General features: G+C 42.6%; 11 protein-coding genes and 1 long non-coding RNA gene across 18 annotated transcripts; 7 read left to right on the top strand and 5 right to left on the bottom strand.

Annotated features, from left to right (window-relative positions):
- Positions 1-6,492: 6,492 nt before the first annotated feature.
- stxbp5a (syntaxin binding protein 5a (tomosyn)) lies at positions 6,493-95,244 on the bottom strand. Of its 3 annotated transcripts, XM_047338164.1 has the most exons (28): positions 94,768-95,244; positions 94,470-94,614; positions 92,149-92,246; positions 61,655-61,736; positions 59,742-59,840; positions 50,670-50,806; positions 43,159-43,222; positions 41,810-41,893; positions 32,274-32,397; positions 30,584-30,662; positions 29,755-29,909; positions 27,445-27,517; positions 27,173-27,320; positions 24,402-24,469; positions 22,982-23,022; positions 22,465-22,685; positions 20,827-21,008; positions 20,283-20,408; positions 19,849-20,000; positions 17,900-17,962; positions 15,982-16,035; positions 13,809-13,859; positions 12,471-12,752; positions 11,470-11,839; positions 10,727-10,892; positions 10,513-10,624; positions 10,176-10,396; positions 6,493-9,369 (listed from the first exon to the last, which is right to left on the bottom strand). In XM_047338164.1, exons 2-28 carry the CDS (start codon positions 94,605-94,607, stop codon positions 9,328-9,330), a joined length of 3,432 nt encoding a protein of 1,143 aa, XP_047194120.1. In that variant the 5' UTR covers positions 94,608-94,614; positions 94,768-95,244; the 3' UTR covers positions 6,493-9,327. The 3 variants fall into 3 exon arrangements, with proteins under 3 accessions (XP_047194120.1, XP_047194122.1, XP_047194121.1); XM_047338166.1 differs by lacking the exons at positions 13,809-13,859; positions 15,982-16,035 and having other exon boundaries at positions 12,471-12,710; XM_047338165.1 differs by lacking the exons at positions 13,809-13,859; positions 15,982-16,035.
- An 11,045-nt stretch (positions 95,245-106,289) lies between these two features.
- On the bottom strand, positions 106,290-141,639 carry adgb (androglobin). Its single transcript, XM_035143363.2, has 35 exons — positions 141,444-141,639; positions 141,023-141,185; positions 140,845-140,931; positions 139,375-139,446; positions 138,968-139,144; positions 136,097-136,236; positions 134,573-134,653; positions 132,850-133,019; positions 131,188-131,264; positions 130,244-130,418; positions 129,754-129,847; positions 129,236-129,377; positions 126,266-126,311; positions 125,253-125,364; positions 125,008-125,071; positions 124,759-124,866; positions 123,910-124,018; positions 123,529-123,667; positions 122,046-122,160; positions 121,209-121,376; positions 120,774-120,912; positions 120,192-120,326; positions 118,140-118,233; positions 117,299-117,433; positions 116,917-117,061; positions 116,497-116,684; positions 116,037-116,203; positions 115,457-115,572; positions 113,931-114,042; positions 111,767-111,882; positions 110,514-110,669; positions 110,208-110,295; positions 110,032-110,128; positions 107,204-107,387; positions 106,290-107,031 (listed from the first exon to the last, which is right to left on the bottom strand). The coding sequence occupies exons 1-35, from the start codon at positions 141,512-141,514 to the stop codon at positions 106,828-106,830; spliced, it is 4,386 nt and encodes a 1,461-aa protein (XP_034999254.1). The 5' UTR covers positions 141,515-141,639; the 3' UTR covers positions 106,290-106,827.
- A 1,893-nt stretch (positions 141,640-143,532) lies between these two features.
- Positions 143,533-158,677, bottom strand: rab32a (RAB32a, member RAS oncogene family). Its single transcript, XM_035144739.2, has 3 exons — positions 158,234-158,677; positions 149,368-149,645; positions 143,533-144,895 (listed from the first exon to the last, which is right to left on the bottom strand). The coding sequence occupies exons 1-3, from the start codon at positions 158,445-158,447 to the stop codon at positions 144,746-144,748; spliced, it is 642 nt and encodes a 213-aa protein (XP_035000630.1). The 5' UTR covers positions 158,448-158,677; the 3' UTR covers positions 143,533-144,745.
- Positions 158,678-159,680: 1,003 nt separating this feature from the next.
- On the bottom strand, positions 159,681-187,679 carry grm1a (glutamate receptor, metabotropic 1a). Of its 2 annotated transcripts, none has more exons than XM_035143516.2 (8): positions 186,687-187,614; positions 183,463-183,712; positions 170,090-170,325; positions 168,595-168,841; positions 167,840-168,008; positions 166,494-166,620; positions 163,566-164,499; positions 159,681-162,142 (listed from the first exon to the last, which is right to left on the bottom strand). In XM_035143516.2, exons 1-8 carry the CDS (start codon positions 187,402-187,404, stop codon positions 161,353-161,355), a joined length of 3,471 nt encoding a protein of 1,156 aa, XP_034999407.1. In that variant the 5' UTR covers positions 187,405-187,614; the 3' UTR covers positions 159,681-161,352. The 2 variants fall into 2 exon arrangements, with proteins under 2 accessions (XP_034999407.1, XP_047193984.1); XM_047338028.1 differs by having other exon boundaries at positions 161,868-162,107; positions 186,687-187,679.
- Positions 187,680-189,748: 2,069 nt separating this feature from the next.
- Positions 189,749-191,027, bottom strand: LOC124851195. The gene is made up of 2 exons (XR_007032270.1): positions 190,727-191,027; positions 189,749-189,900 (listed from the first exon to the last, which is right to left on the bottom strand). It is a non-coding gene; the product is annotated as an uncharacterized LOC124851195 (long non-coding RNA).
- A 957-nt stretch (positions 191,028-191,984) lies between these two features.
- Positions 191,985-197,169, top strand: LOC118099178 (F-box only protein 30). 3 transcript variants are annotated; one of them, XM_035143521.2, is made up of 4 exons: positions 191,985-192,160; positions 193,444-193,611; positions 193,950-195,986; positions 196,397-197,169. In XM_035143521.2, exons 3-4 carry the CDS (start codon positions 194,007-194,009, stop codon positions 196,589-196,591), a joined length of 2,175 nt encoding a protein of 724 aa, XP_034999412.1. In that variant the 5' UTR covers positions 191,985-192,160; positions 193,444-193,611; positions 193,950-194,006; the 3' UTR covers positions 196,592-197,169. The 3 variants fall into 3 exon arrangements, with proteins under 3 accessions (XP_034999412.1, XP_034999410.1, XP_034999409.1); XM_035143519.2 differs by lacking the exon at positions 193,444-193,611 and having other exon boundaries at positions 193,946-195,986; XM_035143518.2 differs by lacking the exon at positions 193,444-193,611.
- Positions 197,170-198,709: 1,540 nt separating this feature from the next.
- On the top strand, positions 198,710-204,818 carry LOC118099179 (polyunsaturated fatty acid lipoxygenase ALOX15B). Its single transcript, XM_035143524.2, has 14 exons — positions 198,710-199,060; positions 199,622-199,826; positions 199,955-200,036; positions 200,136-200,258; positions 200,354-200,457; positions 200,620-200,792; positions 201,732-201,875; positions 202,016-202,219; positions 202,566-202,652; positions 202,791-202,957; positions 203,347-203,468; positions 203,571-203,671; positions 203,959-204,129; positions 204,261-204,818. Exons 1-14 carry the CDS (start codon positions 198,914-198,916, stop codon positions 204,438-204,440), a joined length of 2,010 nt encoding a protein of 669 aa, XP_034999415.2. The 5' UTR covers positions 198,710-198,913; the 3' UTR covers positions 204,441-204,818.
- A 2,557-nt stretch (positions 204,819-207,375) lies between these two features.
- On the top strand, positions 207,376-214,310 carry LOC118099180 (hydroperoxide isomerase ALOXE3-like). The gene is made up of 14 exons (XM_047338029.1): positions 207,376-207,706; positions 208,268-208,472; positions 208,589-208,670; positions 208,770-208,892; positions 208,988-209,091; positions 209,779-209,951; positions 210,834-210,977; positions 211,118-211,321; positions 211,668-211,754; positions 211,893-212,059; positions 212,454-212,575; positions 212,678-212,778; positions 213,065-213,235; positions 213,367-214,310. The coding sequence occupies exons 1-14, from the start codon at positions 207,560-207,562 to the stop codon at positions 213,544-213,546; spliced, it is 2,010 nt and encodes a 669-aa protein (XP_047193985.1). The 5' UTR covers positions 207,376-207,559; the 3' UTR covers positions 213,547-214,310.
- Positions 214,311-228,364: 14,054 nt separating this feature from the next.
- On the top strand, positions 228,365-234,772 carry LOC124851193 (arachidonate 12-lipoxygenase, 12R-type-like). The gene is made up of 14 exons (XM_047338031.1): positions 228,365-228,862; positions 228,983-229,187; positions 229,319-229,400; positions 229,500-229,622; positions 229,718-229,821; positions 230,686-230,858; positions 231,772-231,915; positions 232,056-232,259; positions 232,522-232,608; positions 232,748-232,914; positions 233,304-233,425; positions 233,528-233,628; positions 233,915-234,085; positions 234,217-234,772. The coding sequence occupies exons 1-14, from the start codon at positions 228,716-228,718 to the stop codon at positions 234,394-234,396; spliced, it is 2,010 nt and encodes a 669-aa protein (XP_047193987.1). The 5' UTR covers positions 228,365-228,715; the 3' UTR covers positions 234,397-234,772.
- Positions 234,773-236,678: 1,906 nt separating this feature from the next.
- Positions 236,679-243,486, top strand: LOC124851194 (hydroperoxide isomerase ALOXE3-like). Its single transcript, XM_047338032.1, is given in 16 exon segments — positions 236,679-237,141; positions 237,686-237,890; positions 238,022-238,103; positions 238,203-238,325; positions 238,421-238,524; positions 239,391-239,560; positions 240,425-240,568; positions 240,708-240,911; positions 241,251-241,275; positions 241,278-241,336; positions 241,475-241,522; positions 241,524-241,642; positions 242,016-242,137; positions 242,240-242,340; positions 242,627-242,797; positions 242,929-243,486. Coding segments are annotated over 16 exon segments (2,004 nt in total). The 5' UTR covers positions 236,679-236,994; the 3' UTR covers positions 243,109-243,486.
- Positions 243,487-246,185: 2,699 nt separating this feature from the next.
- Positions 246,186-253,656, top strand: LOC124851192 (hydroperoxide isomerase ALOXE3-like). Its single transcript, XM_047338030.1, has 14 exons — positions 246,186-246,853; positions 247,415-247,619; positions 247,736-247,817; positions 247,917-248,039; positions 248,135-248,238; positions 249,115-249,287; positions 250,209-250,352; positions 250,493-250,696; positions 251,044-251,130; positions 251,270-251,436; positions 251,831-251,952; positions 252,055-252,155; positions 252,442-252,612; positions 252,744-253,656. Exons 1-14 carry the CDS (start codon positions 246,707-246,709, stop codon positions 252,921-252,923), a joined length of 2,010 nt encoding a protein of 669 aa, XP_047193986.1. The 5' UTR covers positions 246,186-246,706; the 3' UTR covers positions 252,924-253,656.
- A 673-nt stretch (positions 253,657-254,329) lies between these two features.
- On the top strand, positions 254,330-262,680 carry epm2a (EPM2A glucan phosphatase, laforin). 2 transcript variants are annotated; one of them, XM_035143883.2, is made up of 4 exons: positions 254,330-254,769; positions 255,914-256,088; positions 259,657-259,901; positions 259,996-262,680. In XM_035143883.2, the coding sequence occupies exons 1-4, from the start codon at positions 254,433-254,435 to the stop codon at positions 260,277-260,279; spliced, it is 1,041 nt and encodes a 346-aa protein (XP_034999774.2). In that variant the 5' UTR covers positions 254,330-254,432; the 3' UTR covers positions 260,280-262,680. The 2 variants fall into 2 exon arrangements, with proteins under 2 accessions (XP_034999774.2, XP_034999775.1); XM_035143884.2 differs by having other exon boundaries at positions 254,332-254,679.
- The last annotated feature ends 25,678 nt before the right edge of the window (positions 262,681-288,358 follow it).

Here is a 288,358-nt window from a genome sequence, read left to right on the forward strand (position 1 = left end):
AAATGGTGTAAACTTTTTAAACCTCACAATAATTTAGGTATCCTGTGCTCCCATGATGCATCAGGTGCTCAGGGTTCAGTAGAAAGCGATATGAAGCATCTCGTGATATGAGGCAAAGTGAGATTTGGTTTGACGATACAACGTGATTGACATCATAGGAGGTTTAGTGTTTAGTTCGGCTGCTCGCTCGTACAGTTTTGCCCTTCTGATGCCTCATATTACTCAGAAGTCCTGAAGGTCAGTTGATGTCTTCAGTCTGTCGCCTGTATTGTGTGTTATTAAAGCAGAAGGTCACGGCTGCATCGGTCGGCCTCTCTCACAAATTTTTATCCTGCAGACCCTGAAACTTTAATGAACGCCCCAGCCCGTCCATCAAACTTAGAGTCCCCAGACAGCTTGCATCAGTGTTTGAGAGAAGGTAATCAAGGACAAATCTAAAAACTATGTTTGAATCATTTAATATTTGTATGAAATCAAGAGTTTTTCTCTCGTCGTCCTTCTAAAAACAGACAACTAGTAGAAGAGGAAAAAAATGAACACGTTTACTTCCAACAAATCCATGTCAAGCAATTTGTCAAGTAAATTATAGAGACAGCTCCCTGGTCGTCTCGCTGTTTCCTCAGGACCACACCTCTGGAAAGACGAGCGTGTCACCACGGCTCGGTGCGGGAACAAGTCAAACTGCTCCAAATTATTGCTTACACGACGAGCAAAGTAAAACGGAGGCCGCGCTGATTACAGCTCTCCCCGACCTCAAAGACCACAGGTTGCCCAGACAGCAAGTTACCCTCCGGATTTGGAACAGCGTGTCCTTGGGCGGACAAATTAGGACAATGAACGGGTTCCCTCCCAGTTGGTGATTGGTTTTATGGCATTTTGATAAAAGGGCACCTCGGGGAGAACAGGTTAGTGTCTATTTTTAAACCATTCCCCATTATGCCATAATTATCCTCAAGAACACTTCCGACATACCTGGACACCTAATGTGAGTTAATTAAACATCCCTCTTTGACTCTTCATTCTGCGAATGGTAAAAAAAGATACTGAGGATAAATGGCTTAATGCATGTTCCTGAATTTGATCGTCATTAATGACGAGCGCTGCAGCAGCTCGCACAAAGCAACGGCTCTTAAACCTCCCCATTGTTCCCAGTTGGGAAATTACAGGCGTTTACATTCTGGACAGATGAGTGCTGTGTCTAAAGAGAAATGATAACCCCTCTCTTCCTGAGACAGGGGGATCTGAGTGGCCTAGATAAGGATCATGAGTATTTATTACTCCCACAAGAACCCTTGGACTGAACCTGAGGATTATGGGTCTCCGGGGAATATTGAACAAATATTTGAGAAGGAGCCCGGGTATTTGTTACTCTGCACACATCTTACCGTTCTTTATACCAAATGGGGCTCAGTGGTGCAGTAAGAGTTGCTGCGCTGCAACAAACAATGTCCTTCCACACACTAACCTGAATAATATGGACAGTCTCTTGTTGCTGCACAGGATATATAAACAGATACCTCACTGAGATTGTCAATTATTGATAAGGTGCAACAACCAGATCAGATCTCCTGGTATGATCAAATATAGATTATAGGAGAAAGGACAGTGGTTGCCAGATGTTGCAATGTGGCTGTTCCTGCTCCTCTGAGTGTCCACCACTTTCTCAGAGACAATTTTAAGTATATATAGCGTGCTCTTTAGAGAATGTTCCTCTTCATATTAATCCACATCCAGTCATAACACAACATTAAAGCAATAATTAAAAGCAGGCAGTAAAAATTAATTACATATATGATTAAAAAGAAGCCGCAACTCTCTTGAATGCAGTTACGGGTTAATGATGGTACAACTCAGCGGAACGATCCCATGCAGTCAAATTATCTGGTGCTCGCTGCTGCAGCACAGCGCCGAGCTTTCAAACCAGCCATTAAAGTTTCATCCCTTTTATGCTAAAAACACGGCATGCCTCGCATATTGAAACGGTCCCTCTCCAGAAGCAGCGGAGCCACCAGCCTAAACAGAATTCAATATTTTGACAAGGATTTTTTTTACAGACACAAATCAAATCCTCGCACAGATCGACCCAAGTGGCACACCCATCTTTTTTATTAAATAAAGGAGAAGCACACGACAAATCATAAAAAACCCACTCGTCACTTCATTTGACGCCAAAATCAAACCACACTGAATTAATTTCGTTTTTAAAGCCCACTGTGTTATTGAACCGCAAATAGTGCTTTTCTGGAATAATACGACCTCTCAATCATGGAGAATAAAGTCTCCAGCAACTGTGTGAGAAGGATCATTGGGAGATTGTGATTTGATAAAGAACAGATTATGCAGTGTTAAAAATATATCAGCTACAACATGACGGCGACATTCAAGGCAAGACAGGAAAAAGTCTTCTTCCATGGATAGAGATATATATATATATACACACACACAACACATATATATATACATACACACAGCCTCAATTTGTGTTTATTAGTGCTGTGGTATTTCTGAACCACAAATTACAACAAACTGAAATTGGTGGCGCAGGCTGAGGGTTTGGATGGCAGCCATTTTGTGATGGTAGGAATTCCTCGACTGTAGTTTGCGTGCATTCCTCTTCCATCTCTGCAGAAGGTGAGCACTTATTTAGGTTGTATTTAATTTGACATTTTTTTCCAACGTAACTCAAAGGTTTCTTTGGCAAATTGGATCGATGACGTTTTTGCAGAGGCAGACAGGAGACCAACAATCCCCGGCTCTTCAGACCGTTCACTCCACCAGGGAGCGAGGAACGGAGTTGAAGCCATTTTAAAATTACATGGTCAGACTTTCAACCACACCCATGCCTTCTCCCTCCAGCCACACACTTTTCACCATCCCTGTGGGGGACACTGACATTAAACATTCCCTGGTTCTTTAACGTCTAAATATCACAAATTAATGCTTCCCCCTGACCCTTTATAACCAAGTCCTGACCCTCATAAAGGCATCTCCAACCATGGGAAACTCAATGTTTGACAAATCCTTGGTGTATATTCAAATTGAAGTCCCCAGCAGAACATAAAAACAAACACAAACACACACACACCACAAGATGATCTTCCCCTCATTTCCAAAACAGATGTTTCTTAGCTTGACAGATTGAAGCAAATGATCCTTCTAACACATTTCCCCATTATGTGCAGGCTAGAAGTTAACAGGGCACAGTTACACCAAACAAACATATGTATTTAAATGAGCCTTGACTAAAAAGCCAAGTTCTTGCCTCTTGATTAAGGGAGAAAAGACGCTTGTGCAGCAGAAAGTGAAAGTCGGGTTGAGCAGCGGCACACGAGGAAATGCTGCATTTATCCTGACAGAACTGGAGATAAAACAGTATCCAGAGACATTTAATAATCTCCTTATTTGCTTGTTCAAAACCAAAACCTTCATTCAGGAGCAAACAGTCTTTGAACTTAAAAAGAAATAATGACTTATGTGAAAATATTCATCAAGATATACGTTTATTATATCGTCCAGCCCGACTCTCTACAGTTTTAACTTCAGTCAAGGCAGAAAAACTCCAAAACGAAACAAGCAGCCAACAGACACAAATGCTTCACATGCACTGATTAAACAACCCAGAAGACTGTAACCACAAACCAGCTCTGTGCAGGAATCACTGAACTCAACAGCAACACTCCAGACAGCTAGAGCTCACCTTAGTGTTGTGTACAAGTCATCCACATGTGTGTAAATCCAAAATCCAACGTCATACAGCAAACTACAGCACCCGAAATGAAATATATATATATATATATATATAGATAAAAGTAAAAGCTGATATATATATTTCTATATAAACGACTGCAGCTAAATGACCCTCATCACAGCAGGTGAATCTAACCCACCCGATGACGCCCATGGCTGGGTTCCATTAAGTGTCCTGATTACAAGCGCACAGCACTGAACCTGGCTCAGCTTGATGGAACGCAGCCATGATGGATGTTCTCAATGACGCCTGTGAACTTCTCCTGCCAGGACCCTTCAAAGGCTGTGTCCCAAATCGCCCACTAATCACTATATAGTGCACCGTGTAGGGAGTTCGCCATATTGTAGGGCGGCCTGAATGTTTAGTGAAGCTATTTATACCCTATGTTGTTTCCCACAATGCATCGCGATGCCGTTAGATTGGATTGATTTTGGTCTTTAATCCAGGAAACCAAAGTTGAAATGGTAGGTTCAGTTTTCGTTAACCATCAACAGCAGGTAATATTATTTGTTTAGTCTTTGCCCGTTATTACTCACTGTATGATTTATATTTTTACAGGTTGTAAATTTATGAAATTTGAAATATTCACCTCACAGTCAAAACTATCTTCTTTGTGATGGATATAGTGAAATAATGGCGTCTTGCGCAAAAACAACAAAAAAAGTTCCCCTGTCTGTGTGTGTTATGATCTGAACTTCTCTGGTTTTTGTTTTGGTAGCTGGTCCAGGCACATTTGAGACCCCCCCCTGAACAAAGCATTTGTTTTGTACTGTCGTGCTAGTGCGACATCTAGTGGCAAAGAGTATTATTACGTGTAACCTTTGAATATGATACAGTGTGATAAAATATAAAACATCTTATATTTACGAGAGTTCTATTTAAATCCTCGCTCTCCTCCTGCCCCACCTCGGTGTCATGCTGATTCCTGCCGTGCTGCCGACGTGGCTCAGGGTCAGACGTGTTTCCAGTCGCCACAGCAACGGTGACACTCTACGTGTCACTTGCTGAGCGGCGTGTGCTCGGCTCTGCGTCGCCCAGCCTATATCTGTGTGTGTTTGTGCGTGCGCTAACAAGGTCAGCGGTTCAAACAGTATACATCACCAAACATTTCTCCCTCGTGACCTTCTCTTCATGTCCTCAGTCAAATTGAACAAATCAATGTGATGTTTTCTTTCCCCCTCACCTCCCACAAGCTCCCCTCCTCCGTCTCCATCTCCCACTCTCCCCTCATCTTCTACCCTTCAGCCTTTAGTAGCCCAAGGAGCTTATCGTTAATGAAAAACACATGCACTCCTCCTAATAAAATTATGACACCACTTTATCTGATAGTTTTGTTTATGTAAAGAAGGAATGTTTTCGAGCCGCGGGCCCATAACCCCCTATCCATCATGTGAGAAGAGAGAGAGGAGCGGAGTCATAACTGGTTCCTGTAAAAAAGCATTATGGTATTGTTTTCTTGTGTTCATATAATGTGTCATCTTAATTTGAACAAACTCAATTTGTGTGTTGCCAGTTTTTCCAGACGATCATCTCATGGATCTATTGTATATCTGATTGTAGTCCGATGGATCATAAAGCAGATATAGAAACGATTTCCAGTACGGATCTGCTTTGTCCCTCTCGCCAGCAAACGGTGTTAATTACAAAAGAGGTTTATATGTTGGCTTATAACCCAATAAGATTAAGAAAAGAAAATCTATTCCATTCTTCAGTTTCATGCCTGGACTGATTATTCCACATTGAATTCCACGTACAAGTCACTGGGCGTGAGTCACACATGATGTCAGGAAGCATTAAGTGACAACGTACGTTTACACTCCGTAAATCCGTCTTTCCACAGGAAGTCATCGGCCAAGCTGGAAGCCTTCAGCAGTAAATGATCCACAGCGTTAAGTCCCTGCAAACACAGCACGGGATGGATTCACTGACCTGAATTGGCAGCTTGACTGAGATTAGCACAATTGTATCTCTGATTCAAGAGGTCTATTGCTCGAGGTAGAGGTCTATTGTACGACAGTTAAGTGGAAAAACACAGGAGAAAAGACCTTAGTGTAAGATGACTGTTTCCCATGGCTGACACAACATTTACCTCCATGTTGTCTGTAATTCAAGTAGAAAAACCGAGGAAAATCAGCCACGAGCGGAATAAAACTCGCATTTCAGAAAAAAAGGTGACCCTCGAGAGCGCCACCTGTGTCACGAACTCGAAGAAACCAGAGAAGACATTTGAAAGCCTCTTAGTGTGATCAATACAGGATTGTGTTGCTCTGGGAAAAGAGGCGATGCAGTCGAGACAAAGCACCGACCGTATAAGCTCCAAAAACAAGCTTATACAATGACCGATATTATACTTTAAATGGAAAAATAGAACAGATGGCGGCCAAAGTCAAATATCATCTTGTTAGATCACCTTAATATTTCTCATCAGGCCTTTAGCATTACATCACTTTTTCTACCTCGCTTCATGTTTTGCTTGCTCAGTCTAAACGCCAAGGAAGCAAATGTGCGTCTGCTGCCATCTAATGTACAGATGCGATATTGCAACTCTCCCATTCTCAGCATTATCTAAATGAACACTATTTGTACATACACCAGTACACTTGTCAACACTCTCTTGTTGTCATCCCTAATATTACAAAGCAGAGACATGGTTTTATTTCATGTGAAAGCAGTCAAATATTCATGTTTGCACGTGAACTTCAAATATAAGATTCGTTTTTTTAAAAGATGCTTTACGCCAAAAATACATTTTCCACTTTTATTTTTCCATTGCACAGTAATCTCTATCTACAGAATTTCTAAATTTTTGTGGCAGCAGATAAAGTCATAAACATCCATGTGAAAGTTGCATAAAACTGTACAAGAAAAATTGGCTACAATGAGAAAAATACTGCAACTCACTGATAACTGTTGAATCCGGGGGACAGAAGACGGCATATGGCAGATTGACAGGACTCCCTCTTGTTTGTGTGAGTGTGTGGATTGTATTGGGCGGAGAATACTGCATACTGTCGGGTATGGACGAGACACTCAACAAAAACATAAAATGAATAAAAATAAATATAACATTGGAAAAGTAAAAAAAAAAACAAGAAACACGTAACAGTAAGGTGGGAAGGAAGAGACGCTGAATGGGTGTTCAGGGTTGACCTCTATTTGTCCTGAATCATTTTTTTGGGCCTCTTCTTCACCATTGGGGGGGGGGGACAGATCTATACCTACCAACATCCACACTACGACGCTTACGAAACACAGAAGGCCATATCTGTAGCTATGAGAGAGATGGAGCCAGCAGTGGAGGAAGAGACATGTCAGAGGTCAAAGGCCGAAAAGGGAGAAGCATGTGGATGAAGCCCGAACATACGGAAAAGTTCAATTAAACCAGAATTCAGAGGTCGTCGTCTAGGTCATCTAATGCGGACTTTACTCGTTTTGTTTTTGTCATCACTGGTGGCTTTAGTGTAACAGACACTCAACTGCATGGACACAGACTGGTGAGGACATCAACATCAATTATTAAACAAAAATATCTCTTAAATAATATCACTTAACTTAAATGGAAACACAGCCTAACACAGACAGACAGGCATATAAACACACACACACACACACACATAGGTGAATACCGTAAGTCATGTGTCTGAGCTGCAGTGGAATGGATCAGGTTTCTGTTTGAAGGGGAAAGAGCCTCGTCGACCAACAGTTAGGCCACTTTTTAAAACATTAAACATTTGTCCAAGTGTTACATCTCATGACAAACTGTGACACAATGTTACTATAAAATGGCTGAGTTCCATTGCAACTTGCTCCCGTTTCTCGAAACCCCTGAAAAAGGTGATGAAGATGATAGCAACTCCCAGAAGAGGGTCTGCACTCCGCGGGGACGAAGCCATGCGGAATAACACGCGACCCGTGGAGCGGAGAAGCCAAATGATAGTGCAATGGAAAAGCTAAAGCAACTCTTTGGCGTCAGAAAAAATATGGCCTCTCTCCTCTTTTTTTTTTTTTTAACGTAGCAACCTTGACATGTACTTTCCGGTTGGTCTTAGATTGTCAAACTATTTACTTATATACAAATAAAGGTTAAAAGCCTGGTAGACAGAGAGATACACCACATCTGAGCGTTACCGCAAACATGGACATAGAAACGAGATATTGATGAAGGTGGAAGTTTCTGACACCGAACCACTGTTCTCTTGCACCTCGATAAATAAATATATAACAAAGGAGATCGCACACGCACAACTTTCTCACATAGACAACTGAAATATCACAGATCATACATCCACGTCTCTGCTGTCCTGCATATATACGAATACACATAAATATCCAGAATTTGTAAACCAACAAATCTGGCTGGACTTTCAGCGTATTTAATACTGATCCCATCAGCATTTGCACGGTCCCACTCGCAGACGAAGCCAAACTGCGGACGTTCACGACATTAGAGGGTGAGCGAGGATTATTTTCCATAACATCAGATAATCTAAATCCTCAGGTAAACTATTAAAGTGAGTCGCTTATACGCTTTTCCCAGTGAGAACTAAATGATACATATGCCTTTTATATCCTTGCCCTCCTTTGAGATTCCAGCCCTTTTCATTAGGAGAAAATAAATCTGAGTTGTTTGACAAAAGCCACAAAAAAAAACACGTCTTTTTTTCAACAAATCAAACATCATCCACTTTCACAACGATAGAAAAATAAGAGATTTTCCGATAATACAGACGGAGCGAGGAAAAAAAACAAACAACGGATAACAAATAGAGGAATGGCGAGAAAATAGAAATGAACACACACACGCACACACACTGTCGGTAACGATATGAACGTTTGTAAGATACAGAGGAGAGTCTAGAGGTTGAGTGAGATGACGAGATATCCAGTGTACATCAGAGTAAGTTGCTTTTTATCCCTGCGACTCTCTGCATAGAGGAGGCGTCGCTGTCGCAGCACTTCCTGTGGATCTCGGACGCCGCCTCCTTCGGGCCTCCCACCCCGCTCCTGTCTCCTCAGTGAGTTATCCCAATTCTTTTGTACTTGTCACTTGGAAGTGGATACAGCATTGCACATTTATTAGATTTATGTATATATAATGTTGTATTTAGATTCTTTTTCCTTCTTTTTACATTTTAAGAATTTTTTGTAGTCTTTGTTTCTTCACTAGGTGCCTTGTCTTTTCTCGGCTGTGTTCGTCGGTTTGAATCCCGCCCACCAGAGGCTCCGGGGGTGGAGAAAACGGTTAAAGGATGCTTTTGGCAAATGAGAATGAAGGATCTCCAGGTGCGCTCGCCAACCGGGTAAAGAGACGAGAACATAAAATAAAAAAAGACACCATTTATCTGATCCCTCTGAGGTCGTCCTTCTCCTCCGTCAACCCCTCAGTTCCACCTTCAGACTGAGGTAGGAACAGTGTTCAACATTGTGCTAGGGAAGAAAATCCCAAGTGTCTCGGTGAAGAAGGCTCGGAGGGACCGGTGAATGGACGGGTGGGGGAGGGCGGGGTCACGGTGAGTCCGAATGAGCCGATGAATGGTGAAAGCCTTGTCCGCGGAGCTCTGCTCCTCCCCTGGTGCTGATCAGAACTGGTACCATTTCTTGTCTTTGCACTTCAGCATCATCTGAAAACATAGGAAATGTCGGAGAGAGAATATGCATGAGGAAAACTTAAAAAACTGTGTTTCACAATCCATGACTCTTATGATTAATTCAGGGATTAAACAGCATCAACAACTAACTTTACACATCATATAATTATGATATTCTTGCTTAAATTTTGGTAAAAATTCAAATTATGAATTTAGTTCAGATTCAGATCATATTTCCTCATCTACATCTCAAGTCCTTAATCCAAAGTACTGTGAGCTTTCCACAGATACATATTGCCCTCTAGTGGGTAAATAGTAGAACTGAGTAATATATCTGCAGAACATTCATTGCTAATATTATTCATTTCTATGATTAAAATAACACACACGCAGTGATTCAGTTTCCCTCTTGTGGGCTCAACAAGTCTTAAGCTCTTAATAAAAGAAACAAACGATTTTGCACAACTATTGTAACGTCTGATGCTCAAATCAGAGCTGAAACCAGTGAACCAAATTACACACAACCACAACCACGAGCAGCTGGGGCGGCTGTGGCTTAAGGGGTAGAGTGGTTGTCCTGTCCGGCAGTTTGATCTTACCCATCTGCATGCCGAAGTGTCCTTGGGCAAGATACTGAATCCCGAATTGGCCCTCATAGAAAAAGTGCTGCCCATAAAAGCACTGTATGAATGTGTGTGTGTGGATGGGTGAATGGCAATCACCTGTACTGTAAAGTGGTCATCAAGACTAGAAAAGCACTAAATATAATTACAGACCATTTTCCATTTAGCTGTGACACGTGGGCTTCACCCTGCAAACTCGAAAGCATTTTCTCTTACGTCATGGGCGTGTTTGGAGAAGGAGTCTGCACTGGCCATCATGGCGGCCGTCCTCTCATCCAGCTCGCCCAGCTTTTGGCCTCTTTCGTCCAGCGCTATTCGGGCGCGTGCCAGGTCCCCGACCACACCGGAGGCCGCCCCCTTCATGCCCTCGAGGCCACCGGGGCCTGGGATGTGCTGGGCCAGGCCTCGAGACGCCTTTCCAGATGATATCTCGCCGACTGAGAGGAGGAGGAAAGGAGGGAGGAAACAGAACAGGATGAGACGTGTGGATGAAACTTTACACCAACAAGGGACTGAAGTGCTGAATATGTGGGCGTGTGTAGGTTAGACGTACAGAGCTCCTCTCTGTCCAGTGACTGCGCTCCTCCCCCAAAGAGGCCTTTGAAGAACCCTCTGTTGGGAGCCTCTGGTGTTTCTACTGGTGTGAAAAGTTCACCCAGCATCTCCTGAAACATCAACACGTTATTATGAAATGTTTTCCATGCAGTACAATCTGCAGCTTTTGTGTTTCATACAAATCCACATACATCTACAAGGTGTTTACTGACCTGCAGGTTTTCACAGGTGTCCTGACTGTAGGTGATCCTCTGAACCTCGGTGGGGGAGCAGAGGTACATGGCCTGGCCGAGGTTTGTGAAACAAAACGTCCTGGCTATCCGCATGTCCGTCAAAGGCAGGTAGTTTACATCCATGAGCGGTCTCAAGCCCGGCAAACTGGACACGGGACACAGGAATAAAGATGATGAACGAATGAACACTTTCTTTTTTTGTCAATAAAACATTTCCAATCCTGTTTTTAGAATGAATCTGTCCAGAAACACAATGTTCATGCACACACACACACACACACACACAGCTGGACACCCTTGCTCTATCAGACACCCACAGAGAAGGCTGCTCTGTCTCTTTCCTCTGGGGAAGTGAAGATTAATGAGGATTAATGACAGACTAATACGTCCAGAGCAGAGGTAACTGACATCATGAAGACTGGGATCAAACCGCCGACCTTCTGGTTGGAGGATGACCGCTCTACCCCCTCAGCCAAAGCCACCCCTCTTTACAATAATGACCAACACCGGCAAAAACACCTTCCAACATATTTTCTTTTTAAAAACACAAACTCTGATACCACTTACTGGACAAACTATACAACATACAAAGTCACACTAGAGTTCACATCTGCTTCAATCTAATACTATGACCATGATTTATTCACACTGACTTTGATTGATACATTCATTAATAACCCACTATTTCTGCCTGATCTTTGATGCAGACTGACGTCTCTCACCTGAGGGTCATGATGTGGCCGTTGGCGCAGAAACAAGCCAGACACACGCCCAGGCTCATCTGCACCACGTCCGCCCGTAAGATGAACGACGTCTCCGTGATGCTGTGTTTGTGGATGCAGGTCTGCGAGGGGAGGGAGATGACTTTGGCCTGTTTCTCCGAACACACCACGGCGTACTGGCTCTCGTTGAGGTCCTGCGAGGTGGAAGGGGACACGGAGACGGGCCGGCGCTTGCGGACCTTCTCTCGCTCTTCACCGTCTGCTGTGACGTTAGGTTCAAACCAAGGCTCGAATGGGGGGGGCAGCACGGACCCTGTGGAGTCCAGGACAGCCATCCGCATGATGCTGCCCTTCAGTCGTACCAACATGCCTGGTGAACAGAAGGAAAAGAGGGAAACTGAAATTTGAACTCAAACCCAGTGGATTAGACTTTTTTCCACAGGGCTGCTGATATGTGAAAACCCTTTAGCAATAATATCAGATGGACAGTTATTATATGGTTTGTAAAACATGATGGTTTCTTTCAGTATAAAAGTATATCCTCCCTTTTTTTTAAATCATCAAGTGTTTTGATAAATGGATCTTTGTTTTGTTTGAGTTCAAGGCCGAAACAATCCTCTGTTTACCTCAGAATGTAGAGTGGGGGCCAGGTAATTGCTCAGTTTAATGCAATTTTACTAAACGCCAATTGGTGGCAGCAAAGGACCAAGAAATGTAGCAATACCTCAGTGGACAAATACAAAATGTGGATGAAAATAAAATACATCCAACTAGTTTTTTAGGCCAAGAACAGATATAAACACTAGATAAACACATGTTCTTCTATTGAGAAACACAGAATGAAAGCTAAACATAACTATGTCTTGTTTAGAATAGAATGTGATACTTCTAACTACAGGTTTTTTACATTTTATTCATTAGTCCATCTGTTCATTTATCAGAGCTACAAGACACTTATCTATTTTCCATCTCCTCCTCCCTCCCACGATCCCATTACCCACCAGTAGGTGAAATGATAACCGGCTGCAGCTGCCGTTGCTCCCCAGCAGGTGGCAATGTGAGAGCCAGAGCCAGCACGGTTCCCAGGGTCGTGCCCACATTCAGGCAGGGTGTCAGGGCGTTGTCCCCCTTCCGGGCAAAGGTCTCGCAGAAGTGGAAGGAGCTGATGGCCTCCCGGGCTTCCTTGTCGATGCTGGTGACGCTGGAGGAGCGAGAGCGGCTGAAGGAATTGTCCCGGTGGTCTAATGGGTTGGCACCCCGCGGCGGGCATACAGACAGGAGGACAGTAAGGAAGAAAACAAGAGAAGTAAAGCACCCGCAATGCAACTGCAAGACAGGCAAGACACATGTGGACATTGTGCTGCTGATACAAAATAAAACCCATAAATATTCACGGGTAAGATTTTAGAGCTCGCAGTGAGTTCAAATAATTTAGTTTGGGTTAAAATTGTACACAAACCAAAGACATACCAGCTGTGTAACATCTGTATATATTACAGACTGATCTACCGACAATGTCGATCCAGGAAAATTAGGGAGAGAGCGTTGTTATTTAACAGTTGGTAAAGACATGGCGTGTATAAATCTCTAGGAAAGACAGATCTAATAATTTTACCTGTCAAAAAAGAGGCATCACCTGAAACCAAATGAACTGCCATTTGCCATATAACAGTGGCCCTATAGTCTGTTGCACAAGAGAAACAAATCCAGTGCAAACATGCATTTGCACCTTTTAAAATGTTCCCCCTCAATCAGTAGTTCTATGAGATAACTGGCTTTCAGGTGCTTTGGTTAGAGGTGTAAAACACTGGGACTCAGGTTGATGTCTTGGCACGTTGACCCCTGACGGATCACATGTTCCATGCATTGTATTGCAGAAAAAAAGTCGCACACCCCTGAAGAAGAAAGAGTCTCTTTCCTTTTTAAAAAGTTACCAAATTTTGGTAAAATTGTAAAGGAACCAATCGGACAGAGAAAGGAAGGACATGAAGGACACAGAAGAGAAAAGAGAAAGCTGCAAAAGTTACAGAAAGCTTTACGGTGAGATGGAGTGTGCAAAGTTTATCTTAGCACCACTGACCTCGAATAAAGACCCCCCACCGAGGTCAAAAAGGTGGGAGTCCTGCAGACAATTTCACATCCAATTTATGCCGAAGCTCGAGAGATCAGATGAGTGCTACGTTCGTCTCATGCAAACTTAGAAGAACATCTGCATAGCTTGCCAGTGTTGAGGCTAAAAACCTTTTAAACTGGACTCATATAAATGTGATGGGAGTCCAGTTGGAGTGAGAGAGATATACTGTATACAAATTGCTTGGAGGCACGAAGTTAGGGCTTACCCAAGTCTGGCTTTAGCTCAGTAGGCAAGCTTAATTTCCGTGACATCTTTGCTGGAAAAAAGAGAACATCCCTCTTTACAAACACACGTCTAAGCTAACACACGATGCCATGCAAAGCTAGATAACTAGCACTGGGATAGGACTGTGCATAAAGCTGGAATACATAAAAAAAACGACAAAAAAGGCTGCGGAACAAAGTGCCCGGGGATCGTTTCATCGGGCTAAAATGCTTAACACAGGAGAGGACACTGCGTGACGACGACCCCGTGTTTCACAGAGGCATGCTGCGACAGACACAACAAAGGAGGTGACCTCTGGTTGCACAATGCCCTGGAAGAGAGGACTGGTAAAAGAGGTATATCGAAAAAACTGCACGGCCATTCAGGACCCTCATGCCACAGGAGCATGCACCAAGAACAGGGAGGTAAACAGGAAACAGAAAATACTGAACAGCAGATGGAAGAAGACGGTGGAAAAGATGGTCAAAAGTTACTATGGAAATCTACTAGTTCACATAAGTGGATTGTGTAAACTTGGAATACGGTTTATAACTTAGTAGTTCACCAAAAATTGGAAAGTTGTTTACTGTATAAACTCCGACCATGATCACCTCATTCCACGTCTCCATCCCCATATGAATCCATATTTTACATACGAGACAAAAATAAATTGTCTTTTCATTCTGAGGGTATCGATGAGGATATTACTTATTATTTCTCTGTCTGTAGGTGAAAAAAAGTAGATGAATCTTCAAATAAAAACCTAAGTAAATAAAAATAGGAATACCCTATGAAGCAGGCTTGAATACATTTTCAGATTTCCTTCAATGCCTGATGCTCATCCAGTTTTTCTTTTTACTTAAAGATTGTTGTTATCCAGCTCCAAAACATTACCCGTTTTCATTTTAGAATTTAAAAGCTCTGGACAGTTACTTGTTTTAGAGCTAGGTGGCGCTATGCTGAGAATGTGTGGTCACTAAACGTCATGAAACCATAAACTTGCCTGAGCCTGCAGGGCTAAGGTACTTTTATATGAGTATATAAGTATACTGTAAATGTGAATTATCTGGTTACAGCAGGCGTTATACTATTTAAATTAGTCAACGCTTGGGCAAGTCAAAGGATATATATATTGAACTCTTGAACTTGAACTTATTCAGGTTCATAATTTTAATATGGGTTATTAGTTGAAAAGGTTTACATGCTTTAATGTTCAGAAAACCTTCCTCAAACTGTCCATTGCTGCAGCTCCTCTTTTCAGCCTCTGTCTGAAACTCTTGGTTTTAGCTCCTGGCTCTCTAAGGCCCCACCCCCTACTGATGAAGCCTCGTCTACTCCGTTGTGATTGGTCAATTTATTAAAGCACGTACAGGAAATGTCAGCCTTTGCTTTCGCTTTATCTGGTTTCGTTTGGGGGTTTGCCGGACTAGCTGCTTGCCGCGCGTTATTCATACGCAAAAAAACTATAGAACATACTCAAGGAGAAAAGACTGAAAAAGCATAACATGTCTCCTTTAATAAGAATCCTCAGCTTCTGGTTAAGTCGTAATTTCCAGTCTCTATTGCAACAGACGTTTTGTATCCCCTCGTTCGAACTGAAAGAAAATGCTCTGAATTAAACATTGGATTTAACAGTAGTTTTGTCAACAACACACTGGAGGTTCACAAAGACACACAGTTGGACAGATGAGTTGCTCTCCGCACTGAGGTGTCATCATACTGCACTGTACTATGAACAATCATATTGGGACAGATACCAAACGCAAGCACATTTACAGTTTGACACTCGTGCTACATACATGTAGCATGCATAGTGTGTGCATAAGAAAACTAAGGTGTATTGTATAGACAGCTGTAGTCCCACGCTGCTTCCTCGTTAGCTTCTGCTCCAGGAGCTTTTAGTTCTTAAAGTATGTTTTACTGTCCGTACGTATACATCAGCGCTAACAGTACTACGACTTGTTACGACTAAAAACAGTCAGAACCAGAAGATAGTGGAAGAGAAGCCAACAGAAGCGAGTGTATTTCTCCCCGCTGTGGTGACTACAACACGGACGACAGAGACAGTTTCTCTACGACAAAGACAGAAGAAGAAACAAACCGAAGGGGACAAAATCTGGAGCGCGTGTGTCCTGCCTGCACAGCCTCTCAGGAAAATCTTTGGCCAATCTTACCTCCTCTACCACCTCCATTGTAGAATTGCTGTAGATTGCTGTTTGACGTCAACACTTAAGGGGCGTAAGGAGGAAAGTAAAGTACAGTGAATGTGCAGTTAGAAACACCCTTGGGCTTGTTACTACTCACAAGCTATCACTGCAAGATGAGTCAATTTATTTGGTCCTCAGCAGCAAAACCACCCTTTGGATTATTTAATTATAAATACATTTGGTTGGGTAAATCAAACCAGGTGGAGCTTTAAACCCTTTTAATGTTATTACCATTGACATTTCTAATGGGTTTGTCCTACACACTGTATAGAAAGATGACCGACATGACTGCTTCCCAAAAGTAAAGCCGAATCCAGCGACCCCTAGTGGTTGGCTGTGGTATAGGTCATAAACCCTGCCTCCTCTATGTTAGTAGATGGGACATGGACCTAACTGCAAAGTCAAAGTACTTTTAGTAAAAGAAGTTAGTTCTTTTCACTCCGGTTCTCATTTTCCTGGTAAGTTTAGTGTGCAGAAAAAACAATAAAATTAAAAGGGGGTCAAATGGGGATAACTTACTTCGTTTAGAATCGACACTTGTAAGAGATTAAGTTGTTTAAAATGTACATAATACTATTTAAAGAATTGTTGTTTTGTTTAGTTCATCACATCGAGGTAAAAAATGCAAAAATAAACCTAGTTTAAATTATTTTCTGCCATCAGCAAAACGCAGAGACTAAGTGACTTTTAAAGGCAGACAGTCTTTTTTTTTTTTGCAGGAAGGCACCTTATCTCTCTCTCTGTCCGATGAATAATGCAGAGCAGACAGATGTATGAGACCAGAGTCTGGTGAAGCAGACAGAGGGGGCTGGGACGGTCGTCATACCTGGGAATATGTGGAAGGACTTCAGACTTTGAGATTTGTTCTCTGTCTGACCTTTCTCAGCGTGCTAATGCCAAGTTACACCTAATGAGATGGATGTGGGCTTTTCTCCCCAAGCACGTTCAGCTGAAAAACTAATGATGTAGATTAAGAAGGAGGCGAGTTAAAGGGCAACAGAGCGTCTTGTTGCTGCGGAACACAATGAGCTACTACTTCATCAACAAAGACATAAATAATCCCACTTAGAAGTGGAGGTTACATAAAACAATGAAAATATTATTTTTCCCGAAAGTAAAATTTGATTTGTTTGATTTCATCTGAAATGAAAACAGTGTGATGTAATATTGGTTTAGGAAGAATCTGTGCACCCACACAAATGTTTATGTTAAACTGAAAGATGATCTCTGCACGATAGATTTTGATTCACATCATCTTTCAGAGTGATAAAGGTTTAGTGTTTTCACTCTAATGGAATAATGCAGAAAACAAGTTTCATTAGTTTCAATATTCACTTCAGTAATACTCAGATTAATGTAAAATAATGTGTTTTTCTACCGAAATGCAGAGTTTTGTTTTGCAGTTTCATTGAATTTATGATCCTGAGCTGCCACGCTGAATTAGCATCACAGATCGGATACGTTCACAAGCTATAACCCAGTTTTCCAGGATACCGACGGAGATTAAAACTAATTTATTCCCGTCAATTGAACTCTGAAAAGTGGTAAAAGAATGTGAGTACAAATGGGGAAAATACTCTTAAAATACCTACATTTATAGTATTGAACTCAAACAGTGCATTTATACAGACTGAGGTAGAAGGAAATTGACAACTTTATGGATCAACAAGAAAAACGCTGAGCTACGATGTCAATAAAACTGAGGCTCTTTTGAAACGTGAATCTTCTTCCCCCACAAATGCTTCTCTTGCTTTGAAATATATTCTATTAGAGGTTTTAATGTTGCTTGATTCTCTGTTTGAGTTTTGTGTCTAAAAAGAACAAAATCAATTTTTTTGTATTTTCCCCCACGTTTCTCTCGATCAGTCACTGAGAGACATGTTACCTGAAGTAGGCGACTTGCAGCGGTCCTCTGATGTGGCTGAGCCCTCGTTGATGTCACATAGACCTGCAGCGGAGAGCACACAGTTCAACCCGTTCAATGCAACTTAAAACACCACTGCATTCAACACTTAGATGGATAGACTCAGTAACGTGCATACTTCTGCCAAGGCCCAACAATGAAAGACTTTCAAATATCAGTTCCCTAAATATCATCAACGAAAATGTGGCAATACACCCTATCCCGTAATATTAGAAGATTCGCTCCCATATTTATTGTGTTCTTCCTTTTGGGTCATGCCCCGCCCCTCCACAAATTTCATGATAATCAGTGGAGCAGTGTTTGCGTAATCCTGCAAAATAACAGACAAACAAATGTAAACATAACATTTAATGCAAAAAAAAAGATTTTCACTGCAACTTAAATGTTTCTTCACAGATTTCCCCCCCCTTTCCCGGGTGCACGTTTGCGTACGAGCGCGCACGCTTGTGTGACATTGTCCTGCGAGGCAGAAAGCCGAGCACGCAGCAGACCCTGCTGGCGGAGAAACACAGCTGGATGCCCGATTACTGCTTAACTCGCCAGACTCTGACAGGTGCCAGCCCACTGGTCTCCAGTCGCTCACACCAGATGAGTGTGTGTGTTTACACGTGCACGTGCTTGTGCGTATGCACGTCTCGATGCGTGCTGAGTTTCTAAACATATCTGTGCACAAACATCAAAAAGAAATCAGTCAGCGTCCACACATTATTAATTCATGCATCTACTTTTGCTGAAGTGTGGGCCGAGCATCACCATGACACTGCGGTATCGTCTACTTGGCTGCACTCCCATCCTCTAACCCATGGTGGCAGTGTGTCCATACTCGAAGCCTCCGATTATCTATCAGTGGTGCGACTGTATGGAGCTGCAGTGGGGATGTGTGCACAAGGGATGGGCTGTGAGAGTGTGTGTGTGTGTGTGTGTGTGTGTGTGTGTGTGTGTGTGTGTGTGTGTGTGTGTGTGTGTGTGTGTGTGTGTGATGACAGAGAAAGTCAACCGAAGCCCAAAGTAAGAGTTAGTGTGCGTGTTGTCGTGTGAAACCTCGTCAAGTTCTGATGCCGTCATTTCGCTGCTCTATGACTTCATTCGTTCTCATGCTCGGCTCAGGGAGGTTGGACCTGTGAGGTAACTAGAGTCTCAGTAATCATCGTTATTCAGCTCCAGGGGCAAAAAAGACAAATAAGCTATAATGTTCAATGAAAGACTAATTATCATTTTGACCCAGAACATCAGTGAAAACAAACCGTGAATACCTGAATACTAAATCTGACTTTGCTTCTCAGATCATTCCAGAGGGTAACCTTGTAAAAAACTGCACTTTTTCAGGTTTATCAAAATTAGATAAAAAAAAAAAAAAAACAGGAAAAGAGAAGACATGAGTTTCACTGTGCTTTGTAAAGTTGACAATTTTTTACCTGATGGCTTGTTTTGCCTTTAAGACGAGAGGAGGGTTTGTAAACTTAGTCAGACGCTGAGACACAGTTTTTGTACAGAACATTAGACTCATGCACGGTTACTTCTTGTTCCTACTGAAAGAACAGACAAGCAGGGCCACGTGAAATGAATGGCTTTAGTAGCTGGACATCGACAAAAAGTGGAAAGTCTATAGAAATTACAAATATAAGAAATGGCTGATCCTACGCTTCTGAGCGAGTGAACTTCTGCAAACTAAATGACATCACTATGAATTCAGGAGCCATTTCGTGTATGTGCACAAAAGATGACGGGTATAAAGCGATAAATAATCTTTTGCTCATGCCAGAGGGACTTGGAAATCTTGGGTGCAGCCACTTAGCTTTTGAGTGAACAACTTGTGGTTTTACTGGAACAGAAACAAAGTAAAAAAACTAATGGGTAATGGGTGTGTTAAGAAAAAAAATGTTTTTCCCCTTATCTTTTCTTCTCCCTACCTCCAGACGGCTGCCTTGTCTTTCTTGGCGACCGGGGCTGCCTCTGGTAGGGGTCATTGGCGCCGTAAAGCTCGACCGTCCCCAGGTTGAGCACGACCGTCTTCTGGATGTAGTCCACAACTGCCAGACCGTTACTGTTGCCAAACACCACTCTGGGGAGGAGGAGGAGGAGGAGGAGGAGGAGGAGGAGGAGTGACAGAGACGAGGAGGAAGCAAGAGTGGGGGGGCAGGGAGAGAGACACAAGGATGAAAATGCAAAAAGATATAAAAAGGTAGGGATCGGTAAAAAAACGACTGAAATAACCACATTTCTATTTTAAAAATGTATGCACATCCACTTTGCATGTTTTCTCCTTATAAGACTTCATATATTATTCTTATAGGTTTCCATTAGATTCCAGTTATGACTAAAGCGTTGCAGTGTGTGTACTTACAGGCCGTAGGAGGAATTGAGCGCCAGGCTTGTGATCTGCTGGGGAGGCTCTCCACTCACCCACACTAACTGGACCACCAAATCCACCTGGTAGCCTGCGGACTGCTTCAGAGGGGTACTGCGCACTCTGGAGGAAAAGAAGACAGTCAGGGATCGAGACAGCGAGAGAGAAACGAAAAAGGAGAAAATAAAAAGGAAAGGGAGAGAGGGAGAGAGGAGAGAGAGAGAGAGAGAGAGAGAGAGAGAGAGAGAGAGAGAGAGAGAGAGAGAGAGAGAACAAGTGATGCAGCTGCAGTTCTGAAGCGATTGTGTGTTGAGGGCCTGGCATGAGTGGTGGCAAGGGGATGATGGGAAGGCTGAGGCTGAGAATGCTTCAGGCGCTGACTAAGTCCGTGCAAGTGTGCTTGAGGCAAAAGGCAAGACTCTTGTGTGTCTGTGTGTGTGTGTGTGTGTGTGTGTGTGTGTGAGTATGGGTTTGCAATCGCTCCTGGTTCTTATGACGGCTAATGTAAGTGCCTCTATGTGTGTGTGTGTGAGTTTCGTACTTGAGGCAGGGCATGTTGCCTCCGTCAGAGTTGTTGCTGCTGGTGGAGGGGTGTGAAGGCGGCCCGCTCGTCTGAGGGGAGGCGCCGGGTGTTGGGAGAGCCGACGTCTGCTCCCCCCCTCCGCCCCCACCATCTGGAGACTCTATGTCGTTGAGCTCGTACTGCATTCGCACCTCAAGTAGCTGTACAGTCACACACACACACACACACACACACACACACACACACACACACACACACACACACACACACACACACACACACACACACACACACACACACACACACACACACACACACACAGGGAGAGAGAGATTGACAGAAGAGATGATATTAGAAAATGTATACAAGAAAACTCTGGAACATATAAGAACTATAGAAGTCATGTCACTTTGAAGTGTGTGTGTGTGTGTGTGTGTGTGTGTGTGTGTGTGTGTGTGTGTGTGTGTGTGTGTGTAGGCAGATTGAGAGTCAAAGAGGTCCTCCACTTCTGAAATACTCCATTCCTTCTAAGTCCTACTCAAGGCTACTTCTCTGCAACCTCCACCTTCGCACTGACACACATCACCTACCTACACACACACACACACACACACACAGTAACACACAATGCTCCTTGTGCATTCCGTCAGTCTCATTAGCCCCACTGACATGTGGGAGTGAAGAGCAATCAGTGCCCTTCTTCAGATCATGACTGCCGCCTGCCTGCCGTCCACCTTCTGCGAGGTTACCCAGCAGCGTCTGACCTTGTGCGAGGGGGGGGCGTTCTCCAAATTACAGCTCGCTACCACCGCTCACCTCCTCCTGATCCACATTCAAACACTCAGAAAACTATAACTGTTCTTAAAATCTTTGACACGTCCATGAGAGCCGGCCAGTCACCCCACAAAACACTGCTCGACTTCAAAAAGGGACATGGCTGCGCACATCTCCTCCAACAACTAATGCCAAGGTGCCCTTAAGCAAGGCACTGAAGCCAACAGATTCAGGACAACCTCTGGCTCTAGGCTTCGTTCGTTTGGATGAGCAGAAGATTTAAATATTTAGGAAAGACATAAAGAGCTAAAGAGTTAAATAAAATATTCAAATTCATCAACACATCACAGTACTGCCCACGGACATCGCTTTGATTGACAAGTGATCACAGTGAAGTCCAGAGCAAACAGCAATGAGGGATTATATCATTATTTATTAATAAATAAAGTATCTTGCTGGTTTAACACTCCAGCGCTCTAAAGAACAACAGCAGAAACCACTCACACACGCACACGCACACGCACACGCGTAACAATACAGTATATCTCTTTATGTCATTAAACACCATCACACCCCCACAAGCGCTTACGTCACCTTCAGAGCAGATTATAACGACAGCCAGGCTTTGCTTATTCACTGTCTGTTGGCATGGCAACCATACTGCCTTTGACTCGGCAGATGTGCGAGTGCACGTCTGCGCTTGTGCCCGTGTGTCTCGCAACATCTTAAGACAGTGCTGGGGGGCAAATAACAACAAACAGCGGGGGGGACTTGTGTCTTGATGGAGAGCCACAGAGTCGCTGTCCGTCTCATATCTGTGTTCCGTGCCTCAGAGTCTCAAAATGAAATAGGTGTGTTTTATCCCGCTGCTCCGTCACCCACCTGCACCACCTCGGTAGTTACTTCCAGCTTGCTGAAGCGGTAGATGATAACGTTGGCCGACACCCCGGCCACGCACAGCATCCGGCTCTCGGGGCACCAGGCCATAATCTGAATGGCGAAGGGGTCTTCGTCCGACATGTCCGCGCTGCCCTTGTCTTCCTTGGACCGGTTCCTGTCAAACACCTTGGCTGTTTTCAGCTTGTAGAGCACCTGGAGCATTACTGAGGATAAAATAGAGAAAGTGTCAGTTTCCATCCGCAGCCATCAGACATACATGTGAAACCTGTCTCCTAACGATACGAAAAAAGCTGTATCGTGCTTTTGAACTTGCTGCAACCATTACACAGTGTTCAAATGTATTATTATCATTTTTATTCCCATTTCGATTTCCTCTCCTTCATCCACCCATTCTCGCTCAATTTTCATTTGAGAGCTCAAACACGTCTTTTGTTGTCTGAACATTCCAGACAATAATGATCGTTTAACAAAGCCTGAATAAGCCGTCGAGAGAACTCACTTGCAGAGGCATCCCAGAACTTCACAGTTCCATCAGCGTGCCTGGGAATTGAAGAGGGGGAAGAAAGAAGAAGAAGAGGAGAGAGAGAGAAAGAACACGCCATGAATTAAAATTTGCCACCTGCTGTCTTTCTATTTCAGACATAAAAGTTCGAGAATCCACAAATATGAGGCATGAAATCATCTCTGGAGCATCGATTAAAGACGCTGCTCAGTTACAAAAACACTTTGCTGTTCTGAGGCACTTGGAACTAAATCTGGATAGTAAACCAAAACAAACTAAATATTTATACCGCAAAATATTTTATTCAGTCCCAAATTAATCAGTCAACCACAGAGCTCTGCTTTAGAATAACTAGGTGAAATATATGGCTTAAACTTTAAGGACATTTTTAAAAAGTTTTTACATAGTTTATAACACTTAATTACAATAATGGGAACTTCTAAATATTTTAATACATTATACAGCACTTTTCAAAGCTATTAAAAAGTGCTTTACATGGTCAAGAATTAAACATTTCAGGGCTGAGGAAAATAAGATTGGGGAATAAAAAATTTACTGGAATTAATAAAGGGCTTTTTGAAAAACGATATGTTTTAAGAAGTAATTTAAAAGATGTCTGCAATCTAGATTCTGCATTTTAGACAAAAGTTTGGCTCCAACTTTCGTGGTGGTAGTTTAAAGAACATCCTCTCTGTGTCAACATGACTTTCCTCCATGCACAAGACATAAAGAAATGTTTTCCCAGGACGAATATGAACTGTCTGCACAGACTCATGACACACGAGCCAGACTCAGTGTCCAACATCAGTGCTTCACGTCTCTAAAGCTCTTCCAGGACGCACACAAGAGACCGTTTAAACAAGCGATTTAAACGAGTGGCGGTTCCTCAGATTTGAGAAGTTACAGCAACTTCCTCAATCAAACGTGACTTCAGAATAAAAGCAGACATGGAGGCGGACTGCTGCCGTTGTTTCGCACAAACAACAGATCACGTTGAACACTCGTACCGTTGCCACAATTCCACAAATGCATCCTCCTTTTTCTACCGTCCTACTTGTACTGACAACATTTTCTGGACAGAATAGTAACACAGCATGTAGGAGTGAGGAGGGAGGGAGGAAGAAGAGGAGCGAGAGCCTCCCACCGCCAAACCCATACCTCAATGTCACTTCTTCAGTGCGTGTGTTAAGTTAATACAACTATTCCCCCCCCCTTGTTTACAGCTTAGTGTGAGATGATAAATTTCAAAATGGAGTATAATGCACATTATTGGCGTATATAAACATCTCCATTAAATGTTTTAAGACAGACTCCTCTCTTCTCCCCCGCGTTGACCCGGCAGCACGGCAGAGATGAGAGAAAATGGAGTTGCGGCGAGACGATAACGACGAGGCTAATGAAATCAGTGTCGTCTTACCCAGTGATGATGATCTCCGGGTAGCTTTGTGTGCCTTGACCCCAGTTTCCACCACTAATAGGCCATTCCTGGATAGATAGACACACACACACACACACACGCGAACACACACATTGCGTTAGAGAAAATGGGAGAGAACAGGAAGGAGCACAGCTTTGTCAATAAACAGCGTGTCAGCAGAAACATCGATGTGAGAAATAGACGACATGATAAAACTGCAAACGTGTGAGTGTGCATGGGAAAAACAAAAAAAAACAACAACACGGCCAGGACTCCTTGCAATTATAGATTACACAGCTCAATGAGTATGCGCCGCCATCTGAATGTGTGCGTGTGAGCGAGAGAGAGAAGAAAGTGTTGGTGGGGGGGTTTGGCTTTGAACACGTTGACACATACAAAGGTCACCAGGATGACTCATGGTGATCTTTATGTGAGAATGCCCTCCTGCAGCTCAGCCAGGCCATCGCTGCACACACACACACACACACACACACACACACACACACACACACACACACACACACACACACACACACACACACACACACACACACACACACACACACACACACACACACACACACACACACACACACACACACACAAAAAAAAAAAAGAAAAGGAAAAGCTAGGCAGCGAGTTTGGGTCAGTACACGCTGACATTTCCGACAGAGAGCTAGAACAAGGCGACGGGGAAAAGAACACAGGCATATACATAATGGCTGAAGGAGCAGGGGGTCTGCCTCAGAAGATACAGGGATAAAGAGATGAGAATGAGAGGAGAGACGAGGCGGGGGGTTGTTAGGTAATACGACACTATTATATAGTCCATTTACCTTCATGGAAACACTGAGGAATATAATTCAGAACCTCGAATACAAATTAACAGAGTCTTTGGAGTGGAATGTTCTTTATCATGTAACCTTGTTGTTCCTGGAGTACAGCGGGATGGTTAGAGGGCGCAGTGTGGGACATTTACATTTCTAATTTAGGCATTTAGCTCTTTTATGTCACCGCTAACCAGGGCGACATGAAAGAAAACTCCACCCTCAGGATACTATTAAATTTTCATACATCATAAATCTGGGTGGGGGGGTGTTCAGAGACCTATTTTGTATTTTATTTTGAAAGCGAAACCCTGTCTTTGCAGTTCCGGCTCAAGTATTCAGGAGCAGATTGTGATTTTTCTAGCAACAGAGTCACATTTTGGGGATTTCAGGACAATTTCCAAATAAGTTCCCAGAATAAAAAACGTTATTATGGTTATATAACTATAAGAACAAGAATCTACATCTCTGAAATAGGGCGCGGATGTTGTCTGCAACCATGAAGAGAGGTGGAATACTAAAACGTATTATTCAGAGGGAAAGAAAAAGGGTAAAACACCTGGTGCAAACCAACGTACGCGTCTCTGCTGGGTTTCATTTTCCCGTTCAGCGCCTGTGTTGCCGGAGCAGAAAATACACTTGTGCCCATATGAGCACCCATGGGTGTGCTGGTCTTAAAAAGAGGTGTGGTCAGGCACTTGGTGCATTGCTATAAAAAAAAGCAACTGTGTCTACAGTCCACAAAAACCTGGTCTGAAGTCAGCGATGCAGAATTTAATTGTTATTTTAAGGCACGTTATCTAGACGGTAACATGCACCTACATATGTGGGTGCACAACGAGGACACACTTGTTACAGAAGCTTTCTTTCTCACTACCTGACAACACACTGACTAACTAATAACACTAATTACAACCCTTTTGAACCACGCACCAGGCGTAGTGACCCCTTTTCCTTTAGGACACATTGAATCACCCAAACCCAAAATGTTCATCTCAATGAACAACCTGAGGTTCAAATCAAAAAATGCCTAGCTCCCCAAGTATTATTATATATTCCCCTGACTATGACCCCATCGGTACACTGTTAAAAGTTATTCAATGTATATTGGTGCAGCCGCTGCAGGAATATCGGTGAATGGTTATAGTTTAGACTTTATTTAAACTCTGTAATTCTTCTCCTCTGCATGTTTCATGTTTTAAAAATTCATTTATGACGGTAAATGTATTTGCAAAGTACAAGTCCCTGTATAAACAACAGAAATTATACGAGTAAACAGTTTAGAAACAGATTGGACATTTACCCGTTCAAATTTAAAATTGCTAAATGTCAGTCCATAATGAATAAAGTGTCTCATTAAATGATTTAAATATGTAGTGAAGATGTGTCTGCAGTGCATAAAGTAAGAAGGGGCTTTGCAGAAGTGTGAGTGTGCACCAATGCTACTGAATCGGTTCTGAGCAGAAGGAAAAACATGTTAATATAATCCAAGGAAATGAAAGAAGGTTTTTCTGTTGTTTTTATCATTTATGACCTCTTTCCGATGTGTGACCCATCAGGCAGTATCCTGAGGCCCCAAGCTTTTACCTTCACTGTCCAGCAGCAGCAGCAGTTCTGAGCCTATGTTTAATTCTGGGTCAGGACTATTATATTAATGGGTCAGGACCTATTGACTTCACAGCAGGTCCGTAAAAATGTAAATGTGTAAAAATCTGTCTACAGGTGAGAATACAGCTCTTTGAAAATGGAAAATGAATAATGAATAAATACATAACATTTACTTGGTATTAAATTAAACTTGTCTCACAAGGACATTTATTTTTTCCATATAATTGACACCAAATTACACAGAAATTGCTTTGCAAAAGCCTTTTTTGTTTCTATTTAGGTTTCCTCAGCATCAGTGGGAAACAAACAACCGGATGCAGTTTGCCTGCATTGTACCTTTTTGCTGTAGCCCTGTCGTTTCTGCCGCGAGCCAACGGAGTAAAGTGCAGGTATGAGGTCCACAGGGCAGTCGGCAAAGTACTCGCAGCAGGTCACAGGAGACTCGTGGATGGTCAGAGGATAGGGGTTTTCGAATATGGGGTAACTGGGGACAAGAGAGCACAGGAATAAATCAATAATAAGTCATATTTATGAAAGTAAGTCATGTCATGATGTAAAGTAGAGGCGACAACCCCTAGTTTGTCATATTTGATATTTGAGACCCTCACCCATTTTGTGCAAGGTCGATCACCACTAAATCCTTCTCCAGAAGGACCACCACAGCGTAAGGTTCCTGAAAATCTGAACACAGAAACGCAACCTTAGTAATTTTCCAGTTCCTCGGAAGAGAGAGAGAGCTTTCTTCCTTGAAATCTGCAAACCACAGGGGGAAGAACATCTCGGAGTTTCTATGGTAAATGTATATACGCCCTGTAGACATATATATTATTCTAAGTGATTTATAACTGCAGGGGATATTGCTCTGGTTAAATATTTGTATCAGTCTCATTAAAGATTAGACTTTCATATGCCACCTTAAGACGAATCTCCCTTGAAATAGATTTTTGAACTAATGTAATGAATATAACAGCATCCTCGACATAGACACAACAGGGGAGCGAGTCCAGATTTCACCATAATACTCAATAAACTACTTGCGTATATCTCCTCCTCAGTCGAAGGCAGTTTTTTAGCTCATCTGTATTAACGGGTATCCACATACGAATGCAGATGAATGAAAAAGGCGATCGCTGATGCATTTCAGTCAATATCCTCTTCATTGCTCTCCACACAGACCGTTTACCTGCGGGCAACCAAAGCCTGCTCAAACGTGATTGGTCGAACTAGAAAAAGAAATCCTGTCCCTCCCCTATAGATTCTGAATATTCACATGCAGAACCAGTTTATAGAGATTAGAAAGTGAGAAGACTCAAGATAAGACTCGTGGTGTGGTTGTCATGCAGGTAAATGCTAATAAGGAATCCAGGAATCTGACAAACAGAAGATTTTTAGAGAATATATGCAGCGGCTGCTCCAGTTTTTTGCTGAGAAACATTTAACCGCAGCGGCTGGAGGTTAAATGCCTTGCTAAAGGGCACCTCCCTCATCTATGGGAATAGAGATCAAGACAAGGCTGCATCTCTAACCTCAACTCGCCTGCTGCCCTGAGGCCATGTCCACCGCAGTAATGAAGCACAGGTCTCTGCATTATGTATACACAGCAGCTCCCATCCCCCTGTTTTGGGGGATATTTGATTTGGAAAAAGCATCGCGCGCACACACTAACATTTAGTTATGTCCTGTTTGAGTGGATGTGGATGAGTGGCAGGTCTCAGACTGTCACCAAGGTTAAAGCTCTTTGACAATTCTCGTCACATCTCGGCCGCCTCGCTCCTCTTTACTTCCCCGGTGCTGGTCGACAGGGGATTTCACATTCTGCTGTGAATCAACGTCCGACCACTGTCGCCACGTCCGTCTGCGCTGGGATTTAGGAGCTGGGAATAGCAACTATAATTACGGCCACTTTCAAGGCTGATTAAGCTAAAGACACAAACAAATTACAAATCTAATCAAACACTTGTTTTTAAATTACGAGGAGAGAAAAAGAAAAAAAAGGATGTAGACGACAAATAAGGAATAGAACAAACAAAACAAGGAACAGAAAGATGCCATAAAGTCACACAGCCCGGAAGGAAATTATTGGATGATAATTCTCTGTGGATTTGTTGCCATTAGTGACCTCTTTCATAAAGGGTTAGTTATGTGAGTCATATGATCCACTAAACATATATACAATTTTGACTATAGTAGATTTAAGCTTTAAAAATACAGACTTTAAGTAACTAAACTTTATTTCTAAAAAGGCAGGTAGCGCACATTTATTATAGGTTATATTAAATTGACTATGAGAAACTTTTAAACGGTTACTTTGTCTTTGTGACACTGAAGCACTGGTGTCTATATACTGCAGCATCATCTGCAGCCCCATCATCAAGGATTACACATTATAACTGCTTTACTCAGCCAGACGTGTATTGTGTAATCCACAGACCCAGGAATGTCCATTACCAGATGAAATCCGCCGGTGGTGACATAAGGTTGCCAGTGTAATGATGAAGTCACCATTGTTACATAACTCGCTAATCCTTCCTGTGGCTGTATATGTGCCGGATAACGCTGCACCAGAGTTTACGTACTGGATTTCAGACGCACAGGATCCTGCACCAATTCATCTCCACGCTGTTGACTTCTCCATACAGGAAATAAGATCATAATTTCATTCATATGGAAGGATACCGTGTACAAAAAGATGAAATGAAAATCTAATATTCTGCGTCGGATAATGAAAACGAAATCGGATCCTTCCCCCTTGGGAAATTTCATATTTATTACAGAAACACACAAACACAAGAGGAAGCAATCCAACATAATTAAACACCAGATAGGTGTGTGTTGGCGTTTGCGTGTGTGTGTGTGTGTGTTTTTCCATGGATATGATGACAATTTCCGCATAAACGTAATACTCAAGACATGCTCACCATTAGGGTATGGTGTCTCACAGAGTGTGAGGAAATCTACTATGGGATAGTCCATCTCCAGCACAGCCGTACTCTTTCCGTGCATTACCGTCAGACATGGCCGCCGGCCCACCGTGTCGTAGGACAGCCCACCAGACAGGATTATGAAGGGTTCCCTGGAAAGAACACACGCATGTGCATAATACCATTACCTAAAGGGCTTTGATACACTGGCCTTATATCTAAGAGGATAGATTAAACAGCAGGTCAACATAATGACAATACGGATTTGCCTTATGCTATGTTACCAGTTACCAGATGAGTTAATCTGACTACATATGAATTTAACTGTAACTGGAGAGAACACTTTGAGGAGTCTGGATACACAAAAATAATAACAGCAAATAATAGCAAAACAAGTCTAAATCCTTTTCCAGAATAGTATTTAATATTATATTAACACATATTAATGATAATAATCATCATAATCATAACTTTATTTATATGGCACTTTTCAATACAGGTAACCAAGTGCTTTAAACAAACAATATGAAACTCAAAAACAATCAGAGTAAAAGTAATAATAATAATAAAGAGACAGGAAATAAAAGCCATAGACATCATATAAGAAAAGTATTTTATAAAGAAGTGAGATAAAACAGATCTGCAGGTCACATACAAAGCAAATAACATCCTAATGATTGAGACAAAAAAAAAAGCCTGTTGTTTCTGTTGGAATGATAAAAGACTGAGTTGTGAGTCATTGTCTACGGCACATGCACAACATGCAGGGAATATCAGGGTGTGTGTGTGGTTGTGCGTGTGTGTGCGAGAGCATGAGAGACCGTACCCATTTCTTGTGGTTTTGTACTCCACTTTGAGAATGGGTTTACAAGGCTCTGGCTTCTTCCCGTCCTTGGGCTGTTTTCCTAAAAATAGCACAAACAGAAGTTACTTGAGTTTTGCCAGTTCGCTCCCGCTTCACCTCCTCTTGTTTATCCTGTCATCCAATTTCTTTCTTTCTTTCTTTCTTTCTTTCTTTCTTTCTTTCTTTTGGACTCCCCACCACCAGAAGCGTCACTTTAAATGCAGCTCTGAAGTAGTGGCATGGACAATAATAATAAAAAAGGCCTATTCAAAGACAAAAGCAGGGGCAGGAACATTTAAAGACGGTGTGTGGATCATTATTTACAAAAATCCATCTCCTCACACCTCAAAGGCATTCCTGCGAGGGGAATTCGCACATCCATCATGCGCGCGTGTCTGCCGACGCACATTCTTGTAACAGAATGCACAATAAGAGGCTGAATATATCAGAACTATTACCGACAAGCCAAACTGGGCCCCGAGGCAGGTTGTACAAGGCAGGTCTGTGTAATAAACAACAACTTTGAATAACTACATCTAAATAACAGATATCTGAAAAGACAATTAAAGGAGGACTTATAAGCCTTACTTAAACCTGTCAAAGGAATTTGCATAATTGCCCATTAAATACCAAACTAATTATGCATGCAGCAGTGGGAGAAACAACTAATTAAAAAAAAAAGCTTGTGTGGTGAAATCCTCTCTGCAATCCCATACACACAAACCCAGGTTGAGAAAGTGTTAGAAGTTTTTCCTTTCTCTTTGTTCCCCTCTCTGACTCCCTCACTCTCTTTGTCCATTTGTCGCTCTCACACTTCCTCTCTATTTTCCTTCCAGGTCCTTCATCTGGGTGAGCTGTCAAAGTGCTCGCCGGGATGAGTAGTTGTGTGGGGCGGGGGGGGGACGCAGAGGAGTGTGGATTAAAATACATCTTCAAAAGAGCAGACTTGCTTTCTGCAGGAAATAAACAGAGCACCGGCACTAATGTGTGTGTGTGTGTGTGTGTGTGTGTGTGTGTGTGTGTGTGTGTGTGTGTGTGTGTGTGTGTGTGTGTGTGTGTGTGTGTGTGTGTGTGTGTGCACGCAGACCCAGAGCAGAGCAAACAGAGGCAGGACATAATTGAACTGACAATAATCCTCTGACTGAAATGAGGAAACGATGAGGGAGCCGTGTGTGGCGAGACTTTTGAGGGATGGCTACGCTGAATATAGAGCGGGTCGTGTGACTCGCAGAGGTCGCTGCTGTGACGGATTTCTAAAACTCGCACTGTAATAGTCGTGTTAGTCGCCCAAGTAATCAGACAAGGCAGAAGCCAGTTTGAATTTCATGACAAAGGAAAAGATGCATCTAACATCCAAGTATATATCAGCAGATATATTCCGATTTTTTTTATTCCCAAATATTGGTATGAGCATGGGCCCCCAAATCCATATCAGTGGAGCTCTAATACAAAGCACCACTTCACCACTATCCCCTAGTTACTGAATTCAGAATGTAAAAAACGAAAGCTCTTCCTTCCCAGATTTCCCACCATGCAACACTTTATGTAAACGCAGCGCAGCATCTGTTGTACAGGAAGCAACACACGAGCGAATGGGGTTGTAGTTGTCATGACACACCCCTGTGTTTGTGTATGAGTGAGTGTTTGTGTGTGTGTGCGACCAGCTCCTTACCGTGTGGGGTGATTGTCTGTATGGGTTTGCCCTGGCCTCTGAGGTTCCATATGGTCAGAGTTCCATCCGAGTGACTGCAAATGAACTGCTTGCCCTCGTGATGCCAGGCAACTGAGTGGATCGCCTAGGAAATGACAGGAAGGAAGCAGGAGGGAGGGAGTGGGTCAGTGGTTCAGCGGGATGAAGCATCGTGTGCCACCATCTCCCTTTCGCTACAGGTTTGTTGTATCGCCGCAGCCATACGGCCCATGGTGTTCATATGTGGGTTAAACGCCCGTGATTCTGGATTACATAGACTCGAACAGATGGTGAAAGTGAGAAAAAAGGAGCCTGGCCCCTGACATCACTGCACTTCCTGTGGCATAAATGCATATATTAGAAGAAACCTTTATATGACCCATTTACTGGAAGTAGAATGGATTGGTCATTTATCCAGAGATGCAAAAAGAAAGCTTTAATTAGCATGCTTTAACATTAAATTCAATTCTATTGAAAAAAGATTCCTATTAACTCAAAGGAGGAAAAAAAGTCAGCAAACACAGTTGATGTGATGCATTCAGGTTCATCTGGTGTCATTTGGAGGCATGGATTTAAAATGCTAATTATTAATTAAGGGCAATATAAAGGATTCATTGGGTCTCAGTTCAACTCAAAAAGAAGAAGAGAAGTAGAGGAAAGTAAAATAAAAGTATAAGGTTGAGAGTAGGGTTGTGCGTTGGAAAGGACCTAACGATACGTATCACGATACATGGATTACGATATGATACATCAGGTTGTATACTGTATGATACAATACGATACATATCGCAATAAATTAAGATACGATGCATCTCACTATATAATTGCGATAAGAAACAATACTATACATATAACAATATATTGAGATACAATACAACACGATAAATATTGCAATATTTAGTAATACGATATATGTAATACAATTTTTTCTTCCTGGAAATGTAAAAATAGAGCTGAAATTACAATTTGTTGTGTACCACCTTGATAGTCTAATATGTACATTAGCTGAAAACCTCTCAACTTGAGAGTTTGTCAACCAGATACATTTTGGAAATAAACAAGGAAGACAAAAACACAATTGAAGATTCAAAATAGGAAATAAAAATAAATGCAGTTATCAATGCAAACAGGGCTTTGGTGTCAGGTTTTCAAAACCAAGACAAAGCTGCAGGTGAGAAAAATTAGGAACCAAATGAAGAAACTGATAAAGAGACGAGCCAAAAAAAAGACAATGTCCCCTCTGTCCTCTCATCTTCCCTCTCATCTCCCCGACCATCTGAAACAGTCCTGTTGCTGCTGTAAACCCGGCTCACGATGATTTATCTACTGACAAGCGATCGCTGAGAACACAAACACATCATGACCAAAGTATGCCAGTAAAGGGCAACCTTGCTTATTGATGCCCTTTTCATAGCTCGTTATTAAACCCGCCGAACGTTTTGACATTAAGTAAATACGATGACGTGCGCCAAAATCTGTGTGAAGCTCGCAACCCCACTTTCAAAGCAGTTTTTTTTAATTTTTTTAACTACATCCCATCTCAGGCCCCGGAGCTTTGTCAGGGAAAATGCTTTTTTTCTTTCAGAGACAATGATGGGGCACATTCTCCTAAAAGACGCCTAGAATGTGTTATACCCTTATTTTTGAGAAGCACTCTCTCCGTATTAGATTGTTTTGACAGTTGAGTGTTCCTCTAGTTGTTCCCGCCTTCCGCTGTTGTGGAATATCACACAGCCCTGACAACAGCTCCACTTATCGTTGAATTGTTAACTAGCGACAGGTTTTCCACGTCCTCGTCTCCCATCGCTCATCCGAAGTGAATGATAGCGTCGCCGCCGATGCCGACGTGAGCACACGGTCAGGTTGAGGCAATTTACTCTAATTGCACCCGCCGTTTATCGTGTGTATCAGTTTTGCCTTCGCTGTGTCATCAGTCATAATTGGCGCCATGTGTCAGGCTCAGCTGAAGGTGCTGAATTTTCCAGAAAACAGCTAAACATGTGACACCAGTGTTCACCACAACACACCTAATCGTATCTGTCCCACAGTAAAGCGTTTATAGGTTTGGTGGGTAATGACGCCCATCTCTTGCTCGCTGGTAAAGTCTGTGATCCTTTACATTGTGGTTCTTGGCCAGATCTTAAACTCACAGAGGCGACGGTGGGGAATAGTTTGCATCCAACAAAGGAGAAAGAAAAAAAGAAAAAACAGTTCAGGTTTTCTGAGGTGCATGTTTTTGGATGCACGCCGTCTAGGTCTCATTATCCCAGTTCTCTCAGTGGGACTTCCTCCAGGTCACTGTTAGCTCGATGAGGCAGAGCTATGGTTATGTGACATCAAGCTGCAGCCGCACACGGACTCAAGTTGTCTCATTACGCAGTTAATGACTCATTCCCTCTCCCTCCCTTAAAGACACACAAATCGAACATGACTAAAGTTCTAAAAAGCTATCGTCCTTTCTCTGGCCGTGGAGTTTCCTGATGTCCTCTTTTGCGATGTTTGTTTCCTCGGAACTAATTAGAGGTGTGGTGAGTAATGGCTTAGGTGCCTTATTTAAGCTGGTGGGGGATGTGTGTCCTTTGTGGGAAAAGCAATGGGCTCTGTAGGACGCAGCCGTGGCCAAGAAGAGGAGATTGTTCGTCAATGATTTGTTGCCAGAAGTGATTCATCGGTGCGGAGTGCCAGTTGGTGTGGATGTGGTTTCCTCAGGTGTGCTGAATGCCTTGTTGAACAAATTCGTGATTCTGTAAATGTTTTTAGCATTCCACCTTCTATCCCACACCATGTAAGGTACACTTGTAAATAGACATATAGTGTATTCTCAGGGATCTGGGTCCACTGTCTGTGTTTGATGCTGTAGAGATGGGGTCTAAGATATTTTCTTTATGAAACATCTAGCGGCTCAAACTTTTTCACACTTTAATGAGCAAGAGCCCTTATCCACCCAAACAGCGATGGGGCCGACAGGGAGAGACAGACTTTCTAGAAATCTATCAAATGCATTGTTTACTGTGACAGTCCCAAGTGGGAACACTGTGCTGTGCTTAATGGGAAAATGAGCAGGCTAATTGAAACACATGGTGCTCATCATATCAAACAATACCAATTAAAAAGACTAATTTCATGATTTATTGCATTAGGTCAGTTTCTCGCAGATTGGTCTTTGGGGGATGAAAACACTTATTAAGAGTCACAAGCATCAGCATCACACAAACACAAACACAAACTCACTACTGTATGGCAAACAATACATAAACACAAACTGTGATTGGTAAAGGGAAACAGACAACTACATAAACATGCATATCATATCATAATTACCCGTAATTATAATCATTTCTGCCAGCATTGTGTCACATGAGGAACACAAAGACAGCGTCACCCCTTTAGACACATACACACACGTGGGCTCTCACAGCAAGGGTAACGCAGCTCAAGTAGAAAAAAAAAAAAAAAGCAGGGCAAAATCTTTCTGTTTTGGAACAGGAAATTTATTCTACTTCTGTTTTTGTGTTGTGCTCATTATATAAGACGTTGAACTTCAATTTACCAATCAAGACTTGTGCTACATTGAATAATGATGATGCACGTGCAAGAAAAGCAGTGTAAGAAATCATCTCAACTGAGAAACGGATAAAGTGGATATTTGTATTTAGCTTAAAGCTATTGCTAACTACAGCTATCAGACAAACAGCTTTATTATTATTATTGCCAATTAGCAAATCCATATGAAGATGAAAACATACATGCTAACGATTAGCTTCTTTATATTCCTTATATTCATTGGCATTAACCTCAAAGCACTAGTGTGTCTTCTGTGATTACATCCACAAAGTCGTCTTAATTACATTGTTGGAGAGACAGAAGGTTTTAGGTGTAGCCTACATTAGCTTGTGTCTCATTGACAGAAGGTGGTAAAAAGTTATGATTCTCCCTAGACACTATAAGTACGTAGTAAGTAGTTGGCAATCCAATCAATCAATCAATCAATCAATCAATCAATCAATCAATCATTCTATTCGATGATCAATATTTAACCCTGCACAAAAGTATTGAACCCAGAGTGACTAACATATCTAAAAATGAAATCAGCCATTACAGATCAGACACAGCAAAGAAAATGAGTCATGTGAGGTAATTTCTCAACAAATCTCGAATGCAAGATGAGTGTGAGAATGTGTCTCACAGACCATTACATAGATATTCTATTCACTAATGGATACTGCGCCAGACCTGCTAAATGACGCATCAGCTATGAATACTTAAGTCACATGTCTGTATTCTCAACAAGTCTTAGGGGGAAAGAAAAATATTTCCTAATGAAGCCAGACTCTGGTCCAATACAAATGAATTTGTATCATTTGCTTTTAATGTTATTAGGCAACCAGATGGTAATTTATGGCACACGAATACATCATAATTAAGTCAACTGAGCCGTCTGGCATTATACTGTATTGGCCTATAAGGGCGACATCACACTTTGGGAACTAGATTCAAAACGTGCTACTTATTGGTTTACAACAACTTGTTTTAAATCTGACTGAATCTGTATGATGCATTTAATGCTGTCAGGTTGTGTATTATGCATTTTGGTGTTAACATGTCGATAACACAAAGTCGAGAAAACTTGCTTTGAAATAAAGTAGTTAATATTTGTGGGAACTAGTTAACACTTTATTACTGTGTTACTATTTGCCTTTATCCACGTTTTACTGTGTTGGTGCATTTTTTATACACACGGTTGTATATTTATATGTGTGCAGAAACATTTGATGATCATCATATACTGGGCTAAATATGGCACAGACTGCTTTTATGACTTTTCTGTGATTGAAGATGAGATGAATTGTTACAGACGACTTTGGGGATTTGAAGTTTGGCCGTTTGTTTTAAGCAGACAATAGAATAAATTGCTGAGTTTTAATTATGGGCCTATAATATTCATTTCGAGGGGGGTGAAGAAGGAACTCCATTCTGTGTGCAATATCAGCCAGTCATCCGGGCTGGACTGTGATCAAGGTGTTGAGTCAGAGCGGAGCAGGGTGGGGGTGACGGATGCTCTCTGGCTAGCACTCACTGGAAGCCCATACTTCTCATCCACAGCTAATAATAGACAACCCACTGAAAGGCACAGTGAACGACGCGTTCCGTCGACTTTTTGAGAGCATGTGAAATCATACGTTTTATCGCCTGTGCTGTGAGAGTGAGCTCATCGCTGTCGGGTTAAGTTCCCTGATTTGCTGACTTGTCTGCAGGTTGACAGTGTCTATAACTAACAAAAGCTGCCTTTATCCGAGCCAAAACTATTTTATCAGTTCCCTTCTTGTGTGAATTATGCTTGCTGATATTCTGTGAGAAAGTTTTTTGCGAAAAATTGTTACCAGCATGCCAGGAATACAGAATCAAGCATTACCCACAAAGTTATCACCGACTGCCTTGTTTCCACACATTTCCATCAGAACTAAAATATACCTTAAGACATGCTTATTCTAAAAGTCTCAATTCATGTCTGCTGGCTTACTAAGCTGCTGAAAGGAAGAAGAGGAAAAGCTTCCTTGTTCATTTCAGTCAACAACTTTGATACTTTGCAGCAGGCTTCCAGGCAAATGGAGTTTGAATGAAAGCGCACAGCGGGGGGAAAAAAAAGAGCGCGCAGCAGGAAACATATAGCTTCAGTGGATTTGATGTCTGGGAAAAAGTTATTTCACTGAGCAGCATTGTTTGAAGAGGCTTTACGGGGGTTTGCACAAATTCATGATGTCAGAGAATGACAACTAATTATTCTGATTGTACCAAGTCATCCATGCATTACGAATTTCTTATAATTAAACATATTTTATTGCAGTAAAGCAAAACATCGATATCATCACATCAACTTAGACACATGCTTCTATAGCAACGCACATTCAGCCTTCACCGTCTCGGTCATCGTTCCGGAGTGAGTCAGTAGATTTCAACACATATCTCTTGAAGCTTTTACACAACTGACATTCCGTCACATAAACAGTGCTGGCCAAAGTGAAAACAACCTATTTGCACACCCTAAAGCATTGATGTCAAGTTTGTGGGGACAGAAATTTAGGGATTTCTGGCAAGAGACAAACAATTAGTTTCTGTATTTTGCCAGGCTTAGGTCAGCAAACCTTCCTCAGATAAAAACAGTATTATCACCAAACATAAACACATCACTTAAGACCAACCAATCAGCAGAGGTCAGAACTATCTTTTTGCAATTCCTTAGACCAGGACTCATCAGTCTACTTACGGTTCAAGGACAAAGGATGTATTTTTTTTTTTAACCAGAGAAGACTTATGGTTTAAAAAAAGAGTGAAAGAATCCATCTTTGTCCTTGAACAGAGGAAGTGGTCTACAGCACCAACTATCAGCCACCTACAATGCAGGGGCAGTGTAATCAATACTTCAAGTGAGATGAAACATAAGAGACCATAGGAGGAAGATATTGCGAGTTCATAATTTGGATCACTGCCGTTCCAACGTCACCACGTTTGTTGTTGTCAGAAAGTCTCGACTCTGCACTGCCCTCTAGTGGATGTATCATTTTGTGTATGTAAAAGCAGCCTAATTGAGCCTCGACCCTAACAAAGCCACCATCACTCTCTAGTCCATCTCATTTGTGTTGGTTACACCACGGTCCACTACAGAAATGTCATGGAGCGATTATAACAGCACTTGTGATGCAGCACAGCAGAACACAAGAATCGTCCTCAGGGCCTTCGAAGTCTGGTCTGGGACAAATTGAAACTTTAAAGATATCTGACAACCATCCGAAAAAACCATTTGGATAAATACAGTTTAAGCCAGGACCCCGACACATTCCAGAACAGAGGACAGAGCGGCCGCGTGTCGCAGGCTCTTTGGCCTCGTCAGTGTGAGCCATAATTGAGTGAAGTGAGGAGCAGTAGCCTCCCAAACCCCACCCCTACCCACTCCCCCCTGACCGCCTCCTAAATTCCAACCCACTCATGCACCAGTCTCTGGAGAGGTGTAACTGTAGGGGTTTGGAGAGATGAGATGAGCTCCCTTGGGAGATTCAACACTAGCGACTGTAATGCCCTGGGTGCAGCGAGAGGATATTAGCTTATCAGAGAGAGGGAAACGGAGCAAAGACACAGGGAAAGAGAGTTTGTTGCACACTGAGCGTACAAAGTGCTCTAATTTCTGCAGTCCTCTGTGACTCTTGTTATCTCAGCGTGCTTACAGCTCCACAGCGCTGCCAGTGAGGTGCGCACCAGAATAAGCGTTGAGATAATCTAATTATCTTACACATGTGGTCGGGCTCTGTGTCTGAGTACTACGCACGGCACTGTATGACCGTGCACACGACGACTGTGCGTGTGTTTGAGATTTCACACGTGCACTCACAGCCATTCGATTGGCTTGGTAAAACAAAGAATCTTGGGTTGTGACAGATCCGACTGCACCGAGTCTGTCACAAATCTATAATCAATTATAAAGCAGTCCAGATACAACTACATGTGGAAATAAGACATTGATTGCAAACACATCAGGTGAAAGAACAAACAGCTTGGACTATAGCCTGTGTACAAAGATGGACGACATGACAGCTGCCAAAATGTCTCAATCACCCACAAGAGGGTAGCTGCAGTATTGGTCATGAGTGAAAGTCAAGGATTGTTTTAAATCAAAGATGGTTTCTGTCATTTTAGGTAGTTCTCATTATGATGTGTGCACAAGTGTTTGATTTATTTGTGCTTTAAAAATGGGATGAATCATCACGATTGACAGCCTAGACTGACTCAGGATCAGTCGAACGCGTGTATCAGCGGGTTTTTGCAACCTCGGCTCCATGCCCCGATAGCTATTGCCAAAATTCTGACTCAAAATGCACAAGATGGCAGCGTTTGTATCCCGGATATATTGGATTCATTTCTGGAAAGTGGGAGGAAGTGTGGGGGGGGGGGATTCAAATAAATTAACTAATCTAGCCTCGACAAGCTCCATCCCCCAATCACTACTGTGCAGGCTTTGGCTCCCGATGACATCATCGGGGCAAGATGGCAGAGTTGGTGTCCGGGATATTTCGGCTTCATTTCTGGACAGTGGGAGGACGATAAGACACGTCGTCCATCTTAATACAGGCTTTGGCTTTGACACTGATAAATATGGATGTGGCAGACGTATGTAATGTATTGTGACAGGAAACACAGATTTAATCTAAACTCAGGACACTGTCTTGGTTTGACACATGCCAGGTCCAGAGGGAATCTGAGCAGCTCTGACACTGTCTACTTTTTATTGTTGTGTTTTCTTTTATTTATAGACGCACACACTGTAGCCTCTGGGGAAGCCAATAAAGCCTCATGACTCAGTGCTTTAAAAAGTGGACCTTTTGCAGAACCCAGCTGCCCTTTTTACAACCATAATATGCTAGAAAAAAAAAAATCTCCCAGCAACCTCACCTCAGCGACGTGTACCTGTGGCACTCTACAGGATAAATCATAAGAAAAGGTGCATTTAAACAAACTGTTCTCTGTTACTGACACCATTGTGAAAAATAAAAATTTCATTAGTCATTTAAGTGCCAACAAAATACACTGATTTCACGGGGTGAGTCATTTTATGGTTCCTACTTTCTAAAGCTAATGTTGAGGAATTATTTTTGATGAGCTTTTCAACTCTTCTCAGACATGAATATCTCATTTAAGCCATTTTAAGATATGAGCTTTGACGATTAGGTCTGAAAATGTTTCCACTGTTTGCCTTTTCACATATGAACAACAAAAGCGGGAGCGTCTGTGCTTATGACTAAACGCTTTTGAATTCCGTTGTCATTCCAACTTGACATCTTCGTCGGAAACGTCTACGAGTGTGACACCTCTTTTTCATCCTGAAATAGTTTTGTTTTTTTTACGTTTTGCATCCATTGCATGTTAGAAACACCTTCAACACGCCGACTTGCTTACTGTGGATTCTCAGGACAACATCCTGCTGTATTCTCACATGGGCTCACTAAGACATTTCAGCAGAGGGTTGGCCGGACAAACTCAGGAGAATAACCAAAGCAACTGACTCAGCGTTTTTGCACACAGCCCTTCTGGATAAATTCAGTGGGGAAAAAGCTTCGGTGAGTTTGCTTAAAATTGGCTGTAAAACACTAACAATAGAGCTGGTATTTCCTATGATATCCCGTAAACCTCCACCCTACAGGAAGTAGTAAGTCCTGTTCCTTCCCAGTCAGCACTCTCCGTTTGAACTATCATCAGCTTTAAAACCCAGGTGACAGAGGACACAGAGGTGTGTGTGTACACTACGTAAAAACAACTCAACGTGAGCCTTGTCATCTGCAGTAAACTCTCAAGCTCCGTTTTCTGTTCCAAGAATAAACTCTCTTACACGCGCAACCGAATACAGATCAGCTCATGCATATGTGATTTAATTTCCAAGTTTCTGCATTAAAAGATACTCCGTAGATCAGAAGCGGCGAGAACGACCGAAAGCCGCTCGAGAAGAAAGGAAATAGGGGAGATTTGCCTACCTCATCGTAAGTGTAGCGATAGTCGGCCTTCTTTGATTTCAGATCCCACATGACCACGATGCCAGACTCGAATCCAATTAAAAGCTGGAGAGGAAGAGCGACAGGCGAGTCAGTGCGATAGGTGGGAGAGATGACAGAAGGGAGATAGAATAGACCCCGTGATGGGCAGAGAAAGAGGTAATACATTTGACATTCAAACACAGCATGAAAGGAAGTCAGGTGCGAGTAGATGACACCGGCTCAGGGAGACACCTGCTCTCCTTGGCTCACAAGACATGATAATGGAAAATGCAAAGAGATTTTTTTTTTTGGGAGAACATGAAGTGTTTATTTACAGAGACAACATCTAATCTCTGTACTTTAAGAATCAGATATGTATGACTAAAGTAACGGGACATTCTGTTTTGAGCCTGGGAAATTACCATCTACTTCCGCCAAGGGGGGTTATGTCTCCAGCCGTCTGTTGGTTTGCTCCTCAGCAGAATTACTCAAAAACTACAGACTACTTGGTGGAAGGGACGGGACGCGGGCCAAGAAAGCATCCATTAATTTTGGAATGGATTCAGAAAAATGGTGCAGATGCAGAAGTTTTTTTATCACGGCACAATTTTTACCAATTTCCCAGGGAATAATTCATGGGTCTTGGTTGTTTTGTTGGTTTGTCGGCAGGACTACACAAAAACTACCAGGCAGATTTCTATAGGTAAACTCTACTGAGTGCCTTTTATTGAAATAAACCTTTATGTTTAAATGTGATCTGTTGGAGACCATGTAACCAAACGTTTTTATTATGACCTGAAAGGATTCCAGTGGAGTTTTTGTCAGTTATTAACACTATGTAGATTTCTTAACGAGTGTGTTGTTTGTTTGCATCGTGTACGTGTGGTTTCTTCTGCTGACTGAAAAAGGAAGCGTGGAACCCAGCAGTCCAGTTAACATGGATGTAAATGAGGTATGGAACCACTTTAAAAAAACAAGCTCAAATGTTTATGAGGGGAGTTTGTTCAACTTGAATGATACTGAACACACATTTTGATGAGAAACACTGAATGTAAATATTACTTCAAGAAAACCTCCACAGGGAAATTAAGCATTGCAAAAAATGTCCTGCTACACATTTCATTCACGTTCGCTGATGAAATCCTTGACTCCTCAAGTAAGATTATGCTAAAAAACAGACTTAATCCTTGATCACAGACTCTGAAACACAGACACATCTAATCTCAAATAGGACTAAATGCTTTTGAAACCAGGGTGAGGATAACCTGTTTAATCTTGTGAATGCATATGCTGTGTATGATTGATACAGGAAGGAGATTAGTATTTAGTCAATGAAATTTAAGGTTTACCTTTCCCTCATCCATTGGGTTGTCACTTATATGGACGACAGGTCCGGGGTGAGCCTTGGAGGACCTTGAGAGACACAAAGATGAAGAGAGATCAACATAAAAAAAACGAGGCCATAGACGTACAGTTCTCTCACATCACATGGGGACAAAGAGAGGGTTAAGGTAGGATACAAGTGTCTTTGAACCTGAGGAAGGTCCACGAGGGAGGACAGAGCTGTCAATCACTCCAAGGCTCTAAAAGGCTGTTCAAAGACATAAGCTCACTGAAGGTTGTGATGGATGGCTCTGTCAGGCCAGGCGATCCCCAATGGCTGTGTGTGTGTGTGTGTGTGTGCGTGTGTGCGTGCGTGCTTGTCCGTGCAAGTGTCCATTTGCATGTCAGCAAAGAAGACAGCTCCAAATGCTCGGCTGCCCCCTCATCTCCCCTTCCTGTCTGCGCTTTACCCTCCAGACAGCCTTATGTCAAATCTGCTCGCTGTGTGCCACGTGGCAGCGCAATTTACCTAACCTGCCCTGCCTTAAAGATATGATGCGGGCTGAGGAATGCAAGAGAAGGTCACAGCTTAAAGAAGAGTGACTGTTAGAGCCTGAAACACGAGGGGAGGAAGGGCGAGGGGGGTGTCTGACGAGGAGAGGAAGCGGAAGGCGCTGCAACCAAATGTAAGTAATGTAAAAAAGGAGGGAAGGCAAAAGTCCTTGTTCTGGCCTGTGTCTCAGCAGTGCAGAATTTTGTATTCATGCTATAGTCTGACAGTGAAAGACAAGTATGAAAAGATGTGTACATGTCTCAATATGAAGAATATATTTAATGGAAATCCATACAAATTTGAAGCCAATTGCTCAATTTACAGCAAACTGTGTGTGTGTGTGTGTGTGTGTGTGTGTGTGTGTGTGTGTGTGTGTGTGTGTGTGTGTGTGTGTGTGTGTGTGTGTGAATGTAGCAGGTAGTGGGCAGACAGTCAGTCAGTCAGTCAGTTGTCTCTATATTTAGCCTGTTAGAGCCTTATTACCTAAGCTCTGCTGCAGCTGGAGCTGTTGATTTATCTAATCCCCCTTCACTGCCTGTCTCCCAGCTAACAGCCGGCCACAGCAGCATGCACACACACACACAGATACAGGCACACACACAGAGATACAGACACACACACGCACACAGAGAGAGATACAGACAGACACACAGAGATACAGCCACACATTTGCATGACGGCACAATTAAGACACATCTTTAACACCGAGTCCATTTGTAAAACACACGCCCATAACGAGTACCCTCTTGCTGCGTTGCAAAACACAACGTGATCGCATAAAAGCCCCTCTCTCCTGTCCCACATGGTTTATCTCCTTTTGTTCGCAGGAATTGAGACGCAGTGTTCTCAGCGATCCCCCGCGAGGCTCCGAAAACCAATCTGAATTTGTTAAAAAACCTGTTGTCGTACGGTAAATAAATCGGACATGAGCATATTCGCAAAGTCCACAAATGCACGTTCAGGTTTGGGAGATAAAGGAATCACCATAGCAACAGAGGCAGGACGGGCAGAGCACAGGCTCCCAAAAATCATCCACATACTCTGGCACAAACACACAAACCCACCCACACAAACACACACATCTTTGTACTTCTATCTTTGTGAGGACGTTAATTAACATAATGCATTCACTACCCGGTAACTCTAAGCATCACAACCAAACACCGGACAGCAACCTGTGTCTGAAACCTAACGCTATCCCAAACCCTGAAATCAATGCTTCACTGCCCTTTAAAGTTATGAGCACCTTTCCCTAAATGCCCTTATTCTGAAGGTCGTAAAATTGTAACTGGTCCTCACAAAGACAGAAGTACACACAGACACACACAAGCTGCCTGCTTAACTACTTCAACACGCTCCTGTAACCACACATTTCTGCCTGTATACTGCTATTAACTCTGCATTCTGCATACTGAGTGAAAAGGCCTTCAGGGACAGGAACATTTGGGTATGTGTGTTTATAAGTGCATGTGTTGTGTGCATGTTTGTCTCTCTCATTGCATCATTTGCAGTTTCATTCTTATCTTTCAGCTTTTGATTCAAGGTCTCGCATATCTCTCACACACACACACACACACACACACACACACACACACACACACACACACACACACACACACACACACACACACACACACACACACACACACACACACACACACACACACACACACACACACACACACACACACACCAAAGGCCCAATGGAAAACATGAGGTTCATTCAGAAAGTCTGACTCTTTGACTCCTTCCATTTTTTTGTTACAAAGCTTTATTGCACCACATGAACAGTATGTTAAATATCTCCTAACCCAATGATGCATCAACTACATCAAAGGGAATGTACACATGCAATGTAAGCACACACACACGCAACATAATAGCATTTGTGTGTAAGCAATCAGAAGAGCGACACCTCATTGAATTTAAAAAACCTCGTCGGTGCTAGGACACACATACACACACACACACACACACTTGACACTCATTGACATATTGCATTCCTTCGCCACTTACTCTCACCTTAACCACAACTGCATGCCGAACTCCAGGGGGAGTCCTCAGGATATAGCTTTCAATTTCAACCCTAAACCTAATTCTGACCATGACTCAAAAACTAATTCTTAATAATAATTCTTAACCCTCAAAATAACAGGTATTCCGTCAGCATGCCTTATTTAAGGGCTTTACTACACACACACACACACACACACACACACATACATAACGTGCACGGTGAAGTCCTGAACATCTGGTGTCACCACGGGTGACGCTCTCTCAGGCGGCAGAGGCGCAGTCACCATGTGTCACCGCAGCAACATGGTTTGAAAAACCTCTTATATACCACATGTGACCTCAGAAAACTCTACATGTGATTTTCAGTTCATGAAACTGCAAAAAGTCTTTATGAAACTGACCAAACCAGTGAGATCTGCTCTAACTGGGGCTTGACCAGGGGAGTCCCCCCTGCAGAGGCCGCAGGTTATGACCCTGACTGCTACACTTCTCTCCCCCATTCTCTCTCCCATTTAACTCCTGCTATCCAGTCTATAAAAGCTAAATGCTCCTCGACAGACACTCGAAAAACAGCAAATCATTTTACAAATCGGATGTTGATCAATTATTTGTTCTATCTCCTCACTGTGTTTGCACAATGCATAAGCAATATATCAATATTGAAAAATCAAGCTGTGATAGTTACTGATTCTGTTCATATCCCAGCCCAAACTGACGTGCCATTATTTTCAAAACTGTGACAAACAGTATGTGGCTGGAAAAACAGAGAATGTAACAGAGACAAAAATTAAGTATGTTGTTTACCAAGTAGTTGCAAAGCAATACTTGGTAAACATGCAGCAGTTTTAGTTTTGGCGGGTTAAGTTTTGTACTGAACTGAACAAAACAGTCAGAACAAGCAAGAGATGGAACTTATTTAAAATTCAACACTGCAGTGAAGACTGAGGCCGGACCATATGAACAATAATATCTTTTACCAACACAAATCCTTGCACTGAGCAAAAATGATTTCAACATCAAACTTGTAATTTGTCATTCCTCCCCTCGAAGGACATGGGTGTTTTGAATGAAAGCTGTGTCCCCTATAGGAGAGTTGACTGTTGGCTGACCCCTGGAGTCACTGCGGTGAATGGCCTACAGGACACTGGATGCTGAAGGATACTCGGACCCTTCCCTGATGTGCTGCACCAGCTGATGAACCCACACGTGCTTAAATCCACATTATGCAGGAACATACTTAGATGCAAACAAAGTATTTACAGTAGCTTCAGGGTCCTGAGTGGGAGAGCGGGAGAACATGAAAGAGGTCAGAACAGGAGAGGCCTCTGGGCGCACGTATTCACATGAACTATGTGTCATAGTGAGCCGTTAACATTTCACCACTCCTGTCCCACTTCCTCCTCGCCTCTCTGTACCCAGTGACCATCAAGCTGCATCAAATCAAAACGCACACAAAGACACAACCAAACACATGCTGCCAGCTACACACACACATTAACATGCATATACGGAACCCTGCATACATGCCGACAATCATGTAAACACAGGCAGATTTACATGTGGCCCTGCTGCAGTGCCCTTAATGTGTACAGCACTGAGTGAACTTTAGTGCCATGTAATTACTGCAGGATGTGTGTGTGAGTCTTTTCAGTACAGTGAGAGGGAACAGAGGTGTGAGTCACACACACACACAGAGCAATTGGCCAGGCCAGGGCAGGCCCGGGGCCACTGGCACGGCTTCTGCAGCTCGTCTCCAAATAGCAGGGCCCGAGGGAAGATGACCCCCGAGCTCACCACATCCTAGCTTCATTACAACAATCGCAACAGAGGAGAGGTGTAGCTGGCAGGGCTTTAGGTACAGTCTTCAAATAATGCTTTCACTCGCACTTTACAGTATGGAGCTGACAATAGTACTAATGAGAATTCCTGCAATGGGTTCATTCATTTGAGAAAAAGCAACCCACTGTTGCGCTTGATAAAAATAAATCATTTTTTACGGATACATTTTCTGTTGCCCGACTAATCGGTACAGCTCTTATTGCTGTGAATTTATAACGAGTGCTAGCTTCACCTGACAAGCAGACAAGATGACAAGCAGGCGTTAGAGGAGAACAATGGCGGAGGAAGGGTCGGCACCCTCCTGACCCTTCACAGCTGGCACAGGAGAACAAGAGAGCAACCCCACACCTCTCTGATCTGCATCAAACCACAGAGACCCTCTCATACACTCACACACAGACATGCAAACTGAGAGCATCTGCAACAAACCCCTGGAACCGCCGCCGTCTTCAAAACATAATAATATTGCACAGAATGGCCGCGCGAGCGATTGAGGCGGAACCTCATTTCCTCAGACTAATTGTGCAGAGCTACGGTTTGGATGGAAACAACGTCGTGTCAAAGAAAGTTGTGGTGGCTTAACAAAGCTGTTAGGGGTGGCAGAGCACGATGTGAGGACAGATGATGGGCGCGTTTCTACAGAGAGTAATTATTGTTATGGGTGGCCTGCAGGAACTGACGAGAGAGCAAAGAGAGGAGCAGATGTATCTGTAAAGCCGTTTCCAGACATGAATTATACAGACTTTCTCTTTCACGTATGAAGAAAGCAGCAGAGCGATTCTCCAGCTCAGACACATTCACAACAGGAAAAGGTCCGGAACAATCAGGTGAGGGGTGGCTCATGGGTAGATCACTGCGGAAATCACGTGTTTTTCAATGGCGCCGGCCCATTGTCGCCAAAATCTCTGGAATCTCAAGGACATCCTCTATCAATGGCGTCTTCTACATGTATGACACCTCTTTTTCATTGTATTGTTTTGGGACGTTTTGCATCTGCCACGTGTTTGAAACATCCACTTGCCCAGACAATATCCATGGCCTCATTCGGACAGCGTCCTGAGTTTTAACTAGGACCCTCTGACTGATTTCTGTCTGGAGTTCAGTGCATGTCTGAAAGCAGCGTCACAAAACAGAAAATATTGGGAGGGTGAGAAAGGCAGAGGTTGAATGTGCAGGTCAATGTTGTACGAAAGTAACATTAGCCATAAAAAAATATAACTGGTATCCTTTATTGTTTTGAAAGTGCATGTCACTGGATTATTGCAAATATAAATGGAAATTTTGACTTTTATTATCTCGGACAGGCAACACGCTGAATGTTTAGAGGACGGAGGCTGTTTAAAGTCCCACTTACAGACTGTCTGACCTTTAGTTTGATGCGAAAGTGGCACAATGTTCAATTTCTAATTCCGAGGAAAACTCCAGCATTTTAGATAAGGCTGCTTTTTAGCAACGTCCAGGCTGATGTGGCCAAAGGGGATTTGTCATCAGAGCAGAAAGTAGACAAGTTAAAGTGTGATTCCCACTGACGGCTTTTGTCTGCAACTGGCCTGGATACAACCAGTCACTCAGGTGTGAGAGCTTCTTGGTTTCTGGTTCATTTGTGACAATCTAACAAGATTACTTCTCTACTGGCAATAGGAAAGGAGTCATTCCCCTTTTTTAGTGGGTAATCGTCGTTTAAAAAACCTGCTTTTACCTACTAATTTTGGTGTAAGAGAGCTACATCTTACTGCTGCATCGGTGCAAAGATGCGGTCCATTAATTCAAGATGCGTCTGCCAATTAATTTATTATTCCCAGTGTTTTTGAATGCACCAGATGTTCCTATAACCCGATGGTAGAAGTTTGCTTTTTTCACTTTTTTCTAACTTTTCTAACCTTTGGATATGTTGGAACAACGTGTGGGTGGTCGTGGTTAAAAACACTTTAAAAAGGAGAGAAACGTACTGTAAAGGCGAAGGAGAAAAAAAGGAGAGATTAGAATTACACCAAAAAAAGTAAAAGTTATTGCTCGTCCTTGTCAGGAAGAACCTCAGTATCGACCTTCTGATCTTATCTATCCTCCATCTCATCATTATCACTGCTTACCTTCCTCCTCTGCCCTCTTTTTTTCTTTAATTGGAAACCTCTCTCTCCGTCCTACACTCATCTGCACGTCTCCTTCCTTCCCCAAACCGTCTCCCGCTCTGCCCTCTGTTACCTGCATTTATCCTTCTGTCACCGCTCTGTTCCTCTCCTCCATCACACATCCTCTCTGCATGTCTTTTTCCCAAGGCGGAAAAAGCACCGTCTCATCCGACCCACTCCTCTCTGTCATACTCCCCTTCTCCTCCTCCTTCTCTTCCTCCCTCTCTCCCACCGCTCACTCTCGACTTTCCTTCCCTGCAGCCCTGTCGACGAGACGAGACGTCTGTGTGTGCCATACACTGATCTCGGCAGACACCTGTTTCAACCCCCCCCCCCCTCCTCTCCATCCCTCCTCCTCTTATCCCTCTCTCTGAACACACACACACACACACACACACACACACACACACACACACACACACACACACACACACACACACACACACACACACACACACACACACACACACACACACACACACACACACACACACACACACACACACACACAGGGAGAGGGGGATGAGGGGATGGCAAGAAGCAAAACGCTCCAGTGAATAATTTAAGTCGCTACAGCAGGGAACCAAAATGGAGCCTGTCAAACTGACAGATCCATTGAAACAGCGAAGAGACAGGTCGCTCACTACCTGAAGTCGGATACTGTGCCTGGAAATGATAGACTGACTAATGATTCTTTCTCATCTCATTACATTTAAACTACAATAACCTTTTCGAAGGCAAAAAACGCTGATTGCACAAACATCCCTCGCCTCACTTAAGGGCTGCAAGGTGAATCAATAGACCCAGGGATCGGTGTTGCAGTATAGGCAATATGAGTTGGATTCATACGGAGTTCAATAATTGATCAGGGCATCAGCGGTTTACTTTGTACACCGACCCCCTTGCATGGGGGCAAAAATCTCGCAAAATCACGCCAACGAGAAAAAGCAACTGAGGAAGAAAGTTTGAGGTGAAGATGTGGGCGGGCGGCGACACTTACAGTTCGATGGCTTTGTTCCACATGATAACATAGCCTGAGAGGGTAAAGGACTCCACGTTGACGATGTGGATGTTCCCTCGTTCCGTGCCGATGTACAGCCACTTGCTCTGGAAGGGCAGGTGGCAGTAAGTTATTCTGCGGAGAGAGACGGAGAAGAGACAAGCGTTAGTGAGCGACAGGTTTGGACAAACGGGTTACAGACAACCGAGAGAGACAGACTCCGGTTGAGAAAATCACCCGACGACCTATTAGGAGAAATTAATTATGAAAAACTTCGAGAGGATCATTTACCACTCCGCGGGGTCAAAGCAGCGGCAACCAAAGAGATTTGAGTCATTCATTCAGCTCCTTGTCTGCAGACCTACAGGATACATGAGGCCAGAGACACCCAAAATTCTCCTGTTTTCATCGTCAACCCCCTAACCTCCTCCTTTCATCCATCCATCAGACTTAGGCTTAATGAGAGGTTATAAACCCTTCCCTCCTTAACTGCAGCCATCCATTCATCTTCTCATCCCTTTTTCATCATTCTGTTCCTTCATCCATCTTTCCATTCCACCTCCGATCCATCTAAGGAATAATAATGTACAACCTTGGTAATCCAGCTCGCTAATATTTCAAGGTCGTCCAGCTCCGCCGGTGATCCTTTTTGGATTCTGCGCGGCGGTTTGAGCTACACCTGTGGACGCCAGTGGCCCTGCGCCTTTAAGACGAGGCCCCCCCATGTTTCATCAGCTGGGAAAACCCACCTAAGTAGGAAGAGGGAAATGAATCTGTAACCATTTCTTTTTACAGCACTTTCTTCTTTGTCCATTATTCATAGGAACGACACACTGGAGTGTTTTTACCCCGCAGATTAACTCACATTCAGAAATGGAATCACTCAGCACAACAAGTTTAATATTTGAATGTAATAACGGCTGTCAAAGAGGGACTAAGTAGATATGTCAAAAAATAAGATTTAATGGTGTCTTGACACAAGTTGCTGTTCCTTTCACAAGATCCTCTCCAGGAAACTACAGCATGGTTAATATTTGATGATTAAGGGCTACATTTACTAAATGGTTTTTGTTCAAATTGTTAAGAAACTCTGACTAGAAGCACAAGATGAGTCTCATTATCTTTTACCAAAAAATATGGAATGAACTAAATGTAACAGGCATTTGGTTTTTTGATTTTTAAAATATAAAAATGTGACTTTTCCTCTGCTGGAAGAACAAATTGAGGATGTAAATGTAATCAGGACAAAAATTGTGTTTCCTCTTGAACCTCTGAACAAGTCAGTGGTGTCCAGATGTGGTGTATGTTGTAGAGGAGAGGGTTACAGACGTATCAGTACTTTAAACACAAACTGGAGCAAACATGTCCTTGCATTGACCTTAAGTCCTGTGTTTTAATGCTCACAGAGCTTGTATCTCCCGCTCTCTGTCGCTCCCACACTTTTGCTGCAGGGCTGTGTTGAGAGTAACACACACACACACACACACACACACACACACACACACACACACACACACACACACACACACACACACACACACACACACACACACACACACACACACACACACACACACACACACACACACACACCTTCCCTCTCTGTCCGGCTGCTCCGCTCTAACACATGAATATATTCATATTTCTGAGCAGAGTTGCTGGGCTACTTAACATAAATCTCCTCCACACAGTCCAAATGTACGAAAAGACACAACATACAGGAGTAACCCGACCTGGCCTGATCAAATATGGGAGTTTTACGAGTTGCACATTTCTATCTCATCTAAGAACAACAAGGTTTTTTTTATTCTATACACTATTAATTTGCCTGGATTTTCAGATTCACCCACGTGTTTTTCAAATCTCATCCAGGAGAGAAAATGTATTTGCCGGTGCTAATTAGCTGTTTCTGACCATGTTTCATTTGAAGACAGTGTCGCATGAGCCGACTCACTGAAACATGGCCAGTTGAGTACACACTCACACTACAGACTCACTTAACCAGGCAAGATGACTAAGAGCAACATGACTTTTCATGACAACTTGTGGCGTCCTCATATCCAGTAGGCAGACTGTCGACTGGATTTAATGTCCTTTTTCCATCTGCACAAACAGATGTGCCTTGTCTATGTATATGAGGCTGGAGTGTGTTCATGTGCTAGTTTTCATGGATGTGATTTTGTAATGTGCGTGTGTACTGTATATTTGCGTTCGTGCTTCTTAGCTGCAGATATGAATTAGTGTAGTTATATATGCATTGTATGTAAATGTACGTTGCATATATGTGTGATCGGCGAACGTGTGCACATGCAAGCTCGATGATTAAGTGTTCAGAGAGCCAGTATTTGAGGGCCAACTGAGAGGCAGTGTCGGGAGCATAATTATACAAATTTGCTCGCAGTTTGTGAGAGTGTGTGTCTCTTTGGTGTGTGTGTTCGTGTGCATGCAAATACAAGTGTTTGTGTACTTCCGTGCGTTTCGCCGAGTTCACACTTGTTGTGCACGCACGAGTCTCCTGGTGAAATCTCCAGCTTCAAGTGGTCACGACACACAAAGGCAGCTGCCAGCTTGCAGGCTCAGGGCCAAACACATTGCCTCGGAAATGACAGATGCCTGCCACACACAACACGCTGAGGCTATCTGCACTTTGGGCTATAGTTGCATGAGAGCACAGTTCACTGCAAATTAATTGGGGAGAGAGGGGAAACTTTACAAAATCGCCGTTTGTAAAACAGGGTTTTCTGTGATGTTCCCATCAAAGAGAATTATTGCCACAATGAACCTGCTTGTAATAAGAAAATCATCAATTTGAAAACTTTGATCCAAACTGCTTTTATCTTGTGGTAGGTTCCTTCACTGAACAGATTTTTTGTAATTCGCCCTTCAGCAATGCACCGACCACTTCACTGGCTGACTTCATAATAATGTGGTGTAAAAAAGATGATTTGGGTCCTTTAATAAAGGCGTGTCAGCAAAAACAATAATCACAGACATAATATAACATGAATCATTTTAATATCATGTAGAATTATCAGAATTTTGTATCATATTGATTATGAACAATTGGCAACCCAGCATGATGTCATCCAAATTGCGGTTTTGAAGCCTCAAAGTTTTGCATTTTTTCAGCGCCATCTTGTTTTTTTTAAACCAGAAGTAACCATATTTGGAGGAGGGCAGGACGCCTACACTTGCGACCTGCACCCATTGGACAGTACTAGCTGTCAATCACACGTATCCATGCTCAGATGTAAATGGGACCATAATTTACATCATGCCGTACTTTAGAAGACTTGGAACTAGCGATTGAGACCATAAATTCCCAATTAAAACATTTATTGAACGTACAAATTAAGTGAGAATTAGGGTTAATTTCTGAAGGATCTCTATCGACACAGACTCCTTTTAGGGACTTTCTGCTTCGGTCATTCGAAAGGGAAACTACTTCCCAGGAACTTAATTTAGACCCAGCTCCCTGCAGCGCCTCAAATTATAACAGCTGTCATTTTCTGTATAATAATCAAAGCAGCCTATTTTGGTCCTCTACGATTTTAGCTGCTCATCTCAAATAATCTGAACACACAGATATTTTGCATTTATTAAGAGAACATATGCCTTTCAGCAAATATTTAGATGAAGACAATATAAAGAACTCAATGATGATCAGGCACCAACAGCAAAAAAGTTCCATCCAACATCCATCTGAGAGAACAGAGACCCCAATCTACCTACAGGGTCTCAGTGAAGAGGAATCTAATCTGATCACACACACACACACACACACACACACACACACACACACACACACACACACACACACACACACACACACACACACACACACACACACACACACACACACACACACACACACACACACACACACACACACACTCTCTCTCAAGCACTTTCACCCCCCCTGCTACACAGACAGGGGTGTGCCTCCAAAAATGAATTAAAGTATGTGCCTTTATCATTAATTACACCAATGTAGACGTTGGTTCACCCCCACAGTTCTTTTAATATATGCATTGTTACAGTTAGAAGGTCAAGTAGAAGAAAAAAGGGAGACAGAAATAAAAAAATAAAAGATTCTGGGGGGGTTATAATCCTAACAGTCCTGAAGTAACCTTACTCAGTGAAATATCTCAGCGTAAACTCCGCTCTGCTGAATAATTCATTTTTATCAACCATTTTCAGTCGTGTGCTTGATGCAGTACCAACGACGACAAAGTACTGAGAAGATATTTTTAGCTTTTTTGTGCCGTCTTCAAAAATACTTAAGCGAAACCTGAGATTTATGTTGTTTGATTATCAGCATGACGTGACTGAGTCGTTCCAGAGACAGAGAGATAAAAGCAACTCAAACCAAATATATCAAGAACACACAGTTATTGCTCCGATAAACAAAATCTCCTTCAAAAGATCAAGACACATTTGTGTGAGTGGTGGGTTTAGGTGTGACCTAGCCCCCCCCCCCCACCTATTATCTCCCATCATATCACCCTGCATTGACGATAGCATCCGAATCTGCAGTGCATTCCTGTGAGGCCGGGAGGTGACGAGAGCATCCTACGCCAGAATGACTCGACAGGATTTCTTTTTTGCGCTCGCTGCATCCCCACACTCCAGCCCACAGACTGACTCACCGCTCTCTGGCTGAGGCCCAGTCTGTCTCAACTCCTCCTCTCCTCCCTTCTCTCCTCTCTCCTAGAGCCTGTGATCTGATGTGAATGGATGCTGACGCTGGGAGGGCTTTCCGCCACGCTGCTTTCACCCATCAAACGATGATTCTCAGCAGTGGGTGGGGGGGAAAGAAGGTGGGGAAGGTGGGGATCTGTTCGGAGGAGTTTGGAACGGGTCCTGATGATGGGCAGACTTTAAAGGGTGAATTATTTATTTATTTAGAGAATAAATGTATGAAAATGTAAAAGCTACTGGAGGAATTTTTGGCAGCATTTTGGGCCTGTGCTGACATTATACCTTCTTTTTTTTTGTTTCGTCCTTGTCAACAGTGAAAGTGCTTTTATAATTAAATTGCTAATCTAATCTTTTCTGATGCTAGCTGGCTTCAAGAAAGATGCTGTTAGCAAGAGAGCTTTATCCATGTGAATGTCACCCAAACACAATGTATGGAAGAGGTTTAAAAAATTTTTTTAAGTACACTTAATCAATTTCTGGCTAATGGTAAGATGAGAAAATCAATACCACCCGCTACCACTAGTCAGCGCACTTATGTTACATTACATTACATTTCATTTAGCTGACGCTTTTATCCAAAGCGACTTACAATAAGTGCATTCAACCACGAGGGTACAAACCCAGAATAACAAGAATCAAGAAAGTACAATTTCTTCAAGAAAGCCAAACTACAAAGTGCTTTAAGTAAGTGCCTTTTAAGTGCTACTAAATTGCTAGTAGGCGTGTTTACAGTTTTAACGAGAAGAGTCCACACGAACACGGGACCTCATGTGGTTTTCACGACCTTGAACGTGTGAATCTTCTGAACATTGAGTTCAACAGTTGTTACATATGTTCTAAGATTGTTTTAAAATCACCACATGGACTATTTCTCTTTGGTTTGTTTGGTTGTTGGGTCTCTGCCTGTTCATAATTGAATGTGTTTGCCAGTTTTGGACTGCTTGAGGGTCCAATCTCTTGTGTAGCTGTGACCCTCCCAGCTGTAAATTAACAAATTGTCATGTTTGCATTGTTTATCATGTACGGATCAAACAAATGAGCAGTAGCCTAATGTGTTGAATAGCATGATTCAAGTGTAGCTTTATTTTGGAAGACTGGAAGCTGTTTACCCATGATTCAAGTCTTAATGCTCGACCACACAGACGCCAACGTGACGCAAAAGATCTAAATCTATGTGATAACAAAAACAAACTCTGTGGTTAATAATGTACCTTGAAGTATTTGGGTCAGTTTAAACACGAGCGCTTCATTTGGCTTGTGCCAGGCTGTTGTATCTTTGTATTCTGTTGCACCCGGTTAGGAAGCTGTCGCTGCAGTTCTGGTTGGGTGACTGTGCTTTTGTTGATGCAGGAAATGGCTGCCCTGTCCTCTTCACCCTGACAAGTTAAAGTCAAGCTTTGAAACAAACAGTCAGCGAGAGGGGAGAAACAAAGCAGCAAAGGTGGTGCTCGACGAAACAGACCCTTAGAGGTTTTTACAAATCTGTCAGTTTCAATCCTGTTGGTCTTAAAATCTCCACTACTCCTTCTACAGCGATTGTTAACCTTGAACTATGATCTTCTCAAAGCCACTTGGAAATGCAACCTCATGGGTTTTTCTTTTGACAACTGTATTAAAAAGTCTTGATCGGGACAACAAGAGCTGGGCGCACATTTAATTAAAAACAAAAAAAGCTGAGATAAGCGATATTTGCCGCGTTCGGAGCCAGCGGAGATCTTATAAGCTTATCAGAGTGCAAGACACTTTGCTGAACTGTGTGATAAGAAGGTTGAAAAGAAAAGAGCATAACAAAACCCTGATGGTCCCGTTAAGTTTGAAGCAGTTGTGTTTCACAAAGTGTTGATCTGCAAACAATATATAAATCTTTTCATATTCTCTGCTTGACTAAAGAGGTAAAGACTGAGAGGTTGGTTGCTGGGTAGGATTTCTTCTACACAACCGAATCAGCAAAGCCACATCATCGTTAACAGCCCAAATAAATTCATTAGAAGCAAAAACTGGAGCAATTCCGAGTCAGATGAAAGAGGTGTGGACTCAAATTAGTCACACACAAAGTTAATGCAGACTTTCATGTATTTGGCCAAATTTGTTCAGTGGAGGACTTTCCTCAACTCTTTCTTATGACGAATATATCATTGAGGGAATCAGACCACCTCCCTTTTTTCTTTGATATCTCTACTTCAGGAGCAAGACAATAATGTGTGGAATTGCTCCAACCTCCACTGAGTGTCATTCTAGTTCCTAAGCCCCTAAGGTGGCCAGGTCTGGATGCACTTCATCAAAGTTTGAAGCCCGTCAACATCATCGTGTGAAGTTAAGTCGCTACGTTCAAACTGAAACTTTATCACGTTCACTTCTCGGATCAGCACAGCACGACACCGCTCCTGTGCTTTGACTGCTTACGTGACTAAGCAGAGACTGGTACTATGTGAGACAGCAAAGCCCTCAGGTAAAAACCGCTGTAAGTGGCCGAACATTATTTCTTAAGTGTCAATATCTTCTCCTCTAATCGTCCAGTCCGTACATATTATGTATGGATGAGGAGCGAAAGGCTGAATTCGTCCTCGTGAATTTTTAACCAGGGATTGAAGAGTAGACTTACAACTGATCGTCCTTCTCCGTCCTCTCAACTTTTCAGTTTCTATTTTTTCCTTCTTTATCTATTTTACCTAACAAGCATCATTTTCTGCTTCTTCCACTTGCTGCCATTACTTTCTTCTCCTCTCCCTAATGTCTGTAGTGGCTTTGCAGCATCTCCGCCCCGTCTTGTCGCCCCCTCGCTCGGCTCCTCTTCAGATGCTGTGTCTCAGGGTCGCTGCGTTGGACGGCGGTGCTTTCTAAATGTCAAAGGCGGTCAAGCGCCTCCGTAAGAACACAACCCGCCCTGAAAGTCGCTGCTGGCCACCTGTCCATCACATCAGCGTTGTCACAAATCATCAGCCGTGACGTTTAACCCGTGAACCACTTTTCACGATGACGGAGCAGTGGCCAGTGATATGATTGCGTCTGATGGGTAATCACTGCATTTGTGATTGGAGGAGACATTGGAAGGCGACTTCCCGGAGGTGAAGTGATTTAGCATTTTTGTTGATCTTCATTTGATATTGGAAAGAATGCATCATAAGCTTTCCTGGCTGTTTTGCATGTTTTTAACTATGCGATGATTAACATTTTGCAACCTTGCTGACTTATTGCAAAATTCTGTTATCATCATGTTAATACTGAAAGACGGAGCAGTTATTAACTCAGCGTTGGGGACTTCAAGGACAGTCAAAATATAATTTGAGAGTTGACTGCTAAGTTATTGAAAGGAAGAAAGATTATATATCCTGCGCACGTGTAGATGCGCGTGCTTGTAAAATAACGTTGATAGTTTGTCAGCCAAACATCAATTCGTTCATCACCAAGAAGAAATTTAAAAAATGACCCTGCAGGCATAATGTACTTTAGTGATATTGATGAGACACTAACGCTACTCAAGGCAGCAAAGTGTTAAAGCTGAGGAGAAATTCATCACAAGCTTGTTTGGACTCTCTGAAGGTTAATCATCTTCAGCATACTGAAGTCAAGAGAGCCTAGTGGTTTCTTCAAAGGACGGGAATTAATCTAAAAACGTTATGATGTGCTTTTAAACATTAGTAGTAATAATACATGGTGTGTAAGTACTTAATTAACTCAAACGTATAAAATCACCTGTAAAATGGTTCCTGAAAATAAAAATGGGCTACAGACTCGGTCACCATCCGGAAGCGTGTGTGTATTTATGTTCCCTGTGAGTGTGTGTGTGGGCAGCTGCGGATATTAATTGCTTGTTTATAGTTTGTGCGTCTGTGTGTAATATCCTGCTGGTGAAGAGCTTCAGGTGCTCGGGTGGGTTCACACCTGTGGCCCAGTGTAGGGGAAGCCTCAGAGGCAGAGCGGGTGACCCAAAAGAATGAGTGTTTAGTTGGAGGGCAGCAGACAGAGAGAGAAACAGACACAGAGAGAAACGGAGATAGAAACGGAGAGAGAGAGAGAGAGAGAGAGAGAGAGAGAGAGAGAGAGAGAGAGAGAGAGAGAGAGAGAGAGAGGGCACTGTCCTGCAGGCGCACGGACACATTCGCCAAACGAAACGCCGTCTGCTTGCATACAGCGTGGCAGTCGGCAAAAAAATCTAACATTCACACACAGGCGGCAAACTGTGACACTGCCCCCTGCTCCGAGAGCCGCGGTTCATGTTGCACCAGAGCGAGTGTGACAGCCTAATTGAGGAGGGAGAGGACAAACTGAGAGGGAGAAAGAAAAGGGAGAGTGGCAGCAAGATGGACACATCGCCTCTGAAGGCTTCCGCATCATTTGCACTTTAGTGTGTGTGTGTGTGTGTGTGTGTACCTCTCTGTTGAACTTAAGGGAGTGAAGGATGGCCGGTCTCTTCTGCCTCAGGTTCCACAGGTGGACGCTGTCATCGGCCAGAGCACTCACCAGTGCTCCCTGTCATAACAGAGGAGATGTTTAATCTGATATTCAAGATTAAAGATTATAATAAAACAAAAACAAATGTATTATAATTGTAATACATGCAGGCACTAACGACAGAGATGTCCACACGCATATCCACAGACCGCACATTTTGTTTCTGACGTGCATGAGTCAGACATCACTCTCTGGAAGCGGATTTTAAATCAGGCAGCTTCCTCCCAGGTCGCGATGATGATTCATTAGATGTATATGAGTGTATGTGTGCATGTAGGAGGCACTAAAAACCTTCTCCCTCTCCCTCAGGGTATGTTTGAGCTGCTGAGTCACAGTCACTAACACACACACACACACACACTCACTCAGAGACACACACGACTGACCATGAAATGCTGAATTTCTCATACATATAAAGTTAGTCAGAAAAAGTAAGTCAAACTCTGCTCTGCTCTTTTCCATATAAATCAGAAAGTGCTGTCTGTATTCAATACAAGTTTCCAGCTTGTCACTCAACACTTGACAATGCGACAGGAAGAGAAGTGCGTATTTTATCGGAATCTATCAGTTGTTCAATAAAGGCTGGTTGAGTTATTGGTTTCCACATATGTGTTACACTATGACCACAGCTTATTTTAATGTATTCCTCGTGTAAAGTCCTTGTTAATAGCAATAATAGTTTGTTTATATACTGGATATGAATGAATTGTCATTATTCATTCTTTGTTTTACAAAGAGAACGTCTGACTAAAAAATGGCAGAAATACATTGAGAACAGGTTTCTTGGTTTGAGTAATACAGAATTTTTACATTTTCATTTAATGAAATGTAAAGGAGACATTTGGGTTGATCATTTTTATTTGGGTTTTAACTTGTAAAGGTTTTCCTGCTCTAATGTTCAGATAACACATCACTTTCCTCAGACTGTTCCTTGCTGCAGTTCCTCTTTTCAGCCTCTGTCTCAAACACTTGGTTTTGGCTCCTGTCTCTTTAAGTCCCTCCCTCCTGATAAAGCCCAGTCTTCTCTGATTGGTCAGCTGGCCCTCTCTGTTGTGATTGGTCAACCACTTCCAGTGCGTGTGGTAAATGTCGGCCTCTGCTCTCGCTTTACCTGGGGCTTTGTTAGGGGGCGTGTCGGATTAGCCACTAGGCGTGCATTATGCAGATGGTGGGGGGGGGCAAATCGTGATGCCATGTAACATCACGATTCACCAGAAGCATGAGACCTGACTCCTGGTCATCACGTCTCCTGAAGCATCAATATTTTATGTTTTAATACAAGCAGCAATGACATGTCTAAAATTAGCACAAAGCGGACTGTCAGTGCCAACTTTCAGTCCTCAGTACAGTCTTAAAATCTTAATGCTAAGAAGACAGTGGTCCTCTGTACTCACAAACTACTAAGAACCACTACCCAGCTCTACTGAATCCAGGGGAATTTGGTCAAATGACCGTTTCGGCAGCGACGGCTCTCTGTGTTAAACATGGAACGAGAGGAGAGAGATGAGCAGATAAGGCAGCTGAGCTATTTCACACATCCACTGAGATCATTCATCCAGCCTCACTTCCAACGGCACACACAGTAGGAACCATTTTTTTTGCACATTTTACGGGTGGAAATGCGATTACCAGGGATGAACATCCATGAATCAGCCCGCAGGTCCTTCTACAGACTAAAGTGGAACACTAGAGCAGAATAAGAACTTTTTTTTTTAAAACACCATTACCCCTGGAGTTACCCGTCTTTGTAACACAGCGCTATTCACTGGTGAGAGCAGACATATCACTGGAGAAAGTGAGCAATGAGAGAATTTTATGTTTTTTAAACTTACCTCATTGATGAGAAACTGCAGCTGGATGACGGCAGCTCCGCTCTCGTGCTGACAGTAACACTCCACACCTGGACGGCCAAAACTGAAAGGTTCTCTGTCAAGGACCATATCGCAACACACAGGGAATGTATCACCAGGACCAGCAGTGCCTTTGTGTTTGTGTAGCCCCGTTATTACAACTCCACCACATGTCTTTTCTTTTTTTGGCAAATACGGTGCCCAGGAAAAAGCGCCTCAGCATTGTAAGGTCATTTGCTCCTCGCTACACCCGATTCAAAGGTCGTGACATCTGTTAGCTGGTTACCTACTGGGAAGGAAAATGGAATATCCACGGTGACATATTTATGGTCTACCGGCAGAGCTTGAAGATATTCATCACCAACAACAAGGGAGGCTCTTCACATTGCAGCAATGTGCCCTTTCAGAAACCCCAGCATGCCCCGTACATCCCATTTCTTTCCTGAAAGCACGATTGGATGAAAATATTGTAATTATGCAACAACTCGTTATGTCAACCCAGCCTGTCGGGTTTTCTCTTGCCACTGTCACCATGTGTCTGCCCTTTGCTGTATGGGTCTACATGAGATAACTTCTATTCTGATTTGACGCTATATAACTCGAATTGACTTTCCTCATGGGCCCTGCAGTTTTAAGCATTTTTGAGAATAGGTTCTTCAAATTGTAGGCACACTGGGGCCAATTACCAAACAGTGTGTGCAATTCAAGTGTTCATAATGACTCGGGAATACGGCTGTTATCCAGGAGAAAGTGGCATGTTAGACAAAAGAACGAGAGATTGCTGAGAGATCGATAACTCTGAAAGAAGATGAAGAAGACGGAGGGAACAGGCCGGAGGATGGAGGTTGGTCGAGAAAAAAAAAGGAAGGAGAGGAAAAAGGAAAGGAGGAAGGAGCGACAGAGAATAATGAGCTCCTCTTCCGGGAAAGAGTGAATAGGTGAGCTTACTGATTATATCCATTCATTCCCCCCCGTGACTCCCAGGACTGAGGTGGGGGGTGACAGTTTTTCATACAGGGGGCACATAGAGGTATAACACCCCAGGGGCGACACTATTACTCATAATTAGTGTATATGTGAGTGTGTATAAGTGTGTGTGTGTGTGTGTATATAAGGGCACGAGGTGGTGTGTGTTCCTGCACGTGACCAGGTACTGTAAATCGCCTACAGTGCTTTCCAGCTGAAACACAGAGACACGCAGCTCCTTATGAATACAGATTGATCAGGATGAACTTCTGCATTTACATCCACGCAGAAAGAAACCCCATCAACTGTGGGTAATGATGATGGAAGCAACAAGAAAACAAGCAGAGCCCTCCCCCCCAAGAATCTAATTCAGACGTCAACAGTCGAGTCCTCCTCTCTCCCGCGGCGCAGACTGCTCCATCAGCCCCACAGAAACACACTGTGTAATTTATTAAGCTGTAATGTGTGTAACCATTCCTGAGGTGTGCTGTGACCGTCCCAGTGGATAAAGACAGTCTGCACCACACAGAGCTCGTTTCTCTGCAGCCACACGTCCTTCTATATGTTCATTTTACCTTGAAACTGAAGAAAACTGTTTTTATGCCTTTGTTCTCCCCTTACTGGGTCCAATCTCATTTCCTGGCTTTTATTTCATATTCGACATCAAGGTGTTACAATCGATATTCTTCTTGTCTTGTAGGAACGACTCCAGAGAATTACAGGGGAAATCGGAGAGGGCGCCCCCCCATCAGAGTGCCCAAGTTTTCTAGATTCGTCCCAATAAGTAACAGTAAGAATATTGATCATGACAGCTTTAAGCACAGCCCCAATACGGAGGCTTGCAACATCCACAGGTTCAATTTTGTCCCGGCCCCTTTGCACCATGCCGTTCCCATTCCTGTCCCGTCCATAAAAGCAAAATGCCTGAAAACATATCTTTAGAAGACGAGCACTCAGAGAGTACATATCTTGCTCAATCTCACGATGACGAAGTGAAAAAAATGCCAAGATCTGCTCCAAAATGTAATACTTTCTTTCTGTGGGTCATGCCCCACCCCCCTCCAAGAGGTACCATGGGAATTGGTTCAGTAGTTTTTGAGCAATCCTGCTGATGAAAACATCACCTCCTTGGCTGAGGGAAATATCGCCTGACTCAGCAGCTTTTTTGCATATTTCAGCTCAGTGTGTTGGTCTGGATTCACTCTCACCAGTCTCATCAGCATCATTTTCATCTGTTTTCAAAAAGAGGGGTAAAAAAAACAAAAAAAACGCTGTACACTTTCTGCCCAGTCCCAAACATCAGACACACACACTTGGCGACCAGCTGGTGAACACACTGGAGCCTTTACAGAGAGCCAGATATTTCCCTCGGGAGTCAGTGGAGCCTGGAACAGAGCTGAAAGGACGGTGAAAACTGGTTCTGCATTCTTTCAGATGCCTGTTATCAAAAATCTAACAATGGTGAATATCTCATTTGTTCTGTAAATTACTTTGGAGGTGCTACATGTGATATTGAAGCCCTGAACCTCAGTCTGAGAGACTCATGGCTGTAAATCCAACCTTCAGCTTCAACACAAAGAGCTTTGGGTCGATCTTAAACCATCATCTTCTCAAAGGACATGCTGGTTTTCTTCCAATCAGCTATCAGAATATTACAGTAGTCTCTGTTCTGCCTGCAAAACCTGCCCCTCAACTCATCAGGTGGATTAACCTTTGCCCTCAACGTTCTGGACACTCAATTAAAGGAATAACCCTAATCCCTAACCCTAACCCTAATCCTAACCCCGGATTTCAGCTGGTAAACTGTCTGGGGGAATTAACAACACCAACACAGAGTCGGTGATGATCAGCATCTCCAGTGCAGCTGTATCCTGGACACCAATAGAGGATCATTTCCCTTTAATTCGCTCTATGAGCATCAGCTTCATCCATATCTGACATTGTTAGTTGTGCCTGAGAAGCTGTGAACCAGTCATTTCTCCAGCAGGAACATTGAAAGGATGCACCGTCCTCATGTAGCCTGCAGCTCACTGATCTGCTTCCACGCTGCAACAGTGCGCCACGTATGCCTCGAGTGTTACCACAGTAACCAAAGCACATGGGTCAACGATGCCTGAACACATAAACCCGAGCTGACCACTTGAAAATAACAGTGTCAATATACAGTCATTACTATTGGATTTGTGAAAGGGGAGAGAGGAAGAAGCGAATAAGCTTGGGAAATTCCTAGAAAGCTAAAATCAACTCCTTGACCTGCGAGAGAGAGACAGGGAGAGAATTAAAAAAGCCAGAGGCTCATATTTGTATTTTTTGTTCTGCATTCACACACACGTCATTATGAGTTCATAAAATATCACACACAAGACACATTTCTCAAAATAAACAGCAGAAATTCCTCACAAACATGCAGAGGAAGTTCACCGAAGAATATTGATGTTTGCAGGTCTCAGCAGCGTCGTCTCAAATAAATTGAAACATACCGAGTAAGAGGTCACTGGTGCACTGAAGCGTCATACACTGGAAAACAAAAGGTTCTCTGACTTTAAGAGAGAGGCAAAGCACGCAGCAAATCCCTGTGCCAGCGAGCGGATGAGGACGGAGGACCCCAGTGCTGACCCAGTACTCTCACTTGACCTAGTACGCCCGCCCTCCTCCAGGATACTGCTGCTGGCCAAAGTCTTGTGAAGGGACACTGAGCAAGCTTAGATCAGCTTATTCAATGGGGATCATAATGTACTGTATGCTACATCTAAAAGCTTTAATTATGTTTCTAAACTCAGAAAGGGGAAGTGATGAGAGAGAAAATGGTGCTTGTGTCATTGCTGTTTGCCAAAACACAAGACTCCCACTTCTGAGCATCAACGAGTCAATCATTGTAGATGAAGGTTATAACATATCCATTATCTACTGCTTAGCCTTTGAGGGTCTCGGGGTGGGGGTGTGTGTGTGTGTGTGTGGGGGGGTGTAAATCCCAGCTAATCCCAGCTGACATTGGGCGGGAGGCAGGGTTCAGCCTGGACATGTCGCCAGAGTATCACAGGGCAACATCGGAGACAAACAGCCACTTACATTTACACCAACTGTCAATAAAGTCTCCAATTAACCTGACCCTGATCTGCACGTCTTTGGATTGTGCAAGGAAGCCGGAGAAAGTACCCAGAGAAAACCCACGCAGACAGAGAGAGAACCTGTAAACTCTTCAGAGAAAGAGACCGGTTAAATACAGTAATGTTGCATTTACTAGTAAGTCTCTAGCAAAGCAACAAACTGTTTTGCTAATGCTTGATGTTATTCTTAGACATTGCAGCTGTGTCCAAAACCAAAGTCCACATCCTTGAAGACTGTTTATGTCACAGCAACACAACCAGGCTGTTCCATTCCCATGGATCAGTCCCTCCATTCCCAAGCAACTTAAGATTCAATGGGCGGATCCTTCTCGGGCAATTATCCCAGGATCTCGACCCCCAGCCAAAGACAAGTAAGTGCAATGGCTCAACATAGCTAATGATGGAGGGTTAAGGGCAGGAAAAGTCTACATGGTCTACGAAGGCGTAGGATTTACGTCATCAACTCACAAAATCCTGCAGTTTTTCTAATAAATCTGTGCTGGTTGTTCAGGAGAGTAACCATCATCTGATCAGTGTTTCCCACAGAATTATTTCAATCCACAATTGTAACGCTGGCGCAAAGGTACGAAGGTCACTCACACATGCAACAGATTCCGAAAGACGGGGACAAAGAACTGCATCGCATGCCACAACTGCAGCAAGAGCTATGAGATCTGACAGCCTGCGTGAATGGGAAAAACGTTACGGACCACAGCACGCGCCTAAAGTAGCGCAATAGTCTACGCGTGCACGGGGCAAACAAGTTGCTGCAAGTTGCACTTCACTCACCAAAGTTAGAGATCTCATGTGTTATTATGTGAAGTGTGTGAAACTGATTTTGCTTCGTTATGAAACTGTGGTGGGACAAATTAGAAAATGACGGGCCGCCACGCTCTAGATGATAAACGGGAAACACTGATATGGTTCCATCTCTTCACAGAAAGTTTCGGAGCATCCTTTTCATATATAACTATCATATGTGCAGCAGTGTGTGGTGTTAGTCAGCTGAGCTTTGGGCCCGGTGACAGCGCATTCCATCTGACTCAAAGTGACTTAATTGAAAACTCTTTCCCAACGTTGCCTGGCAACCTAATCTCCCAGGGCCTCAGAAGGAGAGAGGAAAGGATTTAAGGTTGTGCTTTTTAAACTGCTCATATTGCCTCCTCTCTGAAGACAGGCGGCCATCCCACAAGCATATAATCATGAAGCGCGCACACACACATCGACACAAAAAAACCAAACAACTGGGCAAAATACAATTCACACCATCAAAGAGGGAAATACTGGCATTTGTTCATATGTTTCAAGTGGATGTTGCCATTCTAATTACCATAGAAATGAGGGCATTCCTCCGATGTGAGGAGAATAAGCTCTGTCTTAAGTCCAAAGAAACCACAGCCACATTCATAGACCGCGTTCGACCACAAGAACATTACATTTTCAATTTGCGCAAAAAATAATCTCAGTGCAAATACTGGAAATTAAAAGGATTTTGCACTCGGATGAGGTGGAGAAGTTGGTGTATCACTAAAAATACAAACACAAGATGAAAATAATTATATCATCTTTCCTTTGGGACTGGGTCAGTGTTATCTATTGGAAACATGCAATTTCCTTCTGCGGAATTTATGGAAATTTTATTCAATTATATTTGAATATAAACTACGCTATTGACCCTGTTGAACAAATTATTTTGCCCCCCGAGGTAAAATGTGAAAATGCATGTTAAAAGTTTAATTTATTTGTAATTTGACAACAAGTGAGAAGGATTATCTCTGGAGTTCACATAAGGATTGAGTCAATTCCTGTTCATTCATTGAAGTGATTTACAGTTTAATTATTATAAAATATGGCAAAAGTCATTAAATGCATTCATTTACATAACTAATTACTGAAGTTTTTAGATATGAGTCACTGATTAATACTTATTATTGTTCAACTTTTACAAACAAATAATTAATCAGTACAGATGTAAATGAATGTTTTGCAAATGAGACGTTTAAAAATGATAATTATTAAAAAGTTTTGCTCGAGAAAAAAGCCCAGACTCCATCTTAAAAGAAACACACAGCCCAGTGTTATTGATTTAATCGCCTCTCATGTTGCTCTCCATATCTGATGGTAATTCAGTCTTTACCCGGTGCATGAAAGCTTTTACATTTGCTTTTGAAAAACCCCTGGCACTGGTTTAACACTGCTGTGTCAAAATGTGTTTTCCTTTAAAATACACGTTTCCTCTGGCAGTGCGTCTTTGCCTCAATTTCACGCCACAGTGGGAAATAACACAATTTCAATTTCTGTGGGTTGTTTTCACATCATTGGCTTTTTGACACGATAAAATAACAAATAACAAAAATATATTTCATGGGATTACATAACAGGGGACGGCAGAAGACACGGAGTACCTACATTAAACATGGTTATCTTCTTTTTATGATACTTGATTGAAGGTGAATTAGCTTACATGTAATTAACTGAATGGATGTTAACCACAATATTTCCTTGGGGGGAAAACATTTTGGACGACGAGGATGAATTTTATGCCGTTTTATGAATTCTATGGAGCTTTATGGAACAGAAAGAAGACGATGGGAACACAGATGTCACATCAATGGTCACAGTGTAATTGACAAGTGATTACAAATGAGTTTTCCTATGTTTTTGCATATTGCAAAATATATTACGGGACAAAAATATACTGCAGACCTGACTAAAAGTTACTCCACGGGCCCTCAGGTCGATCCACATGTGACGTTTTGTCCCGCCACACTCACCACGCTGCACTGACACTAAAAGTGGACAGACTGACTGCAGGCAGCGATAGCAGCAAGACAAGTAAACAGGAAGACGGCGAGCGAAACGCAGAAAGTGGGTCAGCCTCACGTCTTGTCAAGTTCGATGAAATTTTCCCGAGCTGCTCCGGAAGTCAAAGATGACCGATAATTCACTTTTATACTGCTGCTTCCTTTTTAAAAAAATTATTTCCGTACAAGCCACGGGCAACTCTCCTGACACGTAAAGGTGAGTCACTGGGCATCCGACAAAGCAAAGTTGTCATAGAGAGAACTGGCCGGGTACGGTGGGAAACAGACGGCAGGTTTTATGAAACCCTGTCCAGGAATAGAGCTGATCTTGATAAGTGTAATTGAATAGGGAACAGGCTGTATTTCACATGGGAGAGGGGCTGGTTTTCTGCCTGTCAGCTCACCTCAAACATGTCATGCATCTGTATATTTGTACATCTGTGAATGGAATAAATAGAAGAGATGAAGGAGAGGATGCAGCTCTAAGCAAAAAAAAAATCAAAAAAAGGAAAGCTCAAGACAGAGGGTGGACAAAGAAGTCAAGAGACCGTGAGCCAGAGCAATGAAAAAAAATGATGGACAAGATAAAGAAATGAATTTGGAGAAGAGGAAACAGGAGATATAACAGAGGGGGGAGATAGTAAAATAGAAAGGGGTGATTAATGGGAGATAAAGGGGAGAAGGAAGAAGGGAGAGGCACTCAGAGAAAGCGGCAGAAAAGAGCCAGCCTGGGAGCGCTGGGTTGCTATGACGTTCAGCCTGAGGTGACGTCAAAGCCAGCCACTCATACATCACCCTGCCACAGAGCGGGGCGGGGCCACGGGGCACAGGCTGCTCTGCGCTGAACCCACAGACAGGAATGAGGCGACGGAATTCGGAAGAAAAGAGGGAACACAAGAAAGGCATTGCAAGGATAGTAGTTAAAGAAATGGAAGACAGAAATTGAGGAGGAGAAGAGGAAAGGTGAATGTCTTGTATATCAAGGAAATAATGGATGAACAACAGGCTTGCCGTTCCTGCAAACCCCCATCGCATCACACACACTTACTCAGCACCTATTTGGAGGTGATATCCTACAAATCATCCATAATGCTGCAGCCCAATTTGACCTCAACCTGCCTGAACGCTCCCATGTCACCCATCTCCCGCCCTCCCTCCGGCTGCCTGCAGCTGTTTGCTTCACATTTACAGGCTGCTGAGGGAGCCGCATTTCCATTCCTCCAGGCCACGATCCAGCCCCCTGCACCGCGGCCGGCACTCAGCTATTACCAAGCACTTTGCTCCGTACCTTCCCTAACCAAGCATTTTGTCACCAACCCTGACTTTGCACATTTAATGATGTTTTAACAGTTTTTTATTTTTAAGTGCATCATTTCACAGGAATAAAAATGCTCTTAACACCTTTTAATGTTTCAATTAATATATTCTTTATATGACACATTCCAGCCCCCATACAGCCTCGCCGGTTCAGCCCAAAATCCTCCATTTGGACACATCTCTCGAGGCAGTCATGCGTCAGATCACTGTTCTACTTTTTTTTGTAGTGACGGGATAAAAGCGTATCGCGTGCGTCCGCCAGGGACCTCTCTTTACAATGCTGACATGGTTTTCCTGGTTTATATGAAATAAAACATGCTCTGGACAAAGAGGGTAGGGCATCTTTTTTGCTGAAGCAGCACATCGGTCAATGAAATTTGAAAACGTCTCAACTTGGAACAAAACTGTGCTTTAAACGGGTCTACAGCTGTCGCTTAGCAACAGCAAGAACAATGACTAGCATGGCACCAAGGTGCTGGTGCACGCTGCAAGCAACAACAGCTCTCTGGACATAGGTCTCTGCCCCCTGAGCTTCAGATATGTCCACATTGCAGCTGTAAACGGGCCCGATGGCTTGTTCATGTTAATTTGTTTTCCTTCCCCCTTCCCCTGTCCGACATATTCAGGCAGCGCCAGATCCATCAATGACAGAGGGAGCACCAGGAAGCCATGAGATTCATGCTCCTTCCTGAATATCAAGAGTCATGCATGAAAAAAGGACATACGAGCATTGTCATACTGAAACGCAAGCAAATAACAGACAAGTGCAACCTGCAGGCAATGTCACATAGCTACAGTGCGCACGGCGAAGAAAATCCTAGAGTTGAGCAAACTACTGATTCATTTGTTCAACACGGTCCTTGTATAAATAATCTCCCTTGACACATTTGATTTATTATGCAGGCAAACAATTAAACTGCGATGGGGCCGCTGAGTATTTGTCGCTGCCTCAGCTTCCACACAATCACCTTGGAAAGCCTTACGATACACACACACACACACAGACACACACCTAAATCCATTATAGCCCATGTCCCCCAGCTTCATCTAGATGACATTCTTGACAGTGGCCATTTGCTGAGGTGCACAGTTCAACGTTTGTGGTAATCCACAGTCATGTAAAAAATGAGCCGTGTTGGGAAGGTCTGCAGGTAGAAGGAGGCTGATTAGGGGCCAAAAGACACAGCAAACTGATGAATCCACCTGTGGTTTCCTATTCTCTATAAAATGTGAGATGCATGATTTTAATGACACTTTACAATACAAGATACGAATATCAGAGATGACTATTACTGGAGTATCACTTGAATACTTTCTTGCTCGAGAATAAAAATATTACAAGGAACTAAGCTAGTAAACATCCTCTTAGGAATTTGAGGGTCCCATCCTTTGGAGGCTGATTTTGAATTTTGCCAACAAATGCAACCTTCCATTCCCATGCAACAAAGGGTCCAACGAGTGGATCCTTCTTAAGCCAATTTATCCCAGGGTTCATTGCATGGAGTTGACAATGCTATTGAGGTAGCTATGCAGGCTGCAAAGATGGAGCAGCTCGAGGTAGCTTACGATGCAATTGTAAGGGTGGAACAAGCTGTTGGCGCAAATGGAAAATCCTGCATAGACCAGACCATCTCATTTCAGTTTGGCCTTCACGATCTACAAAGGCTTGGTCCGAGTAGACCAAGGCCAAGCAGCCCCTGAATTGGAGCTAAACTCTCCCTCACTGACCTGTGTGCGGCACTATACTAAGACACACAGAACTATGTGGCCAGTTGTACTAGAATAACAAGTCTATTGAGAAATATTGTCTATAAATTAGTCTGGGTCAGAGCCAGCACAGGCGAGACTGAGCACAGTGGTGATACCCAGTAAAAGTGTAACATCCCAACGCTGTGGGGATAATGTGGATTGTAGGTTTCTGGAGCATGGCCAGCTCTGCCCTTTAGTAGGGTGTTAATAATCCAGGACATCATATAATTTTAGCAGGACAACTCAGCACCGAGGCTACTGCGGGCCACTCGAAGGCAAATATCTGAAAAGAGATGAGACAGAGGGAGGGGGAATAGAATAAAAGAGGTTTGAAAATTCAGTGGATTGAAGGCAGGAAAGAGAAAGGGAGGGATGGGTGCAGAGAAGGAGTGAGGATGAGATGGAAGGGTAGCGGCGGGGGGGGAGCAAAGGGGTGAACTATGAGGGAACAAATGTAGAGTCAGCAAAACAGCTCGTGGCCAAACCCTGCTGCAAGAGCATGCATAGCATAGAGGCGAAAATGAGAGATGACAAAAAAAAATGTGAGGAAGAGGTGAAATCGAAAGAGGCAGGAGGAAGAAGGAGTGCGGCAGAAATAGAGGGAAGGGAATGAATCTGCTACATAGAGAGAGAGAGACAGAGATACTTTATTAGTGGAAGAGAGAAATGCAAAAAACACATTCCGTTTCTTTACCCTGAGAATCTTGGATTGGAATGACGTGATTTTTTGCCTCTGTAGCTGTCACTCTGTTAGTGCAACAGACAACGGCTTAACAGAAATCATAAATTCTGCTGTTGTGATAGCGATGCAAAGCCAGTTAAAGGATTATGCTCCAACAGGCGATGCTGCCCGACACAACAGTGAGGCACAAGAATGTCTCGGCAAGTGACAAGTGGCTGCAGCTTCTGCTGAAAAAGTCTCTTTAATGTTATTGTGGCCCGTCCAGGACTGAAAACAGGGATTAAGATTTTATCCATTTTGAAGTGACAATGTCTGTGTTTCTCACAGGAAACAAGAATAGAGGACGATTCAATGCCAAACTGAAATAAATAATCAGTTTCGACTGTTTTTTTGCTACGTGGAGCCCTCACACAGGGCACCAGATCTGCGAGGTCCAAGTCGATTCTATATTACCTGTGGCCCCGTGGAGGACAGTAGCTGACCCTAACCATGACTCTGGAGAGCATAAAAAACCCTCATATAACATCGGTGCAGGCAGCTTACGACCAATTGGTATGTTTTACTGTTTGGTGGCATGTCGCAGCCGTGTGAGACAGCATCATCATTTCCAGCTAAATACCCCAAACAGACATGTTTATGTTCATGTGATAAAGCCCTCTAGTGGCCGTATAGCCAGTAGAGGGAAAGCTGTGTAACTACTGGGAATCAGGCATTTCATGGGAAAGGAAGGGGAAATATGAGATTTTATTGATAACTATGCAATTATCTATTCTGCTTTCAGAGCGATTCTTAATTTCTGGTCCTTAGGCAATGCCTGATCCATTTTCTGTGTTGTGAAAAAAGGAAGGCTATTGTAGTTTTATTCATTTGTTTTAACACAGGATATTTACCTTCAGTGACAGACATGCTGCACCGTTGGAAAACAGCCCATGTTGGGGAGAAATATATTGAAGCATATTGTTCCTTTGAAATTGCTATTTTTACAACAAGCGCTGTCAACATCTTTCTTTGTGCAATGAAGCAGTGCTTTTGACCATTTTTTTTCTTGTTGCAAAATTAAGGTCTTTATCTTGCAGTGCATTGCTAACAAAAAACATCCCAGCATCGATAAAAGGAATTGATAAACTCAGACGAGTACAATTCCAATGGTTCTGACATTTAGAAACCGATTCTTGATTCCCATCCCTATTCCTGTGTTTTGGCTGTTTAATCCTATTAACTGATTAGCACGCATCTTGGGAAGCGGCAGAAACAAGCTATGAAAACAACACTGACATATCGTCATGTTTTTAAATAAGTGTTCATAATGAATGGCTTATTACATATCCAGTACATACATTAGCGTTCATGCTGTTCATATAAATAAAATATAACATTCATATAAATAAACAGCGTCTAATTATGTTGTGTTTAGATTGATATGGCTTTTGATCTGTGTCTACACTTCACCTCTGTTTTCTTATGTAATACGTGAGATCTGTGATATAAATGAAACATGAACCACGTCACTGTCACATGTAGTTCCTCTGCACGACGACAGCTCGTTGCCCTCTCTCACCTCACACGTTCAGCCCATTGCTGCCAGTGGATTGTGTATTCTCAGCAGAGAGCATGTTCAATCCATAAACACACAATCTGATATTCCAAACAATAGGGTATCTAATGCAAGCAGGGCCACAGAGAGGAGCAGATACAGAGCTCTCCTTGACATCTGATCAATTTCACCGTGTAAACACCATGTTTTACAGTGACACATGGTGGTTATTGGATATGATAGATGGGGAGAGTCGCTTAAAGGACACGTCCGGATTAATTACTTGTATATTATATGTAAAATATAAACATCCTCTGACTAGTTACGATCAACGTCTGCCTGACACAACTGAGAAATTAAGGACGGAAAGAAAAGAATCCATCATGCTATGATAGGGAGGAAAAAGTAAAGTTCCAAAGTTTCAAAGACGAAACTCAAGTGGACATTTAAAATGACAAGGGAGAGAATCATTTAAGCGGAAACATGGTTTGGCAATATACAGAGAGAAGAGAGAGATGGAGGAAAAAGAGGGAGAGCATGAAGAGATGGGAAGGAAGACACAAGCAACTGCAAGACTAAAAGTCTGTGACGGGGTTTTTCCACCCGTATGAATAATGGATGTGGCGAACGGGAGCCAGCATATGCATTTAGATGGCTTTATGTATTACCTTCACAAAGTGATATAGGGAGGAAAAAAATGTATTACCATGAAACTTGATGCCAAATTAACCTTTAACACGTTCACACTGGTGAGACCATGCCTCTTTGTTTTAAGTCGAGCTCCACGGGCAATTAAAGGCGTCCAAAACTAAGGAGCTTTCCTATCAAACACGTCTGTTTATCTCATTAGAACAGCGCCAGGTACTGTACCTCACTGTACCTCGCATTGGCAGGTGTAGTTGGCAAAATAAGTGCAGCACTAACATGAATGGTGCATCATTTACAAAGCTGAAAACACTGCATAAAACAACACAGCCACGAAACCTGCTCCTGGAGCTATCCTCGTCATTAACACTGTCCCAAAGCAAACAAAATGCACTCCGTGTGTTTGTGTGTGTGTGTGTGCTTTTCAGTTTGTTCCTCCTGCCCGACACAAACATCACACATTCACCCTCTGGGAGTGATATCTAACAAATCTTTTTAAAAGCTAAGACCACGGGACATGAGCCACTGCTGGCCGCTAATATGTTTTAATGCACCAACCAGTGAGTGCAGAGCCAGGCCCAGTTTTCAAGGACAGGTACCTGTCAGCTAAAAAAGATGGAGCAAGTGGGAGAGATGGGATAGAGTTTGACTTTCTAAAAACTGTTCGGGGGGGGGGATCAGTCCGATTTAGTGCTTCAAACACAAACAAGGTCAGATGATACTGTTGAGACCGACTCACCTGGAGGAGGAGAACAGACGCCACAGTCGCCAAAAAGCAAAGTGGATTGCTGATTTCGGTGTGCATCTTAATCTTAATGAAATATAAAAAAATGTGATCATCACACTGGCATTGCGATGACTTTAAAGACCTAAAACACTGGCATCTATGGTGGTATTAAGACTGATGGATTTAGTTATCTATACAGCAATCCCTGCCGCTATGAATTCTGTTGTGTCTGCTTCAGGACTAATTAGACACACCGCTGGTATATTGTATGGTTGTCACTTCGCCAACGGCCCCATGGACGAGGGCACGGTGCCAAACGTGTCATGCAGCATATAAAATATTAATCGGAGTGCTGTCCTTTGCTCTTTGATTAATGCGAGACAGAGGGCCAAGTGTACGCAGCACTGAACTGGAGGCTGCCAGTAAACTTGCATGCACACACACACCTACATATACGCACAGATATAGAGGCACCGCTGTGCTGCACTTTGTGAAGCATCTGCATTTTCTCTCCACCCTGATCTTTGACACACCCATGCACACTCAGGGCGGGGGGGGGTGGCACAGTTAGGCGAGAAGATGTCCTTCAACTTGGGGTATAAGGTTCAAGGTTCCCTGCCTTGGGAACCATCTGCCCTGCTCAAGAGTTCTTGAGCAAAAAGCTAAAACCTTAACCGCACGGCCGTTTTGGTAAAATTGATGAATCTGTAATTTCTAAAAAAGAAAAGTTCTAACAAGAAAGGTGCAAAAAAATTCACAAAGAAATGTAATAATGTAAAAAAAATCAAATGAAGATGCTGCGATGAGATTATATATTTATTTCTGCAGTATTAATCTAGCTACAGCATTCTAATGTGAAAAGAGACACATCTCATTGATTCAGCTGGAAACCAATCCCAGCTGACATTGTGCGAGAGCCTGGTTACACCATGGACAGGTTGCCAGTATATGGGAGGGCCAGCACAGAGGTACACAGCCTATGGTCAGTTTAGAGTCTCTGATTAACCCAACCCCCCCCCCCTGGGAGAACATGCAAACTCCACACAGAAAGGCCCCAGCCAAACCGGGATAGTCGTCACACTATTGATATGCTGTTGTTAAAAAGGCACAAAAAAAAAATCAGGTAAAAGGATAAAAGCCAAATCCAACTGTGTGCAAACCAATTAAATCTGATGGCAAGTCGTATTGCTTACCTCATGGTAAACCTGTAAATGATGATGCAAGAGTAAAGGTCAAAAGGTTCATAAAAATCATTAAAATTCTCTGTCTGAGGGATTGATGAATATTTACAGCATTTTCAAGGCCAATCAAATAATTGACCTCAACCTGTTGGGATTCTTTTCCAGTGGTCGGCCACACTAGCGGATGGAAATACCTCAAGTAAATAAATGCAGTATAACCTTCACCGTGAACAGGACAAAATAATGAATGGGTGAATAGTTGAATATAATAGTGCACGAGAAAAAATGTCAATACTTTTAAAATGTCAGTCTTCCACAGGCACCAGAACATTCCCTCTTATTAGCTGAATCAGTAATAAAACACAGTGCATCTGTCTTAGATGCTGCAAATACAAGTCACTAATGTGTTGTAATGATGGAGATAGTTTCATCCGATTAACACACACACACACACACACACACACACACACACACACACACACACACACACACACACACACACACACACACACACACACACACACACACACACACACACACACACACACACACACACACACACACACAGTGCTGCACTGCCGGGGAACAGACCGGCTGGGAAGCATAGAAAGAGAGTGACTGTGGATTCATGGAGATGATGCATTCAATTGGATTAAATAACGTGGAGCTCCAGAGAGGAAGATATCGTGTCTGAATGACAGGATTAATCAAAATGGACACATTCACACATGCACTTATTCCAACAACCACCACTTTGATGACTCACGTCCATCTGTGCAACGGGAAAAGAAATGACAAACACCACTGTGCGTGTTTGTGCGTTACCTCGTTCCTGCCGTCGCTGGGATTATACCAGACAGGTTATGAAAGAAGAGGAGAGGATGGAGAAGAGGCAGACACACAATCACATCACACACCATGCACAGGCCTTCACAGGGAGGCTTCTACAGTGAGAGCATAGTGCAACAAAGGCAGTTACATAAGTCAAGAGGATTGTCCCTGTTTGTGCGAGTGTGTGTTTATAGACATGTGCCGTGCAGCGTGGAGGGCGCACAGACCAGGATGTATTCTGGCTCATCGCTGTGTGACAGGCAAAGTGCCGACAGTGTGCGAGGAACACACACTAAAAGCGCAAAAGGAGTGAGAGCACGGGAAAAAAGAAAGAACGTCTTCCTCGCTCCGCTGCTAATCCCCTCTGTCGCCTCCCTGCCTCTCTCGCTCATACCATATCTGTCATTTTTATCTCCATCACTTCTCCGTCTGATCTCTCTCTCTCTCTCTTCTCATGTCCTCCTCCTCCTTTTATTCCGTTGCTCTTCCAGGATGTCGGCTCGCCAACCCAAGCATGACGGCTGATAGTCGACGAGCACATGTGCGCCATACATGCAGACATGAACTGTACCACAGTGCAAGCTGTGAGCCGTGAGCCTCACGAAGGGGAAACACATGAGGTGCAGTAATGTGATCGCGGGGGACTGTTCTTTGAAACTGTGCGATAGATCATGGCTGTGTGTGTGTGTGTGTGTGTGTGTGTGTGTGTGTGTGTGTGTGTGTGTGTCTGTGTGTATAGAGATTTATTTGCAGCATCTTTCAGTCCTGTCTTCTCTTTCTAGGTGTTATAAATCCCAGAATTCCACAAGGCTACATTTACATGGAAGCAGTTGTATTTCTCCACCTCTGTCCTGAGACCGAGCAGGAAGGAGGAGTCAGGTCGGGTGTATTTAAAAGGTGAATTTCAAAAATACATGGATTTAATATAAGATAGTAAATGACAAGGAGGTTTTGCCCTCATTACTTCCATCAAGAGGGTTATGTTATGTTTTCAGCTCTGTAGGGTTTGTTTGTTTGTTGGCAAGATTTCGCAAAAACTACTGGACAGATTACCACGAATTAAAAAAAAAAGGATGTGGTACAAAACAGGGAAGAACGTTTGATGCTGATCCGGATCTTTCACATAGTGATCTTTCACAAGTGTGTGTAATATTTGTGAAAGTGTGTAATTTGGTGCAGATCCCTAAACAAAACTGGATCTAGTGAATTTAAATGTGGTTTCAAAAAGGGACTGTTGGGTCTTGGCGGAGGTATGAGTGCTATTCTAGTTTTCCCAAAACAACATCTTAAATCAAATTATACTTTATAGTCAAAACATGAACAACTAAATCAATAGTCTCAACGATACATTATAATATTTATGCATTTGTGAAAGTACTGGAATCAATTATGTTTAAATGTAAGTCAAGAATTTTCTCTGTTCGCAGTCAAAAAGGTTTTGTCCATACTATTCTATTTCATGTACATGATATGTTACAGTTACTTTGTTCAAATTCATGAACACACAACTGAAATACACACAGAGTAAACGCAACTACGATAAATCCAGAGCGGGTTATTGAAGCAGCTGTATGGAGATTACACACGCGTGTAATTTATGTTCAGTTTTCCGTTACGTTTCATCATCACTCAATCTCTGCATCACATAGTTAATATGCGTTTAGATAAGACTTTCTGCTCCCGGTCTTAAATTATTACCTCTTTCCACGCAGCAGCGAAATACGCACTGGCTTAAAGCTGTGGTGACTCTGGCAGCCAATCATATGTGGGGGAGAAGGAAAAGAAATCCAGTCGTGTGACAGCTCGAGTTGATGGTGGCTTCAGCTCTCTAGTCATAATGTAAATCAAAAATGGGAGAAGATTAGGACGTTGAAGTTCAACCACTCTATTTGCCCTCTGCAATCAAAGAACAAAGTGAGATTAGGATTAAAAGATCATGCCATGTACAGGCTAACACTATATTAGCCTGGATTAATTGAAGCTGCAGTACATATTTTTCTGCCTTTTCTTTACAACTGAGACTCCGGAGCATCTGGTATGTTTCTGAAGAGCAAAGAGCCTATTGAGCTAATTGTTCTTGGCATGCAGTGATGATGATATATTTAAAAGACAAAATGGAATTTAACTGCATTTCAAGCTGATTGCATGTGTTTTGTTTTCCACAGAGTTGTAAAAAATTGTGTGAAGCATCAAATACATTTTGCAGAGATAATAGAGAAAACTCTGGGTGTCATCGGTTTTATTTAAAATTATTGGGGAAGTGTGTTTGAGGCACAAAACTGCTGCATCACATTAGTGTCCACATCACTGTTAGCTAGTAAAAAGATTTAAAGACATAAATGGTAACAGAGGCTGATGTAAAAATGTGCACATAGGCACACACGCACCCACGCACACGCACACGCACACACACACACGTAGACGAATGACTGAACACAAGTGCTTCGTACCAGGTTCCTCTCTACGTTGTGCCACTCGAGCAGAACGCACACGTAATGCACAGACGCACATTATGTGTAGGGCGCACGTACAGTACTGTACATGTGCACTACTCATACAGTAAATGCACACGTACACAGAACAGAACACAGCCTGCCACAATGGCCTTAGCCATTAAAAATGCATGGCACTGCAGCAACAGTTTCTAAAATTGAGCACCGGGGCCAGCTGCTGATCGGTGCGCGGAGAGAACTGCCTACAGAGAGCAATGTGAGATGTGAAATCTCTCCCACAATGTCATCTTAGTGTAACACAATATGAAACACACTCACTGTAGAAGTCTACACTACAGCCACTTGTATGAAAAACAGCCCCTGCTTCATTGTCTGTGATTTACCAGGCAGAGAAAGGGTTAAGAGTGCGTGTTATCTCCCTGGATGCTAATACGGTCGGGTCTGCCGCGGTGCCAGCGAGGGTTAATGCGCTCACCGTTGTCCTCCCTCGTCGTGTTATCTGCAATCATCGACACCCGCGTCTAATGTGAAAGCAAAAGCGTTGCCAAGCACCAGACAGGAAGAGAAATCAGGCCAATAGACCCCAATCGAGGCTTAATGGGGGCCTCGTGGCACGGCTAGCTGGGACCTCTTGCACCGCCTGTTCATCATTCACTCCCGCTTGTGTCTGGGAGATGGCAGGGGCTTCTGGCTTATCAAACAAATTAGCCGCTTCATCACTGGAATAGAAGCAGTGAGGCATAAGCTACAAAGTTGTCCTTTTCTGTCGCGGGGTGTCCTTGATATGAATCAAAGAAGCAACATAGATAAGGAAAGGAGGCTCTGTGGATGGTTTGGGGGGAGACAGCGGGGGATCAGGGTGAGAGAATGTTGGTCTTTCACCTCGCTGCTTAAATCCGACGTTGGGTGGCTTCTGCTCGGACAGTGGTCTGACTGCTGGAGCCAGTTATTGCCCCTCCCCGATCTCTGCAAACCCCACCCACACAACACCAGGGCTCTGACTCACGAAGCCGAATGGCTGTGACCACTCTGGCTCCTCTCCATGTGCAGCCACTCCTACAGCACACTTTATCTCCTTCTAATTTCTCCTCCTCCTCTTCACTTTTCTAAACTTAGACGCAACTTTCGTCAGTCCGGGGTGATTTCATCCCTCCGCTCTTCCCGTCGCATTTTTCTCCCGTCTTCCATTAACTGCTGGGACTCGGGCCTGGTTGTGCTGCACTGAATGACAAACCAAAGACACATCTGCAGCTCTTCCACGTGTTTGTGTGTTTTCCTGCTTTGAACTATGAGGATGCTGCTCGAGAAATCTCTGCTTTTGTTAATCACAGCGCACTTGCCTTCTGCCGAGTCGGCCAACTCCCACTGGAGGATGCTACAGAAAACACATACAATGTACCGTAGTGCTTTGTCTCTAGACGAGCACAAGTGTAACTCTCTTCTTATTCCTCCCCCCATCCTCCCTCCCCTCCATACATCTCTTCAAGATTTGAAATGTCTGCCTCAACCTTTGTCCCCCTCCCCCATCGTTCCCACAATTCACATCACAACATAATCCACATTCGGCTTCAATCAGACGGAAAAGCAAAAACAGCCCCTCGGCTCTGTCGGTCACATGCCGGACATAAACAGCGCCTATTGCACACTTACATGTAAGCCTATATCACACACACACCGACAGGCTGAGAGCTGAGGAAGGGGGGGGAAGGGCTGCGCGCATGACAGCCATGTGGCAGAGCATTAAAGCCTGAGTCATCACGTCATGCGACACGTGTGTCTCTGCCCCTACAGGGGCTTAGCATGATGGCATACTGAGGGGCAGCATACAGAGGGGTTAAATATCATCGCAGCGACCGGCAGGGCGGAGGAAGCCAAACGTCAAGACTTGCGTCGTTCTTATCGACAGGCAGAGGCCGTGCCAAGTCCTCGGCAGAACCACAGCCTCAGTCAGCTAAAGTTGGTCTAGGACAATGGCTTCACTCGAGCAAAGTCCATTACAAAAACGCCATCTATTTAGGCTGGCAGCAGTGAGGCTTAAGTCACTGAGCGGACATTTAGAGCCCTCTCTCTCTCTCTCTCTCTCTCTAAAGAACATTTCCAACATTTTTGAGATGCTACTGTCAGCAAGAGGAAGAGCAAGTACAGAAACACTGTGGACCCACGATGAGCTGTCAGAGGAGGGAGTTGTAGGCACAGCTCAGCAGACACACAAACACACGGACACACACAAGCACACTGTTGTTGAAGATGCTTGAAGCATCATGATGTACCAGTTTGTCTACTGATACATCAAAGATTGGTGTTTTGCCATTGGGGGAAGCAGAAACTAATTTATAAAAACATTGATAACAAATGAATCTGGCGAACAAGTTGCGTCTTTACACATCCAGCAGATTCGGAGCAATATTAGTATGCATTCAGATTTGTGTTTAATGTAAATCCCACATCCAATCTCCACAATCTCCCGAGGGAAATATCTGGCTCTTTAGCCGCTAAATGCTCCACTATGGTCACATGGTGCACATTAAGTCATTGAACCTGCTGCCAATGAAAGCAAAAGCAAGTGAAATATCTAGTTATAGTACATATGTATTCCTTAATATGCCTATAAGCAACTTTACCCATGTGGCCTCACTGGCAGTCAGAGACACTAAGATTCTCCAGCTGGAGTTGGTTTAGTGGAGTATGTAGAAATTGGCCTTTAGCAAAGAAGGTGAAATGAGCATGAAATAAACCAGGCAGGCTCAAATTGTGTAGCACTATGTCTGATGCTGTGAAACTATAGAGTAATGTGTGTGCTTGTGCCATAACAGATGGTTCACCTGGATGCACGTTCTGGTGGATGTGGAGGCCTCGCTGAGGTTAACTGCACATAAATATAGAACCTCAGTTAAGGACACGCAGGCGCTGTACGTGTGCAGCCGAAGTCACATACAGCTCTGTCTCTGTCGGCAGGAGCCTTGGCGCACACATACACCCACAGCGCATCGCACACACTAACGCAGTGACAGGCAATTCCTCAAGGTCTGGTACCTTGGGAACCTCACTGTCTGAATGGTGTGTGCGCGCGTGCATTTGTGTGTGCGTGTGTGTGTGTGCGCGCGTGTGTGTAGGACCCTGCAGACAGAGACCGAGTGTCTAGATTTTAGTAAGGTCATAACCAACCATTTACACAGCCCACGGCCATTAGGTGTTCATGGTCTGTTGCCTGCACACCTTCAAACCAGGAAAGTCTGTGTTTCTTAACACACGTGTTCTACTGCAAACACACAGCGGCTCAGAAAAGGATTATTGCAATGGTACAATCACATCCTGTCCGAGTGCACACGTACGTATATACCTGAGTGACTCTAATATGCAGCAGCATGAGGTAACTAGTGCAGACTGGCACTAGTTTATTGTCTCATTCATATTAGCGCAGAAATAATGAATGAGTCGATCGGTCAACAAACTGACAACAAAGCAACGAACATTTTGATAATTAATAATTTATCGATGAAAAAAGCCAAATGATCCTTTTTGTATTATTGTTTATTGAAGATCTGTGGATTAAGGGCTGGTGGTTGGAAAAAATAAGCAATTTAAAGACATCTTAGGATCTGATAAACTGTTGTGCTAATTATTCAGTATTTAAATTTTTAAAAAACATCAATACATTCATCAATAAAATCCCATTAGATGTACTTATTGTATTGTGATTTATTTTGTATATAATATGTATATATTTGGATATGTTTGTAGGTAAAATTGTAAATGTTTGGCACGACAACATGGACTTTTATTGTTTGAACGGACATGTTGTCTGAAGGTGAAAACAGTAAGTCGAGCTAAATAAGACCATGTAGACGAGGCTGTATTCAAACAGAGGCCCAGAGGTGGACGACTGGCTCGCCTTCACTGCCAGGCGATGTCACAAAAGATGATTTAATGGCTACAGACACCAGCCAATGGGAGGAGGCTGGTTAAACAATCCATGGTTTTACCTGTGGTTAAGTTTTCAGAAAAAGATAAATATTTCTTGGCTCTTTTGCTTAATGAATGTGGACATGAAATCGCTCAACTTTTAATGCTCACAGTACAGATGGAATGTGAGCAAACCTCTACCCCCTTTTTATGCCCAATCACGTTCGGTTCACAGTAAACCAGACATCACATTATCATAAAATGAAATCCTAATATATACATTACAATCACGTCTACATGTATGACCTGATTAGATACTATCAAACCTCACTATATAAAAGGTTTGCTGGCAGTAAAGAAAATCTCTTGAATTCTTTATCGTGTGAGGGTCAGATTAACATCACCTCGATGTTAAATGGGTGATAATAGAGAACTCTTTGCTGATTATAAGAGCATGTAGTGAACATTAAATACACGTAACCTCTTGCCACATAAGCCTCTGAGTGTTTGGTTACGGCACATGGGAGTACAAGTGTTACAAAAATGGCAAGGATACGTATGAAACATTGGAACATGGAGGGAGCCAAGTCCCCTGAGACCCGGTGGAAGATCACCGACAGTAGCTACACAAAAATAATGAGCTGCAGAGAATCAGCAGGGGGACCGGGAGCGCGAGAAAAAAAAAATTCTGTAAATCCCATTAGAAAAATCCTACAATCATAAAAAGAACAAAACAATTATATCCCTGGGAATGAGAATTATAGAAGAGATTACAAAAAAACGTAGCAAGCGTTAAATAGGAGAAAGAATAAAGGAGGGAGGGATAGTTGTAGCGATGTGGCCCTGTGGAGACCTAGAGGTCACATGAAGGGCGAAAAAGCGAGACAACAAAATCCCTGTGCTTCGCAGCATTCTGTGAGCCGGGCCGCTTACAAGCCCCACAGGGACGGTGCCAACCTGACCACATACATTAGACTCAACCCTGCCACATTTCAACACCTCACAGTATTAAATAAAACCAACCAATGCCACTTTCAGACCTGCAACTCCAGACTTACTCCGGAAATTAGCCAGAGGCGCTGTATGGGAGGACGCAAAAGTTCGAGCTTCTCCTGCCAGCGCTCCCAGGAGAGAATGAGGTGAGCCCATGTGAGAATACAGCAGGATAACATCGGGAGAATTCACAGCGAGGGAGTGGGCGTGTTGATGACGTTTCTTACTCGCAACGAATGCAAAACAGTAGACTACAAACATCAGTGGACGAAAAAGAGGAGCCATTCACACAGAGGACGCAGATGAGGACGTCAACTTGGGAATACAACGAGATTCAAGATGTTTGGGTTCCAAAGCCGGTGTCGATGTGCTTTATGCGCAAATGTGATTTCTGCAGCAGAATGTATAAGACATGTCTGGCCTCCTGCTTGCTCTATCCAAATCCCACTCCCCGCCCGAACGCTCCGGTCATTGTTCTGTTGTTGCGGTGAAAAGCAAACCCGGAGATGTCTAGACCCAATTGTCCGGACATTTCCCGGAGTTCATGTCTGAGTCTAAGTGTCAGCAACTTGCAAAAATGTTGTATTCAAACAAGACATTACTTAATTTTCAGCTTATGAGGCACTTTCTTTTCATTCTGTCAAGGAGAAACCTTTAATTCAGTCAGGCCACCTTGAGAATAAATAGAAACAGTTTTCCAGTCAAGAGATTTCTTACACAAAACTACGTCCTACTTTGTTTTTTTATTCTTTTCCCTCGAGAGCAGGATACAGAGAAAGCTTCAGTCGCCGACCTGCGGACGAACTCATGCTTACCGACCAGATGTCTGTTCGCCACAATCCCTGAGCTGTGTAAACTCAAGGTAATTGAGAGGCACCGAATCCTCATTCAACCTCGACAATGCATTAAAATTGATCTCACACTGCGACTCCTCTGTCACTGTCACGTATGATTTCACCGAGACACTAGATTTCCAGCACGTACTGTATGATGAGAGGATATTTATACGACCGGACAGGCAAGAGCCATCACCGCATTCCATAATCTGCTCAGGGCATGTACCCACGACTTGTGTGTGGTGATCGCCTTGACGCTGCGTTATTTATAGACAAAGGACAACTTGAAACATTTGTTTCAGTTTTGACAGCTGTAAAGAAATTGTGGCTAATCTGCTCTGAGAAGCACGAGCATTTCTTCTTCAAGGAGTTTAGTGTGTCACGATAATTAAAGCGTCAGACTTACAAATGAAGCACAATTTATAATCAATAGGAGGCACTGGGTTACCACATGCAGAGCCCACATACAATAACTCCTGAATCAGACTCCGTGCCGTACACAATGACACATAATAAATCCATTAGAGCGTCCAGGGTCATTTGCTGTGGAAACTGTACCCTGGATGATGAGGGTCCTCTGTGGTGTGGGGGGACTGGACAGTGGTCATAATGGCACTGTAACAGTGAAGGAGCATATTGACCTAGGTCCGATATGAGTGTAAATCAATACAGGAGGAACATGGTCCTCACGACGCTGGAAAAGCAGTTGTTTGAGGGTAAATCACGTCATAAATCCCCACAGGCTGACAGCGCTGTGTGTCCCACGTTGTCGCTCCCAGTCAAGGCCAAACAGCGACTCTGTTTCCGAGACCACGACGCCCAAATTCAAATCTCAGATCACCACCATCTTCAATAGCACCTCTGCTTATCAATAGTGAAAAGATCATTCTGGTTTATTTCAAATTAAGGCCTGATTTTCTGCTCTTCTTCCAAGTTAAAATATGGTAAATATTGACTCTTTATAAAAATGGGCGACAGGACAGCTTCTAAACCGTCCCCATCGCCCCCCTAGTTGCTGGCTGCAGTATAAACCCTGTCTGTCCTTTGAGGGAGTTCTTATCACACTGATTGACAGCTGAGACTGACTCGCCATCGATTGCGTGCGTATATATAGTCGGAACCTGTCTACCATGGCTCCAGACTCCAAATGCACAAGATGGCAGCATTCATATCTGGGACATTTTGGCTTCACTTCTGCAGGACAAACATTCAACTATTCCTGAGAGGTTAAAAATTCTGATATGAACAGAACTGAAAGTACATTTTACATTTTACTTTGAATTAATCCGTTTTTATCTGCACTTCAAAACATTATGACAAACAGTTCCCAACCAGCAAAACACTGTAGCTTCACCCGTCAGCTCGGAGCCAACCAATAGCCAGCGCTGTGAGGTACGCCCTCTCCCTGCGAGTGGACGTGTGGAAATCCGAACCCATTTATTCTCTGCAGCCAACATGACACTGTGTATTTACAATGAGCCACTCGAGCGTTGCCTGCCGTCTGCTGGGAGTAATTAGTGCACAGGTTGGTGACCTCTTAGGCATTGTTGCTCCGTATCACACACGCGCACACACTACACTACAGATTGCTTTCTATTATTTTTTGTGTAGGGGCCTGATGAGAAATACAGGAAAATCAATCTTCCAACTCCACCAGCAGCTGTTTACACACACAAACACACACAGAGTATTAAACTTTCACATCAGATGCAATGAGTCGACTTCATTTCAAGCGATTTTCTCTCCTCTTCCTCTTCCCAAATCTTTGTCCCACTTGTGTGAAAAGGGAATTGAGGTCAACTGGGATGAGATTCTAATCCCCGTTGATTTTGTGTGATACGTCGCCCTCACTCCCAATCCTTTATCCCCCATATGCTACTGTTAGCTGCCACGCTAACCACTGACACACTGAGTTTCCTGGATATCACCGCAGGGGCACCACTGCATGTTGAAAAAACGATATAAGAAGACAGGGAACATGTATCGATCCCAAGTGTTCACGGTCCACTCGACATACAGTACACGCCACTGTGTTGGCAGCGGCAGCTTATCTGCTCTGATGAGGCTGCTGCCGTCTCCGTCAGCCTCGTCATTGCTGCGCCAAGCTCCGGCACATTGCATAACTGAACGCAGTCACAAACACACAACCCCAGGCCTGATCTGCACCGTGCAGCGCCATCTCCAAGAGTTGGCCGCGCGACTGGCAAGCCCGTTAAGGAGAGAGCAAAAAAAAAAGGAAATTTGAATAACGAAGCAACAAAACAAACAGAATAACAAATAAATAAACAAATGATCTGTGAGCTCCACTCTTTAAGCGATGGACTGGAAGGAGAGAGAGAGAGAGAGCTGGATGTAAACATGTTTTTTTCACCATTCACTGTCCTTCTGTCTGTGGAGACGTCCACAAAGAAAGAAGCCACAGAGTCGCCGTCATCACTCATTACAATCCAAGTCCATTAGCGTCATCACAGACATACGTTCAGTGTGCTGTTTGATTAATCTGTGGACTGCTCCGTAATAATGTCCATATCACATCAGAATCCTTTAGAAACGTATCACAAACATTGAAATACGCTTAACTTCTCCTTGTAATAAAGATAAACATGTATGCAGCCACTCTGTGAGGCTTTACGGGTCGTAAATTACAATTTAACACATTACTTTCTGTGTCCCATGCCAATAAAACATCTACTGCTGAACTATAATTTAACACGTATGGCGTTGCGTCCAAGAACTCAAGGTTCTGTCGTGAGTGTAGGCCAAGCTTGGAGGGTGGCACAGTGACTGAGTGAATCTGAACGAAGATTAATGATGAAGATATGTCATAGTCACTCTGTGCGTGGGGGCTACTGCCACTCACAGCAGTTACTGTACTGCAAAGCCAGTGTGTGTGCGAATGTGTGTGCGGTCAAAGTTGTCTCTGCAAACATGTGTGCAACAGCGTCCGCCTGCGTGTGCAAACGTTGCTCCCTGTATATGTCAGTACACAGACAGTATTTGCTTGCTAACATTTGTAAAAGTCATCCACCATCAAATGTGTGTGTGTATGTATGTGTATGTGTGTCATATGATGCCCTGCGCCTGCCGATGAGATAATCTGGCAGAGCATGGAGTGACAATTTGATCTATTGATCCGCGTCTTGCTCGCTCACAGGGAGCCTCTGAGTTATAGCGCTGCCATCTCTCGTGGCCACCACCAGTAAAGAGCCGTCTCCCCGGAGAGGTGAGCCACCACATTGTCACACACACACACACACACACACACACACACACACACACACACACACACACACACACACACACACACACACACACACACACACACACACACACACACACACACACACACACACACACACACACACACACACTCAAATGGTTTTAGTAGAAAATGGTTTTAGTAATGGTTAGCTGGCAAAATCGGCTAAGCCCATGATTCCTCCGACTGAAGAAGAAGTAAAGATTTGACACCGAGTTCTACAGTTTGAGCATTTTAAACAAAATCTACCGATGTTTTATACCCTACCTTATTTCTCCTGCAGTATGAGAATGCATTTCTTGCCGCCCACACACATTAGTATATTAATCTATCATGCAAATGAGACTCAGAGTAATAAACAGGATGTATGATATATAATATCTTAATCTTATAGCTTTAGACTCGGCTCAATTTTTACATTTATATTAGAGAGAAAGTGTTCTCCCCCAGATTAGACTGAGATCTTTGGTTAATTGGTTTTTCCTTTTAGAGACTGATGGATCACACCATCGTTAAAATCATCATTTGACGAAGGCTCTAAATATCATTACATTATACGATGGATACATGGACGTAGCTAATTGTGTTTAACGAGCAGTTAAAGTTGTCACTGGCTTATCAACACAACTAGTTTGTTGTATCCACAGACGGGACGTAGAAAAAAATCCAGGTCCAGAAAGTTAAGCCAATGTGAAAGTGCCTAAAACCTGTACCATCTCAACTGACCAGCAGAGGGCGACTCAACTGGTTGCAAAAAGAAGTCGGTTTCTGGTGTAGTCGATGAGAAAATGACTCGACTACTCACTTAATATATAACATCAGAAAATATTTACTCAAGGAGACTATGGGCTCATCATTTGACAGCTGGTACCATCCAATGGGTGCAGGCCATAGATCTAGGTGTTCCAGTCAGGCTCATCACCCACTCCTTCATATATGGTTACTCTAGCTTTAAAAAACAAAAACAAGATGGCACTGGACAAAATACCAAACTCAAGGCTTCAAAACAGCATCCTGGTGGTTTGCCTCTTGCCGTATCAGTGCAAAGAATCTAGACTTGTCAAGAAATAAAGGACATACTGAACATGGATGGTCTCATCGACTCCTTACAGCTTTGTGCCCTCATTTTAAACACTGCTTTTCTGCCTATTTTTTAAATTACGCTGCTACTCCAGTGGACAACTAATATTCCTAAACTGCTTGTACAGTGAAACCTGTTTTCCAAATGCTCGAAACTTCTTTTTGCAGTTGAGATATCATGTAGAAAACAACTGAGAGCAGTGTGTGTGTGTGCGCAAGTGTCTGTGCATGTTCACTTGGGCATATCTGTCTCAGTGCATTACCATACACAGATCAATAAGGGTTCTATTCTTGGCCATTAGACCTTAAAGCAGGGGATAGCCTGCCTCTCTCACTCTTTCCCATCTATTCCCTCTCTCCCTCGTCCATCGGCCTGTCCCCTCCGCTCGCTCTCCCGCCAAACCTCCCTCTCTTCCCCTCTCTCCCTCCTCCAGACAACACCAAAGGGACATTGTCATCTCCCCAGCTGGACAGTGGAGGCAGCAGCAGAGTCAGTGGTGAGCATCAAACGCAGGACAGTTTTGGGGGGGATCACAGAGATGACTGGCTTTGTGGCTGGAGGGATGAGCCGTCTCCTCAGTGCAGTCACGCACACGCACGCAGACGTGACACACACACACACACACACACATATTCCCTGCTCGCACACATGCACACACTCCTGCTCCTGCTGTAATTCTCAGTCCTCTGCCACGCTGCCAGGCTGAGGCCCTTGATCTGCCACTTCCTGTAATCCTCCACGGGACAGGGGTGCAGCCAAATGTCCTGGCAAGCCAACCGAGCAAACAGGCACACATAGCCACAAACATGCACGGACACCGAAAACAATGATTCGCTGCTAACTGCTAAAAGAAGAATCACCTGCAAGATATGTATCAGAGCAAGAGTGTAGCCTTCGAGAACTTTAACCAAAACCCAAGAGCTGCGGTCCAGCACCGCCTTAACGATGAATCATGAGATCTCCATATTGCCCCCTTCATCTGTGCCACGTCTGTATCACTGTCATCAGATTGAGAAACAGACTAAATAGCCAATGACAGGGGAATAGAAGCAGCACCAAAGAATAAATGAATGACATACAACTCACCTCCCCGACTCAGATAAGACTATCTGATCCACGTCGCTCGAACACAAGAGAGATTGCTCTGTTCATTCAATTTCAAAGTGACCACCTTCAGCTTGCAGGAGCCACCTGACAAGATCGTTTCACCCAAACTCAGGATAGTCTGAGAGGAGGTGTCTTCCCTGCCTCCTCTAAGCTGTTTGGTTATGAGATACTTCTGATGCCACGAGTGCAGCTTTTCCTTAACACCGAGTTTACCCAGTCTGCGGCTCAAAGGAGTAATGTACCAGCCGGCAAGACATAAGCCCCATTAAGCTTATTCACCAGTTCCTGCATCAGCTTTCTACCAGAGGACGGATTTCAACTCATATCTACTAATACATGTCAGAACGAAATAATTCATGGTTTCTGTTGAATCTGTAAATCTTTAGGAACAGTTAGTCATCGCTAGAAAACTTGGTGCCTCATTAGAGAACAAGAAAGCATAGCTCAGGCACATGGGCAGCCCAGTGTGGTGCTTTTTTTAAGTCTGGTAAACATAGCTCGGTAGATTTTAAGCTCATCCCCCTGCCTCCTGTGAGACTCTCTGTTTGTATCCTCACCTTTCCAGCACAGGTGAACGAGTCTGAGTCACAGCCATAGCTGCCGGCAGGTGGGAACGAGGGACAGCCAGGAGGACGGCTCTTCATCACACCGTAATGAGCTGGCAAAGGTTGTCGGACAGGCAGGAGAACACATGGAGGACCTGTAAAAGCAGCCTCACACAGGCGCACTCGCAGGCGTTCTCTGAAGCTATACGACTCCCCGCGGTGCAATTTCATCGCAAGCTGTTGTCCCCGTTTGTGTAAACGTCCTCATATTGCACGAAAGTTGATGCGAGCTACCTCAGCCACATACTTCAATATCCAAATGAATGTGGACTTTTCAATGGGGTTTCCAGTGATTTTGAATGTGTGAGACAGTGTGCTTCAATGTAAGTAAGCAGCTTAGATATGGAATTCAAGGGAAACTCTGTTCAGCTTCTTCTTGGCCTATGTTTCAAGTGTTATTGTTCCACGTGACAACATCTGGAGCTCATCCAGGTGAAAGCAAATCAAAGAAGCCCGATGCTGAATCTCAGCAGCACATACAGAGCTCCAGGGGACTGTCAACCCTTCAAATGCTACGAAAAACTCTTCAGCGCGCTCTTAAAATACGCTGAAATCCAACCAACTCACATCAGCGTCTGCACATGGCAGCTCAGACATCTGTTCACTTACCTGCTGCCTCGCAGGGATGCAGCCGCCCAAAGGAGCTGCCACGCGACGCACCAACCTATAACAGCTCAATGGCAACGGAAAGGATACAATCTGAGAGCTCCGCTCTGGGTGCCGAAGGCCAGTATCTTCTGCACGGGGTCAAACGCCATGGACGACGGCTGATAGGGGAAACCATGGCGGACAGTCTGGGAGATTTGCGGAAAGATGAAAAAAAGAAAGAAAAAAAAAAAAGAGGATGCGTCAGAAAGAAATAACAATTTGCATTTCACAACAGGGGTGTTGTTTTGTCAGAGGATGTCACACACACCTAAACAAACGGCCCAGATGGATGTTATGAAACGTAAAGCCTGACATTGTGCTGACAAGAGAAAACGAAAGAGAAGAATAAATGCTTTTTCCCCCCCATGCACGGGCACCCTGTTCTTCGTGATAGGTGGATATTTGGCTTCACTATTTAGGATCCTTGTATATTCATGGGGCCTATTTTGAGATTTTCTCCTCTCGCTCATTTCTCTCGTTTTATCTTGTTTTGCTTCTCTCACTCCCTCCCACATGAAGTCGTGATTACACTGATGTCTGAAAATGAAATATACAGAAAACCTATCAATGAGGGGCTGCAATGCTGCTGCAGGGCCTGCTATAGGCATGTGTCCCTGTCGTTGTGTGGATATACAGTGTGCGACTGTGGCTTTATTGCATCAGTCAGCCAGTGGTGGGCCGTTGGATTTGTTTGTTTAGTGGCAGAAGGCTAAAGCGCGTTACATAAGAAGCACTCAGTGCAGCAGAGACACCTGCCTGCCTTGCAGAGGAACATGACAGCGGGTTTCTGTCCAGACAGACTGTGAAGGTGGGGGGTGGATGTGTGTGTGGAGTCCTCTTCAAAGAGACTTCAATCAGATGCCTGGCTGTTGATACACACGTTTCGGCTGCTGTGGCAATCAGACCTCTCTGCCGGGGCTCCCGAGCCATCCCCTCTAAGCCCTCAGGTGTGTTGACGCTCGGTGATGTTATCTCGATTTCTGCTTATTACTTCAGTCGCTCTCACTCAGGCACGATTACGTTTTTTTTATAAAAAGGTTGATCTGCCCTAAAGTTGGACTTAATGTTGGTGTTTTGGTTGGTTGTTGGCATCTGTAAAAAAAACAAACAGCCAACAGCCAATAGCAACAACCATATCAGTCTTTTGTGATTTTGACCTCCAGAGGCACAAAGACACGACGCCATGTGAGATAAAGCCTATCAGCGGCAGCGGGCTGTGGCAGCTGAAGGTTGTGTTTTCAGCACCTGGTCCCACGTGAAAAACAAGTGCACTTACCCACAAATCGCAAAGATATTAAAACCTACAATTGCTCGGAGAAATCCAACAACTGAAAACCTTGCAAAAAGGATAAACAAACAACCTTGACGGGGTTTCGATTATGTGGGATAACACACTGTGGTGTCGATTAAAAAAGGCCACACCAAACCATTAGGGCTACACTTGGGGAAACACTTGATTTACCATTACGGTGGGATGAGGCGCAGAACGCACAGCATGTAAATTGCATGAGTGTTTATCAACCTCATCCGTTGTTTCGGCAAATTCAGACAGAGGAGGAGGGCAAGCCAGTTTTTTTTTTTTCTTTTTCCAAGCAGGCTCCCACTACAGGCGCCACCAGTCCCCACTGGATCAATGATGTGGGGGTAAAGTAGAGACCAGAGAGTGTGTGTGTGTGTGTGTGTGTGTGTGTGTGTGTGTGTGTGTGTGTGTGTGTGTGTGTGTGTGTGTGTGTGTGTGTGTGTGTGTGTGTGTGTGTGTGTGTGTGTGTGTCAGAGTGTGTGTGGGGAAAGAGAGGGAGTGGATGGAGAGAGCAATAAGGTGGCATCGACCAGAGAGCACCGTCCCTCTAATCCAAACCCAGTGTATTATGCAAGAGGGGATCAGTTTGGCCCTGCCCCTCCATATGACAGTTCATGCCAAGGCGCACACGCTTTTTCACAGAGGGTAGTAAACCACTGCTGCGACACCCAATGTGTGGACATCCTTTTAAAAAATCCAAGTGCAATTTAAAAAATGCGTCCAAATATGAATTCGGTGAGGTTTATTGTCCCGTGGGCTGGAGAGCTGTGTTTGCGCATAGTAGGAAGGCATGTCACAGTAAGTACGATGCCTCGGGAAGCACTGAACGCTTCACTGATCCTCCGTCCGAGAGGGATTTTAAACAAACCTTCAATCAGCCTCGTATACATGTAGGAAACGAACATGCTCATCAATGCATTTCACTGTGCAGAGCTCATTCCACCTGCTGGACGGAGATGCGCATCCCCAACAGTGGGGAAATAAAACTACGCGCAGAGGACATGGCACGGGGAGATGACAACATAGGAATCGTGTGTGCGTGTGCGTGTGTGTGTGTGTGTGCACGCACCTTGCAGAGCTGGAAATGCTCGGACTGGAGGCTCTCCTGGATCAGATGGTTCTCCTGGGGCCCCACTTGCACGGACGGGGTGGAGGAGGACGCCTCTTTCAAGCCGTCCAGCACCTTCCTGATGTTGAACTTCTTCATCTTCACACTGCGCAGACACACAATTCAGAATCACCCGCACAAGATACAAGGGGGATGCCACTTTCTCTCTCTCTCTCTCTCTGTCTCTCTTTCTCTCTGATGCACGCACATACATACACACACGCTCTCTCTCTCTTCTGATTCCCTCTGTAAATCTCACATTGTTAGTGCTCGGGTTTTATCGCAGTCTCCATGCTGGAAGGGCTCTGGTGCGCACTGCCTCGCTTACGGGGGGCCCCCCCTCTCTTTGCTTGACGCGGAAATCTTGGAGAATCTGGAGACGGAGGTGGTGGAGGAGGAGGAGGAGGAGGAAGAGGAGGAGGAGCGGTGTGTGGATGATGATGATGGTGGTGGTGGTGGTGGTAGTGCGTCGGTGGTTAATTCAGCTCGGAGTCCGTGCTGTGCCCCACTGCGTCTCGGTGTCTCCGCTCGTCCTCTCTCGGCGTCTTCCCTCTCCCCTCCCCTCGCTCCTCGGCTCGCTCTCGGCCGTGCGCACCGCTCAGCCAAGGCGGAAACGCAGAGCAGCGGTGGCGGTGGTACTGCTGCGGCTGCTGCTGCTGCTGCTGCTGCTGCGGACGCTCTTGCGCATGTCTGACAGAGCAGAGGCTTTGACACAAATCCCGCCACCTTGCCAGCCCTCTCTCTCTCTCTCTCTCTCTCTTTCCCTCTCTCTCTATTTCATCCCCTCATCCCTCCCCTCCTCCATTCTCCCTCCCTCTCTCTCTCTCTCTCTCTCTTTCTCTCTCTCACGCACACTGTAGTAGGTTTTTGCTCCACTGCACCTGGTGATGCTGGTGTTGTTGGGATGCTGCAGCGTTGTGTGTGTGTGCGTGTGTTTGTGTTTGTGTGTGTTTTTGTGTGTGTGTGGAGACAGACGGGACTCAAGTCTCATTCTTTCCACTACACCCTCGCCCTGTATCCACTCCGCCTCTGCTTGTGTGCCTGCGTAAAAAACACCTCGCCATGTTCAAGACCACTCCAGCTTAGTGGGCAGGATGGATGGATGGATGGATGGATGGATGGATGGATGGATGGATGGAAGTGGACTAGTATCCACTGAGGTTTGGAATAATGGAAACACAAATTTCATTGCACGGCATTTTTCTCGGTGGGGTTTAAGACAGAAATCCATGACATTGGGCAACATTCAAACATAAAGAGAGGGAGAGAAAAGAATCAATTGACCCATTTGACTTGACTCAAGATCCATCAGCACACAGTCCAGTGATTTGTTTCAAAGATGCTACAGGACGCATTTGCAGCCCATAAACTAACCCAACAGCTGAGCAAGCAAATGCGTCTGTTAGTATCCATGGTGACGATGCTTTCTTGTTCATGGCGTAGTCCCACAGTTTACCTGTTATTTATACCCACCCCCCTTGATGTGGAGAAGCCTCCACAGCTGCAAGTGTGACTTCATGCAGGAGTAACACTCGCATCGTGAGAAGCTATACTGAGGAGGGGGAGGTTTCTCAAAGGCCCCCTGTGTCTGACAGCCATGGCGACATTAACCCTGAAACAACCTATCAGAGACAAAGGCTATAATGTGCTTATTTAAAGGTTCAGTGTGTAGGATTAAGTGACATCTAGTGGTGGAGGTGCATGTTGCAGCTGAAAACCCCTCACCTCACCTTCCCCGTCCAAACATGAAAGAGAACCCATGGTAGCCTTCAGTTGTCATAACAACTCAAAAGGTGTTTAGTTTGTCCAGTTTGGGCTACTGTAAAAAACATGGCAGCCTCCGTAGACCCGCTCCTGATTAAAATATAAAGGCCCATTCTAGGGTATAGAAAACAATTTGTACAATTTAGATGAAACACATTAGTGAAAACATCACTAGGATTATTTTATATTCAATTTTTGTCAATGGATCCCTTTCACCTAAATCTTACACACTGGAACTTTAAAAATACAATTTAGGAACCAACATATATGCTCAGGACTAGTTTTCTATCTCCTCCAATGTTCAATGTTGGTATGATGGAGCGGGCAGCTGGCACAACACAAGAAAGTCCTGCTAAGTGTGTGTGTGATGGTGAGTGTGAACAGTCGTTTATGTGTGTGTCAGCCCTGTGAGAGACTGGTGATTTGACTAGGGTGTGTTTGGCCCTTGGCCCAAAGTGTGCTGGACCCACGCCCTGGTATAGATTATTCTGTAGCTGGACGGCCATATTGGAGCCATCACATAATTAAGGTAACTACAGAATTCCTCGGATGTGTCATGAATGTGCAAACCCTACAAGAATAATTGTAGTTTCTGTCAAGCTGTACATCTCTGAATTTACACCCGATATCCACGGCACTGGGCTGAGGCCAAACGCTCTGTGTTGTACTCTCGAAAATGAACTTCTACAACGTGCATCTCCAAACAAACACCATTAACTCAATGACCTCCCTCATGATGATACTCGATCAGTACTTCTGAAAGCATCTGGACCAACTACTCCGAGGATCTACTCGCTCAGACAACTTCATCTCGGGTTGTTTCCCCTCGGAGCGTCAGCGAGTTGAGTTCCGAACCTCAGTGCAGCTGCGTATGGCTGAAAGGTCACAGATGAACGTATCATCCTTCACAATCTCAGCTGAGGCTGCTCATGCTTGAGTGACACTGACATTGCCACCTGTCTCGGCTGTTTGCTAACATGCTCATCCTCGACAGGTCCCCGCCGGCAGCGGGGACAGGGGTGCCGTAGTGGAAGTAATGGCTGTTTGCGCGCTTGCTAACAACACCTGATGCCAACTCTGTCCCGAAGTCCAAAAAAGGGCATTTCTACGTCCACCATAACTGCAACTTCTTATGATCAATGCTGATTATGTGAGCCGGTCTCCACGTAAGCTGTCCTTTGTTGAGATGCAGCTGATGTAAAGAATGCATCAAGGAAATGAAGGTGCTACTGAATAAAAGGGCACAAAAAGATATGAAGAGGACCGGGGAGCAAATTATGAATTCAGTAATCATACCAGGGAGGCTCGAGAACAACAGTCGCAATACTGATTTGCATAATGAACTGAAATTGACCAAACGCACCTTCCAACCACAGCGGATATCGCCTGATCCAGAATACATTACACAGGCAAACAAAGAGGTGCTTATTAGTCAATTCTTGCATGTGTGTGAGTGAGAGTGATGTGTAAGGGGAGGGCTTTTTGCGACTCTGACATCAGTGATTTAATTTAGCACCATTGTGTTGGGCCGAGGCCATTCATCTGGCCGCATTGTGTGCATGTGTGCAAGTGTGTGTGTGTTGTATTTAGAGTCTGACTGCTGTGTTTGTGTTCTTTGATAAGGCTTTTCCACTGAGGCAGCGCTGTATTCACCTTTTTTTTGGAAAAGGGCAAAGTGCAAAGAGAGCAGGAGGACAGAAAGAGAGAGAGGGGGGGGGGGGGGGACAAACAGAGGTGTAAAATCACTAATTTATCCACACTGAAAATGCAAGCAACGACACCAGAGCAGAAAATGGCTTTTAACTCTTGAAGCCAAAATATCCAGCATATGAACGCTGCCATCTTGCCCTGTTTGGAGCCAGAGTCTGTGCAGAGGTATGGAGGGATGGAGCCGTGGCAGCGATGTCGCACCGATACACTTGCTCGACTAATCGCGAGTCAGTTTCAGGGGTCAGTTATTATGCTTCACCCTGTTTTTATAATATTAAAAAGTAGTAATTAAAACCAAACTTGACGAATTAAAAATCAAATTGAACATCCACCAATAGCTAAACTGCCTGCCTACCTTAAATGACAGAAACCATCTTTAAGAGAAAAAAAAGATTTAACGTGTATTTAGATTTTTTAGTTTTGCCTGTGTCCCATCCACTAACATGGAGGAGGTGGACACCTATACTGCAGCCAGCCACCAGGTGGCAATCAAAACGCTTTGGCTTCACTTTCGGGGAGCTATCATGTCATCCAGTTCGTATACAGACTATGGGGAAAAAATATATAATCTGATTCTACCTACAGCATAACAGCAAAGTTTCAGAGTGACAGCCTGCTGGTCACTGTGCTCCGACTGTTAAAACAACCAATGTGTCTTTCTGGGTTGATGTGACCATGTAACCGAGGTTATTTCATTTTCATAATCATTTGGCTGCTGAGTATTTGTGAATTTCTGCTTAACCTTCTCCAGACACTCAGCATCGTTTCAACGGTTCTTTCAAATCTCCCCCTGTCTCCCAGTTAACTCCATTCTTAAGATCAACTGTGCTGGCTAATAACATCAGTGGAAAACACTCTGCCGTCCATTATCTATGAATTATCATTCAACACAACAACCCTGGGACGTGTGCACATTGAGCACATACAGATCTCACAGCCCTCATGTACATTAGCCGAGCGCTAATTCAATGCTAATCCCAGGTCAGAGGTAAGCATGGATGAGCCGGGAGAATCTACAGCCTGACGACCACGACTGACTGTATCAAACAGCTCGTGCATTAGTGTTCTGCCCAGCCTGAGCTCAAAGGACGTAATTATACATCAACAGGGGCTCAGGTACGTATCAGGCAACATGAACATGGTAATAAAATACAGTCTAAGCTACATCAGTGTATAATTTACATGTTATTTTACAGCTTATGGAGAAACACTAGCACGGCAGAGGGGGTTTGTTGGACAGCAAATTGCAGAGTGAAGCGAGGAAACCGACCTACACATGCAAATTTGCATATATTACACAGATGTTTGCATAAAGATGATGAATATGCGTCTGCATACGTCACATACATGCATCTTGACACTCCGATCCTACAGGATAGGATTATATGTTCTCTCATTATGCAAGGTTGTAGTTTAATTGCATTGCCGTCACACTTTTTATGTAATTATGTACTCATTGATTTTTATTAAATGAAACCAGACAAATCAAACGTGCAGTTACATAAGCCGACAATGCTCCGATGCTGCACATATGCAGGGAGAGTGAAGTGTCCTTACACACAGACTATTCACCTCTGGTGGGTTTGAGCCACTTAAAATCTTACAGATGACCTAACAGGGAGAGAGCTTGTCACACTCCAACACACTCAAGACTGATCCTTCCCCAGCACCACACTGCGCAGCCCCAGAGCTCAGCATCACAGTCAGCCCTGTGTGACCCCTACAGCGGCAAAGTCCCTGCGCTGTCTGCGGAAAGTGAGAAACCCAGGGGGACACAGGGGACAACGAGGAGTCGCTAAGAGTCGGGGCGTCTGCCTGTCATGCAGAAAGGCTGGAGGGACAAGGACCTTCCGCCCTCACTGACAGCCGTAGTTAATCAAGCGAATCATAGCACACCTGAGTTTAGCGCCTACGACCCCCAAGCGTCCCTGCGGCATTCAACCACTGTGTCCTCATTCCAAAAGCACTGTATATGCAGTGTAGCACTAACGAACACACGCTCACACAAAATGCTGGGGGCTCGTGATTAAAAGACACAAGTCAGAGGAACTCCACACTCACAAAAGAGTTCAAGAGCAAAGAGGAAATGTATCAATAACACACGCTCACTCACAGACAGACACAGACACACAGACAGACACACAGACACACACACACAGACACACACACACACACACACACACACACACACACACACACACACCCCAAGGGGATTGTAAGTTAATGAGCTACTGCCCTTAAGGGAACCCTTGATTGTCCCTGCCTGGTTAAATAGGAGGATCCTTTCAATGTCAAACATCCCCTGTGCAAACACACATGTGTTGCATGAGGAAGGAAACAAAACTCACAGGTACATGTGTCTATGTCCTTCCCCACAGCCCCCACCGGCCCACCAACAACCCCTATGGTTACAGAGGGGCTTATAAATATGGATGGGATGATAAAAGAGATCAGGAGGCGGGGGTGGAGATATTGAAAACACCATAAAGCCGTCATCACGTCCATAGTGCTCCTAATCAAAAAGCTCCAGTCTAACACAAGCAGGAGTTTACGATTCTGGCGTCCCGCCTCATTTCTTAAAAGAGAAGCGGAGACCGTTAAGGGAAACTGTCTCCGCCTTGTTTCATCAAGCTTTCAAGGTCACAAGGTCACAAGGTCGCGTGTCCCCAACAGCCCCTGGGGGTGGATGTGATACACAGTGATAGCATGTCTCCACTCTATCATTTCCAATAATCAGTCAAGGTGATAAGCTGACAATCAACACGCACACGCACACGCACACACACACACACAGTGGAGCAGATGGATACCACACTGAAAGAAAAGGGCGATGCCAATGTTAGGCAGTGACACAGGACCTCTGGCAGGACGGATTCTCAGAAAGAAGCTGCAGCCAAAAGTTTACTTAAACCAGTCAACCTGAGCAGAGAAGAAGAAAGAGACACAACCAACATTCTATCCTCAATCAAATGTTACTGCCTCAATGAGTCGAAACCACGACTACTGTCAGTCCCAGTCCTCAAAAGGAGCAGGTATTAGGTATTACTGGTATTAGGTTGGATGAAGAACCGAAAGTATCACAAGACTTTTTTCCTGATAGAAAGAAGTATATGAGGAAAAGGAGGACTCTGTGTGTGTGTGTGTGTGTGTGTGTGTGTGTGTGTGTGTGTGTGTGTGTGTGTGTGTGTGTGTGTGTGTGTGTGTGTGTGTGTGTGTGTGTACGAGAGAGAGAAAGAGAGGTTTCCTGTCCTGTTATCTGCGATGGCAACGATCAATGCTAAGCACAGGACAGGATATTGATGACTCTGGTGTACAGCTCCCCCCTGTTGGTTCGGCTCTGATCAGTTCAGCACTTTACCACAATCATGTGCGTGACGCTGAACCGCTGTGTGGCAACATGGTGAATTGAGAGTCGTCTCTTTCCACACATAAAGGGGGCAGTCAGAAAAGTCTCAATATCCTTTGTGTTAAAGGAGATATATGATGGTCCTATTCGAGTTCTTAATTTTAATTTGGGTTATCGCTTGAAAAGGTTTATTACTTTCCTCATTCTATTCGTTGCTGCAGCTCCTCTTTTCAGCCTCCGTCTGAAATGCTTGATTTTAGCTCCTGTCTCTTTAAGCCCCCCCTCCCGAAAAAAACAGCCCAGTCTGCTCTGATACCCTCTATATAACAAGAGGGTAGAGTGAAATCCAGCTCATGAGCATGAAAAGCACAACCGAACAACGTTAAATTCCTTTTCTCTGAGGGCGACAGTGGGAAGATGGTGAGCCGCCACTCATTCCGCCCTCTGATGGTAAATGAAACCGCACAATTATCCCCTTGTGATTGTCAAAGGCGACTGCTCAATTCAATAAAGTGGGATGAAACTTGAGACTCCCGTTTTATTGGCAACCTGACACCCCACCCCCACCCCCACTATCTCTGGTGTGTGAACTGAGTCTGCACCACAGAATTAATGCAATCACCTCTGACGAAGGGCAATCGGGTTTAGATTCCCGCAGCCTCTGTGATGCTATTTCAGGAAATTGTGTGTATCCTCCCATTCAGTCAATCTATCTGTGAGCCCACCTTTCATCCACACACATGGGCTGAGGTAGAGCTTTAAAGTAGGGACATCAAATGATGCAGGATTAGTGCTAAACAGATGTTGCTTAACACCACCAAGAGCATGTGACCAGATATTTGCATACACCCAACCGAAGCACTATTCATTTGAAGTAAACTCTTTGGATAGACTGTGACACAACAGGAAGTTGCATCTGCTGCACCCTGACAAGCACAATCACTTCTCTTTAATAGCCACAGACGTGCAGTTTTCAACACAACAGCGGCCGTCAGAAACAAGTCCGCTCATATCAGTAGAAGTTAGTATAACTGTCAGTGAGTGTAGTTGTGCCTAAAATATACCGGAAGGCGACTCAGATGCAAAAACAGATTTTGATGTGTGTGTGTGTGTGTGTGGACATGTCTCGTGATTCCTCCACTCACAAGATCCTTCGCCAAACTGGTCCATGGACAGTTCATCCAAATCCTCCCTGATACGAGGCTCCTCGGCCCTGCTTAAATATTGACTCAGTTTGACCTTCAAATAGAAAAAGACCAATCTGAACAAAGTACTATCTAATAGTCGAGGGAGCATCTTGTAGACATTGATAAGTTAGCCCCATTGGGAAATAAGGAAGACGCCTGTAGAAAGCTAATCTGTGCACGTTACACTAGAACACACTCTTACGTGGGATTTATTACTCTATGAGCCTCTCGTCACCTAAATGTGATGAACTGTTTTACTTATTTTATTCCCTCTGCACTTACACAACTGACCCCCCCCCCAGGTGGTAGTGCTGCTGGCGAGTGGGCCAAAGAAAGGCAAGGTTGATGAAATGGTTGAGTTCCAAGACAGAGGCTCCGACCAGGTCAGCGTTTTCTGTGTCTGTAAGTCTTGGGGATCTCTCCTCTCTTGTATGTGTGTGCTACATTAAATCATAAAGGCTTTTGGATTACTGCAGTTAAGCCTGGGTGTCAATCTGTGAGCTCTCACCTTTTTCCTTTCAGTGTATATCTTTCTGGCACCATGAAGACTTGGTCGTCAGCTCCTCCTCCTCCTCCTCCTCGTCTGAGCCGAGTCTGAGCCAAGGAGGTACAAGGTTCTCACTTTCGGGGAGTCTTGCTCTTATCAGCATGGACCCCCCTGAGATGTTCTGTCCCACGGGGAGGGAGCAACAACAATGGGACAATGTCACAGCATGTTTAGCCAATAAGCCAAAAGGATGCTGTATCCCCCTGCTGCCAACTGGAAGCGTATGTGTGTGCGCAGGGGGTCGAGGTATTATCCATGTTCTCGGGGACCTAAATCGGTTTAAATACACAATGACAATATGGGGACTTTTCGATTTTAAAGTGAAGACGTGTTGAGAGTTAATAAGTCAATGAGACGTCCTCTGAAGTCCTCAAAACATGTGTTTGTGTGTATTTACGTGTATGTGAAAGGCAGAGAGAGGTGAATGAAAAAGTAAGAAGTTCAAGCTGAACACAAAACTCTTGAGGATTTGAAGGGCGCTGCGTACTCATTGCACGTATTACAGATGCATAGATTAAATGTAAAATAAGTCCACATTTTTGTGAGAATGAAAATCACTGGGTCTATAATTGAGAGATATAAACTTACGTGAAATTCATTGCAGAGAGTTAGATTGGAAAATCCCACTGATGTGTTTGTGCACGCCCTGCGACAAGATGGTGACCTCTCCAGGGTGCACCCCGCCTCTCGCCAAATGTCAGCGGGGATTAGCTCCAGCTCCCCGTGGCCCCGGACAGATAATGGGTATAGATGATGGATGGATGGATAACCGTGCATTAAATGAGCACGAGTCTCTTTGGTTTAACCCATACCTGGAGTGACCCCCTGGAGCCAGGACATCTGTCTCGTCTTTCAGTCATGACGCTGAGCTAAGAGAACCTTCTCCATGCTCTGGCTTCATATTGATATACAGGTGAAAGTGGTATTGAGCGTCTTATCTTCGTTAGGTAGAAAAGCAAATAAGCAATTTCCCGAAATGTTTAACAATTCCTTTCAAACAACCAGATCTCTCTTGCATCTGTATCCAAGAGAATGACAAGAGTATAAAGATTCATTAAGATGTTTTTTTGTTGACTCAAATTGATTTCTTGTATACTTTAGCTGATTGGGTGCTAAATTGCTGCTATAGAATTGATAAGAGACTTTAAATCAGCTTACTTACACATACAGAATCTGACTGAAACAGATTCTGACTCCAGATACGGCCACATGAGAGCTGATGGAGGTGGGAGTGGACGGCGCCACAGATTTAATGAATGAAAGTCGTATATAGGAGCACGAGATGTTGAGTAAATGAGAGAGAAATCCCAGACAGGCCATATCCCTGCAAGAATGGACCTGTCATCATTCACAGACGTAACAGCACAATGGCTGATTAAAGCATTATTGCCTCCAAATTGAAAAGTGAATTAAAGAGCCACCGCAGTCTGGACACCGCGCGGGGGAATGTGTATCTTGTTTCACTTAGTTTCATCATCCGTCCATGTGGGTCCGTTTACCAATCAAATCTTTTCCCATTACGTGTGTGGGAAAGTCAAACGCACGCACGCAATTACGCCGACTGTCCCGTTGCTTTTCAAGGTCACACCAGAGCTCACAACACATTTGCATCAAACCACCAGTAAACAGCTGCCAATTAACAAACAGCCTCTGCGTTAATACACACACGTCACTGCCAATTACAGTGTTGGGAGATCTCTCTCACACCCAACCACTATACCTCATTCCCATTGGAGATGGAAGAGGTGGAGGAGGAGGAGGAAGAAGAGGAGGAGGGTTTAGGTGTACAGCAAATAACAGCTGATGTTTGGGGAATCGAGGAATGAATCAGTGGAGAGGGAGCGGTGGGTGCAGAGAGGATCGGGAATGTTCTCTGCCAGGAACAAGACTTTCAGGATTAGCTCTGTCACGCAGCCACGGGGGCAGAAATAGTGGCTGGCGAGATGAGGCCTGGTAGACTGAGCGGGCACATAAAAAAACGCAGTGTGAGGTACACACAGCACAGTAGCACACTTTTATGAGCAGAGAAAACACAGAGTAATGCACACACGCAGACAGAGTAGAGCACTGGGCGGTGGTGCGTCTCCAGAACTAAGGTCTTAGTCATAGGCTGTGTTTTCCTAATTTGGCTCCAACATCATAATGAAAAGAGAATAATTTCCCCTCAGAGAAGAATTTTCATAAGGGCGTCGTCAGCAACAGGCAGCGAAAAGCCGTGGAGCAGAGCAGGTTGCTGCTGCAGAATGACTGTGCACATGGCCATAAATACAAGGCACAAAGAATTATGTTCATCCTGCCTGTCTTGTACACACACAAACAAACACACACACACACAAACACGCACATCCCCACTCCCATCCAACTCTCACACGTGCACACACACACGGCGAAATGATCATTTTCTTCATGCAGCAGCACAGAATTGAACTATTCATTATTGTCAACCTTGAAAACAACCTCGTGCAGGCGTGGTAATGAGAATTTATTAATGTCCACAGCCACTAGATGGCACCATCTCCCCTTTCATTTCCAATTTGGCTTCCCATTCCTCAGCGGCTCAGCTGACCCTCTGAGGGACGACCGGCAAGATGCACTTCATATACTCAGCTGAGATGAAGAGAACTTGTTTTTTTCCATGTCATTCTTTTACAAAAACGTAACAGATTATATTTACAAAACAACAGTTTAATGCACATTAGCAACCTAACCATCTGTTCTGAGACACTTCAGCCTGGAGATCTGTCACCTGCCCGTGCTGCATTTTCATACACATCCCTTTTTCTCGGCCTCCAACAAATGGACTCTTGTGGGCTTCTATCAATCAGACAATCAATCAGCACCACTCAGCTTGTGGGAGGGTGGCTGTACCCAGCATGCCTCGGGTCGCGCAGTCGATACAGTGACCTTCAAGAAAACAAAAGACTCGCGGAATATATTCAGGCGAAACTGGGCATCCGAGTCAACGTCATCCCTTACCAATCAAACGGCTTGACATTCTCGCTGGGTTTACATGTCCGCACACAGCCAGTAACAGCCATTTGGTAATGTGGGATTGATTCTATATAATATGTTCTACAGGAAATAAAAAAGATTGGGTTTGTAGGCAAACAGTGGCTCTGTTAAAGCAAGATATAGACGATGGATGAAAAATATATATATACTGTACCTATAAATCCTTGTTTTTGTGTTGGCAATCTCTGTGAATCAAGCACAAAGCCAAACACTTATTTCTGTAAATTTAATTCAGCGTCTGCAGATGGACTCACAGTACAATCACGTGAATGACATGTACAAATGAGCAAAGAACAGAGGTGAGAGCTGTGTTCTTACATCCCACAGCCCCCCTCCCATTGGGTATGTAAAGGTATCACTCTCCCGATGTCTTATCAGGGTGGGAGACATCCTGCCTCCACGTCTCTGTGGACGAGATCCCAACCAAACAGGCCATCAAGTTCAAATCTCTGAGCAACAGACTGTAAACCTAAAGTTGCCCTTTTAGATAAACAATCTGGTCGATCCTCCACACACACACCTCTGCTCATGCAATATCACATCCACAAGTGACAGAATTTCAATTACATGTTCATATCCATAGAGTGAGTAAACATAAGAAGGAGATACTAGCGATCGTAGCTTTGAATTAGGAGCAGCAACAATCTTTTCATCACGCGAAAGCCTCGAAGCTGTGATTAAACGAAGATCTTTCAGTGTTCAAACAGACTTGTTGAGAGGAGAACTGAGACAGGAAGCCGATGCCAATGACCATCATTTCTTCTTGCCAGCTTTCTTGGCACTTTTGCTCGAATGCTTGGAGCCAGCGGAGGCGGGGTTTGTTTTTTCCTGGACTGCGTGCTGGGCCTCCTCCAGTGCTTGTTTCTCCTCTCGTTCCTTTTTCACGGCCGCCATCAGACGGCTACTAAAGGCCTTGCAAGCGTTGAGAAATTTCTTACGGCGCTGCCACAAGACCGCCTGGAGACAGGGGAGAGAAGCAGAGAGAGAGACAGTGCAGAGTCATGTTTAACCAGCGGGACAGAGAACTGACAAAGACGCTATCACACTGTGATGGACAAAGATGCTCATTAGTGTTGTCCACATCTACTATCTCACCAATCACATTTTTCCCATCTCTGCTGAGACTGACCTGCATGTCGTCATATATCTCCAGCTGGCTGCTCATGAGCTCCTTCCTGTTGAGCTCCTGCTCTTCTTGTTTCTCCAGCACGTTGTCTCGAACCAAGCGGTAGCTCTGGATCTTTTCTAAGCGCTCCTTCTCCTCCATCTTCTCCATCTGTGTGTCCATCAGCACGGGAAACTCTTTGTGGCGTCTACGATCATACACAAGGACTTAATACAATGAGCATAATCATACTATGATGGGTTTTTAATACACCTTTTCGATATCATTTCTAAAAAATATAGCGTCATGCTAATTGCAAATGTTTATCGAATTGTAAAAGGGATATTTTGAGAGTTAAATTGTCATCTCAAACTATTGTGCATCTTATCAAATCCCACCAGGTTGCAGATTTTACAGACTATTTTTTCCTGAGATGGAACAAGCGACAATGTTGACACAGGCAGAGCAAATAAAAATGGAAATGTGGCAGATAAGTGCAGAGACGGGCAGAGGAAATGATAAACTCAGTCCCATGCCTTATCTCATATCCCAAGTTGTGTATCTAGATTGGTATCTGTGAAATCTATTGGGATTTGATTAGAAACACTGTATGTGGGTATTTCCCTGGAAAGATTGTGTGACTAAAATGTAATTTATTTGTGTGTTTGTGTGTGCATGCCAAGACAGACAGGAGCAGCAAAAGATGGAGAAAAATGAACTTTGTGAGGCAGTCAACGTGTGTGCGTTTAAACACGCACACACGCACGCACGCACACGCACGCGCACGCACACGCACACACACACCTACACGGGAGGTCAACAGGAGATTACCAGTGTTAAATGTGACTTCCCATTTCCTGAGCTGACCTTAATCAAGAGGGGAGGCCACTAGAGGTGATGATGAGAGTTCATTTGGGTAATGAACACTGTCATGTTCCCACTCTATCACTGTGCGTAACAACATGTGTGCTAATGCTGTAAAGATAGCGCGTGTGTGTGTGTGTGTGTGTGTGTGTGTGAAGCTATCACGTGCCCTGCAGTGTGTCTTTGTGAGACAGAGTTGTTTTGCAGACTCCTCTAATAGACTACACCTCGGGATCTCTCTCTCTCTCTCTTCCTCGGCTCGGATAGCAGGTCACAGCGCAAGCAGCCATTAGCGGCTGGACCCGGACCCACGTGTGGACAAAAACACACACAAACACACCCACACCAGGAGAGGGTGGAGAGGTGATGGGTGAGGGGCACATCTCATTGGAGCGACGGGCTCGTTGGGGTCCTGAAATAGCTCTCTAATTACCAGACCCAAATATCACCTCATTTATCATGGAGAGGGACGGACAGAGGGAGAGCAATGGGAGACTCAGGGGGGGAGCTGAGGAGGGAGACTCTTCCCTTCTGAACACTCGCCGACAAATGTCACAAGCTGACACTTTACATGTGTCACAAACGAAAATATAATAATCATGTATTCATGTTCAAGATGTTATTCATTCCCTGTTAGAAAACTCTCCAATAAAAATGTTGCTCCGAGTGATATTACTAATTGGGGTCCAGTTATATGGTGGAGTCGCTGTAGTGCAATGCTGCAGGGCTCGTGATGATGTAGCAGAATTTGGGCATGAAGCAGAACACAGATCACAGCACCGGAGAAACAGCATCAGACAGAATGTGAAGCGTAACAGTTGTTTATAATTTGGGAGCCCTATTTAACACCTTCAAATATTAAGGATACGTTTTTTTTTTGTACATTACATTGTGAGATTTGTTCGAGAGGTTGAGAATATTTGAGCTAGGAGAAGATCTCGTTTTCAGGTCTATACATCGGATACATCACCATCCTCTGGAGTCATTGCCCTTTCAGGCCAGGGAAAGTGTATAGTCTTGTTACACTGCTGTTCACAGCACTGATGGGAGCAAAGGTTACTGACACAGGAAATCCTTAACAACATCCACAGCAGAAACCAATCTGCTGATGGGGAGCAGGATGCTGGTATGTCCAACAACATAGAGACATGCATGGTGAACATATACATACATGCAGAAGGACACAAGAAACCCCAGGTCTACTGGAGTCAGGACTTTTAGCTCAGGCTTAATTCAGGCTCACAAAGTGAGAAAAGCAGAGTGATTCAACAGCTACATTAGGGCAACTGGACCGCACACTGAATATTCCCCACAGGAAACAAAAAGAAACTGCCCCTCAGAAAAATACAAGAGGATGAGTCTGTCTTGGCTCTTTATGTATTGTTATCCAACTCTGCCCTCTGAGCGCATGTGTCTGTGGGAACAAGCGGAACTGAGGTCTGTTTATATAGAGGAACGCAAGGGACCAAAAGAATAACTGTTCTTAATACAGCTTCTAGATGACAGATAAAATATATATGTAGTTGTGGGCTATAATTCTTTTGTTTCATATTTGAAAAAGAGTGAACAGACACAAGAAAGAGACAAGAGCAGTCGCAGCGACAAACCTTTGCTGTTGTTTCATCAAGTACAAGCCACAAAGCTGTGATTAAACAAAGATCCTGCAGTGTGCCAACAGACTTGTTGAGAGGAGAATTGAGACAGGAAGCCGGTGCCAATGACCATCAGTCTTCCTGCCAGCTCTCTTGGCACGTTTGTTCGGCCGCTGCGTGACAGGCTCAACTCAGGTCCGTTATAGAACGGTACCCAAGCAGCCATAGTGGTGCAGCAAAGTAAATCAGAGAATTCTGCGACGTACAGGCATGTGTAACTTGTGATGGCTACGGTTTACATTTTTCCAACTTTACACTCGTGCTGTCCAAATAAAGTATGCAGTGAAATAGATAATAGTAAAGAAAGAGAGAAAGGGTGAGAAAGCAGTAGAGCACCTGATAAAGGGCGTGTAGTCCATTTGGGTAAAGGTGAAGGAGGTAGTAGCGTGCTTCTGATTGGCTGGAGAGGTGTCAGGACCAGATGTGGGAGCAGCTGTAAAAGAAACAATTATTGAAGGGCTTATTTTCAAACTGCATGTGACAATCAAACCAGAGAGTGCTGAAATACATACTTGTGAGTTCAGTACCGAGCTCTTCGCCGTCTACTTCTTCTTCTTGACGTTGGTCTGGGTTTAGAAATTGGAGACGAGACTGTAGAGCCTGGAAAGACAGTGAAGGATTCTGTTTATGGTGCATATGCATAGAAAGACAAGTTCTATATTGAAAAGAACTTCAGATTTCAGGACTAAAAATCGTATCTAAAATACATTTTTCTAAATTTTACTTTTCACATTTCTACAGGAGATCCAATAAATGGGAAAAAGGTCATAAAGATGTTCAGGGGTCACAGTGAATCTCCATTTCAAACTCCATGTTACCTTGGCAGAGCGGCCGGGCTCCACCATCTCCCAGGCTCTTTTAATGGATTGAATCTGGTCCACTCTCGCTGTGTCCTTCTTCACCTCCACGCTCTCTGCTTGACTCTCGTCGCTGACCACACGCAGCGTCCAGTGCGGCTTAGTCAGGTCAAGGCTCTGCCCAGGGATACACACACAGACAGCACAAAGCTCGGACTAAATACATAATGCACATACTCAGGCACACCCAGCTGAAGGTCACTGTTCCACAATGCATTATGATTATGTCTCTTTCAATGAGCAGCTCAGACAGTCTGGCACACAGACAGACGGACAGACAGACCTAGGATTACATTATAGGTCCTGTTCATCTCTTTTGTCTTCATTGTATATAGCGGAAAGATGTTTTACTTTGTTTACTCAGAAATCATTATGTCCTCTACCTTCGGCAGTGTTGCGCTGCCGATGCTGGAAAAAATATTCGAAATGGAAATTTATTCGAAAGCGGCCAGTACTCGGAAAATGTGCCTTTCAGATTTCATTGTGTTTAGAGTTTGACATGTAGAGCTGTGGAGAATAACAGGCACCCGATGTGGATCAGACATTTATCAACCCAAGGCCGTTACACTGAGAATCACAGGCCACACGATTACAGTGCGTTTTAAAACAACTGTCTCCTACTCAGTGTAAATACATGCAGGTCGTCTTGGCAGCTGTAGGAAGTCTGATAAGGTCACTTCCTCCTATTAACATTTCAGAGTTCACTTAGAGCAGAGTCGACCAAATATGTAAATACTGACCTGCCTGATGAAATAAACTATTATAAATATTACAACAGAGGTGCCAGAAAATGAGTTCAACAACAACCTTGTTATTTTGGCGTGGATGGCAATTTGTGACGAGGAGTTAAATATGCACTTCACTGAAAGTGCCTGAACCTCCTGCACTCAAAAAGGGTTACAAATACTATCTTTACTTATTGTTGTAAAGTTTTTACAAGACAACAACCACTGTACCTTTTCCAAACATGACAGGACTGTGGAAAATACATGTGGGCGTAAGTTAAGAGTATGTTTTGAGTGCATTCTGTCTGTTGAATTTGCCCACGCTGCAACATAATTGACTATAAGTGCACCTGATGCAATAGAACTAATGAAAGACAAACATTTATTCTATCTATCTAATACCTATCTATAGATGTTGTCTCTAACTTATAGCTGGCCATGTTGTGGTGTTTTGTTGTTGTGCGTCACAGTGCTGAAGTGATGTCTCACCGTTTCCGGCTTGGAGCCAGATTTGGACGTGGCACCTGGCTTCCCCTTCTCCTTGTCCCCTCCGCCTTTGCCTTTGGGCGTGCTGGATGAACGCTTCGAGTCCTCTGGCTTGTATGCTACATTTAGCAAAAAGGAATTAGGTAAACTCACTTTTCTATTGTCATCTACAAAACCTGCTGTGTACTACTGGCAATATGCTGTTAAATACCACATGTAAAAGCACTGTTATCATAAATATCCAATTGAAAAAGAAGCTTTCAAAAGATGTACTCTTTCATCCTTAGAATTCTGAAATCAAGGAAATGTTTTTAGTCTGTTAGAGTACGTGCATATAACTTAACATTTGTGTAAAATTAAGAAACTTCCAAAAGTTTGGCATGTTTTGCTAGATCTAATTATAGTGCAAAAGGCTTAAAAACCTTGTTTGACAATTCATACCACGTCCATTGATAGAACCATCTTCAGAAAGAACCTCAGCAGTTTATCCAACCCGAGTAGAACACTCTGCATGTGTTGTGTGTTTGTTTGTGTGCTAGATGGCACTGTTGTACTTTACAGCAGAAGATGAGCAGCAGCCCTCAGCACAGATGAAGCATCAACTCTGAGTCTCACTTCTCTGATACAGAAAGGCATAATAATCCATCATTTAGCTGACACCCTGTCATTCTGCCTCAGCAGCTTTGGTGCACGCTCATCGAGTTACTCTTATCTCAAGTCATACAGAAAATTCAACGTTCAAATTGGATCTAAATATCAATGAGTGTAGCTGTAATTTGGGGTTTATTGAAAACTGATTTTCATGCAGTTTGGTAACTAAAACTGTGCTCTCGTATTACCACAGTTATTGACAACATGGAGGTCGTCAGGAGACTGAAAACGACATCTGACTGGTTTAATGGTGCATATACTGGGTTTTAAAGCAGAGATGCATAAATGTGCACGCTTGAAACATGCGCAGTACAGTGTTTGGACTGCAGCTTGTTAAAGTGGTCTCAAAGCTTGGCATGGCATGTAGTGATTGTGTGCATCCATGTAGCATGTAGGGAGCATGATCAAGGGCACAGCCTCACCACTGAGACAGAGTTAAACTGGGTGAAATTAATTCACTTTCCTGCTGAGATATTTCCCAGGGCACCAGGGGGCAAGAGCCAACTTCATTTGACTTCCCATCGACCCACTTCCACAAGCTCATCGGAAAAAAAAACCCACAGAAGACCCATGTGGACATTGGCCTGCACATACACACACAGACAAATCTGCGCACACAACCTTAACGAGCTCACAAATCTATGAAGAGAAAATGCACGCAAGTGACCATTACTGGAATAAATAGCTAGGTGGGTTTTGCTCTGTAGTCAAAATACGTCTAATAATTATCTAGCTTGAACATTCATGCATGCCACGAAAAAGCCACACACACACACACATCATCATCTGCAGATTTCATGCCATGCAAACAGGATGGGTAAATACTATAACCATTGTCAGGAGCAATAGAGAAAAAAGCGATTGAGGATTCAGCGACAGCCGGCTGGGCTTTCTCTCTTCAGGCAATCATGCAAATTGTCAAGCATCCAGCACCTTTTTCACATCAACCTCCACCCGCGACGCAATTAATTCGTCCCCTCAGAATTTTTAAGGAGCTTCTGCAAAATTTCAAAGCCGTGATTTTTTTCCATCGATCTAATTTGTGCAGCGTGATTAAAGGCAGAGCAGCAGAGTTGGTGGCAGAGGACAGGATTAGCGCCTCAGCCAAACAACCAATCGGCACAAGATCTCCCACTCTGATCTGTGAAAGCAGTTGTATTCATTTGGCTTTCATTAGGCCTGTGATTACAGACCCCTGGCTGGCGGAAGCAAAGGAAAGAAACAGCGTCGGCCCTCTGACACTGCCTACTGAGTATCTGCCACATTTCACACGGAAAACATAAATAAGCAGAGTAAAAAAAACAAACACGAAGGGCATATTAGAAAATGAATTCCTAACCTACGGCTCAAAAGCTGGAAACTTCTGAAAGCAATAATAAAAAAGGATAAAAACAGCAAATATATGGAGATGTCTGAACCATACATGGTGCATGTTTAGACTTAGTTTTGATGTTCAGATCAAGATTAATGATTGTGATGACTTGGTGTTGATGTAGCATTTGTCCTGAGTATGTACCTCTCATCTCAATCTTCTGCAAGTCTCTGAGCTGATGGACAAAATCCAACTGAGCTTCATCCAAATCCCAGCTCTTATGAAGCACATATGCCTGCACCACATACGTGCGACCCTGCGAAACACAGACAAGCAAAGTCAACGGACGACTTCTTCATTACACTTTAAAACACAGCATAGACACAGAGAGCATGAGGAACGTGGAATACGGCACGTTAAGCTGAAAGCCGACATGTGATGAGTGCTATTTGTGAACATACAGCTGCAAACTGCTGATGATTCAGAGAGAGACACACGGGGATCTTAAAGAAGAACATCACATTTTGTGTTTGCTGTTCTCTGCCCTCGTTGACAGAAGCACATGCTTGGCACAAAGGGAGAGGAGGCAGTGGGCTTGTTAGCCAAGATTATATCAGGAGCGGTAACTCCTACATCCATCACACTGAGCAAAGAAGACAGAACTCAGACCGCAGTCCAAGGTGAGACTCAAACTAATGCAGAGAGACGCATGCTATAAAAAACAGCCAATTATAGCTTTTATATATAGTATATATATAATGCATAGTTGCAATACAGCCTAAATCATTTTTTTTTATCGATGTAGTTTGTGTTATAATGTATTATTTATACACCATAGGAGACTTCAATCCATCATTAGTGTGCATCAATATGTCTGCTGTGTGTCCCTGTGGTGCGGAACAGACCTTTAATCACTGACCCTTTGCTCTAAGTCTTGATCAATGTTTCTAGTCCGGATCGATAGCTGTTTATTCTGGCCTGCCGCTGATCTGTGAGATCTGACATGATCCGTCTCATTACTATTGATGCCACTACATTGGTGTGTCACTTCAGAGGAGAGATTTATCTTCCTTAAAAAAAGCACTGAATTTTGGAGCACATGCAAAGTGTTAGAAAAGGCTCAATCCACCACGGTATCACGAGATTAATTGTGGTTATTCAAGAGGTGAAAGCAGTTGCTGAAGGACTTTTCAAATAGTTGCTTTTTCTCCACATGTATCAGTGACAAAAAAATAAAATTAAAATAAAGTCTGTTTTTACATAAGTGAACAATGCAGCCAGTGTGTGGGTTTTTTTCCCCAATGATGATAGTGCCTGCTATATACTTAGGCAATAGACAAACAAATGACAACAGGTCTGTTAGATATAGGACCTTCAGACAATAGAGTGACTCATAAATCATGCACAAATCCCTGCACAACAAAACCACCCCTCCGGTCTACGCTGCTCTCCTCTTGCAAATTTTGTCTTGTGTGAAAAAACTGTGTGTGGGTGTGAGTAAGTTCTTCGTGTGTGAGTGTGTGCACGCGCATGCCTGCAAAGAAAAAGGCGTTATGTGTATCTTGGAGTGAAAAATTGATATGAACACAGGGAGAAAGAAAGTGGGTGACAGGAGAGAAAGTGAGATGTGTGCGTGTGTGTGCATGTGTGTGTGTAACTGTGTGTGAGAGAGCGAGATCGGTGAAGTGTTTGACTAACAACACCAGATAGCACACAGTTGTCAGTGATACCATAGTCTCTGTGGGAGGCTGGTCAGACGAGGAGTCCGGTTTCTCAGCTTTTTGTGGGGGAGTGTCTACCACTTTGACCCCCTCGTCCTGGGTGGGGCTCTGCTGGTCCATCTCATCTGTAACAGAGAGAGAGATGATAAACTACGAGACCATATGTGAGACGGGACAGGAGTGATCAGCAATGTGTCAGCGTACGACTAATGGAAAGCAACAGAAAAGCAGTAATTAAGTTGAGTGGCAGGTTTTAAAGAGCTATTGTGTGTTGTAGCTTTACTCCCTGCCATCATTTTACTGCTCATTAGGCTAATAGAGCAAAACGCATGTTCATTATTACCTGAAAGAGTCAGTTCAACCAAATTTATCAAAGTGGTAAAGTTTTCAGTGCAATTCAACTATATTGCTTGGATGTTGCTGTAAGTATTATGCAGAGTGTTACATTATAAAGCTGAGATTATCACGTTAAAATAGAGTCTATACATTTTCCAACATGCAGATCAGAAGCAGACTGACAAATCTTCTGCCATGAAGGGATTCACTGATTAAGTTATTTTCGATTTCCAAAAACCCAATGACTGCTCACCTTTGTCGACCAGGAACCAGACGACAGGAATGACCACGTGGCCTTTCCCTGTTTTGCTGGCCACCTCCTTCTCCTGGTCCAGAATCGCCAGATGTATAAATACGTCTGGCGAGGAAGTCTGAATCTGAACTGTTCCCTGGACGTCTTCTGTCACCTGCACAAGGTAACTATGGAAACATCTCAAATGACTGTGGGCACCATTAGTCTTTATGTTGTTCCTGAGCTGAGGAAATGGGTCTGTTTCAACAGCTCCTTGAAGAACTTAGTCAGATATGTTCTCTTTGCTTGTTACACCTTGTGTTAAATAATAAAACATCTCATGTCATATACTGTAGTGTAAATAATTTATATTTTTAATGACACACATTCAGCACAAGAAATCTAAATTGAAAAGTATAAATCCTATGATGACAATTTTATCTAGACTCTCAATAAACTATGTATCTGATATTTCTCTTACCGACATATGCGGTTGTCATCATTGGGAATGTAATAATCCCGGATTTCCTTCACTGAGAAATTGTTGAGTGGAGCCTCCCGGGCCAGTTTTGGGAGAGGTTCCCTTGAGCTAATCAGGCGCAACTTCCAATTGGCACCAACAGGGGGCGATTCAGGTATGACAGCCTCTGCTACAAAGGTGTAGCCAAGCTGGAATGACAGATACAGAGGGATTAAGTAATATTTTCTATTACAGAGGGATTGTGGAAGACAGGCGAACAAGGAGAAATTTTAAACTTGAACCCAGTGATTGGTTAAGTGAGACAGGAAACAATCCTCCTTAAATATAAACATATATTTACCCAGTTTTGCAACATGTACAAAGAAAATACGCCAAATACACGAAAGCAACCAAGTGCAAGTCTTGATAGGATCCACAGACCTTGTTGGGTTGATAGACACGAGTTGCTAGTTTGTTGTCCAGCTCCTCTCCTGTGTCATTATCTATGACGTGCAGCAGACAATTAGGGATCGGGGAGTAAATCTTCGTTACCAGCAGCATCTCCTTAGGAATTAGGAAAACCTCTCTTCACATGAAAGAAACAAGATATACAATTATATTTTTTGTTAAAGTTCAGGAACTCGATGTTATACAAACAGACATTTCCTGATATTAGCTTAATCGGCATATATGAGAGCCGAGCGCACGGCTCAAAGGCAACGTTACGACCTTTGGTGAGAGGTGGACATCAGCCATGTATACCTGGATTCATCCAGATGTTTCACTGACAAGCCTCAACCTTTAAGTTACAACGTTTACTAACCTGAAAACCAGGATCCAGGAGTTGGCCGTGTCTTGAAGAGACACAATATAATCATCAAAGGAGATTTTGGTCCACTCATCCTCCTGACACGGGTAGAGCATTGCGTTCCCTTTACAGTGGTGGTCAATTATATCCCTGTGCAGGAAACACAGGAGACAGCGCTTTTAGAAACACATATTTTAGGAGAAGACCATGACAAAATCTCTGCTATAATTTACACAAACATTTAGGAGGAAACATAACTCGCATGTGGCTCATTATGAATGAAATCCAGTTAAAAAAATTTAAAAAAAGACGACATTGAAGGAGAATATGTAGTATGCACTTCACATCGCAGCATGAACTTTGGCTGAAGTGGATGTTTCTGTCAGTTTCTGTCAGGCTCACAACACCCAACAAACCCCCGCCCTACCCTCCACGCAGACATTAACTATGCTCGGAATGCTCGTGCACACACATACAGTACTTCCCCAGGCAGCAGGTCATTCAGCAGACGCTGCTAGCCGATTGGAACGAGGAGAGGATAAACAGCAGATGGTACCACTGGGAAAAGATGGAACACAATGTGGAAAATGCTCCCTGCCTGGCCGCCACAGGCCGCCACAACCAGGAGAGAGAGCAGATTCTGGGCATGTGGTGCAACAGGGAGGCTAAACTGATGCCATACGATGTACAAAGCACTGGCACAGGATTCTGAAGGATATTCTCTCAGATAGTGACGTGTCCGAACCATAATGTGCTATGTTAACAAGGTGCATGGTATAAACATCCAAAATCAGCACATTACTCATCAGAGTCATTCCAATCATGCCTTTTTTTACGATATGCATGTTTCACGTACCGTAGCAGAAATACCGCATTTTCTTCTGCATGTGTCTTAACCTTCGTCCACATGCCTGAAAGGATCTTTGCAGCACTGAGGTTCTCCTTCGTGCCTGAATGACAAAAGCACACACACACACACACACACACACACACACACACACACACACACACACACACACACACACACACACACACACACACACACACACACACACACACACACACACACACACACACACACACAATTAAAGACGAACATTTCAGGGAAGTCATTTACACCTGGATGGACTCCGATTTGTTCAAGGCAGGTTGGAAATTCTCTTTCACTGACGAGCAAAATGCATTTTTGTCTAATTCAGTGAGAGGCGAAAGGGGATTATTCACACTCATCCCAAAAGACATGTTACCGCTGTGACAGGAATGAAGCTTTGATAAATGATCTTCGTACGATGTGTTTATGGGTGTGCATGTGTGTGTTTGCATATAACTGACAGGACCGCTCTGAAGGGACAGCTGAAAGATAAATGTTTTCACATCCGACATGTGGCATAGGTGTCCTCATATCCTCCCCCTGAAACGCCCTCCCTCCTCTCCCTCAGCTTTCTCCTTTCAAATGGCCACTTTCCAAAATTGACACAGCCATTGGAATGGCCAAGGCAAGCGTTAGAGAGATGAGATCTCCTATCATTTTTATGACGACAAGATGACAACTTTAAAGAGGCGACAGACAGAAAGGGAGAGAGGTAGAAAGAAAAGAGGGGAAGAAGAACAATAAGACTAGAATAGCGAGGAGGAAGAAAGATATATCGAGATGCTGGTTGAACAGCGAATTTGACTTTCGGAGTTAATAAGTTTAGTTCTTACTTTCCTTTAAATAAAAGCTTTTTTTAAAGTGCAGGCTGAGAGAGTTTTTAAAACATGATTGGTGTTTCTGCCGTTTCCCTAAGTGGCACTCTGAAAGTACAAAGTGCTCTGACAAGTGAATGAATAAAATTAGAGAGAACTTAACTAGAACAGGTCTGTTTCATACAAGTCAAGCTATTTCTCCTGTGCGTGTGTGCACTCCTACTAATGCTGCATAACCAGCGACACAAGCAGACGGGCTCTGTAATGATGTGGATATTTGGGATATCTGGTATCTTTGAACCACATTTTCTGGCCATGAAAACAAGGTAAAAGCCGATATATATGCTATAGAACAGCACCGTTTTGCGCAAATGGTCCATATGTGTGCGTTATTCAGAGGGGGCGTCAGTGTCATCTGTTGTGCCTGGAGAAGGCATAGATCGCTTCAAGCCCCGGCAAAAAATAGACAATGTCTGGGCAGTGTGTGACGTCCAGCGTCTCCACTGGATTCAACAAGGTGCAAGTACAAGAATCAAAAAGAAAACATGATTCCAAAGTAAGACGGATAAATAAATTGAGAGAAAAAGCTGCTGTTCCTGTATTTATTCTCTCAATCTTTCCTACAGACCGCCCAGTGTTGTCTTGTCTCCTTTTCTTAATCTTTCACTTGCTGTCACTATTGAGAGATATGGCTGTTGTTTGTGTTTGTGTTTGTGTGTGTGTGTGTGTGTGTGTGTGTGTGTGTGTGTGTGTGTGTGTGTCTGTGTTTCCTACATGTGTGTATCCCCTCTGTGGCCACCCCTCATCTGTCAGGGTGTATTAGTGAGAGTGGCAGTCTCATCAATACATATTTGTGCCTCTGCTCAGAGGCTCAATAAATGCCATCAGGCTAAATCAAACAGTGAATGTAAGAAGCAGAAGGTGTTTTGTGTGTGTGTGTGTGTGTGTGTGTGTGTGTGTGTGTGTGTGTGTGTGTGTGTGTGTGTGTGTGTGTGTGTGTGTGTGTGTGTGTGTGTGGATAATACTAATAATAATCTTCATATAAAACACAGACATTGTTATTGTTTTTCTACATTAATTTAGCTCATTTAACCTGCTGCAGATGTGACAACCACACATCAGACAGTGCACTAAAGAAGAACAGATGAACTATTCAGATGAAAGGTAAGATTGAAATCTGATCATATAGTTAAATAGAAATATTTTCTACGAGTGTGTTTACCAGGCTTTGTGGCTTTGAGGATTTCTCGCACCAAGTGTCCTCTGAATCGGGCTTGCAGAACAGTGGCTGCTTTGACCTCCTGGATCGAGGGCTGCCTGTCTCTCCAGTTTTCTGGAGGCTTTGACTCTGCATCTACTAAACAGCAACGTAACAGCGGTAAAACACAATTAGGACAATTGTGAAATAGCATGCAACGAAAGCCAAGTTTTAGATAATGTTTAAAAGTGTTAAGATCAATTCAACTTACAGTTAAGATCAAAAATTTGAGAACACACAGGTTTTTATATATAAGTTTGAAAAACTTTAAATATTAAGAAAAATAAATAAATAAAAAGGTCCCTTTCAGTCGATTCACTTATTTCAACACACAATAAATGGGATTTAAATGCCCCTTGGTGACCTGATACATTAAGCAGTTACATTCATTATAAATGGGGAATGATGAGTGCAGTTGCATATTTATTTAAACATTGGCACAACTTGCAAAAACTGCTGTGACAAATTACATGGTTTCGAAATATACTCACAAATTAACAGAAATAGGCAACATCTAGAATTCCTCAACACATAAAGGGCACCTACATTCAGGGGAGTCCTCTATGCAGCCATGGTTAAAGAGGTAAGGGTCAGCGGTGAGGGCCATGACAGCAAACCGCTCCTCTGCAACCAGCTTCCTGCCCAGAGCCTCACACAGCATGTGGTAAACTGCAGAGTTAAACACCTGAAACACACACACACACACACACACACACACACACACACACACACACACACACACACACACACACACACACACACACACACACACACACACACACACACACACACACACACACACACACACACACACACACTTTGATGCTACAGTATATGCTGTGTTTTGATGTGATTTATCTACCTGGGCCTAAAATACCCAACATGTATTTATATGGTTGTAGATTGTCAATTAATTACCAAGATATAAAGTAGTGTGAGGAATTCCCCAAGTACAACTGTGAGGCACCATTAGCAAGCTACCTTTTGGTGCTCCCATTTTGCCAGGGGGGTGTTGATGTTTAGCGGCTGATGAGTCTCCTGTAGGGCTCTTCCTGGATCCGACCGCTTGTGCCTATTACCGAAGGACGTCACCACTCTGGCCAGGGCTCGCAAGAGGGACGTATCCAGATCGGTGAAACGAGCACTTTCCTGTTTAAGGGTGGAAGGCAGTGGTGAAGCATCTATTTTATATCTTTATTTACTGCTGCAAATGAAATGGGATGCAAATGAAATGGAAGAGCGAAGCAGCAGGCCCACAACAGCAGAATATTTCATTGAATTACGCTGGTGGAACACGTCAGGGAGGTTTAAAGGAAATTTGCTACAAGCCTGTAAAATGTGCTGGATGATAAAAGCAGCCACATTAACACAAATTTGAACCTGAAAGAAAATCTATCGTTCAATTATACATTCAGGAAAACAAATACTGGGACAAAAGAAAGTCTCTTTGGTTTTGTTTCTTTTGTTCTGTATGTTTCACAATGCAGTGATTAAGCAGTCTATTCTGTGTTTTTTTTCATATCTATGAACACACACCTGTATATCTAATAAATAAAAATAAATGCAAATTCCTTGGTTTAACACACATCTAGATTAAGACAGCAAAATATACATTTTAATAGGTTTGAGAGCTTAGACAGAAATAAACAAGATATAAATTATGGAATGTTTCTTTTAACTGTGGTGAACGTTTAAGCTGAAAATTGCATCCACAGATTTGTCCAGAGTTTGAAAATATATAAACATAAACTGCCTCTTGTCGTCAGCCTCTAATTGAATCACTATCTCTGTCAACTGATGACTACAGGCACTGGTCACCTTGGTAAGATGTGACATCACGGTTTCTTCATCCCCAAAGATGAACGGCGTATTGCCGCACAGGTGGACATGGTAGCCCAGTGCTGCCTTAGTGTGGAAGGACAACACATGACGCCTACAGGGGACCGAGAGGAAATGGAGCATTTTAAAAACAAGCACACAAGTGATTTAGGTTCACTGCACATTAATTACTCAAGAAACTGTTTTCAAACCTTCTCTGTGTGTGTTATCCTCTAAAGAAACATAAAGTCTAATTGTAATTCTTTGTCGAAGGCACTTCAACCAGTAGTTTAAGTGTTACGCTGTTAGAAATACAAGAAATTAGTGATAAGATGAAGGCTTCCCTTTACCCACCACCCTGTGGCTCAATCTGCGGTAACAGTAACAGTGCACTCAGATCGAAAATGCATTCCACTGAATTTAATCCCTTTCTAGTCTAAATAATGGAATTTTCTGTCACGTTATGGTGAGCGGGTCAAACAGTCAGAGGAGCTGCAGCCTAATGTCCTCCACGCCAAGTGCCAAGCCCAGTTCACAAGGCCTGGACGGACATGAGAGAGTGAAACCCCCACTTGCTTGGCCCCCATTAGCTTTACATAATTCAGCCATCGCTAGTCTAGCTAGATGGATGAGCACTGAAGCAGAGCAAGTGTAGTAGAAAAGGACGGCATACAAAGGGGAAAGGGATGAGAGAGAGAGAGAAAAAAAGGTGAAGAGTACAGGAAGAAAAGACAGAATAAAGGAAGGACAGAAAAATAGAGGAGGGGACATTATAGTAGTGACAAAAAAACAGTTCACAAGACAGAGCAGTAGGTTCAAATAGTCATAAGAGGTAGAGATGGTCTCACAAAGGCACATGACGTGTAGAGGTGTTTACAAAATGATTGCTCCCCAACAGAATGGACATATCAGCCATTATCTCTCTGAGTGTTCTATGGGGCATATGGGCACGATAAGTTGAGTGCTATGTGTGTGATTATGGCTCAGTGGTAATTGCACTGCTGCATACCTGCACCTGACCCCAGAAACTAGGCCCTCCGCTTCTAGGCCAAGTAGCACCCATTAATAGAGACTAGGACAGATGCGTTTTACTGCTTTTTAGAGCATCCGAGGGAGGCAGATCGCCGCTGCTAACTTTAACTTCATGAGCCTTAACTAGATCTCTGCATAGCTGCAAAGTCCACAGCAGCAGTGAAATGCTTTTACATTCATTTCTTTCATAGGATGTTCTCAAGGGTGCTGAGGTGTATTTGCGAGTGTGGCAATTAGAGAAAGGATAACATTTTGTTTGGATATATTAAGGAGATAAGATATTGAGTATTTATTAGCACTGCATTTGCAAATGATGCCAAATGATTACTTTAAAATGTAATTGTGCAAGTATAATATATAAAATGGCTTGTAACATATAGGCAACGGGGATCTTGATGAAAAAAAAAAAAAATCTAAATCACAGATTAGTAAAGAATCAATGGAGTCCTACCCTGGAGGTAAGTCAAGCACGGCTGCCTTGGACGAGGTGGTTTTGATGGTGAGAACAGGCAGCTGAGACTGTGCACTCTTCCAGGAGTGTGGCTGGGCGATGAGAACTCCAGATCTACACGTTGCTGATATTTCCTTTTCTAAGCAGTGTTGCAGAGGGAAGTGAAAATGTGTTATTGATCACATACTATAATCAAATGTGACAAACACAGTAGATCATGTTAATTAATTATACTGGTTTTATGAATATTGATTTGTAAGACTCGCTGTTGAAGACTTGAGTGAAGCTCTTTATGGACTATCAGACAATCCCTTTGTATTTGAGTATCTCTATCTTTGTGCGTGCATGTGTGTGTGTATGCAAGTGTAGATAAATCCTTACTCTCCTCAGCTGTAAGTCCCCAGAGAAGCAGAACTGAGAAGCTTATGAGGATCTGGGAAGGTTGCATGCTGTCCACACACAGGTAGTGAGTGCCTCTCACCTCTGGACACTAGATTGGAAACACACACACACACACACACACACACACACACACACACACACACACACACACACACACACACACACACACACACACACACACACACACACACACACACACACACACACACACACACACACACACACACACACATTTATTTATATATATAAAAAGAGATAAGGAGAGAGAGGGGGACAAGGGGGACAAGGGGGAGAGAGACACGAGAGCGAGGGATGATGGATAAAAGGTGACTTTGTATCAGTAAAAGTGAATCTGGAGGAATTTACAAAGGAAGGGAAAAGAAATGGAAAGAAGGGGAGATAAGAGGAGATAGAAAGGAGCCAAGTGAGCTAAATAATCATTGAGGAGGCGCCTACATATGAGAGGCTAAGTTTGAAAAATCTAGCGGAAGAATTTTTTTTTCGGCCAATGAGTAAGACAGATAAAGACAAGTCAGGGTACAAAGATGCTGTAGGTGCAGAACAAGAGAGACGAGAGAAGAGGTAGAGTCCAGGATCAGTACTAACACATACAGATGGACACTTTCACTTTGAGATGACAGTTGTTGCTTCCACTGAATTATTAGGTTCATATACTTTATGCCAAAACACGAAAATATCATGAAGGCTCATTCTTGACCTTGGACATACTGTAGTAGTTCGACAAAAACCCTTGAAGTTATAAAGGTGAGCTTGAATCCCACATAGCATAACGCCTGTGTGTGTTTTTGTGTGTTTGCATGTTTGTACTTCTGGGTTTGCAAAATCCAATGTCACAGAGGGGCATCCGGTGGTGAGAGACTGTGACGACGACACCGAGCAGTTGCTACCGGTTGCACTTTTGGGCACGACGTTGCTCTGCAGACAAGAGTCAAGTTAACGGCAACATGTCAAATGCAAACAATATTGTGGCAAAACACTTTCAATAAATGGAAAGCTAAGAGAGTATCAGCACAGGAAGAAATGAATCACTGGGTTGTTTTGTGACACGTGCTGTACCTTAAAATGACATTTGTGGACGTGACGAGAGTACAGGTGAGGTTTATGGAACACAAACAGATTCCTGGAAGAAAAAAACACAAATAAATGCAGGTTATTTTTACGCTTAGGCAATAAAAGCTATTATTAATATTGACCACATAATTTTTTCATCTATTTTCATGACTATTGTGTTGCTTTACCTATTGACACAGCATGATTTCAGTGTGCAGGTGCAGATTTGTGTCTGTGTGTGTGTCTCTCACTGAAAGCATTCCGCAAAGTCATCAAGGTCCATCCAGATCTTCTGTAAGAGGGGGAGGACAGGAACTAAGACTTCTTCAGTTACAGGCTCCTCTGTTCCAGTTATGGGTTCCTCTGGAGTCGGATTAAAAATAAATAGGTATTTCAAATTATTCAGTACTGCTAATACAAATGTGCAGCAACTCAAACATGTCCTTATCACGCTGAGAAGAATGCGAATCGACTGGTGCTTTTCAATAGAAAATTGATGTTGAAATTGCCAGTGAAATCCTCCACCTCAAAATGCTGTGAGTAACAAAATGCCTTTCCTCTTGTGACTCATAGCAAGTTATCCTAGACTCAAATCATTATCTTAAACACAGTGAGTAGAATTGGCCACACTCCCACATAATGGCATAGTGTAAGCGCACATGCACATCCATACTCCCACTCACCGACTCCCACCCATCTCAATGCATGCAGAGCAGAGGCATAGACATATGCACACAGACACACACTCCACCCAAAACACACACACACACACACACACACACACAAACATTTGCTCTGCCCCCGAGCTCGACTCAAAGTGAGAGTCTGATCAGAAAGCTGAGGCAGTGAGGGCCAGCGTCTCTGCTGCTGAGCAATGGTGGTCTGCTCACTCAAACTGCAGGTGTTACTAAGCAACTAAACGGGGGCAGGGAGAAGGCAGGGAATTGGCTGGTTGTCATAACGCATAATTTCAGTCCCGTCGTCTTCAAAGCGTCTTGGCCAACCGATGGACTCATGGAGAGAGACGGAGATGGAGGGAGCGGAGGAGAGAGGCAAATTCTTCTCATCAAATTAGTTGGACTACGCTGCACAGATGCTGTTCAAGTCCACCGATCCTTCAGTACTCCACTACATTCAATGAGCGTACGCCAATTCCGGTTGGGCAAATATTTGACCTGGGCTAAGGCGATCTTGTGTAAAGATATGGTACAGATTGCTTTAAACATGAATGATGGGCCCAGCTTTGCAAAGGAACAGCTTTTACCAGTAGAAATGTCATCGTCGTCCTTCTCCCTGTCCTCTGCAATAACCTAGAGGGACAGAGAGAGAGAGAGAGAGAGAGAGAGAGAGAGAGAGAGAGAGAGAGAGAGAGAGAGAGAGAGAGAGAGAGAGAGAGAGAGAGAGAGGCATAAAAAGTGAGTTACTGAGCAACAGTGCCAGAGATATCCCTCCACCCTCGAGTGATTCCACACCAGCTGTGGTGTCGCGCCATTCTTTGCCGAACACCACAGGCCACGAGACACGGGTTAATGTGACAGGGGCTGCTCCTCCTCCTCCTCCTCCTCTGCTAAAACCACGACCAGGGATCACCAGCTCTGATTAACTTCCACCGCCAGTGACAGATGAGGAGTTATTATGATCTTACGCATGCTACTTCTCTTAGAGGGGGAATTATTCAACAGCTCTGATTCCATGCTTGTCTGCCTGACATAATACAGAAATAGAGCTCATTATCAAATCCCTCAAATACCATATAGTTCTGTCAGAGTAAGGCTGGACGCGATGTGGTCTGGATTAATGCTGCTTTGATAACGAAGCTGTATTTTCGAGCACCTGCATCAACAAGCTGAACTTTCTTTGGGGCCCTCCTAGAAGTTTTACGTTTTTCTAACAATGCTCCCTCGAGGAAAAATCCTGACGAGTGTCCAACAGTTTACTCAGCTCTGAATAAAAAACCATGGCTTTGTGCCGTGTAACTTCAAAGTAACCCCTGCCAAGACTCTCAGATGAGTCAGGGTGAGTCTGTGTGTGTGTGTGTGTGTGTGTGTGTGTACGTGTGAGTCACCACTTATTTGACTAAGTACCCAGAGACCCAGACGGGAAGAGGCACAGTGATTGGGAGGCACACTTGACCTCCTCTCCACCAGTATAGACACTTTCCTGCAACACAATACGTATGCGTCTGTGTGTGTTCACCAGAGTGCAGAAAACGTTGCACTAAGCTCCAAGGCATGGTTTGTCACGTCCGCCCACAGCGTGCAATTCTATTCCATTGCTAGTTCTACCTGCTGTACAGTGAGAAGACACAGACTGATCGCTCTTACACACAAGACTCCAGAGATTTTAAGCTGCTGCTTTCAGGAGGAGGAGGACGTTTTTTTTTTTCTGGGATCCAATCACAGTCATGGGTTGAGAGGCCACATTTCATTAATCCCACTTTTTATGGGGCCGTTACCAATCTGCCCCTTTAGTGAATTTATGCCTGAACTGCCTGAATGTTTCAATTTCCTGTTTTATTTTAGGCACTACTTTCCATGTGCGTCTTGTATTGTTGTGTTTTACATACTTTACATACTTTGACTTCCCCTCAGTAGAGTTTTCCAATCTCTGCATATCCCCTTCACTCATCAGTTTGACCGTTTAGTTTCCTTCATTGTTCTCAAGTTTTCCCCTTTATATTTTATGTCCCAACTTGTTGGATTACCAGAGTTTGGAGATCCTGAGTAATTTTCTCCTGTCTGCATACAAGCCGACTGCTTGTATGCCTCTTTAATTAAAACTGTTTTCAGTGTAACTACCAGCCTTTGTGTGTTCGTCAGCACTTGGGTCCAGAAATCATTGAATTAAAGCAGGGGCTTTTCTACACAGCCAGAGTTAAATCTTTCCACTCCGAGGATTCTCCATATTTCACATTTTCACATAAAGTGTACCCTAATATATGCATGAAAAATATATGTGTGTCTGTTCACAATTGACAGCCACAAGAACAAACTCGATGAAATGTTTATCTGGCATAAGTGAACAAACCATTTGAGGGGCTTTAGTGATTAACCACATTCCCAGCATATCAGAGGTTCAAACTGCTCACTCCTACTGCAGGGTCCAATGCTTTAACCCACATTATAGTTGAGTGAGTTGACCACTGAGGGTATAAGCGAGATCATGTGACACCACCTTTTTCATTTCTCTGAGCGAGGCACAGAGGTTGAGTCTGTTGTCCAGCACTGACATAAACGGAGGGGGGGGGGTCAAGACAGCAAAGACTCACTTGATGTACAGTCCCCTCGGCATGTGACGCACCATCGCGGAGTGGTAACACATGTGCGGTTTAAATGTGGCCCACATACACAAACCGATCCACACGAGTGCACGTGCACACGCAATAAGCGACACATCAAATTAGCTTGGCCATATTGCCCTGGCCTAACCGCTCTATAACTGGTCACACAGTTACACAAGAGGGCGAATTAATATGAACTCAATTTTTTCCCTCTGTATGCTAGGAGTGAAGTGTAATAATGAACCCCCAGGAGATGCAGACACTGATGGCTCACCATCTAATTGCACTCCTTTTTTCATCAGTGCAGTACACGACCTCTCCCTGTATGAAACCCACGCGCCCCGTTTACCGCCACCACACACCAGAGATTCCCATTTTCCCATGTCTCATCTCTCCCTGTCCAACTGTCATTTTCTTTCCATTTTTTTTAGTCCCCCTCCTTTCTTATTCAGTACAGTTGACCTCCCTCCCCGCTTTATTCCTCTGTCTTTGTTTCTATCCTCGTCTCTGTGTCTATCCGCTGCTGCTCTGATCCCCAGCACCCCACCCCACCCCACCCCATCTCCCTGCCGTCACTGGCTCTCTCTTTAGTGCAGATGTGCCCCTGGTCAGTGGTGGCCTGGCTGGGAGACAACAAAAGTGACTTTGAGACTGGGGGATGGCAGCCTTGTTTTCAGTGACACACACAGCTACTGTGATGTGCTTTCAACTGCACACTTGCAGGGTAGACAGAGGGGCGTATGAAAAAATATTAAGCCTGAAAATAACAAGAAGAGGCAATACTATTTTACAGACAGCTTCTACTATCATATTTTTGGGGAAAATGGTGGTACTATGGAAATGGCTAGGGGTAAACAAAATTGATTAAGGTCCTATGTTAAACGACAAAATTCTCTGTAACACGTTGTAGATGAATAAATGAATTCTTGTCCAGCAGACAGGGATTCTTTGTACCGTTATGTTGTCATAGTTGCTTGGTGGGTTAGGGGTGTGTTCAGCTACATCAGGCTCAAGGCCGTCTCGGAAGTCAGTCTCCTCTCTCTCAGCAATGCACACCAGAGGGGATCCATGGGAACGCATCCTCTGAGCACCCTCTCTGACACACAAAGACACAGATTCATGCCGTGTGCACATACAGTACATGCATCATACCGTGTCATCGTCATCATGCCATACACGCACCTCATCTCATGGAAACATATATAGCAGCAATACACTATATCATTTACAAATGAGTCATATGTGCCACATGCTAGACGTTAAATGACACCGGAACACCATTTCTACCATAACAATGCTGTGAGCTGTGACGCGAGTCATAGCCCTGGTGGAGGTAGAAAAAGGAGAAGCCGTTTTCTGGCTATCATTCCTCCACAGGTGGGGTCAGAGCACAGGATACCTAATGGCTAAACGTGCAGTAGAACAGAAAAGCAGTTTAATTTCTCAGTTTTAGATCATCTCGGTGTACGCACGATTCTGGGATCGAGCCAACGCTGCCCTTCAAGCCGTGGGAGAGAAAAGGACTGGCAACCTCAATGAACTGCTCTGGTTTTAGCAAAGGAGGCTCTGCAAAAAGAGAAATGAAAAAATAAATCCTCATGTATCATGCCAGCGCTGCTTTTTCACACTTTTACTGCATTTTCTGATTTTCACTCCAAGAGATCAGCTGATGTCAGATATGCAGGAACCAGCAGCTATTTACGATACAGAAATATACCTATCCTCCTCCCATTTTCATTTCTACATGTGGTACTGGATGCCCTCTTAACTGTAGATTCCAAAATCTCCCGCATTTACTCTCACCTTCCTTTCTAGTCATGTTTATTTATGACACTCACCTACACTCCACCACATAATTTGTGCTTTTCTATTTGTTTGATTTCCTCCCCTGCATCCTCCTCCTGGTTTCCCCTTCATCACCTCTTTTTCTCCAAACAGTTTTTTATTTCCTCTCTCACTCACTCCGCGGTTCAGCTGTGATGACATACTCCTTGTGCGGGCGGACGAGTTTCCATCGCGGTACCGGTAGCGGCTGGGGTGGCACCTCCAGCTGGCACGAACGGGTTCTGGTCAACAGGGCGATGTGGCTGTACAGCAAGGAGAGATTGTACTGACGCAGGACCTCGGAGGAATTAGCCTGCGATGCCGGAAAGACACAAATACACAGAAATAAATGCACATGCACAGCTAAATGTTGAAAAATGGCAATTTAAAAGCTATTCCCCCTACACTGAGATTCACTTGTCACCTGTAACCAATTCTACAGGTGAATCAGCTCAGATCTGATCCAAAATCAGTGTCGAGGTCAAGAAACTGTCCACCAATTAGGTCTAGCGTGGGTGTAAATAATGGAACAAGGGAAGCCTGTTGAGGGAAACCATCCAAATAGAACACAACATGCCCCCAGATCACAAGCGCTGTTATGTTTCAACCCCACCACCCACCGCCACCATGGGTCTTCAGTGCATTTTCACATTGCTGTGCTAAATAACAGAGGTGTCTGAGTAGGTATTTTTAAAAAAGTATTGAAACTCAATATTCTTTAGGACTTCAATGATGAAATCATAGTTAATTCAATAAAACTGAATAATTTAAACATTGGTCTGTGTTTTTATATATTTGGGGACATACAGGTTAACACAAAAATGATAATAAATTTTCCATCTTCATTGCTTAGCTCAATAAGAGTCAAAGTTGATGTTGTTCTCTCTTTGAAATGCTTATGCAAGACTACGCAGCATTTGTATAATAATGTGGATCTGTGCTGCTTCCAAATCTGTATTGAAAACCTAACTGCAATCTACAGTTTTCACGGACGCAGATGTGTCACAAAACAGTGACACATCTGCGTCCGTGAAAACAGCAAGTGTGGTGTTCCAGATCAGAGGAAGAGTGAGAAGACGAACCATTTGTCCAAACCTAAGGGGGTCGTTATGTGGCTGAAAAGCATATTGGCTGACACACAACACAACATCAGGGCAACCTGAAAAACAAACAAAAAGAAAACAGTTATATTATCAGGTAATGTTACTAACAAAAGCACAGATAGGTAAACCCTGTTAGAAAATGCAAACAGCGCAGACACACAGCTACACAGGCACAGAGGTATGACTGATATTGGATTTTAGAGACACTCTGAATCAACAGCAACAGTCTAATCAATTTCAAGTGAATCCCTTAAGATTTGAAAGCACCACTCGCCTTTTCAGGTATGAATGAGGCAACAAGAGAATATCTAGGTTATCTATGGATGGCCCTGCCCCCTATAGTGCATCATAGAGTATGTGGCATGAGGAACACATGGGCCAGGAGACACGGAAAATCAATTTGAAGGGCCGCGGTGCAGAGAGATGGGAGCACTGCCATACTAATATAAAGGCTACACATTAAGAATTGAACAGAGAAGAGGTTTTCACACTGCGTTGTGATTTATGCATTTCCATATATGCATTTCAATAGAATACAACAGTGAGCATGGTAATGGTGGAAGAGAAAGTGTGTAGTGATTGAAGGTATAGTGTGGAAGAATTTTCCTAAAAAAATAAATGCTTTGTGACATACTACTACTTTGTGCATGCTTATTTACTGTAAAATGTGAGAGACTGTCAGAAAGAGCAGATGGGGGGTATGAGAGAAGCATGTATTTTCTAATAAAATATCAATTAATTATTCAAAAAGACAACAATTTGCCTCACTTTGAACTAAATTACATACATTGTGTACTTTGCCATGTATGATAAGCATGATGATGTTAATTCAAATCTCTATTTCAACTAATTCTAATTTTACCACTTCAATAAAGCATCTACCTCCCTGCCTCCATAACCACACTTACCTCGGGAGGCTCTTCTGCCCTGCGGGAACACCAAATAATTCACCCTGCCACTGCTCCCTCTGCTGGTTTATTTATAGTCCACCATACACGCATTAACCCTTCCTGCGCTTCATAATACATGAGCTTGGGAAAACAGGAAGTGATGCTTGAAATGACAGGAAAGAGGCAGCAGAGCGCTGTCTGAACGACGGCACCGCTCAGAAATGTAGCTATTTTTTACGACGTGGCGTGATGGAGACTTAAGGCCTGTGCTGAAGTTAATCACCACAGTAATACTTTGAATGTGGTAGTGGTTTAAGGGATATTACTGCTGTAACAAACTGCAATCATTGATCAATGCGCGGTTCTGTGGGACAATTAAATATTCATTGTCACGCTCTATACTATTTGAATTATGGATGCAGAGGGAGAAATGCAGAGATTGTACACTGTACATCCGCATACACATATACAAAAGATAGTAGGCTACAGATACACACAAAATATACTCACCCCTTTATACAGAATATACGTGTATGTTTATGTATAAACGATGAATTGATACATTAAGCAATACAAGTATTCTGTGCGTACAGATGATCAGGATTTAATGGATGATTGATTTGATTGACTCACTCAATTACATGCGGAAGTAGAGTGTGTAATTGAGATGAATGTTTGCAGGTGCATGGAAATCCAGCTGTGCCTGTGTGTGTGTGTGGGTGACTGACTGTGGCACAGTCTGGACCTTTACCGTTTTCTCGATCTGAAATCTGCCTCCTGGTTCTGTTCATGCTGGAACATCTCCCTGAAACTGAATCTGAAGTCTGAGACTTCGTGTCTTCTGGCAAACTCTCAATCGGGTGTGAAAATACAGGAATGGTATCCAGTAAGAAATCCCAGGTTTTTCCAAGGTACAAAGATCTGAGAGGAGGTTAAAGAGAATATGATTGCAGGTTGCAGTTATTAAATTCCACAAAGATTTGTGAAATTGCAAGTCACAGCATCTTTATGTGGATGTTTTGTTAGTTTTGTTACTTTGTCAAATATAAAAATTCAACTGTTGTATGAGCAGACAAGCTCTCGTGTCTATTGTTTAGCACACGGCACTTGTAACACCACGACAGCTCTTGTGTTGGATGAAGAGCACTGCTTCTGCAGTCTGTCTCAATCCCATTGCAGTGATTGTCCCTGTTTTCTGAAATGTCTCTTCATTTCCGATACAATGTGCTGCACCATTTACATCAGCATTTCTCCCTCTCTTGAAAATAAAGCACACGGTACAATCTTCTCCAACACGTCCCACAGAAATGAAACCAGTGAAGTAAAAAATGGTTTGTGTCAGTTGCCTCCTTATCTTGCTAGATATGGGCAGCGACACAGGGAGCATCATCTTTATGTGTGATAAGCTAGGTGCACGGTGGGGAGTTGTGTAACCCTACTTGAAGGACACCACTTGAGCTTTCATTTCAAAAGGAGCCATTTACTGATTTTAGTCTGACAAGTCATGTGAGGACACGTGCAAGTCCCTCTGTGGTTAGAGTCTGCAGAGCCCATCACTGGCGGCTATTTTCTGCTGCCCACCGGTTAAAAATCCGAATTACACAATGTACTTCCCTTTTTTTGTCCAGCAGCCTCCAACGGTGGGTTGATCTCCAAAATTACACAACCCCAAAAAATGAGGTCTTGCATTTTGTTAACTCAGGAGTTGTGAATGGTACAAACAGCGGCTATTACAGCACAATGCTGACTGTTTTTCTGCATTACAATAATAGCTGCTGTGTGTCAGCCTGAATATTAAACATCCCCTGGTTTCTCATACCAACCGGCTGCCATTAGTGATTACAATAATACAACAAACATACATTTACAAACCAAATCATGAGCAGAAAGCAGAGCTAGAATTGTTTTTTTTTTCGTATTACGGTAGTAGATGATGTAAATAAAACCATCTGCATGGGTGTGTTCGTGGGTTGTGTGCACGTAGTACTGCATACCCATGTGTCACACAAACACAGTCATGCTGAATGCCTGTACGTGTTGAGAGATTCCCCCAGGCGACTCACTAACAGCAGCTAACCTGCTGAGCTACAGAGAATAACATTCAGCGTTTCCACTGCAAAACACCGTTGCCCCATTAAAGTTCCATCACTGACAAGCTGAGATTCTCCACCGCTCAGGGTCTCTCCTCCCCCTTTATTACACATCTCCTTGTTTCCATTTTAGTCATTTCCCAAACTGCTGTAGACAAATACACTTCTCAGTAGGATTTTGCTGCAGAGTACAAAAAGGTACCTAATCGTGAGTCAGTTTAGTGCAACGGCCTTTATTGTGATAAGCTATAACACACACTCAGGAGAAATTAAAAGCCAAAGGAAAAAAGGTGAACACCCTATAAAAAAACCAATGAAGAGGGACACATATGTGTAATTTCTAGGACAAATAACATAAGATGAACAAGATGGAGAGGATCTTACTGTAAAGGCCTGATTTCGGGGATCCAGCCGGTGAGGGCGTTGATGAAGGTGAACTCGCCCATCTCCCCCTCTGACACTACACTGTAAACAGAAGCATGAGAAAATGATTAGAACAACAAAAAAGGAAAAGAAAATGCAACAAACTACACACTCAACTCAATTCACCGATAGCAGCACGTAAACAGCTTCATTTAGAACCTTTGAGGACATAGTTTTAACATGGTGTATCGATAATATGCTTAGTGTCCACAATCGTGAAGGATTGTGTGTTTTCTCTCTTTATTAACAACATGTTTAGGAACGATGAAGGGAATGGACTCTGAACTGTGTCATTTAAAACAAATTGTGATTACATTTTATCCTGAAAAGTCAAAGATACAGAATCAATGGAATTTTTAAACTGACTCTCAAACTAGTAATTGGCATCATAGCAAGAACAACCCCAAAAAATATTAAATAAACAGTGTAGCGTTTGACAAATCTTTTTTTGTTTTACTATGTTCTACATCTTGAAATTTGCACTATGTGGGAAAATCTCAGTTATCTCTATAACTGGTTTTGAGGAGTGTAAGTGTGGTTCCTTCAAATCCAATTTCCAGTCGAAGCCGTCTGGCTGCAGCTGCTCTAATTGCTCCTCTTGGGATCCTGCGGTCAACCTGTCCGATCCCCAGTCATGACACCCGAGGAAGTGAAATCAATAAAACTTTATCAGTAATGTCACAGTCCATGACCACTACAAAAAAAAGCTGCTCAGCACCAACGTGAAGGAGCCCCCCGAATTTGGCCTTATTGGAAAAAAACCCCACTAGTGCTTCTCTGAAGAGGCAGACACCTGGACAAAGTTGGGGCCTAGTTCAGTACAAAGAACTTTCACAAAGGCTCATTAATGATTCATCAGGAGAGAGGCTCCTTTGTTTCCTGTCCCGAATGAAACATTTATGCTTCGCCTTTCCACGGACACTGGAACAGCCACCTTTACACACGCCATGTTGCCCCATCACAGACGTGCACACTGGCTGTCGGTCACCAAATTCAACTCGGCCCAGGGCAGAGATTAGGTGAGTCGAAAGTTTGGCCAAGTCAGCAAAAGGCGCTGTGGGGGGGGGTGGGGGGTTCATGTGTAGGAGTGTGAGCTTGGATTTCATTCCTTCACTTTGCTTCCACAAATATATTTTAAATGCCTTTTTACAAACATTTCAGCATTAAACATTTTTGCGATTTTGAATACATTAATGTACTTGATCAAAGAAGGTCAAAAAAATCGTTGTATTAAAACCGGGAATTTAAAGCTGGACAACCGTGTATACTACTTTGCTTGAGGAGGTTTGGTTTACAGATTTAGTACAAAAGGCTACTATGCTTGTGTGTAATTCGTTTTTTACAGTTATTAGGAGGCTGTATAGTGGGCATATACTTGGATTTAGGTTGAGCATGCTCTTAAACCCTCTTACTTTAAGACTATAATAACTGTGTCCCAACTATTTGCGGCAGTGATGAAATGCGTACAGAGTTAGAGTAACTGACTTGGAGTTGGCCACTTTAATGAGAGCCTTGGCCAACAGCATCGGCCACAGCTCTGCCTGACAGGTGGAGGCGGGGAGGAGGAGGTTGTTTTCTTCATCAAATGGCATGCAGTCATCAACTGCTATCTTCCTCCAACTACCCTGAAAGTAAGGAGGGAGGACAGGGTGATGTGGTAAAAACAATGGGTACGGCTCAAATAGATGTTAGTTTATCTCTTTAAATTAGTCATTATTCATTTTACAACAGTACTTGATGTAAAAGTTCAGCATCTTGGGAAATATGTTTATTCGAGACACATGGCTCTGTCCAAGGGGAACAAAAACGGTGCATAGATTTACTGAGAGATGATACCATAGAACTAATTGATGCCTTATTGACCCTTAAGTAAAGCAAAGAGGCAACCTCTATTGTTTTTAATATTCCCTTGAGTGCCACATATGGATAGTTGTGTTTCCAAATTGTCCATGTTGACACAGCTTAAAAAGAAGGATTATCTGACACCATATTTGTAATATCATTAAATAAATGCAATGCAGCTTTGTGCTACGTGCATTCATAGATTGAAATTAAAGCTGCTGTGCATTCTCACTTGCAAAACTGAGCCTCTAAAGCAAGAATGAAGCATTTAGTCAAAGCAGAGCAGTGGAGTAACAGTTGCATCAGCTGATCAGCTATCAGTAGTTTCATCCACGCTCTTTATCATCCAGCCGTCGTCTGGCCATCAGCTGACCGGTAACGTCCAGTCCCATTCATACAAGTGTACTAACTATCCTTATAATCCTTTCACAAATCACTTATTCTGCTCAAATCTTCATAGCCACACTGCCTGGTGAGGCAGATCCTTCCACCGCCCTAAACTCCTCCTTCTGTGCGGATCTAATTTCAACAGGCTTCTCCGAATCTGGACTGAAATGATATTTGAAATTATTTCTCCCAGCAGAATTCTCCTCGCTGCTCAGATTCCACGTGAGCTCCCTGAGAAACAGAGTCCGTTCTGACAAATGTAATTCAATAAACATTTGCAATAAATAGTGAAATGACTTAAATGTTTTGGACAGAAATAGCAATTTCATGTAAGAGTTTGTTGTGATGGGAAGAAGACTGCATTTAAAAAGGTAATAAGAGGAACAAATTACCGGCCCCTACATGTGTCAGATGTGACTCAGATCATCACAGTAAAAACCCTGCAGGTGGATTTTTCCGCAAAAGGTTGCGTAACAACCCACAAAATCTCTGATCTATGGCTCGTATTTCTATTCCATATTTCCCCAAGCATTAGCCTCCTTGTGCTTGCAGCTTTGCATCTTGTGTGGTGTCAGAGCTTGTTAGTGTCTGCGGTGTGGTTTGTCTACCGGCCGTCTGGTGGAGTTTCACACTGACGGGAGAAAATGCAGCAAAAGCAGGTGAGAATCTGACTGACTGCTCACAGGTGTTCTGCCTATTATCCATGAGAGCACTGGCACAAGCAATGCAATCCTTTATCGAGTGCGGGTCGTCACACTCCCTTTCTTTCCTCCTCATCCACTTTCTTGTCAAACCATCGCCCAGAGGAAGAGCTTGATGCGTTCGCAGATGGGATAAAATAAAGTGCGAAAGGGCAAGTTGGAGAAAGAAGGGAAGGGAGGAATGCAGAGACAGATAGACAGTTGCAGGATGGGAGAGACGGGGTGACAAAATGAGGATGGGATGGATATTCACAGCGGCGTAAAGGAGGCAATGTTAAAAAAAAAAAAATAGAAGATAGGTGAAGAACCACAAAGGATGAGACTGGCAGGGGAGGAATGGAGAAGCCTATAAGCAAAACAGGCGAGGAAACGGGAACGAGGGTTGGGGGCTGGGTGCTTAACGGCATCTCAACAACCATCTGTTAGTGTGCTCTGGTTGGCACGGGAACTGCTGCCTACAACCGTGTCATGCCTGTTTGTCAAGGCAAGAGTCATAGTGTTACAGAACACCATTTTTAGCTGTGTCTTTTTCACTGTCTCGCTGACCCAAATGGTTGCGCAGGGAAGACGTTCCCCCCGAGATTGTCACAAAGATGTTGTGTCCTCTACCCCGAGCGGCACACAACACACATCCAGAAACTCACAGGCCGGCAACTTCAAGCTTTGTCTCAGTGGAAAGACGACCTTTGTTTAGAACCAGAAATCTGTGAAATTTGTACACACTAATAAGTGATATAAATGTCACTGTTATGTGTGAAGCCCTCCCAGGGTTGACGCTGCTCTCATAGACTGACTGGACATTAATATCCAACTTGAGCCACACTCACCGCAAAGCTGCTAACTCCTGTTAAGTCATATCTATTCATCAGGAAATGGATGAAGCCCGGCCACATTGGGCACAGCAGTGTGACTGATTGATTTGAGCTCTGACTGGATAAAGCTCCCCCACCCCATTCCCCTGTGATCAGCTGCATCCTGAGGGGTCCGCCGCACAATACAAATGCAATTTTATGAGATCCGTTGCCTCAAGTCAGAACAGAAGTGTGATTAACAAAGAGGCATTGTGACACAACAGCTTCCTCTGCAAGGGTGTAAGATTTGCTTTGGACCATTTCTTTCCATTTTCTCATCAGACTATGTGTGAACGGGTGTTTGCTCGAGCCCGACTGATATCGATTTTTGACAGCTGATGATGATGATACCAATATTAGAGATAAAAATGACATTCCGGTGCATGGGCGGATGATTCCTCATCCCAAGATGTCCTTAACAAACCCTCCTGACAAAGGGATGTAATTGAGGCTTATATTCTCGTTAAACCACAAATGTCATTATGAATAACTATATGAAAAATATAGAAATAATATATAGACCTTGAATTAAGAAAATAAACATATTTTCTTTTATATGCATGCGTCTGTCTTACCATCCAGTAGAGCTTGACCAAGTATTTCCCAAAGCTGTTGTAGAGTGGCATATGACCTTTCACCACCTTACACAGCGAGTAGATGTGCTCCCAAGGTTTCCAACGCTCCTCTTCTCTAAATTTGTTGCCACACAGCGTCCAAACGATACAGATTTCACTGATGATCCACCTCATCAGCTTGACCAGGGAGGGGAGAAGGGAAAACAAAAGTAATCACCGGTCTATTAACTCCAAACCGATCTTTAAATCTATTGGCTGAAACATCAATTATCTCATCTATCATTCACTTGATCAATAGGGCACTGCATCGCCCCGGTCTAATTCATTTCTGTCAGTCAAACGTCACCCAGTCTGACATCGGAATTAGTGAGATCTTCATTAGAGAAGGAGAAAAGTTGAAAACTAACCTCACTGCAAATCAGATGATCGTTGTTGGAGAGGAGGTCAAACGTCCTTTGACTTTCAACAACGGTGGGAGTCTTAAAGAGAGAGCACATCCTTAGAGTATGTTCTAGCATTTGTACATATCAGAATCAAAAACAAATCACACGTCACCTGTTTAAATAGAAACACCGGGTTTGGAAATACAGAACGATTAAGTCGGTTTTAGAGGAAGTATCACAGAGGAGCTGTTGCCTGCTCCGGCACAGCTGATTGCTTTTGTGATTAGCCCGTGTTCATCTTGTATGAAATTAATAAAATGCTTTTTCACATCCTGAGTGAAAAGGCAGCGTGTGACCTGGCAAGGACTAATTCAAAGAGCAGGAAGCTTCCAGTAATTGCTAAATACTGCAGTGAGAGCTGGGTAACAGAAAAGGGGACTGATGCAATTACAATTTGACTGGAGGTGACTAAAGAGCAGATTTCTTTAACTACACTTCACACTACGTGGCAGGGCAAATGCATTTTGTTGATATATGTCAAGGTTGCAACCATAAGATCAGTTACTTTATTAACCTGTTAATATCTCTGATTAGGAGATTAATCTTCAAGTCAATACAAGATCATGGCATCTATTAATCCGTCTAGTCTACAAAATGGTAAAATAGACAAGTGAAAGCTTAAGGATGTAAATATCGTGCTGAAACTGGTCATTTTCTCTGACGATTTACCCAAAATCCCAAATGTATTAAATGTATAGCGATAAAAGACATAGAGAAATAGCAGCACTTGAGAAACTGAAGGATTAGGATATCTGTATTTTAAACTCTGCCAAAGCGGTTACGTTTTTGTCCGTTTGTTAGTTAGTTAGTTAATTAGCAGGATGACACAAAAACCACACGACCAATTCCCATGAAATTTTGTGAAGGCGTGGGACATGACCCCTGACCCCTTTCATTTTGGCGCGGATCAAGATCAGGAGGCGAATCCAAATGTCTTTTTTCACATATCTTTAACAATGCAAGATAGTGTGTTTTTCAAGATTTAGGAGTGAGTGCAATTTGGTGCAAATAAAATCTGAATGGAGTGAATTTAAATGTGGTTTCATTAGGGGACTGTTGGGCCTTAGCGGATGAATGCATACTATTAAGTTCATCATGTAATTTTAGAGCGCTACAGAACCAATAAATTCAAGGTCCATGCATTCCTAGAAAAAAATGACCTGTCTTGCAATGTTAAAGAGGAACAAACAAACGTGCAGGGGGGTAAGGACAAAACCTCCTTGTACATTAAAAGTACAATAAATCTATTTCCCGTCAACTGCCATGAAATCATTTCAATCCTAAAATGTTTTTAACTGCAGGAGACACAGTGCAACTGCACCATGTTTATTGTTAAACTGTCATCTCGCTGTGGCTCAGCGTTGCCAATCAGCACACGTCATTTTGCATGTTCCATTAGAAACCATATAGGTTTTATGGAAGCGTGAAGGTTACCTTGTCCACTATAAACTCTGTGGGCCGTTTCCAGCAGTGCACTTTCAGGGATGGAGGAATCTTTCCCTCGGGATCTTCAAAAAATGGCTGCAGACAAAAAGCAAATGTGATTTTAAACCAACAAAGACGCGACCAAAAGAACGAGAAGTGAAAGTGGACTTGGGGAAATTTGATTTACAGCATTGGAACTCTTGCTGCTCTTTTTGTCATCCTCGGCTCCTTTACTGGAGTCCCACTTCTCCTTGTTGACTTCCGCATCGCTCCACTCGGGCCACACGGGGAACCTGCACCTCCACGCACCCCCCAGGCTCTCTGAGGAGGTGTTGACCAGGGACCCGGATCTGAAACCATCACACACACACACACACACACACACACACACACACACACACAATTCACTGTCTGTACTCTGAGCTCCTGTCAACATTTAGCAGCTGATTAGCAGAGACTCGGTGTCTCTCATGATGGACACCAGCTCATGTTGGTGTCCTCTTCCCTGCTGACACTTAACTTTCATGGCATGCTAGGCTAACGCTAATGCTAACCACGGATGCTCTCTCTCAATTAGCACCGCTTGCTGACGTTAGCTTAAAACTCACGACGCTTGCCGGTCGGCTAGAGACGCTTTGCTGGGGGAGGACTCCTTCTTCTTCGCCTGAGACTTGGACATGGCTCTTGTTGTTGTTGTTGTTGTGAACTCCTGAAGACACGAGGACGTCTCAGTCGCCTCCCTCCCGCAGGTGCGTTTGTTTTCCAGGTGACTCCGCTTGTCAAAAGTTGACCCGTTGCCTAGCGACGGAGCCACAGCATCGAGGGGAGTGGTCTGGGGGCTGGGAGTCGTCACTTGTTGCCACGGTGAGGGATGGGAAGATTCTCCTTTTAGGTTTATATGTATTTACAGAAATATAAATTAATATATATTAATAATAATAATAACAATAGAGAGAGGGCGAACAATGAATTATCTTTTGGTTAATAATAATAATCAGACTAATAGATATTGTTCAGGTCAGGTCAAGAAACCCTCTCTTGTTTTTCTTCAGATCTTATAAATCTTTCACCTTTGCAACAGTCTAAGACATCAAAGGAATCTATGACCACTGACACTGTGACATAAAAGCAAACTGACAACAAGGAATTATTTGCTTGATGAAACCTTTAAAGTGTTGCCTGGGCGGAGTTAAATAGTAACACACAACCAAGTGTTATTCTTTCAGTTTATTAACATATTCAAAGTAATCACCTGAACAACTAAACTCAACAGTGCAGTAAATCGAGGAATCAGACCATAACGGCACAAGGTACATTTTCTGCTGTACCTTGCAGAACTGGTGACAGATGATGCTATAATTCTAGAAGCAAGTGAGCTAGGATCAGTAAGAGATTCTGCTAAATCAAATTCTGGAGCTCTTTGAATTGCTGGTACAGGAGAAGAGTTTCAGTGCTCACCTCAATATCCATCTCTGTGACACAAAGAGGACTCTGCTGGGTTTACAGACGGACTGGAGAACACTTCAGGAGAGATACTATGAGGTCAAAGCATCATCTTAATAAAATCAACCCAAGAGTGTGATTTCCTTGCAGCCACATAGTGTTGAGCTGCATTGTTTTGCCACCATGTGATGTACATGTGGCTCATGGAAACACAGGACTGAAGCAGCACTCACAGAGAAACACAGAAATACACACTAAGATAATAAAATAAAAGGGGGGAGCGAGTGCATCAATACGCTATCAAGGTTTAAACTCTTTGAGATGCATAAGTGGTGAATCGCTTCAGTGACGAGATTTGGATTCCAGCGTCGCACACACACACACAGCTACAGCTGGCCCGCCTCCACTGCGTGGTTTCTGCTCTGCTGACAATTAGGTGTGTGGAAGAGCACAAGCAGCGATAGTGTTGAGAGCTTAATGTCTGATGACTAGCACACACATTCTTAAGAGGAGTCACATGATCTTCCCTGTCCCGCTCTCTCTCACACACACACAAACAGTAGGAGTTGTAATTTTCACACATAGAGCTTTATCTATTGTTCTTTGTGCTGAGAGTTTCTTCCAGGGACACTCAACACTACAGCTTTAGGATTCATTTTGTATACATGCACACTGAAACAACTTTTCATTAATGCAGTGCTGGAGCATGAAGAATCGAGACTTCTGCGGTCATGGAAGTGAAACTCATGTGGCTATTAGCCATTCTGTTCTTTATATTACCTTAGAACATATTCAGGGCTGTTTATCAACTGATGTGTTCATTCTGAAGTGTCCTTTGGTGAGATACTGAATCCTTGAATTCTCCCTGACGACTGTGCCAACACTGTATGATGTGTGTTTGAATGTGTGTGTGAGTGGTTAACTGATTTGTGTGATCGATAAGACTGAAAAAGCACTTTATCAAATACAGTCTGTACCATGTACTCTGACATTTTACACCTATTTCCACTCTTGTGTTGTTGCAGAAATTCTGCCGAACCAACTTCACTGCCATTTTAAATCCAAATTCCACGAACCTGCAATTAGCAGCAGCAGGCATTAGTGCTTGTACATAATGCTAATAAGAAATGTGTTCATATTAGAATAATCCCGGCTAAACTGACTTGATCCAAGATGTTTACGTGGCAGTAAAAACTATTGAACTTTTATAATCTGAAATGTTTGCTTGGGAAAATGAGCCATAAAATCCACACAGGGAAACAAAATGTTTATATTGTATTCGAGCCAAATACTGAGCTTTAGGTATAATATATGGTACAGGCATCATTTACTCATCCACATAGTTTATATGATTTGTTTCTGCAATATAAATACATTATATAAACACATTCAATCATCTAGATAAATACATGTGATTAGACAGGCTCATTACTACAACCCAACACAAATCTGTTAAAATGTTTATTCTTCTTTGCTGTGTAGATTTTAAGTATTTTCACATGTAAACTCTATTTCATCTCCATGTTAAAAAAAAATCCTTCATATTTCATCTGAACACTTAACAGATTATCTCATATGTACAAGAAAACATCGTCCTCTGTCGGATTTTTTTTTTTTTTCTTCAATCTCACGCCCCAGCACATTTAAAAAACACAGACACTTAATCACATCTACATTTTTTTTTTTACTGGCGGACAATCAGATAAACATTTCTCAGCGTTATTAGAGTTTTTTTCTGAAATACCGTATTTGCCCGTCAGTGTTTGAGTGAAGAATGAAAAGTGCGACCAACCCTGATATTAAAATTGTGGGAAAACAAAAGTGTATGATAGCACATCATTTAAGAGAAGATATGCCATAAAGACAACAATGACGAATACTACAATAATACTAAGCTCTGGTGCTTTACACGCAAACATGAATGTGCTGTAAGATGATGCTGGAGGTCCATGTTAACTGATGAAAGACTCAGAGTGTTTTAGTAGTGAGACACTGAGACGAAATGGACCAAAGAGGCTACAGGTTGTTTTTTGTGTTTCTCAGTGTTGTGCATAGTTTGTCACCCCTTCACAGGTGTCGTACAATCCTTCATTGGCTGTAAGGGCAATGGCAGGAGTGGGGAAGGTTTGGGTAGAGTTCATAGTTGGCGTTATAATACACAGTCAGGAGAATACGTGAGGAGATAAACACAACAATCAAAAACCCTGTGGTTTGGAGACGTGGGAGAAAGAAGGTAAAGGCAACATCAAGATAAAACCGGGCTTCTGTTCTGGCCTATACGGGGGAGATGCGGTGAGAAAGTTGGATCTGCAGCGTCGCAGGGAAGAGAAGTTCCCGGAGCTTTGAGGACCAAAAAAATCCATATTCCTGCGAGAGGCTGCAGTCGAGGGCCCGAGAGCCGCGGGGTGGGCACGGGCACCGTACCCCGCCGAAGGGAGGCTGACGGATAATGGGAGTGGATCGAGTGTTAGCAGCAGCCCGACTTGCTCTCAGCAGCCACAGTCTCCTGGTCCAGTTTGATCCGGTCGCCGTTGCTCTCCTCGTACGGCAAACCTTTGTCGTTGGCCAAGATGTTCTCTACCAGGAAGTGCGCTGCCCCGTCCACGTTGATGTTGTCCTGCGAAAAGGTCACAACAGTGTGTCAGAGAGGTGATAAAATACTTCGTGACAGTGCAGACGTTAGTCTCCCCCCCATCCTTGTTCCTGTTTGCCTGTCAACGCTTGTAGGAAACGACAGTGGCTTTATTAGGAGCCATCACAGGGTTTTATAGATGCTGCAGTTCTTCTTTCCAGAATTGCCACTAAACCCCTTTATGTGAGGCAGCCTGTTAAAGCAGCAGCTGGGAGATGTGGGCCTCATTCAGACCTGGCATTAACATTCGTCTAAGGTGATCTGAACACAAGTGTACAGCGCTAAGTATCAACGTATTCATGATGAACTGAGATTGGATCACCTGAGACATTACATTAAATTTCATTTAGCTGACGCTTTTATCCAAAGCAACTTACAATAAGTGCATTCAACCATGAGGGTACAAACCCAGAACAACAAGAATAGAGAAAGTACAATTTTATCAAAAAAGCAAAACTACAAAGTGCTTTAAGTAAGTGCCATTTAAGTGCTACTAAATTGTTAGTTTTAAAAATGTTATTCAAGGTATAGAGACCACATTCACAGTTGGTCTGGGCCACGTATGACCGTAAGCTTTTTGCAGCATGAACGTCATTGTGGCACACGGTCTACTGGAGGAGCGCCTACTCAACCTACGTCCTCTGGCCCACTACAGTTTCATGATTAACGCGATATCAACATTGATTTTATATTTATATTTTACTATTCCAAATAAGTAAAAGCTTATTTCCTTGTAGAGCTGTGCGTGATGCATTGATTCGCTCAAACCCTCTTTGCCCTGCCACCTGCACACATGCACCACAGGTTTGCACAGCTATCACTACTAGGACTTTGCATTGACTTCCATTTATTGTGGGCAGCCTAACCACAACCTTGAGTGTCTGTGCCCCTGTATCACTCATCCAAAGGGCTGCGTTTTTTAACCTAAACTGAGCTAAACCATGACCAATTCATGCCTAACCAAACATAATTCACATGTTAACCCTAAACTTAACCAGGACCTCAGAAATCATGTTATGCCTCATTAGGAACGGAATTTGTTCCCCATGAGGTCGACAAGTCCTGACAAGGTCACTGTTTAGTGGAAAAGGTCCTAAACAGGTAACAAAAACAAGCACACACACACACACACACACACACACACACACACACACAGAGGACCTGTCTGTCATTGCAGAATTGGCCAGAAACAGGAAAAACATTTGGTCTACGCAAACAGCGATGATGTAATACTATGTTTTTATTTGCATATAAAGCACCAACACGTGTGGAGATGCATTCTAATGCCAGGTGTGAACGACGAACCATCCACTTGAGATCAGATCACCCACGTTGCATGTTAATGTCTGAAGAGAACCAGAGATGTTTTCCAGAGAGCCAATCGGAGGACAGCAGAGACGAGGTTTAAAAAAAAAAATACTGCATCTGCTTTTGTCCTTCAAACTGTTGCCAAAAGCTTTGATCCCTTGGGTTGAGCAGGTGATGAATATGAATGGTCTTCTACACTAACAAAAGGCCCGGCCATCTTGGTTAAAGATGAACAGATGATAAGAGAATGTAAAAAGAAGGAAAAGGATCAAAAGAACCTAAAACCTTAATATTTAATAATGGAATCAAACAAAATTACCAAAACATTTTTAAAAGCTCTATTCTTTTAGGGGGGAGAACTTCCCTTTTACAGGATCAACCCTGAACACATTCACACCAGGAAGCAGCCGAGTACAACCGCAGTGTGACGTGATGGCTGCTGAGCACTCAGGGGTTAAGAACCTTGCTCAAGGGAACCACAGCAGTGTGGATGAGGGAGGGGCCAGCACTGCTTTTCCCCACCCAGATTTAACCCTGTCGGTCTGCGTATTGAACCGCTGACTTTCTGGTCACATGCTCTCTTCTCTAATCTACAGGCCCCCGCTGCCTCATATCTTGATTAACTGCTGTTGCATGAGAATAACAACCCCATGATTATCATGAGCCCCGTCTGTGTCACGTTTCAACCTCCATGATTCATCCAAGACATATACTTGTGAACCAATCAGAACCAGAGCTTCCTGTTAAATAAGCCGTGGACTTCATTTTAGAAATGTAAAATAACCACCCCTCAACATCTGCTTGTCATCTCCCTAAGATTGTTTAGAATTCACATTCAGGACTTTTGAGTTTTGTCCCTTCAAACCTACTGCACTGCTCCAAAACAGAATTACTATCACATGTTCTTGTGGGTTGACACAAACCAACTAATATAATGTTGCACTCACAGAAAGGAAACGAGCAGAAAGACTTTGCACACAACACCCACACCCACACACACACACAGACACACACAGACACACACTTCACATGACACAGCACGTGACACAGCTGCAGAGCCTAAGGTTATGAGCGAATAAAGTTAACTCTGGCTGGCTAAACTTCAACAATCTGCAACTTGGAAGCATTAAAGACGAGCATGTGCGTTTCAAAGTGTGTGTTTCCAAGCATCTGTAAACAATCCCTAGAAGGACAGAACCATGACGGGGGAACGAGTTCTGGAGTCTCACAGTTGGAGACACGAACATTTCAAACGAGGTAAGACTGCAGCATTTAAAATGGTAGGATTTATCAGTGTGAGTGTGAGCTGGCACACGCAGGCATTTGTTTGTGCCAAACCTGCGTCCTCCCACAGTTACCTGCTGATCATTCTGACAGGAAGTGGAAGAAAGCTTTACAGCACACAAGTGTAGAAAGGAAGGAGGTTCATTTGTTGGATTTCAAGGTATTTGTTAAGCTTTCTTACTGCTTTCACCACTACAGCCATTTTCAGACATGCTCCAAAAGCAGCGTTTATGTTTACAGCAAGTTTTCAAGTTGACATCTTCTTCGACACCTCTTTTTCAACCCTGAAATAATTGCATCAATCAATTTTGACGTCCGTCACGTGTAAGAAACGTCATCAACACGTCCACTCCAGACATTTTCGGCCTGTTATCACTCTGACACTTTACTAGTGGGGCTGGCAGGAAAAGTTCCGGAAAATATTAACAAGTAACTGATGCCAACATTTGTGTTCTCAGGTACAGCCCCTCTGGAAATATTTCAGGAAGATGTCCAGAGTTCAGCACATGTCTGAAAACAGCATCAGAGGGAAATATTATACTTTTGTCACACTTCTATAGTTACTATTTACTTTTCAGACAAATTATTTAATATTATATTATAGTATTATACTATTTACTACACAAAAAGTTCTACTTTGCTATAAATTTACAGCACAACTTTCCTGTTGATGCATGACCAACAATAATAATAATACACTTATAATAATTCAACATTCACAGGGAACGTTCTGGACACGACTATATTATATATTTATATGTTACCGCCTCTTCCGACGCTTTAAGCTAATTTACGTATTTAAAATTTACAAACTCCAACTGGACGCTTAACGAAACGAGCGACAGATCGAACATCAGACCTCCACGCAGTGTAAACACACAAACCCTGTATCACCAATCATGTGACCTAAGTTGAGGAGAAACACTGCGGCACATTATCTCTCGGAGCCCCGCCCCTTTCAACCCCTCGCAGCTCTGGGCTGCAACATCCATCAACGTCATGCGATACCGTATCACACCAGCTGTCCGACAGATCTTTCTCACTGGTCGGGAAGATAAATGTCCGTTGATGTTATGCATGAACGGCAGAGACAGCAGGACGATGACAAAAAAAACAAACATGCTTCACATAAATTTCCTGTCACAAAATCCCAGCTGTCATTCAGTCATTTCAGAGATTTAGGGAAATATTGGCGCCCTCCATTTCGTCTTACGTTATTTTGATCATCTTTGCATCAAAACCTCTCCATTGAATCAGCGCCAGAGCGTAAAAAAACCAAAACATTACAACATGTTACCACATTTTCACTACACCATTCAGACAATGTCACATGTTAACATCAGAGGATTTCCTGTTTGCCACGGGGAACAAAGAAGCCATTCAGTAAAATGACAAAAACATATCCTCACAATTATAGTCTGGTGGCTCCTTACGTTTCTGACTCCGCGATGTGGACTTCAAAGCTCTTATTACGTCCGAATTACCACAAACACAACTCATGTTCTGCTGCTGATCGCTGGTTCAAAATGTACAATCAACCGAAAATAAACATAAAAAAAGGTAATGGGTAAACACTGATTTTAAGAATTTATTTCTTTCGTATTTATTGGTTGGTTCATTGTACTGATTTATCAAAAAAGGCTTTGTATTCCATTCTCTTCCATTCAAGAGTGCTGATCCACAGGGATTGTAACACCCAGTCTTGTGTTATTAATTCTATTCTATACTATAGAATAGAGTGGAAAACAATAGAACAATATTCCGTTTTATTCTATTCCATATTAAGAGTAATGTATTTCAAATCCCATGGGTCTGTTTCATGCGTGTTATCGATAATCTCTTCCTCCCGTGTATTGATCTCTCACCTTGGCAGAGGTTTCAAACCAGCCCAGAAATCCAGTCTCTTTGCAGAAATTGTCCATTAGCGCCGTGTTGTTGGTGCTCTCCTTCTTCTGGTCACATTTGTTGGCGAGCAGCACCGAGGGGATGGGGTTGCCGTTAGCCAGCTTCACCTTGCTGTCCAGGTCGTTCTTCCACTTGGACACGGCTTCGAACGTGGAGCCCCGCGTCACGTCGAACACCACGAACGCCCCCACAGCCTCCTTGTAGTACACCCGCGTCATGTTCCCAAATCGTTCCTGACCTGGGGAGATGGGAAGAGGAAGTCGGTGGAATCAAAAAATCTGAATCAAATCACCAAAGTGGAAACCAAATGTCTAACCCTCAGCTTTGTTGCAGTAGATTGAATTTAGACGCTCAATATTTCATTCTCATTTTTTCCCTCTATACAGTATGTGGCCAAAAATAATGATGAGGACAGAGATGGTTCCTATTCAACCTACTTTCCCTTATTGGCCATGGGGCTATTCCGCTCAGAGAATGGCCGAAATAACCTGCCATGATAATAAGCCCATTCTCTGAAGTCGTTCTCTTAGACAATGTGAGGGGAATTACCAGAGAGAGGGATGGGGTGTCACTGTCAATCTGAGAAGGCCTCTTCTTTAACACAATAAAACCGCTTTTAGGTTTTATTCTCAAACTGATCTCCTGATTTAGTCGGATCATTTCAACTCCTCAAAAGGTTTATCAGCCAGTGAAGAGATTTCAATTGCCACACTCCTGCCAAACGATGATGCTCTAACTCAACTGACTACTTGCAGTGTTTATTTTGGAACGGCTTGTTGTATTTCTACTATGTATTTGTGTTTTTAAGCTGTTTCTAACCAGGGAGAAGTTACATAATCATAACCAATTCAAATTTCCATGGACGTTTTGATACTTTCATTATCACATTTAAAATCAAAGGGGTAAATACAAGTTTTGAAGTGAGACAATAATTCCAGGAACATCACGCAAACATGCCCTTAAGGGGGGGAAACAGTGGCTCAGCAGAGGAGTGAAGTTATCTCTGGTAACACTTAACACCGTCTTATGGGTTCACCACATGTCGCATGTCCGCTGTGATTATTTGGTTACCTCGAATAACCAAAGGAGGTTATTTTTTACTGAAAGAAAATGGGCCCTGCGATGCTCGCTCGTTCCCTGCATGCCTCGACAGTTAGGTGTGTCAACGCTGCCTGAGGCCCGAGGAACGGAGAACGGGGATGAGAAGCCTGTCGCTGGGATGATAATCTGTGACTCAGACAGTCTTCTGTCGCAAATGTGAAATGAAAACAGACAGTTGTGGAGAATGTTCCCAGACAAAAAAACATCTTCGTGTCAGGAGCTTACAAAATGACACGTATACTGTATATATTTAAGACAGAAAACCAAAAAAACATATTTATATTAAACGTTTGGAGGATTATGGTCTGTTTTTGCTCTTTTTTGATGACAGAAGTGGTTTTTCTTCCCGTAGAAGTAGCTTCACAGACGTGCACATCGTGTTGCATAAGCATACGGCTCCTGTTTTTAGCTGCATGTGGTTAAAAAGGTTAATTCAATTACTGAGGTATGTTCATGCGAGTTTAGTTTTCTGATGTAAACGCACCTGCAACAGCATCCACAAACATTTGGGACAGATTTACACTAGTTGTCAGCAAATGCCTTAATTTACTTTAGATGCAGTCTCTGCAATTACATATAAGGTTTCCAATATCTTGAGGTTCAGTAGCTTTTGGCGGATTTAGCACATGTTCTTGCTGCACCGCTCCAATTTAAGAGTCTAAAGATCAAGTGTAATCGTATATGTCTGTTACACAGTTAACACACTCCACCAGAGTCGACTTACAAAATACATGAACCAGGAAAAGCTTTTGAGGAACTGTGAGCGCAGCCTTTCCCAGCATACTTTCACTTTACTGCAGGTACTTACCCAACCACGCAGGAGTGGCGTGGTGCAGTGCCGGCGTGAGCAGGAGAGCGAATACACTGTGGGGCCCACAGGCCTGTCGGTAATTGCTCATAATTGAGAGTCTAATTTTAGCTGAGATAACCCCAGGTAAATTCACCAGAGACACGACACAATGGGATAAAGGGCCGATAGACTGAAATAAGGCTCTTTCATTTCCAGCCCTTGTGGTGCTCATACATCCGGTGGAGTGGAGGAAAAAAGCATAAATTAAATAACTGGCTCCATAATTTTAAGAGAAGATTCCCCTCTTATTCTATTGAGAGGTTTACTAAAGGGACAACACGGAGGCAAACATGAATATTTTCAGATATAAAAAGGCATAAAAGAAGAGAGGCAGAGATCTCACATGTGAAAAAAATAAAGTGCAACATGTTTTATCCATCTAAAAATTCCACAAATCTCTGGGTCTGTCTGTATTAGGAACCCATATCTCAGCTTCACACTTAGCCTGCAAATTATTAAGGGCCCAAGGAAGTGCAATGTTGGATTTGGCTATTTAGACATGAGATGCGATCAGTACTAAAAAACCACTGCCTCTCTGAAAAAGTACTTTTCCTCACCTTCGACTAAAAATGTGCAGAAGTGCAAGTTTGTCCTGATTTGCCCAAAAGAGCATTTTTTTGCATGTGAACTTTATGCAAATCAGCATTTTCTATAATTATTTAATTCCTGTTTTGTAGTCACAAAGAAGTTCTGAGAATAAATGCCACAGGTTTGAGTTCTACATGCACTGAAGAGGCCATGGCAGTGTCATTGTCTACATTCAACACACTGATTTTCTGACACGTCCAGTCCTTATAGCTGGGTCGATATGTGAGCAGAGCCAGAATGGGGGTGGTCACCTCGCTCCTCCTGGGGGGAGCGAGGTTAACGAGTTATTTGGGATATTGACCATGTGCTGAGGATTCACACAGAAGTCACTCGCATTAAATGACAGCAAATCAAACAGTGCCTGAACTCTCGAGTGCCATAAGTCCTGGAAAATCATTCTGTTGTCTTTACTAAACCTAGTCCTGGTGAATTGTTTGCTTTGTTAATTAATGTCTTGGGAAAGAGGGACAGATTATATAAGATTATAATATAAGATTTTGTGTTTGCTTTATAAATTTAATTTAAAAATGTTGTCCTGCTTCAGAAAAACAACACATACAGCACATTACACTATTTTGTGATTTGATGATTGTTAAATAAAAGCTAATTACAACCATTTTGATAATGGATTCATCTGTATATCAATTTTCTTGATTCACAGTATCCCAGAGTTTTTTGTTCAACCCTGATAAATTATATTTACACACTTACATACAAACTTACATCTTACACACATGGCCGATTGTTATTTGGCAAGAATGAGTTTTTTTTTAACAACAGTAGACAATATTTTCTAGGAAAGTTCACACTCAATTATAAATTGTTGATTTCCTGTTGGCCTGAAATATCTGTCGACCACATGTAGGTGAAATGTACCATGAGAGCTACGTCATTGAAACTGAAAGGGGGGTGCTAGCGAGGCATCTTGCCACACAGAGGCAAAGTAACCCGATGAACTTCCAGCCTCTAGGTCTTCTGAAGTGTCTGCCAAACGTGGTGAGTTATAAAGCATAACCGGCAACCTTAAAAAACTGCTTCCTGTTTCATGGGGAATGATGTGTCGTCATGGCAACATGGTTCTTGAAAAATCAAACGCTTGGCTCTGGAGCACAGGACTATTCTGACCAGATTTGAGGGCCATCTTATGAACCTGCAAGGAGATAATGTCAAAGTAAGACAACAGCTAATATGGCCTGTAGATGTCTTCAGGCCTGGACTCTTTTAAACATGACATTTCATAAAGCAGATGATAAAACTTAATTGAAATAAAATAGGGTTCTCAAACCATACAGTTCTTAGGGCCTGAGGATTTTCTATTTCAGTCCAGCTCTCACTCTGGTCCTCTCCCTTTCAAAGCTCTGCCTTTAAGGACTCAGGAGAGGTCATAGGTCACGGACTCTATTCCTCAAAAGATGCTGTTCTTTTTAATGCTGTCACCATCACCCAGCCAAAGAAAGACATCTCTCTCTGAATATACAGGGGGAAAAAATTATTCTAAAAGCACGTGTCAAAAAAATGTGTGTCATACACTGCTAACCCAATCAGCATAAAATGCAGGAATGGAATGAGCTCTATGAACAATGGAGTATTTACCCAGTGAATACCACAGAGGAGCATGAGACTGCAGGAGGGAACAAAGACGTGTGCTCAACATGAGGCAACTGCCTATAACCAAAGAGAACAGAGTTGGAATCTGTCCGGAAAGAGAGGCAGTGAACTGCTGTGGAATTTCAAAGACATTTCAGTCGAGTCCACCGCGCTGATGAATACCGGTGCATGACCTCAAGTACAATTAGGCTCTGCGGTTACGAACATGAGAAACCTTCAGTTATGGAACCAGCAGATGAAAAAGAAAATGGTTTAGCTGCAGCCACCGTATCATCTCTGTTGGCTGTGTGGGAGAAACAGAAAGCAAGCAAAGTCTCATCATTATCCATAGCCCTAGCAACCCCAGTTTCCTCTACGGCCGTACATATTGCTATCCTGTGGGTGGGTTACCATAGAAACTGTCCAAGCCAGACAAGCCAGTCTGTTGTCGGGAGGGAACTGGCGGAGAAACTTCCCCACTCGCCCTAACGGCGGCATTAGAAAAACAAAGACAAGCACAGGGTTCGGTCGTTAAGGTAGTCTCCAGCAAGAGAGAGACTGAGGAGCACATGACCGGCACGTTCAGATTTCTCTGAGCAGCATGTGAGAAGTGACTTACAGCTTACTACGGCCTTTAGCACCGAACAGAGTCTGAATTGAGAGAAAATCCTCAACCTCTAAGTGGTATTACCCTCGTCCGGCCCCTCACTTTCAACTGGAGGGTTTGTGGGGGCTGAGCAACGTAAAGCCCTGGCACAAGGTTGGAGGAATTAAGATCAGAATGATAATATTTGTAGAATATTAAGCAGAATTATTGCACACAACCCATTTTTAAACCATTCGACCGACCAGGATACTCTCTATTTACTGTGTGGTGATAAATACTAAAGCTTCTTTTAAAAATTATCCTGAGACACAAATGTCCAAGTCAGCTGCTCTGGACAGCGCCCCCAAGTAAAATGTCCAGGGAGTGTCCATGTGAGCCCATGTGAGAGTAAATCAATAATAGACACCTATGAGGATGTCAACATGGTAAGACCACAAGATTCGAGAGCTTTTAGTAATAATGACTGACACTATGCTTTTCCCAGGTCCCCCCCCCCCCCTCACCAGAGCATTCAGGATATTATCCGGTTGTTGTGAATGTGTCTAACTCGGGAAATCTCCTGTTGCTTTCTTCATATGTGAACAGCAATCTCTGGAAAGTTGGGTCCGGACATTTTGCGGAGTTCATGTAAGAAAATGCATCTGAAATATCCACTGCTAGAGTCAAATTAACTTGTAATCATACCCTATTAAAAACAATTAATTGATAAATGAATTATTTGAGTGACAGCTGATCATCTATTTTGATAACTTGTTTCTTATTTGTCTTTTTCTCAAGTGATAGTGAAATTATCTTTGTGTTTTAGGCCATTTTATAAACCCTACAAATCAGCATATATGTTCACTACACTGCTCCGATTTAATAAGAACATTGATTGATGATAGAAAGCATTACTTGGGACCCTATTTCAATTTTGAACGGTTGGATTTGCCGGAATTTGATCGATTTCTAGAAACTGAAAATGGTAAAACCATCCCAATACTTATAAAACTATAAATACAATTCAAGAGGAACACCAATTAAAACATTTTTTTTCCCCTTTAAACACCTTGGGCCCCCCTCAGAATTACCCTGGACCTCTTGGCAGGTTCCCTATTACCAGGTGGAAAGCTCCGGATTTTTCTGATCACAGATATTTTCGTATCCTGTTGGGAAACAGTGGTGTTTGAGAGAAAGAGGAGAAGAGTTCAAGGTTTTTCTGTCTAGACTGAAGGTTACCACTGTGATGAGAGCCACTGCATGCATCCCATAATGTGCAACCTCCTGCTCCCGCGGGAATGTTTGGTCCTATAAAAGGTGCTGCCGTTTTTACTCTGTGTCATGGTGGTAATCATCCTGTCCACTGGCTGAGACAAATCCAGAGGAGAGTAGCAATTCTGGGAGAAAAGGGGGTGGGAGAGCCACAAGCGTCACACTGACTTCCATGGTGCCCCCATCTCGTACAGTCCTCTGATTACTATCATTCCTCCCAGGCTGTAATCATTATTAAGGTTGGTAAAAAGACAACGAAACTCTGAAGTTGCTCTCCGTGTTGCCAAGAAGATAATTTCCCCTCCTTTCCTGCACGATTAAGTGGCTTAATGGCTGGTCTTAATGACTTGGCAAATATACCTCCAGCTTTCACTCTTTCACACCCACACGTTTCATTACTGGTTTTATGCTCAGTGTCCTCGGGCAAGGCCTTGGTGTAGGTGTGAAAAACGAGGTTTTTCCTATCTGTGTCATCTAACCTCAAAATGTCTTTGCGGTCGGAGCGAGCGCGTGTAAACGGCCCTGCTCACCCAATATGTGCCAGCGTGTTCCCTTGTCTCTATGAATGATATCAGTCCATCTAAGTGCGGAAGTGCGGCAGTGTTGTATTTACCCTAGCAGGTCCTCTGAGCGAGGGCTGTCTGGCTGTGACAGGCAGACGGCCCTCCCTGGCGCTCAGTCACAAATGCCCCTGCTCACTGAGTGACGGCGGGGGAACGTAGCCCTCACTGCCAATCAGTCTGTGACAGACATGCAAGTTGTTCTGGCGACACCCCCCACACACACACCCCACCTCACATCCAACTGTCCGCCCCCCTTTCTGTCACTGCTGTAAGCGATGGAATAAATATAAAAACAGCAGTCTTCTAACCATCTGTCCTGATCTGTCTCAGCATATGAGGTTCGTTTGATTGAGGGAGAAGATGGACCCGCACATCCGCGTTCCAAAGTAAGAATAGAACACGTCTAGAGGCAGAGACGATCATTTCTTCTGTCAATAGAATACAAAAAATATTGGAAAAAAGACAGATTAGGACTTTTCAACTCCATTTTAAATCATTACCAGAAAATCAAAGCTCCAGTAGGATCATTAATCCTACTGGAGTTCCATCAAATCATTAATGTCTAACTTTTAACTTTTGATTTCTGAAATCTATACCAAAAAGGGTAAACACATCCTCCAGCAGAGTTTACGTACTGTATATACATACAATGGATGAAACCAAGTGATATTCAAGATAGATTAAAAATCGGACTACAGATAGTTTGGCCCAAAAAGACCTGTTCTTGTGTCTTCAAAAAGCCATTTGCACATTTTCAATAAATTAAAGTTCATCCTGTGGTTGAGGATCATAGTCATTGTGAAGCAGGTCTACTTTATTAATTAAAATATATATATTTATTTAAATTTTTTAAATATAAGCATAGGCCCCTGTATACAACCATTATCTTGTTATGTGAGAGCTTAAATATGATACATTTTCAAATCTAAAATGGCACTTGACCCGGTGCTGGAAACTCAGCTGAACACTGAAGAATCTGAATCCTTGTGTCCTTCAGACATGACAGAAGCCTTTAACATGACATCTTCTCACAGAATGATTAACTAACCCTGCTGCACACATAACTCACAGGACTGTTACGTGTGGTCAAACCCATGACTGACAAAACAACCACAGTGAGATTTTTACAGTAACATAAAGTCCAACGTTTCCGCCTAAAGACGGACACATTCTTTAGAGCTAATAAAAAAAGAAAAGAACACATAGGCACAAGTGTTGGGACGCACATGCCCCTGAAGCCATGGAACCTCATTTCACCCAACATAAAAATATTCAGCCTTATGATTTCTTGTATGTGTGACCAAGCAATTTCACAAGACTTAATGTCAGATGGGGTTTTTTGAGGATATTAAAACATTAAAAGATGGAGGCTACCCAGAAATCACAGACAACCCATCTCCCCCAAAACATTACACCCCACATCATACCCTCATTTCTGCTGAATGAACTGTAGTGAGCCTGTCAGCTTGGTGGTGATTCCTGAAGTTTAGTCATTTTGCCCGTTGGTCTCTCTGCTTGCTCACTTCCCCTCTCAACAATGTAATCCTCAACCCCCCTCCCTGTTAAACAGTGTGATATTTATTTTCATGCCTGGAGATGACAAACAGACAGTGAGAGTTTGAGCGAGGCCGCCTGCATGTGTGGGGAACTTCTACACTGCTCTGATTTCTCTGGGCTTTGCTTACTAAAGCTGCGGGAATGCACAGGTTGGTGTGCGAGTGCATTTGTGCCAGGTTCTGCAGCCACACAAGTTGAACCGGGGACTATCCACACACACACACACACAGACAGACAGGGACATTAGAAGAAAAAACCCACAGTGTGAAGGACACACCAGGGGCCTGCATGAACACTGTTTAATCCCCCACAGAATATTATGGTGAGTCTCATTGAGAGGGTTGGGTGGGGGGGGGTGAGCTCTTACAACGTGACCTACATTCCTCTGGCAATTATGAGCTGCCATGATCATAAAGTGGAAGAGACAACAGGCGGACATGATCAACCGGTCTCTTGGTGGAAACTCCACATCATTGCTTTCACTTTTCACACCGTGGGCCTGAGGGTACAAATCAGGAACAAATCACTTCCAACACAGAAGTGGTTTGGTGTGAGGGAACTTTTGAGCTACGGCCATCTGCGCAGACGAAACCCCAACAAACCCACAACTAAACATGAGCGTGACATCCAACCACCACCACCTTCACCACCTGATTTGCGTTTTGCAACGTGCAAAAAAAAAAAGCCCACGCGTACCCATGTGTCTCCTCCGTCCTCCTTACCTGCGATGTCCCACAGCTGTAGCCGCACCAGGGTCTTGCTGTCCCAGTTGATGACTTTCAGGGCGAAGTCGACCCCGATCGTGGCCCTGTAGTGCTGCGAGAAGAGCTGGTGCACGTAGCGCTTGATGATGCTGGTCTTCCCGACGCCCAGCTCCCCGATCACCAGCACTTTGAAGAGGTACTCCTTGCACTCAGACACCGAGCCCCCGGCCATGCTGACACTGACTTTAAACTCACGAAAACTCTCAAACACAACTTCTGCTTTTTTTTCTCTTGCTCGCGCTCATAGGCTTCCTGCAGGCGGAGGAGAGGGGCTGCTGCAGGAACTGAGGGGGTGGATGCAAAAGACTTTTACGGTTCGTCTTCCCGGAACTTTTCTCATTCTCCTCCTCCTCCTCCTCCTGCAGCCCAGCAACCACCTGATAAGTCACAGGACCCGGAAGTGACAGGGAAGCTTGGTTTACTCTATGTCTGCTGCAGATCACGCTGAGTTTTGCATGTTTGCATGTTTGATTTATGGTTCTTTCCCCCATTCAAACTTTACGTCTACAGAGTTATGGCATCGTGGTTGTCAATGGAAGCTCATTTCTGCCACTTTGATACACAATATCCTGCAAGTCCTCATGGGAAACTTTCTCTAACACTGACTAACTAACTCATAAATAGTGACTTATTTTTACAAATAATGAGTTAGAGTCTGTAAATCAAGTCTTGGTATTTCAAAATAATAAGTGTGTGTAAATAAAGACTTAGTATTTCAAAAATAATAACTCTGTATCTTAAAAAAATTATGGTATCTCAAAATGACTTACTATCTCAAAATAGTGACCTACTAACTGGACAAATTTCCCTATAATGGCTTTTATATCTAAAAAATAAAGACTTAATTCTGAATAGTGACTTAAACTCAAAACAATGACTTAGTATGCCAAAATGTATACTAAGTGTTTCAAAATAATGACTCAATATATTTTCTTACAATTTTGCAATACATTTTTTCTGTCACGGGCGGAAATGGGCTTCCACAGTTATCAACTAGTAAAACTAAAACACTGAGATTTATTTATCTCATATAGAATTTTATAAAGAAGAAAGAATGAGACTCAGAGTGCACAGACCTCCACCAAGGCCTCTTGTGAAGCCACATTTAAATTCACAAGATCCAGATTTTTATTTGGATCCGCACCAAATTGCAAACACTCATAAATATCAGTCCCCTCATCAATCAGTTGTGTAGTTTTTACGTAATCCTGCTAACAAAGAACAGCTAATGAACGCAGACAAAAATATAACCTTCTTGGTGAAGGCAACACTAATCCAATATGTGATCAAAAGTTCTGTTTAACTTAATTTTCTTTTCTTCAGTTTCTGTGAAAACTTAATACAAATACCCCCCAAAATCCCATCAATAATCTAACGAGGCTATCACAGGCAGGAATCAGTCTTCTTAATATAAATAGTTTTCCTTTTATTTTACAGCATTGTTTAGCTTGCCCAAAACAATAAAAGGCCTATTTCATTCTATAGAGTTGACAGTGTTAAGCAGGTGGCACCCTCGTATATTTTATACATTGGTCAAAATCAGTTAACAACTTACACTATAATAGACTAAAAACATTTGGAAATACAATACAATTGCACTATGCACTGTATAGTCTTGTACTCTGAAATAATTTGTATTCTTATAGATAAAGAACTAAGAAACTTAACCTCAAGTAAACTACTTAGGTTCATAATGCAAGATTTAAGCAAAAAATTCGAAACATGTATAATGTCATTACAAGAAGCAACTAATCATTGGTTACTTTAACAACTGAATATTTTCAAGAGGATACAGTCGACTCAAGTTAAGCTTAAAAGTTACCCAAAAACCAAACACACTGCTCCTTGACAAGTATCTGAGGACAGCTTCAAAATGTATAAACTTTTTTTTTCAGTTGACATTCTAAATATAGAAACATTTATCAGTATTACAAACATACCACCTGTGTGAAAAAACAAGAGATGGTTTTAACAGTATTACAAACTTTGAGAACTTGTACAAGTACTGTGTTTTCCATTACAATGACACAGCAAACTCACTTTTATCACATCCCATGCTCATAAAACTTGTTCTCAGGGTTACGATCGAGTGTAAACTGAATAAACAACATCGCCATCATCTACAATCACGCTAACCTGTATCAGCTACATCGTAAAAAAATTATAATAATCCAAAAAGCAGGGATGTAGGTTGATAACATTATTTTCTTTTCTGGATTGGCACATTGTATCCATGTCACGTATCGTACAGCGCACGTCTTCGGTGACGTAGAGCACACCTTGCAACACATTAAAGTAATATCTAACCAGCTTACTTCACTTTTCAAGTTAAACTACCTCTTTGTGATATTTAAGCTGCGGCGAGGTCTGATGAGAGAAAACTCGTTAATGAAAAACAAAGTCGGAGAGCAAATAGTTATCCGATGAAGCTGCGACCCCAACGCACATGAACATGAAATGCACTTGAGCTACTGCAGTCCTTATAAAGCCAGTTTGCTCTCTGGTTGTGTCTTATGATGCACGTGTGCGCACATGTACTGTACACACAAGTAGGCCTTGCTTTACATATGTCGTTATAGACCAATTGATTGCACTGCCACCATGGAAACCACAGCTTTTTTACTATAATTCCCAGTGTTGCGTAAATCATACAGAGGTTTGGCATGAGAGCTGATTAGTTTTGGCACTGTTCTCAGTTTAACGTTTCACAGAAAGGCTTTGTGCACGGACAGCCCTTCAGAAATGTAAGCACTCATGGATGATTCCTAGTGTTTTTGACTTGTAGTTTGGCTTAACCCCTAACTCATAACAAGCAGAGTAATAAATACGAGCAAGCGAATGACAGAGCAAAAAATATATGTTTTTGAAAGGTAAATCATGTTGCGTGTATCTTTATCTGTGTGTGTGTGTGTGTGTGTGTGTGTGTGTGTGTGTGTGTGTGTGTGTGTGTGTGTGTGTGTGTGTGTGTGTGTGTGTGTGTGTGTGTGTGTGTGTGTGTGTGTGTGTGTGTGTGTGTGTGTGTGTGTGTGTGATGTATAATTGTGCTGACAGCCACTGTGTGAGTGCCTGTTTTGCTCTCACAGTGTTGAGGAGCTGTGTGCGAAGTCTGGGAGCATGTTTGAGGTGTAGACGGAGCTCGGGGGACTCCCGAGCATCGACTCAGTGACAGGGGAGCCGCTGACGGACTCCCCCGAACACACAGAGTCTCTGAAGGGGGAGGGAGGAGATAGTGCAAGGGAATCCTCCAGAGTCGGCTTGTTGTGAATTACATCCTCCCCGTCCTCCTCCTCCCCCTTGGCATTATAAATATAGCTGTGTAAGAGGTCCAGGTCCTCGTCCTCGGGCCCCTGCTCGTCAAACGCCCCCGCATGTGGGACCAGAGGAAGGTGAGAGGGTGTCAAGCTCAAAGGCTCGTTGGCGGGGGCGTGATCATTCAGCGCAGGGACATTGGAGCTGTGTGTGTCCACCACAGCCCCTTGCAAGCGCTCCGTGGTGCGGCTCGCCAAGTGAGAGGGCAAATAAGAAGCCGGCCTATCTAAATCAGACTCCATCCTTTGCGTCTGTCCAGAGCAAGTCGGGTTCCAGAGGGGGCGCTGCAAGTCGCCCTCGTCGTCCTCCTCTGCCAGGTTGTACAAAGGCTTAGCACCAGGTGGTTCTTGGGGGAGATGCGGGTCTGTCCGAAGGTCGCAGGTGGAGGGCTCACAACTGTGGGGGTCGGGGGTGTTAGTTAGGGGCCTGATGACCGCCATCTGATTCAAGCCGGCTTCCTGTTTCCTCACATGCACAGACAGTCTGTGCCACACATTCCCCCCCCTCGGAGGGTGTCTTGCACCTGATTCAGACCATGACACAGACTTGCCATTAGAACTATGAACGAGATAGAGACCCAAGTTACTATCACAGGAAGGCGGGTGGTGGAGACATACAAAAAAGCAACATCAACATAGCAGCAAAATGGCACAGAAAGCAGCAGCATTTCAACATTTCAGATGCATGTTAAAATACTTTCTAACCACACGTCTTGACGCTAACAGCTTCGCTAAGGGGAGACATAGTGATTCATAATGTGCTGCGGACGGCATTATGATCCTCCAGTTGCTTCAGACATTTAGCTCGGGACAGAATTAGGAGCCGCACAGCTCAGTTCCTCCTGTCTTACAATTTGCTTCTATAGTTAAAACGGGAGACATGCTTTTATTGCATTATTTGTGTTGGTGTCTGAAGACGACAGAGTTCAGCACTGGCTCTAATTTGATTAGTCGGGGAGGTGGGGAGGGGAGGGGCTTTCATGCTGAGAAAAGTTAAATGTGAGGTTAAGTCGGGATAAATAAGAAGCAACAGGGCGGCAGATCTCTTTCTCGGAGGGCTGCAGTGTCGGAAACGTCCTCGCCAGCCAAGGAGGGACACAGAGGTAAGTGATCCCTTTAATTCCTCACGTTACTGGCTGCAACTTTTTCCTTTATTTCACTCAGCAAAATGAAGAATAATTAAATGCACTGGAAAAGCAAAGAAAAAGTGAGGAAGTAGAAAAGTAGGAAATTCATCTTTAAGACTTTTTGGCTGAGCTGAGTGATATTCTTCGTGATCAATATATGATTATCTGGCTGGTGAGGGCTTTAAACGTCTCCCTTGGTTGCACATAATAATAACATGTGTCCTCAGATGACAGTGCAGCTCTCCAGGAAAGGAGCTGAATGACCTCCCATGCCGGAACATTTGCCAGCCTCGGCACTCTGCAGACAGTGTTCAGGCTAAACGCTTCACGGGTTAGACGATTAGAAAGGATGCATAGCAAGGGTGAGAGACAACACGTGAACAAATCGGGGTCACTCTCATACTCCTGCCCCGCTCCTTACTTTTAGACACCTGTCCTCGTGTCAATGCTGTGGAGCTCAAAGAAGTTATATGCAAGTCTTAAATCTAATTTAAATGTGGGTAAATCTGTGGAGATTCCTGGTTTAATCACCGCTGACATGTTGGCATAGCCCATTGGCTTCAAATCAATGGCATCAGTTGAGTCTTCCGTTAAGTTTAGCTTGATTTCATTTTGAATATTTCACTCTCAGGGGGAGGGGGATGTTTCATTGGACCACATACAACATGTATAAACAGTCAAATATCATGGAAAATCCATCAATCACCTACATAATACTTGTAAATAAGTGATGTTGTCTTCGGGCAGCTCGCTGCACCATTTGAGTGGTTACGCATCTCATCATTTTGTCTCTAGCCAGTCACCCCAGGAACCAACATATAATCAATAAGATAAACAACATAGAGGGTCACTCACTTAGCGTTTCCAGTGCTGGGCTTCTTCCGCCGGAATATGCTGAGGAAGCTGTTAGTTCCGCATTGAGCCGACTTGCCGTCCCCGACGTGCATTCGCACCACGTCGGACGTGGTGAAGGCGCTTCGGACGTTCCTCTCTGGTTTGGCAATGATAATGTACATCTTGGGGGTGAACATGCACCCCAGCGCCACTGTCACACTCAGGCTGACAGAGAAGGACGTGGTGATGATCTTGTAGTTGGAGCCAAAGTAGATGGGCACGAAGGCCAACCAGATGATGCAGGTAGTGTACATTGTAAAGGCAATGTATTTAGCCTCGTTAAAGTTGGCTGGCACGTTCCGCGTCTTGAAGGCATAGTAGGTGCAGCTCATGATAAGCAGGCCGTTGTAACCCAGTGGCGCCACCATGCCTACGTTGCTGGTATTACAGATGAGGAAGACCTCACTTATGCTTGGGTACGACTTGATGGGCAGTGGAGGCTCCAGAATGATGAGTGTGATCTCCAGAGTTAGCTGCACACTGATGAGCATGAAGGCGATGATCACCTGGGCCCAGGCGCTCATGAAACGAGGCTTTCTGGTGCAGATCTTTTTCTTGCTGCCGGCCAGAATGCGGGCAATGCGGTTTGTTTTGGTCACCAGGGCGGAGTAGCACATGGCGGATGAAAGACCCACCAGGAGCCGCTGCAAGTAGCAGGAGGCCACCGTGGGGTAGGCGATTAATGTGAATGGACAGATGTAGCCCAGGAAGATGCCTGCCAAGATGATATAGCAGAGTTCCCTACTAGAGGACTTAACCACAGGTGTATCACGGTACTGGATGAACACAAAGGTGACAAAGGAGGTGATTAGGATGCCAAGACAGGAGAAAGCCACAGCGACGATGGATTCCACATCGGCCCAGTCGAGGTACCTCAGAGGCAGGGGCTGACAGCCTGGAGAGAGCAGAGGAAACGTCAGGTACATTTTCTGTTGGTGCTGCAGCACATCTTTTGTTAATGAAAGCTACATTAGAACAGAGAGGAAAACCGACGTGCAGACAGTAGGTGGGAAAGAGGAGAGCGACACAGCTTCAGAGACACGAGGGGAGTCAGGTCTGCAGCAGAGATCAGGCCTCCAAGATGGAAACTAATTTGCATGTGACATCATACACATCCCACAGCTCCAGTTCTGTCAAATTTCCTCCTCATTTCGATGGTAGGCCAAATGTGTATGTGCAGACATGTAGTGTCAACTCCGTCATGATGCACTAGTTGCACACTTGTTATCCAAACATTCAGAGGAAGAAGTTTGTGGAGCTTAATGGGAGAAAACTGACATCCCTAGACTTCCCTGGCTTAGCGCTCCATAAATTACATGCTGCTACTAATAGCATTACAGTCACTGCCATCACTGGAGAGGCTATGCTCGCAGAAACCCACTTCTGGCCTGCGCACTAACTCCCAATATGTCAAATCATGAGAAATCTGAAATTCTAAAATGCTCTTCGACTTAAGCTCGGGAGCTTTCAGCAGAAAATGCGAAACATACTAATATGAATTTTAGGGCATTAACCAATCATCAAACTGAACTAGGGCTGCCCCCAGAAAGTTGAAGCTTTAAATCATCAGTCGAAAACCTCTGAGTCGCCCCAAGATTCTTCAAATTGAGTATTCCTTAAAAGAAATAAATATATAGTATTTTCTCAGTCAGTGTGCAGTTTGCTTCAGGGGACATTCGGGGGTGTAGAGTGAGCGCTTCTCACTTTCACGCTGGGTCAAATGATTCCACTCCTTCACGTCATGCTCTTTGCTTGGTGAATTCGACAGGTAGAGACATGGACCCAGGGTGAGTGTGATTGAGAAGGAGGCAGCTGCCCAGTCAAGCTCCGAGATGTAATAATCCTCTGCTTTCTGCTTCGAAGTGAATTCACACCTCACAGCAACCTCGAGGTCTTTGGCTTCTTGTTTGATATCGACTGACGTTGTCGCACATTTCCAAACCATCATCAACCTCTTCAGTATACATGAGGGATAGCTTAGCTTGTTGTACTGATGCACTATTTTACGTGAGCGTCCCTGCCGAACCCTATTTAAAAAATCGGGGAGTTTATTGTAATTTACGAAAAGTAATTAAAAAATCCCTGCACCTCTATTTGAACCAGATTTGCACCAAAACCATGCTCCATCCATCCATCAGGTTTGGTGCATATCAGTTTAGTACTTTCTTTGTAATCCTGCTAAGTTACTAATAACACAGAATGGCAGTAAAACACCGCCAAGGTCAATGTTATACATCCGACATCAGGTGCAAACGTAACCTCCTCGCCCTCGTCCTGCCCTAAATGAGCTTGTAAGTAAACATATGGACAGTGCGGCCTCTCTCTGTGAATAGGATAGCAACTCTCTCTATTAGTACTCTCCAGATTTGGACGTGCATTAAGAGCGAAGCGAGATTTGCTTCCTCGACAAACTGCCAAAATGTCTCCCCAGGCCTCTCGTGGTAGTAATAGCATTTTACACCTGGGAATCGAGAGCTCCTCTCAACTCAATAAATCACTGTCAAAACAACCACTGGGTCACAACAAGGCAAAGAGCAGTGAAGAGCGATGTGAGCAGTGTCACTTTTGGGAGAGTGGTGTGGAGGTGTGGGGGGGGGGGAGCAAAAGAGAGCAGGGTCACAGGACCTGGATGATGAAAAGCATCAGCAAAAGGAGGTGTCAGGGTGTGAAGTACAAAGAGGCTGATGGGAGGGGGAGGATTTCGGAGGGCGCAGAATAGAGTGTGCGCTGTTGACAGATATAAATGTCCTGGCAGGAGAGTGTGCACAGGGTAGCAAACACAAATACATTAAAATTGGTAAGATGGTAAGTCCATGTTGATTAAAGACGAGGAAGAGAAGAGCGTGGATGAACGTTGCACATGAATTTGATTTGTTTTCTATCCCCTACCTGCCAGTTCGTCATCGGGCCACCATCCCAGATCACATGCCTTGCAGGTAAACTCATCCTGGACGATTTCATTATCCTTGCATGTGGTGCAGATCCAGCAGCAGCTCACCTCGCCCTTCCTAATCACCTGCACGCAGAGAGGCGAGACATCAACAACCAGGGGTCACGGACATCTTAGTATCCAGTCGCAACACGGATTTAAAAAACAGCACATCACAGCCTGAAGCAGCATAAATAAGTAATGAGTATCAGGGGGATATCAAAGATGGGGATTTGTTGGTGCAGGTTTTTTTTTTTTTTCCTTCCTGAGAACCAGACATACTGTTTATAAAACAAGGCCAGTTGCATTTACATTCAGCGCCCAGAGAAGCTGTTACCAGCACTGTGATATGTAAAGCAGGGTGATAAGTAGGGCAGGGAACAAAGCAGATAGAGGGGGAGCAGCCAGGAGAGAGGATGCACCCTCCCTCAGGGCGACTTAGTGTATAGACTGAAAACAATTGGCCCCAGATGAAGCAAATCAGGGCATTTCTACAAACTGGGCTTAATACCAGATTTTAATATTTACTGTTCGGAACCGGCCGTCTCCTCAACCAGGTAGAAGGAATGGCACTGGAATTCATTTCTGCAAACTTAGTGTGCTGTAGCATAGATTGATTCAACTTGAAATCTCATAAGTGATTGTGAACACTACAAGGATTCATTTCCTTTAATCCTCAATCGTGTTTAATGAGACTGTTTGCGATTTTTGTTTCTCCTTCATTAAGCATTTCTGAATAATCTCTGATGATCATCATCATCATCACCTGCTTCGAAGCAGGGATCCAAAATGTAGGAGTAACATCCTGAAACTTTACTTTCCTCTTCTAGATGCGTTGGATGAAAATGAATCCAAAATGTTATGATTCTTTGCAACAATGTGCTAGTAGTGACATTGCTGCTTATATTTAGCGCCACTAGCACATGAATCCGTGGATGGCAATGTTGATGGGTCAGATGATTCAAACAGAAATACCTAAACAACTATTGGTATTGGATTGCCATGAAATCTGGACTTTCATTGTCCCAAGAGATTGAATCCTAATTACTGTGATGCCCCCCCCTGACTTTTCCTCTAGTTCCAGCTCCAGAATCTCCAGAAACCAATCACGAGTCAGTCTCGGCTGGCATTTGACTTGAATAAACAACTTTGAATAGTTTTGAACAATTCCTCCAGAGTCACCACTGATTCTCCACTGTTAATGACTATTGATTTTGCCGACTTCAGGTTTCTCCAGAGTAAACGAGCTCCGGCACGGTTGATTTAACGCTGGAGAATTTGCTGTGAGGAGGATATGAATTCCTACTTTGATCTGTCCTCTGGAGCACGGCTCGCTGCACACGGAGCGGACCATGTCGCTGCTGTTTATCCACAGCTTGCTGTCGTCGATGTTCAAGATGCCCTCGTGCCAGGAGCCCACATTTAGGTAGTCATAGCGCTCGTCTTCCACATTCTGCAGATTCATGATATCGTACCTGGGTGGACAGAGGGAGAGAGACAGAGGACCATAAAGAGCGTAGATTAGTTTATTAAGTGAGAAAAGAAAGAAGAAGACAGTATATGAGACAAGGTAATAGATCGACGTAAAAGGAGGAAGAGGGAGATATAGAAGATGGGAGGTGGGTAAGAGTGACAGGTAATTTAATGATAACAATTCCACAGCTGAGCAAACCTTTTTTTCCCTTATCCAGAGTCACTTAAACAGCTTACAACCCTGTTAGTGGGACATCAAGAGCTTCAATTTCTTTGTACTGAACCAGGATGTGCTCCACCTGACCTCTAGTTGACGGAGGAATGACATGGCTGTGTTTTCACACTGTCAAATGCTGTCTGTCGGACTGAAGAGAGATGAAAGTGGCTGCCACGGCCGACAATCCACTGAATCTGTTCCGGTCCAAAATAATTACATCCTTTTGGACTCGAGATTGGTGCACACGTGTGTATGTACGTGCACGTGTGCTAATGAGTGGGAGAGTGTGAGAGGAGAGAATTTCACAAATAAAGACAAAGCAATTTTCTCTATATTTTACTACTTTCTTAACACCTCCCTCATCCTCTTACCTTCCTGGGGTGTCTCCATTTTCATCAAAATAAATGTCCTCCCCTGAGACTCCTTTGAAGGACGTCTTTAAGAGGTAGTCCAGCAACTTGCTGCCGTCGATGGGGTCCATGGCCTCACAGAGCCCGGGCTGTCCCGGGCACAGCTCCAGGTGCATGTCGTGGAGTCCATGAGCCATGGCGTAGATGGCGTTGATGACAAAGCCCATCTTACTATCCTGAACATAGTTTTCTTGCAGGCTTTCATTTCCTGTCGGGGAGGAAAAGAACAAGTGGTTTGTCACCGTGGGAATGAAGAAGAGAAAATCTAATGTTTTTTCACAATGCACGATGGAAATTGAACCAGACGTGGAGAAACTATTGCAAAACAGAACCTTCTGCAGCAAAATATAATAAAAGCATTCAGGGAAATCAGAATAAGATGTTCAAACCTCACAGGGAACCAGATGTGGAGAGCAACCATTGTGTGGGACTGTGGACGCCTAATGTACCTCACCGTCATCTAAAGGCACTGTCCCACAGTCAAACCTCAGTGTTGAGTAAGACTTCTGTTTTTGCATCTTTGCATGAAAATACTTCCCAATGTTTAAAAATGGATTCTGTTTGCTTTAGACAGTGCATTTAAAATACAGATTTTTCTGTCTGTGACATTTACATGCATTTACAGAAAAGGCAGAAAAGATCGTTTTCAGGATTGCTAGCTGCTTGGGTGAACAGTGTGTGCTCGGTGCCATTCCTTGGTGCAGTTCTTCAACGTGTCAATTTCATGATTCCTCGTACCGTGTGGACAAGCTCAGAGTTTGACTGATGCGATCCTCGCTTTGACTGAGAGCCGGAAACCGTCCGTTTGAATAAATCACAGTTTGAAGACATTACAGGGACGTAAAGCATGAGTCAAACTCTCCCTGTTCTTGAGGAGTGGAGTGCAGGTGCCGTTCCGATCATCACTATAGCAGTGGCCATGAAAATGCACTTACCACCTTGAAGGTCTATGGAATAAAAGCGGGAAAAGTGTGATGCAAAGAAAATAGAACCACAACCATGACTGTTCTGCTCTGATGACGAAATGTCAACCACAACCGCAAATTGATTTTTGATGAATCCTCTGAATATAAGCATGCTGAGCAAAGAATTCTAATGTGATTCTGATTGCAGTGCTCATTGGATGATCTGTTTTTGATTGGATTTTGCTGTGAGTCATTTTGAATTGAGATTTAAATGCTGCGAAACAAGTCAAGAACTCAATTTACCGTGATCACCTTTTTTTGAGAGCAGAGGGAGAAAATATTCAGGGAGGAAAACAGAGAAAGGAAAAAAATACACAGTTTTTGTTATTATTCCGTTTTTTGCGCTCTGGTTAGATTTTACCCTCTACTCTCATTTACAGCTAAATGAGAGAATACAGGATGATGCCCGAGAGCAGCACAAACAGTTTGCCTATTCATTACAAAAAGAATAAAAAATCATCAAATATATGCGTTTCTGTGTTGTCACCCACCGGAGCAGACTTTCTTGTAGTTCTTGTTCTCCTGTGGATGACCCGGCAGGCGGCACTGGAAACGATACTGCCAGAACTCAGAGAACCAGGGGTTCCTGGTGTTGGTGTCCAGCCGCAGCTTCAGGTAGTAGTCGTCGAAGGTCTTGACCACCTCCGATTGCAGCTTCATGGTGATTCCTCCCTTTGCCTCGTGCTCGTAACCCTCGACAACCTCGTAGCGGTCCGCCCATCCATCACTGCAGGAGCGAGAGAAGAAGCCATAACGTATAATGAGGTGGAAGCCATAATGTAACAATTGCAGCGGGAACAGTAAGGGACGATAAAAACGATTTGAGTGACACTAAAACATTTTCATAATTTAGAGTGTGAGGAGCTGCCACACAGCGATGACACTCGCTGTCATGAGTCCTTTATTTTGTATTATTGTTTACCATGAATTACCTTTAACTGCTGATTGACAGCGACAAGCCCATTAGACTGTGTCAAATGAAAAGTAATTTCATCTCACACAACGTAAACAGACGCAGCTTCACTTTAAAGGGCAGATTCCCTATTTCATTCATGACATGAGGTGTTTAACACATGTGCGAGTGAATCTTCACCAAATCGTTAAACTGAACTGCCGACACTGAATCATCATCACCAAGCGAATGTGCAGTGGTGATTAAATTGTTCGTCAGCTCAACACCTAGTTCCTGTTTATTCCTAGTTTGTTAAAAGACCGAAAAAGATCCACAGACATGAACATGATGATGTGATAATAGTCACCTGCCGAGATATTAAGATATTAAGCTTGCAGCAGAACAAAGTTCACATTTATACATATACACACACAAACACATTCAAAGAAACACAAATCCATATGTACAGTATCTGCACATGCACAATAGATCGTATCTAAAGATGGCTGACATGAACCACCTCCTCCATGTTTATAGATGGGACATGGGCCAAACAAAACAGCACATGTCAAGTTAATGTTTTCTTCAAAGATGGTTTCTATAACTTTAGGTATAGTTCTAATTTTTGAGTTTGGTTTTAATTAGTTATTTGATGCATCAAAGCGAGGAGGAACGTCACGCAAGACAGCTGAGACTGACTCGTGATTGGACTTGTTCGTATCCGGGATCATTTGTCTTGATTCGTGGATAGTGGGAGGAAGAGTTGAGTGCAAATTTGAAATGGATGCAGCTTTTTTACAGTATGTTCAATACTTCCATCAGGTACTTTACAGTTCCCTCTGATGGTATTTTACAGTTGACAATCCAGAGGAATGCAAATGGTTACTCCTGTCATGTGATGTGATTGCAATGCTTAAAAAAGTGAACAAACTACATAGCAAATAATTATGTGTATTTGAAATGTATTGAATGATTCAAATTAGCAAACTGATTTGTAATTTCCACCTTTAAAGTGGCAGGTGGCTTAAAACTGAAACATTCAAAAGTCATCTACATTAAACATAAACAGCAGTAACACAGCTTAAAAGGCAAAATTGGAGAAGCTGTGGACTTAACCTCGTGGTGCATGTGTTTGTTCTCGACTTCCACTACATGTATAGGTAGACTGCAGCTTCCACTCTTGTACAGTGTTAAATTAGCACAGCAGCACTGGTTGGAGGCTTATCTCGAGTCCACTGCAGCGATACTCAATTTCAACAATAGTGCCTCTGCCGTAATGGCAGGCTTTACACAATCCCTTCAGCTTTGCTTGTTTGTTTGCTTGAGTCACCTTCTGTGCAAGAATTTCTACCCTACCAAGTTAATTTGGACAGGCCGCTGCCCAGTGGGCTCTGAGAGAAATGGAAAACACCAGTGAAGGGGACGGTGGAAAACAAATTAACAGATAACCGGCGCTGCCCCGAGCTCGGCTCTCTCTCTAAATCGCAGCCGGCGAGGTTCTCCTCTCTGCTCTCTGTGTCTCTCTCCGACTTTAATACGGGCCGAGGGCTACTGCCTTGAAATACCTGCACTATTGACAGCTACGCTCCAATTAGGTGCTGTGTGACTCACCATGGAATCAATTACCCGGCACACATGGGATGTTCTGGTTGATGGATAAGGGCGTGTGTGCGTTGGTGTGCATGCGTGTGTGCAGGTCAAAGTCTCTGACCTTTATGTCAACAATTATTGCGAGTCAAGAAATAGGAGACATTCATACAAATTTGTGAGAATGTGAGAAGGACACTATAAAACCAGAGGGATTGGGTAGTATAGACAGACTCAAGCTGGAAGCCCTATAGAGTCCTATATACAGTATAGGCAGCAGGAGACAGACAGAGTGGAAATAACCTGAAAATAGCTTCCAACTGACCCTGACATCTGTCTCTCTGATTCTCTCTCCTCCACACTGGTAATCAATCACACGTCTAAAAGGTAGGTGAACTGCCCTCTGGAGTTAAATAAAATACACGGTAATGACCGACCAGTGTCAAAGACCATAATAAGACAACAGTTTATAACAGAACGTCGTTGTTTTATAATTTTCTTACATTAAAAAATTCCATGAAATCACCACTTTGGCACTCAGCCCTCAACTGGTGAGTCCACACTGAAGCCGTAAATCTTTAAAAACAGGGCAAACGTACGTCATGTCATTCCCTGAAAGAGGCTGCGTGATTTCCTAAAACATCCGGGCACTGCACTTGGATGAAAAACGTGACTCAAACAGAACTAGAGAGCGAATCTGTTTAGGGACTATTTTCAGCTGTGGATGAATACACATTTGGTGCACTGATGAGTATTTCCCACAGATGAACTATGTTCGGTGTGTCCCAGTAAGACAACACTGTCGTGACAGTCACAATGAGAAACACCAGGACCCTGAAACAGCTAAATGGAACTCAGCCGTCGTCCAATTTATTATTTACATCTGTGTGCATCTTGTTTTTTGATTTGTTTAATAGTATAAAAAACTGATGAAATGTCATGATTGAGAGCTGAGGCTTCATATGATTGGTCATTGGTGTCAGATGGCAGCGCAAGTATCTGGGATATTTTGGCTTCATTTCTGGATCGTGGGAGGAAGTGGAGTTTGTGGTGTGAAGATTTATATTGAGGCTTAAATTTGATTTATTGTAAAGCGGATAAAAGTGTTTTTAGTTTAAATCATTTGGAGCAGTGCTTAGTTGTGAGAGGACAAAATGAAAGCAGCATGGTCCCCTAAGATCACAACACAACATACTGTGTGACTTATTCCTCGAGTAGAGACCTCAGCCTGTTCTCTCTTTAAAGATGTTTGCTGTACATCTCTAAAGACCAATTTTGCTGAGTCATCCTTTTCACCATCCTAATTGAGTTTAGAGTCAGAAGCACGTGAATTTAATTCGCACTAGTCACATTTTGTTCATTCACTCCAAGTGAATACCGCCTCTGTCCCGTCTCTCTCTCTCTCTCTCTCTCTCTCTCTCTCTTACTGTATACTCTACAGAGAGAGACACAACAATACATGCATCGACTCGTACTTGTGTGTTTGTACTTGCACTTATATCTTTGTGAGGACATTTTGGCCTCACAAGGGCTGTTTGAGGGTTAAACCTTGCTTTTAGGGTTAGGTGAAGAGTTAGGTTTAGGTTAGGGATAGGGATAGGGTGAGGGTTAGGTATTGTGGTTGTGATGGTTACGGTTACATTAAGGGGAACAGGGAATGCATTATGCCAATGACTGTCATCATTTAGGTAGACGTACAATAATGCCTTGGGGGTTAGGCATGAATTGGTCAAGGTCAAGGGTTGAGGATAAGGGATTGGTTAGGCTGTCTGCAATGAATGATGGTCCTCACAAGGATAGCTGTGTGTTTGTGTGTGTTCCCAGTATTTATTGTACCTTCCCTCACAGGGTAACCACATTTAATATAGTCTATTCAATACAATTCAGCTCTTTACATGTTTGTTTTATAGAATAGTGCGGATTGGTTTTTAGATAAAAAAAGAGAGAGAAGGGCCGAGAGAGGGAGAGGGTAGAAGTGCTGTTCAGCGCTCTACATGAATAATGCACGATGCATTGACTCCACAGTGGAGTTTGCGATGAAGTCAAATGACATTCTCTCTTCTCGCTCTCCTCCCGTGTTATCTGGCAGGACTCCAAACAGCTCATCAGGACTCTGGGACAACCAGAGGGACACCTAATGGGACAAAATCTGATTTAATGTCACCTCAATGTTCCGCGGCTTCACGCTGCGTAGCGGAAGTTCTATTATTACAAACACTGAGTCAGATATACTGAAGGAGCACCTGTTTAAGCAGATTAAGGAGTCAATGCTGTTCAAGTATGTTATTAGTTTTGTTGCACTAAAGGCAGACAAGGCAGGTAGGGGTGTGTTTATAAAGCAGCACATAGCTGAGATGATTACAGCTGAAAATGTATCAAAATATGACGTTAGTTTTCTTTTTCATAAATAAAGGCGATTTCTATGGTAATAATTCCAAAATATAGAAGAGAAGAATCACAAATCTAGGTCTTTTGGTCCTCATTGAGATTCCAACAATCGTCTCACCTTCATTTCACAAAAACAAAATAACCATTTTTCATTTTGTCATTGCCAACGTATCAGCATTGTCTGACTTAGTGTCCCTAACAGTATTTTCCCTTCCAAAAGCGACGTATATGCTTAAATTGGTTAAGTAAACAAAAACATGGGTGAGGTCAAGACTGTGGTCACGGCTAAAAGAAATTCCCGCGGCTGTTTGTTAAAGTCTAACCTCAGTAATAAGTGACTGAATTATATTTACTGAATGAAGTCTATTTACTTAGACTCTCAGCAAAGACCCAGCATAATAATTTGAGCCTTTTATTATTTACAAAAAGTACCATAGCTCAATATTCCGTGGCATTTCGCAGTTGGCCCACAAGATCAAACTGCAGCCACTTCAAGTGGAGGCTCTTTACTGGACCTATTGTTGATCTAAAAAAGACGCCAGCAGTGCGTTTAGCTCCCAGGGAAACTTTACATGATCAAAACCAACAACACACTTAAAACCGACGCAGATTGTTTGATGACCTAAGAACCAACTCTGTGATTTATGGTAGGATCAAACTGTGCAAGACCTTTAAAATATTTTAAAAGATGTTGAATTCAATCCTAAATTTAACATTAGGCCAGTGTAAAGTCAGCAGTTGGCATATATAAGAGTTGTGAACATCCATCCACACAGTTACAGTGCGATTTAGGAAACTTTAGGAACCAAACAAGTAAAATGTTGTCCCTCTTTTTTCTTGAAACTGAGACTAATCTTTGACAGTATAAACTAAATTGAATTTCTTTTTTACCCTCAACTTTCAAAAACATTTTATGACCCGGTTAAGTCCCTACTTATCTCTGCAAATACAATCAGCAGCCCACGCTTCCTCTGAAGTCATATGAGTTAAGTTTGTATCCCACTGATTTACTGAAACTTGGTGCTGCGTGGCTTTGTTTAGAGGAGCGCGGAACACCACTGGCTGGATAATTTATAGAGTAGTGTACAACAGTGAGTAGACGAGAGCTCCCGCGACTCTCCCGGATGATCTACTTCCAGTTTGATAGCACATTTGTATATTTATGAAGCCATGAATTAATTGGCAGGGCAGAAATTTAATCACATGCGCTGTTTCCCCTGGAGGTTGAATGGGTTACTTTTAAAAAGAGAAAAGGGAGCATAGGGGAGACAAAGAGTTTCCTAATTGTTCTATATAGTGAGTGGAAAAACTTCAAATCCGTCTCGTCATTCACTAACCACTAAGATATGAACTGGCCTAATGCACATACTAATATCACAAACGTCTGTCTGCCTATATGAGTGTATGTGGAACTCTCATCTTATCAACTTCGTACTCGACATGTGTTTTGTTAAGCGTCCAGGAAAGTGCAGTGTCGAGTGTGGTGCAATTTGGGCACATGGATATATTCAATATGAATAAAAATTTAATTAACAGGCGCCCAGTGCTCTGTAGCAGTCAGTGGGGGATGTTTTCTCCTACGTCCTCGCATGAACGACAGCCGTGTAACAGGTTATCACATAGAAACACTTCCTGTTTGGCAGTCTGTCTTCAAATCAAAAGCACCCCTTTGTTTTGTGGCTGTTTTCCTTTATATTGAGCTGAATTGCAGACGTTTTAATTGGGAAAGTTGTGAACTTGGGTCTGAGGATCGCTTTGCTCATCAGATCTCGGAAATAGCCAACATGCAATGTTTCCTAACTTCACTCTGCACCATAGACTCATTATATAAAACAATCAACCAGCACACAAACAATAAAAAAGTATAACTGACTTACTAATGACAAAGAATAGTGGTAATAGCTTTACCACAGGCCAAGCAAACAGCGCACTACTTTATCTAATAACAGTAAAGATTACAGCTATACTGAATGAACCATAATTTCTATTTTTGGTAAATTTGCTGAGCTACTCCACATTTGCTCTGCAGAAGAACTGAAAACTATCTCTCCCCTCTCTGCCCTCATCTCTCCCTCCATCGTCTCCCATTATCCCCCATTTCTCTCATTCCTCGGTGGAGTTAAAACAAGAGTGGCGGTGGCTTGTTAGCGTCATGGCGGCAGCAGCAGGACTCTCTTGAGGTGACATAGAGGGCCCTGGGTGAGCCGGGGAGCCTTTAAAAGCCCATCCAGGCTGCTTTTACTTATTCATCATGCCCCAGTTTGGGAGATCAGTCCTCTCCACGCTGACAGAGAACACTGCTGGGAGAAAATCCTTTTTGCGTTTTACTACCGAGGGACGTCAATTCACTTCTAAACCCCTTGACAGAGCCTATGCATTGAATATCAGCTGTAGCAGTGACTGATGGATGACAAGATCTTACTATCAGTAGGTCAGTTTAATGTTAAACCGTTATGTGAGGCTGAAGACACGGCTACTGAAGGAGTCCTACATTTGACATATGACAAAGGAAAACACACCGCTAGCCAGTTAGCTGTTGTCCTCCCACTGTTTGTATCGGTTTATTCATGATTATTCATTGCTGTAAGAGTAAGATTACGGGACAAGAAAACGGTGATGAAGACAACTTAACTCCCATAATCCCACACTGCTTCGTGACATCATCAACATAGGTCTCTTGTAATTGTTTTGATCCAGAGACAGGTTACATGCTGTACGTTTAAGCGTCAGCAGGTGTTATAAAGAATAAACACCTATCTAAAGCTGCTGGTGAGAGACCGATGCCGTCTGTCAGGAGAAGCACATTCAATAAGCGCCTTAAACATTTGCAGAGATGTTTGATTGAAACGCTTATAAAACGCCGCCTGAGCGGAAGAGTGCGTGCGAGAGAAGCGTTTAAAAAGCGTCATCCGTCGTTTAATAAGCGTCTCAAGGCCTTTGAGAAACGCCTATCCAAATGCCACTGCCATCTTACAGACCGAGTTAATTGCTGTGCGAGAGAATGGAATGCGTTTTAGCACTATACAGTATTCCATTACGGAAGATCCTGACTAATTTTGCGGTGCGTCTCCATTCACTAGTCTCTTTGTGCGAACGTATAATATCCACACGCTTTGGTTCAACGTTCGCTGTCTGTGCGAGGGAAGCGTTTCAGCGTCTGTGAATCATGATGTGACAGCTATGTCCAGATGCAGAGCCAGCGTGCTATTTTTGATCACTCCAATGTCATTCAGCCATCCCCTCAGCACCAGGGAACACAAGGCATCAATTGAAAACGCAGTGATGTCCTTGACAATGTGTGGCTGCTTTCAATTAACATCGGAGGCGTGTTATAAATATTCAGATGCGGCTCATTGTGCTCCCTTGCTCAGTGGCACACAAACAGATGCAATCACCGATCCTGACTCAACTCGAATCTACTACCCGGAGCACCCACATGTGTGCACGAGCAGAGGGAGCAGGGCTCCGTTACTGAATGAACGTCGACAGCGTGTCCTTATCTCATAATTACGATCTTCGTTACTGTTGTTGCCAGGAGGAATTTCTCAGATGTCAGCCATATTTTCTGAGAAGGGACTATTGTGCTTGGAGCCCCTGCTGACAGACTGAATGACAGATCCACAGTGAGACGATCACACCGACTCTGTCATGAGTCCAAAACACATAATCTCCATGGAGACAGTGGCAGCACAGTCACACAAGCCCTTTTTTTCCCTAGCAAATCCCGCCTCGCAAACAGAAATGATCCCGAGCTTGATTCCTGCATGACTCGCCCCAGTGAACTCTGGCTAAACTTCCACACATTGGAGGGTCACGTCGTCAAAATCATGTGGCACGGAGAGAAGAAGGTGTTCAACATCAACTCTCTTCTGCTTTTTTATTGTCTCAGACTGCTCCTCTGCAATCCACTCTTTCCCTCTCACGTTCATAACTAATGTATCAGTCGCTACTGGAAGACGAAGTAGGGAGAGATGTTTATGGAAAGTGAGCTGAACAAGAGCGTTCAACACGCTGTGGATTGAGCGTATCATGCTGCACACATCTCAAGATAATACTGGAAATGGAAAAAAAGAGGATTAGATTGGAGGATCTGGAAAAACCTTCCAGTGATTTTAGTCTAAACACAGTCCTCCAGTGTGTCAGCAGAGAATCCCCTCTTCTTGACAATGAGTTGAAACTGTTACTTTGTCAAATGAGAAATCATAAAACCTGACTATATTCTTTAAACATTAGATTCAGGAATGATTGATATTACACTGTCCTGTATGTCGCCCACAGTTCTGGATGAAAACGATTGATTTTGTTGTCTTTGCCAGAGCTGCTGCCAGAGATAAGGTCTCTTTTTGCTCATGCCCCCGCTATTTGCCAAATTATTCGCGAGAAGAAGAAGTCAATCGGCAGAACTCCACATCCTCCTCGCTCTCCTTCCTGAGATGGGGAGGAGATGAAAGCTTTGCAGATGACAGGAAAAAGGCAGCTAAATGTGTCGTGCCACAACTCCCTCTCTCTTTCTCTCGCTCAAAACATTTCATTTATTCAAGCTCCGAGCAAAACCTGACCCCCCCCCCCTTGTTGCAGTGAATTGAACAGGACTGCCAAATGCAGAAATGCATGTGACACACACAATATGGGTTCACAGCTTTCCTTGCACCTCAGCGCAGCCTCGGAAGACACTGTCGTAACCTGCTAATGACTGTTGCCAGGGCATAACAGAGGCAGAACATCCGCGTTCCTGTCCCAGTGTCCATTTTGTCAGGAATCAAACATGAGGAACCAGAATGTGGGGTGTTTAAAATGGGACCCCGACCAAGACTGCGAGCGTAAGACAGGCACAGAAAAGGGTGTTACATGTGGAAAAGCAGCTTATGCAAATGATGTTTAGTAATAACAGCGTTGGAGCGGCATTAGAGGGGGAGAGAAAACCAGTGCTGCTAATTGCAAGAGAGCAAGCGGGCGGGCAAATGGATAGGTGGGTTTCCTCCATGCTGCCATTCAGAATCTAGGACTGAACAGACAGAGGAAGCAATGAGAGAAAAATATTTTTATTATTATTATTATTATTATTATTATTATTATTATTATTATTATTATTATTATTTTACTATTATTCATGGCTTTGTTGTATATTTATTTTACCTGATTGTTTTGTGTGTTCTATTTGTGTATAAACATTTTAAATGTATGTATATACGTAGATAATTCAACTGTATTTTACTTCGTCTTAATTGTTGTTATAGTTTTATCATAGTTTGTGATTATTTGCTTTTATATGTTCAGCACTTTGTGTTGCATTCTATGTATGAATTGTGCTATACAAATTAAGTGTATTATAAATTTTATTATAGATATTAGTAATCATATAAGATCATATAATATATAAGGTCATGTTACTTGCCTTGTTAACACTGGCTAGGGCTAACAGATTGATGTTAGCTTATGTATCTGACTCTGGCTTATTTACTGTGTTTTTTCTGTTGATTAATGTGCACTGTCCCTATCAAATGAATAAATTCATAAAAATATGGAGTCATGTTTCTGGCCAAAAGTCAAATATCTTCCATCTTTTCTGGTCTTCACCAACTCCTGAGGGAATTATCTGGCCCTTAAGCCCGAAAATTGTCAGCTGTGCTCACCAGTTAGTAGCAAACTTTGTCTGACTGTTGTTTGGTTCTGTAAACTGCCGTCTACTGAAGCTGGAGATGAGATTGATGAGTGCAGAGAGGTCGAACCAAAACACAAGTCTGGGGCTGTGAAAACTAAAAATTTGCTGAAAGCCGTTAAAACCCTCCTCAGAGCAAAGAGGAACGTGAAAGTCAAGTGATAATTCTCTCTGGGTTTGTAACTGCACATTACACACGTTATTTTATCCACTGAAAGTATTAAAATTATGCTTAGTGCAGTGATAGATCCACCCATATCCATGCCAGTACCCAAAAATCTACTGTTAACCATCTCCTCTTCTAATCTGCTCACACAATCATTTCCGTTCTTAAAAACAAAGTTTGAATCGTCAGACTGTGTTTCTAATCCAAGAGAAATCACTTTGAAATGTCTTCTTGACTGGAGTGACGCGGATGATCTTTCTCGGCGGTGCGAGTCTAAATCTCTACGTGCACGGAGTGAACGTTGTCTCTTTATGTGCGACGGCGTGTGTGCGCAGTTACAGAGTAATGGAGGCAGCTGATTGGTAAAATCCTGACTGACATCAGAGCGGGAGCGAGACGAGAGCCCTTCTGACTGACAATAGCAGGGCAGAGTGGAGGTGCAGTGTTGGAGTGATGCAGAGCTGAGTCTGCAGGTCAGGGATAAAGTGGGTCGAGCACGCTGCCACACCTGGTCCTCGTCTGAAGAGCGGGTTGGCCGAGCAGCAAAAAAAAAAACACCACACTCAAAACTCTCTGCATGTCTACTCGCAGTTTACGCGGCCAACATTGTTTCGTGGTTCTGCTGTGGTTTTCTATGACGAGATGAAGTGGAACAACCACAACACTGCCTGCTCTTGATCGTGCACTATCTCTTATGTGGTTTTGTCTGTTTGTGCCAAAGTGTAATAACACGAGGAGCAATGCATGAGGAAGTGTAAATTACAATCCAATAACTGCCTTAACTGCTAAGTGCTACGATTTAAACACCAATATTCAAAAACATCACAAACATTCCTGGTCGACTTTGATGTAGACTTTGATGTGTTGACATGTATATTGTTACACTGATTGGCCTGAAGAGTTTGCTGTAAGTGAGAGTTAAAGGAGACATGTTATGCTTTTCCAGTGTTCTATTTAGGTTTTTTGTGAATGTAAAAAGTCCCAGGGAACCATGATGTCACATGACATAACGGTGCCCCACATTTGCATAATGAACACCTAGTGGCTGCGTCCCTATAAAGCCAAGTAAAGCAAGAGTGGAGGCCGACATTTCCCTACACACGCTGGAAGCAGTAGACCAATCACAACAGAGTGGGACTGCTGACCAATCAGAGCAGACTGGGCTTTATCAGGAGGGGCCCTTAAAGAGACAGGAGCTAAAACCGAGTGTTTCAGACAGAGGCTGAAAAGAGGAGCTGCAGCAATGGACAGCCTGAGCATGTAAACCTTTACAAGTAATAAACCAAATTGAATTAATATGAATATAAAGTGCCTCCTTTGAAAAACTATGAATGTTTACCAGTGTTGGAGCTGACTCATACAAAATCTCCTCAGACATTTAGCTTTAACTTTAGCCTCTTCCTCTTTGCTACATTGCCAGTTTTGATATAACCACATTTGTTTCAGTGTGTTATTCTTGTTGTGTCGTTTTGTTTCATTCACTCCTTGTTTGTCTTTGTGTATTTCACCTCCTCTTCCAACTCTCTGTAGCTCTCTGTGCACACACACACTTCATGAAAGAGGTTTTTCTTTTTAGAGGTGAAAGCATAAACGAAGAGAACAAACTCCTGCCAGCATCATTCACTTGTTCAGTAATCACCCGGAAACACACACATGGCTTTGGCCCAGACGTCCTCTGTCATTTTTACACTCTTTCCCTCCATCTTCTGCCTTTCTCTTTGTCTCTCTCTCTCTCTGTCTCTCTATCTTTGTGACCCAGAAGCCTTTCCTCCGCCCATGGAGACTTTCACAAAAGCTAAAAAAAGGCCCCACTTTTCCATCCCATCCTATAGAGGGAAGAGGAAAGTAGAGATATGGGAATGTGACTCTACAGTGTCATTATAATGGATATTTTAAAAGGCATGTGCTGCATCTGAAAAGAAAGAGTGCTCCCTGCCAACAACTTAAATATGCACTGAATATAACACATGCAGCATAAACAGAGGCTGGTAAGAGCTGCACTTGTCTTTCTACCACAGGGAAATATTATAGGAAGGAGGAAAGACTTCTTCAAAGATAACGGCAACGACAAGGAAACAAATGTCTTCATGCCGGACAGCAGAGAGTCTGTATTTCTTAAAAGGAAAAACAACATGTGAACTGCACTGAGCATTCTCTTTACATTGTAATGATGTCTCCAGATTGTACATTGTAAAGAAATTCTTAAAGCTAAAATCTACCCCTTAAATGTAGAAAGGTACCGATCCCGATGTTAGAACTGTCAGACGACTATAGGCCAGGTTCTGTGAGAACACGCAGCAGTGATGGAGGTTACTCTCCTGTATTTGGTCTCTTAGGTTCTTCCTTTTGGAGAATGATGGGACAGCTTTAGAGCTGCACTCCTGCAGCATTCAGCAAATCTCCAATGAATACTGCTTAGCTGGGCTACATGCCCCCTGTCATCCTTAGCCGTCTTATTAATGTGCCCCTCATGTAACATACAGCTGACAACTGCTCCACAACAGACCGGTGCCAAAGACCTCGTCCCGCTCTGAAATGGTGGAGGAGGGATATTGCATGAATGAACTGAAAGTAAGCATCAGGGTCGGTGGGGCTTTTTACTGACAACTGTGAACATTCCTCTCCGGCTGTTTCTACGGTGCAATGTTGCACAGTGCAAGTGTTTGAGACAACTCGACTTGCCCTTTTCTAATGACTAAGATTACCACTACAGTCAGTCACTGTCACTCAGCCTTGACAAACAGAGGAAGAGAGGGGGAGGTGGAATGTGAAGAAAGAGAGAGATGGAGTGAATATTCAAAGAGGAGGAGAAATCACAAAAGCAGATCGTGTTGACTCTTGCTCTTCTTATAGACATATATATTGATAAGGAATAAATGCTATTGTCTTAAAGAGGAAGCACAAACAGGGCGAGAACAAACTCAAGGTGCTGTTCCCTTCTCCAGTTTTGCGTCTGTGACAGAAATACCAATTATTCATTGCTGGAGAACATTTCTATTCACTGCTATCGGTATGTGGTCTAATTCTTCTCAGTTGCCCTGGTGACACGCACATCAGGAAGACAAGGCAGCATCCTGTAGCCTTCCAGCCTGTTAACCGATTTCTTGCCATCCAGCGAGTTGCTCTCAACTGTGAATTAAAAGGTTAAAAAAAACGAAGAGAACAAACATACCTGCCAATGAGGAGGAACTCCCCAAACACCCCCAGTCGCCTCATGGCCATCAGGAGGCCTCGGACAGTCATGCCCTCGCAGAAACACACCACCACGCGAGCTTTGGGCAGACGCTCCCGCAGTTTCCTCAAAAGGCGATCAAAGTGCTTCTCCCCTGCGTTACTGTAGATCTTGTCCGAGTGGGCGATGCATAAGCCTTCCAGAGAGGCCAGCTCCTTGAAGGCCTCCATGCCGCTCTCCCCGTAGTTCCCTGCAGGTAACGAAGGAGACAGACTCCTATTATTGAGTAATGAGAATTAGGCTGGAAAAGAAAAACATGGTGTCCTTGCTGGAATTAAACAATAAAACCTCTTCCTTGTGTAATGAATTTTTCACTGTCTGGTAATCCCATTTCATAAATGAGCCTTTGCGGATAATGGATAATGCCCTGGCTGTGATCATTTCACTAATTCTGACATGAATATGCGCTGTTTAACTCTCTGATTGTGAGTGGCACAATCAATGACTCTGAAAAATAGCAACAATTACATACCATCTTACATGCAAAAACACATTGACATCATTAAACAGCATGGGTAATTGCTTTTCAACCAATACGTTTCTATCTATTTCACTGATGGACAATCAATGGTTTGCTTAGAGCACCACCCCTCATCCCCCCAGAGTTTGTTCAGTGCGTCAAGCCCCTGAGTGAGCTGCAGCTCTGATCCTCTGATAATGAGTGTCAGAGAGTTTCCTGATTGCAATCAAAGCCGAAGGGGGGGCCAGATAGAGAAGATCACTATCCTTGTTTAACCATCCCAATCAAGAGCCCATACAAAATCCGTTTGAGTCTAAATCTGCCATTTCCATGTGGACTGCAGTGCTTGACTAATGTGTCACGGGCTGGATTGTTGATAAAGCCCACGGCTCTTTAGCATGACAGCTGGATTACACGGACAATCCAATCACTGATGCATGCTTGAACATGTGTCTCTCTGCGCGTTTGCGTTTGAAAGTGCATGTAGTCATAAGGAAAATTAGGAGAACCTGTTCAGAAAAATCTTTGTTCCGCAGTTGTCTCGATGAGAGCTCCTAAGAGAGCCTCCGCGCTGCATTCCTCTTTATATGGGCGATGAGGAGTAAACTCACCGTGCAGGCAGGACTTCATACAGTGAGGAAGACACTGCATTTACTCTGGCACACAATGGGCCCATGAGTCGGTTTTCCAACAGTCCTTTGATGATATTTTCATTTGCCTCATTTCATTCTCTCACTGTAGTAAATGGAAATGATGATATCCAATTATTTCACTTTTTCCATCTCCTCTGTCAGACAGGTGGGTAGTGGGTGCATTAGCTGACGGGCCATTTTACAATGACCAGTGAAAGCCTGCTTTTTGAGTGTTCCCGTCAGACTGATGATAATCGGAACAGGTAATTTATGCAATTTCACAGCCCTAGCTGTTGCTACGGGCAACAAGCTGCATTTATAACTTGTCTAATGTGGAGGGGAGGGAGAACTCATGAGCTTAAGCCAGTCGTGACCACTATTTACAGAGATAGAGCAAAACAAACGAGTGGATTTAAATAGGACTTCTTAAAGGTCAGGGTAAGGTCTGCATCAGGAGAGATTTTAATAGGAAGTCTCCGATATTCAAATTTACTCTGTCTCCAAACTTCTCGACTGTTTATAAAAAATATATTCAGTTTGAGATTTTATATTTACAGAAGGTCTATGTGTGAAAGAAGTTAAATCTCATAAGTTTGAACTTTGAACGATGCCTTTTTCGGATGATGTCCTACTTTCACTGCTCACGCTGCAGCCTGAGTAAGTGATGTTGCTTTCAATCAAATTCATCCGTCCCCAGGCTGGTCTTTCATTACTCTTAAATTATTACTTCAGTCCCACAGGATCCTCCTGTAGGTGTGCTGAAGGTCAGACAGCTGACGCCACCTAGTTAAGCCGCCGGGTACTACAGCTCCCTAACTCCCTCTCTTCATCTCTCTGATAACAACCTGTGTCGCAGCCCCTTTCCAGCACCTGACAATAATAGGACTTTCCAAAGATGTTTTACACTCCCCGTGAGTCCGCAGCTCCAGGGGGATCCAGGGTAATATAGCCTGTCAGTCATCGTTTCTCTGCACATCACCGACTGTTCTTCACTGAGCCATGGACATAATTGACAGTAATTACTCTGTCTACCCAACTCATATCTCCACCAAAACTGTTGTGCTGCTCAGCCAAACAAAAAGGTTCTCAAAAATAGAAAGTCAGCCCAACGTGGTATGAAATATGGAACACACTTAAACATAACGTTTCTGAGGAGACAAGACATTTCAATTCATAAGGAACCTGGTGAAATTTGACACAATAATGTAATTTTTCATCCCGGCCTCATCCTCGTGACTTAACCATGGAATTCATTTCTAACTGAACACCGAAATTCTTAATGCTAAAATAGTCCCTGTGTTGTTAGCAACAACATCCAAGGAACTCAAGTGCAGAGGAAGAGAAAAGAGAAAAAGTAGCAATGCATTTCACAAAGAAATAAAATAAGAGTAACACCATATTAACACTCCGCTTAGGGTCCATACCCCAGTGCTGGTTATTTAATCCACGCTCACACAGCTCTGTCAAGATGCATGGGATGTGTGTGAAACTGTGTCAACAATGGAATATCCACACAAAAAAACTCAACTCCAGACAACTGCAATAAAATCCCAAAGAATATGTACTCAAGTATGGAGATATATGGGCACAACTAAGACCTGAGAGTGAAAGAAATAGACAGAGACAAGGAGATGTACATTATAATGGGAATGAACCACTGTGATTGGTTCTACTCAAGAGACAGATAAGGAAGTGCACATACAAAGTTGCCCAAACCTGTAATTATGTCAATGTGAACAGTTTGGGAATGTGGGCCACAAAAATTAGCCATGTAGAAGGCCTTCGTACAAAAGACACCCTGTCAATTCTTATATCAAATAAATATTGAGCCAGTGGTTTCTAACAGGCTGATATCGTCCCAGCTTCCCCCTACAACTAAATTTTGACGCAAGTGATGGGCTAGTGAATATCATAGTCAATGTGCTCTGTGTGTATAACACTAAGAAAAGCATTTCAGTGACACCATGAGGTCACTATAAACTCACTGCATCACCCAAAAGTCTTAACACACAACATGGCCGTGAATCAGAATATCATGGTGGTTTTGATGGAGGTCAGTGATGGAGTCTCACCCTCAGTGTGCACCGCAGACACATAGGTCCAGTTGTATCGCTTGACAATGTCCAGCATGGCCCGGGCCTGCAGGACGTCTGAGGGCACGACCCTCAGGAAGTACTTGAACAGCGTCTTGTCACTCAGGTCGATGCTGGTGGCAGAGTAGGCGATCTGCGGGATGTTGAAGAGCTGCAGGAGGTTCTGCACCTGAATAGCCACAGAGCTGGATCCAGGTCCGATCACCCCTGCGATGGGCTTCTTGGTGGGCGGAGGCTGGTTGGACGGGGTACCATCAATGCACCACTTGGACCCGTCCTTGTCGTCCCGGATGGAGATGAGGGAGTCCCGGATGAACTCGATGCTCTGCTCCAGGGCCACGGAGGAGTGCCAGCAGGAGTCCCGGATCTCACAGCCCAGGCTGATGTTGGGGAGCAAGTTGGGGTCGGTGTTGATCCGGTCCAGCGTGTGGAACATGGCTTCCACCCTCTGGATGCCGTACTGCTCGCGGACGTCCCCGCACTTGCGCTCGGCCACCTTCTCCGCGGACGGCTGGTGGTGCACGGAGAAGAGCGCGCCGATGATCACGTCCCCGTCCATGCGGGCCACGGAGCGGGCCACGGCGCGGGGGACCACCGAGCGCTCATAGATGCTGCTGCCGTGGCAGAGCACGAGGACGCGGAAGAAAAAGAGGAGAGCGAGGAGACCCATCTTTACGCGTGCCATGTTGTGCCACATCGCGTGTGCCGTGCCAAGTGTGCGGGCATACTATCCGCTGTCTGTCAGTACATCCACGTTTATCCCAGCGACCATGATCCGCGCGCACGACACCTGGAGCATATCCGCGTGCACCTGCAGAGGAAAGGAGACAAACTGCTGTGAGGGAGGAGGACAGATGTGCTGAGCGTTTAGTTGACTATAAGCACGCATGCTCCTTTCTATCGACGCCCTGCTTTACATTCCTGCAGCTGGAAGAGTCATCAAGCATCAACTATCATGGAGGGGAGTTCAGTGCCTTTGAGCAAGGCACTCAACTCACATCCATCGAAACAGGACTACTGTTTACTGACGGTGGAGGCAGCCAGGTCTTTAAAAAAAACCACCTCAAACATGTTGTGTTTTCTTCCAGCAGCTGTGTGAGTGAGTGGAGTCTCGGCGCACTGGGCTGCTGCTCCATTGACAAAACGAGGCAGATTTCAGCACCGCGGACAGCGAACACGTTTTTAGGGACGTGTCTTTTCGGGGGCTGATGAATTGAGCTCGTGCATCCTCTCACATCACAGCCACTGTGTTCACCACCTGACTGAGACATGAGCAACAAACATCCACCCATGATCGAGTGATGTTTGATTCCCACATGAGGACTGACAATAAGAAATCCAGCTGTTATAGCCTGGCTGCTCTTGGTTTAAACGCACCCAACATTTTCTACCATATCTGTCGTGCATAAGGTGGCATCTGTCACAATTAACAACAACAACAACTCTGATGATAATAATTCTACTGATAATGTTAATGATAACAGGAGGAATAAGATGAAGCACACACAGACTAATATCTTCATCAGAATGATGCAAAACAATGATATCCTATACATTATATATGTTTTAATTGTCATGTTAACACTAAACATATATGTGAAACTGCATTTTACTGTGTGTTGCATTAAAACTTGCCTGAATCCTTGAGACATGTCGCGTGCCTTCCTCCTTCTTCTGTAGCGCGTGGTCCTCGGCTCTATCATTTGAGTCTCTCTCGCTCTCTTTCTCTCTCTCTCTCTCTCTCTCTCAATGTTAAGCATTAAGACCCCCCATCTCACACCCCTCCTCGCCTTTTTTTTCCTACAGTATTTATCCCTTCATGTCTGCCTGTGTTATATAAAGATGTATGATGAATAATGATAAATGTTGACACGTGGTGATAAATACGATGGAGATAAAAATGAAAAGACGTAAAGGCATCGATTGTCACATATAATACGTTACATTTCATTTATATGATTTCATTATAATATTATCCTGTAATATCACAGATTATTAAATAGACACTATTGGATGTACCCAGGTAAAAAAAAAAAAGGGTTGGAATATGGTCTGTAGCACAATGAGTTACAATGTTTTCAAAAGCACAAACCTATGAACCTGAACTGTGTATTGATTGAAGCTATTTACCCCATCATCAGTATCGGTTGCAACTTAACAATCAGCATGTCAATAATTCTGTTGTTTTTGAGTGAGTCGTGTTGGTTTCAGGCGTTTAGCAGCTTTTGAATTACATGATGTCTCACAGTAAATGATATGATGCTGGACTGACAAGCGCTAACAAGCCGCAGACAGAATTATAGTGAGGCTATAATCTGATATATTCACTGCTTCAGCCAACTCATGCAAGACGCGACCTAAGCCACGATGGATGGTTTCAGCACCATGGACAGCAGTGTTAACAGTGTGAGTCGCACCACCCAGCGTCTGGTTGAAGGTCACAGACGACATTTCAGGTCTCAGGTCAGTGGAGGCCACTGTAATCTACTATAAATAAAGACGATTTATGGAATTTGCCACCTTGATGATTTTAACTCCGCCCAGCGTTTGAATTCTAAAGTCTCTACCCTACGGCCCACTCCCAGGGGGCAGGCGGTTTATGTGGCAGGGACGGGTCCGGTCGTGACTCACGCCAGGCGGTATAAATCACAAATAAACTTTTAAAAGGAGTCGCGATGGCACTGCCAATGCTGGTGCCCGGGGCTTTGGGGGCGAGCTTCTCATATTGAACCTGAATAAAAGTGACATGTTTTGAGAAGGGGAGACTACTTGGATGCTGTAGCCACACTTCAGGGCAAAAGGCGGTTCTCGGTTTATTTCAGGACTGGGGTCTGCGGGGTCTGACCAGCAAGACTTTCCAACAATGACCTAAGTAGAGTATTATTATTGCTTTGATTGTGTTACATAGGCTAATTATCAGTTAATGTGATGGTCATTTTCATTAGATTCATTATAGGCATTAGAGTGAATTCCCCTTTCCCTCAGTAATATTGATATCAGCGTCATTGCTTACTCTTGTGAATAAATAGATGAGCCAAAGAAACAGACAAACATTTACATTTTATTTCCTCAAATATAAACCTCATCACTTAATCTTTTGGCAAGTCAATATTTCATGTTAGACCTTGCTTTGCACAAGATCGGGAATGTTGGCACTTATTCAGCCACATCTGTCCTTTTCATCGATGGCAACCTAGAAAAATGCAACAGACAACAGCAAAGGGAATCTTGCAATCAAAAATGCCACAATGAACCAATTATAACTTGCAAAAGAAAAGGGTGGTTTTTACTGGACAGCTTCAAGGAAAAAGCAGGTGCACGGGATGAAGGTGCAAAGATAATCGTACCATCACTGGTGAAATGAAGCCACTAAGAGACAAAACAACTGCACTGCAGGTGGAAGAGGAAACCAAAGCTTAAAATTAAATAAAAATAAGTTATTCAACATAAACATCTTTTTACCACATACAATTAAAATAGCTGCCCTGAAATCAGTGCAGTCTTACAACAAAAAGCTGAGAAACCGCAATTCCATTTAGCAACAGATGAAAAACATCATTGTTGTCGTGCTATTTATCCATAAATGCTTAAAATGTTTGAACTGTCTGGATTAACAACTATTTTTATCTCAACAATCCCAACTGGCCTCCAGAAGCAAATTTGGCATTTGAGCAATTTCACATCATCCACACATCACATTGTCAATACCGATTCTCTTCACGGTTTTATCATGTCTTGTGTGGGTAAGTAGTTGTCAACAGAATGCAGATGTTCAAATACTGTCTCTGTGTGTGTGAGAGTCTGGTTTAGTCAAGCTACATCCTATGGTTGCCTCTTATTCTCTAAATGTTCAGTTCTGCCTTATCAGCAGGGCTGAAGCGACAGGGGTTTTCTGGTTGCCTGGGTTGAGTTGTCTGGATTGTAGCCTGTATACAAATAAAACTGTAATTTTTTTCATTTCTCAAAAGTACGAAATGTTCCGACTCCTTTTTGTAGAATATTTATGTTCGGTTTCATACCAGGTAACGTTGACGGCCCCACTGACTGCATGGCTTTGCTTCAACACCTCCTGACAAGTGTGCGGCTAAGCACTGTCCTGCTGATGTGTCCATGGTCCAGGTCCTCTGGCTCCAGGGCTTCTGTTTTGTAGGTGATCCCGACCTCGGAATGTGGCGTCTCCAGGCCACGGTCTGACCATCAACAGCCAGGAGGCCGGTCCGCAGAAATAGTGCATTGCTGACCTCTCCTGTTTGTAAGTGGTTACTGCCTGCAACAACAAAAAGAAGATAGGTAAGATAAAATTCAGGTGAGTGATCTGTGTTTTTTAAGACATGAGAGAAGTCATTTTATTCATCAGTGGTCTTATTTTGTTTCTATCTTATAGGTTTAAAGTAATAATATTATAATAATAATATTTGTATAGCAGTTATTTAAACAAGGTTACAAAGTGCCTCACAAAACCCATTGCCAAAAATGAATGAACTGAAATAAAAAGGTTTGGAATTCAGTTCCATTTAAAGCACCGAATCATAACATATCATGGTCAAGACCTTAAAATTTAAAGAGAAACCCATCATTATCCATTTGTCTATTTGAAGGTTTGCAAATAGCTGATGGGCAGTTAAAACAAAATAAATCAAGTTTAAGGAAAAAAATCCAAATATAGTGTTGTTATCCCACTTGATTTGAGACCTTCAAAGTCTTTATGCCCCACACATCCAGTTCTTCAGTTGTTCACCAGTCCCATAGCTTGTTGGTGGATGTCAGAAATACCAGAATTACAAGGCCAGCGAAGGCAGCAGCACAAAATAGGTGTGGGGTAGCTGGACTATATTATTTCCGTATTGGATGTATTTGTTGATGATGGAATAAAAGCCTATATATTTAATACGAACAGTCATGGATGTATGCTTGAACACTTTCCCACTGTGCACATTTGTAATCTATAATCTCAGTTTATCTAATTTATTAGCAGTATAGATATGGCTGATTATATATACATAAATAACAGCAAACAGATAAGATATAATAAAAAATATTCAATTCAAAATGCAAATACATCATGCTTCAAGGTAATCCAATTTCAATTTCCATTTTTAAATAAAGGGCATAGAGTTTATTTGTAATTTTGATTGTTATGGCCAATTATTTATTTAGAAACATTACTTTTATTTAACTATTTGTAATTTAAATATTGTATCAATCAACACGATTAATTGAATTTAAAGTTTGACTCTTTCTTTTTCCCTCAGTGTAAAATGGATGTTCTATGCCTTTGTCAATAAAGTTTTGACAGAGGGGAGGGGGGGAAAAAGCAGCAGGCTAACTGATGTAGCTAGCTGCCATTAGCAGTAGCTCCACAGAGGAAACTACAGTTCACAGCTGCTTGAATTTAAACGTATTTTAAACCAAACACGTCCAACCAGAAGTTTTCCTGCCAACACCAACACGAGGTGAGAACACAACTCCGACGCCAGCACGACGTGCACGGAGCCGCGTTAGCTTGTCGAGCAAGCGGCTCAACTTCGGAGCTGGCTAGCCGCTGTTAGCCAGCGTTAGCCGCTAGCTTGTCATTGTTACAACAACAAGTTGGTTTAAAAAGGAGCCAAAGAGGGTTCGACACGACGCTGGAGTTCAGTGCGCGTGCGAATACAAACAAAGTGTTCACTTTAGCGACAGCTTCAATAGTTACCGGGGGTCGTTTAGCTGCAGATGTTTGATGGAAGTTAACTTCGAACTGTCAGGAAGTAGCGACTGTTTTAGTGTTGCTGCCTCTGTTGTCAACACGTATCAAGCAAAGCAAGTGTGAACTGCTGGGTGACGTTTCATAAAGTACAATAACAGCTGGGATGGAAGTTGACTATTCAGTTAGCTTCCATGCAGCCCTGCAGTGACACCACAGATTAGCATCTCATTATGAAAACATTGGGCTTTTTGGGGGTTCCCCTGTCTTCGCGTGCAAACATCACATATCCTGTGTCAACCCTGGAGGATTGACGGGAGAGAAATGTGCAGGAGATTCTTCCAGTTCTTCGTGATCTCTGCAGAGATGTTGTTCAGCAAAGGGGACGAGAAGGAACTTCATCCATCGAATATCAGCAGCTGAGACCAAGTTCCACACGACAGACTTTCAACAATGTAATCATCTGTACTGTGCGATTCCTGCAGTTAATTGCAATTAAATCAAATTTTCTCATTTCACACTAACAGACTCTTTACAAGCTTTTATCCAAGTGTGATTATTGAACCTAGCCAAGTGCAATAATACCCTAACTGCAATATTCCTCATCTGCTTCAATACCCTATATTTGATTATCAATTTAATGTCTGTTTTTTATATTTATTGATTCAATTGTAATCTGTCTGTTAGTTACATTACCATGTGAAGCACTGGAACTGAAGTGCATTGTGCCAGAATTGCACCCAGCTGCACACTGTGCGATGACAATAATTGAATTGAATTCCCTGACCAACAGTACTCGCATCATCAGGTTTTTAGTTAAACTGCAACTTTAGAGTCAATCTGCCGACTTTAGTTTCACAAAGAGAAAGCTAATTATTAGTTTGTGTTTGTGATGTCTTTCTGGGGGTTGCTTCATCATTATGTGTTTTTAGTTTCCCACAGAAACACTTTGAGTACTTTTTCATTTTCCAAGTGTGAACACACAACTGAATCGATACCCGTTACATTCTGAGGTTGACGTTAAGAGAGGAATCTGTTTTATCCACGTGAAAGGTTGGGACCTCCTTCATATCAAGCTGGGAAACCTAACAAGGTTTTTGGATGAGACAAGCTTTTGTCTGCATCACGTGACTGCTGTTGATTTCCCCCACACAACCGAGTGGGGGCGCTGTTTCATAGCAGGCTCTAAAGAAAGAACACCAGCACCTCAGACACTTTCAGGTAGTTTATTCTGTGTAATGATTTGTATGAGGAGGCTGTGCCGTTACCATGTTACCCATGTTTTTTTTAAATCATCGTTACAGCAAATGGCAACAGATTTGTTCTGCCATGTTAATATTAAGATGGCACTGACATCTGGTGGTTAAACATAAGGATAGCAGCCATACAAGACAGGCCCAAAGCTGTGGTACACCTCAATACTGATTTCATGGTTTTAATCTCATATGAATTCCAATAAAGTGTAAGGACAATACTTTTAGAAATAAATATTTGACAGTATTCATGTTCAGTACTTTGGTTAACACTTAAACTGTTTTCCCTTTCCATTTATTTGGCAGGACAGTGGATTTTGTCACCGTCCCATTCAAGAGCTCTCCACACCCTCAGCTCTGAAGATGGAGAAGGATCATATTCACTGCATCTCCTGTGTCAACCAGAGATGCATGGTCAGACCTGATCCAGGAATTTCTTGTGATCTCATCTCCTGTCCTCAAATGTGTGGGGCAGTATTTCACTCCTGCAAAGCTGGCGAGCACCATCTTCTTTGCCCACTACTGAGGGTCCCCTGTCTAAACAGTGGCTATGGCTGCCCCGCCATGCTGGTTCGCAACCAAATGTATGGACACCTCGAGGTGTGTCCAGCCGGCGTGGTGTGCTGTACTATGGAGTGGAACAGATGGCCCATTAGCTGCCTGGACTATACCTCCTATGAGAGCCTCAGTCGCGGGGTGGAGGAGGTGGAGCAGCTGGATATGGCACTCGCTCTTCAGGATCAGCGTACACTCCTCGAGTCCCTCAAGGTGATTTCCATGGCACCTACTGCAGAGGGACAGCCACATGTTCCAGTTGGTAAGGAGACCAAGGTAAAGAACTCGCCAGCGCCTGCCCCAGGTTCGGCAAAGGAGAAGATTGCCAGTGGAATTAATGGCTTGAACGAGGAGCACTTCGGTAAACTGTATGAGGCCACAGTTGAGACTGCAAGAAGTTTAGCTGCTGCTTTAGACTTTGTCAGCAGTGCTGGTTCTGTTGATGGCAGCTCAGTGTGTGTAAACAGAGGAGCTGCTGGGCAGGAGAGTAGATCGAGCAGCAGCACAGACCTTCAGAATGGACTGGAAGACAAAGCAGAGGCTGACGGTGTGATGAAAAGAGAGATGGAGGAGAAAAGTGTTTGTTCTAGCTGTTTAAGTGGAAACGGCGCTCCTAAAACAAAGGGACCTCAGTCAGGAGCAACAGGGGCCTGTTTAGATGCAGCCTCTTCTGCTGAGGTGCAAGGTGACATGAACGCTGGTGTTTCTCAGGAGGCAGGGACGCCTCAAATGTCATCTCCACAGCATGTCAGCCCAGGTGTGGCACAGAGGGCTGGTCACGTGGTCCTGGAAGACAGGGGGCTAGTCCTATTAGAAAGCCATGGGTCTGAGCGGAGGTTCCACAACTACCAGTATTTTAGAGGTCAGAGCCAATATCCGTTACCAAATGGACGGATAGGTTTCCACCCAGACAGGTCACCATATAGATTGCGACCCAAAATGGAGGACAAGGCAGTGGACACCTCCGATCTGGAGCAGGATGACGACCCAATGGGTCTAGGAGAGATTGATTTGATCACAGCAGCGCTGCTCTTCTGCTTAGAAGAGTCTAGGGAGTGTAGGAGGATCTCTGACACAGTCTATGTTGATGGCTACTGCGTCAACTTTGGCACACAGACGTTCACTTTCCCCGCAGCGATCTTGGTAACAAACACAAGAGTGGGTGACATGGCCTCTGCATCGGCCTGTGATCATGCTGCCCCCCAGCTCGCCTACCCAAGCCCTTTCCGCACCCTCCGCCTCGGCCTTGTCCTGGAAGCTCTGGAGGTGGAGGCGGTCCCACATAACCGTTACCTCCCTTCAAACCCCCGCTACCAACACATGTTCCCCTTCGTCTGTGGCCAGTCATTCCGCCGGGACCAGTTTTCTTCCCATTTCACCAACGTCCACGGTGACATCCACGCTGGTCTCAATGGTTGGATGGAGCACCGCTGTCCACTAGCATATTATGGCTGCACATTTTCCCAACGGAGGTTTTATCCATCCACCCAGGGGGCCAAGGTGGTTCACGACAGACACCTGAGGTCCTTCGGGGTTCAGCCTTGCCCGAGGGCCAAACTTCCAAATGACTCCCAGTCTGACCAATTTAGCGGGCTTCCCAATGAGATACTGTGGCACATAGCTGGGTTCCTGGACAGTTTCAGCCTGTGTCAGCTGTCACTGGTTTCCCGGACTATGAGGGAGGTGTGTGCCAGTCTCCTACAGACCAGGGGTATAGTGGAGCTGCAGTGGGAGCGGGGACAAGGACCTGGTGCTCATGGCACTGTGTCATGGCAGATAAAAAATAGAGTGAGTAGAAAATTACATCTGTAAACATGAACTCTCTCTAAATGACTTAAACTCGTCACAAAGATGTGCTTTTGCAAGTGGAAACATTCCAAATAGCTGCCAATAGCCTAAATCATACAATGAATAACAATTTATAGTTTTACAGTTAAATTTATAAAGGAAAAGTGATAATTTGTTTTCGTGCCAAGAAGATTAATTCCATTGTTGTCTGTTTGATGTATGAGCCAGCAGCTAGTTACTCAGGAAAGTAGGGCTCTATCCATAGGTATTAAAAATCCACATACCACCACCTCTAAGGCTCGTTACTAGTAAAGTTAAGAACGAGTTGTTTAAAATGAATATATAAATCTGCAATCAATCAACGCAGTGCCCCTCTTCACCCCAACATCCTTTTCTATTCACTGTTTCAGGTGTGGAGATTCAGCACTGCCTTCAGCCCCGTGTCGTCCTGGGGTTTCACCGATCTGCCCAGCATGTCGGACCACCTGAAGAAGTGCCACTACAACACGGTGGAGCACAAGACGGAGCCCATACCCCTTCCTGCCATGTGCACTGCACGCGACGGACCATCGCTGCGTCGTGTCCTGCGTCCCGTTTACACCTGACCAAATGGGGCTGACCGCCCGCAGAATCACTGTAGTATTAGGTGGATGGTGCAATTTCAACGTTTTTCAGTTTTGAATAAGCAATGAACTCTTCCTGCATTACACTCTAGATATGAAGAAGCCTTAATGAATGAAATAACACTTTACCTGTCACAACGTGTTAAATACATATTAACCTTGTAGCTTTGCATGAGTTTTTTGCTGAATATGCACCTGGTAAGATAAAGTCTATTTTCTTGAAGACAAATATGCACAGTAGATTTATATTGTTCTATTTGATGTAATGAGAAAGTGGAAAGAGATTTGAATGTTTTCACTGTCTAGTCGTCAAGTTGTAGCCTTGAGGAAAAAGCAGGTTATTGGTTATTGCATTATTTCTGTGTGACAGAAAGTTATGCCAGCACTGTACAAGATTTGCTTGTGTCCTCTTTCTCGTCTTTCTGATCCCGATTTATGATGTCAACTCCAATGCAAGTCTGCGTCTGTAGGACAGAGTCAAAACAGATGGATATTAATATGAGGATAGCCCCATTAATGCATGTGATTTGCTACCATTCAATAAAATCTTTTCAACCTTCTATATGTTTTCTTTGAAGCTTCCTCCGGTTATCTTTCAGGCAGGGTTTTGTCTACGTTCTCACAGATTTTCCTTGAAGATTCTTGCATTCCTAGACCTCTGATATCTAGGAGAGATATGCGTTCGATTGAGTGCTATTATCATTAATGTACATTTGAAGACCAGGCAGATGGATGAACTGTTCTTTGAAGTCTGCAAGAATAGCAGTGTATGTGTGAGAATGTGATGCAACTCAAAAAGCATATATATATATATCTCAGGTGAACATGCAGCAGTAGTTGGGAAAACTAGAAGCAAATGATCTATGATTTGCGATTACAAGAATAAAAACGTGTTACATCTTGAAGCTTCTTTAATTGTCTTGTTTGACAACTACTCCTGGTTGCTCAATGGAAACCCCCCTCTGTGCAAACCTCCTCCTATCACATTCCACAATCATATGCGGTCTGGCATGAGGCAATTTTGAACACCCTGCAGCTGCGTTGGGCCACAGTTGGACTTGTCTGATTAAGTTTCTCACGCACACCGTTTCATAATGACCGTGGGAAAAGTTACCACACAGAAAATGAGAGGATTCACAGATTGTTGGATGCGCTGCTGGTGACTCCTCTACAGGTGAGCATTAAGAAGATGAAAACATTTATATACCATTACTTTATACTGTAGACTTTCCCAGAAATTGATTCAATAAAATAAAGTATTTACATTAACTCTTAACTGTCCACAGGCCAGTTAGAATTCATTGATTCTTTATTGCTGTGTGTATTTCACTGCAAGAAAAGAGTGTGAATGATAACAATACCAGGTCAGGTTAGTGGGCGTGGCCCAGCATGCCCAAACCTGTTTTCAGTACCAGGCAGAAATGTTGCAGCGCTGAAGGCAAATCAGGTCATTACCTGAGGCCCTGACCTGATTCCACCCCGAGAATGGCTGATTACATAAGAGATAACGATTGTGTAGGGTCCCCATGCAGGTCTCTTAAAGTCCCAAAAGTTTCTGGAAACACCCCTGTTAAAAGGTCACATCTCCCCCTATCAGAGGTGTTCGGTCTTTGAGTACAAAGTCAGTACTTTTGAGTTAATTTAAAACATGTAAACAGATGTGAACTAGTGCAGACAAAGCAACAGGACAAACCTGATCACATAAATGTCATATCGTGGTGTAAAGGACTTCAAGCTGAAAAAAACCCCAGAAGCACATGTTCCACCACCTATGGAGCGACGCCTACGACCTAGTTCAGGCTGCCAACTCGAGCTGCGCTGCTCCAATCATGTGACATACATCATGTGACATACCCCACTCTCCACAACCATCTATAATACACACCCACCTTATCAGGTGGTCTATTTAAGCAGAGAGAACTTTCCCATCATCCCCTTTGCTCGCACTGCTGCTGCAGTATTGCTACCAGTTGCTTCAGCCCCTCCACCACCCCAGCATCCACCTGTAGGCTCCAACAGGGTTAAAAGTATTTGCTCATCACTCCCATCCTTCCTGTGTAATCATATGGGGGTGTGATTAAGTTGGAGCCTAGATGCCAAACACTAAACCTGTTGTGTTGCAATAAACGTTTGATCGTGAGTTGTCTGACTGAACTATTGTTAATGACCAAACAAGGTGTGGTCTTGTAAAGGTCCGAAATAGGGTGGAGGGTTGTGAGGGAAAGAGGCAGAGAGCAATAAAACAGAGCACAGAGAGGAAAAATCTGGACCTGGTATCTTCTGGACCGGATCCACTGAGTGACCATGGCTGAGTACAAGCTACAGGTGTCAACAGGTGACATGCCAAGTGCAGGAACATGGGATCACGTTTCTGTCACTCTAATTGGAAGTGACGGAGAGAGTGAGAAAACTGATCTGGACAACTTTGGCAAAGACTTCTGCACCGGGAAAGTAAGTTAAATCCACCTGCACGACACTCTAAAATCTATTCACAAATTAAAGGGATAGTACATCCAAAAGGTGACCAGGCCTTTCCTGTCAGGGCTCCCACTCTCTGGATCAATATCCTTGAGGTGGTCAGTCCAACAAACTCCTTATACTCTTTTAAATCTCTCACAAAGGCCCATTTCTACTGGTATGCTTTCTCCCTGGTTCTGATCTTTCTGTCTATTTTAATCATTCTATATTTTATTTTATATAGTTTCTACTTAATCAAAGTTTGATCAACAACAATTTTTCAGTGAAGATGAGCAGATTTCTGCCAGAACAAATCGATTTAGTTTTTGTGGATCACATTTATGGGCGGTCTTTCAGCAAATTCCAACCACTTGTTTTGTTTCGTAGGTTTATTCAAGGTGTGGTGTTTGTCCCACTTTCACCAGCCAGCTGTCATGTTTGTCTATCTCTGTGTACTGGGAAATGCTTGTGAGACTGATAACATCAAACCGAACCCTTTTCAACCGATGTCGCACTTACTTCACTGTTTATATTTACATTAACTCTTACTTCCAGACCGGGATCTACACAGTGAAAACCAGTTCATCTCTGGGGAAACTTCTGCTGGTCAAGGTGGAGAAGGATCCCTTTCTCTTTTTCCCAGAAGACGAGTGGTACTGCTCCACCATAGAGGTGACGACTCCAGAGGGAGACGCAATTCTCTTCTCCTGTCACAGATGGATCTCCAGGGGAGAGTATGTGGAGCTGAGAGGAGGGAGAGGTCTGATATTATATTATTATTCATTTTATAGATCTTTTTTATTAAACATATATTTTGGGGGGATATCAAATCTTCACATTTTTTGACAGTTGAAATTTGACTGCCGTAACGTTCTTTTCACTTCTCAGCCATGAAGTTTTTGGATGAGGACCATCACCTGTTGATGGAGCACCGGAAAAAAGAGCTGACACTTAAAAAGAGCTTGTACCAGTAAGTGTGCAGCACAGTACGTCGTGTACCTACAGATCCAGGCATGTCCGCTTTGAGACCATTTACTTTTATGTAACTTTGTTCCTTTGTTTTTTTCAGGTGGAAGCCTCTAGCTGAAGGACTACTCCACACAAGCAGTTTTGAACAAGAGTCTGAGCTACCAGCTGAAATCCGCTTCTCTGAGGCCAAAACGGACGAAATCCATGACACAAACAAACGACTGTGGGTCGACTGTAGATAAAGCTTTTCAACACAAACTGGTTCCAATATATTCACGCTCTCTTTTTCTCTTTCCCTTTTCCCTTGTCTTAATTCAGTGGATTGAAATTCAAATTTAAGGGAATGGTCGGATCCACCGAAAAATGGGAAAATGTTGACGACCTGAAAAGACTCTTTAAATTCGAAAAGACAACAATGTCAGGTATTTCATGTTTTCCAGTACTGCAGATTAGATCATAGACTTCCTCGACAGAAATGTCTTGTCCTGTCAGGTTTCACAAATCAGGGCTGGCTGTGGGTCAGCGGGTAGAGGTTGTCTTACTAACCAGAAGTTCGGTGGTCTGATCCCTGGCATTTTTTTCAGAGTACGTTGCAGAGCACTGGAAGGAGGATGACTTTTACGGATCCCAGTTTCTGAACGGAATCAACCCCACTTTGATCAAGCGCTGCTCAGAGCTTCCCCCAAACTTTCCTGTCACAGAGGAGATGGTGAAGCCGTTCCTGGCTGAGGGCAGCAGTCTGATGAGTGAAATTGGGGTAAGAAAGAAGAGAGAATAAAATAATCTTGTCTCATCCTCAATCCTTGAATCATTGATTCAGCTTGAAAACAGCAATTTAACATTTGAAGATTATTGTCAAAGTGATGCCATTTCTCTTTGAGCAACACTGACAGACAAATGCATGTTTTTATAACAAGCAGAGACAACAAACAACATAGAACACAATTAATCTGCGACAATTAATTTAAAACTCTGCCTCACCAGTGCTGACAAAGCCCAAAAGGACAGCACACATCACACCTTTTTCAAAATTTTACACTGGCTACCTGTTAGTATTGAAAAAGATAATAAAAAACACTATAGAACATGTTAATGTGTAATACTGTTACTGGTACAGATAGTTTAAAGTTGACTGGGTCACAGACCTACTGGTGAGCACATTCAAACACAGGGATCCAAGAGCCATTTAACCATTTACTAAGATCACAATAGGTCAATGGATGAATGGATGATTTTTCTGTACGACAAACAACATTAATTAATTCATACTAACAAAATTATAAAATAAATAAAATATACATTAAGTTGCTTACATATGTGAAACATCCACTAAACCAACAAAGCATCTGAAATGCATGTGGTTTATGAAGCTGGGGAGGAAGACCCCTCAGATTGGTTCATATTTAGTTTGGCTTTAATGCAGTGTTTTATAATTTATGGTTTAATTATATATATTTAATTTCTTAACTTTGTTTGTTTGCTGTCTTTTCGATTATTGATTGCTTTGGTATGCGTTAGTCTTTACATCTTAACATTTTTTTACTTATTTTCAATTCCTTTTTACCGTCTTATGTTTTGTCAATCACCTGTAAAGCACTTTGAATGCATTAGTTTAGTTTGAAAGGAATGATTTAAGGTTGATTGATCCATTGATTGATTACAAATCTGTGTTGCGTCTTGATTCCTTCCCATACAGAAAGGCAATATATTCCTCTATGACCAAAAGAAGCTGGATGGAATCCCCACTTATCTCTACAATGGAGAATCTCTGACTGTGACTCCTGGTCTCTGTTTGTTCTACTTGAATCCAGAAAAAAAACTGATGCCAATTGCAATACAGGTATATTCATATGAAAATCCAGTGTGGTCATTGAATCACATTATTTTCCACATAGCATTATTATTTTTATTTAATTTTTTCAAAAGTCCTGTTCCACCTTTCAAACATTTTAAATTCAATATTTTTTCATCACATTCCAGCTGCATCAACAGCCCTCAGAGAAGAATCCCATCTTTCTGCCCAGCGACCTGGAGACCGACTGGCTGCTGGCCAAGATCTATATCAAAAACGCAGATGCAATGGATCATGAAGCCGTCCATCACCTCATGAATACTCACTTCATGGGAGAGGTGTACACTGTCGCCACTCTGCGCTGCTTCCCTGTGATTCATCCCCTCTACAAGGTACGACGACACAGCAGAGATCACTCTGCTCGTACGTGTGTTTTTCTTTTGGATCTGACCTGATGTTTGACTGGTATGTCAGGTTTTTGTTCATGAGTTGAGGGAAACCTGTTTTGTTATGGTTGTGTCTTCTCTTTGCTGATCAACACAGCCAGGATGTGCTGTCTGCTGTTTATTTCCTTGTTTGTTATAAATATATCACACAAAAACTACCAAACAGATTAAGTTGGTGGGAAGGATATGGTATGGGTCAGGGAAGAATCCATTTTTGTTGTAGATTCTGTGCCATTCTGGCTTAAATAAGCATCTTAACTTGACGTTTAACATTTTCCCTCTTTCTCTTCAGCTGTTGATTCCACACTTCAAGTCCACTCTCTACATAAACCTTAGAGCCCATACAAGTCTAATAGGACCTGATGGGATCTTTAAAATAGTAAGGCTCTTTCACATATATAATACAAAGCGGGACTATTCTGTTCATCTTGAACTGTTGAAAAACTGAATTTCTATAAGATTCACAACAAAGTTATATTTGTCTTATGGTAAATATTTCTGTATAATTTATTATTAGAGTACAGTTGGAATTGATGGGATGATAGAGATCATGAGAAGGTCCCTCCGTGAAATGACCTACAGCTCCGTCTGTCTGCCAGAGAACATCGCTGCACGAGGAATGGAGTCAATCCCCAACTACTACTACAGAGATGATGGATTGAAGCTGTGGTCCATCATCAACAGGTAACTTCAAATTTAGGTAATAAATATTGCAGATATCCTCACTGATCTGTTTTACAATCAACAGCTTGTGTTCAGTAAAGAAGTGGTGCAGCATGTAGGAGACAGGAATTAATGTATTTATTCTGCTGAGATTTGTTTTTAAATTTTTGCACCTATCGCGTATTAGAAATGTCATCAAAGCCTGAATCCTGTGGAAGAAATTTGACATACTTTACACTAGGTGGCTGGTCGGAGAAACACCAGGTGTTGATTGAAATGCTTTGGCCTCACTTTTGGGGAGCTGTCATCATGTCCATGTTTAAATTCAGTCTGTGGGTTTTGATAGGGACTTCGTTTTTCCACATTCTTCCACATAATTACTCAGAATCACATTGTTTTGTGTTAACCAGCTTTGTGAGGGCAGCAGTGGAGTACTACTATCCCTCAGACGCTGACGTCTGCAAAGACACAGAGCTGCAGGATTGGATCCGTGAGATATTCACCTACGGCCTCTTGAGCAACAAAGCCTCAGGTATTTAACCCATGTTCTGTATACAACATATAGTCTATAAAAAATGTCCAATGCAAATTGTGAATGCCAAACATTAACTAATGATGGTGGTGCTGCCGACAGGATTCCCATCCTCCTTTCATTCCATTGAGGAATTGATAAGATTCATCACCATGGTCATCTTCACAGTGTCGGTTCAACACGCAGCAGTCAATAGTGGACAGGTGAGGCAAGAGTGAAAACAGTTAGGACACTGGAATATGTATTGAGGTTTGTTTTCACATTTCAAATATATGGGACGTGTGGCAGATGTGTAATCTGTTTCTTCAACTATCAGGTTTCATTTCCTACATTTACATCACTTTTTTGTAACTTTTAATGAGATTCAGTCGATTCAATTAGTTTGACATCAAATTTGCCACAACCTGACTACATGAAATAAAATAATACATAAATACAAAAATGTTTAATCAGACATTACATGCATGTTGAAACTTCTCTCATCATCTAGTTTGACTTCTACTACTGGACGCTGAATGCTGCATTTCTATTGCACAAACCTCCTCCGACCACCAAGGGGCAGTCAAGCATGGAGACAATTATGGAGACCCTCCCGAATGTTGGAGAGACTGTCGCCATATCAGTGTTAATAAATCAACTTTCAGGCGACTACAGTAGTGTTGTAAGTTTTATTTAAATATTAATGCATTTGTTAATTCATACTTGCATAATTCAATAAGAATTTGTCATTTTTTGCACCATGATAAACTCTGTTGCTGTAATATTTCTGTCTCGACTTTGTCATTTCGGCAGATTCCTTTGGGTCAATATCCTGAGAAAAGATTTGACGAGCCTGAGCTTACACAGGTGATTCAGGAGTTTCAAGCGGAGTTGTCATACCTCGGTGAAGAAATCGCAAAGAGAAACTCGCAGCTTGAAGTGCCCTATGACTATCTGCACCCTTCTCGCATTGAGAACAGCGTGTCTATTTGAGAAAGTCAGAGAGATCAATTCTGTATCATTAACCGATTGTATTTCATCCTGGGAGGTGTTTTTGTTGTGGGAAGGTGTTGCATGATGTGATTACATATTTTAGTTGATATGTGGGCCTGTGGTGTGGTTGTTCAGCAATAACTTAATTGATGGACGTAGGAAATAATAGCTTAAACATTACTCTGACCATATTAAACAAAAAGGCGATATATAATGTTACTTTTTACTCTTTTCTACCATTGAGTTTTAGCTTTTTCCATTCCTGTAATGGACACGATGGCAGAGATGAATTAGCTGTAATAAAACACACTGATGTTATGTTTTGGGGAAATACATGAATTCTTTGCTTTAACAATAAAGATAAAGATGTACTGTGTATAATTGCTTCCTGTCACCTGTATTCAACTTCGAACCCATTAAACTTATAGTCGCTCATATTTGCAACCTCCCTTTAGTTTTATATCATCATGCGTAATTTATCAATTCATGTCCCTCAGAAGTAAAGTGCATGACTGATGCACATGTTGAAACCATTATGTTAGGGCTCTTTAAAATAAATACATCTGGACAGAGATGCATCAGACATTTTGGGAAGGTGAGGACACTTTGGGAAAGTGGGGACATTTTGGGGGAAGTGAAGACATGTTGAGGAAAGTGAAGACATGTTGGGGGAAGTGTAGACATGTTGGGGAGCAAGGGACACTTTGGGCAAAGTGATGACATATTGGGGGAAATTAAGACATGTTGTGGAAACTGAAGACATGTTTGGGAAGAGGACATTTTGGATAAAGCGAGGACATGTTGGGTTAAGTGAGGACACTTTGGGTAAAGTGAGGGCATTTTGGGAAAGTGAGGACATTTTGGGAACGTGAGGACATTTTGGTTAGGATAAGGGGCTAGGAAATGCATTATGCCAATCTGTGTCCTCACTAAGATAGAATTACAAACTTGTGTGTGTGTGTTATATTTAGAGGACACCAAACATGTATGAATGAAATTTCTGTGGGAGTAATCACCACACAGACAATGAGAGGACTCACAGGTTGTTGGATGCGCTGCTGGTGAGCATTAAGAAAATGAAAAAATAAATATACCATTACTTTATACTGTAGACTTTCACCAGAAATTGATTCAATAAAATAAAATATTTACATTAACTCTTAACTCTCCACAGGCCAGTTAGAATTCATTGATTCTTTATTGCTATGTGTATTTCAATGCAAGAAAAGAATGTGAATGATAATAATACCAGGTTAGCCACCTGAAAATTAACATTGACAAGACTGAACTACTTTTCCTTCCAGGGAAAGGCTCTCCCGCCCACGACCTGACTATTACCTTGACAACTCCGTGTTAGCCCCCACCAAGACTGCTTGGAACCTGGGTGTGACACTCGACAGTTAACTCTCCCTTATTGCCAACATTACTGCAACAACACGTTCCTGTAGATAGATGCTGCACAACATCAAGAGAATACGTCCCCTTCTAACTCAGAAGGTGGCGCAGGTTCTGGTCCAGGCCCTGGTCATCTCACACCTAGACTATTGCAACTCCCTCCTGGCAGGTCTACCTGCTAGCGCCATCCGACCTCTGCAGCTCATCCAGACTGCAGCAGCTCGACTGGTCTTTAACCTAAATTCACTCACACTACTCCCCTCCTCCGCTCCCTTCACTGGTTACCAGTGGCTGCCCGCATCCGTTTCAAAACATTAGTACTTGCGTACCGTGCTGCGAACGGATCGGGTCCAGTCTGCATCCAGGACATGGTCAAACGTTACACCCCAGCCCGTTCACTCCACTCTGCATCTGCCAATCGGCTTGTTGCTCCCTCACTGCGAGCTAAACACTCAACAAAATCACTACTGTTTGCTGTCCTGGCTCCTAAATGGTGGAAGGAGCTCCCCAATGACATCAGGACAGCAGACAGTCTAAACATCTTCCACCGCAAACTAAAAACCCACCTGATCCGACTATACCTTAAATAAAAGTTTAAACAAAAAATTTTGTAGCACTTAAATGGCACTTACTTATAGCACTTTGTAGTTTGGCTTTCTTGAAGAAATTGTACTTTCTTGATTCTTGTTGTTCTGGGTTTGTACCCTCATGGTTGAATGCACTTATTGTAAGTCGCTTTGGACAAAAGCATCAGCTAAATGAAATGTCATGTTAGGTTAGTGGGCCGGTTCCCAGCATGACCAAACCTGTTATTATCAGTAGCAGGCAGGAATGTTGCAGCGCTGAAGGCAAATCAGGTCATTACCTGAGGCCCTGACCTGATTCCACCCCGAGAACGGCTGATTACACAAGAAATGACGGCTGTGTAGGGTCCCCATGCAGGTCTCTTAAAGTCCCTAAAGTTTCTGGAAACACCCCTGCTAAAAGGTCACATCTCCCCCTATCAGAGGTGTTCGGTCTTTGAGTACAAAGTCAGTACTTTTGAGTTAAATTAAAACATGTAAACAGATGTGAACTAGTGCAGACAAAGCAACAGGACAAACCTGAGCACATAAATGTCATATCATGGTGTAAAGGACTTCAAGCTGAAAAAAACCCCAGAAGCACATGTTCCACCACCTATGGAGCGACACCTACGACCTAGTTCAGGCTGCCAACTCGAGCTGCGCTGCTCCAATCATGTGACATACATCATGTGACATACCCCACTCTCCACAACCATCTATAATACACACCCACCTTATCGGGTGGTCTATTTAAGCAGAGAGAAATTTCCCATCATCCCCTTTGCTCGCACTGCTGCTGCAGTATTGCTACCAGTTGCTTCAGCCCCTCCACCACCCCAGCATCCACCTGTAGGCTCCAACAGGGTTACAAGTATTTGCTTATCACTCCCATCCTTCCTGTGTAATCATATGGGGGAGTGATTAAGTTGGAGCCTAGATGCCAAACACTAAACCTGTTCTGTTGCAATAAACGTTCGATCGTGAGTTGTCTGACTGAACTATTGATAATGACCAAAAGAGGTGTGGTCTTGTGAAGGTCTTAAATAGGGTGGAGGGTTGTGAGGAAAAGAGGCAGAGAGCAAGAAAACAGAGCACGGAGAGGAAAAATCTGAACCTGGTATTTTGGTAGTTTATCTGGACCGGATCCACTGAGTGACCATGGCTGAGTACAAGCTACAGGTGTCAACAGGTGACATGCCAAGTGCAGGAACATGGGATCACGTTTCTGTCACTCTAATTGGAAGTGACGGAGAGAGTGGGAAAACTGAACTGGACAACTTTGGTAGAGACTTCACTCCCGGGAAAGTAAGTTAAATCCACCTGCACGACACTCTAAAATCTATTCACAAATTAAAGGGATAGTACATCCAAAAGGTGACCAGGCCTTTCCTGTCAGGGCACCCACTCTCTGGATCAATATCCTTGAGGGGGTCAGTCCAACAAACTCCTTATACTCTTTTAAATCTCTCATAAAGGCCCATTTCTACTGGTACGCTTTCTCCCTGGTTCTGATCTTTCTGTCTATTTTAATCATTCTATATTTTATTTAAAATACTTTCGACTTAATCAAAGTTTGATCAACACCAATTTTTCAGTGAAGATGAGCAGATTTCTGCCAGAACAAATCGATTAAATTTTTGTGCATCACATCTATGGGCAGTCTTTCAGCAAATTCCAACCACTTGTTTTGTTTCGTAGGTTTATTCAAGGTGTGGTGTTTCTCCCACTTTCACCAGCCAGCTGTCATGTTTGTCTATCTCTGTGTACTGGGAAATTTTTGTGAGACTGATAACATCAAACCGAACCCTTTTCAACCGATGTCGCACTTACTTCACTGTTTATATTTACATTAACTCTTACTTCCAGACCGGGATCTACACGGTGAAAACCAGTTCATCTCTGGGGAAACTTCTGCTGGTCAAGGTGGAAAAGGATCCCTTTCTCTATTTCCAAGAAGACGAGTGGTACTGCTCCACCATAGAGGTGACGACTCCAGAGGGAGACCCAATTCTCTTCCCCTGTCACAGATGGATCTCCAGGGGAGAGTATGTGGAGCTGAGAGGAGGGAGAGGTCTGATATTATATTATTATTCATTTTATAGATCTTTTTTATTCAACATTATATATTTTGGGGGGATATTAAATCAGTGGAAATTTGACTGCCGTAATGTTCTTTTCACTTCTCAGCCATGAAGTATTTTGACGAGGACCATCACCTGTTGCTTGCGCACCGGAAAAAAGAGCTGACGTTTAAAAAGAGCTTGTACCAGTAAGTGTGCAGCACAGTAGGTCCTGTACCTACAGATCCAGGCATGTCGGCTTTGAGACAATTTACTTTTATGTAACTTTGATCCTTTGTCTTTTTCAGGTGGAAGCCTCTAGCTGAAGGACTACTCCACACATGCAGTTTTGAAAATGAGTCTGAGCTACCAGCTGAAATCCGCTTCTCTAAGGCCAAATTGGATGAAATGCATGACACAACCAAACAACTGTGGGTCGACTGTAGATAAAGATTTTCAACACAAACTGGTTCCAATATACTCACGCTCTCTTTTTCTCTTTCCCTTTTCCCTTGTCTTAATTCAGTGGATTGAAATTCAAATTTAAGGGAATGGTCGGATCCACCGAAAAATGGGAAAATGTCGACGACCTGAAAAGACTCTTTAAGTTTGAAAAGACAGCAATGTCAGGTATTTCATGTTTTCCAGTACTGCAGATTAGATCATAGACTTCCTCGACAGAAATGTCTTGTCCTGATCTAACGAAATTTGGCAGATTGGTAATCATTTCAATCTCCAAAGCTGATTATTATACAGCTTATATATGGACTCATTGCTGTAAACCACACACGTGAATTGACTAAGCCTACCTCCAAAGTTAAACCAATCATTCATATGTTATAATATATGGGCTAAATGTTTCCAACATACTGCTCGATATCATGAAAAACAATGCACCTACGATGTGACCAACATTTATTCTATGAACAGTTTTTCTTAGGTTTTTTGAAAACTTTACAATGCACTGAAAAAAGATAATTGTATATAGTATATATGTATATATAATATTGTAAAAGTTATTGAGCATTAAATAATTTAAATTGTTTAGTTAACACCTAACTACAGTTTATTTTCGCACAGGCACATGCATCATTCCATATCCCTTGTTATGGTTGTTGCATCTCAAATTTCAACAATGAAATCTATTGAAATCAGCTGATAATGTTGAATACATTTTCTTCTTTTTTGTTAAATGAAAACTTATGTCTTCTAGTTTTTTTCAAAATTTAAAAAACATGAATTTTATATGACTAGGATCATGTCGTACATCAAACCTGAGCAGATAAAACCTTATATCTCTGTTTCCTTTTTTTTCAGAGTACGTTGCAGAGCACTGGAAGGAGGATGACTTTTACGGATCCCAGTTTCTGAACGGAATCAACCCCACTTCGATCAAGCGCTGCTCAGAGCTTCCCCCAAACTTTCCTGTCACAGAGGAGATGGTGAAGCCGTTCCTGGCTAAGGGCAGCAGTCTGATGAGTGAAATTGGGGTAAGAAAGAATAGAGAATAAAATAATCTTTTCATTGGAGGAAAAATCCTTGAATCATTGATTCAGCTTGAAAACAGCAATGTAACATTTGAAGATTATTGTCAAAGTGATGCTGTTTCTCTTTGAGCAACACTGACAGACAAATGCATGTTTTTATAACAAGCAGAGACAACAAACAACATAGAACACAATTAATCTGTGACAATTAAATTAAAACTCTGCCTCACCAGTGCTGACAAAGCCCAAAAGGAAAGCACACATCACACCTTTTTTAAATCTTTACACTGGCTACCTGTATTGAAAAAGACTTTAAAAAAGACTATAGAACGTGTTAATGTGTAATACTGTTACTGGTACAGATAGTTTAAATTTGACTGGGTCACAGACCTACTTAACCATTTAACCATTTAAATGAGCCATTTAACCATTTACTAAGATCACAATAGGTCAATGGATGAATGGATGATTTTTCTGTACAATAAACATTAATTAATTCATACTAACAAAATTATAAAAAAATAAAACATACATTAAGTTGCTTACATATGTGAAACATCCACTAAACCAACAAAGCATCTGAAATGCATGTGGTTTATGAAGCTGGGGAGGAAGGCCACTCTGATTGGTTCATATTTAGTTTGGCTTTAATGCAGTGTTTTATAATTTATGGTTTAATTATATATATTTAATTTCTTAACTTTGTTTGTTTGCTGTCTTTTCGATTTTTACTTATTTTCAATTCCTTTTTACCGTCTTATGTTTTGTCAATCACCTGTAAAGCACTTTGAATGCATTAGTTTAGTTTGAAAGGTATGATTTAAGGTTGATTGATCCATTGATTGATTACAAATCTGTGTTGCGTCTTGATTCCTTCCCATACAGAAAGGCAATATATTCCTCTATGACCAAAAGAAGCTGTATGGAATCCCCACTTATCTCTACAATGGAGAATCTCTGACTGTGACTTCTGGTCTCTGTTTGTTCTACTTGAACCCAGAAAAAAAACTGATGCCAATTGCAATACAGGTATATTTATATGAAAATCCAGTGTGGTCATTGAATCACCTTATTTTCCAAATTACATTATTATTTTTATAATTTTTGTTCAAAAGTCCTGTTTCACTCTTCAAACATTTTAAAGTCAATATCTTTTCATCACATTCCAGCTGCATCAACAGCCTTCAGAGAAGAATCCCATCTTTCTGCCCAGCGACCTGGAGACCGACTGGCTGCTGGCCAAGATCTATATCAAAAACACAGATATGCTGGATCATGAATCCGTCCATCACCTCATGAAGACTCACTTTATGGGAGAGGTCTACACTGTCGCCACTCTGCGCTGCTTCCCTGTGATTCATCCCCTCTACAAGGTACGACCACACAGCAGAGATCACTCTGCTCGTACGTGTGTTTTTCTTTTGGATCTGAACTGATGTTTGACTGGTATGTCATGTTTTTGTTCATAAGTTGAGGGAAACCTGTTTTGTTATGGTTGTGTCTTCTCTTTGCTGATCAACACAGCCAGGATGTGCTGTCTGCTGTTTATTTCCTTGTTTGTTATAAATATATCACACAAAAACTACCAAACAGATTAAGTTGGTGGGAAGGATATGATATGGGTCAGGGAAGAACCCATTTTTGTTGTAGATTCTGTGCCATTCTGGCTTAAATAAGCATCTTAACTTGACGTTTAACATTTTCCCTCTTTTTCTTCAGCTGTTGTTTCCACACTTCAAGTCCACTCTCATCATAAACGTTCAAGGCCGTGTCGATCTAATAGGACCTGATGGGATCTTTAAAATAGTAAGGCTCTTTCACATATATAATACAAAGCCGGACTATTCTATTCATCTTGAACTGTTGAAAAACTGAATTTCTATAAGATTTACAACAAAGTTATATTTGTCTCATGGTAAATATTTCTGTATAATTTATTATTAGAGTACAGTTGGAATTGAGGGGATGATAGAGATCATGAGAAGGTCCCTCCGTGAAATGACCTACAGCTCCGTCTGTCTGCCAGAGAACATCGCTGCACGAGGACTGGAGTCAATCCCCAACTTCTACTACAGAGATGATGGATTGAAGCTGTGGTCCATCATCAACAGGTAACTTCAAATTTAGGTAATAAATATTGCAGATATCCTCACTGATCTGTTTTACAATCAACAGCTTGTGTTCAGTAAAGAAGTGGTGCAGCATGTAGGAGACAGGAATTAATGTATTTATTCTGCTGAGATTTGTTTTTTTCATTTTTGTATTACAAATGTCATCAAAGCAACCACTAGCTGGTGGTGAATCCTGTGGAAGAAATTTTACATACTTTACACGAGGTGTCTGGTTGGAGAAACTCCAGGTGTTGATTGAGATGCTTTGGCCTCACTTTTGGGGAGCTGTCATGATGTCCATGTTTAAATTCAGTCTGTGGGTTTTGATAGGGACTTCGTTTTTCCACATTCTTCCACATAATTACTCAGAATCACATTGTTTTGTGTTAACCAGCTTTGTGAGGGCAGCAGTGGAGTACTACTATCCCTCAGACGCTGACGTCTGCAAAGACACAGAGCTGCAGGATTGGATCCGTGAGATATTCACCTACGGCCTGTTGAGCAACAAAGACTCAGGTATTTAACCCATGTTCTGTATACAACATATAGTCTATAAAAAATGTCCAATGCAAATTGTGAATGCCAAACATTAACTAATGATGGTGGTGCTGCCGACAGGATTCCCATCCTCCTTTCATTCCATTGAGGAATTGATAAGATTCATCACCATGGTCATCTTCACAGTGTCGGTTCAACACGCAGCAGTCAATAATGGACAGGTGAGGCAAGAGTGAAAAAGTTAGGACACTGGAATATGTATTGAGGTTTGTTTTCACATTTCAAATATATGGGACGTGTGGCAGATGTGTAATCTGTTTCTTCAACTATCAGGTTTCATTTCCTACATTTACATCACTTTTTTGTAACTTTTAATGAGATTCAGTCGATTCAATTAGTTTGACATCAAATTTGCCACAACATAACTACATGAAATAAAATGATACATAAATACAAAAATGTTTAATCATACATTACATGCATGTTGGAACTTCTCTCATCATCTAGTTTGACTTCTACTACTGGACGCTGAATGCCGCATTGCTATTGCACAAACCTCCTCCAACCACCAAGGGGCAGTCAAGCATGGAGACAATTATGGAGACCCTCCCGAATGTTGGAGAGACTGTCGCCATATCAGTGTTAATAAATCAACTTTCAGGCGACTACAGTAGTGTTGTAAGTTTTATTTAAATATTAATGCATTTGTTAATTCATACTTGCATAATTCAATAAGAATTTGTCGTCTTATGCACCATGATAAACTCTGTTGCTGTAATATTTCTGTCTTGACTTTGTCATTTCGGCAGATTCCTTTGGGTCAATATCCTGAGAAAAGATTTGACGAGCCTGAGCTTACACAGATGATTCAGAAGTTTCAAGCGGAGTTGTCAAAACTCGGTGAAGAAATCGCAAAGAGAAACTCGCAGCTTGAAGTGTCCTATGACTATCTGCACCCTTCTCGCATTGAGAACAGCGTGTCTATTTGAGAAAGTCAGAGAGATCAATTCTGTATCATTAACCGATTGTATTTCATCCTGGGAGGTGTTTTTGTTGTGGGTAGGTGTTGCATGATTTGATAAAATATTTTTGTTATGTGGGCCTGTGGTGTGGTTGTTCAGCAACAACTTAATTGATGGACGTAGGAAATAATAGCTTAAACATTACTCTGACCTTATTAAACAAAAAGGCGATATATAATGTTACTTTTTACTCTTTTCTACCATTGAGTTTTAGCTTTTTCCATTCCTGTAATGGACACAATGGCAGAGATGAATTAGCTGTAAGAAAACACACTGATGTTATGTTTTGGGGAAATACATGAATTCTTTGCTTTAACAATAAAGATAAAGATGTACTGTGTATAATTACTTCCTGTCACCTGTATTCAACTTCGAACCCATTAAACTTATAGTCGCTTGTAATGGAAAATTCCACTGACCAGGTGTCTCACTGCTGTGATACTGTCTACCTGACAGGATGGAACCCTTATTTGGCGTTGTCTCACTGCTGTGACCTTGACAAACAGTGTGTATGCCCTTATTCTGTAATGTTTTCTTCCAACTGCTACAGGGGACGGACACAGCAGATAGACACAGATGATGATTTCATGTCTTTTTTTCATGTTGTTTTTTTTAAAACTCCTCTATGTATAAGTACTGGCTTTTTTGGACTTTGGGGCAGATCCACTTTGAGCACCCGTGCTTGTTGTGTAACCTCTGCAGAGCTTACTATTAAAAAGACTCAAAGGCAACTCCAGTCTGAGAATCTCATTATTTCAAATCTCAAGATGAATTTCCATCACACGCTCATATTTGCAACCTCCCTTTAGTTTGATAACATTATGAGTAATTTATCAATTCATGTCCATCAGAAGTAAAGTGCATGACTGATGCACATGTTGAAACCATTATGTTAGGGCTCTTTATAATAAATACATCTGGACAGAGATGCATCAGACATTTTGGGAAGGTGGGGACCATTTGGGGGAAGTGAGGACATGTTGGGGAAAGTGTAGACATGTGGGGGGAAGTAAAGACATGTTGGGGGAAGTGTAGACATGCTGGGGAGCAAGGGACACTTTGGGGAAAGTGAGGACATATTGGGGAAAGTTCGGAAACATTGGGACAGTGAAGACATGTTGGGCAAAGTGAAGACATGTTGGGGAAGAGGACATTTTGGATAAAGTGAGGACATGTTGGGTTAACTGAGGACACTTTGGGTAAAGTGAGGGCATTTTGGGAAAGTGAGGACATTTTGGTTAGGATAAGGGGCTCGGAAATGCATTATACCAATCTGTGTCCTCACTAAGATATAATTACAAACATTTGTGTGTGTGTTATACACCAAACACTATCGACTCCACTGAATACTAACCGCGCTATAATCTAACAGGGGCTATAATAACCGTGCCGTGCCGTGTTAAACACCCGTGACCATGTTGTTCAGATTCGGGGTCATTCTCGCTCCGGACAGTGCGGACGTGCAGCTCTTGGTCCTGGGCTCTCGTGAGGAGATGGGTCGGTGGGACCCGGACAGAGCGGTGCACATGAAGCCCGCACACGAGCTCCTGTCGCCGCATGAACCGAACCTGTGGCTCGGCGACGTGCAGCTGGAGGAGCCGGTGAAAGACGCGCTGTGGTTCAAGTTCTTGCAAAGAACCAGAGGCTGTTACATCTGGGAAGGTAACACAGCAGCACTGAGCTCCTGTGAGGATGTTCACGCTCAAAGCTGCGATTCACGAGAAAAGCACCAAAACAACTCCGCCATGTTTGGTTTGTACTGTGTAATGTGCGCCTGTCGCCTCATGATGGCGGTACAGCGACACTTGTAATTCAGCAACCTGGCTCTTTGACTTCACTGCACATCTAATTTTAAATATCAGTGGAGTTTTGTAGTAAAAGTAACTGTTCGATGTGTCAAATATTTTATTGCATGTAAAATATTATACATGCAAAATTAGAAATATATTATACATTATTATTGATTCTATAGAGTAAATTATATATAGACACTGCTGTACAAACACATTTGCAGTGCAAGAGGAATGTGGTGAGTGATATGTGATACTGTATATACTCACTGTGTTTATAGTATTTATATACTGTGTATTCAATTTCTTTTTAACTTTTAATGGTGTGTACAGAACATGGTGTATATTGTGTATGACTGCTAAGAGTCCAAAATGAAAATATGAATCGATGAATCAACATGTGTTGCAGAGATATTAGAGGAGTTCAAGTCAATATGAATTGGGCTCGAGTAAAAAATTATCTATTCAGTCAAACCACCATTATGTTAATTTCATTGGGAATTCACAACCAAATATTTTTTTTTTCCATTTTTCAAAGCTAAAATGGTAACAGGTCTGTATTTATATACCACTTAAAGCGCTTTACAATATAGTCTTACCACTCGCACAAACACTCATACAGTGCATCTATCACTCAGACAGCAGCACAGCCTTAAGGCGCAATTTGGGGTTCAGTATCTTGAACTGACATGAGAAGAATCTGGAATGAAATTTCTGTGGGAGTAATCACCACACAGACCATGAGAGGACTCACAGGTTGTTGGATGCGCTGCTGGTGAGCATTAAGAAAATGAAAAAATAAATATACCATTACTTTATACTGTAGACTTTCCCAGAAATTGATTTAATAAAATAAAATATTTACATTAACTCTTAACTCTCCACAGGCCAGTTAGAATTAATTGATTCTTTATTGCTGTGTGTATTTCACTGCAAGAAAAAGAAAGTGAATGATAATAATACAAGGTTAGCCACCTGAAAATTAACATTGACAAGACTGAACTACTTTTCCTTCCAGGGAAAGGCTCTCCCGCCCACGACCTGACTATTACCTTGACAACTCCGTGTTAGCCCCCACCAAGACTGCTTGGAACCTGGGTGTGACACTCGACAGTCAACTCTCCCCTACTGCCAACATTACTGCAACAACACGTTCCTTTAGATAGATGCTGCACAACATCAGGAGAATACGTCCCCTTCTAACTCAGAAGGTGGCGCAGGTTCTGGTCCAGGCTCTGGTCATCTCACACCTAGACTATTGCAACTCCCTCCTGGCAGGTCTACCTGCTAGCGCCATCCGACCTCTGCAGCTCATCCAGACTGCAGCAGCTCGACTGGTCTTTAACCTACCTAAATTCACTCACACTACTCCCCTCCTCCGCTCCCTTCACTGGTTACCAGTGGCTGCCCGCATCCGTTTCAAAACATTAGTACTTGCGTACCGTGCTGCGAACGGGTCCAGTCTACATCCAGGACATGGTCAAACGTTACACCCCAGCCCGTTCACTCCACTCTGCATCTGCCAATCGGCTTGTTGCTCCCTCACTGCGAGCTAAACACTGTTGTGTTCTTTTATCCTTAGGTATGAGAAGGGTCGGTCTTAGTTCAAAAAGTATTTATTTAGAAGCAATGAAAAAGGTACAGCATAGCTATGGGCACTCAATGCACAGCCTCAGCTTTTAGTCCGTAGCTCGGGGTGGCCAAGAGTCGCCCCACGGATGACAGGTGCAATATTTATAATAGTAGGTTGAAGGCGTGGTCCCAGCATCTTGGAACTGGAATCCACCAATGATGAGGAGCCCTCCCAGGTTCTCGCTACTTTCTTTGATAGTAGCTGGACAAATCTTCACATTCTGACAGTGTTAAGTTTTGTGTATTAAGAAAAAGCCTTTATCCGGCTGAAGCTTTGTGAGTCTTCAGTAGTTTTGCAGACACAGTGTTTTTGTTCATTGGAGTGTGAAACATTGTGTTTTTGTTTTATCGTCTGTATGTTCTGTGTGTGTAAGCATGCGTATTTATCAGACAAGACAACGCCTTTCCTATCTGGCCTTCAGAAGCTGGGGCAGCTTCTTGATTTCTTTCTAAGGCATAGGTCACAGTGTCTTAATGAGCACAGTGCATTCATGTATGTGTGATGTTGAATAAAGCTAAAGGAATACTGTAATATATATAAAGGTTTATGTATGAGAACAAGTTTAAGTACAGTGTATTGTATGCCACGGATTACAGTCCTAACACATAACAAAACATAAATTCTTTCTGTTAAGGTACAAACATGGTGCGTGTAAAATCGATCCTTTTCGGGGCTATAGTGTCTAATTATATTATTAAAATCCTAACAAATCCCTCCTTTCACACCATTTCATGGTGTGAACAATTTACTGGGGATCATCCATGAACTCCCCAACCTCCATCTCATCCAATGCAAACTCATCATCATCATCATCATCATCATCATCATCATCATCATCATTCAACAAAGGCAACTGATAGGGTGGGGGATGGGGCATGTGTTCTTTGGTCAGAGCCGTGGTGATGAGTCTGTTGAGCAAGGTCCTAAAGCAAGGGATGCAGCAGCAGCCACAGGTGACTAGGATAGCTGAAAAGATAGCTAGGGAGAGGAGGCAGGATGCAATCAGCCCTTTCCATTTGCCGAATGCAGTGTTCATCCAATTATCTAGGGGGTTGTTAATTCCAGAGTCTGCGGCCATGTTCTGTGCCATGGTGCGTAAGGCGGAGAGGGCCCTGGTCACCGAGCCATCAGGGGCGGTATTGTTGGGGATAAATGTACAACAAGAACTCCCTATCATAGTGCACACACCACCCTTTTCTGCCAGTAGGAGGTCTAGGGCCATTCGGTTTCTGTGTGACCATAAGGGAAGTAGGGGCGAGCTGTTCGGATAGGCCTGTTATGGCGTCTCGAGTAAGGTTGGTGAGGCGTTGGAGATTGAAATGGACGTAGTTAATGCGATCCACGTTTTTGTTGGGAGTTACCCATATCCAGATAGACTCAAATCCCGCTGCAATTTGATCCGCTAATTTATATTGGTCTGGAACACCCCGAGGAAACCTTATGTATGTGGGTGAGTCCCTATTTAAGTCAAAATCCGTTGTTCTTCGTCGACGGGTGCTAGTGGGTGTTTCTGGGCGGGGAGAGAGGGTAGTCAGGGGCATGGCCAATTGAACAAGTGTGCAGGAAACCTTCCAGTTTGAAGGAAGGCGGTTCCTCAAGCGTTTTCCTCCACAGTACCAGAAGAGGTCACTGCGGGCCCACTCCAGCTGTGTGGCGTTGTGCCAGTCGGTAACATTGATGTTTCTAGAACACCAGGAGGACGGTATTGAACCCACCTCTCTGTGAGATGAGTTACCTTTTTGTGTAATTTCCCTTTACTGGAGTAAATATAGGGGGCAGCGTGTTGTTTGGCGCCGGGGGAAAGAGATGACTGAGAGTAGAACAGTTGGCGGGACTGGCTTCCATGTGTAAGCCATACATGCGATCAAAACCGGGTCGATCCGAGTCTATCAGTAGGGGGGCCGGGGTGGTGGTTAAGGTGGGCCGGGGCTGACTGCAGACTATACAATTAGTGAGGTTTTGGGAACAGGGAGTAAAGTGGACCCATTTTAGCCATATGTTTTCATCAGTGTATCCAGTCTCTATTTCTACCACATCTTCAACGGTACTGGCGTCGTAATATTGTACTGCAGGGGAGCTGGGTGGGGATGGTAGTGGTGAGGTGGATTCAGGGGGAGAGTTCGTGGAGCTAGTAGTAGAGTTATCAGACGGGGAAGGGGAAGGCTGAGTTCTAGGGGAGGAGGAACGGACGTCTACCCTAACGATGCCCATGGGGTCAGCTCCTGTCATGTCTACTCCTAAAACAAAATAATAAGGCAGTGCGGCTTTTTTAGTCAATTTGTTATAGTGGAGATGTTTAAGAGTCTTTAAGAGACTATTGTCGGGGGAGCCGGCAGACGTGATCCTCCGGGTGAGGGTGACGTTTCTTTGGAGCTGTCCTAAGGGGTTTTGTGCATTGTATCTGTGGGTGTAACCTCTGGGGCCTGTGTTCCACAAAACGTGTTATCAAAGGTTTATCATTTTGCATTCATCTCTAAACCATTGTTTTTTATATGTGATATCAGGAACCATATGAACATGTGATGTATAATGCAGAAAAGTAATTTTCCATTTCTAAGCATGTGATTGCTTCTAATATCAATGTGTGTGTGTCAGTGACATTTGGTGTGTCACTTTCATGTATGTGTGGTGTGGGTGCGATACCATGTATCTCAGGCGTCGAATGAATCAGAGTTTCCACCGCTCTCTCCTGGCCCCCCCTCCTCAAATCTGCCTGAGCAGCTGCACCTCGTTCCTCCGGACGCTCCCTCGCCCAATGTCCCCTCCTTCCACACCTGTAGCAGGTGTCTGCTGTTCTGTTCGTGGAGGAATACAGGGCGGAGGTCAACTGCCGGGGCTGAAGCCACTTCAGGTCTCTGAAGAGGGGCACAGTCGAGATCGTGGTCCACTCTGACACACTGAGGCACTGTCGGATACAAAGAAAACTTTTTCTGTGCAGATTTATCTGTTCGTTCACATTCATTGGCCATTTTATCACAATCATTCCCTTGGGTAGCACACTGCATTTGTAGTGACAAAGAAACTGTTGCAGGCGTATGCTTTTTATGTAGATGCAATGAAGAGATGTGTGTGTGTGTGAAGAGTTGAACTGTGTGTGTGTGTGTGTGTGTGTGTGTGTGTGTGTGTGTGTGTGTGTGTGTGTGTGTGTTGTGAGAACTACGTGTGTGGACTGAGTCCCAGGAGATAAGACACAGACACATGCTGAAGGCCTCTTCGAGGTGTTGGGGGAGACGAGCACAGTCTCAGATTTGTGGCTCTGATGTCATTTTGGCAGTTTACACAAGCAGAAATAGTATGCATAAGCAGAGATAATATTTAGTGTGGTATAATGGTAAAATTTTCCTCTTACATTCCTCCCTTTTGATCATAAAATGATCACAACATCAGATACAAAATTTACTTGCAAAATGTCAGCACATATTATCTCTAAGGGTGAAAATCTCAAGTAAAATTCTTAAGTAGTCTTTATCTTCCAATTTTAAAAACAAAGAAAATTAAATAAATAAAGAATTTCTGTGTGGAAATTGCTTCTTCACTCCAAATTCGATCTCTATTCAGTTAAGGATATATCATTTCACAGTACCAATTTTGCTTGGATATGTGTAACAGTGCAAGGAACCTCTCTAATTTTGTGCACTATAAAAAAATTTTGGTTGGCGGTCTCAATAGCAAATCTTGTTGGATTATATATTGTCATAACTCTAAAACCTTTTAGGAAAAATTATATTATAACATAATCATGCAAGTTCACCTTTTCAAAGAGCAATGAACATTATTCAGTCTGACATTTGAATTTGAATTTTGAAATATTAAAATATTAAAATATCCTTGTTTGAATAAAACATAAACAAAACAAATAAAACAAACATCTAAAAACCAATAAAAAACATAAATAAAATAAACAACTCCAACTGAAATACCAGATAAGATGGACTCTCTAGTCCCATTAACGAAAATTGCTCTTGAATACATAAAACATTTGACACAGAATATATGTTACCAGCTCAGTATACTGCTTCTCTAATTGAATGCATGTTTCTCTGCTCATATGGAACTCAGATGTGCGTAGCTGAGTTTAAAGTACAGTATACAAGCTTATATTTGGAAATAATCAAGACAAGACATACAGATAGACCCTCCTTTTGTGGTCAACGTATTACTTTAAGATTTTGAGGAGGAGTCGGCCAAATCAGTGGCTACTTCTCGTAAAGACCGAGAAGGTGGGTCAGTGGGTACACAATGTGTGAGGTGGTGCCAAATTGCTCCTGTTTTTTTCCTTTTACTCGGATCGCATGTGAGGTACACTCTGTTACCTCCCAAGGTCCTGTCCACCTAGGGTCGGGCCACTTTCTCTTGTGAACTTTGACCCTTACCCAATCACCCGGTCTTACTGGAACAGGAGTCTCCGTGGGTGTCTCGTCAGAACGTCCAGCAGCCGCCTGGACCTGTGCAGACAAAACTTCAGTAAGATTAGTTAAGGCTTTCATGTAGTCAGTCAATTTCTCCTGACATACATCCAACCCGGGTCCATACCCAGGGTCTCGAGGAGGCCCTGGCATGGGCCTTCCTGTGAGAAGCTCATGTGGGGATAGATGGGTGACACCATTGGATGAACTTCTCATTGACATGAGCGCCAAGGGCAGTGCTTCAACCCACGTGAGTGAGGTGTTGTGACATGCTTTGGCTATCTTTCTTTTTAATGTCTGGTTTGCTCTTTCTACCAATCCTTGCGACTGGGGGTGATACACGGAACCAAATCGATGCGTGATCCCTAGTGCGGCTTCTACCGTACCTAAATGTTTGTTGGAGAAGTGGGACCCGTTGTCTGATCTGATGACTCGGGGAACTCCATACCTGGGTATGAGTTCATTTCTTAACCATTTGATCACTGTTTTAGCGTCCTCCCGTCGGCAGGGTATTGCTTCGAGCCATTTGGTGTATCTGTCTACCATTACTAACATGTACCTATATCCCTGTACTCGGTGGTCAGCGCCCATGTCTGTGAAATCAATGCATATTTCTTTGAATGGCGCATCAGGAACAGGGAAACGGCCCATGGGGCATTTGTATGGTCTTTTAGGGTTGTGTGCATTGCATGTATCGCATTCGTGTACAAAGTTCTCTACCAGGGCTTCCATGTGTGGATGCCACCAGAGTGTTTCCATGTTCTTCTGAGTCTGTTTCTTACTGATGTGTGTAGGTCCATGGGCCTGTTTGAGAAGTATCTGGGCTAGTTTGGCTGGGACTGCTAACCGTCCGCTGTGTGTTCTCCATTGGTGTTACAGGTCACTATGGGGTCAAATTCGGGGGGCACAACGTGACCTGCTGTGGACACTGGGCAACTTCATTGGTCATATTCGTAGCCGTATTCCCAGGCGGAAGATGGCATCTGGTGGTTGCGGGGCATGCCTCTTCCTCGGCCTCGTCCTGGGGGCCTCCGTGCTGGGGGCCTTGTCCTCTGTAGGGGCTGGTGTTCCTCTTGTTCCCCATGAGGGCAGTCTCGGGCCCAGTGGTCAAGCTGGCCGCATATGAAGCATCCGGTATTGGGGTCTCCGGATTGGGGTTTCCTCTGGTTTGACCCCTATACTGACCACGGCCGCACCCTTCTCTTGGTCTGAATGGAGGGGACCCTGTCCCCACTGATCGTAGCTGGGAGGTGGGGGCTGCGGGCGACCGGGGTTGACTGAGTCTTTCAGTTTGCATAGCCCGTGCTACTGCCTCTGCTATTTCCAAATGTAATCCTGACACGGCCGCCATTTGTTTAAGGGGCTTGTTTTTCTTGTTGCTGTTGACGTATGCCTCTTCTCTGCCAGTTGGGCTTTTAGTAGCTGTCTGGCGAGAGAGTTTGTCCTCGCCGGCCTCAGTTTTTCCTGTCGCCGATATTTGATGAGACTATGTGCCACGGTGCGTCTCCAGTCTGGGTCGGTCTGGGTGTCCAGGTTAAGGACGGCTTCTAGGTTTTCTTGGACTGTTTCAGGAAGCCCACCCACCACCTGGCGGCGCCAGAGAATAAGGGTGGTGTCTGATGTGTCGTGTCTGGTCCCCATTGCTTCCATCCAGAGTTTGCTGGCCCTGTCCAGGTAGGTGTTCAAATCTTCCCCTTCTCTTAGGGTGATGGAGCCTAAAGCCTGTGGGTCTAACTGTACAGGGTAAAGAGCCCTCATGGCATCGTGCAGCGGGCCTGCACAGGTCGTCAGGGGGCTTCGGTCGGGGGAGTCTGTCAACCCTGCTGCAGTCATTATTGCGTTGCAGACATGTGCCCCTCCTTGTCGGGTGATCAGTCCCCTGTAGTCTCCGAGGCACAGCGGGTCGCCAGCTGTTAAGGTCACCAGGTTCCTGATCCAGTTATCGGCGCCTTTTGTCAGTGGGGGGAGGTTGTTAACTAGGCTGGTTAAGTCCTTCATGGTATATGGTAGGAAAAGAGTTTGCCCCTCGAGCCCCACTCGCAGTGGAGCTTGAACAGGGACTTTCCACGGGGCAGGTTGCTGGGGGTCCAAAGGGTTTTTGGCCCTGGTGCGGCTGGCGGGGTGAGAGGGCATCGCAGCGGCCAGGGATGGCGTATCGTTTTCTTCAGGAAACAGGCCTCCGTCTATCATCCCCACGAATTTTCCTCTGGCAGGGAACCAAGCATCGGTCGGAATGGAGGTCTGTTCTTGCTCATTGTCCTGATCCTGTGGTGGAATAGATGCATTCCTCCTGGGAGGGGTAGTACTCCTGGAAGGGGGAGGATAATTGGTTGTGGGGAGGGCATGTGGAAGATCAGGTCCGTCACTTAAGTGATTCTGTCTGTTGTCTTTGTATGGGCTCCTGCGGGGTGTGGATGAAATAATTGGGGGGTCAGGGTCCATAAGCGGAGGGCTGGCTGCTCCGCCTTTTGACATGGGTGGTTCTCAGATTCGGTCTCCTCGTCTGCTCTTCTTTGTAATTCGTCCAACTGCTCAGCCAGGCACGCCACGCTTCATTCAGCTCTCGATGAGCTTTTCCTGCTGCATCTATGATGTCACTTTCCAGGCCCACCTCTCCACTGATGATGCGGAAAACAGGGGTTTGTAGTGGTGGCTTTGAGCTGCAACAAGTGTTGTCATATAGGGGAGGGTCGGGGATGTCTGGGTACAGGCCGGTGGCGGGAGGAGGGGGTGCAGAGGGAGTGTATATCTATATAGATATATATATGTATATAATTATTATTTATTATTATTATTTTTTTAATGGTAATATCGCCAGAACAGCACACATCAGTACATCAGTATTCCAAATAGAAGGTACAGCCACAGAAGAAACCAGATCATCCAATTGTCAGCCACCCGATGTTTTCCTAGTGCTGTGACACGTTGCTGTAATGTGTGTATCTGTATGTCAAGGGTGTGTATCTCTGACTGTAAAAAGTTCCCGTCGTCTCTTAGTGGAGAAAAAAATAAAAATTAAACAAAATTAAATAAAATCAAAAATTCAAAACACAAGCCAATCCAATGATGTCAAACCAGTTGTAACCCGAGCTGTAATGTCCTTTGGTCTCCCCCAGGTGGCGTCCTTGTTTTATCCCTAGCTGTAATACCCTTTATCAGCCCCCAGATGGCAGGCGTACACCGCTAGTTGTACTTTCTTTTATCCGCCACCAGATGGCGACCTCGCTCTATTTTTCTTATTTCCTTATTTATTCTGTCTCTGTCAGCTGGGTGACCTTCCTCTTGTTATCTCCTCCTAATTTGGTTCTCTCTCATTTTCCACACACACACTTTCATTCACACTTGTATCAGACTTAGTGCTGTGTCACCATAGTTCCTTTACATGAAGTTCATATTAGGACTACTCAAATCAGTTCCATTACCCACACGTATTAGTTACCTTAAATTCTTTAATCAATCTCCAAAACGCTATTGTTTAGTATTTAGTAAATACCCACACATTCAGACCTCTTAAATCTTATATTTTTTATGGTCAGTTTTTTTTGTCTGTCAGTCTTTTTATTCTAGTCAGTCTTTTCATCTGTCAGTACTCGCGACATGTTATGGCCTTGGCGTCTTTTTAATTTGTGCCCGATTCAAGCAACGGTGTGTCTGGCTAGTTAAGCTCCTCACTCGTCAGTGCCGGTAGCCCCTTCCTCCAGGTTCACACCCTAATCCCAGATTTGGTTGCACGGATGCAATCTATTGCATGAATCGTCTGTCTTTTCTCCAATCTGAATTAGTTTTAAGGGTTGGTGCATCACAGACTTTTTAAGTGTGGCGCCCGTCCCGCGCAGGTCCCAGACCTCGCTTTTTTATCTTGTTTCTTTTGCGCCAAGACAGGGTCCCAGACCCCACACAAGGTCCCAGACCTTTCACAAGGTCCCTGACCTTTCACAGGGTCCCAGACCTCTGTTTAGTACTTTTATTTTACATACCCTTTCATTGCTTCCATAAAACACAGAACTTTATTAGTTTACCTCCTTTCTCCTCTCCGCACACTCACAATCTATATCAATGCCTATATAACTAATGCAGAATTTGTTTTAACAGGTTTCTGCTTACCTTTTAGTTTGGCGCCCGTGAGTATGTGGAGAATCGATCGGAGCGGCCTCGACCTTTGGGTCTCCGGTCTTTCTGGTCAAAAGTTCCCTACAGGATCACGTCGGGGTCACCAATTTTGTCGTGTTCTTTTATCCTTAGGTATGAGAAGGGTCGGTCTTAGTTCAAAAAGTATTTATTTAGAAGCAATGAAAAAGGTACAGCATAGCTATGGGCACTCAATGCACAGCCTCAGCTTTTAGTCCGTAGCCTGGGTGGCCAAGAGTCGCCGAACGGATGACAGGTGCAATATTTATAATAGTAGGTTGAAGGCGTGGTCCCAGCATCTTGGAACTGGAATCCACCAATGATGAGGAGCCGCTCCCAGGTTCGTCACTCCTTTGATAGTAGCTGGACAAATCTTCACATTCTGACAGTGTTAAGTTTTGTGTATTAAGAAAAAGCCTTTATCCGGCTGAAGCTTTGTGAGTCTTCAGTAGTTTTGCAGACACAGTGTTTTTGTTCATTGGAGTGTGAAACATTGTGTTTTTGTTTTATCGTCTGTATGTTCTGTGTGTGTAAGCATGCGTATTTATCAGACAAGACAACGCCTTTCCTATCTGGCCTTCAGAAGCTGGGGCAGCTTCTTGATTTCTTTCTAAGGCATAGGTCACAGTGTCTTAATGAGCACAGTGCATTTATGTATGTGTGATGTTGAATAAAGCTAAAGGAATACTGTAATATATATAAAGGTTTATGTATGAGAACAAGTTTAAGTACAGTGTATTGTATGCCACGGATTACAGTCCTAACACATAACAAAACATAAATTCTTTCTGTTAAGGTACAAACATGGTGCGTGTAAAATCGATCCTTTTCGGGGCTATAGTGTCTAATTATATTATTAAAATCCTAACAACACTCAACAAAATCACTACTGTTTGCTGTCCTGGCTCCTAAATGGTGGAAGGAGCTCCCCAATGACATCAGGACAGCAGAAAATCTAAACATCTTCCACCGCAAACTAAAAACCCACCTGATCCGACTATACCTTAAATAAAAGTTTAAACTAACAATTTAGTAGCACTTAAATGGCACTTGCTTATTGCACTTTGTAGTTTGGCTTTCTTGAAGAAATTGTTGTTCTGGGTTTGTACCCTCATGGTTGAATGCACTTATTGTAAGTCGCTTTGGATAAAAGCATCAGCTAAATGAAATGTAATATTAGGTAAGTGTGCCGGTTCCGAGCATGAACAAACCTGTTATTATCAGTGCCAGGCAGTACCTGCAACAACATGTTCCTGTAGATCAGTGATTCTCAAACTTTTTCTGTCATGCCCCACTTTGGAGCTAGAATATTTGTCATGCCCCACCCGCTCCCCTGCCCCAACAAAATGATGACAAAATGAGCCAAGTTTAACATTTGTATTTACATGACATACACATGAACATTAAATTCACATTACTTTCAGGAATTTCTGATGTGCAAATAAAAAACCTTTTTCAAACAACTTTTTGTGACATTTGTCGCTTTTTTCAAAAAATAGTGCAATAACTTTGCTTAAATTTAACTTAATTGAAGTACTTTTGGTGACATTTATCACTACATTCCTCCATCAGTCTGTACTTTTTCAAAAATAGAGAAAAAATGAATTCAATTCATAATCACTTTGTTACAAAGATGATAAAGCTCAACCAAAAAGAACACATGCATGTGACTGGGGTGTAATGTTTCTAAGTGTCTTCTTAATTTGTTGGGTCTCATAGAGTTTTCAGACATAAAATACACACTGGTCTCTCCTCATGTCCTACCGCATTCACTGTGAACCCAAGAGCAAGACAGGCTTCATCGTACTTTCTTTTCAACTTGGTTTTTGAACACTGTAGCTGTGCTGCGAACGGATCGGGTCCAGTCTACATCCAGGACATGGTCAAACGTTACACCCCAGCCCGTTCACTCCACTCTGCATCTGCCAATCGGCTTGTTGCTCCCTCACTGCGAGCTAAACACTCAACAAAATCACTACTGTTTGCTGTCCTGGTTCCTAAATGGTGGAAGGAGCTCCCCAATGACATCAGGACAGCAGAAAGTCTAAACATCTTCCACCGCAAACTAAAAACACACCTGATCCGACTATACCTTAAATAAAAGTTTAAACTAACAATTTGGTAGCACTTAAATGGCACTTACTTAAAGCACTTTGTAGTTTGGCTTTCTTGAAGAAATTGTACTTTCTTGATTCTTGTTGTTCTGGGTTTGTACCCTCATGGTTGAATGCACTTATTGTAAGTTGCTTTGGATAAAAGCATCAGCTAAATGAAATGTCATGTTAGGTTAGTGGGCCGGTTCCCAGCATGACCAAACCTGTTATTATCAGTAGCAGGCAGGAATGTTGCAGCGCAGAAGGCAAATGGCTGATTACATAAGAGATAACGATTGTGTAGGGTCCCCATGCAGGTCTCTTAAAGTCCCTAAAGTTTCTGGAAACACCCCTGCTAAAAGGTCACATCTCACCCTATCAGAGGTGTTCGGTTTTTGAGTACAAAGACAGTACTTTTGAGTTAAATTAACACATGTAAACAGATGTGAACTAGTGCAGACAAAGCAACAGGACAAACCTGAGCACATAAATGTCATATCGTGGTGTAAAGGACTTCAAGCTGAAAAAAACCCCAGAAACACATGTTCCACCACCTATGGAGCGACACCTGCGAGCTAGTTCAGGCTGCCAACTCGAGCTGCGCTGCTCCAATCATGTTACATACATCATGTGACATACCCCACTCTCCACAACCATCTATAATACACACCCACCTTATCAGGTGGTCTATTTAAGCAGAGAGAAATTTCCCATCATCCCCTTTGCTCGCACTGCTGCTGCAGTACTACCAGTTGCTTCAGTCCCTCCACCACCCCAGCATCCACCTGTAGGCTCCAACAGGGTTACAAGTATTTGCTTATCACTCCCATCCTTCCCGTGTAATCATATGGGGGAGTGATTAAGTTGGAGCCTAGATGCCAAACACTAAACCTGTTGTGTTGCAATAAACGTTCGATCGTGAGTTGTCTGACTGAACTATTGTTAATGACCAAAAGAGGTGTGGTCTTGTGAAGGTTTTAAATAGGGTGGAGGGTTGTGAGGAAAAGAGGCAGAGAGCAAGAAAACAGAGCACGGAGAGGAAAAATCTGAACCTGGTATCTTCTGAACCGGATCCACTGAGTGACCATGGCTGAGTACAAGCTACAGGTGTCAACAGGTGACATGCCAAGTGCAGGAACACAGGATCACGTTTCTGTCACTCTAATTGGAAGTGACGGAGAGAGTGAGAAAACTGAACTGGACAACTTTGGTAAAGGATTCTGCACCGGGAAAGTAAGTTAAATCCACCTGCAGGACACTCTAAAATGTATTAACAAATTAAAGGATAGTACATCCAAAAGGCGATGTCGCACTTACTTCACTGTTTATATTTACATTAACTCTTACTTCCAGACCGGGACCTACACGGTGAAAACCAGTCCGTCTCTGGGGAAACTTCTGCTGGTCAAGGTGGAGAAGGATCCCTATCTCCATTTCCCAGAAGACGAGTGGTACTGCTCCACCATAGAGGTGACGACTCCAGAGGGAGACGCAATTCTCTTCTCCTGTCACAGATGGATCTCCAGGGGAGAGTATGTGGAGCTGAGAGGAGGGAGAGGTCTGTTATTATATTATTATTCATTTTATAGATCTTTTTTATTAAACATTATATATTTTTGGGGGTTATCAAATCTTCACATTTTTTGACAGTTGAAATTTGACTGCCGTAACGTTCTTTTCACTTCTCAGCCATGAAGTTTCTTGAGGACGACCATCCCCTGTTGATTGAGCACCGGAAAAAAGAGCTGACACTTCAAAAGAGCTTGTACCAGTAAGTGTGCAGCACAGTAGGTCCTGTACCTACAGATCCAGGCATGTCCGCTTTGAGACAATTTACTTTTATGTAACTTCGTTCCTTTGTTTTTTTCAGGTGGAAGCCTCTAGCTGAAGGACTACTCCACACAAGCAGTTTTGAACATGAGTCTGAGCTACCAGATGAAATCCGCTTCTCTAAAGCCAAAACGGACGAAATGCATGACGCAACCAAACGACTGTGGGTCGACTGTAGATAAAGATTTTCAAAACAAACTGGTTCCAATATACTCACGCTCTCTTTTTCTCTTTCCTTTTTCCCTTGTCTTAATTAAGTGGAATGAAATTCAAATCTAAGGGAATGGTCGGATCCATCGAAAAATGGGAAAATGTCGACGACCTGAAAAAACTATTTAACTTCCAAAAGACAGCAATGTCAGGTATTTCCTATTTTCCAGTACTGCAGATTAGATCATAGACTTCCTCAACAGAAATGTCTTGTCCTGTCGGGTTTCACAAATCAGGGGTGGCTGTGGCTCAGCAGGTAGAGGTTGTCTTACTAACCAGAAGTTCGGTGGTCTGATCCCTGGCGTCTGGTGGCTGTGAATGTGACTGGAGAACCGCTGTAGAAATACAGTAACAAGTGGCTACATGTTAGGATGTGGGACACACAGAATTATCAGTTCACAAGTGATCTAACAGAAATTGGCAGATGGGTAATCATTTCAATCTCCAAAGCTGATTATTATACAGCTTATATATGGACTCATTGCTGTAAACCACACATGTGAATTGACTAAGCTTACCTCCAAAGTTAAACCAATCATTCATATGTTATAATATATGGGCTAAATGTTTCCAACATACTGCTCGATATCATGAAAAACAATGCACCTACGATGTGACCAACATTTATTCTATGAACAGTTTTTGGAAAACTTCACTATGCACTGAAAAAAGAAAATTGTATAGAGTATATATGTATATATAATATTGTAAAAGTTATCGAGCATTAAATAATTTAAATTGTTTAGTTAACACCTAACTACAGTTTATTTTCCCACAGGCACATGCATCATTGCATATCCCTTGTTATGGTTGTTGCATCTCAAATTTCAACAATGAAATCTATTGAAATCAGCTGATAATGTTGAATACGTTTTCTCTTTTTCATTAAATAAAAACGTATGTCTTCTGTGTTTTTATGCAAATAAAAAAAACCTGAATTTTATATGACTAGGATAATCTCGTACATCAAACCTGAGCAGATAAAACCTTATATCTCTGTTTCTTTTTTTTTTCAGAGTACGTTGCAGAGCACTGGAAGGAGGATGACTTTTACGGATTCCAGTTCTTGAACGGAATCAACCCCACTTTGATCAAGCGCTGCTCAGAGCTTCCCCCAAACTTTCCTGTCACAGAAGAGATGGTGAAGCCGTTCCTGGCTGAGGGCAGCAGTCTGATGAGTGAAATTGGGGTAAGAAAGAAGAGAGAATAAAATAATCTTTTCATTGGAGGAAAAATCCTTGAATCATTGATTCAGCTTGAAAACAGCAATGTAACATTTGAAGATTATTGTCAAAGTGATGCCATTTCTCTTTGAGCAACACTGACAGACAAATGCATGTTTTTATAACAAGCAGAGACAACAAACAACATAGAACACAATTAATCAGTGACAATTAATTTAAAACTCTGCCTCACCAGTGCTGACAAAGCCCAAAAGGACAGCACACATCACACCTTTTTCAAAATCTTTACACTGGCTACCTGTATTGAAAAAGACTTTAAAACAGACTATAGAACGTGTTAATGTGTAATACTGTTACTGGTACAGATAGTTTAAAGTTGACTGGGTCACAGACCTACTGGTGAGCACATTCAAACACAGGGATCCAAGAGCCATTTAACCATTTAGTAAGGTCACAATAGGTGGATGGATGAATGGATGATTTTTCTGTACGATAAACAACATTAATAAATTCATACTCACAAAATTATAAAATAAATAAAATATACATTAAGTTGCTTTCATATGTGAAACATCCACAAAACCAACATGTGTTTTTTGAACCTGAGGAGAAGACCCCTCAGATTTGTAAATATTTAGTTTTGCTTTAATGTAGTGTTTTATAATTTATGGTTTGATTTATTTTCTTAACTTTGTTTGATTGCTGTCTTTTTGATTATTGATTGCTTTGGTATGCGTTAGTCTTTAAATCTTAATTTTTTTTTACTTATTTTCAATTCCTTTTTACCATCTTATGTTTTGTCAATCACCTGTAAAGCACTTTAAATGCATTAGTTTAGTTTGAAAGGTATGATTTAAGGTTGAGTGATCCATTGATTGATTACAAATCTGTGTTGCGTCTTGATTCCTTCCCATACAGAAAGGCAATATATTCCTCTATGACCAAAAGAAGCTGGAAGGAATCCCCACTCAAGTCTATAATGGAGAATCTCTGACTGTGACTCCTGGTCTCTGTTTGTTCTACTTGAACCCAGAAAACAAACTGATGCCAATTGCAATACAGGTATATTTATATGAAAATCCAGTGTGGTCATTGAATCACATTATTTTCCACATAGCATTATTGTTTTTATTTTATTTTTTCAAAAGTCCTGTTCCACTTTTCAAACATTTTAAATTCAATATTTTTTCATCACATTCCAGCTGCATCAACAGCCCTCAGAGAAGAATCCCATCTTTCTGCCCAGCGACCTGGAGACCGACTGGCTGCTGGCCAAGATCTATATCAAAAACGCAGATATGCTGGATCATGAAGCCGTCCATCACCTCATGAATACTCACTTTATGGGAGAGGTCTACACTGTCGCCACTCTGCGCTGCTTCCCTGTGATTCATCCCCTCTACAAGGTACAACGACACAGCAGAGATCACTCTGCTCGTACGTGTGTTTTTCTTTTGGATCTGAGCTGATGTTTGACTGGTATGTCATGTTTTTGTTCATGAGTTGAGGGAAACCTGTTTTGTTATGGTTGTGTCCGAGCAGATTAAGTTGGTGGGAAGGATATGGTATGGGTCAGGGAAGAACCCATTTTTGTTGTAGATTCTGTGCCATTCTGGCTGAAATAAGCATCTTAACTTGACGTTTAACATTTTCCCTCTTTCTCTTCAGCTGTTGTTTCCACACTTCAAGTCCACTCTCGACATAAACATTAGAGGCCGTGAAGGTCTAATGGGACCTAATGGGATCTTTACACTAGTAAGGCTCTTTCACATATAAAATACAAACCTGGACTATTCTATTTATCTAGAACTGTTGAAAAACTGAATTTCTATAAGTTTTACAACAAAGTTGTATTTGTCTCATGGTAAATATTTCCTTTATAATTTATTATTAGAGTTCAGCTGGAATTGAGGGGATGACAGAGATCATGAGAAGGTCCCTCCGTGAAATGACCTACAGCTCCGTCTGTCTGCCAGAGAACATCGCTGCACGAGGACTGGAGTCAATCCCCAACTACTACTACAGAGATGATGGATTGAAGCTGTGGTCCATCATCAACAGGTAACTTCAAATTTAGGTAATAAATATTGCAGATATCCTCACTGATCTGTTTTACAATCAACAGCTTGTGTTCAGTAAAGAAGTGGTGCAGCATGTAGGAGACAGGAATTAATGTATTTATTCTGCTGAGATTTGTTTTTAAATTTTTGCGCCTGTCGCGTATTAGAAATGTCATCAAAGCCTGAATCCTGTGGAAGAAATTTTACATACTTTACACTAGGTGGCTGGTCGGAGAAACTCCAGGTGTTGATTGAGATGCTTTGGCCTCACTTTTGGGGAGCTGTCATGATGTCCATGTTTAAATTCAGTCTGTGGGTTTTGATAGGGACTTCGTTTTTCCACATTCTTCCACATAATTACTCAGAATCCCATTGTTTTTTGTTAACCAGCTTTGTGAGGGCAGCAGTGGAGTACTACTATCCCTCAGACGCTGACGTCTGTAAAGACACAGAGCTGCAGGATTGGATCCGTGAGATATTTACCCAGGGCCTCTTGAGCAACAAAGCCTCAGGTATTTAACCCATGTTCTGTATACAGCATATAGTCTTTAAAAAATGTCCAATGCAAATTGTGAATGCCGAACATTAACTAATGATGGTGGTGCTGCCGACAGGATTCCCATCCTCCTTTCATTCCATTGAGGAATTGATAAGATTCATCACCATGGTCATCTTCACAGTGTCGGTTCAACATGCAGCAGTCAATAATGGACAGGTGAGGCAAGAGTGAAAAAGTTAGGACACTGGAATATGTATTGAGGTTTGTTTTCACATTTCAAATATATGGGACGTGTGGCAGATGTGTAATCTGTTTCTTCAACTATCAGGTTTCATTTCCTACATTTACATCACTTTTTTGTAACTTTTAATGAGATTCAGTCGATTCAATTAGTTTGACATCAAATTTGCCACAACATAACTACATGAAATAAAATAATACATAAATACAAACATGTTTAATCATACATTACATGCATGTTGAAACTTCTCTCATCATCTAGTTTGACTACTACTACTGGACACTGAATGCCGCATTGCTATTGCACAAACCTCCTCCGACCACCAAGGGGCAGTCAAGCATGGAGACAATTATGGAGACCATCCCGAATGTTGGAGAGACTGTCGCCATATCCTTGTTAATAAATCAACTTTCAGGCAAATACAGTGGTGTTGTAAGTTTTATTGAAATATTTATGCATTTGTTAATTCATACTTGCATAATTCAATAAGAATTTGTCGTCTTATGCACCATGATAAACTCTGTTGCTGTAATATTTCTGTCTCGACTTTGTCATTTCGGCAGATTCCTTTGGGTCAATATCCTGAGAAAAGATTTGAAGAGCCTGAGCTTACACAGATGATTCAGGAGTTTCAAGCGGAGTTGTCAAAACTCGGTGAAGAAATCGCAAAGAGAAACTCGCAGCTTGAAGTGCCCTATGACTATCTGCACCCTTCTCGCATTGAGAACAGCGTGTCTATTTGAGAAAGTCAGAGAGATCAATTCTGTATCATTAACCGATTGTATTTCATCCTGGGAGGTGTTTTTGTTGTGGGTAGGTGTTGCATGATGTGATTAAATATTTTAGTTGATATGTGGGCCTGTGGTGTGGTTGTTCAGCAACAACTTAATTGATGGACGTAGGAAATAATAGCTTAAACATTACTCTGACCTTATTAAACAAAAAGGCGATATATAATGTTACTTTTTACTCTTTTCTACCATTGAGTTTTAGCTTTTTCCATTCCTGTAATGGACATGATGGCAGAGATGAATTAGCTGTAAGAAAACACACTGATGTTATGTTTTGGGGAAATACATGAATTCTTTGCTTTAACAATAAAGATAAAGATGTACTGTGTATAATTGGTTCCTGTCACCTGTATTCAACTTCGAACCCATTAAACTTATAGTCCCTTTAGTTTTATAACATGATGAGTAATTTATCAGTTCATGTCCATCAGAAGTAAAGTGCATGACTGATACACATGTTGAAACCATTATGTTAGGGCTCTTTATGATAAATACATCTGGACAGAGATGCATCAGACATTTTGGGAAGGTGAGGACACTTTGGGGAACGTGGGGACATATTGAAGAAAGTGGGGACATGTTGGGGGAAGTTAGGAAACATTGGGACAGTGAAGATATCTTGGGCAACATGATGACATGTTGGGGGAAATGAAGACATGTTGTGGAAAGTGAAGACATGTTGGGGAAGAGGACTTTTTGGATAAAGTGAGGACATGTTGGGGAAAGTGAAGACATGTTGGGGGAAGTAAAACCTAACCCTAACCCATGTTTGGTTTGTACTGTGTAATGTGCCCCTGTCGCCTCATGATGGCGGTACAGCGACACTTGTAATTCAGCAACCTGGCTCTTTGACTTCACTGCACATCTATTTTTAAATATCAGTGGAGTTTTGTAGTAAAAGTAACTGTTCGATGTATCAAATATTTTATTGCATGCAAAATATTATACATGCAAAATTAGAAATATATCATACATTATTATGAATTCTATAGAGGAAATTAGGTATAGACACTGCTGTACAAACATATTTGCAGTGCAAGAGGAATGTGGTGAATGATATGTGATACTGTATATACTCTGCTCACTGTGTTTATAGAATTTATATACTGTGTATTCAATTTCTTTTGAACTTTTAATGTTGTGTACAGAACATGGTGTGTATTTATATACCACTCAAAGCGCTTTACAATATAGTATTACCACTCGCACAAACACTCATACAGTGCATCTATGTGGATCATACATCACTCATACAGCAGCACAGCCTTAAGGGGCAATTTGGGGTTCAGTATCTTGAACTGACATGAGAAGAATCTGGAAGGAAATTTCTCTGGGAGTAATCACCACACAGACAATGAGAGGATTCACAGGTTGTTGGATGTGCTGCTGGTGACTCCTCTACAGGTGAGCATTAAGAAAATGAAAAAATAAATATACCATTACTTTATACTGTAGACTTTCCCAGAAATTGATTCAATAAAATAAAGTATTTACATTAACTCTTAACTCTCCACAGGCCAGTTAGAATTCAGTGATTCTTTATTGCTGTGTGTATTTCACTGCAAAAAAAGAATGTGAATGTTAATATTATCAGGTCAGGTTAGTGGGCGTGGCTCAGCATGACCAAACCTGTTATTATCAGTACCAGGCAGAAATGTTGCAGCGCTAAATGCAAATCAGGTCATTACCTGAGGCCCTGAATTGATTCCACCTGCCCCGAGAATGGCTGATTACATAAGAGATAACGATTGTGTAGGGTCCCCAAGCAGGTCTCTTAAAGTCCCAAAAGTTTCTGGAAACACCCTGCTAAAAGGTCACATCTCAACCGATCAGAGGAGTTCGGTCTTTGAGTACAAAGTCAGTACTTTTAAGTTAATTTAAAACATGTAAAAAGATGTGAACTAGTGCAGACAAAGCAACAGGACAAACCTGAGCAAATAAGTGTCATATCCTGTTGTAAAGGACTTCAAGCTGACAAAAAAAACAGAAACACATGTTCCACCACCTTTGGAGCGACGCCTGCGAACTAGTTCAGGCTGCCAACTCGAGCTGCGCTGCTCCAATCATGTGACATACATCATGTGAAATACCTCACTCTCCACAACCATCTATAATACACACCCACCTTATCGGGTGGTCTATTTAAGCAGAGAGAAATTTCCCATCATCCCCTTTGCTCGCACTGCTGCTGCAGTATTGCTACCAGTTGCTTCAGCCCCTCCACCACCCCAGCATCCACCTGTAGGCTCCCTACAGGGTTACAAGTATTTGCTCATCACTCCCATCCTTCCTGTGTAATCATATGGGGGTGTGATTAAGTTGGAGCCTAGATGCCAAACACTAAACCTGTTCTGCTGCAATGGACGTTGGAATGTGAGTTGTCTTACCGAACCATTTAAAAGACCAAAAGAGGTGTGGTCTTGTAAAGGTCTTAAATAGGGTGGAGGGTTGTGAGGAAAAGAGGCAGAGAGCAAGAAAACAGAGCACGGAGAGGAAAAATCTGGACCTGGTATTTTGGTAGTTTTTCTGGACCGGATCCACTGAGTGACCATGGCTGAGTACAAGCTACAGGTGTCAACAGGTGACATGCCAAGTGCAGGAACATGGGATCACGTTTCTGTCACTCTAATTGGAAGTGACGGAGAGAGTGAGAAAACTGAACTGGACAACTTTGGCAAAGACTTCTCTACCGGGAAAGTAAGTTAAATCCACCTGCACGACACTCAAATTAAAGGATAGTACATCCAAAAGGTGACCAGGCCTTTCCTGTCAGGGCTCCCACTCTCTGGATCAATATCCTTGAGGGGGTCAGTCCAACAAACTCCTTATACTCTTTTAAATCTCTCACAAAGGCCCATTTCTACTGGTACGCTTTCTCCCTGGTTCAGATTTTTCTGTCAATTTAAACATTCTATATTCTATCTTATATAGTTTCTACTTAATCAAAGTACGATCAACACCAATTTTCAGTGAAGATGAGAAGATTTCTGCCAGAACAAAATGATAACATTTTTGTGGATCACATTTATGGGCGGTCTTTCAGCAAATTTCAACCACTTGTTTTGTTTCGTAGGTTTATTCAAGGTGTGGTGTTTGTCCCACTTTCACCAGCCAGCTGTCATGTTTGTCTATCTCTGTGTACTGAGAAATGCTTGTGAGACTGATAACATCAAACCGAACCCTTTTCAACCGATGTCGCACTTACTTCACTGTTTATATTTACATTAACTCTTACTTCCAGACCGGGACCTACACGGTGAAAACCAGTTCATCTCTGGGGAAACTTCTGCTGGTCAAGGTGGAGAAGGATCCCCGTCTCTTTTTCCCAGAAGACGAGTGGTACTGCTCCACCATAGAGGTGACGACTCCAGAGGGAGACGTAATTCTCTTCCCCTGTCACAGATGGATCTCCAGGGGAGAGTATGTGGAGCTGAGAGGAGGGCGAGGTCTGATATTATATTATTATTCATTTTATAGATCTTTTTTATTAAACATTATATATTTTTGGGGGATATTAAATCTTCAAATTTTTTTACAGTTGAAATTTGACTGCCGTAACGTTCTTTTCACTTCTCAGCCATGAAGTTTTTGGATGAGGACCATCCCTTGTTGATTGAGCACCGGAAAAAAGAGCTGACACTTCAAAAGAGCTTGTACCAGTAAGTGTGCAGCACAGTACGTCCTGTACCTACAGATCCAGGCATGTCCGCTTTGAGACCATTTACTTTTATCTAACTTTGTTCCTTTGTTTTTTTCAGGTGGAAGCCTCTAGCTGAAGGACTACTCCACACATGCAGTTTTGAAAATGAGTCTGAGCTACCAGCTGAAATCCGCTTCTCTAAGACCAAAACGGACGAAATGCAAGACACAACCAAACGACTGTGGGTCGACTGTAGATAAAGATTTTCAACACAAACTGGTTCCAATATACTCACACTCTCTTTTTCTCTTTCCCTTTTCCCTTGTCTTAATTCAGTGGATTGAAATTCAAATTTAAGGGAATGGTCGGATCCACCGAAAAATGGGAAAATGTCGACGACCTGAAAAGACTCTTTAAGTTTGAAAAGACAGCAATGTCAGGTATTTCATGTTTTCCAGTACTGCAGATTAGATCATAGACTTCCTCAACAGAAATGTCTTGTCCTGTCGGGTTTCACAAATCAGGGGTGGCTGTGGGTCAGCAGGTAGAGGTTGTCTTACTAACCAGAAGTTCGGTGGTCTGATCCATGGCGTTTGGTGGCTGTGAATGTGACTGGAGAACCGCTGTAGAAATACAGTAACAAGTGGCTACATGTTAGGATGTGGGACACACAGAATTATCAGTTCACAAGTGATCTAACAGAAATTGACAGATTGGTAATCATTTAAATCTCCAAAGCTGATTATTATACAGCTTATATATGGACTCATTGCTGTAAACCACACATGTGAATTGACTAAGCTTACCTCCAAAGTTAAACCAATCATTCATATGTTATAATATATGGGCTAAATGTTTCCAACATACTTTTCGATATCGTGAAAAACAATGCACCTACGATGTGACCAACATGTATTCTATTAACAGTTTTACTTAGGTTTTTTGAAAACTTTACAATGCACTGAAAAAAGAAAATTGGATATAGTATATATGTATATATAATATTGAAATAGTTATCGAGCATTAAATAATTAAAATTGTTTAGTTAACACCTAACTACAGTTTATTTTCCCACAGGCACATGCATCATTCCATATCCCTTGTTATGGTTGTTGCATCTCAAATTTCAACAATGAAATCTATTGAAATCAGCTGATAATGTTGAATACATTTTCTTCTTTTGTGAAATAAAACGTATGTCTTCTGGTTTTTATCAAATTAAAAAAACCTGAATTTTATATGACTAGGAATCACGTACATCAAACCTGAGCAGGTAAAACCTTATATCTCTGTTTCCTTTTTTTTGAGTACGTTGCAGAGCACTGGAAGGAGGATGACTTTTACGGATCCCAGTTTCTGAACGGAATCAACCCCACTTTGATCAAGCGCTGTTCAGAGCTCCCAAACTTTCCTGTCACAGAGGAGATGGTGAAGCCGTTCCTGGCTAAGGGCAGCAGTCTGATGAGTGAAATTGGGGTAAGAAAGAAGAGAGAATAAAATAATCTTTTCATTAGAGGAAAAATCCTTGAATCATTGATTCAGCTTGAAAACAGCAATGTAACATTTGAAGATTATTGTCAAAGTGATGCCATTTCTCTTTGAGTAACACTGACAGACAAATGCATGTTTTTATAACAAGCAGAGACAACAAACAACATAGAACACAATTAATCAGTGACAATTAATTTAAAACTCTGCCTCACCAGTGCTGACAAAGCCCAAAGGACAGCACACATCACACCTTTTCAAAATCTTTACACTGGCTACCTGTATTGAAAAAGACTTTAAAAAGACTATAGAACGTGTTAATGTGTAATACTGTTACTGGTACAGATAGTTTAAAGTTGACTGGGTCACAGACCTACTGGTGAGCACATTCAAACACAGGGATCCAAGAGCCATTTAAGGTCACAATAGGTCGATGGATGAATGGATGATTTTTCTGTACGATAAACAACATTAATTAATTCATACTAACAAAATTATAAAATAAATAAAATATACATTAAGTTGCTTACATATGTGAAACATCCACAAAACCAACATGTGTTTTTTGAACCTGAGGAGAAGACCCCTCAGATTTGTAAATATTTAGTTTTGCTTTAATGTAGTGTTTTATAATTTATGGTTTAATTATATATATTTAATTTCTTAACTTTGTTTGTTTGCTGTCTTTTCGATTTTTACTTATTTTCAATTCCTTTTTACCGTCTTATGTTTTGTCAATCACCTGTAAAGCACTTTGAATGCATTAGTTTAGTTTGAAAGGTATGATTTAAGATTGAGTGATCCATTGATTGATTACAAATCTGTGTTGCGTCTTGATTCCTTCCCATACAGAAAGGCAATATATTCCTCTATGACCAAAAGAAGCTGGAAGGAATCCCCACTCAACTCTACAATGGAGAATCTCTGACTGTGACTTCTGGTCTCTGTTTGTTCTACTTGAACCCAGAAAACAAACTGATGCCAATTGCAATACAGGTATATTTATATGAAAATCCAGTGTGGTCATTGAATCACATTATTTTCCAAATTACATTATTATTTTTATTTTATTTTTCAAAAGTCCTGTTTCACTTTTCAAACATTTTAAAGTCAATATTTTTTCATCACATTCCAGCTGCATCAACAGCCCTCAGAGAAGAATCCCATCTTTCTGCCCAGCGACCTGGAGACCGACTGGCTGCTGGCCAAGATCTATATCAAAAACGCAGATATGCTGGATCATGAATCCGTCCATCACCTCATGAATACTCACTTCATGGGAGAGGTCTACACTGTCGCCACTCTGCGCTGCTTCCCTGTGATTCATCCCCTCTACAAGGTACGACGACACAGCAGAGATCACTCTGCTCGTATGTGTGTTTTTCTTTTGGATCTGAACTGATGTTTGACTGGTATGTCAGGTTTTTGTTCATGAGTTGAGGAAACCTGTTTTGTTATGGTTGTGTCTGCTCTTTGCTGATCAACACAGCCAGGATGTGCTGTCTGCTGTTTATTTCCTTGTTTGTTATAAATATATCACACAAAACTAGCAGATTAAGTTGGTGGGAAGGATATGGTATGGGTCAGGAAGAACCCATTTTTGTTGTAGATTCTGTGCCATTCTGGCTTAAATAAGCATCTTAACTTGACGTTTAACATTTTCCCTCTTTCTCTTCAGCTGTTGTTTCCACACTTCAAGTCCACTCTCACATAAACATTAGAGGCCGTATCGATCTAATGGGACCTGATGGGATCTTTAAAATAGTAAGGCTCTTTCACATATAAAATACAAAGCTGGACTATTCTATTCATCTTGAACTGTTGAAAAACTGAATTTCTATAAGATTTACAACAAAGTTATATTTGTCTAATGGTAAATATTTCTGAATAATTTATTATTAGAGTACAGTTGGAATTGAGGGGATGATAGAGATCATGAGAAGGTCCCTCCTGTGAAATGACCTACAGCTCCGTCTGTCTGCCAGAGAACATCGCTGCACGAGGAATGGAGTCAATCCCCAACTTCTACTACAGAGATGATGGATTGAAGCTGTGGTCCATCATCAACAGGTAACTTCAAATTTAGGTAATAAATATTGCAGATATCCTCACTGATCTGTTTTACAATCAACAGCTTGTGTTCAGTAAAGAAGTGGTGCAGCATGTAGGAGACAGGAATTAATGTTTTATATTCTGCTGAGATTTGTTTTTAATTGTTGTATTAGAAATGTCATCAAAGCTGGCGGTGAATCCTGTGGAAGAAATTTGACATACTTTGCACTAGGTGTCTGGTCGGAGAAACACCAGGTGTTGATTGAGATGCTTTGGCCTCACTTTTGGGGAGCTGTCATGATGTCCATGTTTAAATTCAGTCTGTGGGTTTTGATAGGGACTTCTTTTTTCCACATAATTACTCAGAATCACATTGTTTTGTGTTAACCAGCTTTGTGAGGGCAGCAGTGGAGTACTACTATCCCTCAGACGCTGACGTCTGTAAAGACACAGAGCTGCAGGATTGGATCCGTGAGATATTCACCTACGGCCTCTTGAGCAACAAAGCCTCAGGTATTTAACCCATGTTCTGTATACAACATATAGTCTATAAAAAATGTCCAATGCAAATTGTGAATGCCGAACATTAGCTAATGATGGTGGTGCTGCCGACAGGATTCCCATCCTCCTTTCATTCCATTGAGGAATTGATAAGATTCATCACCATGGTCATCTTCACAGTGTCGGTTCAACATGCAGCAGTCAATAATGGACAGGTGAGGCAAGAGTGAAAAAGTTAGGACACTGGAATATGTATTGAGGTTTGTTTTCACATTTCAAATATATGGGACGTGTGGCAGATGTGTAATCTGTTTCTTCAACTATCAGGTTTCATTTCCTACATTTACATCACTTTTTTGTAACTTTTAATGAGATTCAGTCGATTCAATTAGTTTGACATCAAATTTGCCACAACATAACTACATGAAATAAAATAATACATAAATACAAAAATGTTTAATCATACATTACATGCATGTTGAAACTTCTCTCATCATCTAGTTTGACTTCTACTTCTGGACGCTGAATGCCGCATTGCTATTGCACAAACCTCCTCCGACCACCAAGGGGCAGTCAAGCATGGAGACAATTATGGAGACCATCCCAAATGTTGGAGAGACTGTCGCCATATCAGTGTTAATAAATCAACTTTCAGGCAAATACAGTAGTGTTGTAAGTTTTATTTAAATATTAATGCATTTGTTAATTCATACTTGCATAATTCAATAAGAATTTGTCATTTTTTGCACCATGATAAACTCTGTTGCTGTAATATTTCTGTCTCGACTTTGTCATTTCGGCAGATTCCTTTGGGTCAATATCCTGAGAAAAGATTTGACGAGCCTGAGCTTACACAGGTGATTCAGGAGTTTCAAGCGGAGTTGTCATACCTCGGTGAAGAAATCACAGAGAGAAACTCACACCTTGAAGTGCCCTATGACTATCTGCACCCTTCTCGCATTGAGAACAGCGTGTCTATTTGAGAAAGTCAGAGAGATCAATTCTGTATCATTAACCAACTGTATTTCATCCTGGGAGGTGTTTTTGTTGTGGGAAGGTGTTGCATGATGTGATTACATATTTTAGTTGATATGTGGGCCTGTGGTGTGGTTGTTCAGCAATAACTTAATTGATGGACGTAGGAAATAATAGCTTAAACATTACTCTGACCATATTAAACAAAAAGGGGATATATAATGTTACTTCTTACTCTTTTCTACCATTAAGTTTTAGCTTTTTCCATTCCTGTAATGGACACAATGGCAGAGATGAATTAGCTGTAAGAAAACACACTGATGTTATGTTTTGGGGAAATACATGAATTCTTTGCTTAAACAATAAAGATAAAGATGTACTGTGTATAATTACTTCCTGTCACCTGTATTCAACTTCGAATCCATTAAACTTATAGTCGCTCATATTTGCAACCTCCCTTTATTTTTATAACATCATGCATAATTTATCAGTTCATGTCCATCAGAAGTAAAGTGCATGACTGATGCACATGTTGAAACCATTATGTTAGGGCTCTTTAAAATAAATACATCTGGACAGAGATGCATCAGACATTTTGGGAAGGGGGGACAATTTGGGGAAGTGATGACATGTTGGGTGAAGTGAAGACATGTTTGGAAAAGTGAAGACTTTTTTATGAAAGTGAGGACATGTTGGGGAGCAAGGGACACTTTGGGGAAAGTGAGGACATATTGGGGAAAGTTAGGAAACATTGGGACAGTGAAGACATGTTGTGGAAAGTGAAGACATGTTGGCGAAGAGGACATTTTGGATAAAGCGAGGACATGTTGGGTTAAGTGAGGACATTTTGGTTAGGATAAGGGGCTAGGAAATGCATTATACCAATCTGTGTCCTCACTAAGATAGAATTACAAACTTGTGTGTGTGTGTGTGTTATATTTAGGCGACACCAAACACTATCGACTCCACTGAATACTAACCGCGCTATAATCTAACAGGGACTATAATAACCGTGCCGTGCCGTGTTAAACACCCGTGACCATGTTGTTCAGATTCGGGGTCATTCTCGCTCCGGACAGTGCGGACGTGCAGCTCTTGGTCCTGGGCTCTCGTGAGGAGATGGGTCGGTGGGACCCGGACAGAGCGGTGCACATGAAGCCCGCACACGAGCTCCTGTCGCCGCATGAACCGAACCTGTGGCTCGGCGACGTGCAGCTGGAGGAGCCGGTGAAAGACGCGCTGTGGTTCAAGTTCTTGCAAAGAACCAGAGGCTGTTACATCTGGGAAGGTAACACAGCAGCACTGAGCTCCTGTGAGGATGTTCACGCTCAAAGCTGCGATTCACGAGAAAAGCACCAAAACAACTCCGCCATGTTTGGTTTGTACTGTGTAATGTGCGCCTGTCGCCTCATGATGGCGGTACAGCGACACTTGTAATTCAGCAACCTGGCTCTTTGACTTTACTGCACATCTAATTTTAAATATCAGTGGAGTTTTGTAGTAAAAGTAACTGTTCGATGTATCAAATATTTCATTGCATGTAAAATATTCTACATGAAAAATTATAAATACATTATTCTGCAAACATTTGTACATTATTATTGAATCTATAGAGGAAATTAGATCTAGACACTGCTGTACAAACAAATTTGCAGTGCAAGAGGAAATGTGGTGAGCGATATGTGATACTGTATATACTCTGCTCACTGTGTTTATAGTATTTATATACTGTGTATTCAATTTCTTTTTAACTTTTAATGGTGTGTACAGAACATGGTGTAAATTGTGTATGACTGCTAAGAGTCCAAAATGAAAATGTGAATCGATGAATCGACATGTGTTGCAGAGATATGAGAGGAGTTGAAGTCAATATGAATTGGGCTCGAGTAAAATATTATCTATTCAGTCAAACCACTATTATGTTAATTTCATTGGGAATTCACAACCAAATTGTTTTTTTCCATTATTCAAAGCTAAAATGGTAACAGGTCTGTATTTAAATACCACTCAAAGCACTTTACAATATAGTCTTACCACTCGCACAAACACTCATATAGTGCATCTATCAGTCAGACAGCAGCACAGCCTTAAGGCGCAATTTGGGGTTCTGTATCTTGAACTGACATGAGAAGAACGGTTGTGTGGGGACCCTACACAACCGTCATTTCTTGTGTAATCAGCCATTTGCCTTCTGCGCTGCAACATTCCTGCCTGGTACTGATAATAGCAGGTCTCTTAAAGTCCCTAAAGTTTCTGGAAACACCCCTGCTAAAAGGTCACATCTGACCCTATCAGAGGTGTTCGGTCTTTGAGTACAAAGTCAGTACTTTTGAGTTAAATTAAAACATTTAAACAGATGTGAACTAGTGCAGACAAAGCAACAGGACAAACCTGATCACATAAATGTCATATCGTGGTGTAAAGGACTTCAAGCTGAAAAAAACCCCAGAAACACATGTTCCACCACCTATGGAGCGACCCCTGCGAGCTAGTTCAGGCTGCCAACTCGAGCTGCGCTGCTCCAATCATGTGACATACATCATGTGACATACCCCACTCTCCACAACCATCTATAATACATACCCACCTTATCGGGTGGTCTATTTAAGCAGAGAGAAATTTCCCATCATCCCCTTTGCTCGCACTGCTGCTGCAGTATTGCTACCAGTTGCTTCAGCCCCTCCACCACCCCAGCATCCACCTGTAGGCTCCAATGGGGGGTTACAAGTATTTGCTTATCACTCCCATCCTTCCCGTGTAATCACCTTGAATAAAATTTTAAGGAGCACTTAAATGGCACTTACTTAAAGCACTTTGTAGTTTGGCTTTTTTGAAGAAATTGTACTTTCTTGATTCTTGTTGTTCTGGGTTTGTACCCTCATGGTTGAATGCACTTATTGTAAGTCGCTTTGGATAAAAGCGTCAGCTAAATGAAATGTAATATTAGGTAAGTGGGCCGGTTCCCATTATGACCAAACCTGTTATTATCAGTACCAGGCAGTAATGTTGCAGCGCAGAAGCAAATGGCTGATTACACAAGAAATGACGGTGGTGTGGGGACCCTACACCACCGTCATTTCTTGTGTAATCAGCCATTTGCCTTCTGCGCTGCAACATTCCTGCCTGGTACTGATAATAGCAGGTCTCTTAAAGTCCCTATAGTTTCTGGAAACACCCCTGTTAAAAGGTCACATCTCCCCCTATCAGAGGTGTTCGGTCTTTGAGTACAAAGTCAGTACTTTTGAGTTAAATTAAAACATTTAAACAGATGTGAACTACTGCAGACAAAGCAACAGGACAAACCTGATCACATAAATGTCATATGGTGGTGTAAAGGACTTCAAGCTGAAAAAAACCCAGAAACCCATGTTCCACCACCTATGGAGCGACCCCTGTGAACTAGTTCAGGCTGCCAACTCGAGCTGCGCTGCTCCAATCATGTGACATACATCATGTGACATACATCATTCGACATACCCCACTCTCCACAACCATCTATAATACACACCCACCTTATCGGGTGGTCTATTTAAGCAGCAAGAAAACAGAGCACAGAGAGGAAAAATCTGGACCTGGTATCTTCTGGACCGGATCCACTGAGTGACCATGGCTGAGTACAAGCTACAGGTGTCAACAGGTGACATGCCAAGTGCAGGAACACGGGATCACGTTTCTGTCACTCTAATTGGAAGTGACGGAGAGAGTGAGAAAACTGATCTGGACAACTTTGGTAAAGACTTCTCTACCGGGAAAGTAAGTTAAATCCACCTGCACGACACTCTAAAATCTATTCACAAATTTAAGGGATAGTACATCCAAAAGGTGACCAGGCCTTTCCTGTCAGGGCTCCCACTCTCTGGATCAATATCCTTGAGGTGGTCAGTCCAACAAACTCCTTATACTCTTTTCAATCTCTCACAAAGGCCCATTTCTACTGGTACGCTTTCTCCCTGGTTCTGATCTTTCTGTCTATTTTAATCATTCTATATTTTATTTTATATAGTTTCTACTTAATCAAAGTTTGATCAACACCAATTTTTCAGTGAAGATGAGCAGATGTCTGCCAGAACAAATCGATTTAGTTTTTGTGGATCACATTTATGGGCGGTCTTTCAGCAAATTTCAACCACTTGTTTTATTTCGTAGGTTTATTCAAGGTGTGGTGTTTGTCCCACTTTCACCAGCCAGCTGTCATGTTTGTCTATCTCTGTGTACTGGGAAATGCTTGTGAGACTGATAACATCAAACCGAACCCTTTTCAACCGATGTCGCACTTACTTCACTGTTTATATTTACATTAACTCTTACTTCCAGACCGGGACCTACACGGTGAAAACCAGTTCATCTCTGGGGAAACTTCTGCTGGTCAAGGTGGAGAAGGATCCCCGTCTCTTTTTCCCAGAAGACGAGTGGTACTGCTCCACCATAGAGGTGACGACTCCAGAGGGAGACGCAATTCTCTTCCCCTGTCACAGATGGATCTCCAGGGGAGAGTATGTGGAGCTGAGAGGAGGGAGAGGTCTGATATTATATTATTATTCATTTTATAGATCTTTTTTATTCAACATTATATATTTTTGGGGGATATTAAATCAATTGAAATTTGACTGTCGTAACGTTCTTTTCACTTCTCAGCCATGAAGTTTCTTGAGGACGACCATCCCCTGTTGATTGAGCACCGGAAAGAAGAGCTGATGTTTAAAAAGAGCTTGTACCAGTAAGTGTGCAGCACAGTACGTCCTGTATCTACAGATCCAGGCATGTCCGCTTTGAGACAATTTACTTTTATGTAACTTTGTTCCTTTGTTTTTTTCAGGTGGAAGCCTCTAGCTGAAGAACTACTCCACATAAGCAGTTTTGAACATCAGTGTGACCTACCAGCTGAAATCCGCTTCTCTAAAGCCAAATTGGATGAAATGCAAGACACAACCAAACGACTGTGGGTCGACTGTAGATAAAGATTTTCAACACAAACTGGTTCCAATATACTCACGCTCTCCTTTTCTCTTTCCCTTTTCCCTTGTCTTAATTAAGTTTTATGAAATTCAAATCTGAGGGAATGGTCGGATCCACCGAAAAATGGGAAAATGTTGACGACATGAAAAGACTCTTTAACTTCGAAAAGACACCAATGTCAGGTATTTCATGTTTTCCAGTACTGCAGATTAGATCATAGACTTCCTCAACAGAAATGTCTTGTCCTCTTTGATTTCACAAATCAGGGGTGGCTGTGGGTCAGCAGGTAGAGGTTGTCTTACTAACCAGAAGTTCGGTGATCTGATCCCTGGCGTCTAGTGGCTGTGAATGTGACTGGAGAACCGCTGTGGAAATACAGTAACAAGTGGCTACATGTTAGGATGTGGGACACACAGAATTATCAGTTCACAAGTGATCTAACAGAAATTGGCAGATTGGTAATACTTTAAATCTCCAAAGCTGATTATTATACAGCTTATATATGGACTCATTGCTGTAAACCACACATGTGAATTGACTAAGCTTACCTCAAAAGTTAAACCAATTATTCATATGTTATAATATATGGGCTAAATGTTTCCAACATACTGCTCGATATCATGAAAAACAATGCACCTATGATGTGACCAACATTTATTCTATGAACAGTTTTACTTAGGTTTTTGGAAAACTTCACTACGCACTGAAAAAAGAAAATTGTATAGAGTATATATGTATATATAATATTGCAATAGTTATCGAGCATTAAATAATTTAAATTGTTTAGTTAACACCTAACTACAGTTTATTTTCCCACAGGCACATGCATCATTCCATATCCCTTGTTATGGTTGTTGCATCTCAAATTTCAACAATGAAATCTATTGAAATCAGCTGATAATGTTGAATACATTTTCTTCTTTTTTGTTAAATAAAAACTTATGTCTTCTAGTTTTTTTCAAAATTAAAAAAACATGAACTTTATATGACTAGGATAATGTCGTACATCAAACCTGAGCAGATAAAACCTTATATCTCTGTTTCTTTTCTTTTTTCAGAGTACGTTGCAGAGCACTGGAAGGAGGATGACTTTTACGGATCCCAGTTTCTGAACGGAATCAACCCCACTTCGATCAAGCGCTGCTCAGAGCTCCCCCCAAACTTTCCTGTCACAGAGGAGATGGTGAAGCCGTTCCTGGCTAAGGGCAGCAGTCTGATGAGTGAAATTGGGGTAAGAAAGAGGAGAGAATAAAATAATCTTGTCTCATCCTCAATCCTTGAATCATTGATTCAGATTGAAAACAGCAATTTAACATTTGAAGATTATTGTCAAAGTGATGCCATTTCTCTTTGAGCAATACTGACAGACAAATGCATTTTTTTATAACAAGCAGAGACAACAAACAACATAGAACACAATTAATCAGCGACAATTAAATTAAAACTCTGCCTCACCAGTGCTGACAAAGCCCAAAAGGAAAGCACACATCACACCTTTTTAAAATCTTTACACTGGCTACCTGTATTGAAAAAGACTATAAAAAAGAGTATAGAACGTGTTAATGTGTAATACTGTTACTGGTACAGATAGTTTTAAGTTGACTGGGTCACAGACCTCCTGGTGAGCACATTCAAACACAGGGATCCAAGAGCCATTTAACCATTTACTAAGGTCACAATAGGTCGATGGATGAATGGATGATTTTTCTGTACGATAAACATTAATTAATTCATACTAACAAAATTATAAATTAAATAAAATATAAATTAAGTTGCTTACATATGTGAAACATCCACAAAACCAACAAAGCATCTGAAATGCATGTGGTTTTTGAAGCTGGGGGGAAGACCCCTCAGATTGGTTCATATTTAGTTTGGCTTTAATGTAGTATGGTTTAATTATACATATATTTAATTTCTTAACTTTGTTTGATTGCTGTCTTTTCCATTATTGATTGCTTTGGTATGCGTTAGTGTTTACATCTTAAATTTGTTTTACTTATTTTCAATTCCTTTTTACCGTCTTATGTTTTGTCAATCACCTGTAAAGCACTTTGAATGCATTAGTTTAGCTTGAAAGGAATGATTTAAGGTTGATTGATCCATTGATTGATTACAAATCTGTGTTGCATCTTGATTCCTTCCCATACAGAAAGGCAATATATTCCTCTATGACCAAAAGAAGCTGGATGGAATCCCCACTTATCTCTACAATGGAGAATCTCTGACTGTGACTTCTGGTCTCTGTTTGTTCTACTTGAACCCAGAAAACAAACTGATGCCAATTGCAATACAGGTATATTTATATGAAAATCCAGTGTGGTCATTGAATCATATTATTTTCCAAATTACATTATTATTTTTATAAAATTTTTTCAAAAGTCCTGTTTCACTCTTCAACCATTTTAAAGTCAATATTTTTTCATCACATTCCAGCTGCATCAACAGCCCTCAGAGAAGAATCCCATCTTTCTGCCCAGCGACCTGGAGACCGACTGGCTGCTGGCCAAGATCTATATCAAAAACGCAGATATGCTGGATCATGAAGCCGTCCATCACCTCATGAAGACTCACTTCATGGGAGAGGTGTACACTGTCGCCACTCTGCGCTGCTTCCCTGTGATTCATCCCCTCTACAAGGTACGACGACGCAGCAGAGATCACTCTGCTCGTACGTGTGTTTTTCTTTTGGATCTGAACTGATGTTTGACTGGTATGTCAGGTTTTTGTTCATGAGTTGAGGGAAACCTGTTTTGTTATGGTTGTGTCTTCTCTTTGCTGATCAACACAGCCAGGATGTGCTGTCTGCTGTTTATTTCCTTGTTTGTTATAAATAAATCACACAAAAACTACCAAACAGATTAAGTTGCTGGGAAGGATATGGTATGGGTCAGGGAAGAACCCATTTTTGTTGTAGATTCTATGCCATTCTGACTTAAATAAGCATCTTAACTTGACGTTTAACATTTTCCACCCTTTTTCTTCAGCTGATGTTTCCACACTTCAAGTCCACTCTCCACATAAACATTCAAGGCCGTGTCGATCTAATGGGACCTAATGGGATCTTTAAAATAGTAAGGCTCTTTCACATATATAATACAAAGCCGGACTATTCTATTCATCTTGAACTGTTGAAAAACTGAATTTCTATAAGTTTTACAACAAAGTTGTATTTGTCTCATGGTAAATATTTCCTTTATGATTTATTATTAGAGTACAGCTGGAATTGAGGGGATGACAGAGATCATGAGAAGGTCCCTCCTTGAAATGACCTACAGCTCCGTCTGTCTGCCAGAGAACATCGCTGCACGAGGAATGGAGACAATCCCCAACTACTACTACAGAGATGATGGATTGAAGCTGTGGTACATCATCAACAGGTAACTTCAAATTTAGGTAATAAATATTGCAGATATCCTCACTGATCTGTTTTACAATCAACAGCTTGTGTTCAGTAAAGAAGTGGTGCAGCATGTAGGAGACAGGAATTAATGTATTTATTCTGCTGAGATTAGTTTTTTTCATTTTTGTATTAGAAATGTCATCAAAGCAACCACTCGCTGGCGGTGAATCCTGTGGAAGAAATTTTGCATACTTTACACTAGGTGGCTGGTCGGAGAAACACCAGGTGTCGATTGAGATGCTTTGGCCTCACTTTTGGGGAGCTGTCATGATGTCCATGTTTAAATTCAGTCTGTGGGTTTTGATAGGGACTTCGTTTTTCCACATTCTTCCACATAATTACTCAGAATCCCATTGTTTTGTGTTAACCAGCTTTGTGAGGGCAGCAGTGGAGTACTACTATCCCTCAGACGCTGACGTCTGTAAAGACACAGAGCTGCAGGATTGGATCCGTGAGATATTCACCCAGGGCCTCTTGAGCAACAAAGCCTCAGGTATTTAACCCATGTTCTGTATACAACATATAGTCTATAAAAAATGTCCAATGCAAATTGTGAATGCCAAACATTAACTAATGATGGTGGTGCTGCCGACAGGATTCCCATCCTCCTTTCATTCCATTGAGGAATTGATAAGATTCATCACCATGGTCATCTTCACAGTGTCGGTTCAACACGCAGCAGTCAATAGTGGACAGGTGAGGCAAGAGTGAAAAAGTTAGGACACTGGAATATGTATTGAGGTTTGTTTTCACATTTCAAATATATGGGACGTGTGGCAGATGTGTAATCTGTTTCTTCAACTATCAGGTTTCATTTCCTACATTTACATCACTTTTTTGTAACTTTTAATGAGATTCAGTCGATTCAATTATTTTGACATCAAATTTGCCACAACATAACTACATAAAATAAAATAATACATAAATACAAAAATGTTTAATCATACATTACATGCATGTTGAAACTTCTCTCATCATCTAGTTTGACTACTACTACTGGATGCTGAATGCCGCATTGCTATTGCACAAACCTCCTCCGACCACCAAGGGGCAGTCAAGCATGGAGACAATTATGGAGACTATCCCGAATGTTGGAGAGACTGTCGCCATATCAGTGTTAATAAATCAACTTTCAGGCGACTACAGTAGTGTTGTAAGTTTTATTTAAATATTAATGCATTTGTTAATTCATACTTGCATAATTCAATAAGAATTTGTCGTCTTATGCACCATGATAAACTCTGTTGCTGTAATATTTCTGTCTCGACTTTGTCATTTCGGCAGATTCCTTTGGGTCAATATCCTGAGAAAAGATTTGAAGAGCCTGAGCTTACAGAGATGATTCAGGAGTTTCAAGCGGAGTTGTCAAAACTCGGTGAAGAAATCGCAAAGAGAAACTCGCAGCTTGAAGTGTCCTATGACTATCTGCACCCTTCTCGCATTGAGAACAGCGTGTCTATTTGAGAAAGTCAGAGAGATCAATTCTGTATCATTAACCGATTGTATTTCATCCTGGGAGGTGTTTTTGTTGTGGGTAGGTGTTGCATGATTTGATCAAATATTTTTGTTATGTGGGCCTGTGGTGTGGTTGTTCAGCAATAACTTAATTGATGGACGTAGGAAATAATAGCTTAAACATTACTCTGACCTTATTAAACAAAAAGGCGATATATAATGTTACTTTTTACTCTTTTCTACCATTGAGTTTTAGCTTTTTCCATTCCTGTAATGGACACGATGGCAGAGATGAATTAGCTGTAAGAAAACACACTGATGTTATGTTTTGGGGAAATACATGAATTCTTTGCTTAAACAATAAAGATAAAGATGTACTGTGTATAATTACTTCCTGTCACCTGTATTCAACTTCGAACCCATTAAACTTATAGTCGCTTGTAATGGAAAATTCCACTGAACAGGTGTCTCACTGCTGTGATACTGTCTACCTGACAGGATGGAACCCTTATTTGGCGTTGTCTCACTGCTGTGACCTTGACAAACAGTGTTTATGCCCTTATTCGGTAATGTTTTCTTCCAACTCCTACAGGGGACAGACACAGATGATGATTTCATGTCTTTTTTTCATGTTATATTTTCTGAAGTGCCTCTATGTATAAGTACTGGCTTTTTTGGACTTTGGGGCAGTTCCACTTTGAGCACCCGTGCTTGTTGTGTAACCTCTGCAGAGCTTACTATTGAAAAGACTCAAAGGCAACTCCAGTCTGAGAATCTCATTATTTCAAATCTCATGATGAATTTCCATCACACGCTCATATTTGCAACCTCCCTTTAGTTTTATAACATTATGAGTAATTTATCAATTCATGTCCATCAGAAGTAAAGTGCATGACTGATGCACATGTTGAAACCATTATGTTAGGGTTCTTTATGATAAATACATCTCGACAGAGATGCATCAGACATTTTGGGAAGGTGGGGACAATTTGGGGGAAGTGATGACATATTGGGGAAAGTGAAGACATGTTGAGGAATGTGAAGGCATGTTTGGAAAAGTGAAGACTTTTTTATGAAAGTGAGGACATGTTGGGGAAAGTGTAGACATTCTGGGGAGCAAGGGACACTTTGGGGAAAGGGGGGACAAATTGGGGAAAGTTAGGAAACATTGGGAAAGTAAAGACATGTTGGGTAAAGTGAAGACATGTTGGGCAAAGTGACAACATGTTGTGGAAAGTGAAGACATGTTGGGGAAGAGGACATTTTGGATAAAGTGAGGACATGTGTTAAGTGAGGGCATTTTGGGAACGTGAGGACATTTTGGTTAGGATAAGGGGCTCGGAAATTCATTATACCAATCTGTGTCCTCACTAAGATAGAACTACAAACTTGTGTGTGTGTGTGTGTGTGTTATATTTAGGCGACACCAAACACTATCGACTCCACTGAATACTAACCGCGCTATAATCTAACAGGGACTATAATAACCGTGCCGTGCCGTGTTAAACACCCGTGACCATGTTGTTCAGATTCGGGGTCATTCTCGCTCCGGACAGTGCGGACGTGCAGCTCTTGGTCCTGGGCTCTCGTGAGGAGATGGGTCGGTGGGACCCGGACAGAGCGGTGCACATGAAGCCCGCACACGAGCTCCTGTCGCCGCATGAACCGAACCTGTGGCTCGGCGACGTGCAGCTGGAGGAGCCGGTGAAAGACGCGCTGTGGTTCAAGTTCTTGCAAAGAACCAGAGGCTGTTACATCTGGGAAGGTAACACAGCAGCACTGAGCCCCTGTGAGGATGTTCACGCTCAAAGCTGCGATTCACGAGAAAAGCACCAAAACAACTCCGCCATGTTTGGTTTGTACTGTGTAATGTGCGCCTGTCGCCTCATGATGGCGGTACAGCGACACTTGTAATTCAGCAACCTGGCTCTTTGACTTCACTGCACATCTACTTTTAAATATCAGTGGAGTTTTGTAGTAAAAGTAACTGTTCGATGTATCAAATATTTCATTGCATGTAATAAAGTCTACATGCAAAATTTGAAATGTATTATTCTGCAAATATTACTAAATTATTATTGATATTATAGAGGAAATTAAATCTAGACACTGCTGTACAAACAAAGTTGCAGTGCAGGAAGAAATGTGGTGAGAGATATGTGATACTGTATATACTCTGCTCACTGTGTTTATATTATTTATATTCTATTTATGTTTTTATATTTCACTGCATTTATATTGCATGTCACTTTGACAGGTGTCTGTTTTTGCTGGTGCAACACAGCACGTTTCCTAGTAAAATAACAAATAAACTATTATCTCATCGTATGTTAAATATAATAGGAATAGAAAAAGAATCCTCATATATAAAAGAGATTTAAAAAAACACGTCGTACAGATGTTTTCTATGGATGAATAATATGTCGGTGCAATAAACTAAATACAATATTGAGTAGAACTATGACCTACTTGTGCAACATGTGTAGTTAGTAATGACTTAATGAGCATGTTTAGACTATGATGTTATTTATATTATATTACTGGATCATTATTGTTATTGATTTTAGACACCTTTACAAGAATTTAATGCTGGTGCATTTTGGTGGAGGTTGGTTGTGTATAACACTGCAACATATTTTTTAATCTGATTATATATTTTCTGTTTAATAAGTAAATGCTCTGTATTTGTATCCATAGTAACTAGATAAGTTACTTGTTACTGTACCTGCTTGATGAATATGGAGGATTTAAGTGTACAATATTTCACAACTATCTTTTTTGGAGTTAAAGCTTCAAGTTTAAGAAACATTTTGTCCGTCTGTTCCTGATGCTACAAAGATGCTTTTCCTATTTAATGCAAAACAACACATTGTATTTTGTCCCTTACAGAAAAACATAGGTGACATGAGACTGTATTTGTTCAGAAGAGACATCTTTTAAACAAGAAACATCCTTATTTGGTCACTAACTTACACAAGTGCTGTCTTCTTTGTCACCAGGTAGCGGCCCCAGCCATGACAGGTTCTGTTCATATGATGAGAGGAACGTGGTGGACGGAGTGTACTGCCACCCGATTGGCCACTGGATAGAGGAAACTGGACACACAGACGAGATGAAACATACCACCCGCTTTTATTTGGGTGTGGCGGGTCAGGCGGCCATGCATTTCTCCAGGTAAAACTACAGAAACCCTCCCTGCATGAGCGTTAAAGAGGGCAGCATGGGTGCCAACTGCTGAGGTGTCATTTATCAGGATGTTTACCAGCCTTCAGGGTGTTTCGTTGTTGTTATTGAGCTTTATCTCTGATTTTGTCAAGGGAGTCAATCAAGTATTATACCAGAGACAATGCACTGACAGACTTTGATGATATATTTATGTTTTCACAGTCCATGATCTGGATTGTTGAATGCTGCACAGCTTCTGTACCTGTATCTCATTCTTTCATCTGGATATATCATAGATTTAACAACCATGATATCATTTTTGTATTATTGGGGATTAGAGGTGTTAATAGATTGATTCCCCGATGAAAAAAAGACCTAAAATTCCAATGGTACTTAGTAGAGCGCATACGTCCGACATGACCCAACAGTCCCCTTATGAATCCACATTTCAATTCACTAGATCCAGATTTTTATTTTGATCTGCACCAAATTTCACGCACACCTAACATGTCTGATTTTCCTTATCCAGATCCATGAATTATTCTTTGAGAAGTAAACAAAAATGTTGAAAAACACCCAATATTACAATGTTAAGTGAAAAACAAGCATTCCTGGATCTGCACCAAAGTTAAATGGGTTCTTCGCTTAACCATACCACATCTTTCCAGCAAGTTCCATGGTTACCTGTCCAGTAGTTCTTGTGTATTCCCACTTACAAACAAACAAACAAACAAACAACCAGACAGGGGTGAAAACAGGTACAAATTACAAAAGTGTAAAATAACCTTGTGGTCTGTAGCAAATACAAACAAACACCCAAAGAAATTTGATAGTTGTTGAAAGTTTTTTGCCTTGCTGATGTGAGATCTGATACCAAAGTTAAGAATAACAAAAGTTAATCTGGTCCCCTGGGGGCCATGCAGTGAATGTATCCATGCTGGAAGTGTGAGGATTAAATCAGCTCCTCTACCCTCATCTTTTTTTTACAGTTTCCACACATAACTGATCTTCTATAGTAAGGATCTTGTGTTAATATGTGTCCTTAGAGAAAGCTTGAATTAAACTTCATTCAGATATTAAATCTGTCCCAGCAAATACTTCTGTTGTACTTCAGTGTGCTGCAAAGAGCACAGGGCAGTCATGTTGTGCTTTTAGGGAACAGACACCATAACTCTGACCAAGATCAGATTAGATTTGCTACATCACTTACTGCTTTCAAATCAATTCTTAAAAATGAGCTTTCATCAACAGGTGAATTACAAATATTAAGAATTTATTTTTACGCCTCTGTGAAGCCCTTTGTAACTGTTAAAAAGTGCTATACAAATACAGCTTTACCTTTTTGTTGCAGGGCAGGCAATGCCCTCTGTTCGCTCCCTTGTTTTTTAACCTTGCTCTCTGCCATTTAGTTCTAATCACTGTCTGTCACATTGAAAACGATCGCTCTTTAAATAAGTCGACCACGAGCAGTGAGATTATTAACTCATCCAGCTTGTTGGCCATGTCAGTGGAGAGGGCAGGTATGGTAATCAGAAAATTCATTTTTATTTTCAAGGCAACTCATTCAGTAACTGTCTCTTTTAGTATAGGTGACTGATAGTTAAACAATCTTTGTCTTCTTTGTAGTCCTTGTTTTTTTTTTTATCTGACAGGTCTATTAGACAGTAAGTCGTTTGTCAGCTCATAACATCTCAATGACTTTGACTCTATTCAGCCATTTACAGCTTCCACCTTGAAGAGTTGCATTAATCCTCAGTTACTAAGTCAAAATAAAGCTAAACTTTTCATAATATTTACAGTTTTTCACTTTTCACTTTTATCAGATAGTGTTTCATCATTTTAACAGTGCAGAGGATTCATGTTTACATTCGTGGAATTAAATCTGTAATTTAGGAAAATAAATGGTCATATACTCAACCAGGGCCGTTGCAACAGGTTAGGCAAATCAGACAATTTCCTGGAGCTGAAAGGGACCCCCTGAAAATGGCTGATTACATTAATCCACAGCAATGAGAATTTTGTGACAACCCCCTTAATTTCCATGATTGGTTACGTACAGTGAACTATAATGACACCATGGTCAGAGATCCCCTAACGAGGCCCTGTGCCACTAGCTTGCTGCCACAGGCTTCGTAGTCTTAGAGGTTTGGTTGATGACGAGAATGTCTAAATGTGTGTTTGTGCTTCATATAGTGGTGTGTATGAACAGTATTCACTTTGTGACAATAATCGTTTGAAGATTAAAAGACCGCAATTTCAGGGGGTTCATTTTGGTTCAATGTCGGCCCCTCAGGTTGAGGAACCCCCAAAAGTCCCCTCGAAACCTCAAAACATCCAGCATGCAATGGCTCCACCTACCCCATGCACGCCTTCCTTTCACAATGTCATACACAGAGAGCATCCCAGGTACAGCCCAAATTAACCCCAGACCCCTGAAGCAGTGAGCTAATAAAGTTGCATGGGAATAAACAGTGTTGGCTGCTGCCATCAGGTTCTAATTTGTGCCCCAAGACCTTACAAGGCTTATGTCAAGGACCCCTGTTCAGTAGGAAGCACTGTGCCCTTTTATCTGGCCTATAAATAGCTTTTTAAATGAGTCTCGCCAACCTTGCATCCGTGTTGCCCCGAGTATGATTCAGACTCACCTCTGTAGTAAATCATTATACGATTCAAAGGGAATTTAACTCAACTTTAATCTGGTGCCTCCTCTCTAATGTTCAAAGGAGAGAGGGCCTCAGAGTTATGCAGCCTTTTTTTAAAACTGAACAAGTGGCATATTTCAACAAACAGAGACCGAAGAGACATCATTTTCATTTAGATTAAGTTATGCAGTCATAAAATGACAACGTAAAACAAGAGACCTTGTTATTTGATTTTACTTTAATAGATTGAAATAGTGAAACTGTTATTTATACAAAGAAAAATATTAAAACAGCTTCTGCACAAGTCAGGGTTATACCTTTAGACATATTTAAACTCAGAGTAAGAAAAAAGGTATAATTCTTCAGTGGTGAGGAAAGAAGATTTGATTCATCTGAATGCTGTTTTGAAGGTATTTTTAGGTTTAAAACACACACACACAGATCATCTGGTAACAAGTCCAGACCACAGGCTCTCACTGCAGTGTGACTCTGAAACATCACAGATTAACAGCCGTCGTTTCATCATTTTATGTGTCACCTCCTCTGGCTGTTGACTTTGTGCATGCTAATGAGCGCTAAATGGAGTCTGCCACCGACCACAGTGGTCAGGAAGAAGATTAGAGGGACAGGAGGTCAATAAAACCTCATTGCTCTGAGGGAGGAAGGTAGGATAGAAGAGAGAGGTGAGACATTTTGAGACTGATTGGAGACCTGCTTAAACTAGTTGATCAGCTTAAATGCAAGATCGGGATTCAAGAGATTCAGATTCACTTTACTGTCAGTCAGAACAAGAACAAGACAAGTGCACAGTAGAATTAAATAACATTGCATCCAGCTCAAATCTAAAGGAAGTGGAGACGCAACATCTCTCTTTTTATACAGTCTATAAAACATACACGTAAATGATTGATGCATACGTGTTTATTTGTCCGCAGGGTGCTTCCACGTGTTTGGCTTGGCAGCTGCCCTCGACAGGTAGAGCATGTGACGATTAAGATGAAGCATGACTTGGGCATCACTGCGGTGATGAACTTCCAGACTGAGGGCGACGTGGTGAACAACTCCTACGACTGCAGACGCAACCCTGGGGAAGCGATGACGCCGGACACCATGATGCATTTGTACAAAGACTGTGGCATGGTGTACCTGTGGATGCCCACACCTGACATGAGCACGGAGGGTAAGTTACAAGAGGTCTTTCCGTGGGATATATTGAGATATAATTACCAGCCTTCTCCTTTACACGTATTGTACGTTACTCTCTTCTTGTGCAGGTCGTATCAGGATGCTTCCCCAGGCGGTATTCCTGCTTAAAGGTCTCTTGGAGAATGGCCACACCGTCTATGTTCACTGTAACGCTGGAGTGGGCAGGTCGACGGCTGCCGTGTGTGGCCTGCTCATGTACGTCCTCGGCTGGAGCCTGAGGAAGGTGCAATACTTTGTCGCAGTCAGGAGGCCGGTGGTGTACATCGATGAGGAGGCTTTGGTCCAGGCTCAGGCAGAATTCATCCAGAAGTTTGGACAACTGAGGCCCTCCCTCTCTTACCTGGAGCCATGAGAGTTTAGAGTCTTTGCACTGAAGTTTTCACATTTAAAAAAGACTGGAACTAAAACAAGAAAGACTTCAGCCGTTTTAGTAATAATCAACGAAGAGCGTTGACATTTTGAAAAGGCGACTTCTACTTTAAGTGTTGAACAGCAATGATTGAGTGGGACACACTGCAAAACAAACCAAATATCAATACACTAAAACAAAACCAGATGTCTCCCTTTCCACAGTTATTCTCTATATTTCACAATTCTGTACCAAAAATCAGTTTTAATCTCATCGGGAAATTATTTTGGAGAGAAGTCTTGATGCTGCCTGAAAATGGCAGCCCCTTGCCAAAGCAACAAATCAATTCTCCAATGACAATGCCTCTCCATATCTGTCAAGCAGGTATTCTGTTCCCAGACATCGAAGAACACAGCTCCGCCCCGTCTTTCTCGGAGAGCCTGATCGCATTTCATCTTTATTTATTTATCCGACAGATGCTATTCCGACCCTTCTCCTAAATAACAAAAAACAACATCCCTGCCAGACCATTTTAATGCATACATAATAAAGCATTATCGGAATACTGTTCTTCTGCCTTGACTCATAATGAGGATCCATTGCTTTTTCTTTTTTAAGATGCAGTGTTTTTGTTACCTTTCCCTGATTTAAGAAAGTTGGTGGATTAGAGAGGAGGGAAGATTCTTCTCCTCGAGCGTGTCTTACAGCCTCTCATTACTTTTCAGTGAGTACCTGCGGAAGACAGCAACTTAAAAGAGCGTCAGTGGGGACGGGTGGGTGGATTGAGCCATGCAAAAAAAAAGAAGCAAAGTTGTGGATTTCCAAACGCTCTAAAAATATGCATAAAATCCAGATTTGAAATGAGTGACATGCTTTTCCTTTTTGAAGAAGAAGCAGAATGTGTAGAGGTTTGAAAACAAATGCGTCTATACCTTACTATGTGTGTGTGGCTGCTGGTGTTTTTTCGCCGGATTGATGCAAATGTAATTGGAAAACATGTTGCTTTTATTCCACTGGGTTGTTGTCAGTGACTGATGTTATAAAGTATCTGTAGTCCACATGATTTCCAGGATCTGTCAATCACCTCTGCCTGTTCCCCGAGATCCTTGCATTTAAATTGGAGAAGGTATTAGAAAGCATTTGCAACTGTCACAGAAGACAGATTTATATAGTGCAGTGTTCCACACTTATACACTTCCATCTCTACCACAATGTGTCATGCACGTACTTGTGTTGTTTCCCAAATGTTTTGTCCCTGCAGGCCTCGGACTAGTACTTATTACCTATATTTCTGTATCTATATGCATTCATTTTGCTGATTTGAAGCATCACAGAGGCAATCTTTAAAATTGTGTCTGTAGTTTTCTTATTCTCTCTGACTGAAACAAAACTATTATGAAATAAAATAATCAGAGGGGCACAGTAATAATATATTTCCAATAATTCGGACTGTATCAGGATATATTGCTTCTGTCATTCATTCAAAGGTTGACAAATACCTCAGTTTATATCCAAGATCTGCACGCATGTAGCTGATTGACCAACATAATAAGAAGATGAACTATACACACCAGATTATAGTACCTTTACTACAACAATGTTAAAGATTACTTTATTCTTGTGTTGGTCCACAGAATGCAGATCTGAATTTAACTTCACACACTGAAATGTTCAAATCCTTTTTAATTTACAGTAAACTAAATATTAGGGCGCCACACAGAAGTGAGATTAAAATAATAACAATTGATGAACTGATTTCAGCCATTAAGCTGCTTGAATCATGTTGGGATGTTTATCAAAAGGAATCTTGAATTCTTGCTGTGCAGTTACTGCCACAGGTTGGTGGCGGTGTTTTCTAATCAAACCTAAATGTATGTGTGTATTTAACAGGCAGAAATCAGGACTTTTTTGTTTATGCTGTTATTTGTCCTCAGTGCAACTTTACTGGTCACTCAGTTTTACATTTCCAAAATGCCTCCTCCTCCCTCAGGTTCCCCCGACTATTTAAGCTGTCTCCCTCTGTGTGTGACTCACTGTGCATTGCTGCCAAACAAACTCAGCTTAATTAAAGCACATAAACATGCACAGTTAAACTCAGATTGCAAAAGCAATGTCCACATACTTATAGAAAGGGATAAAAGAAGCTGAGTAATGTTCATATGTGAACAATGATTTGCACAAATAGAAAGTTGCTCCTTAGTTAAAAACTATCACAAACTTCTGATTTTGTCATATTGTGAAGTTGGTGTCTAAATTCAATCCAGTGGAACACAGGCACACAAACACTATACAGATACCTGACAAACACAGTCAAACTATACATTAAATCACTCTGTATTGCCTCATTTCATCCAACCAGAGCGGTTATCTGAAACAAGACTCATTAAAAGCCTCATTGAATGTTCTTCTGCTTACTTTGCATATCTGTGAGATGGATGAGCAGAGCATTTTAAAGTCAATAAGACTCAAAGAAGACCAGGTTTGTGTACTTCCTGTATTACTTCATGGGCAGTCAGTAAGCTTTGAAGCGTGAATTGCATTTTGTCCACTGAGCCTTTTGTTTTCATGATACTTTGAACATGAACTTTGCCCCTTTGCAAACACTTACTATTCGTCTTCCCCGCAGTTCTATTAGCTTGACCAGTCTGCGCTATAGCCATTCATTCATCATAGAGAGAGAGGGTAAGCGCTTTACATAGAAAGAGCCTCCAATGATTTATATGCATCACCTCAGTCAGGACACCATCGGCCAATTAACTTAATAGATTCCAGGTTCAGTCAAATGATTTGCATTGTCTGGGCTCTCTATATGTACTTAAGAAAAAAATCCAACAATGAAGACACTGCACTTGACTTTGCTCGCAGGCAAAACACCCAGTCAGGTAAATTACTGACTATAGCTCCAGATTCACAGAGAGGTATTCCTCCACGCATGTTTTGGCAGGTGCACCAGCCGCCCATCATTGAAGGTCAAGAACATCTGACTGCGAGGCATTCAGCGCAAAATGAACAGTGAACAGAGTGATATCAGGCAGTTGGAAAATATAGTTAAAAAAATCTGGGAGGCTCCAGGGTAACATTGTTGAATAATAGATAAATCTGAAATTGCAATATATAGATAGACTCACTGCATGAGACGGTGCCGTGCCAAAATATGGCATGTGTTCGTCGAGATAAAGAACCACACAAGATTTGACGGACGTGAATTCTGTATCGTCTCTGACGGCGGTTAAGTCTGGAGAATGGTCAGCATTTTCCAAAAAGCTGGACTTGTTGGCACACGCTGACAGTTCTCTGCATTTCACCTCCACTTAAACTGTGGAAAGAATTATATCTAGATGGAAGGCCCATTTTTTATGCAACAAAGATACAGCGAAGTTTGTTATCATTAGGGTTGGGTATAGTTTGGGCTTTTTCCGATAGCGATGCTAAAAACTTAATTATACAGCAAAACTCTTACGATTTTACATAACAAAATCCCACAATAAATAAAACTTAACCCAACAACAATAATTGATTTCAAATGTATCCAGGTTCCCCCGCCCTTAGTTATTGCCTGGACATTTGCTGCATGTCCCGGCGTCAGAATCCTTTCACGTGAAACACAGCCACACTTTTGACCATTCGGCTTTAGGCATTTTGTTGTTGTGTTAAGTTTGAGGTAGCTACTAGCTAACTGTAGGCTAACGTTACGTGCTGTCAGAGCCATGTAGAGTGTGAGAGCTACACCTAATGTTAACTAGGGAGGTGCAGTGATGTTTATGTTGCCTGGAAGCAGAGCAAATATTTCAGTTCATTGCTCAGGTAGCGAAATCTGCAATAGGCACCGGTGCCCAAACCTGCTTATGACATACCTGAATCAAATGTCTTGCAGTTCTCCATCCCAACTTTCAAGCATTCTGCAGTTGCACGAGCTGTGAAGTTGATTTATACAGGTTGGAAAGTGGTAAGTGAAGGAGATGGAGCCATCAAAACATCCACCAGAGCCAATTGGAGGGATTATCCAAGCAGCAAACATCCGCTGAACTGAACTTTAATGCATTATTTGCAGCCTGAGTCATTCCACAAGGAGCTGGTGGCAGTGCCCAACTGATATTCAATAATATCCGGCCTTTGTCTCCGGGGAACCATAACAATGACTGGGCTGATATATGCAGGCTCGACATTTTTGTGTGAATGCAATCTGAAAATCATTTATTGCTGCAACACATAGACCATGCACCCAATTAATTTCCAAATCAGTTGGTGAGCCTCTGCCTGTTCTTTTCTTTGCCTGTACCCTGAGTGCACTTTTGGTTTTATTAAGAACATTACTGAGATTTTGAATTATTCATTTCCTGGTTGTTGTTTTTTTGCAGATACAAAACTGCAAATCTCTGTTTTGCAGAAGCGGAGTATTCGGTTTGTTGCAATCTACCAATTTATATACTTTTAAATAAGGACATTTTATATAACTGACACTATAAAAGACTACTGACTAATAATCCCTAAATTGAAATGTGGAACTAAAACCATCCTGATCAAATGTAAAACATTTAACCCTGGTTCGGATTTTCAGTTGTGAAAAGGCTCTTACAGTGGTATCATCGATGAATGATCGACTATAGATCTTAATGTTGCTAATAAACCTAACCAATAATTAATTTATTCATAAGTTTGCGTGAGTAGTGTCTTCGAGATTTCTTAATCAACGTCAAAAATGTTCTCCATGGATGAATTGAATTGTTGTATTTACAATTATTTTTCTTAAATCTTCCTGTTTCAGTTGTTGAAGGTTTTGCTTATCTAGAAACGAGTGTGGGAGTTTTGACGCATCTTAATCAAGCGCAGATCACTTATGCTCTCAGTACGTGCATGTCTGATGTTATTCAAGTTAATGACACCAGGCTGCAATGAAATTGTTAATTTCCCGACATGAGATAATTGCTGCTGGTTGTGATGATTGCCTCAATTGAAGATACTCGAGCACTTCAGTCAATTTCAGCGCAGTGCTGTTCATCACGAGAAAAGGACGAGTGGTACGGCGGATGGGGCGAAAAATGAGAAATGGACTAAGCAAGTCATTTGCTTTGACAAGACCCCACTAGAGTCTATCACCCGGCGACTGTACTGACCGGCTTCCCGTGAAATCCATCTCTTGCTGTCAATACCTTTGTTGTTACCTCCATCTTCTACATCGCCGCTGCCATTGATCAGTGTCAGCGGGACAGATTCTGATACGAACCAGTGGGAGGGGGCGACGTGTCACTGGATAAAGCATGACAGTTAAAGGATTGCGCGTTGTGCACCAGGCCTGATTTCAACTGTGGTGTCTTTATCTGTACTCTGTCATGACATTTTACTGTAATATATAAAATTCTGCAGGTCTATATGGACAGAATGTCATGATTCATGTTGGGCGCAGACTGACGACACCTCACAGGGAGACGCTGGGGTCAATGACCTTGGAAAATAGAGATATATCCCAAATCAATAAATTCCATCTGCTACCTGGAGCTCTGTTCTGGGTCCATGCACACAGTCCTGACTGGACTCTGTATTTCACTCTCCCTCCTCATCTCATTCCTCACACAAGAAACTGGTTCACACAAAGGACAGAGGAAGCATATGACGAACTGCCATTCAACTGGTAAATTAAGGTCTGCCACTATGATTATAACCACTTTGATTTAATCTGGATTTGTTCACCGTAATAGTTTTTTGTCTGTAACTAACACTGCAAATAAAGATGGAAGATATGACAGCTCGCAAAAAGTGAAGCCAAAACATTTCAAATCGCCCCCTTGTGGCTGGCTGCAGTACAGCTCATGGAACCTGCCTCCTCCATGTTAGTGGATGAGCCATGGACCCAAACTAAAAAGTCAACAAAAGTATTTTTGTAGGCAGGACACATTTTTCGAAACGGTCTTTAGCAGTACATTAAAACCAATGCAGTGATAAATAAATGATATAATCGGTTGTCAAATTGAGCAGCTTTTAATTTGTTAAACCAACATCATACCTGGATAGTTTTTTTTGTATTCCAATCAAGCTAAAAGGGTTTTGATTGGAATATAAATCAAAATCTGGACCCCTGAAGCTATATTTGGCAAAATGAGTTATACTGAAAGCTCTTTGTGTGCGAGGAGGAAAGATGCTGCACTTTTCTTTTCAATGCTAAAATGCAGATTTACTACATCATAAATCAGAGTCTCAGATGAACTAAAATAGTATCGTTAAATCTTTATTGATGGTAAAATTCAAAACAGTTTCTCTCTGATCCTGAAGGTGGATAAGCCCGTTTGACAATTTGACAAAACAAATCACTCAGACGTCTGCGCTCCTCCAATCTTATCTGATGCTTTTCTTTCCTTTCAGTTAAATTTAGCAAATCGTCTCCTGATCCCCTAATACATCATATGATTGTGCAGTAAACCACAGCAGCGACATAGTTTAGTCTGTTTGTGTTCATATCTGTCATCCAGCTTGAGCTAAACCGGAGCGGACAGGTACACGTCACTTTGTGGAAGGGGCTCGTTTGAAAACGTTTTTAGCGCGTAATTAAGTTGGCTAGCCTAAAGAGAAAGAGAGGAGAGAGTGTGTGGCCATGCATGACAAGTGGGGCGGCCTCCCCAGTTTCTTTCCCCCTGTCTGAGTGTGTGATGCCAGATGCCAGGGCTGACAGCTCAGTTAACATGGTAATCAAGAGATCAATGAGCACTAAATGATCCAATAAAAGACAGGTCTATCATTTTTAGCATGATTCTGCAGGGAACATGTGATCAGTGGTTTGAACGTGAATTTTAGTTATAAGTATCGTCATCTGTATGATAATGGAAACACCTCTGCATAAAGACAAATTCAGCTTTTACATTACGAATCCTCATCAGAATGATTGAACTTGCTTATTTCCAGAACAATATGATCATTACCTTTGATTTCAGGCACAACTCTATTAACTCTGGAATAAAATCTGCCTAATCTCTGTGCACACATCTGACATTTTATCTGTGAGAGTTTACAGAGTTTTCCCAGGTGACAGCTCTGAGGAAACTAGGTCTAAAATGCCTGTATACAATGACTAGTCCAACATGGCCGTTCTAATGCCCTCTGTAGAGCCGCGTTGCCGATCTGAGGCTGATCAGAGCACAATTATCTGAGCCAATGAACATGTAGTGTGGAGGGGTTTAGATGTATAATCTTAATGTCACCGACTGAATTTCAAATCGCAAATATCAAACATTCGATGACTCACGTAGTATGAAAGGAACAGCGATTAGGTGAGTGAGCCGAGACGCCCAACAGCCAATGAGAGTGAGCTGTCAACTGAAACTGCCGATAGCGTAAATAAGATGTTTCTCTCCCATGTCAATTGGAATCAGTATGAGTGGTGTTTCTCAGTGCAAAACATTGTGACACCAGCTGTCCGCCTCCATGTTTACTTTATTTTTTTAATCACATTTGATCGCGCAACTTTTTGTGAGTTCCGAAGTGTGCAGCAGACCTAATCCCATCTGATGCACTTGCTCGAGTTGTCCCCGATCACAGCGTCACAGACACCCAGCAGGCCACTAGGGGCAGCAGGGTGACCTGACGTGGGCTGACAGGGGACAGAGCGTGACTATAACCTGCTTCGTCACCCTCGCACCATTTGACATGGAGTCGCTGCCAGAACGGATAACATTTACAACAGAGCGGCTCAGACGGCGACCGCACACAAGCGGCCGCTGAGCTCCACGGCACTGAATATATTCACAGCCTGTGCTCACAGGAAGAACATGGTGGTGAAACAGCCTCGGCTAAATTAGTCTAATTATTTAAAGAAGGTCTCTGAACTGACCGGACCATCAAGGGGACATTAGTTAGAAACATTTTTATGCTAATTATATTACACATAGTTTGGGGTATTCACTGTGCTGAAAATTGATGATGCTCATCTTATCATTCACATGGTTTTAGGGGGGGGGAAACCAGATAATGACTCACTCAACACAATGGGAAGCAAATTTAGATTACCCACCAGCTAATTGACATCTTTGGACCTAATGTGATTTGCTCCATTTCAGCCTAATACCACAGTGTCTGATGAACTGAATTGGAAATGGGGTAATTTCTCCGTACGTGTTTGACGACAACAACACCCTTCACAGGAAGCCAAAATTGCCCGATGGAGCTTTTTCTCTCCCTTGATCGAAGCCTTTCTCTTCTGCTTGTTTAGCAGAGCCGGGCCTGAAAGGAGGAAAGAGCCCGGCCGCTGTCGATACCATTAAAAGTTTATTCGGGGTGTTTATTGTGTCTGTGGATGATGAATCCGAGCATCATCAACAGGACGGTGCCGCATGTGTGTATAGGAATGAGGAGACATATGGTCGCCTGTACCCGGGACCACCAGACTCATAAATCACTAGTGACAGCAGATAATGAATGCCAGCCTATCAGAGAAGATTGGTTTGCTCATCTCTATATCTGCTCTGTGAAATGATGGCAGAATAAGAAAATTTGTGTCCAACATGAAATACATGCATTGATATTTACGAATAAATACATTCAGACGCAGATGAAAAAATTATTTAGCTACAGATTACGACATGTGGCCCCAAAACAATCCAGAAATAAACTCATTTGCTTGTTTTTTTCTTGTATTTAAATATAAGATGCTGCGAATTCTAATAAAAATACAAATATAAACATGGATTTTAGAGTTTTTTTGGACACTGTGCATTTGGCTCATTCCTGTCCAGAATTTCTATCTTCCCTTGATTATTGTTCCTCATCAGCACATCTGGACCCCACTGCCAGACAGATGGGAAGTAGATGAGGCCTGTCTTTAGTCTGGGGACTGAGCCAGGTGGTCCGTGCTTACTTCAGGATTATATTGGTAACATCAAGTCCCGGAAGGTGCTCAGTAGAGGTCTTTGGCAGAACCTTAGAGGCGTCAGTGTCTGGTTGTTGAGCCCAAATATGACTGCAAGGCCTCGGGATAATCGTCAAAGGCAAATTAGTCTTTCAAAGTGGACTATTATTCACTCCAAGTTGGCGTACTCTGTTCAGACAGCTGTATTAAAGGAGAATATGTTGGTGAAGCTCATAAAGTAGTTCATCAGAGTTTATCTTCACTGTCAAATCACTTACACCAAGTCAGACTAAGACGCCGCTAAAGTGACTTTGCAAATAAAGAAATTGGCACTGCTGGACTCCACCTATCGGTCTTTATCTTCAGAAATAAACCTCCATTCTATTCAATGTCAATCTTTCAACCTCACTATTCCAGTTATCTCCCTCTCTCATTCCTTCACTGTCTCACACACTCACACACACACACACACACACACACACACACACACACACACACACACACACACACACACACACACACACACACACACACACACACACACACACACACACACACACACACACACACACACACACACACACGAAATCCCCCCCTAAATTATCCTGCAACTCTGAGGGACTGTGAAACTGCCAAGCTGATGGGAGGGCAGAGGGGGATTGTGGGTAATTTCATGTCACATTTCCAGCAGACTGATGTTTCTTTGGACAGATAACAGCCTACAGCACACAATGACAGAAAAGTCACAGTGAACCCTCTCTTCAAAAAAACCTTTTACGAAATGGTTCTATATATTTTTTTATTTGGAAAGTATTTGCTATTTTTCCACATCTATAAATTTGCATAGGCAAATGAAAATAGCTTGTTTCTCTGAATGTTGACATTATTGGCTGCCATGTCTCATTGCCTCCGCGAATAATACGCTTCCATTACCGAGCGCAGAGCGTGGAAAACTTAGACGACACACCGATTCTCAGACTTGTTTCCATCCCATTAAAAGGGCAGAATGGAGTGAACCTCCATCAACCTCTGTGATGAAGTCAAACATGTGCACTCAATATTGTTCCACTTTTTCCAGGCAATCCACATTCACATTAATATTTCAGTGCACAGCTGGAGCAACACCAAGGTTTGGCCGAGCATGAATCATCAGAACAAAAGATGAACAACTGATTGGAAAAAGTTTTTGGATTTGATAAGGCTTACTTTCTAGAAAGATACTAATATAGTTTCCATTTTAACCCAATAAAACCAGAAACACCAACATATGCATTCCGTATATATCCTTATAGGACTGGGTGTGACGTCTGCATGTTTCTTAAAGCAGGTGAGGCGTAAGTTTTATATTATGCTGTCGTTTTTTAAGAAACGTGAACAATGAAATGCATCGAGATTAACTGTTTATGTCGAGATGGTGAAATGCATTCTGGGACAAGTATGTGTTTGTTTTTCTAGTCCAGACGATGGCTGAGGAGGAGAGCGAGGAGAGGGAGGAGGTGAAGATTGGCCCGATGTAACGTCATTACACTCTCATCAAGATCATTACATTTTTCAACCTGTGACAAAGACAAAAACATGTATTTAAAACCAACTGAGAGCTTGAAACTTTCACTGCAAATCATTGCATTGCAAAAGTTGATAAACCACAATGACCTCAAAATGTAAAATAAGTTGTAAATGTGCTTGTAAAAAGCTTTATTTAAAGAGCGCCTCAGGTCTTAACTGATTAAATAAATGTACTTTTAGAGTCTGGGAAACTGGTGACAACTGGCTGCATTTGTTCTCATTTGCAACAATTAAGTGTTGAAGTTAATTCTGCGCACCTCTGATTCTCTCTCCTGACGGACTCCTTCTCTTCCAACAAAGATGAACTCACCGCTGTATTTCGGCCAAACTAAACCTGTAAATACAGTAACACCACCGACGCCAGCTCATTTGAAATCAACTCTTCAACAAAGCAGGGAGCAGGAAGGATCCACAAAGGTCTGTAGTTGCAGCAGTGTTGTTCAGCGCTGGCAGAAACAGCAGCGGCATTAGAGGTAACGAGACCGAAAACTTCGGGCTAATTAAAAATAATGAGCTCCGTTTGTTGTCCCTCGTTCTCGTGACTGGTTCGAACCTTGTCCCAGTTTAACACAATATTATTTGAGATATGTAAAAAAAATAAAATTCTGTTTACCACCGAGATCCACCTGAATCACATTCACCTGCAGCTCCTTGACAGCAACCTGAGGAGAAAACACTAAGTATGTCAGGCTGAAAATAAGGAAGTGTCCAATACTATTCATCCCTTTCTGATTCAGATACCTGGAAAAACCTTTTTGTTATTGTTCTCCTAACCCTGTATGGATGTAATGAATGCTCTGGCTAACGCTCTTAAAACAGTACTTCCCAGTGGCAGTACAACACAACTGCTGATTTGGAGCAGTTAAAAGAGAGTGACCTCCGGTAAGAGGAAATTCCAGATAATTATTTTAAAGACGTGGCATCGGATCGGTACATAGATTTGTCATTTTCTGGTATCGGTATTAGAACATCTCTAGTGTTCACGCTTACTAATTGGCTTATTTGACCAATTCCAACACCATTTTCTTAAAAGTAAATTAAAGCTGTATGCAGACACTACAGACAAGTACTGAAAGGTTTAAACATTTTTGCTGACCTGCATCTGTGCCACAATGCTTCCTGCATTTCCACAGCCGATTATCACTGACTGTCAATCAGCTGCATATAAATGGGATTCGTAGAAAACAGGGTTACATCATTTCTGCCCTTTGGTCTCTGTACAAAACTTGATTATTTTTAGTTCACCTCCCTATTCACTCCTCTTCCTCATCTTATTTTCAGTCTTCTTTCTCTGCTCTGTTTGCAGGTTGCTCAGGTAAAATAGCGGTTTCTGATCTAATCTGGCTCCTCTGCTGCATCACAATGAACCTCATTCCCTATTCTATCACCCCCCGTTCCCTTTCACCCTCCGCCTTCACTTGTTCCTTTTTTTTTTTTAGAGCTTCTCTCTTTACATTTAAAGTCTCATCACTTTTTTTCCACTTGTACTTTCCCCATCAGCCACTTCTGGTATTGTTTTCCTCCATATTTTGTAGAAAAACAACTTATTCTATAATATTACAGGAATGTAAATATGCATTGTCCTGCTGAGAGAACACATCCTTTAAAAGCTGTAATTTCTAATCAAACAGATGATTTATAATGTTTTATTATTAAAAAAAGACTCAGGGCAGTGGGGGGGGGGGCTGACAACCCTGTCTCATCGTCTTGTGTCTGCTGTTAATTTAGTTTGGCATCTTCACGGGTAGGAAATGGGAAAATGTTTGGGGCTGTGCTTCAGTGGACACAGTAAATGGTGCATCGTCACACACAAGCAAGAGCAGTCAAACATTAACTTCCCCAGCCCTTCCTTCAAAACCCCAAATGTTATCCAACACACACACACTCACACACGTGATGTTGTCAGCACACGATATTCAAGTGTTTCACTTCGGCATGAAGGTCGTCATGGCAGGAATTCACAGTATCTCCTGCCAAAAAACAATCAGGAATGTTTTTTTCCTTGCTCGCTGGTGTGGAGGGCGAGAAAAAGATCGAGGTGGGCCAAAATCAATGGAGAATAAGAACTTGGTTCAATGCCTTCAAAACAGCGGCTTCACGTGCCAACCCCCATGTGAAAAACTCAAAGTTAAACGCAGAGGTCTTCAGTTTGCTTCCTTGCTTCCCCTATAAAGACTAAGCCTAAACACATCACACAGTGTGTTGAAATGTTGGATCAATTTGCATACATCCAGGTTTTTATGCCGTACTATTTGGAACTTTTGAGGCATAAAATAAAGCTTCCTCCCAACGCTCTTGTCTGTCAACGATTATTCTCCCTGTACATTTGCACACAACAGAATAAAACATCTACGGGCTTATTTTTTATTACGTATTCCATGCAGGAGTGAATTCTAACTGCCAGTGATGATGAAATCCAACTGGCTGCTCAGCATCTATCAATGCAAAGACTCCAGAGTATCATGTCGGGTGGGTTCGACTATGGAGGACCACTACGGCTCAAACTCACTCTTATTAACAGCCATCTCCTTTTTGCTACTTCAGGCTGCTCTGACATGTCCGCCACTTTGTGTGCCGGCTGCCCAAACTACTGCCCCAGTTTAAGAGCCGCCCTGTCAGCATGAGGACAGAAGCGGTTTAGCTGAAAAAAACGAGACAGAGATAAGAAGTGGAAAAAAGCTGAAGTCCTTACATATGGTCCTTAGACTCATGTCATGGAGCTATGACTTGTGGTTACAGCAGTGAGCGTGTGTCTGTCCTTCTTTGGCCATTTTGTGCTGCATCCGAGAGCAGTCGGGTCCAATTCACTGCCGTCAGTTGCAGGGACAAGGAAGCAGCACAAGTGAGATGCATTTGCAGGACATTGTCCCGATCTCACCACTTTGAGATGCTTTAGTTTGCATCACCCTTGGCACGTAAACAACAGACACAGAGCTATGTGCTCTTACGTAACAACTCTCCACAGCCTTCTGCTCCATTTAATAAACAGTCTGCTGACGCGTGGCAGCGCTGGAAACATCCCGCAGGCAACAAGCAAGCAAGTTGAATGAATTTCCCTAAGTAGTTGGAAGTTCTCGTATTCTCAATGAGCAACACAGAGCTGTTTTGGGGGAATGAGGGAGGTGGGTAATCAGAGCTGCGCATCCTTTTGTGCTTGAGTAAAATAGAAACAAGATTTAGTATCAATTATTTTGGAGAGGATTAAGATGGCAATTCAAGTTGAGCATGAATTTAAATAAATGTATACTATCATTTTCTGGATTTGCAGAGTGATGTTGCTTTCTTTTTTGTTGCTGGTCCAACAATTCACTTGTTTTTTCTGTTAACATTTTTCACTGAGAAAAATATTAGCCAATTTTTAAAATTAGGTTTTTACATATTTCACCACAGACAACTGTGTGTTTCAGTTGTGTTTGCCCTTTAAGAACAATAATTCTTTTAGGACTATTTTGAGTGTCTACTGCAGGGTCTCATTTGAAAGATGTGATTAATTGATGCTAATTATTTTGAAGGTAGGATTGATGGAGAAAAATAATTGCCACAATGCACCACACACGCACTCTAACTAACAAAGTTATTCAAGTGAATTCAAACTTTGGATTAATTCAAGAATAAGGTTAATAGGATAAGGTTAGGTCATCTCTCTGCACAGGTAACAGGAAAAAAATGATTTAACCCTCAATTCTGAAATCAAGAGTAAACTTTAAACTCTCCTGGACTGGGGCCAGATGCAGGACGTCAGAAGACAAAAAAGAAAGCAGAGAGCGTGAGCTGTGAGACACAACAATACACTTCAAAGAGGGATTGGGAAATAACCATCACTACATCGATGAAATTGAGAATCATCAGTGATGTATACGATGATGAGTATGAGATTGGTTTTACCCATTTGCACTGTGCAGGAAAAGAGAGATCCACTCAGGAGTCGACCTGAAAAGTGCGTCTGATTGAGTTCTGTAATTTGGAGGCAGAGACAATAGAAGACTCTGATTGCCGGGATGCAGGGAGACAAAAGGGAGACGGATGGGAATGAAGAGACGCTAGAGCGAGAAGAGAGGGCTGATTTTGTACAAGTGATTGGGCCACGTCCTGAGGTTGTCTGCCACTTTCATCTAAGGGAAGCCACTGATGGCTAATGATGAGCATAAATTCGAAAATGGAAAGTAGAAAAGAAAGAGAAATAACCGAGAGTGTGGACACAATGACGTTAGAGAAGTTAGAAATCCTCTCAATAATATTCTGGAGACTTAGAAACCACTGAGGTGTAATGGCAGTGGTACTTAATGTAATTAAAGCAATATAGTTAAGTAGCTACTTAACATTTAGAATGAAGATGACCAAAGAGTATTTTCCAAGTGGGCTGCTGGAAAAGTGGGCCATCAAAAAGAAAATCCATTAGGTTTATACTGGGGCCGTTTTCTGTGTGTCTGTCCCAGTGGATATGTCCAGGCAGGGGAGTTGCAACAGGCTAGGGAGAGCAGGCCGTTGAATAGAATCCTTTTTATTGTCATTGCACAGTGTACGAAGAAGTTTAGCAGCAATCCTCAAAGTGCAATATATACATAACAAAACAAAAAAAATAGAAGTAAATACTCATATAAGTGTATATATGAGGTAGAAAAAGAGGTGAAATTTAAATATAAAAACAGTAGAGACAGGCCCCATGGGAACGTCTGATTACAACAACCCAGAACCCGGCTATGTACAGGAGACAGCAACAACTCCATGGTCAGAAACTCACCAACGAGACCCAATGCAACATGCAACCCACACAGAAAGACTCCGGGCAAACTGGGATTCAAAAACCTCTTCATGTTCCTTGTGCCGTACTCCCAATTCAATTATAGGTCCACTTTCCATCCTGGGAAAGTGGACTTTTAAAGACTGAAATAATCCCAATAGTTTGGAGTGAAATACAAGAGCAGAAATATAAAGAGCCCCGATTAATCAGACGAAAGACACCCCCAGCCCATGTTTAGGAGAAAATGCGAAAACACTATTCAACAGACACAAGAATATGAAAGAAACTACTGTAATCTCATTACAAACACTGTGATACAATGCTCTGAGTGAGGCGGCCTATTTTAATGAGTCTCTAATTGACAAGCACCCCAGTCCCACAGAGCGTCCTCAGTGACACGCGCGCAGCTTTCATGTTGCTCTTTTCTTGCTGGTGTTTTATTATCCTTCCCATCTGTGTCTCTCTGTTTTCGGCTCTCTGGGGGTGGGGCAGCCAAGGCTGCTGGTGATTGCATCAGGTTTTAATATCTGTCTGCTGGATGTTTTCACAGGCAGAACACAATGGGCGAGAGTGGAGGATATTGAGTGTGTCGAGAAGGGAAGCATCTGTCCCATTTCCACCCACATATCAGCACCCAGTTCCCGTAACGAACACAGAACACTGGATGCACACACTCACAGAACTCCCCTGTTGAATGTGAGACTGTGTGTGTGTGTGTGTGTGTGTGTGTGTGTGTGTGTGTGTGTGTGTGTGTGTGTGTGTGTGTCTGAACAGAAGGATTTTTTATGGTCTGGGCAGGCACCAGAGCTGATGTATCAGAAAAACAAAATGGCACAGTCATACTGGTGATACATCACAGTCAGCCTGTGTAGCAGAGCAGCTGGTGACCAACGGTGTATTATAATGCCAATGACTTTTCCCATAATGCTCACAATGCCGCATGCCAAAGTGTTAAGATGTCTAGACAAACTGAGAATGTGGCCTTCTTCAGGACACAGACAAATGATAACCTTCTTGCACAGGAGGCACATAATGTAGCTGCAGTTGCATTAAGGTTGCTCTGATTCCACCCATCAAAAATGCTGCATGTCAGACTAATAGTACTGTAAATAATGATAATACAGCTGTGTATAAGTAGTAGATCACTCATACTGGGCGATGAAAACACGTAAATTCATCCCGTCTTTCCTCAACCACTTTTCTGGAAGAGAATCTGTAAATATTTCTAGTGTAAACTCAAAAAGGAGCTTTGTGTTTGGTCTGAACGCAGATTTGTACCTTCACTCAAATTAGTGACAAATTAGTTGAACATTTGTAGATTTGCCAGTTCTTCTTTGACATATCGTCCATTTGGTATTTATTTCAGATTCCTCATTTTGTCCACATCTTGCTAGCAGAGCTGCAGCTTGTGAGCCTCGTGGTTACGTGTCACTTTACCAGTGTACGTAATTCTCATAATGCACAAAACTACATTTGTCTCTTTTCAGCATAAAGCTGGTGTTTTTGTATTTACAGTTTGTTCCTTACATCTCAAAGTTGTAAAGGGTAAAATATATAAATATATTATAAATCGTGGGAGTAAACACTGTAGAATATAATAAAATAATGTATATAACTTTAATACTGCAGTGTTTTCAAGATGAGGGAAAGACAGACACACTGAGTTACTGACTGCAGGTACACACCACTGATAAATTAGGAAATAGCTACAGTACAGACTTAAGTTGTTCATTCCTTCAGTTCAGCCTGGAGTCAATTTTCATCCTCCTGCCACGGTTGACCAACTCTGTTGTAGCTTGCTACTGCTGTGGTACCTGGATTGTCTTCACAGCCTGTGTGTGTGTGTGTGTGTGTGTGTGTGTGTGTGTGTGTGTGTGTGTGTGTGTGTGTGTGTGTGTGTGCGTAGGCGAGCCACATCAGTATTGTCTCTTGCTTTATCCTCTCAATTCCATCAGCAGTTTTGTATAATTACACTTTAAAAAGAAGCAATACAATAAAAGTTGCTTTTTTTGGTTACCCCATATGTTCTTTAACCTCATTGTTCTAAGTGACATTCAAATGTGGAGAAATGGTTATTATAATTTACCTGTGTGTCTGAGAGGAGAAATAGAACTCTATATGATCTATGATCTATGATCCCTCACCTTGTTACTTGCTTTGAGGAGCAGATTTGGATGTATTTATGATTCAATGCAAGTTTTTGCAATTACTAAATAACCAAGGTCAGCATTTACAGAGTTTTACTTACCAATCCAGCAAAATTTGATGATAATGGTGCAAATAATGTGAACATGTATATTTCCACACTGCGAACTGGACAAAGCCTTCCTCTAAAAAGCCACACAGCACCTAAACACCACAAAAGATCACCTGACGCCTTAAAACCCGAAGCTTTAAGAGCAAATAATCCAGAAAGATATAAGATATTAAAAAAAAAAGGCTATAGAAGCCATCTCAAAATAATTTCATGTTGACATGTGTTGTCCTACGAAAAACAAACATTAGGAACGTAGATGTATTGATTCATTTATTTTTTCCGGCTTTTTACATTCTGCTAAGAAACTGTCCAGATCTTGGCTTCCAAGACAAATCACCCACTGGTGCATCCCATCAGTCAGAGCTGTGCAGCAATGCCTATTACTGATATCTATGTGACGTCTGTTGTTTAGTCCCGAGCTCCTTAAAACCCTCAATCATGTTCTGTAGTGACGAGAGAAAACCCAGATATGGAGAAATCATTTTTATGGTTTCTGGGGAGGAAATCAGCCTCAATTTGGAAAAGAAATCTCAGTGCTTGATGTTGGATGTTGTTGAATAATAGACAGTCCAACTGGCAGCAGACACGCCACTCTGTCCACATGTCTCCTTTTAGTGAGGACACCAGCTTGTGCCCTGAATGCAGTTCAGGAATTAGATGCCAAATCCCCAGTGATCTGGCAGTGGTGAAGCTTAGATAATGGTCAATGATTGCTACTGTCAACTGGAAGGATATGAGGATTTGAGAGTTTAGCTCATATCAGCCCCCAAACGTTGGTATAACTCTCAGTTGTAAATTTTGTAGTGTAGAAGCCATTTATTCATATTTTTCATTGGGGACATAATGACACAGGAAATAATTTAGGGAACATGACTGCAACACAATAAAGGCACAGGATGTTATCGAGACGTCCTGTAACATGGACAATAGTGCAAAACAAGGTTGCAGAGACTATCGAGGGGGTGACTCACCGAGATACAAGATTGAAAACTGAGCATCTTTTGAAAATCGTCCAAACAGCAGAAAACCCGTGCCAGCAGGAGGAGTTGGAAAGCAGTGGTGCAGATGTAATTACCGACCTGCAACAAGGGGTAATCCAACGGAGATTAGATGTTGCTCATTTGGAAAAGAAGAACAAGGACTCAGGAGTGAGGTCTCGACGTAATGAGCTCATTATCAACCTGATTACACCCAATAGGTCACAACCCAGCGGGCTAAGTTCAAAGAGGTGCAAGGGATACTGGGAAACACTGGGATTGCTCTACTCGTCAGGGTTTAGGCTGTTTTTTGTAGCGAAGAACCGGAAACCACAGACACAGGGTCAAAGCTAAAATATAACCCAATTTCCAGGACACTGGATTTAGCCATTTAGGAGGAGACAGGCAGACATTAGGTGGACGGAAAAGTTTAATTGGAAGAGAAAAGGTTAATTTGGTTCCCCCTGAAAGAAATGCTACAGACCAGAAACCCTCTCTGACCGACCTCTACACAAACAGAGGTGGACACTAACTACAGAATCTAGTATGAATATGAAGACCGAGGTGATAAATTGCCATCTGCTGAATCGGCTTATTCAATCAGCTCACAGCATAATCACTGATCAACACTGTGGGTGCTTTCATTGACTCCATCAACTTGGGTTGAAAATATGTGAAGAACAGGGATTACTCTGGGTAATCCTCGGCCATAATTCTCCTTTGTATGTCAAGAAAGTAAAATCCGTGTTTAATGGACTGCACTGTATATTCAGTTAAGTGAAAAGCTCATCCTAGCTTATAGCTAGTCTAATTCTCACACCTACAATACAAGAAAGAGAGGTGCATATAGTATATACTGACTTTAATAAAGAATTTGGACGAATTGTACAATTACAACAAAATGCATCTTTATATTGAAAATGTATAAAACAGCCTGATATTGTATATAGTATTTTCTTTTTTATGGTTTCTATTCTTATGTGTATGTATTTCTTACAATTCCCCTTGAGCTGCTGTGTTAATTTTTTCTATGGAGGACCTATAAAGGTGCATCTTATCTAATCTGACTGTCAGATCTGTTCATTCTACTTATTTAAGTGAAGTCAAGCTGAGTACAGTTTGAAGGTCTCGATTGTGAGGTTTTTATGAGGCATTTGCACATAGTGTAAAATCACAAGTGTGTGTCTACAAAATCAGGTGACAGCAAACACTGACTCTTCTTCACAAATGATTCCACTTTGTTAAGCAAAGAAAATAATATTGATTATTCCCCCTTCAGAGTGAACATGTCTCAAAACCTTCCAGAAACCCAGAAGCCCTTTAAAAATAAACCCATTAGATAACTTTTAAATGCCTAACAGTAAAATGGTGGCTTATTTTCTGGTCAAGGAACAAAACTGAAAAAGGGTTAAAACTATGTGTCTAAAAGCTTGAACTTTAATAAAAAAAAAGAGAGCCATGTTTAGGCTGCAAAAAGTGCAGGGCAAAGAGGTGAGAAATGTACAAAAATAACCAGTATTCTACTCAGTATTATAGGCGTCAAACATTCATATGATTGGAAAGACTGCTCCCTAAATCAGTTCAAAGTTACTGCTGACGTTCTGCGATTCTAGCCTGGAGGAGAAGAGACATGTGGGGGTGCAGAGTGCACGCCTGTGGAGACCAATATTTAAAAGCAGAGTGAAGGATGCTCTTAATCTTCCCATTGGTATCTTGGAGTCTGTGTGCACCGACCCCTCTCTGCACGCATGGTGTAATGAAAGCAGGAGTCAGTGTGTCAGCGTCCCGATAGCACCCTTCAGTTCCAGGACGGTGGCTGTGCTCTCGCCCTCGGGTCCCAGAGCAGGATCTCTTTATTCCGCTTGGATCCTCGGCTCTTTGTAGCCAGCTGCTGCCCTACTTGGGTTTCTCACTTTCGCCCCACTGCTTACAGCTTGTGCCACTTTCATCAGACGGCCCATTTGAATCCATCCCACCTTGAATAATTGTGCAGGTCAAGGCTCTGTGTGGTTTGGAAAATTGTTCGACATGCAAGTTTTACTGCCGTTTTCAGCATGTGGGTAAATAGGCTCATTTGGAAAAAGCGGCATATGGCGCATGGGTCTTGGTCTGGCTATAAGTGGCACATTGGTTTTATTTCTTTCTTGTAAAGTATTTCTCACCCAGCTCGTGAATAAGCCGTCTGTTTGGTATTCAGTTTGAGCCGCTCACGCAGTAATCGAGCCCGTATTACCCCGTTACATCAGCACGGGCCATTTAACATTACTCAAGCAGGATTGCGGCTCATTATAAGAGGCATGGGAGAGAATGTCTAAAAACGAAAGAGGTGCATTGTATTTATCATAAATACAGTCAGAAGGTGTGCAGGTGAAACATGAGCCTTGTTAAGAATTTTGCAGCAGGCAGCAAATTCAGAACCTTCTTTACGACGATATGACGTCAAGACGACATTTATTAAAGCTTCTCTCCTGTTATCATTAGCTCGGTGAATTTATGAAGCTGGTAATAGATGTGGTTCCGTGCTCGTTAGGAGACCCCGTGTCCGTTTGTCAGGGATTAACGAGAAGCGGTGTTCATTAAGAGCAGATAAGCTACGGGAAGAAGGTTAACCAAGGTCGTCCCCTTCTCCCATCCATTTCAGGTGAGTGTCTCATTTATTTTCCGTTTCGTTTGTATTTCGTTTGTTAATATTTGTTGTATGATTACGAGCATTTGCTGAGATAAACACTGGGATTAACGGCGATGGGACAAGCGGTGAGTCAGATCTGAGGTTGGACAGAGAGCGAGGGCAGACGGGGACAAACAGGAAGTGCAGTCGTGAACAGTCGCCCTTTGCCGTCCCTTCAGTCCGTTACGGTTCAACTCTTGAGAGATGGATCTCCTCTCTCCTGTAAAATCAGCCCCTCCAGCCACTTCCTGCCTCAAACATTTCCCCCCCCCGGTTTCTAATTTTGTGCTCGTCGGAGTTTACACGTTCAACTCTACCTGCCCTCATCCCGTCTCAGGCTCTCGGCTCCTATATTCATCAGCAGAAGGGTGAAAATAACGCTTTCCCTCTCGTACACTCTAAAACTGACAATTTCCTCACACGATTCAATGCGGACACGTTCCAAATGTGACTGGCAGTGCACAGGATGTGTCAGTGCTCTTCAGGTCTGAGGTGTGTGCATGTCTCAGTGTGTGTTTTGTTGCATTGTGGGAGTGGAGGAGGAAAAGGGCAAGGTTCAGTGAAATTCAACAGCTATAGTACATGACCTTTACAACAAATGAATCCCCCCGTTTTTTTCAGGCCAGAGAGGGATAAGCAATTCATCCATCCAGTCAGTCGCAAGAAAGCAAAGTTAAACTTTAACCGAAACTTTTTGTTTACTTTTACCTGCAAGGTAAATGTGAACTAAGGGCACTGGAAAAAAATGTTGTGCAGCTAGGCCTGAATGCACACGCAAGTTGTTAGCTGCTATATTAATATTTAAAATCACAAACATTCACTCTTTAAATTGTATAGATAATTATCAACAAATTAACAAAACCCCATGATTTCATAGATCTCTCTGGTAGGCTATTAGTTTCACTTCACATATTTCTCCAGACACAATTATCTGCTGATGATACCGTTTGTTGCAATGTACTGAGCATTGAGTAGCACTCCTTCTAATCATATAATGTTAAAATAATATAGTAAAACTAAATAAATAACAGTAAAAATGTAATCCATACACAGGACACTTAATATCTTGTCCTGGTGCTGTAGCCAAAGATAACTAGTGTCCAGAATCCTTAGGCTCCACCCCCTGGAGGAGAGAAATTGTGGCCAAATAACTGTCATTCACTAAATTTACTCTCCAAGATTATGTCGGATGTTCTCTGCCAGAAATTACCAAGAAAAGAGATATTTCACGTCGCAGGTAGCAGCTCAGTTCATCATCGACTCAGCCTCTCTGGTGAACTGCACCTGCAGCTCGCTGGCACTCTGAGTTTCCCTCGCATCGTTTCTCAGACGACTGTTTCAGGACACCATGGATCAGTGAGTGTGAAAGCATTCCTACAATGATTCACACAGTGGCTGGAACTGACTTTATTTAGAGATGGGGGGGGGTTGGCATCGCAATTGAGTCATACACTCGCCAGTAAGCTGCAGTTTTCTGTGAAAAAGTTTCATTCCATTTGTGAAAGCTTTACCACCTGTTATTTCCCTGTCTCGCTTCATCTCAGTGAAGTGGGTGGACTGCTTCGGGGGGGTTGGCTGCGTTTGGCGCACTCATGGAAAATGCCATTAGATTGTCCACAAGTGGCATTAGGAACCTATTTCTAGGTGTTAACAGGGTGGATACTGGCTGGTTCCTGCATTCCTCAGAACCATCTGTTGGCGGTTTGAGAAATGCCATTACTGGTCATAATCATGTCTGACGTGAATACACCAAAGTCTGAATTATTACCTGCTTCCTGTCTTCACAGGGCCGGAAGACAAACAAAGACCTATAACATCATATCATCCACTGGTCTGACATGGCTGAGGAGCATTTTGATGATTCAGACACACAATAGGTGCAATTAAGAATCGTGTGTGTGTGTGTGTGTGCTTTTATAGATTATATTTCCTCATAATTTCATCAGAGATTTGAATGACTTGTTCATGACATTTAATGGAAGCTATCTATTGAACCCTAAAGTGGGTAGAAATGGGAGTTGGGGATTCTTACAGTGATGAATAAAATCAGACCTGACCAAGCTTTTCATACAGTCACTAGACCAAACTTACTATGATTACTTAAAGGTCTAATGTGTGTTTTTCAATGCTTCAAATTAAAAAAAAACTACAGGCAGGTTGCTTGAGTGTATTTGATTCCTTGTGGCTTTTCTGTGCATAAACACCCACAAACTGTTTGAATGGGCCTTATTATAAACAGGCGGTGGCATTTTCAACAAAATGACAAGAAAACAACCACTGCAGCTATTTTGGTTGCGAAACTGCCTCCATGTTGAATGATCACATTAAATAAATGAAAAGAAAAAACGTTTAAAAAGGATTAAAATGTCACAAGAGGAAGTGAATGTGCACTGTACAAATTGCACAATGTGCAAATTGGACCTGCAATAAAACGCAGTACTTTTGTCCTATTAACAGTTAAGAGTTTGTGCAGTGTGGCCTGTGCACACTTTATTCTGTGAGGGAGCCACGGAGCCTGATATTGCCAGAATCAATTTCGGGTAATATACAGAGGGAGTCTTTAAGAGCGTGGGCTGGCTGGCAGCAATATCAGTCCCTGGTAAAGTGGTTGCTTTTACAGCATTGCACCCTCACTAACACCAACAGGACACTTTAACATTAAAAGGTGACGAGCAGCAGAGCAAAGGCAACGGATAAAGAAACGGGTATTAAGTGATCAATGACTTTAAATCGACTAGGTCAGCAAACGTTCAGTGCGACTAGCGACCTGAGGAGATTGGGGAAATGCAGCCACTCCTTGTAGCCGACGTGGACACGACCTGGGTGCTGTTAGAGGTCAGAGAGACACGGGCTGGACAAGGCTGCAGAGGAAGTACATGCAGACTGGCAGCCAATAAAGGGCTCTACTGTGTTTGGCTACATGTTTTTTATAAATGTAATATCAAAAATGAAATAGCCATTTATTATAATAATCATTTCCTCTACAGATTCACCCTTTGATTCACTGTTATTGATGCACCTTCACTCTGACAAATCTAGATTAGTCACTAAATACAAGAGTTTAAATGGAGTAAAATTATGTTTTTCTGGAGGCATCTCAGGGGTTTGTCCTCTAATTAAAATGTTGACAGCCTCTCACTGCTGGCATGTGTGGAGGTTTATTATTAACATTACCAGCCAACGACCCAAACTAAATTAGTTTAAAACCAGAGGGTTTTCTGGCCACTGCTCAGAGCCACTTGTCTCGATAATTGGCAGGAAGAAAAGACACTCAAAACTGAAACAATATTATAGTAAGTACCACACGTAACTAAAACTGATCTCATATGTAACTTAATTTGCCCAAACAGGTGGCGCAGTGCTGTGATTCCCGTCCATCCAAGCACCTAAAATGAGCGACGTCTGTTGCCTTTGATGAGTAATAAACAGTTTACTGCTCATGACATGTTTCTTGGTGAAGGTATTCTTTGTATCATTGGTATTGAAACATCGTCCTCCAGCTGCCACAGATATCACCAGGTGTTTGAAACAGCTTTTCCAGGCGAGGGCATTCGTTTGAATGATACTGTGATCAAAACCAATTTTCTCTCGGCCTCCTGTTATTGGCCACGAAAGAATTAAATATCTAATAAGAAAAGAAAGGGAGCATTGCTATCATGCCTGCGAAGATGAATGCAATTTGAATTGATCCTGTTTCAAATAAATGAAATGGCGGCCCGGCATCGACACAGCCTGAACCAGCTTCCTTGAAGATAAACTGTTCATTAAGGGAAAGCTGGGGGAATTCAAAAAAGTTTCACGTACGTGGAGAACTGGTCGCAAGTGGCAATGGTTTATTTTGGCCTTTCTCCAACGGAAGTAATTGGATTGTTAAGGTAAATTACTGCCCTGGGCTGAGGCTCAAATCTACATGGCTGCCACCGACTTCCACACTTATACTGAGGTCCTTGAAAAATGGATGATTTGAAATAGTGGATACCAGCTCTTTTACAGGGGGTCGGACCCTACGGCTCCGTTCCGAGAGCCTTTCAAAGGAACAGCACATTGTTCACACACAAATCCTCTCGCTGTTCACGTGAAGGGGAACAGCCCCGAGAAGCTGACGTCTCGGCTCCATTCATTCTTACCAAAAGAAGCAGATCTTCCATGAACATCACATCATTAATCTGAGATATACATCAGTTTGGAAAAGTATCAGCTAAACTTTAAAATTCTTATTTTCGGTGACACTGGTGTGAAACTGAACTTTCCTCCCCAGACCGAGAAGAGAAAATATATTTACTTTGCAGGTAAATGTACCATCGTGTTTGCTTCTCAGGGCTACACACTCACATTTCCACTGGTCAAACTGGTGATAGCAACTGTCTCAGTAAAATGCAGCAACTTTAAATGGGAGTTCCTCTATGTTAGAGACAGTGTTGAACCTGTCCATGAGCCTTTCATTCTCCTCCACTGAGCAACTTCTCTCATCTGGAAAGGAGTGGCAAGGTCTCAGAGCTTCAGGTCAGTCCCTGCAGGATTTGTGTTTATCACTGTTGTCGTCAACATCAAAGTTTTAAACTGTGTTGTCAAGCTTAAACTCTGTTGACATGGTAACCGGCCTGAAATGAACAGGCCACATTTCCTACAATGCACTTGCCCTCATACTGCAACCATGGGCACTGTGGTAGGCGTTGTTGTATTACTTTTTCCTCCTCAGTCTTCTCTCTGAGTGGGGGCTTCTCATTGGCTCTCCCTTAATTTCCCCCAGCCTCCTCCTCTCTATCCTCACTTAGATTTCTTAAATAATTAGCTACATACTGGTGCAGATTGGGTGAGACCAACTGGGACAATTGGGGGGGAAAAGTGCTATTTTCAAAACCACAATGGTTAACACACAACATGCGCCATTGGGAGACCAGACAATCATCATCATGCATCCAGACAAATGCGATGCTTGAAATTTTAATTTGCACACCGTCAGATGGTCCCATTTTTGTTGCAGCCCTGCTAATTATCCTGTCCTTTGTTTCATCATCGCATTCATTCAATGGAAATGCAAAACCAGGGCAAAGTCAAATCCTCCCATCTTTACCCTCCTGACTGTCGTGTTTCGTCTTGAGTGATGAAGCTCAGGAAACTGAAAATGGTATTTGCCAGAAAAGCTGTACATTTTTTCCTATGCAGAATATTCAACCCTCCTCTGTCTGGGAGGGTTTGGTTGTGGAATTAATAGCAACAAAATAATTTATATACAGCTAATACTCAAGAGATCTGTGTGGCTGTGCACAATGACCAGACCAGTGCACACTGTGGTAAGACCTATTCATGGGCTGGAACCACAGCAGCTCTGAGGTACTTGTCTGAGGATGTAGATAAGGAATGTCACCTGGTCATGATTGCCAGAGAAAATACACACAAGTACACGCACAAGTACACACGCGCACACACACACCAAATTCAAAGAAAGAATTGAAACTATGACCACATCAGCCGACCATGACGAGCCTGACAGGTAATCTTGCGAAAGCAAAGAAAAGGGCATTCAATATGTATCTGCCTCGAGTCTGTGTGTGTGTGTGTGTGTGTGTGTGTGTGTGTGTGTGTGTGTGTGTGTGTGTGTGTGTGAAGATGGGAAATTGATTTGGTCACGTCGGTGTGTGGAAAGCCCAAATGTCTCAGACTCTTCAAACCTCACAATAACATGCAATGAAAAACTAAGGTTGGGAAGAAGAGAGAAAGACGTGCGTACAAAAATGTTTTTTCTTAATTTTCTAATGATGCAACGCAAATGTCCCACACCAGCAGTTGTGTGAGAATTAATATGTGATAAGGTTTATCTCACTTGTTTATGTAATCTAACTTTCTCTCACTTTCTTTTTATCTCCTCTCCCTCCTGCTTTGAGCTCCAGCTGCGGCTCCAGTCACTTCTTCACCTTGGTAGTGTTGCAACATGACTCTACTTCTGTAATTGTGACTTATGACACTGCAGTGGCGATGATGATTTTGCAGCAGCGGGTTCACCACTGCATTATGTATATAGTGGAAACACCAAATTCCATTTAGCTTATCTCTATCCTGGATGGATGCAACAGCCTCGCACATTCACCAGGAGCATTCATAAAAGCTTTTTACTGCTCCCCTAGAAAAAAAAAATACAGGAAGCAATGCAATTCTACAACAGTTAAAGGAGACATTATGCTCATATTGCGGCTCCCAATTTTAACCTAGGTTATTACTTGATAAAGTTTACATGCACTACTGTTCAGAAACCACATCACTTTCCTCAGACTGTCACCTGCTGCAGCTCCTCTTGTCAGCCTCTGTCTCTTTAAGCCCCCATCCTGTTCTGTTCTCTGTTCTGATTGGTCAATCCAGTGCGTGCAGGAAATGTTGGCCTACGCTATCGCTCTACCTGGCTTTGTTAGGGGGCGGGGCCGGACTAGCCGCTGGGCGTCGATATGCAAATGTGGTTAATCATGGTGTGGAAGTATCAGACAACTGAAGAAATGAGAAAATCCTTTTACTTACGGCTTTTTGACTTTAAAGACCTTTTACAATTTAACCCACCTTTAAAATGAGACCGTAAAAAGAAAACCATCAACTACACATGGTCACCTATGAAAACTAAAAAATAAACACATGGCAACCAATACTCATGCACGACAACACTGTGGTCTTATAGTTTTCTATATTAATAGAAACCAAAAATAGCAGCATCAGGTCACAAGAAGTAAACACAGTGAGGGGGGGGGGCCTAATTACACTGGCTCACATCCCAATCTCAGTGCCAAAATTTGCCAAGACATTGGATCAATGTTCTCTTCCAAATCACAAAACAAACAAACAGAAAAAATCGATTCCTTTCCTGTGCAAACAGAGGACGTGCTAATTCAGCTGAAGCTCATCTTCAACGTGATTAGAGCAAAGCAATGTGGTATTATTACGACAAATGGACCTCGGTGTTCGGCAAACAAACAAGACAACAGATTTATACGGTAAGGAAATGAAGCTGCGGGGGGAAAAACATCAAGTATTTTCCAAGGCCCTCAGCACTCCAT

Source organism: Hippoglossus stenolepis, chromosome 20, assembly GCF_022539355.2.
Source record: "Hippoglossus stenolepis isolate QCI-W04-F060 chromosome 20, HSTE1.2, whole genome shotgun sequence".
Taxonomy (NCBI): domain Eukaryota; kingdom Metazoa; phylum Chordata; class Actinopteri; order Pleuronectiformes; family Pleuronectidae; genus Hippoglossus; species Hippoglossus stenolepis.

Coding starts and splice junctions, on each gene's coding strand:
- epm2a (XM_035143883.2), top strand. CDS start 254,433: ATGTTGTTCAGATTCGGGGTCATTCTCGCTCCGGACAGTGCGGACGTG. Junction 254,770..255,913: donor AAACAACTCCGCCATGTTTG/GTTTGTACTGTG, acceptor CTTTGTCACCAG/GTAGCGGCCCCAGCCATGAC. Junction 259,902..259,995: donor ACCTGACATGAGCACGGAGG/GTAAGTTACAAG, acceptor CTTCTTGTGCAG/GTCGTATCAGGATGCTTCCC.
- stxbp5a (XM_047338164.1), bottom strand. CDS start 94,607: ATGAAGAAGTTCAACATCAGGAAGGTGCTGGACGGCTTGAAAGAGGCG. Junction 59,841..61,654: donor TGCAGTTTCTCATCAATGAG/GTAAGTTTAAAA, acceptor CTGTTATGACAG/GGAGCACTGGTGAGTGCTCT. Junction 20,409..20,826: donor GGCAACATGCCCTGCCTCAA/GTACGAAACTCA, acceptor CTTTTCCTCCAG/AGTGCGCAGTACCCCTCTGA.
- LOC118099179 (XM_035143524.2), top strand. CDS start 198,914: ATGGCTGAGTACAAGCTACAGGTGTCAACAGGTGACATGCCAAGTGCA. Junction 200,259..200,353: donor CATGACACAAACAAACGACT/GTGGGTCGACTG, acceptor GTCTTAATTCAG/TGGATTGAAATTCAAATTTA. Junction 200,793..201,731: donor GTCTGATGAGTGAAATTGGG/GTAAGAAAGAAG, acceptor CTTCCCATACAG/AAAGGCAATATATTCCTCTA.
- LOC124851193 (XM_047338031.1), top strand. CDS start 228,716: ATGGCTGAGTACAAGCTACAGGTGTCAACAGGTGACATGCCAAGTGCA. Junction 231,916..232,055: donor TGATGCCAATTGCAATACAG/GTATATTTATAT, acceptor ATCACATTCCAG/CTGCATCAACAGCCCTCAGA. Junction 233,426..233,527: donor CTTGAGCAACAAAGCCTCAG/GTATTTAACCCA, acceptor TGCTGCCGACAG/GATTCCCATCCTCCTTTCAT.
- adgb (XM_035143363.2), bottom strand. CDS start 141,514: ATGTCCAAGTCTCAGGCGAAGAAGAAGGAGTCCTCCCCCAGCAAAGCG. Junction 134,654..136,096: donor ATTAAAGTGGCCAACTCCAA/GTCAGTTACTCT, acceptor TTCTGTTTACAG/TGTAGTGTCAGAGGGGGAGA. Junction 123,668..123,909: donor GGGACTTACAGCTGAGGAGA/GTAAGGATTTAT, acceptor AACACTGCTTAG/AAAAGGAAATATCAGCAACG.
- LOC118099180 (XM_047338029.1), top strand. CDS start 207,560: ATGGCTGAGTACAAGCTACAGGTGTCAACAGGTGACATGCCAAGTGCA. Junction 208,671..208,769: donor TTTAAAAAGAGCTTGTACCA/GTAAGTGTGCAG, acceptor TGTCTTTTTCAG/GTGGAAGCCTCTAGCTGAAG. Junction 210,978..211,117: donor TGATGCCAATTGCAATACAG/GTATATTTATAT, acceptor ATCACATTCCAG/CTGCATCAACAGCCTTCAGA.
- LOC124851192 (XM_047338030.1), top strand. CDS start 246,707: ATGGCTGAGTACAAGCTACAGGTGTCAACAGGTGACATGCCAAGTGCA. Junction 247,620..247,735: donor GGAGCTGAGAGGAGGGAGAG/GTCTGATATTAT, acceptor TTCACTTCTCAG/CCATGAAGTTTCTTGAGGAC. Junction 251,437..251,830: donor CTGTGGTACATCATCAACAG/GTAACTTCAAAT, acceptor TGTGTTAACCAG/CTTTGTGAGGGCAGCAGTGG.
- LOC118099178 (XM_035143521.2), top strand. CDS start 194,007: ATGGAGAAGGATCATATTCACTGCATCTCCTGTGTCAACCAGAGATGC. Junction 195,987..196,396: donor CATGGCAGATAAAAAATAGA/GTGAGTAGAAAA, acceptor TCACTGTTTCAG/GTGTGGAGATTCAGCACTGC.
- grm1a (XM_035143516.2), bottom strand. CDS start 187,404: ATGTGGCACAACATGGCACGCGTAAAGATGGGTCTCCTCGCTCTCCTC. Junction 168,009..168,594: donor AATGGAGACACCCCAGGAAG/GTAAGAGGATGA, acceptor CTGTCCACCCAG/GTACGATATCATGAATCTGC. Junction 162,143..163,565: donor CCCAGCACTGGAAACGCTAA/GTGAGTGACCCT, acceptor TCTCGTTCATAG/TTCTAATGGCAAGTCTGTGT.
- rab32a (XM_035144739.2), bottom strand. CDS start 158,447: ATGGCCGGGGGCTCGGTGTCTGAGTGCAAGGAGTACCTCTTCAAAGTG. Junction 149,646..158,233: donor ACAGCTGTGGGACATCGCAG/GTAAGGAGGACG, acceptor CCATCTCCCCAG/GTCAGGAACGATTTGGGAAC. Junction 144,896..149,367: donor GGTTTGAAACCTCTGCCAAG/GTGAGAGATCAA, acceptor ACCTTTTCGCAG/GACAACATCAACGTGGACGG.